The sequence below is a fragment of the Microcaecilia unicolor genome, chromosome 5 (assembly GCF_901765095.1).
Source record: "Microcaecilia unicolor chromosome 5, aMicUni1.1, whole genome shotgun sequence".
Taxonomy (NCBI): domain Eukaryota; kingdom Metazoa; phylum Chordata; class Amphibia; order Gymnophiona; family Siphonopidae; genus Microcaecilia; species Microcaecilia unicolor.
The window spans coordinates 183,726,181-184,014,538 of NC_044035.1; the positions used below are offsets into that span (position 1 = coordinate 183,726,181).

A 288,358-nucleotide genomic window follows, 5' to 3' on the forward strand; every position below is an offset into this window, starting at 1 on the left:
TATGTGGCTGCCAATAAGGCTAGAAAGAAAGGAGGAGTGGTAATTTTAGTGGCTAAGTGGGCAGGTTTTTGATGCAAGGAATTGGTGGTGGATAATGAAAAATGGTATGTGGTATTGAGGGGTAAGTTAAGGGGCTGCATGATCACCTGTGTCAATGTGTACGGCCCTAATCAGAAGAGAAAGATATTCTTCCAAAAGCTTTTTTGATGTGATTGTGTAGGAGGGGAGAGGGATTATGATTTAAATGGAAAAGGGAAGGAGGCTCAGCATATTAGGGAGAAGGGACTGGTAAACATGATGAAGCAGCAGAAGAAAGAAATGGGGTTGGTGGAGATGGTGGAATCCCCTTGAGCAAGACTATGCTTTCTATTCACCCCCTCTTTTTGAATAGATATATGGCAGATAGTAGTGGAGAATGTGTGGCGAGAAAGGGTGAAACAGTGGCTATTACACTTTCAGATCATGCCCCATTGTTTCTGGAGCTGAAATGGAGGGGAACCAGAGAAGTGGAGGTTCAGAGCATCTATTTCGAAAAAGTCTGTAAATCAATACAGAGGAGTGGAGTGGAGGAGTGGCCTAGTGGTTAGGGTGGTGGACTTTGGTCCTGGGGAACTGAGGAACTGAGTTCAATTCCCACTTCAGGCACAGGCAGCTCCTTGTGACTCTGGGCAAGTCACTTAACCCTACATTGCCCCATGTAAGCCGCATTGAGCCTGCCATGAGTGGGAAAGCGCGGGGTACAAATGTAACAAAAATAAAATAAATAAAATACAGCAGAAATGAGCAGAAAAGTTTGACATACCAGGGACAGATGTACAACTCTCTGGGATATTACACTTAAGAGGGCCTCTGACAGCACTGTGTGCCCAAAGGAAAAAAGAATGGGGGAGGAAGTGGGATCATAAGAAGGAGCAGAGAGAAGAGAACTAGTGGCAACAGTATATTTTGCGGAGTCAGTTTAATGGAGAAATTAGGTCTTGCCTGCTAACTTTTCTTTCTTTTAGTTCCACCAGACCAATCCAGGACTTATTGATTATGTCTGAATATCAGCAGGTGGAAACAGAGAATACAGAACTGTGTGCTCTGCCCTATGCAGCTCCAGCACTTCAGTATTTTGATAGCAAACTAGCAGAATACTTCCAAAGTGAACATTATTACTGAACCATTTTTCCTTTTTCATGCATCCAGTAAAGAAACATAGCAACTGTTTGAGAAACAAAGAAGAAGAAATGGAATTATGTGTACAGAAGACAATCAATATTGCTCAAAGACAATCAATATTACCCAATACAAAAACTGGATCAGGGTGGGTATCTGTACTGGTCTATTGGGACCATAGGAAAGAAAGGTTTAAGACAAGAACTAATTTCTCCTTCCTTAGTATCCTCACTAGACCAGTATGGGATTTTTAGGATTTAATCAAAGCAGTCCTCAGGAATCCCTGTTATGACAGAAGTTCCAAAAGAAGCTTCTGCTCTTAATGCAACATCTACAGTGCACTCCATTTAAGTGCACGTTGGATAACAGCATGCTCTGTTTACCTGCATGCCGTACTTCGGTCCCGTTTTTGGCACCATCAATTTCTATGGGGACAAACTTCAATTTAGCGCACCACTGATAAGTGCAAGATTCGCTTATATGCATGGTTCAAGACCGCTCCTCTGCAGGAAAGACTCTGCATAAGCACGTGCATGGAATATGGAAGTCGATTGGCGCTTGACAACCGAGATTTCAAATTTACCGCCTCTTTAACTGCCCCAGGCAGATTAGGGGAAAGAATGTTGTTGGAGCATGCACCGGGGTTGTTGTCATCGCAGCGGCAGAACTCTAAGACTTAACACTGCTGAACGAATAGAAGTTCTTAAAAAACTAGAAAACAAAGTCAAGCATCTAATGCTAAAGAATATGGTGTCAATCCCAGTCAAATTTCACGTGTCTTGAAGCAAAAAAAACCAGCTTCTGAAAGACTGGCAAACCAATACAAATCCACAATGGAAACGAAAACGGGCGGGAAAAGCTGAGGAGGTAGAAGATGCTCTTCTTCTGTGGTTTTCTCGAGTCAGGAACAGACAGTTTCCTGTCAGTGGTCCACTGCTTACGGAGAAAGCTAACCAGGTAGCAGAAAGTCTTGGACTGACTGAATTCAAAGCCACTGTTGGATGGTTGGAAAGATGGAAGGAAAGGAACAGCATAAAATTCAAGAAACAGCATGGTGAGAAACAAGACGCTGATGACTTTGGTGCTGAAAATTGGGTTGTTTCAGTTCTTTCTACCATCTTGAATGAGTTTGCACCTCGTGACATTTTCAATGCTGACGAAAATGGTCTCTACTGGCGAGCGATTCCTGATGGAACACTTGCATTCAAACATGCCGAAACTACTGGAGGTAAAACATCGAAGGACCGACTGACAATCCTCCTTTGCTGCAATATAGATGGGAGGGAGAAAGAACCCCTCGTCACTGGAAAGAGCAAACAGCCCCTTGCTTCAAGAAAGTTAAGCGACTTCCTGTGTCATACGAGGCTAATGCAAATTCATGGATGACTGGGGAAATTTGGAAGCAGTGGCTAAAGAAGTTAGACACTAGAATGCAGGCAAAAAAGCGTCAGACTTTGCTGCTTTGTGATAACTGTGCTGCACACAGGGATGATGTCAGACTGTCTAACAACAAGGTGGTCTTCCTACCACCAAACACTACCTCTCTGATCCAACCTCTGGATCAGGGCATAATAGCCAATTTCAAACAACATTATCGGGCTCTTGTGCTACATCGTCTGATGAGCGTTATGGATGACCAGACTAGCAAGGATAAACGTGCTGTTGAACTGGCTTGTAATCTATCACTGTTGGATTTCTTACATATGCAGAAAGAAGCCTGGAATCATGTTACACAGGCAACCATTGTGAACTGCTACAAGCGGGCAAGCTTTGTTAAGGATGTGGAGAGGGATGAAACAGGTGCAGCTGTTGCAAACGCGTCAGATGAAGAGGTTATTGACAACCCAGCCAGTTTTACTGAAGAGGAGTTCCATCGCTAGATAGCTGTTGATTATGATCTACAAACAGCTGAAGACAGCACTGATGTTGAGATATGCTCCTACACGCAGGCAACAACGGCTGACGATGGAACAGATGAAGAAATGAGCAGCAAGGCACATGCTGATGAAATTCAATAACCTCCTCCTGTCACTTTTGCAAGAGCGCTGGAGAGTCTCAACACCGTGCAGGCCTATCTGGAGGCCAATGGATGTCAGTGCTATGACTGTTTTTACCATCTGGCAGACGTAGTCTATGGAACTCAACAGACCCAAGAGTGTACAGAGGACTATAACTGATTACTTCAAGCCAGCCTAATGTCAGTTAACTGAGACTGTATACTGTACGTATAATAATAAACAGTACTGTACATATGTTTATCAGATGTCAAGCTTCTTTGGGTCACAATGGTTAAGTGCATGCTCTGGTTAACTGCATGTATTTCTTTGGTCCCAGAACCTTGCACTTAAGTGGATTGCACTGTACTTGGTAATGTTTCACAAAAGTGAAAAGTGAAGGCAAGTCACTGCTCTACAGATATCTGCACAGATGAATCCAGAGACTTGTGGGTTTTGACCATCTACCAGCAGGAGGAGATAGAGAGCACTTAACTGAACTATGCCTTATAGGACAGAATGCTCCTTGGCCAGCCAGTATATCTCGTAACAAAGCAGAAGGCAAATACACAGTGAAAAACACAGCCCCTTCCTCACAGAAATACACATTTTATCCAAAACATCCAATGACAAATTCCTAGAATACAACAACCAGAAGAACAAAACGAAGACAATGCAGCAAATACTTCCTCAAGATGAAGATATCCTGGCCACTAGGACTATAAAGAGCAGGGTGGGATTCTGGATTCATCTGCTGCCAAGTAAAAGAAAGAAAATTTTCAGGTAAGACAATTTTTTGCTCCTCAGAGTCAGCAGCAGATGAATCCAGAGACTTGTGGGATGCAGCAAAGCAATTCCTAAATAGAGTGGGAAGTCGAAATCCCCGCAGCAAGAACCAAAGCTCCAAAGACGACTCCTCTCAAGCTGGCCCCGGAAATCTCAACAGCCCGCGTAGCCGGTCCAGAGGTGAACACCCGGAAAGGATATATGCCGAAGATATAACGTCCTTAACCCATCATGCAATAGTAGCTTTAAAGGCCACCTTCCCTTTATGAGCCCCCCCCCCCCCCAAAAAAAAAGCACGAACAGATGATCCGACCAACGGAAATCATTGGTAGCAGCCAAATACTGCATATAAGCTCGCTTAAAATCAAGGAAGCACAAAAGCTGAAAATCCAATGGATATTGGTCCTTGCGAAAGCACAGCAGAAAATGACTGGTTAAGGTGAAAGTCCAAGACCACTTTTGGAAGAAACAACGGAACTGTATGAACATGATCCCCAATCTCTGAGAAATGGAGGAAAGGATCCCTGCAAGATAGGGCCTGCAGCTCGGAAACCCTCCGTGCCAACAAAACAGCAATAAGAAACACCAACTTGAGTATGAAATCCTTATGAGTGGCCTTACGCAGAGGTTCAAAAGGAGCTTTCTGCAGCAACTGGAGGACTAGATTAAGACTCCAATCCAGACACAGATGCACTACTGGTGATTTAATGCATGCCACAGCCTTGAGGAAATGAACCACATCCAGCTGCGATGCCAGAAAGGAGTGAAAGACTTGACCTCGATAACATGCAAGGGCCACGACCTGCCCCTAAAGATGCACCACGACCGCCAATCTTTCTGCAACTCATTCTGCAAAAAGGCCAAAATCTGCAGTAAAGAAGACTGAAATGGAGAAATAACCCTCTCGGAGCATCAGGACTCAAACACTCACGAAACTCGAGCATACGCTACTGAAGTTAAACACTTTTTGGCTTGAATAACCCTTTTTTCTCAACTTCAACCGCTCAAGAGCCAAGCTGTAAAACCAAAGGGGGAAGAATCCTCCATCTGAACAGGACCCTGGCAAAGAAGGTGGGGAGAAATTGGAAGCTGAAATGGCTTGTCCACGAGCAGACTGATCATGTCCGCTTTCCACAGCTGTCTGGGCCAATCCGGAGCAATTAGAATCAGCCAGTCCTGGTGAGACTGAACTCGATCTAGGACCCTGCCTAACATTTGCCATAGGGGAAAGACATTCAGCGGCACAGACTCCAACCACTGCTGAAGCAGAGCATCTAGGCCCTCGGAGCCATGCTCCCTTTTCCTGCTGAAGAATCTGGGAACTTTGGCATTGCATCGAATCGCCACAAGATCCAGCCCCGGAGTCCTCCACTGCCGGACAACTAGCTGAAACAAAGACGTCGAGAGTTCCCACTCCTCCAGATCCAAGATGTTCTGGCTTAGAAAGGTCACCTGAAGCTATGGAAATTTGAGGTAGTTGAGACTCCACCCACCGGTGAAGCAAGTCCACCTCCTTGGCCAAGGTAGGGATGCAGGTGCCTCCCTGCCCATTAGTGTGTGTAATCACCGTCATGTTGTCGGAAAGGGCATGCACCAGCTGCCTGCAGTGCTAAAATGGAAATCTTGAACAAAAGCTTCAGAGAGGACTCCAGCTTGTGGTCCTGCACATCTTTGAGGGCCTATACCCTTTCAACCAGCAAAGTAGTCTTTTTGGTCACCACTGCCACTAAAGCATCCACTTTAAGCAAATATAATTTGTCCATCTCCTCCTGCAAGACTGGATAGAGGCACAACACAGCTAGGCCTACATCAGAAGTAACCGACTGTGCTAAGTTCCTGCATTGCCTCATGAATCAGAAAGGCTTTGGGTACGTGTCAGGTTTCTTTAAGTTATCGCAGAGCATGAGAAAGGAATGCCTCTTATCTCACCCTCTTCTTTGCCAAAGTAATAGAAGGGTTGGAAGAACAGATAAGGCAAAAGAAAAGATAGGTGTGAAGAGCATAGGAAGGGAGGAGCATAAAAATCACCTTGTTATACTGATGATGCTTTGCTATATGTATATGTTAGAATTGGAAGGATCCATTCTTGCGTCCTTGGAGGTGCTGGAGGAGTATCCATGTCTGTCGAGTGGAGGAGTGGCCTAGTGGTTAGGGTGGTGGACTTTGGTCCTGGGGAACTGAGGAACTGAGTTTGATTCCCACTTCAGGCACAGGCAGCTCCTTGTGACTCTGGGTAAGTCACTTAACCCTCCATTGCCCCAGGTACAAATAAGTACCTGTATACAATATGTAAGCCGCATTGAGCCTGCCATGGATTGGGAAAGCGCGGGGTACAAATGTAACAAAAAAAATATCATTCCCACCTTAAGAATTTCCCTTATGCCATATTTGTCATGTTTGTCTGTCCTTAGATTATAAGCTTTGTTGAGCAGGGACTGTCTCTTCATGATCAAGTGTACAGCACTGCATACTTCTAGTTGCACTACAGAAATGATAAGTAGTAGTAGTAGAGTATGCATATTGTCTGGATACAAGGTGAATGTGTTTAAGTCAGACAGTATGCCATTTAGTGGATTTGACTTTGTTTAGGTGGATTAAATATTTGGGGGTTGAGGTTTCCCCATGATTAAATGAGTTCTTCCAGCTTAACTCTGTGCCCTTCTTAAGGGAGTTTAAGGAAGAAAAGAGAAATGGAATGGGACTGTATAGAGATGGACAGGGAGGGTGACTATGATTAAAAAGAATAGGCAGTGTTGTATAGTAACTAAGTAAAAGTAACTAGTTGCTATACTTATAAAAGTTTTGTAACTTTTACCTGTAAAGAAGTATAGGAAATATTTGTTATTTTTACTTAAATAATACATTTCACCAATTTCTGCTACTTTTACTTAGTTACATCTGATGCTTGCAATAAAAGAGAAAGCAACATATAAATGATGATTCCTTGGTAAACTAAATGAAGTGGCAAAAACTGGAACAGGATTCTGCTAATGCAAGCCTTGTCATGCATTAAACTGTGGATTATCTCATTAAATGTTGCTGTTCAAGCAATACAGCCTATGAGAACAGTGGAACTGCATGTGTTTGTTGAACTACTGGTCTTCACCCAAACAGAAAATGATGAGTTGGGTATTTTGGAGCAGAAATGAAGCTGAATCTGGTTTCAATTCTTGGTAAAAAGACATATGTTTCTACCATAGCAGACTGCTGGTCATACCATGAAAAAAAGTTTTACATTGGGATTACTGTCCACTAGATTGATGAAGTCTTTAGAGAGGAAGTCCTCCTTCCTGGCCTTATGATGATTGAAGGGTTTGCATACATTTGACGTTCTTGCATCAGTTATCAAAGATATTATACGGAGTTGCCATGTGATGAAAATGTTTTTGAACAATGATTCCAACTTTATGAAGCTTCTCTGTAACTGGACAGCATGATGATAATAATGAAGATGAAGACAAGATGCAGGCGATGAATTAGACAGCATTACTTCTAATGCAGATGATACCGACAATGATGATAAAATATTCTTTACTATAAGAAGGTATATAATTTCGGACTGAGACTCCCTTGATTAATACCTGCAGACCCATCAGAAGACATCAGTAATATTGCAGCCTAGCCTGATTTGAAGAACTTTTTATCAGAATGAACATGCCTCTTCTTGCCGGTACAGTTGTTGAACACCTTGTTAGCTTTGCTGGTTTAATATTGACTCACAAGTGCACCCACATGAGTGATAGCCAGTCTTTTTCAAAATTTAGCTTTCTATAAAGCAAAGTGGACTGAACTGTAGAGTAATAAAGTTGTTGGAATAAAAATGTTAAATAGTAGTTGCATTACTTTTATTCAAAAAGTATATCCTATATAATAAAACGCACCTCCAACATTCTGAAGCTGACTGCATGGCTGAGGCATTCCTGCTCTCTGTATCCATCTCCTGAATTGACATCACGTACTTCCGGTTCGTCACAAGCAGAAGTGATCAACCACATGAGGTTTCTCGGCTTCAGAATGTTGGAGGTGCATTCTATTAAATAGGATTGGTCAGTTCCTTGAAGCACAGCCAGAGCTCAGCGTCCTGTACAGTAATGCTCAGACACCAGAGAGAGAGGGGGGGGGGCTGACACCAGAGAGAGGGAGGGAGGGGGGGGCCTGACACCAGAGAGGGGGGGGGGAGATATCTCTGTCACACACACACTCTCTCTCACAGTCAATGTCTTTCTCTCTCACACATTTACTCTCTGTGTGTCACACAGTCACTCACACTCTCTCGGTCTCATACACTGTCTCACAGAGAGTCTGTCTCTCACACGCACTGTATCTGTGTGAAACACACTCTCTCTCACACACACTGTGTCTCACATACGCACTTGCACACACTCTCATTCTCACACACACACATTCGCACCCAGACTCACTGTCTCTCTCACACTTGCACATTCACTCTCTCTCTCTCTCACACACACTCTCACATACACTCTCTCAAACATACACACTCCGAGGAAAACCTTGTTAGCGCCCATTTCATTTGTGTCAAATATGGGCCTTTTTTACTAGTTAGGCAATAACTTTTTACTTTTACTTAAGTCCATTTTTTTGTGTTCTCCAAACTGTACTTTTACTTAAGTATGAAATATGCCTTTATTTATAATTTTATTTAAGTATACTTACCTAGTACTTTGAACAATGAATTGGCTTCAAAGTGCTTTATACTTGTTTACTACGGTGCCAGTCAGAATGGCTTCTACTTATTTTAAGGCATTGAATAAACTGATATCTGAGTTTATTTGGGCAGATCGGAGGCCCAGAATATATTTAAAGACCTTGTAAAGAGCTAAGGGGGATGAATCTTCCCAACTCCTATCATTACTACTTAGCAGCAAAATTCAGTCTCTTGAACCAACGAAATACAGAAACCATAACCTGCCTCAAAAGCCTGTCTTGTTGCACAGTAGAGAGCTGCATGGGAATGGGATCGCAGGATTTCTGCGGGACTGGAAGAATTTGTTGGGGATTCCCCCAGGGATGTAAGAAAATTGCTGCAGAATGAAGCTTGGAACACACAGAGGGGCAGCTGGGACACCAGACTGAGGCTTGCAACACTCATTGGTTGAACAGTGAATACCACCAAAAAACCATGGGAGGCTGTTGGAATTGGGAAGAAATGGAGAGCTGCGAAGGAGTGTCAACTCCTGTGGGTACAGGTGGGGATGGAGGAGATTAATTGCGGGGATGGGTGGGGACACAATGGATCTTAGCGGGTACGAGTGGGTATGAATTAGATGCCAGTGGAACAGTTGGGGACGGGTGATATTTCTGTTCCTGTGCAACTCTCTCTATGGCACAGCACTCAATAATGAGAATGAAACATACCTGATGTGAGCGATGTCGAAGTACCCTGCAGTATCACCTCTTGTTCATCTCTAGGCAATTTAATGCCACAATATGGACAAAATATAAACAAAGGCTCTGCTTTCTGACCACACTGGGGGCAAAAATGTACAATCATCCTAAATCTGTAAAAAAAAAAAAAAGTTACATCATAGATCATTATCCATGGTACAATGAAGATATCTGATCTGAAAAGCAAGGATGAACTGTAATTGAAACTGTTAAAGAGTTAATATGTTGCAGACTTCCTGTATCCATGTGATGTGTTAATATTTTCATGTTTAATAAGGCACCATTTTAGCACACACAGGCAGACAAATGTTCAAACAGTCCCTCCTGAAATCCACATAAGGTCATGAAGCCAGTGCTGATCCTAGGTGAGTAATGGGTCTAGGGGTCCAATCAGCATGCCTGTGGCCCCACCTCTACTCATGCCTTTTGTACCTCCACCCCTCAGATTCCCAGCAGGAGAACAGCACTTCTTACATATGCTTGCCTCCTTTATTGAAGTCTGAAAATGAGAGGTGGTTGGTGTTTGTGTTTATTCATCCAGACTCATAAGCTTTATAATAATTTACATGTTAATCAGAATGGAAAAATTATGAGTTACCTGATAACTTTCTTTCCTTTAATTGCAACAAACTGAGTCCAGAAAATTGTGAGTTATGACCATTTACCAGTACATGGAGATAAAGGGCAAGAAACTGAATCCTCTCATATAGGACAGAATTCTGGTCAGTCAGTATTTTTCATAAAGCAAAAAGGATATAGTAAGCAGAACAAACTTCTCATTCTTCATAGCAAACAGAAACCAAAAACCTATGAACACAAACTCAACATATCAAATTCAAACAGAGAAACTATCTTAGGGTCTGTTTCTGGACTCATCTGCTACGATTAAAGGAAAGAAAATTATCAGGTAAGACAATTTTTCCTTCCTTTTCATCAGCAACAGATGAGTCCAGAAAATTGTGAGATGTAGAACAGCAGTCCTCAAATAAGGTAAGATATAGAATCAGCTGCGGAGAGTACAACGCTCTGAAGGATGCTTCTGTCCAAGCCAAGACATCCAAGCGATGTTTGGAAAATGTGTGTAAAAAGGAGTACGTATCCGATCTGCAGATTTCCTCAAGGGAAAAAGCCCGAGACTCTGCCATGAGGTAGAGACGGCTCTGGTGGAATGAGCTCTCAAAAAACAGGAGGCTGCTTACCAGAAAGAATATACGCAGAACAAATGGACTTTTGATCCAGCGAGCAATTGCTACTTATAGGACAGATCATCTTTATTTAGACCCACAAACAGACAAATGATGTGATTTGTGAAATTCATTAGTGACTTGCAGGTACTGAAGGATAACCCGGACATCCAGAAAACTAGAGTCAAACTCTTTCCCATGTTCTTCTTTACAAAAGGATGGAAGAAATAATGGTTGATTTAAGTGAAAGGAAGAACACTTTAGGCAGGAAAGATGTAATGGTACAGATGGTGACTCAAGCCTCCGAGAAATGAAGAAATGGATCCCTGAAGGACAGAGCCTCCAAGTTCAGAGATCCTTCTGGCAAAGTGATTGCCACCAGAAAAAAAAATTGATTGCAGTATGAGATCTTTAAAAGTAGCTTTGAGGGGGATCAAAGGAGATTTCTTAGAAATCTGATAGCCAGAGTAAGATTCCACTCAGGACAAGGAAGGTGAAGGGAAGGCTTGAGATGATTAACTTCCCTTAACAAACAAACTACATCTGGATGTTCTGCAAGAGAAGAACTGGAAAGATATCCACGATAGCAAGTCAATGTGGCAATCTTAACTCGAAGAGAGCTATACGCTATGCCCTTTTTAAGGGCATCCTGTTAAAAAGTCAAAATTTGAGAAAGGAAGACATGAAAGAAGAGATAGCTCTCTCTGAGCACCAAACCTCAAAATTCCCCAAATTCAAGTGTACACTGAAAAAGTAGAACGTTTTCTAGCTTATAAGAAGGTTGTAATTACCTCTTCAGAATAACCTTCTTCTTTAATTTTGACTGCTCAAGAGCCAAGCTGTAACACTTAATAGTGGAGGGATCCTCCACCTGAATGGGCCCCTGAGAGAGTAACCCATGTACCAACAGGAAATTGGAATGGTCTGTCTCTAAGCAGATAAATCAGCTCTGCGTACCAAGGCCTTCTGAGCCAGTCCAGAGCTACTAGAATTACTTTCCCTGGATGAAGAAAGATTCTATGAAAAAACACTGCCTGTTACTGGCCAGGATGGAAAGACAAAGCAGTTCTGTTTATGCCACGGCTGAAGAAGTGCATCGAATCTTTCCGAAGCATACTCTTCTTCTGCCGGAGAACTGAAAGATCATTAAATCCAGCACTGAAGTGCTCCATTTCTTCACGGTAAGACAAAAAAAGACTTCTGTAGACAGTTCACATTCCCCTGGCTTCAACGGCTCCTGCTCAAATCTGCTTGAATATTCAGTGTCCCCACTATGTGAGCTACTGAGGGGGCTACATATCTCTCCACCCACTGAAACAATAGGCAAACCTCTAGAGCAAGTTGGGCATTCCGTATGCCCCCTTGCCTGTTTATTTAAGCCACCGTTACATTGTCTGACAGAATTCTCATCAGATTGCCTTTGAGAAAGGACTAAAAGGCTGTAAAAAGCCTTGAGAACTGCTTTGAGTTCCAGATGATTGATAGGCTGAGATTCTGTTTTCGTAAAAAAGACCCTGAGCATTGTGATAAAGATGGTGAGTTCCCCATCTGGTTAAACTAGCATCCATAGGCACATATGGATGCTAGTTCAACAACCTTATCAAGGGCTGCCAAGAAGTTCCCTTGATAAGGTTGTTGGACTGAAGCTATTAGGACATGCTGAAGTTTGATTACGAGGACCAGGAGAGATAAAGATCGTAATACTGAGACATGGTGACCAGTGAGTTAGGATCAACCTGCTAAAGAGGCTGCATATGAGCTCTGGCCAAAAGAAACACATCCAGGGTCGCTGCCATGGGGCAAAGCACTTGTACATAGTCCCATGTGCAGGGGTTCAGATTCTGCAGTAATAGAAGTCGTCTCTGAAACTTGTCTCTCCTGTGATCTGGAAGGAACACTTTCCCTTGCAATGTGTCAAAGCAAACTTCCAAGTACTCCAGATTCTGGGAAGGGTTCAAATGGCTTTTGGGAAGATTGAGTACACAGCCTAGGGACTGTAACAGAGCTTACCCAAGAGGTTACTTGAAGGCTTTCCTGAAAAGGAGTTCTGATCAACCAGTGGTCATAAGTACATAAGTACTGCCACGCTGGGAAAAGACCAAAGGTCCATCAAGCCCAGCACTCTGTCTCCGACAGCGGCCAATCCAGGCCCCATGAACCTAGCAAAACCCCAAAATTTAATAACGATCAATGGACTTTTCCTTCAGGAATCTGTCCAGACCCTCTTTAAACTCAGCAAGGCCAGATGCCGTCACTACCTTCTCCGGCAATGAGTTCCAGAGTCTAACCACGCACTGAGTAAAGAAAAACTTTCTCCAATTTGTTTTAAACCTACCGCATTCTAATTTCATCTTGTGTCCCCTGGTTCTATTATTGTTAGAAAGCGTAAACAAATGCTTCACATCTGTCCGCTCTACCCCACTCATTATTTTGTACACCTCTATCATATCACCCCTCAGCCGCCTTTTCTCCAGGCTAAAGAGTCCTAGCCTTCCAGGTAGGAATGAACCCTGATCCCTTTCTTTGTTAAAAACTCTGCTACAACTACCATGACCATGGATAAACCAAATGGCATTGCCTTGAACTAGAACTTACTTTCCCATTATCGTAAAACGCAAGTAGTATTGATTGGGAGGCCAAATTGGAATGCAGAAGTAAGCCTCAGATCTTAAAATGTGAGAAATTCTCCTGGGCAAACAGCTGCAATTACTGAGCGTAAGGTTTCTATTCAAAAATGTTTGACTTGCAAAGACCTGTTGATGTGCTTGAGGTCAAGAACTGGACAAAAAGGAGTCCTCTTTCTTTGGAACCACAAAATAGATGGAATAGCATCCTTGACCATGTTCAGGAAAAGGAACTAGCATGACTGCTCCTCGAAAAGTGGAGAGTACTGTTCTTTTCTTTTGTGGCAAGTTTTCACAGGGATTCCAAGAAAAAAATCTTGGTTTGAAGAGGAGAACTACCTTGTAAAATTCTCTGATAAGTTCTAGTACCCACTGGCCTGTTATCTTGGTCCACTCTTTGTAAATATTGGACAAATGCCCACCTATCTTTCCTGTAAAGAGTGGACCTGGACCCCATCATTGTGAGGTGTGAAAGGCAGGAGAGGGTCTCTGTTCCCTCGGACTGATAAGAATTTCATTTGTCAGAATGAAAGGATTGCATCTATTGATATCTGGTCTCTGACAGAAGGAGCTCAAGCAGGACAGTACCATTTTGCATCCCTAAAAGCGAGAACAAGACTAATTTGACCTAAAGGAGATCTCAGGCTTGTCCTCAGATAAGTGCTGAATCTTAGAGGACCTGAGATCCTTTCCCAGTTTTCCAAAATCTTCTCCAAAGGGGAAGAAATATAGTCAGGTGCTGTTTTGAAACAATATCAACTGCCTAATGATAGCTATAACAACTGCTTATCTAAGGCTATTTGTTTTGCAGAAGCTCTGATGAGATCATATAGAGAATCCACTGAATATGCCAAACCTGTTTCAATAGAAGGCAGTTCCAACAAAGCAGAATTGTTATAATCAGATAAGGAATCAGCTGCCTGTTGCATCCAAATAAGGCAAGCTCTGGCTGCATAAGAGCTACAAACTGCCACTTGACGATATAAGGCAGACACTTCTAAGGAAAGTTTCAAAGCAGATTCTAGCTTCCTGAACATCTTTGAGAGCTATACCTCCCTTCTACAGGAAGGGTATTCTTTTTAGTCACAGCAGCCATTAAGACATCTATCTTTAGAAGCTTTAATTTCTCCAATTCCTCAGGAGAAATAGGATGGAAACATGACATAGCTCTAGCCACTCTGAGGCTAGAATCCAGTGTTCCATTATGCAGTAATCAGCTCCTGCATAGCCTCATGTACAGGAAAGGACTTTGGAGGTTTCTTAGCACTTGACATCATAGGGTTAACAGAAGCAGCAGATTGTGAGACAGGATCAGAGATGTTATGGACCTCTAAAGGTAGGAAGTTCATCCTTATGAAACATCCTGACAACAGTAGAATCATCTGCCTCATCCTGAGGTTAACGCTCCTTTCTCTAAAACCTCTGGGAAAAACAGTGTGTAATGATGATACAAGTGCTCCCTCTGACAGGGGAGAGGATGGCAAAGAGGCAGGTTCTCCCTCACTGAAACTTTCTAATTGCCTCCTTTTCGCTGATGAAGCCACACCAGTGAAGTGTGAGAATCCTGCCTGGTGTAGTAAAAGAACAAATTCTGGAGAAAAAGGTATCAGAGACTCCAGTTAACAGCAGAGGTATTCTGAGAATCCAATGCAGACATTGAGAAATGAGCAGATGTCTACAGAGATGTGCTGGCAGCAGAAGAGAGACACCTGTGAGAAACAAACATAGCCACTGCTACAGCACAGTTTGTCTGAAAGAGCCGGCTGAGGAGATCACAAAAGTTCTCCCACCACAGAATCTGAGGCCCCCGCCATTAACTTGGCAAATCTGAGGTAGACAGAGCCAAAACAGTCGCATACTGCCCCAAAGCTGCCCTCTGTAGTGAAAGCATCCTCAGCTGCAATGAAACCAAAAGAAAAATAAAACTGTGACCAATTGACATCCGACGGTGCAGGTAAATTAAAGCTGTACTCACCTCAATGAAGAAATCTTACTGGGGACTGCAAAGCTAACAGTTTCTCTGACAATATGTTTTGCTTTAAAAGAACTTCACCCCCTCTGGACAGTCACAGTAAACACAGAGTCAGACTCACCGGTCTATAATTTCCCGGATCTCCTCTGAACCTTTTTAAAAATTGGCGTTACATTGGCCACACTTGATTTTTTTTTAATTTGCATGAAGTCTTTATTAAACAATTGAACAATACATTAATGTATCCGTTACAGAAAGAGTATAGCATTGGGTCTTAACGATACATTTACATTTGGTATCTCCCCCTCTCTCCATCCCTCCTCGTCAATAGTTTCTATTTTTGAAACCACGTGTAACTTCAAAATTTTTTTTGTTAACAATTTTATAGTGCAAAGAATCCCCCTCTCCTCCCACTACAACCTCAGATTGTCGTACCCTACAAACCTCTCCTAATCACTTTTCCTTATTACTTGCATAATACAGTTATGTGAAATTTTTCCATATTGAGTGCCATTTGCCCATTTGGTGCTTGCGTTCAGCCAGAAGTCTCTCCATCTAGCACACATAGCTCAGCTTATTGTGCCATTTAGCAATCGATGGAACCCCTACATTTTTCCACTGTGAGGCAATAACCACTCTTGCCACCCCCACAGCAAGCCGCACCAGGGCCTGCTGGCATTTCTTTAAACCAGGTGGTTTTGCTGAGAAGAGAAAATACTCAGGTGACCAAGGAATTGAACTTCCCGTCCATTTCTGTATTTTACATCTAACTGATTTCCAAAATGCTTGGGCCTTTACACAACACCACCAGATATGCCCCATGGTCCCTCTATTACCGCACCCCCTCCAACATAGCCCCGAGGAGTTAGGATATATTCGCTTAAGCGATCTGGTGTGAGGTACCATCTAAAAAGTACTTTCACAGCATTTCCTTAAGCGGTACATGTGTAGAAACACCCAGCACTGTCCGTTCTATTCTCTCCCAATCGGTCTCCCCCAGGGCCACTCTCAGCTCTCTTGACCACTTTCCCTGTGTAGGGTGTATTTGGAGATTGTGCTCGTAATTCACGGTATAAACGACTAATCAAGCCCCTTGAAGAGGCGTAGTTTTCACAAACCTCCTCCAGGCTTAATCTTTTCCGTTGCATTACTGCTTTTACATCTTCGGTTTTAAGAAAGTGGGCCAATTGATGATATGCTAATTCATCCTCCACCCCCACGTAACCCGTACTCTTCAAGACTCCGAAGGGAAGCAAAGATTCCCCCTCAAACAACTGACCCAGGTTCTCAAGCCTTTTTTATACCACCTGGTAATACCCCAGTGTCCCTTCCCGGGCAGGAACAGTGGGTTAAACGCTATTGGTGTCATGCGTGTACGTGTACACCTCCCCCCTGGAAACAAACTATCCCAATAGTGGAGAGCGACACCTATGGATGGACACATTCCCTCACCCAGGGCTCTAAATGATTTGGGAAGCCACATGACTGCCCCCAGCGGGGATGGCCCATGAGAGTGTTGTTCAATATGCACCCATTGTCTATCCGGATAGTCTTGGTACCACTCTACTGCCGCCTTCGCTTGCACGGCCCTATAATACCATATGAGGTTTGGAACACCCAAGCCGCCTTGTCTACCCTCCTGATAGAGGAGCTTACGCGCTAAGCGCGGTCTCTTTCCTGCCCAGACGAAACGCACTACAGAATCTTGAAGTGATGACAGGTGTCGCCTGGGCAGCAATACAGGCAGCGCTTGAAATAAGTATAGCAGTCGAGGTAGCACATTCATCTTGACAATTGCTACCCTTCCAAACCAGGAAACCTCTAGATTCCCCCCACCTCGCCAGGTCTTTCTTAATACCGCTACTTAATCCCTTGTAATTGGCCACATATAGATCAGATAGTTTTGGTGTTATGTTCACCCTTAGGTATTTAATTTGTTTTTTAGCCCATCTAAACGAAAAGGACGCCTCCAGGGATTCCACTGTATCCTCTGGGAGTGTTATATTCAGGGCCTCCGATTTTGTCATCTTGACTTTGAAACCAGATAGTATGGAATATTCATCAATAAGGCGTATAAGATTTGGGAAAGTAGATAAAGGCCGAGTAACATATAACAGGATATCATCTGCAAAGAGGGCCATTTATGTATTCTATCTGCCACTCGTGCCCTGAAATTTCTGGTTCTAAAACGGATTTTAGAGGCGAATGGTTCCATAACCATGGCAAATAATAATGGGGATAGAGGGCACCCCTGTCTAGTTTCCCCTGTGCAAGGTAAACAGCTCAGAGTTACTCCCATTCACTCTGACACATGCTTTGGGGGCTGCGTAGAATGCCTGGATCCATCTCCTAATTGCGCTCCGAATCCATAGCCTCTAGCACCTTGTACATAAATGGCCAGTGGACCCTATCAAAGGCCTTTTCTGCATCTAAACTCAGAAGACACAGAGGCCTCTGATGTCTCCCTGCCAGAAACACAAGATCTAAAGTGCGTCTAATGTTGTCCATTGCTTTTCGGTGAGGCACAAAACCTACTTGGTCTGGATGTATTAAAGTCTACTTGCCAACACCTTCGCTAATATTTTAACATCGGCATTCAGTACCGATATGGGCCTATACGAGCCACACTCTATCGGATCCCTATTTGGCTTAGGCAGCACTGCTATCCAGGCCTCCATCATGGTCAAGGGTAATGCCTCTCCTTCTCCCACCTTGTTAAACAAGTCAGCCAGGATGGGGGCTAACTCTGGTGCAAATTTCTTATAGAACTCATTTGGTAGTCCATCCAAGCCTGGCGACTTGCCGGAGGGCAAACTACGGATGGCCTCTTGGACCTCAATTGGAGTGACCGGTTGCTCTAATTTTTCCTGGTGGGGAGGGGCCAAAGTACTTAGCTCACTATTAGCCAAGTAAGTGTCGATTGAATCTATGGGATGGGGCAATCTCTTGAGCATACAAAATTGGTAATAGTCCCTAAAACGTTTACGTATCTGATCTGAAGTGTGCAGTATCGAACCTTTTCCATCTCAAATCTGTTTCACCATACGGTCCTACTTTTGTCGCCGAAGCTTAATTGCTAGAAGGTGACCTGCCTTGTTGGCAAACTCGTATGTTCCTGCCCTGATCTTTCCCGACCGAGACTTAAACTGTGTCCGAGTAAATAGAATCCAATATCAGCCTCGCTCCACACAGTTGGGCTCACACCTGAGGTGACCTAGTTACCTTATGTTGGCCCTCCAATACATTTATTCTTTCCAGAACACTTCGCTATTTGCATCTTACGTGCCCTGGATCGCTTACTAGCAAGCTGTAGAAAATAGTCTCTAGAGACAGCCTTCATGGCGTCCCACACTACTGCCATTGTGGGCCCTGAATTTTGATTGAACTCCAAATACTCTTTCACACATTTTCCTGTATTCCTCCGCCACCTCCTTCTCCTGTAAAAAAGCCTGTATTTAGTGTCCATCTCTTAGCGTTGTTTCTGTTCTAATATTTGGAAGGGTGACCCACACTGGGGCAGATCTGAGATTGTCCCATTACCTATTCCAGCTTGTGGTCCCCGTTCCACCAATGTGGCATCTATAAACAAATAATCAATGCGGGAATAGGAATTATGTACCCGAGAGTGGAATGTGTAGTCTTGATCCATCAAATGTGTCAATCTCCACAGGTCTAGAGTTCCCAGGGAACGGGCCAGTGACTCCAGCGCTACAGCTTCTCTTAGAGAGATCGTGGATGCTTTTCAAAGTGCTTTGCTCAGACAAATGGTGTCAGAACCCACGAGGGAGGGAGTGACGCTAGATCTGGTACTTACAATGGGATAATGTGTCAATGTCCGAGTGGGTGCCCACCTGGGCAGCAGTGACCATCAAACGGTTTGGTTTGATATGACGGCTGAAGAGGAGGGTGGCCACTCAAAACTCAAAGTCCTGGATTTCAAACATGCTGACTTTAGTAAAATGGGGGAATACCTGAGGAAGGAGCTGATGGGATGGGAGGAAATACAAGAAGTGGAAGGACAGTGGTCCAGACTGAAAGAAGCTATAAATAGGGCCACAAACCTTTATGTAAGGAAAGTAAATAAAAGCAAGAGAAAAAGGAAACCGATATGGTTCTCCAAGCAGGTGGCTGAGAAAATAAAGGCTAAAGAGTTGGCGTTCCAGAAATACAAAAAAAACTCATGAAAAGGGACACGAGGAGGAATACCGGATGAAACTGAAACAAGCCAAGAGCGACTGGCGAAAGCGCAAACGGAAGAACAAATGGCTAGAAATGTAAGGAGGGGTGGCAAAATTTTCTTCAGGTATATTAGTGAAAGGAAAATGACTAAAAAGGGAATTGTGAGACTAAAAGATACTGCGAACCGCTATGTGGATAATGATGAAGAAAAAGCAAATTTGCTAAATAGATACTTCTGTTCTGTTTTCACAGAAGAAAATCCTGGAGAAGGACCGCGATGGACTGCAAAAAGTACAAATGAGATTGAAGTGGATAGAGCACCGTTCACGGAAGAGTGTATGTATGAACAACTTGAAAAGCTAAAGGTGGACAAAGCCATGGGGCCGGATGGGATCCACCCTAGGATATTGAGGGAGCTCAGAGAGGTTCTGGCGGGTCCTCTTAAAGATTTGTTTAATAAATCCTTGGAGACGGGAGAGGTTCCGAGGGATTGGAGATCAGCGGATGTGGTCCCACTTCACAAAAGTGGTGATAGGGAAGAAGCTGGAAACTACAGGCCGGTAAGCCTCACTTCGGTTATTGGAAAAGTAATGGAAGCGATGCTGAAGGAAAGGATAGTGAATTTCCTGGAAGCCAATAAGTTGCAAGATCCCAGACAGCATGGATTTACCAAAGGGAAATCGTGCCAAACGAACCTCATTGAGTTCTTTGATTGGGTGACAGGAGAATTGAATCAGGGACGAGCTATGGACGTAATCTACTTAGATTTCAGCAAAGCTTTTGACACGGTTCCCCACAGGAGGCTCTTAATAAACTGGATGGCTGAAGATAGGACCCGAAGTGGTGAACTGGATTAGGAACTGGTTGACGGACAGACGCCAGAGGGTGGTGGTGAATGGAATTCGCTCGGAGGAGCGAAAGGTAAGTAGTGGAGTGCCTCAAGGATCGGTGCTGGGGCCGATTCTGTTCAATATATTTGTGAGTGACATTGCCGAAGGGTTAGAAGGTAAAGTTTGCCTATTTGCGGATGATACTAAGATCTGTAACAGAGTGGACACCCCGGAGGGAGTGGAAAACATGAAAAAGGTCATACGGAAGCTAGAAGAATGGTCTAAGGTTTGGCAATTAAAATTCAATGCGAAGAAATGCAAAGTGATGCACTTAGGAAGTAGAAATCCACGGGAGACGTATGTGTTAGGCGGGGAGAATCTGATAGGTACGGGCGGAGAGAGGGATCTTGGGGTGATAGTATCTGAGGATTTGAAGGCGACGAAACAGTGTGACAAGGCAGTGGCAGTAGCTAGAAGGTTGTTAGGCTGTATAAAGAGAGGTGTGACCAGCAGAAGAAAGGGGGTGTTGATTGCCCCCTGTATAAGTCGTTGGTGAGGCCCCACCTGGAGTATTGTGTTCAGTTTGGAGGCCGTATCTTGTTAAGGATGTAAAAAGAATTGAAGCGGTGCAAAGAAAAGCTACGAGAATGGTATGGGATTTGCGTTACAAGACGTATGAGGAGAGACTTGCTGAACTAAACATGTATACTCTGGAGGAAAGGAGAAACAGGGGTGATATGATACAGACGTTCAATATTTGAAAGGTATTAATCCCACAAACGATCTTTTCCAGAGATGGGAAGGTGGTAGAACGAGAGGACATGAAATGAGATTGAAGGGGGGCAGACTCAAGAAAAATGTCAGGAAGTATTTTTTCACGGAGAGAGTAGTGGATGCTTGGAATGCCCTCCCGCGGGAGGTGGTGGAAATGAAAACGGTAACGGAATTCAAACATGCGTGGGATAAGCATAAAGGAATCCTGTGCCGAAGGAATGGATCCTCAGGAGCTTAGACAAGATCGGGAGGCGGGGCTGGTGGTTGGGAGGTGGGGATAGGGCTGGCCAGACTTATACGGTCTGTGCCAGAGCCGGTGGTGGGAAGCGGGACTGGTGGTTGGGAGGCGGGGATAGTGCTGGACAGACTTGTACGGTCTGTGCCAGAGCCGGGGTTGGGAGGCAGGGCTGGGGAGGTGAGGATAGTGCTGGGCAGACTTATACGGTCTGTGCCTGTGCCAGAGCCGGTGGTTGGGAGGTGGGGCTGGTGGTTGGGAGGCGGGGATAGTGCGGGGCAGACTTATACGGTCTGTGCCCTGAAGAGCACAGGTACAAATCAAAGTAGGGTATACACAAAAAGCAGCAAATATGAGTTATCTTGCAGGGCAGACTGGATGGACCGTGCAGGTCTTTTTCTGCCGTCATCTACTATGTTACAGTGGCTCCTGTTCTGTCTATGCTCGGGTTCATGACTGCGTTAAAGTCACCCCCCCCCCCCCCCCCAATATTATAGATCCCTGTGCGAATGATGTTAAGGCCCCGCTATTTGGGGCATATACTGATGCAATCGTTAAATCAACCTGATCTATTTGGATATGAAAGAATATAAAACGCCCTCCTGGGTCCTTTTTAACCTGCAGTACCTTGGCCCCTACCTTGCTATGTATCAGCACTGCAACTCCACTCTTCTTAGATGCCTCAGATGAAGCACAGTACACCCCAGGATATCCCGAGCAGGAGAGAAATCGTTCAAACTTTCGGCGTAAGTGCGTCTCTTGTAAAAGAACAATATGTGGTTTCAACTGCTGTAGTTCCTTGTAGAGCTTCTGCCTCTTTTGGGGCATGTTATATGATAATATTTTTAATTCTGCACTCATTACTGGACTGATTTTAAGCACGCAATTGCATTTTGCAGGGGCAACTTTTCAACACATTGTATTAAACTTCCTAGTCTACCTACCCCATCAAAACCCCTGATCCTCCCTCCTCTGCCTCTTCCCTGTATCCCTTCCCTTGTCCACATCCCACCCTCCTCCCTCTTTTGTATCATACCATTGAATAAACTCCCCATTTCTCTTCCCCCCCTAACTTATCCCCCTCCCTACCACTTCACCAAACAGTGCTACTGGCACTGCTTGGGTTTGTCAGAGGAAGCAACCCACAACCGGAGAACACCACCCTTTCCCCATCCCATACACTTCACACATCCACATCTTTTCATATCTTGATCTCAATATAACACTCATTCACATTATATCACTCTGTCACAGCCCCTCAACTGCAGATAATATACATTACAGCAATGCATCTGTCCAACCGATAAGCATCAATACTCATCTTTGATCCTTTACCTCTCAAAGTCAAACCGAGTCAGTTATTGCTCTAACCAATTTTGGTCCCTGTTTTCTGGGTGCTCTGTCCAACTCGCTTCCACTTCTGAATTCTGGCTTTCGTCGCTGGCGCAATCCCTGCGGGTAGCACCGGTGTGGTAGTCAGACCTGCTTCATGAAGACTTTTCCAAGCTTCTGAAACCTTACGAAACCTGAGTTGTTTGCCATTTAATGCAAAACTTACAGCAAAAGGAAAGTTCCAGCGGTAGGTGATCTTTTCTTTGAGCAGAACCTCCAGTACCGGCTTCATGGCCCTTCTCTGCGCCAGCGTGTATGCAGATAAATCTTGAAAGACAGAGACTCGTGCATCGTTATATTCCAATGTGGGAAGTTGACGGGCCTTCTGCCATAACCATTCCTTGAGTGCGTATGATGTAAAGCGCACTACTATGTCTCTGGGTCGATTAGCCACTGTTTTACCCAGGGCTCGATGTGCACGATCTATCTCCAAAGCGTCTGAAGCAGTGCCTTCGACCAGGATCGTAGCACACAACGCTCGCACAATAGTATGGACATCCTCTCCTCCTCCGGATTCTGGTACACCCCGAATTCTCAAGTTATGCCTTCGACCTCTATTTTCGAGGTCATCCATTTTGTATTGTAAGTCCTCTGCTAGGTCAGACAGTTTAGATAGTTACGTTTCTATCGCGTCGTTAGTCTCTGCCTGTTCGTCGGCCTTCTCCTCCAGCGCCTCCACTCGGCCCCCCCAGCTCATGCAAATCAAGGCTGATGGCATCCACGTGTTCCAGGATCTCTACTCTGGAAGCTTTGATTTCCTCCCGGATCGCCTCCAAGCATTTTGCAAGGTCTTTAGGAGCATTTTTCTTTTTGGGGACCGAGGCGCGCTGATCCGCATGGAAGGATGCCGTGTCCGAGTCAGACGAACGTCTTTGCTCCGGAGACGAATGGCGCAACATGCCCTTCGCCATCTGCCTAGAGGAATGGCGCTCTCCCTCCCGATGTTGCGACCCTGTCGCTTTACTCATTTCGATCAGTAACGTGTACTGACTTTGCTTCTGCAAAAAAAATCTCCAATAGGGCTGCGGATGGCTTTAGATAGTGTCTTGCTAGTATATGGAAATGCAGGAGCTGAGTTCTTAGGCAGCCATCTCGTCTCGTGACGTCACTTCCTCCGGCACCACACTTGATTTTAAGGATAAATTGCATATCACTAACAGTAACTCCGCAAGCTCATTTTTCAGTTCTATCAGTACTCTAGGATGAATACCATCCAGTCCAGATTTGCTACTCTTCAGTTTGCTGAACTGCCCCATTACGTCCTCCAGGTTTACCATGAAGTCAGTAAGTTTCTCCGACTCGTCCGCTTGAAATACCATTTCCAACACCAGTACCCCACCCAAATCTTCCTCGGTGAAGACCGAAGCAAAGAATTAATTCAATCTCTCCGCTACGTCTTTGTCTTCCTTGATCGCCCCTTTTACCCCTTGGTCATCCAGCGGCCTTGTTCCATTTTATTTTTGTAGCATTTTGGCTATTAAAAAAATAAAGGATAAGAATAAAGGGTTTAATGCCTCAAGCTAAACTGAAAACATCCATTTATCCCTTTGTTATTAATTGCTAGGTTTGCAAAACTATTTGAGCCTGCCTTGCACAAGAAAGATTACAATGTACTTGAACGAAGTGGTTAGGCTTAGTTTCAGCCTCAAAAAATTATATGGGGCAGCATTTCCCAACCATTGTGCAGTGGCACACTGATGTGCCTTCAGACATGGTTGAGTAATGGGTATGGAAATAAAGTCATCACTGCTTGATCCTTAGGTCCACACCAGTACATGGGCTCTGCATTCAGCCCCAGCACCTCACAGAAACACACCAACAGTAGCTCTTAAACATGCAAGAGTTTTTCTTAGAGCATCTGTAGTATGGCATGCTGGATAACAATCCAAAGTTTTTACACTGGTTGAACTAGAAGGAGCTCCAAAGTACGTAGCAGAACTGTGAAAGAAAATGAGTCCACGGAAACAGTTGCAGTTCCTCGGAGTCCTGGACTGACAGAAGTAAGCTTATAGAGACAAGTCGGTGAGCCTAAGGGGAGACAATTACACACCTGCTATTAATTAGGCAGTCTGCTGATGAATGACACCAAGAGTCATTCAGAGGAAAGGCAAAGGGGGCTCAGACTGGGAAGATCAAGCTGCCATGCCAGGAGGATGGTTTTTAGGAGAAAACCCATATGTAGGATTTGTTTGAAGCTTAGTAGTCAGAACTTGTAACCAAGGTAGGAATTTAAATACTGTTCCTGGTTTATGTTTAAAGAATTAATGAACTGCCAGTGTTTGGGCAGAAACAGAACAAAAGGTGTATACTCTGTGAAGCGTTCTGACTAGAATCCAGAGAGCAGCATTTACCTTGTGCTGTAGCATACAAGACAGAATGGGATAGGGCATGGCCATGTCACAGGAAATTTATCCATATCTAAATTGTTGCCAGACAACTGTGAGGACGGCATTATATAACGGCATTATAACATCCTCACACCTGTTTTCCATACCTTTAAGAAAGGTATGGAAAACAGGTGTGAGGATGTTATAATGCCGTTATATCGCTCCATGGTGCGACCGCACCTTGAGTATTGTGTTCAATTCTGGTCCCCGCATCTCAAGAAAGATATAGTGGAACTCGAAACGGTGCAGCGAAGGCCGACTTCCCTATGAAGAAAGACTAAGGAGGCTAGGGCTTTTTAGCTTGGAGAAGAGACGGCTGAGGGGAGACACGATAGAGGTATATAAAATAATGAGTGGAGTGGAACAGGTGGATGTGAAGTGTCTGTTCACGCTTTCCAAAAATACTAGGACTAGGGGGCATGCGATGAAACTACAGTGTAGTAAATTTAAAACAAATCGGAGAAAATCTTTCTTCACCCAATGCGTAATTAAACTCTGGAATTCGTTGCCGGAGAACGTGGTGAAGGCGGTTAGCTTGGAAGATTTAAAAAGGGGTTAGACGGTTTCCTAAAGGACAAGGACATAAACCGCTACTAAATGGACTTGGGAAAAATCCACAATTCCAGGAACAACATGTATAGAATGTTTGTACGTTTGGGAAGCTTGCCAGGTGCCCTTGGCCTGGATTGGCCGCTGTCGTGGATAGGATGCTGGGCTCGATGGACCCTTGGTCTTTTCCCAGTGTAGCATTACTTATGTACTTATGTAGGACTGGTCTTTGCTGACCTTGGGGCCTAGCTGAGGCTCAGAGCTGTACAATGAAAAGGCATATAAACTAAAATGGGCAATACCATTTCCACTACAGCAGGAATTCTCAACCCAGTCCTTGGGATACACTATGCCAGTCTTGTTTTCAAGATACTCACAATGAATTTGAATGAGATAGATTTGCATACAATAGAGGTATCCTGAGAACTTGACTGGCTTGGTGTGTCCCAAGGACTGGGTTGAGAACCCCTACACTACAGCATTCTACCATTTAGCTTATCTTGAAAGAGTACTTAGGAAAAGTTATCTAAGAAATTAAATTGACATGAGCTGTTTAAAGACACAAGCTGAGGGCTTGCTGTAGAAAGCCTTAGCTGAGAAAAGGGAAGAATCCTATGTTAGATTTAGATTTATTATTTTTTCTAGTCCGCCCTTATCCAGAGCGGAGTACAATAAAAACATCCATAAAATAAATAATAAACAAAATACACAATGGAAAAAGTCAAACATATTACAGATACAATCAATCAATCAATCAGATCAATAAAAAACCTTAACCAAAAAAAGGTCTCTTGAGCTGTTTCCGAAATGCTGATCCACTGGTTTCACTCTTAAGTTGCAATGGTAGATTGTTCCATTCAATTGGTCCATGGATGAAAAAAAATCCCATCCTTGTGAACTCCAAACGTATGTGTTGTAAGGCAGGAACCACCAGCAACTGCTGATGTTCTGAACGCAATGATCGAGATGGCGTATACCACTGTAATGCAGTTTTCAAATAATGAGCTGAGTTATGACAAATAGCCTGATGAAACCATAAGCAACAAATTGTACAATATCCTCCATTGCATTAGCAACCATTTCAAACACTTCGAACAAGGAGAAATATGTTGTAGAAGTTATTGTTAACTGGAAAATGTATTTAGCATAGGTAACTGCAAACATTCCCTGAAAGTCTGTTTTTTTTTAATCCACAGGCTGCAGTTTGGAACACAGCAGGTCTAGTTATGTTATAGTTGGAGAAAAGTACTTTGGATTAAAGTTGTACAAGTGGCTATATGTTAAATAAAACATGTACATAGAAGACTAGAGTTATACTCCTTCGTGGTAAATGAGTTTTGTGCCAGGTCATGTCTCAAACAACTGACCCAAAAGGGAACATATAGTGTTAGGAGCAAGATTTTGAAACAGCTTCAGAATAGCTTTGAGCAACAAAAGAAGCAAGAAAAGTCCAAGGTGTCCTGGAAGCCAAAAGGGAAAGACAGCACAGACATAGTGAAGAAGAGATGGAGCTGAAACTTGACTGGATTGCCATGGGGCTGGAGGAGATCCACAGGAGCAGACCAGATGGATGGAAAAGCTGGAAAGATACAGGCACCTATTTTAAACCATGCTCTGGTAAGTGTACCTGGTTTTAGACACACTAGGTGAATAAGACAGGAAATCAGTGGTGTGCTGGAGCCGGCTTGCTCCGGCTCGCAAGATCCGGTTGTTAAATTTTGGCCGGACTTGCGAGCCGGTTGTTGGAAAGGGTGAGACGGCTCTCCCTCCCTCCGGATCCGGTCCCTCACAGATCCTACCTTGACTATCGAATTCTTCGGGGCAGGCAGTGTTGCCTGCCCGCTGCTATCGCTGACTTTCCTCCGCCGCCTGTTTGCGCTTTAAAAATGGCCGCCAAGACTTCCAGAGGCGGCCTTGCGAGACTTCTGTAAGTCTCGGCGGCCATTTTGAAGCGCGATCAGGCGGCGGAGGAAAGTCAGTGATGGCAGCGGGCAAGCAACACTGCCTGCCCCGAAGAATTTGATGGCCAAGGTAGGGTCGGTGAGGATCGGGAGGGAGGGAGGAAGCAGGAGAATTTGTGAAACAAGTTGGGAGGGGGTGGCAGGGGAGAGAAGGGAACTGCTGGGCATGGGTGGATGGAGGGCAGGGGAGAGGAGGGTCACTGCTGGGCATGTGTGGATGGAGGGCAGGGGAGAGGAGGGTCACTGCTGGACATGGTGGATGGAAGGCAGGGGAGAGAAGGGTCGCTGGGTATGGGTGCATGCTGGGCAGGGGAGAGAAGGGTCACTGCTGGCCATGGGTGAATGGAGGGCAGGGGGAGAGGAGGGGAGAGAGAATAAATGCTGGACATGGATGGAGGGAAGGGAAGAGTGAGGAAGGAGATAAGATAAGGGAAAAGGAAGAGAGGAGAAAAACTGCACATGGATGAAGAAAATAGGCAGAAGCTGAGGACCAGAAATGAAGAAGAAAGGAGGAAAGGAAGCCCTGGAAAAGGAGTTAAGAGGACAGATAGCAGCAGAATCAGAAAAACAGTCACCAGACAACAAAGGTAGAAAAAAATCATTTTATTTTCATTATAGTGTTTGGAATATGTTCCCTTTGAGAATCAGGTGCTCAACATTAAAAGTTTATATTTATTTACTTATTTATGGCATTTTATCCCACATTAAACATGAATTAGATTGGAACCTGGGATCATTTAATTTTTTTTTCCTGGAGAGAGTAATGCATTGCCCCCCCCCCCCCCCCCGGCTATAGCCAGCTCTGCAATTTTGGGGGGGGGGGGGGGGGGGCGCAGAGGTGGATATGGGGGGGGGGGGGGCGCCGAGGTGGACCGGGGAGAGAGCCTGTTAAAAATTTACCAGCACACCACTGCACGAAATGCTGTGACTTTGAAATGCATTTTATTTACTAGTAAAAGAGTCCCGTTTCCAACAGAAATGAAACGGGTGCTAGCAAGGTTCCAGGGCCCTCTCCCTACTTCTCTCTCTCCTCCGAGTTCCAGCCCCCCTCCCCTCCGAGTTCCATGACCCCAACCTGCCTCCCTCCCTGAGTTCCATGCCCCCCAACCTGCCTCCCTGAGTTCCAGGCACCCCAACCTGCCTCCCTCCCTGAGTTCCAGGCACCCCTCCCTGTCCTCCGAGTTCCAGGACCCTCCTCCCCTTCAAGTTCCAGGACCCTCCTCCCGTTCAAGTTCCAGGACCGCCCCTCCCCTTTGAGTTCCAGGCCCCTCCCCTTCGAGTTCCAGGACCAGCCCTCCCCGTCAAGTTCCAGGTCCCCCTCCCCCTCTCTCGTTCCCTGCCCTCCGAGTTCCATGCACCCACTGTCATCCGAGTTCCGCAACCCCGCGCCTCCCTCCCTCTCTGTGGCCTCCCAGTGGAAGCAGGACGTGTGCAGCTGCCCCTCCCATTCGTAAGTGCCGGCTGTTCTGTAAAAAACTTCTTACCTCGTGGTCCTCCGGCAACAGTGAAGTGGAGCAAGCATGGCACGGCGCTACAGACTGCTTTTGCCTTCTGTTTCAGCTCTGCCTCTGGTCCCACCCTCATTTCCTGTTTGCAGAAGGGTGGGACCAGAGGTACAGGTGAAACAGAAGCGAAAGCGAAGGCAGTCTGAAGCGCCGTGCCTGCTCCACTTCATTGCTGCCAGCGGACCAGGAGGTAAAATGTTTTACAGAACACCCGGCAGGCACAGCTGAAACAGAAGCGGAAAGCGAAGGAAGTCTGAAGCGCCGTGCCATGCCTGCTCCACTTCACTGTTGCCGGCGGACTAGGAGGTAAAAAGTTTTAAAGAACAGCCGGCATTTAGCACTTACGAAGGGGAGGGGCTGCCGCACACGTGCTGCTTGCACTTGGAGGCCACAGAGAGGGAGGGAGGCGCGGGGCGGTGGAACTCAGAGGAGAGGGGGGGGGCGTGGAACTCGGACAGCAGTTGAAGGAGGGAGGGAGGTAAGGGGGCATGGAAATCGGGGCGGTGGAACTTGCAGGAGAGGGGGGCCATGGAACTCGGACGGGAGTGGAAGGAGGGAGGGAGGGGGTCATGGAACTCGGGGGCCCGATTCTGTACTCACCTCCGGTGGCTGGTGCTGGCTTCCCTCCCCTCTCACTTCCATTGGTCCACCCTATGACATCATCCCCAGGGCGGACCAATGGGAACTGTGTTACGAACCAGGCATCCAGACAGAGGTGCAAATTATTACATAGGATGCGCAAAAGGTGGCTATCCTACAGGCTCTATGTAGGGGTAAAACACTGACCTACCAAAACAAGGAGCTCCTGTGTTTTCAGGATTACTCCGTGGAAATTGCTAAGAAGAACTTTGCTCCAATATGTTCCACCTTGCTTGTGCTCTCGGATTCGATTTGCCCTGCTTTATCCAGCACATCTGTGGGTCCATCTTCAGAATCAGGTTCACTTTTTTGACAAAGTGGATACTGTGCAGCAGGTTGCGGACACCTTGAACCCTACAACAAGATTGTTAGAGGCCTTGCTCTCCGGGAAATGAGGTGCTATGGAGCTGTTTGTTCTTTCTTGCTACGAAAGACCAGTGAGTCAGCTACCCCATGTGCAGTGGAATATTTTGCTGCAGTTCTTAAGCATTTCACAGTACAACATTTTCTAGACATTACCAATCTTTTAAAGGCAGCTGTACTTTTTTTTCATAGTTTGTTCAGCCAAATTGACCAGAGTTTGTAGATCTTTGCAGGTGGCCCAGATGATTGTTTTATTAAAGCCTAGGTGGGACCCTCCTCCTATTGTCCTATTTCTTTGATAAACTTTGAAGCCAACTGTTGGCAAACAAGTTAGCTAAAGTTCTGTTAGATTTGCTTGATTAATCTCACGCTGGCTTCGTTTAGAGCAGTACAGCATCCAGCAATATTAGAGCAATTATTGCTTCCTTGGAATATGTTCAGGCTCATAAACTGCCTTCTCTGCTCATTAGTTTTGATGCAGAGAAGGCGTTAAATAGGGTCTCCTGGAACTTTTTGTTTACAGTTTTGAATGCTTATGGCATATGTGGATTTTTGTTGATGCGGTGCACCTGATGTACTCCAATCCCATTTATTTTTGCTAATGGTGTCTGTTCTGATCACTTTCCTATACAGAGGGGTACTTGACAGGGATGTCCCTTATCCCCATTTTATTTCTTCTTACTTTGGATTCCCTCTTTAGAGATGTCAGAGCTCATCCTGAGGTGCACAAAGTACAGATTGGTGCTTCTCAATTTAAGATCTCAGCTTTTACCAACAATTTGTTGGTTCATATTGTTAACCCTTGGGTCTCCTCGCCAGCGCTGATGGAGACCTTTGTTGAATATGGACGTTATTCAGGTTTTAAACTGAATTTCACTAAATCTTTGGCTTTAGCCTCCCTCTAGTAAGTGCATGCTCAATGGGAGGGCACTTTCTCTCTTAAATGGGCAATGCACTCTTTCAGATATTTAGGCATCCAGTTGACCATGAGGCCTGATGGTGTCTCTAAAGATCATTTGTTACAAAATGCCACCCAGATGTTGAAAGGTTGGAAACCTCTTCCTCTTAATTTGCATGGCAAGATCTACCTGTTCCGGATGACGGTGTTTCCACACTGGCTATATACTATGTAAATGTTACCACTAAAGATTTTGCAAAAGGATATTCGGAGCTTGCATAAAATGATTTCTAAGTACTGCTTGGGAGGATCTAAGCACAAATTGCCCTTTAGAATGCTCCTTGGCTCTAGGACGGAAGGGATACTGGATTTGCCAGATATAAGAAAATACAATATGGCATGCTTACTCTGTCATTTTGGGGATTGGTTTATGGATCAGCAGGTCTATACACCTTTAACACTTCTGAGGCACTTTTTTTGGCCTTAGCACCTGTGCTTTTTGCTTCATGCACCCCTTAGTATACTCCCCCCCAGTGCTGAAACAGTGTTTTGCTCCACCCCTTATGAGCCATTTGGAGAGACATGATGGGTCATTAGCAAATTTCTGCTGAAGTTCCAGACAAGCTACCCCTTCAGGGAAATGCCTTGTTTCTTCCAGAGATAGACAATGAAACTTTTCATATATGGGGGTTGCAGTAGTATTACCTAATTATCCACAAGTATTAGAGCCTAATGGCACACTGAAACTCTTAGCCTCTCTAGGAGATGGCACTTTATCAGGCGTGCGAGATATTTTTGCATATCAACAACTATTGCATTATGTCTCTTCTTTAGATCTTACTGCACGTAAAGCTCAACACTGCCAAATTTCAGGCCTTTTTTAAGGGGGCTGGGGAAGATATGCTTTCTGTTTCACTTCTACATCAACAACTACTACGGCTCTATCCATGCCGGAATGCAGGATTTGACACACAGATGGTGAACAGATTTACACAGATCTCCTGACACACTGGATATTTTCTTGTTGCTTAAGCGAATTCCTACTTTGACCATAAACGCAGATCTCAGAGAATGCTAATTCTGTGTATTACATCAGGTATCTCACCTATGAACAATTGTTCAAGACTGGGAGGGTGGATTCCCCTTTGCCAGAAATGTCATGTGGCTGATGCTAGTTCATTTTGGTGCTGCCCTATAATTCAAAATTATTGGAGATCTGTAATTTGATACAGAGAGACTGCTCTGCATTCCCAGGTTCCATTCACACCAGTGGGCATACTCCTGGACAGGTATGAGGTTTCTGTGCTACAGAATGATGGAGGTCGACACTTTCTTAAGAAGGCAAGCCTTGTTGGCAAAAAGACAATATTGGGAGTCTGGACAGTTCTGGAGGCACCTTCTTTTTGGGCCTGGTGTAATAGAACTCTACTCCTTGATGTTAATGGAACAGAATATGGCCCAATCTTCAGTCAAACATAGAAAAAACCATATCTATCTAGGAATCTTATATTCAAAGTCTAACACCAAGAATCCTTTGAGGCCCTAGGACCATATAACATAGTAACATAGTAGATGATGGCAGAAAAAGACCAGCCCGGTCCATCCAGTCTGCCCAACAAGATAAACTCATATGTGCTACTTTTTGTGTATACCCTACCTTGATTTGTACCTGTCCTCTTGTAGATTAATATTCTTTTTTTTTTTCTTTATTCTCTCTCTTCTCCCTGCTTGTTCTTGTATATCGTTGCTTGGGTGGTCATAAGAACACAGGCCCTCTGGAGTTTTGAACATTGTTATATATCGGGCTGAAGTTTGTATTCTTTTGAAGGGAGAGTGGAGGGTGTTTTCTGTAAAATCTTGGAGGACTGTTGTGACAGGGCTGACATTCTGTATTCCTCAAAGAAGCAGCTGAGCCCTGAACTACGGGTCCAGAAGTCCTTGCAAGAGGAAGAGAGGAGAGGAGTCCAGAAAATAGGGAGTGGATCTCCCTTCCCAGCAGGGGGAGCCCGGGCTCGATAGGTACTCCTTTCCCCACTAGAGGGAGATGGAAGGATGAAGCTCAGTTTCCCTGGCTTCACCGTCAATATATAATTCTCCCCAGCTGTGAGAAAGGGGAGGCAGATTTCCTGGAGGCTTTGGGTCATCAGGAGAAAAAAGGAGACATATGAAGGGAGAGAGGCCATGGAGTATGTGGAGAAAGGCAGGAGTCCGGCCTCAGAGCAGCCTAAGGAGGAACAGCCAGCTTCCATGGAGTGGGAGACTGCAAAGGTTGCCCTACGCAGTCCCTAAAAGTACAGGAGAAGGCCCTGGGGAAGAGGCCCAGAGAGGTGGGGGAGAAACTGCCAGATCTACTCCTCCCAGATCAGATGAAAGGCAGGTGGCTGGCTATTGCTGACAAGGGCAGAAACTATTAATGACGAGGTACTGCCTTCTGAGCCATGGAGCGGTAAGGGAGACCGGCTGGACTGTGGGATGGTGAACTGCCCTTCTGAAAATGGAAAAGTTAAAACCCCATAAGGGGGCCTGGACTCTGGTGGAGCTGAATGTTTGCTGAGGGATTTGGGGCCTTGTTAATACTGAGTGTTTGGGGAAGACCGCATTCCAAGGACTGTTTTTCTTTCATGGGAGCTATATCCTGAAGATTGTTTTGTCCTATTTTTTTTTTTTTCTGAACAATGGGATAAGGCCTGGGGGCCTTATCCTGGTGGACACTATAACATGGTTTAGGGGTTTTTGAAATCCCCTGCTAATAAATCTTTCTTGATTCTGAGTTCCGGTGTCAGCAGTGTTTGTTCCACAAATCCAGGACCAGCGAGCCTGCAGGCTCCCTTCCCCCACGCAGTAGAAGTGTACCCCCCTTTACACTGTTGTATGTGGTTTTGACCCTTGATCTGTATTTGTTTTTTTTCAATCAATAAAAATGATCTCACTAGGGTTACGTAGCGCTGTACATTTTAACATAGAAGGACAGTCCCTGCTCAAAGAGCTTACAATCTAATGGACAAATGTACAGTCAGTCAAGTAGGGGCAGTCAATTGTTAATTTTATTTCCTTGAATATCTCCAAACCATTCCCAACTAGCAGGCATATGCCCTCCTACTGGTAGATGGGGAGACTGAGAAACAACTGAGTGACATCACCTAATAAGGTGGTGTGCGGCCCTGAGCCTGTCAGTATTTTATTGAGAAAGCTAGCAGTGGTAAGTAAGACTCCCCCAATAACAACCTAGAAGGGGAGTAAAACAATCATAACAATGACTGCAAAAAAAGGCGCAATGTTCACCGCATTATAACGGGTCCCATTCATTGCTCCTTAAAAAAAATAAAAAAATAAATTTAATATACACAAAGAGCACTCAGCAAGATTGCTGAAGCTCAATCAAGAGCCACTGCAATCAATCCTTTTGTACTCTTCACATCACCTGCTGAGAGGAATCACAGGAAAATAATTACAAAAATCTGTCTTCATAGGGCAGGTTCTGGAATGGTACAGAGATATTCAAGCAAAGAAAATCAGCAGGTAAAATTTAATTTCACCTTTGTTATCCATTCCCAATGAGCAGGAAGTACCAAAGCAGTACTTAACAAGGGCAGGAAGCAGACAATCCCCTAGACAAAAAACAGAAACCCTATAGGCTGCCTCCTGACGAGCATGAATATTGAGCCAGTAATACTTCACAAAGGAATGAAGGGACGACCAAGTCGTGACCTTGCATATGTCTAGTACTGGAATCAAAGAAAGTTTTGCCCAGGAGGTGGCTTGTACCCAGATAAAATGAGTCTTGAGTTCAGTAGACAACTGCTTGCTTACATGCAAGTAAGCTGAAGCAATGGCCTCCTTAATCCACCTAACTATAGTGGCTTTGGAAGCAGCCTCACCTTTCCTCGTGCCCCCAAAGACGACGAAAAGTCTTGCCATTCTACAAAAACTCCACAGTTCTCTTCAAAGAATGTCACGCTCTCTGAACATCCAAACGATACAAGGAATCTGGAACCTCCTGGCGAGAAAAGGCTGGAAGGGAAAAAGTCCAATTGAGTTGGAGCAGAGATACAACCTTCAGCAAAAAAAAAAAGGATGGGACCAGGTGAAGAACTACCTTGTCCTCAGAAAACAGGAGAAAAGGTTCTCAGGAAAAAAGCCTGATGCTCTGAAATATGAGCTGAAGTGATCGCTACCAAGAAGACCACCTTTAAAGAGAGATCTTTGAAGGACGCAGAATGCAGACTTGAAGGGCACCCTAGAAAGGGCTTCCAGCACCAGATTCAAATCCCACAGGAGAACAAGTCTTTTAAACAGTGGTTTCAAATGTTTCACCCCTTGGAAAAAACAGCTGGAAACATCCAAGAGAAGAGCCAAAGACCTGCCCTTCATCAGATCCTGGAAGGAAGAGACCACCAACTGAAGTCTCAAAGAGGAGGCAGCCAGACCTTTCTCCATTCCAGCCTGAAGAAATTCTAAGAACTCTGTTACTGAGGCTTTGAGGGGGAATGATGTCCCTGTTGCTATACCACTATTCAAAGATTTGCCAAACTTGGACATAAGCCATTGAGGTGGACCGCTTCCTGGAACAGAGCAAGGTGGAAATCACTACTGAAGAATAACCCATGCGCCTCAACTATGCCTGCTCAACAGTCAGGCCATAAGCGAGAACCGAGTCACATTTGGCATCTGAACAGGCCCCTGAAGAAGTAGGTCGTCCACAAGGAGTAGACGGAGTGGAGTAGACAGAGAGGAGTAACAATCTGCAAGCAAATCAGATCTCCACACCACTACAAGCACCACCTGCGTCAAGATGGCCGACGGACAGGAGCTCTAGTGAGGAGCTCCCAATTCAAGAGAGCGCCCGGGGTGAACCAGCCCTCTGGGCTCTCTGGATCGCGAACCGGAGAGGCTCCCGAGTGACCAACTAACGAGAGATAAAAGATGTGAGCCGCGCGGGGCTGAAGGCTGAGTTCGCCAACTCCGTGGGCCGCGTTGTGGGCGAGTCCGAGATCCGACTCCGTCGCTCCCAGAGCAGTGCGAGGGCCCAGGTAGCAAGACGGTCTCTCGCACTGTCAGCCGTCCAAGCGCCGAGCTTGCTAAATCTGAGAGCTCGCCCACAGCCATCGCGCTCCCCGGCAGGAACTGCCCGGGACCGAATCGGGTGAGAGCTCTGGGTGACCGATGTGGAGTAAGAGGGAGCTGACCCGCGGCCTGTGGCGCGAGCCCGACCTCGTGGCGCAAACCCTGACCGAGCGACGTGGAGTACAGGCGGTGGACAGCCTCACCTCTTGAATAGATTGTAAGCTCCTTGGAGCAGGGACTGTCCTTTTCTTAATCTGTACAGCGCTGCGTAACCCTTGTAGTGCTCTAGAAATGTTAAGTAGTAGTAGTAGTACCTGCCCCTGATGGCATTCTATCCTCTGAATTAGATCCCCCAACAAGGGCCACAGCGGGCATAAAGGGTGCCCTGAGACAGCCAACACTGTACTAGGGCATCCAGCCCCTTAGATAATGGTTCCCTTCTGTGATTGAAAAAGCACAGGACCTTTGTGTTTACAATGGTGGCCATGAGATCCATGATTGGGGCTCACCAATAGTAGACTATGGCCTGAAAGGTGGTCTGCCAGTGTCCACTCTCCTGGATCTACTCAATTTCTGCTCAGAAAAATCGGTCTCCACATTCACCACATCCGCCACATGAGACACAGAAAGAGACCGAGACTGGCTATTCTCCTGGGAGGAGCTCAACGGATGGCTCTTCATGCCTCCTTGCTGGTTGGCATAGGTCACTGCTTTCGCACTGTCTGAGAGAACTTGGACCAGCTTGTGGTGAAGAATCTGACTCAAGGCTTGAACAGCCAGCTATACAGCCCTGGTCGCCAAAAGACTGAAGGAAAATTTGCTTCCTCCAGAGTCCATAGGCCCTAACTAGCTGGCCTTGGCAATGGGCTCCCAACTGGAAACAACGAAATCTGTAGTCCATCCCACATTCCAAATGAGCTCTGTCCAACCACCATCCCAGATCCTGTCTGAATGAACACGGGAGAATCAAACAACAATGCAAGGACTGAGAATCAAACAACAATGCAAGGACTTAGGATTCCAAGATGCAAGAAGGGCAACCTTGAAGGGATCTCATGTACACTCTCGCCCAATGGGCCACCTCTATAGTTGCTGCCATCAAGCCAAGCACTTGAAGAATCTCCCAAGCCGATGGCCTGGGTTTCTAGGGGATAGTCTTAATCTGGTCCTGAAGCTTGCATATTCTGGCCCCAGGAAGGACTACCTTGGTTAGGTGAGTATCAAACCTGAGCACGGGAGAATCAGACAATGCAAGGCATCCGACTGAGGCTTCCAAGAGGCAAGAAGGGTACCTTGAAGGGATCTCATGTGCACTTGTGCCCAAGGGGCCATCTCTATAGCTGTTGCCATCAAGCTGAGCACTAGAAGAATCTCCCAAGCCGATGGCCAGGGTTTCTAGAGGATAGTCTTGATCTGGTCCCAAAGCTTGCATATTCTGGCCCCCGGGAGGAATACTTTGGTTAGGCAAGTATCGAACCAAACCCCAAGATATTCCAGGGACTGCGAAGGTAGAAAGGAGCTTTTGGAGAAATTCACCACCCAGCCGAAATGCTGAAGACAAGACACCACTTGGTTTGTGGCCCGCCTGCTCTCCTCATAAGACTTTGCCTAGATTAGCCAGTCATCCAGGTACAGATGGACTAAAACCTCTTCCTTGCGACCCCTAGCAGAGGTTCAAGATGAAAGGTTTGAGATGAAAGATGAAACTTATCCACCAGAAGGTGAGGCCTCTTGAACTCCCCAAGATCTTCACCAAACAGCTTCCCCTGAAAAGGAAGCTGAGTCACACTTCAGAAGCCACATCTGCAAACCAATTTCTAAGCCAAAAGGAAACATCTCTCCACCACCACTAGAGCTAATTTTTTTGGCTGAGGCACACACCAAGTCATAAAAGGCATCTGCAAAAAATTCTGTGTCCTTTTACAAGTTATTGACCATATCTGAACTCTCCCCAGGAGAGATCAGATAGTCTCTCTGCTCAGCGACAGCAGGCTCTGGCCATGTAACCTCCACAAATGGCCACTTGTAAGGCCAGGGAAGAGACCTCAAGGGAACACTTCAAAAATGCCTCCAAATGGTGATCCCAAGGATCCCTCAGAGCCATACCACCTTCCACAGGAATAGCACTCTTCTTAGTAACTGTTGTGACCCACGAGTCCACTTTAGTCAGGTAGAACCTTTCCAACTCCAGCAAAGAAAGCTGATAAAGACTCTCCATAGCCCACTCAATGTGGAACGCAGCATCAGGAGGAATGGCACTTCACCTCTACCATTTCCTTCAGGTCCTCATTAAAAGGAAGTCTTGGGGGGCTGCTGTATATCTTTCAAAAGGGAATCCCCTTTCCTAGGCACCTAAAGCTGATCATCTACTACACACAAGGTTTGCAGGACCTGAGAAATAAACAGGGCAACTCTGGCCACCTGAAAATGCATACTAAAAGATCAGCTCCGACTGGAAGGTCAGAACCATCCTCTAAGACAGTGTTTCCCAAGTCTGTCCTGGAGTACCCCTTTGCCAGTCAGGTTTTCAGGATATCCACAATGAATATGCATGCGATAGATCTGCATACAATGGAGATCACTTTCATGCATAATCATTGCGGACATCCTAAAAACCTGACTGGCAAGGGGGTACTGCAGGAGCAACTTGGTAAACACTGATGTAAGGGACCATCTAGGAATAAAGGGTTCTTGTCAGGGTCCTCATCCAAGGGAGGGAGGGAGTCCACGGGTTCTATGTCACCTGTCTTTCAAGACCCAGATAAATGCGATCCCTTCGACAGCGAGGGGCCAGCACTCTCCTGTGTCCCTAAATGAGCCAAGGAAGAAGGCACAGGCAGACCCTGCTTCAGGCAAAAAGCCCGATGAAGCAGGAGAACAAACTCCAATGTGAAGGGAACTGAGCCCCCCCCCACCCCCACCAACTAAACCATACTAGGTCTGCGAGGGAGGATCCAAAGATGCAGCAGGAACTGAGTCGACCTGTCCCAAACTGGCGGAGGCTCCCACCAGATTCCAATAGTGGGATCAGACTCTCCAGCATTGGACTGGACCTCAGCTATGTCGCTGCTCACACCCTGCACTGCTGACTCTGCCAGAGCCATCTGAATAGACACAGCAGAGGCCAAAAACTGTTGAAATATGGCAATGAGTCCATCAGGAGCTGCAAAGGCGCACCTTCTCTGCAGGAGCCACCATCACTGCGTGATAGACACCTGCAGAGCCTAGCAGGGCTGACTGTCATGGATCCACCTCAGAATTCGGAATCCCTCCTTCCAGAGATGTCAGAGGAATCCAATCCAGCTTCAGTTGAGCCTTGCCTTTTTTGGATTCTCTTTATTCATTTTGTTTTTTTACATCTCTGCAATACCCAGCTGTTTCCAGAACTCACACGATAAGCCTTAGGCCGAGGCACTGGCTACCGAGGAAGAGGGAAGAAGCATCCCCAACAGTGGCAAATGACCTCTCAAGGCCGACATGAGCAGGCCAGAAGTTAAACTATTTTTTTAAAGTCTGTTATAATAGGGAATCAAGTCTTCCGTAGCCTGTAGCCAATGCTGACTAAATAACAGGCCAAAGAAAATATCTCCAAAAGGAGCAGGGCCGTACTTACCTACCATCTCCTGATGAGGAGACAGAGAAATACAGCTGGGCTCAGGGCTGCACTCTACCTTATTAGGTGACATCACTCATCTGCTGGTAGGAGGCCATATAGCTGCTGGCTGGGAATTGTCTGGAGATAAGGAAATTATTATTTCTTTGAAACAAATGAGTCTGCTATAACTTTGTGTAAGGCTGCTAACTGGATCCAAATTTGCAGTCCTGGGTTTACTCCACTGCATACAGGGACTTGTAGTCTTTTTTAGGGAATGCAATGAGGAAATCAGAACAAGTCCCTGCATGCAACAGGGTAACCCCAGGACTGGATCAACCTTGTCCTGTGAATCTGGATCCAGTTGGCAGCCTTAATTTTGTGGCACATCTGCTGTCCTAACATTTATGAACCTTTATCATACCCCTCTCAGAAAGTTTCTAGAAGGTGAACTAACTTCTGAGAATAAAACTGGAGAACAAGTAAAACCTATGACGGTGGTCATATTAATTTTTAACCTGAGACAACTTTGGATTCTAATGAGCTGAAGGACAGCCGTCAAACATCTTCCCTTGTGGGGCCATGACACTGCTGACCAGTGTGTGTCAATGACATCCATTCCCACCAGCCCACCTTCAGACTTTATTGGGAGGTACATAAGTATTGCCACACTGGGACAGACCAAAGGTCCATGAAGCCTAGCGTCCTGTTTCCAACAAAGCTCAAAGCTGTGAGCATTTCCAAATGCATTCTCTTTTGTCTATTGAGAAATGCCTTGTCCTTCAAGCATGTGGATCTTCCCTCCCCCCCCCCCCCCCCCAAATCCACTTTTCCCTTTCTCTCCTGAGCCTGGGTAGAGAGCCAGTAGTGGAGAACCCCCCCCCCCCCCCCGAAAAACAATGGGGGCCTCCAGAGGTCTCTGAGGACCGACATTGGCCCCTGGGCCTTGCAGTGAAGAACACTAACCTATGGTATTGCAATAATTAGGGGAAAGGACAAGGTTACACAGGTTTGGCAGTCTTCATCTGCCATCCATTTCTATGTTTCTAGTGATGACTTTGTGATAATGGCTTGGCATTGCTTGCAAATGCTGAAAACAAAATTTACCTGTAAATACTGTGGATGCCACACTGTTCTAAGACTTTGGCTAGAGCTCTCTGCAACCTGTCCCACTGTGAACACAGCCTGTTCCACCTGAAAAGTAGAAAGTAAAGAATTTTGTAAATTTACCCTTAACCACCAATAGTACTCAAATTTTGAAAATCCTCTGGCAGAAGCAAATCTAACTTTCTTTGACACTTTCAGTTACTAATTTCTATACTTTATGAGACAGGTATTTTCACTCTGAGAAAAGTCATCAAATGTACAAATACAGCAAACAAATTCCAGGCTACAAGCCTCTACTAAACAACACATTAATGTTAATAAATGGTATCATCTGAAAGCCTATAAGCTTTACATTCTTGTCCATAGTCCAGATCATAAAATCTGGGTCACACCTGAAATGGTCCCAGCTACACATGCCACCTTTGCAATTGACAAAGAACTTCTTATAAACCAATTCCATGTGCTACGTGAATTTCTCAAATTAAGGAAAGTGCAAATATGGAATTTCCAATTTACTAATATCTTGCAATTTAATTTGCATATTAAACTTCAAAGTATGGCTGGTTCCACAGCTCATATTATAGATATATGTGCTGTAGCACAGAGGATACATTTGGCAGGAGCAACCCTCTAGGTCTTAGGTTGATAAGAGTTCCCCATAATAAATCATATAATTTTGTGGAGGTTGAAAGTGAGGTGAAATGTATAGATACCCTTAGGGCGCTGTTCCATTAAGGATCACAGAGACCTCTAATGGATCTACTAGAGTACTGGACTTTGATTTGTAAATACCCTACAGTTTCTAGAATAAAAAGGGGGCTTTCCTGACTAGTTGCTGACATGGGGAGACCCCTCTTGGAAGGAAGCTATGGCTGGCAAGAGAAACTATGGCTGGTATAGATAACCAGTCTAGTTTTGAATTTATTTGTCCTTAGCTTCTGCTTCTCTGGCCACTGTAACATACAATAAATGGAAGAGAGTTCCTGGCTAGGGAGAAAAGAAGGAGTGGAGAGCACTACCAGAACAGTCTCTGGTTCTCTTTAGCAGCATGAATGGTGGGCTGGTTCTTTCTTCCCAACTTATACAATAAAAAAAGAACCAGCCCACCACTCATCCTGCTAAACAGAACCAGAGACAAAGCCATAGGAGAACTTGAAAACAGTACAGAAGCTCCAACCATGAGATGCAGGAGGGAACAATATGTTCCTGGGATTTACTACGATATACAGACATGAACCCACCAGATAAGGATACTATAACTACAGATTTCCTTAAGAACCTCCAGAAAGCATAAAGCCCTAAAGCATACAAAAGAAGCATATAAAAAGACTAAGTGTAGGAACTGTTTTCTTCTTTGCCTCTACCTGTATTATATTTGCTGTTGCAAAGTTCTCCCTTTTTGCCTGAAGACTATCTTGAGTAAACCTTTGGCTAAGAACTCAAATTATGGCCTGGACTGACTTACTGTGAGATAGAAGAGTGTGGAATGAATCGATTAAAAGACCAGTCCAAGCCTGGGTATTCTTTACTTGCAACAGAAGCAGTCAGTGCTCAGACCACTATTAAAAAAAAAATCCTCACTTGAACCCTATGTCACCACACAATTTTCAATTTATTTCCAATCTTCCTTTTCTTTCAGGGCTATAGAAAAGGTTGTGGCTCAGCAGGTGATTACCTTCTGGAACATCGATGATATTTTCCCAATCAGGTTTTCACACTAGCCACAGCACTGCGGCTTTCTTAACGGTTCTGCTGAATGAACTTGTTTGTCATCTGGACACCCTGAGAGATATCCTTATAATTTAATTAGATTTCTGTGTGGTTTTTGATTTCATTGATTATTCATTTTTTTAGAATGCCTTCAGGAGATGGGTCTGAAGGGAACTATGCTAAACTGGTTTAGGTCCTACTTTTCTTTATGCATCTTTCCAATGTCGTTTCACGATTCTGTCTCCTCACCTTTTCCCCTGTTATGCAGGGTTCCTCAAGGGTCAGTTTTGGCACTATTTAATATTTCTGTGGCACTAATCTGTCTTCATCCTATTGCCTATAACTTACAATTGTTGTTGCATTGTGATTTCATATTTTTAAGCTGGTACTTTCTTAAAGTAAAATTGTATCTTACCTGATAATTTTCTTTCCTTTAACACAGCAGATGAATCCAGGAACTAGTGGGTTAAGTCCGCCTACCAGCAGGTGGAGATAGAGAAAAACAAACTAAAGGCAGTGATGCCAGACGGCTAGCTCCTTCCTCAATTAGTATGTCATTCATAAGAATTTGCCAAGGCCAAAAATATGAAACCAATAACAACCAGAAACCATTCTCACTATGAAAAACAGAGAACCAAATAAGAACTTCGAAATAACTGCAACTTGATCCAAAAATCGGAATCCTTTCTGTGTTCCCATATCTGTCTGAACTCTGCAAAAGAGAACCCGGAAGGAAAAAATAGCCACACTGCATGGAAAATGAAAAAACCATCGGCTGAACTAGGGAGGGATCCTGGATTCATCTGCTACGTTAAAGGAAAGAAAATTATCAGGTAAGACATAATTTTACCTTCCTTGTCACTTGCAGCAGATGAATCCAGGAACTAGTGGAATGTATCAAAGCATTCCTTAAATAGGGTGGGAAGCCGACGCTCCCCGCGCCAACACTCCCGCTCCAAAACTCGCATCCTCCCAAGCAGACACATCTAGCCTGTAATGCTTCACCAAAAGTATGACAGGACGCCCAAGTAGCCGCCCGACAAATCTCTTCCAGAGATAAGACCGACGCCTCCGCCCAAGAAGCCGCCTATGCCTGAGTAGAATGCGCCTTCATGGCCACTGGAGACGCCCGCCCTTGTAGCAGATACGCCGCTCCAATGGCTTCCCTAATCCAGCGAGCAATGGAAGCCTTAGAAGCCGCCTCACCTCTTTCAATCCCGACAAGAGCACAAAGAGATGATCCGAGCATCGAAACTCGTTAGAGATCTGCAAGTACCGAAACAAGGCTCTCCGCATGTCCAGGAAACGTAGCGAGGCAAACTCCCCCCGGATAATCCTCTCTTCAAAAAGATGGAAGATAAACCGCCTGATTGACATGGAACGCCGAAACCACTTTAGGTAGAAACTACGGCACCGTCCGGATCGACACCCCTGCTTCAGAAAACTGCAAAAAAAAAAAAAGGATCTCTGGAAGACAAAGCCTGAATTTCAGAAATCTTCCTAGCCGAAGCAATGGCCACTAAAAACACAGTCTTAAGTGTTAGATCCTTCTCAGAAACCTCATTCAACGGCTCAAACAGTGGGGTCTGGAGGGCTCGCAGTACCACATTCAAACGCTACGCTGGGCACGGCTGCTGCAGAGGAGGCCGAAGCCGAAGAGCCCCGTGTAGGAAACGGACTACATCAGAGTGAGATGCTAAAGAGGAACTGTCCAGTTTGCCCCTAAAACAAGCTAGGGCGGCCACCTGCACTCGAAGGGAATTATATGCCAATCCCTTTTGAAGACCATCCTGAAGGAACTCCAGAATAACCAGAATGTCCATCCGAAAAGGCGATTCAGCACACAAAGCACACCACGCCGAGAAAGCTTTCCACACTCGCGCGTACACTGCTGAAGTAGACTGCTTCCGTACCCCCAAAAGAGTGGCAGACTGGTCCTGAAAATCCCTTCTTCCTCAGCTGCCGCCTCTCAATAGCCATGCCGTAAGACCAAAACGGGAGGGATTTTCCATCTGAACTGGCCCTTGATGCAGCAGATCAGGAGTCACCGGAAGTCGCAATGGTGGCTCTGAGAGTGCTTGAACACATACCACGACCGTCGGGGCCAGTCTGTGGCCACTAGAACGACCGGTCCCTGATGCCGCCCTATGCAGCAAAGAACTCTCTCTATCAGAAGCCACAGAGGAAAAAGATACAGTAGCTGTTGCTCCTGCCATGGCTTGAGAAGAACGTCCAATCCTGTGGATCCTGGCTGCCGTTTGCGGCTGAAGAACTGGGGAACTTTGGCATTGCAAGCCATGGCCATGAGATCCATTACTGGTCCGCCCCAACGTTGACAGATCAGCTGAAAAGCCGAGTCTGACAGCGTCCATTCCGCTGCGTCCAAAAGAGTCCGGCTGAGAAAATCCGCTTGAACATTGTCTTGACACACAATATGTGCTGCCGACAGACTCTGAACATGCGCTTCCGCCCATACTAGAAGACGAGACACTTCCACTACAAGGGAAGACTGCGAGTGCCCCCCTGCCAACTAATGTAGGCCGCCATTGTGGTGTTGTCCGAGAATACACGAACCGCATGCCCCTGCAGAAGGTCCTGAAAATTCCGCAGCACACTCACGACTGCTCGCAACTCCAGACGATTTATCAGCCAAGTCACTTGAAGAGGGGTCCACGATCCCTGGGCTAGTCGATGAAGACAATGAGCTCCCCAGCCCGCAAGGCTGGCACCTGTCACCACTACCACCCAATTGGGAGACGCCAGAGAAACACTGCAAATTGGCTAACCGGAGCCACCACATGAGACTGTCCCTGGCCCGGCTCGACCAAGGAAGGCGTCGTTGATAATCCAGCGACGTTGGCGACCATCTGCTCAAAAGGAAATTCTGAAGAGGCCGCATGTGAGCCCTTGCCCATGGAATGACCTCCAAGGTCGCCGTCATGGAACCGAGGAACTGAACATAATCCCACCCTCGGGGAGCACGACGACTCAATAAGGTCCGTACCTGAGAAAGCAATTTGATCCTTTGCCCCACAAGGAGAAACACCTTCCCCTGCTTCGTATCAAATTGCACTCCAAGATACTCCAGACTGAGTAGGAACCAGATGACTCTTGTCCATATTGACCACCCAACCTAAGGATTGCAACACCGCAATCACTCGGTCGGTGACCACTCGACTCTCCTCTGCTGTCATCGCCTGGATCAGCCAGCCATCAAGATATGGATGCACTCGAATCCCCTCCTTCCGCAGGAACGCCGCCACCACCACCATGACCTTGGAAAAAGGAAGGGCCCAAAACTGGAAGTGCTGACCCAGCACTGCAAATCTGAGAAATCTCTGATGGGGCTGCCAAATGGGAATGGCCAGGTAAGCTTCCCTCAAATCGAGAGCCGTCAAAAACTCGCCTGGTTGAACAGCAGCAATAACTGCCCTTAATGTCTCCATGCGGAAGTGACAAACCCACAAAAACTGGTTTAATTTTCTGAGATCGAGAATAGGCTGAAAAGCCCCTCCCTTCTTTGGAACCACAAAGAAGATGGAGTACCAACCTGTGCGCCTTTCGAGAGGAGGAACAGGCACGATAGCCCCTATCCTTAGCAGGTCTCGCAAACACTGCAGAACCGCTGTCCTCTTGGCCCGCAATACACAGCGAGACTCCAGAAAAAAGTCTATGACGGGAGAGAAGAATTCTAGCTTGTAACCTTCTTGCACCACATTGAGGACCCACTGGTCCGAAGTAATTCTGGCCCACTCTGGAAGAAACAGAGAAAGCCGACCACCGATCTGCTCTCCTCCCGAGTGGACCTGCGCCCCATCATTGGGAGGTCCGAGAAGGAGCCCCCTGACGAGAGGGGGTTCAGTCGGACGCTTCTCGTTGCGAAAGGCAGAACGCTGCCCAAAACAAGGACGCTGAAAGGCTGCGTTGGACCGCCCCGCATCTCTCTGAAACGTGACCTCGAGGCTCTCTGCCTGGAAGTAGACTTTGGTCTATCCTCCGGAAGATGCTGAGATTTGGAAGCCCCCAAATCTTTAACAATCTTTTCTAGGTCTTCCCCAAAAAGCAATTTCCCTCGGAAAGGCAATTTAATGAGCCATTGCTTAGAGGCCATATCTGCGGCCCAATGATGGAGCCACAGAAGATGCCGAGAGGAAATGGTCAAGGCCATGAGTTTGGCCGAAGCACGGACCAAATCATACAAGGCATCCGCCAAATACGCGACATCTGAGGCGTTCCCGGCATATCAGACTCTGAAATCGAATCCATGACAGAATGTAGCTGAGACAAGTTCTAGCCGCATAAGAACTACAAACAGAAGCTTGAAGTGTCAAAGCGGCCACCTCAAAGGCACGTTTTAAAGAGGCCTCTAGCCATCTGTCTTGCAGATCCTTAAGTGCCACACCACCTTCCACTGGAAGAGTAGTCTTCTTAGTGACCGCCGTCACCAGGGCATCCACCCTAGGTAGAGCAAACTGCTCTAAACGTTCCGCTGAAACCGGATACAGCCTGGCCATAGCCCTGGCTACTTTCAGCCCCCCATCCGGATCCGCCCACTGGGCCGAAACCAACTCTTCAATAGCTTCATGTACCGGAAAGGCCTTAGAAGGTCGTCTGGTACTAGCCATCTTGGGGTTGACCGCCTGAGAAGCCGCAACCTCAGGGTCCTCTATATTCGGGGCTTCCAGCGCCTGAGAGATAAAGGAAGACAACTCCTCCTTATGGAAAATCCTCACGGCAGAAGAGTCCTCCTGTTGGTCAGTGAGGACACTGTCCTCCACGTCCTCTACCCGTCTGCTCCGAGAGAGCCACCACGGAGGAAGCTGCAGGCGACCGTATGCAGGACCCCTCCTCAGACCCCAAAGCAAGCCTAGGCTTTTTAAGGGAGGAGAAATCCTCTGGGGAAAAACCCAAAATCTCTTGGTTACCCCCAGACCCCCTGAGAGAATCAAAGGCCGAAGCTGTCGCAGTCGCGTGAGGGGGGGGGGGGGGCAAGGCCCTTTTCAACAAAAACGCCTGATGGAGTAGCAAAATAACTCTGGCAAAACCCCTCCCCCGCAACGGAGGTCGCAGCCATGGCACCTGCACCACTGCCCACAGTGCCCGATGGCCCCCCCCCCCCCGACTCCCCTACCAGCGGAGAAGCAGCTTTGCCCAAAACCACTGCCGGAGCCGGCTCCGCGACCGATCGCAAAATGGCACGAGAATCGCCAGGATCTGGGCGGGAAATCACAATCTCGGGGGGGGGGAACCGCTCTGTCGAGTACCACCAAATCAGCGCACCCCGCGCTACAAAGGCCCACCGCCGAATGCCGTTTTCCGCATTGGGAGCAACGTTTTACCACCTCCACTGCCATCACCCGTCCCCGAACAGGAACCAAGCAGGACTTACCCCAGACCGGGAAAGTACGGGAACTAACAGCTGAACCGAAGAAAAAAAAACTCCTCTCCGACTCCACTTCGAGGCAGGCTCAGACAAGCAAGCAACAGAAAACAGGACTCAGCCAGCAGTAACACAAACCTGCTCTCAGCAAAAACACACTTCCCTGTGCTTTTCTGTTTCTCTCTTTTTTTTTTTTTAATCATTTATAATTTTTCATTTTACAAGGGTCACTTGCAAACAGTAATACAGAGAAGACTATACAATAATACAATATTAGAAGAAAACAATCTCAACTAGATAAATGGATTATATACAATCTTTCTCTTTCTTAGATTGCAATATAAATAAGGAGAGTGAAACAAGACAAGGAGATCAATTAAACAACAGTAAACAAAGAAAACGTGGTATTAACCTGATTATCCCCAGTTATTATTTATCTAAATCATTATTCCACATTGATCATCTGGTTGGCTTCTTCAAACCCAAGACGGTGTATAGTCAATTTCTCTTTTAAATAAATTCTATGGTTCTCTTTTTGGTTTTTTTTTTAGTGAGGAGGCGTGATTCAATGATTCCCATGAATGGGATGTAACTATACCAGGCTATAATCTTTTTAGGAAGGATACAGAGGGCCAAAGGGGTGGAGTGGCACTGTATGTGAGAGATAATATCAGAGCAAATGAAATGTGGGGAACCTGGGGAAAAGAAGAAGCTTTATGGATCGACCTGGAAAGAGAAGATGGAACCTGTATTCACACAGGGGTTATCTACAGACCTCTGGCACAAATAGAGAAGCTAGACAAGGATCTGATAGAAGATATTCAAAAGATTGGTATGAAAGGGGAGGTGCTACTATTGGGAGATTTCAACTTGTCTGATGTGGATTGGAACGTCCCGCCTGCAGCACTGGAAAGAAGTAGGGAGACTGGATATCTGTCAAAAGTGCCTTGCTCACACAAATGGTGATGGAACCCACAAGGGATGGGTCGATGCAGGATCTAGTGCTCACGAATGGAGAAAGTGTTTCCAATATCCAGGTGGGTGCCCAACTATGTAATAGTGATCATCACATGATATGGTTTGATTTAAGGACAAAAGCAGAGTGTGGATGAACAAAACTCAATGTACTGGATTTGAGACGTACTGATTTTGATAAAATGGGGGAATACCTGAAGAAGGAGCTGTTAGAGTGGGAAAGCACAGGAGAAGTGGAAAACTAGTGGTCAAAGCTAAAGGCTGTTATAAATATGGCGACTGATCTTTACATGAGGAAAATAAACAAAAACAAGAGAAACAGGAATCCTATATGGTTCTCCAAACAAGTAGCTGAAAAAATAAGAGCAAAAGAGGCTTTGTTCAAGAAATACAAAAGAACGCAACAAGAGGATCATGGAAAAAACTATCGGATTAAGCTCAAAGCGAAGAGGGAAATATCGCTAGCAAAAGTGCGAGCGGAAGAAAAAATGGCAAAAGATGTAAAGAGAGGTGACAAGACCTTTTTCAGATATATTGGAGAAAGGAGAAAAGATAGGAATAGAATTGCGAGACTGAAATATAATGAGAATGGCTATGTGGAGAGAGAGGAGGATAAAGTGAAGATGCTAAACAATTACTTCTCTTCAGTGTTCACAGAGGAAAATCCTGGTGAAGGACCGTGCTTGGCTGCTGAGGGAATATCTGGGAATGGAGTGGATACTGTGCCATTTACGAAATCTCCAAGCAGTTGACCCTCCCACCTTATCCTCTAGTATCTCTGATCTCCTCCCTTCCATCTTGTCCTCTGAGTCTGTAGACAAGGCTGTCTCCACATACAATGCCACTCTCTCCTCTGCTCTGGATGCCCTTGCACCGTCCATCTCCCGTCCCACAAGGCGTACTAATCCCCAGCCCTGGCTGACCCCTTGCACCCGATAACTTCGCTCCTGCGCCCGATCAGCTGAACGCCTCTGGAGGAAATCTCGCACCCATACTGATTTTATTCATTTCAAATTCATGCTATCCTGCTTCCAGTCCTCCCTATTCCTCGCCAAACAGGACTATTACACCCAATTGATTAATTCCCTCAGCTCTAACCCTCGTCGTCTCTTCACCACCCTTAACTCCCTCCTCCAACTGCCCTCCGCTCCCACACCTCCCTCACTCTCTCCACAATCACTGGCCGACTACTTCCGCGACAAGGTGCAGAAGATCAACTTCGAATTCACCACCAAACCATCTCCTCCTCTTCACCCTATAACCCAATCCCTCAACCAACCAACTCAGGCCTCCTTCTCCTCTTTTCCTGATATCACCGAAGAGGAAACCACCCATCTTCTCTCCTCCTCGAAATGCACCACCTGTTCCTCAGACCCCATCCCCACCAACTTACTTAACACCATCACTCCAACAGTCACCCCCTCCATCTGTCATATCCTCAACCTCTCTCTCTCCACTGCAACTGTCCCTGACACTTTCAAACATGCTGTAGTCACACCACTCCTCAAAAAACCATCACTTGACCCTACTTGTCCCTCCAACTACCGCCCCATTTCCCTCCTACCCTTCCTCTCCAAGATACTTGAATGCGCCGTTCACAGCCGCTGCCTTGATTTTCTCTCCTCTCATGCCATCCTCGATCCGCTTCAATCCGGCTTTCGTCCCCTACACTCGACAGAAACGGCACTATCTAAAGTCTGCAATGACCTGTTCCTTGCCAAATCCAAAGGTCACTACTCCATCCTCATCCTCCTGGACCTATCCACCGCTTTTGACACTGTCAATCACAACCTACTTCTCGCCACACTGTCCTCATATGGGTTCCAGGCTCTATCCTCTCATCTCTCCCACCGTACCTTCAGAGTACATTCTCATGGTTCTTCCTCCACCCCCAGCCCGCTCTCTGTTGGAGTTCCCCAGGGATCTGTCCTTGGACTCCTTTTTTCAATCTACATCTCCTCCCTGGGCTCCCTAATCTCCTCTCATGGTTTCCAATATCATCTTTATGCCGATGACACCCAGCTTTTATCTCTCCACACCAGACATCACTGCAGAAACCCAGACCAAAGTATCGGCCTGCTTATCCGACATTGCTGCCTGGATGTCCAACCGCCACTTGAAACTGAACATGGCCAAGACCGAGCTTATTGTCTTCCCTCCCAAACCCACTTCTCCTCTCCCTCCACTCTCTATCTCAGTTGACAACACCCTTATCATTCCCGTCTCATCTGCCCGCAACCTCAGAGTCATCTTCGACTCCTCCCTCTCCTTCTCTGCGCATATCCAGCAGATTGCCAAGACCTGTCACTTCTTCCTCTATAATATTAGCAAAATTCGCCCTTTCCTCTCTGAGCACACCACCCGAACTCTCATCCACTCTCTCATTACCTCTCGCCTTGACTACTGCAACCTACTCCTCACTGGCCTTCCACTTTGCCATCTATCCCCCCCTTCAGTCCGTTCAGAACTCTGCTGCACATCTTATCTTCTGCCTGGACCGATATACTCATATCACCCCTCTCCTCAAGTCACTTCACTGGCTTCCGATCAGGTACTGCATACAGTTCAAGCTTCTCCTATTAACCTACAATGCACTTGATCTGCAGCCCCTCCTTACCTCTCTACCCTCATCTCCCCTTATGTTCCTACCCGCAACCTCCACTCTCAAGACAAATCCCTCCTTTCAGTACCCTTCTCCACCACCGCCAACTCCAGGCTCCGCCCTTTCTGCCTCGCCTCACCCCATGCCTGGAATAAACACCCTGAGCCCATATGCCAGGCCCCCTCCCTGCCCATCTTCAAAGCCTTGCTCAAAGCCCACCTCTTCAATGTCGCCATCGGCACATAACCACCATACCTCTATTCAGGAAATCTAGACTGCCCCCACTTGACACTTGACATTTCGCCTATTAGATTGTAAGCTCTTTTGAGCAGGGACTGTCCTTTTGTTAAACTGTACAGCGCTGCGTAACCCTAGTAGCGCTCTAGAAATGTTAAGTAGTAGTGTGTTTCCCCGAAAATAAGACACTGTCTTATATTAATTTTTGCCCCCAAAAATGTGCTAGGTCTTATTTTCAGGGGCTGTCTTATTTTTCGGGGAAACATCGGGTTGGCCCACCCGCCCTCCGTCGCTCCCGGAACTAACCTTAAATGCCTCCTTTCACCTTCGCAGCAAGCAGCAGCAGGGCAGGCCACTCCTTCCTTCCATGTCCTGCCCTCGCCTGACGTAACGTCCGCGAGGGCGGGGCACGGAAGGAAGGAGAGGTCTGCCCTGCTGCTGCTTGCTGCGAAGATGAAAGGAAGCATTTAAGGTAAGTTCCGGGAGCGACGGAGGGTGGGTGGAGGGGGGCCCGGCGACCTCGGGTGGGGGGGGGGGGGCGGCCCGGGGGCGGCCTTGTCCGGCTCTCGGCGGCCCTGCTTTCAAACAAAAATTTGCTAGGTCTTACTTTCGGGGGAGGCCTTATATCTACCAATTCAGGAAAACCTCTACTAGGTCTTATTTTCGGGGGATGTCTTACTTTCGGGGAAACAGGGTAGTAGTATAAACAGCTGGAGAATCTGAACATGGACAAAGTTATGGAGCCAGATGGGATACATCCCAAGATACAGAGGGAGCTCAGGGAGGTCCTTGCAGGACCTCTTAAAGATTTATTTAATAGATCTTTAGAGACAGGAGAGGTTCCTCGGGATTGGAGACGAGCAGATGTGGTCCCTCTTATTAGGATACATTTACGCAAAATTTGTTCTCTCTCTCAACATAAATGCAATTATAATCATATTACATGCCATTAGTCACATTATATATACAGTGCACTCCATTTAAGTGCACGTTGGATAACAGCATGCGCTGTTTACCTGCATGCCGTACTTCGGTCCCGTTTTTGGCACCATCAATTTCTATGGGGACAAACTTCAATAGCGCACCACTGATAAGTGCAAGATTCGCTTATATGCATGGTTCAAGACCGCTCCTCTGCAGGAAAGACTCTGCATAAGCACGCGCATGGAATATGGAAGCCAAATGGCGTGTGACAACCAACGAGATTTCAAATTTACTACCTCTTTAACTGCCACAGGCAGAATAAGTGAAAGAATGTTGTTAGGGCGTACACCGTCGTATTCGTCGCGGCGGAACTGTAAGACTTTAACACTGGCTGAACGAATAGAAGTTCTTAAAAAATTAGAAAACAAACAAAGTCAAGCATCTATTGCTAAAGAAAATGGTGTCAATCCCAGTCAAATTTCACGTGTCTTGAAGCAGAAAGACCAGCTTCTGAAAGACTGGCAAACCAATACAAATCCACAATGGAAACGAAAACGGGCGGGAAAAGCTGAGGAGGTAGAAGATACTCTTCTTCGGTGGTTTTCTCGAGTCAGGAACAGACAGTTTCCTGTCAGTGGTCCATTGCTTACGGAGAAAGCTAACTAGGTAGCAGAAAGTCTTGGACTGACTTAATTCAAAGCCACTGTTGGATGGTTGGAAAGATGGAAGGAAAGGAACAGCATAAAATTCAAGAAACAGCATGGAAGGGAAACAAGACGCTGATGACTTTGGTGCTGAAAATTGGGCTGTTTCAGTTCTTCCTACTATCTTGAACGAGTTTGCACCTCATGACATTTTCAATGCTGACGAAAATGGTCTCTACATTCAAACATGCCGAAACTACTGGAGGTAAAACATCGAAGGACCGATTGACAATCCTCCTTTGCTGCAATATGGATGGGAGTGAGAAGTTGGAACCCCTCGTCATTGGAAAGAGCAAACAGCCCCGTTGCTTCAAGGAAGTTAAACGACTTCCTGTGTCATACGAGGCTAACGCAAATTCATGGATGACTGGGGAAATTTGGAAGCAGTGGCTAAAGAAGTTAGACACTAGAATGCGGCCACAAAAACGTCAGATTTTGCTGCTTTGTGATAACTGTGCTGCACACAGGGATGATGTCCTGCCACCAAACACTACCTCTCTGATCCAACCTCTGGATCAGGGCATAATAGCCAATTTCAAACAACATTATCGGGCTCTTGTGCAACGTCATCTGATGAGCGTTATGGATGACCAGACTGGGAAAGATAAATGTGCTGTTGAACTGGTTCGTAATCTAGCACTGTTGGATTCCTTACATATGCAGAAAGAAGCCTGGAATCATGTTACACAGGCAACCATTGTGAACTGCTTCAAGCGGGCAAGATTTGTTAAGGATGTGGAGAGGGACAAAACAGGTGCAGTTGTTGCAAACGCGTCAGATGAAGAGGTTATTGACATCCCAGCTGGTGTTACTGAAGAGGAGTTCCATCGCTACATAGCTGTTGATTACGATCTACAAACAGCTGAAGACAGCACTGATGTTAAGATATGCTCCTACATCAGGCAACAACAGCTGATGATGGAACAGATGAAGAAATGAGCAGCGAGGCACATGCTGATGAAATTCAACAACCTCCTCCTGTCACTTTTGCAAGAGCGCTGGAGAGTCTCAACACCGTGTGGGCCTAGCTGGAGGCCACTGGATGTCAGTGCTATGACAGTTTTTACCGCCTGGCAGGCATAGTCTATGGAATTCACAGACCCAAGAGTGTACAGAGGACTATAACTGATTACGTCAAGCCAGCCTGTCAGTTAACTGAGACTGTATACTGTACATATAATAGTACTGTACATATGCACTTAAGCAAATTGCACTGTATACATATACATTCAGCACCCTCGTGACACTACCCAATTCCCTTAAGGAGTCACTCGCTCATTCACTCACTCCTATAAACCCCTCTTGGTCAAACGACCTTTCTACTGATGACTAATTAAACACTTCATAGTCTGCTGATGTGCTGTCCACGGAAAGCTAACAGAACATCACACTGGAATTATTGTAATGTCTCTTTAAGCAGTTCCCATAGGACTATGGATTTTATCCACCTCTGCTTATTGGAATCGACCTTCTCCAACTTATCATCTCATGGTCAAGCACCATCAGTCCGCTTGATAGATCGTATAATCAAGTGTTCCACTAATTGCAGATACAATACGGCCACTTGGACCCAGATCAGGTCAACTTGATGCCGTTAACAAATCTTCGCTTTTTCAGAAGGCACACATTTTCATATCCTATGAGTATACACAAATAATACCTCTTATCAAGCAATTCTTCATAATGCAATTATGCAACCTTTAACCTTAACCAAATCTCTGTCATCACTTACTTGAATTTTCAAGAGTTTCACGAGTCTACATGTCTCACGGCAACCATTTCCTGTGGACGGAAACCCAAATCATAGAGACCCCAGATCTCTCTATTACTGACTCTCTAGTTCATTTATATACCACAGAGGGCGGACGTACTTGCTACCTGTCCCACTCAATTTCCTTATTAAGTCCGTCCGGCTGAGTTGTGTTCCACCTGTAGATGAACCTTTGTTCTTTCCTAATTAACCACTCAGGGTTAATTGTTCCATTACTTCATTGTAATTGGAGCAACACCACGTAGCGTAAATCCGCTAGGCAGTGCTGTTGTGCCTGCCAATGAGCCGACAGGGGGGTTTCTTTTTTGTTAGTCCTAATATTGCTGACATGCACCCTCTCCAAAAGACATTATACATTGTGATACCCGCAAGCGAGCCTTCTCCGGAGTAGCCCCCACACTCTGGAATGCATTGCCTGAAAGACTCCGCTTAACACAAGACTACCTCTACTTCAGGAAGCAGGTGAAAGCTTGGCTCTTCAACCAAGCCTTTAACGGAAGAAGTAACTAACTTGTTAGTCTCACTCACACACACAAGGATTGACTCGGGCTGCACATACTGCAGCAGGACATGTTTATCCACTCCTACCCTAGCTGAGATAATATTTAACCATCTCTCTGACCTCACGTGCAACTTTCTTCAAATCAATCACCTTACTTTCTAATTCTTCCTACTTTCTTACTCATCTATATGTTACAACTTTGCCTTACCCTTCACTACCAATTTTAATGTTCTAGTACATAGAAGGGATGCCAGCGGCATAACATAACCAAAGACCGTGCTTATGGACATATCACATAAGCACCGCCACGCTGGGAAAAGACCAAAGGTCCATCAAGCCCAGCACTCTGTCTCCGACAGCAGCCAATCCAGGCCCCAAGAACCTGGCAAAAACCCAAAATTTAATAACAATCAATGGACTTTTCCTTCAGTAATCTATCCAGACTCAGCAAGGGCAGCTGCCGTCACTACCTTCTCCGGCAATGAATTCCAGAGTCTAACTACGCGCTGAGTAAAGAAAAACTCTCTCAGATTTGTTTTAAACCTACCACATTCTAATTTCATCTTGTGTCCCCTGGTTCTATTATTGTTAGAAAGTGTAAACAAACGCTTCACATCAGTCCGCTCTACCCCATTCATTATTTTGTACACCTCTATCATATCACCCCTCAGCCGCCTTTTCTCTAGGCTAAAGAGTCCTAGCCGTCTTAACCTCTCCTCATCGGGTAGTCGTCCCATCCCTTTTATCATTTTTGTCGCCCTTCTCTGCACCTTCTCCAATTCCTTTATATCTTTTTTGAGATGAGGCGACCAGAACTGAACACAATACTCCAGGTGCGGTCGCACCATGGAGTGATATAATGGCACTATAAACATCCTCATGTTTGTTTTCCATCCCTTTTCTAATAATTCTCAACATTATGTTCACCTTCTTAGCCGCCGCAGCACATTGAGCTGAAGATTTCAGCGTCCTATCCACGACTCCCAGATCCCTTTCTTGGTCCATAACTCCTAAAGCAGAACCTTGCATAACATAGCTATAATTCGGGTTCCTCCTTCCCACATGCATCACTTTGCACTTGTCAACGTTGAACTTCATCTGCCATTTGGACACCCAATCCCCCAGTCTCTTATCTTAATCCTTCCTCTCCCTCTCTAAGTTCCCCCCAATGGTCTTTACCATATATGTACCTCAATATCACCTTGTTCATACCGGAATCGGCTAACGCCGTTTACGGTACTATGTAAGCCACATTGAACCTGCAAAAAGGTGGGAAAATGTGGCATACAAATGTAACAAATAAATATTGTGTTGTCATTGCAAGTAGTATACAATGCCATACTTTGTATTGTTGTTCGAATATTTTTACTGCTCTAATTGCCTGCTGCTCATGTTTGATCTATTCTTACTGTACACCGCCTTGAGTGAATTCCTTCAAAAAGGCAGTAAATAAATCCTAATAAATAAATAATAAATGCTCACCAATGCACACCCTAATTTTCCTCAAAGTCTGCCCAATGTAATACAGCCCACAGGGACATATCACACAATAAATCACACCCTGGGAATTACAATCTGTTCTAACATTCAACTGCCAAGATCTGCAGAGTGATGCACTTGGGGTGCAGAAACCCAAAAGAGATACCGGATAGGAGGGGAGAGATTAGTAAGCTCAACTCAGGAGAGAGAACTTGGGGTGTTGGTGTCAGAGGATATGAAGGTGAAGAAACAATGTGACAAGGCGATGGCTGTGGCCAGAAGGATGCTAGGCTGCATAGAGAGGGGTATAACCAGCAGAATAAAGAAGGTGTTGATGCCCCTCTACAAGTCATTGGTGAGGACCCACTTGGAGTACTGTGTTCAGTTTTGGAGGCCGTATCTTGCTACAGATGTAAAGAGATTGGAAGTGGTGCAAAGAAAAGCTACAAAAATGGTATGGGATTTGCATTGCAAATTGTACGAGAGACTTGCCAACCTGACATGATACAGACGTTCAAATATTTAAAAGGTATTAATCCGCAAATGAACCTTTTCCGGAGATGGGAAGGCGGTAGAACTAGAGGACATGAATTGAGGTTGAAGAGAGGCAGACTCAGGAGTAATGTCAGGAAGTATTTTTTTTACAGAAAGGGATGGTAGATATGTGGAATGCCCTCCCGCGGGAGGTGATGGGGATGAAAACGGTAACGGAATTCAAACATGCATGGGAAAACACAAAGAAATCCTGTTTAGAAGGGATGGATCTACAGAATCTTAGCAGATACTGGATGGCAACGCTGGTAATTGGGAAGCAAAACCAGTGCTGGGCAGACTTCTACGGTCTACGCTGATCGTAACTGAATACACATGGATGGGCTGGAGTGTAAAATTTAAGGAGCTTCGATGTTAGCTTCAGAACTTTTAGTACAAGAACAGTGCTGGGCAGGCTTTTACAGTCTGTGCCCTGAGAAAGGCAAGGACAAATCAAACTTGGGTATACATTTAAAGTATTGCATACCATGTAAGGTAAAATTATGTATCATACCTGATAATTTTCTTTCCATTAATCATAGCTGATCAATCCATAGACTGGTGGGTTGTGTCCATCTACCAGCAGGTGGAGATAGAGAGCAATCCTTTTGCCTCCCTATATGTGGTCATGTGCTGCCGGAAACTCCTCAGTATGTCGATATCAAAGCTCCATCCGCAGGACTCAGCACTTAGAGAATTACACCCACAAAGGGACACTCTGCCCAGCTCACCACCGCAGAAACGGGGGAGGGGAATTAACCCAGCTCACCCCCCCACAAGTGGGGGAGGGGAATCCGTCCAGCTCATCCCCGCGGAGCGGGGGAGGGACACCACCCCGCCGATGCGGGGGGATCTGGCTTATCCTGCAACCGCAACCGCGGGAGGAGCTGACTGACCCTAACACCGCCGAAGCGGGAGGGGTACAAAGCTGCCCTACAGCCGCACAAAGCGGGAGGGAGCGCCGGCAGAATTTAGGTCTCAATCCGGCCCCGTAAAACGGAGGGGAGAGGAATGCAGCAGCTCACTAACACAAAATCGTCTCAACTCCTGAAGAATCCAATTGAAAAAACTTGAACACGAATTCCTCCTGAACAGGAACTGAAGACTAAACTTGAACCTGAAATGCAACCAGGATAAAAACAGTACAGATATCTGGGAGGGGCTATGGATTGATCAGCTATGATTAATGGAAAGAAAATTATCAGGTATGATACATAATTTTACCTTCCATATCATCATGCTGATCAATCCATAGACTGGTGGGATGTACCGAAGCAGTACTCACCCAGGGCGGGACATTGAAATCCCTGACCGCAACACTGAAGCTCCAAACCGGGCCTCCGCCCGACCAGCCACAGTCAAGCGGTAATGCCTGGAGAAGGTATGAGCCGATGCCCAAGTTGCCGCCTTGCAAATCTCTTCCAAGGAGACGGACCCGGCCTCTGCCATTGAGGCCGCCTGAGCTCTAGTGGAGTGAGCCTTCAGCTGGATAGGCGGCACATTCCCCGCGGCCACATAAGCCGCTGCAATGGCTTCCTTGACCCATCTTGCCACTGTAGGCTTAGCAGCCTGCAGACCCTTACGAGGACCTGCAAACAGGACAAACAGATGATCCGACTTCCGGAAATCATTGGTCACTTCCAAGTATCTGATGATGACTCGTCTCACATCCAGATATTTGAGAGCAGAGTATTCCTCTGGGTAGTCCTCCCTACGAAAGGAAGGGAGACAGAGCTGCTGATTCACATGGAAGCGAGAAACAACCTTGGGCAGGAAGGAAGGCACTGTGCGAATAGACACTCCTGCCTCAGTGAACTGCAGAAAGGGCTCTCGACATGAGAGTGCCTGGAGCTCTGAAACTCTTCTGGCTGAAGTGATAGCCACCAAAAAGACTGCTTTCAACGTCAGGTCTTTCAGAGATGCCCTTGACAAGGGTTCAAAAGGCGGCTTCTGCAAGGCTCTTAGCACCAGGTTGAGATTCCACGCAGGCACCACTGAGTGCAGAGGAGGGCGCAGGTGATTAACTCCCTTGAGAAAGCGCACCACGTCTGGCTGCGAAGCCAGGGAAGCGCCCTTCAGGCGGCCCCTGAAGCAAGCCAGAGCCGCTACCTGGACTTTAAGGGAACTGAGCGACAGGCCTTTCTCCAGACCTTCTTGCAGGAACGCCAACACTGAAGAAATTGGAGCAGTGAAGGGAGAAAGTGAGCCTGCTTCACACCATGCTGCAAAGGTACGCCAAACCCTGGCGTAAGCAGTAGAAATAGAGCGCTTCCTCGCTCTTAGCATAGTGGCGATGACCTTGTCTGAGAAGCCCTTCTTTCTCAGACGCTGCCGCTCAATAGCCAGGCCGTAAGACCAAAGGGGGAGGGATCCTCCATCACCACGGGACCCTGATGCAACAGGCCCTGCTCCACTGGCAGCCGCAGAGGATCGTCCACTGAGAGCCTGATCAAGTCCGCATACCAGGGACGTCTGGGCCAGTCCGGACCCACCAGGATTATCCGGCCCGGATGCTTTGCCACCCGGTCCAGCACCCTGCCCAACATGGGCCAGGGCGGGAACACATAGAGAAGCTCCTGTGTCGGCCACTGTTGGAGAAGAGCATCTACTCCCAGAGATCGAGGGTCCCATCCTCTGCTGAAAAAGCGCGGCACTTGGCAATTGGCCGATGACGCCATCAGATTTAGGCTCGGCTGGCCCCAGCGCTTCGTGATGTCCAAGAACGCCTGAGCCGATAACTGCCACTCTCCGGGATCCAAGGTATGGCGACTGAGAAAGTCCGCCTTGACATTCATGACTCCGGCAATGTGGGCCGCCGACAGCTGTTCCAGGTTCGCTTCTGCACACTGGCATAGATTCATGGCCTCCTTGGCTAGAGGGGCGCTCTTGGTACCTCCCTGGCGATTGACATAGGCCACAGCTTCAACGCCAGTACAGGGAGAAACTCCAAAAGCGCCAACCAAATGGCTCTGAGTTCCAGGAGGTTGATAGACCACTTTGCCTCTGCAGGAGACCAGAGCCCCTGCGCTGTCCTTCCCAAGCAGTGGGCTCCACAGCCCGTCAAAGAGGCGTCCATCGTGACGACAACCCACTCCGGGGTCAAAAGAGGCATCCCTGCGGACAACTTGTCTGTCCTCAGCCACCAGCTCAGCGCCTTGCGCACCGCTGGGTCCAAGGGAAGGCGCACAGCGTAATCCTCCGACACTGGAGTCCAGCGCTGCAGCAAAGAGTGTTGTAGTGGTCTCATATGAGCCCTGGCCCAGGGCACTACTTTCATCATGGCCGTCATAGAGCCCAACAGCTGCACATAGTCCCAAGCCCGAAGAGGAGAGGCTACTAGGAACTGGTCCACCTGAGCCTGAAGCTTGACAATCCGATTGTCTGGCAGGAACACTCTGCCCACTTGGGTGTCGAAACAAACTCCCAGATACCCAGGGACTGAGTCGGGCGCAGCTGGCTTTTCTCCCAGTTGATGATCCACCCCAGGGAGCTCTAAAGAGCAATCACCCGGTCTACAGCTTTGCCGCACTCTGCATAAGAGGGGGCTCGGATCAACCAGTCGTCCAGATAAGGATGGACTTGTACTCCTTCCTTTCTCAGGAAGGCCGCGATGACCACCATTACTTTGGAGAAGGTCCGCGGAGCAGTAGCCAACCCGAACGGGAGGGCTCTGAACTGGAAGTGTCGGCCCAGGACTGCAAAACGCAGAAAGCGTTGATGAGGAGGCCAGATGGGAATGTGCAAGTAAGCTTCCTTGATGTCCAAGGATGCCAGGAACTCCCCTGCCTTCACTGCCGCTATAACAGAGCGGAGAGTCTCCATTCGGAAGTGCCAAACTTTCAAGGCCCGATTGACCCCTTTGAGGTCGAGGATAGGCCGTACAGAACCTCCTTTCTTTGGTACCACAAAGTAAATGGAGTAACGTCCCTTGCCAAGCTGATTTTCTGGCACCGGAACGACCGCACCCAGGCGGATCAGATTCTCCAAAGCCTGCTGCACTGCCACAGCTGACCGGAGACTTGCAGGGAGAGAGCACAAACCCGTCTCTTAAGCGTCTGAAGTTACCCTGGTCCACTCGCCCAGAAACGAGGACAGGCGTCCTCCAATCTGCACTGGGCCATGGACCAGGGCCCCGTCATTGGGTACGAGACCCTGGGGGAGGACCGGAGGACGCACCTCCGGGACGGCGGTCTCTGCGAAAGGAATGCTGCTTGGGGGAGTTCCTCTTGAAGGAAGAGGGGGCAGAGGAGCCCGACTTGCCCGGGCGATACCGACGGGCTTCCTGAAACCGTCCTCTGGAGGAACCGGGGCGAGCACCACTGGCCCGAGCCCTGACCTCTGGTAACCTCTTGCCCTTAGATGTGCCGAGATCGGTCACAATTTTGTCCAGCTCGACCCCAAAGAGCAGCTTGCCTTTAAAAGGCAACTTAGCCAGGCGAGACTTAGAGGCGTCGTCAGCAGACCAATGCTTCAGCCAAAGCCAACGCCGTGCAGAGACTGTCTGAGCCATACCTTTAGAAGAGGCTCTCAAGACATCATACAGCAAGTCTGCCAAATAAGCCAAGCCCGATTCCAGAGCAGGCCAATCAGCCCTCAAGGAAGGATCCGAGGGGGAAGCCCGCTGTACAATCGTCAGGCACGCCCTGGCCACATAGGAACCGCAAACTGAAGCCTGCAAACTTAAAGCAGCCGCCTCGAAGGACGACCTTAAGGCCTCCTCCAATCTTCTATCTTGGGCGTCCTTTAGGGCCGTGCCACCTTGCACCGGCAACGCCGTTTTCTTAGTCACCGCAGTGATTAACGAATCCACGGTAGGCCAAAGAAAGGCCTCCCGTTCACTTTCAGGCAGAGGATAGAGGCGGGACATAGCCCTAGCCACTTTTGAGGCTCGCTTCCGGGACATCCCATTGAGCCGAAATCAAGGTGTGCATGGCATCATGCACGTGGAAGGTTCTAGGCGGGCGCTTCGTCCCCAGCATAATGGCAGAGCCAACAGAGGCTGAGGGAGAGACGTCCTCCGGGAAGGAAATCTTCAAAATGCTCATGGCCTGCACTAACAGGTTGGGCAAATCCTCTGAGCGTAAGATCCGCGCTGCAGAGGGGTCATCCGCTCCATCCGAGCGGGAATTCGTCTCCTCCAAGGAATCCCCAAAGGACCGTTGGGAGAACTCCGATACGCTCCCCTCATCTACATCAGAGGAAACAGAGTCCTCTAGGGCCTGGAAATCCACCCGAGGGCGTTTGCTTCCGGAGGCCTCAACCCCTTTATCAGACAGGGGGGCAGGGGCAGCGTTTTGCATAAGAAAAGCCTGATGCAGCAGCAAAATGAACTCAGGGGAGAAGCCCCCCAAACTGTGCACTTCTGCAGCTTGGGCCACGGCCCTAGACGCACCCTCAACCGGCGCTCGCAAGAGCAGAGGAGAAACGTGCTGCGCATCCAAAATGGTGTCCGGCGCAAAACTCTGAGAAGGAGCTGCGCGGGAAGAACGGTGCTTAACTTTGGCCGCTTTCTTACCGTCGCCTGAATCAAGGGCGACCATAGTATTAACGTCTCCCAGCTCGAGGGCGGCCCAAGAAGAAGCCGTCCGAGCAGAGTGGCCGGCCAATATGGAGTGGGCGAGCAGAGGGGGATGGGCGCTTATGGCGGGAAAAACCGCCGCACCGGAGGAAGAACCGGGACACTGACCGGACTCCAAACTGATGCTTAACAAAGGCAATTCAGGTTTTGAAATCCTCGCATCCCCGCTAGATGCACCCACGCGGTCCGGGGAGCGAATCCTCGTGCCCTCGCCCTACGATGCCATAAGCCACGTGGAGACCGAACGGGGAACCCCCTGCCTGCTATAAAAAGGTAAAATTACCTGCTTCTCGCTCCGAGCTGTAACGAACTGGTGTCCCAGTGAGCAGCTGCAATAAACGTTGAAATAAACGCCCTTAAGGACGTCCAAAATTTTTTTTTTTTTCAACAGAGCCAGCGGGAGGGGGGAGAAAAGGAGGGACCTGGCACCACCAGGTTTGCACTTGCTCAAGAAGAGCCCTCAACCCCAGGTACTCAACAAAACCTAAAAATTAGGCTTGGAGACCTAGCCAGAGCTGCTGCTGTGTGTGACCACCACCTGCTGAGATAGAGAACATACTGGGGAGTTTCCGGCAGCACATGACCACATATAGGGAGGCAAAAGGATTGCTCTCTATCTCCACCTGCTGGTAGATGGACACAACCCAACAGTCTATGGATTGATCAGCATGATGATATGGAAAATGAGTAGATCTTGATAAGATTAAAACTAAAAAGGTTTATTCTCATTCCATATAGCAGGTTAATGCAGCTACATCGCCGCACACTAACCAATTAGCACGTGCCCTTATCGCCTACAAATTAGATGGGGATAAAGGCTCATGTGATAATGGAGAAATTAGCACATAGCTATTAACAGGAAAACTGGAAAATGGGACCATTTTACCACCACACTAGAAGTAGCATCAGCATGTGAAAGACCCATGCTGGGAACAGCGCAGGGGTCCCTAAGTGAATAGAAGTTTACAACTTGGGGAATTTACCCAGCTATTAAGTTACCTGGGCAAATTCTTTTGAATACTGGTTTCACTTGACCTTTCAGAAGCACTGAAAGAACACTATTTTTTCTTTTGCTTCTTCCATTTATGCAGTTTTGTCACATGTTTAATATGTTGTACCTCAGATACATTGCCCATTGGGACAGTCTTTGGCATTTCTGGTTTGTACCAGAGGCAATAGAAAATAAAAAAAATCCTTGCTCAACCTCCCTGGTTCTTGGTCCACTGTTCCATTACTGCCAAGTTACCCAGCTTCTGGAGGAAGAATTGTTGGCCAATTCTGTTTCTCAGCTTACTATTGTGTTTTTTAAATCCCAGATTCTGCCCATTGAAATCAGCTGCCCTTTAATGTACTTTCATACGGTTCTTTCAAATCTATGACTGCCTACAATTTTCCTCCTGAACTGGGTAACTTGATAACTCTCATCATTAAGCCACTCCAGATGAAGCATGTGTGATTACCTAGTGTCAATTGCTCATTAACAAACATTACTGCAGCCACACCCGGAAGTACAGCATGCTCTGCACTTTTTTGTGCTACTTCTGGAGTGAAATACTTGGGGGGGGAGGGGAGTTCCACAAAAGTATGTTTATGTAGGGATCAATATAGTGTTAATCCAGCCCTGGCTATTGACTACGTTTCGAGAGATAACTAGCTTTGCCTTGCATTTTGATTTCTACAACAAAATGAAGTCTGGTGTCTATAACGAAAAAAAAATAGAACTGTTAAGGATATAAAACACCGTGCAGCCATAAATATCCGTTCAGGCTAGAGATTTTACAGCCTCCAAATCGTAGCAGCCTAACATGGAAGGCGGGGAAGGAACTGGAAGGGGGAGACTCAGACCTTAGCTCCCACAATCCACTCGCTCAGGCATTGTAAGCAAAACATGAACATGGAATACCACTGCCAAGACAGAGAAGGAGCAGACAGGTCAGTGACACTCTAAGGGTCCCACCGCCTTCTGTTCATCAGAACTCTTCCCTAAAAAAAAAACAACACAGCAACAGCACACTACAGCCGCTCACCTAGCTAAAAGAAACACCAGAGCTCCCTCCACCCGCAGGCGCCGCGTCACACAAGCTTCCACACCATTAGAGACTAGTAGTAGCTAGTGGAAAAAAAAATAACTCAGCCCTGCGTGTTTTGTGATTGGCGAACAAGGAACCTCCGCCCCTTCAACATCGCCCTCTCCGCTGAGAACACTCGGTCTTTCACAACAAGACTTAAGTTTCGTTCGTTCCCCAAAAAACTCCTAAGTTCCTTGACCTTCCCAGCGCGTGCCGTGATGTCGTCTTTCAAACTCCTCCTCCTCACCTTTGCGTCGCCACTTTCTGGCGCTCTGCGTCGTTGCCATCTTTTTCAGCGGGCATCGAGCACTCTTCTTTCCGCATGCGCCCTTTGGCTTCCACTGCACCCCTAATGACATTTCCTATTTCTATTGCTGTTCTTACCCTTTCCCCATCTTACCCCATCTTCCTTAAACAAACCCTCTCCCTTGTTCCACAGTAACAACCACTAGCCCTGCTCCATGCTTGTGATGCTCGGCTTACATCTTCACCTACTGTGACGCTTCTCTACTTTCATGCTCCCAGCGTGACCCAGCCCCCAGGGCCCCAACCTCAGGTGGTGCTGGTCTTCACCCTTTCATTAGGATGACTTCTGAAACCTCCCCAGCCATAATGTAGGCCAAGGCCTTGGTAAGAGCCTTAGTGGATGCCGCCAGTCTTACTCTGTCTGGCCTCGAGGAGGCCGAACCAGAGGGAGAGGAGGAGAAAGAGAATAACTTGAGGGTTAGAAGCAAGGAAGGGATGGAAAGAAATCCAAAGGCTGCTGTACGATAACAAAAATCATAGTGTGGGGGAAGAGTTGAAAAGGAACTGAAGGAGGTCAGGAAGAGGTGTTGATAGGTTGAAGGAGGATAGGATATAGAGAAGTGCCTGTGAAGAAAGTGAGCCAGTCTATAACTTGGGAGAAAGTAGCTGAAGAGAAACGTATTGGGGAATGGCAAAAGCTCTGGAAGCACATCCAGCAGGCCCTTCTGGGCCTCTAACATCCATGGTGGTCTGGGGGGGGGGGGGGGGGTTCCACAAAAGTATGTTTATGTAGGGATCAATATAGTGTTAATCCAGCCCTGGCTATTGACTACGTTTCGAGAACTCCTGATAATAGCTACTATTATGAGGCAGCCATGGGCATAATATATATAAGAAATCATATTAAGGGTTAATTTTGTTTAAAGGTGCTCAAAATACTATTTTAAATTCTCAGCCCTGCAAATGAAGGAATGCCAGATGGTTCATATTATTTTCAATGTCTGGCTTGGCTGAGCCAAAGGTTAGAAAGGTCAGAGACAGGAATTTCTTTCACCCTTGTGAATAATAAATGCTAGCTCAACATCTGTATACTGTTAGGCATACTGTAGTTTAAAGCTGAAATAATTTCAGAAGTTCTTGATATGTAGATTTTGTTATAAGGAGATAGCTTAGATATATAGACCATTATAAGTATGTAGAATATGTCTTATAAGGATGCTTATTTTAGAATATGCTGTATTCTGTGTAAATTAATAATTCTGTGTAGAATGTCTGTTAAATTCTGTATTACTCTTTGTCTGCTGTTTGAGAGGTCTAAGCAAGGACTGCAGTGAAGAGGCCAACATGTGTTTTAAGTTATTCTGCAGTTCTGGCTGGTTCAATGTATAAGCTGATAGGTGAAAGAGGTCAGGACTAGTCAGCCCTCTTCTCCTTGATTAATTATAGGTAAAATGTAGAAATGGTCTTGAAAGTAATAACCTGATATGTATGCTATTAAGTAAGATTGGCCCTTGACCCCTTTAATGAATACCAGAGTTTAGTTAGCAGTTAGTACTAGGAATATGAGAAATCAATCATAATAACATGTAAGAGACTGGAGCCCAAATGTCTGGTGTAAGGGGCCCCAGGTCACAGGTCAGTTTAGGATGTCTGGAACCTATGTAACTGATATTTGTATGGAGCTGATTGGTTGAGGCAAGGTAATCAATCTATTCCTTAACCAATTGGAGAGTAAGGGGGCTAGGCTAGGCTAGATAGAACTGTATTTAAGTGGGAGAAGAAGCAGTTTACGTCAGAAGGAGCTCAGAAGAGAGAGAAGGACAGAAGGAACAGACAGAAGAAGGAGAAGACAGCATAAGAAGAGAAGCAGCTGAGACAGAAGCCACAAAGACACAGAGAGCTGAGAGAGAGACACAGAGAGCTGAGAAAGAGAAGAAGAGACTTAATGCTGATGTTCTACTTTGTTTGCTGGCAAATAAAGAAGATTACTCTCTCATTCTGGTGTGTGCTGTCTGACTCCTGAAGTATCATAAATTCATGCATCAATTCCTGCAACAATTCCACACTTTTATAGTGTATACAAAAGTACTTTCCATATCATCATGCTGATCAATCCATAGACTGGTGGGTTGTGTCCATCTACCAGCAGGTGGAGATAGAGAGCAAAGCTTTTGCCTCCCTATATGTGGTCATGTGCTGCCGGAAACTCCTCAGTATGTTCTCTATCTCAGCAGGTGGTGGTCACACACAGCAGCAGCTCTGGCTAGGTCTCCAAGCCTAATTTTTAGGTTTTGTTGAGTACCTGGGGTTGAGGGCTCTTCTTGAGCAAGTGCAAACCTGGTGGTGCCAGGTCCCTCCTTTTCTCCCCCCTCCCGCTGGCTCTGTTGAAAAAAAAAAAAAATTTGGACGTCCTTAAGGGCGTTTATTTCAATGTTTATTTCAACGTTTATTGCAGCTACTCACTGGGACACCAGTTCGTTACAGCTCGGAGCGAGAAGCAGGTAATTTTTACCTTTTTGTAGCGGGCAGGGGGTTCACCGATCGGTCTCCACGTGGCCTATGGCGTCGGAGGGCGAGGGCACAAAGAATCGCTCCCTGGACCGCGTGTGCGCTTCTAGCGGGGATGCGGGGGTCTTAAAGTCTGATTCGCCCTTGTTGGGTGTCAGTTTGGAGGCCGGTCAGTGTCCCGGTTCTTCCTCCAGTGCGGCGGTTTTTCCCGCCATAAACGCCCATCCCCCGCTGCTCGCCTCCGCCATCTTGGCCGGCCACTCTGCTCGGACGGCTTCTTCTTGGGCCGCCCTTGAGGTGGGAGACGTTAATTCTATGGCCGCCCTTGATTTGGGCGACGGTAAAAAAGCGGCCAAAGTTAAGCGCCAGACGCCATTTTGGATGCGCAGCATGTTTCTCCCCCGCTCTTGCGAGCGCCGGTTGAGGGTGCGTCTAGGGCTGTGGCCCAGGCTGCTGAAGTGCACAGTCTGGGGGGTTTCTCCCCCGAGTTCATTTTGCTGCTGCATCAGGCCTTCCTTATGCAAAACGCTGCCCCGGCTCCCTTGTCTGATAAAGGGGTTGAGGCCCCCGGAAGTAAACGCCCTCGGGTGGATTCCCAGGCCTTAGAGGACGCTGTTTCCTCTGATGTAGATGAGGGCAGCGTATCTGAGTTCTCCCAACGGTCCTTTGGGGATTCCTTGGAGGAGACGGATTCCCGCTCGGTTGGAGCGGATGACCCCTCTGCAGCACGGATCTTTCGCTCAGAGGATTTGCCCAACCTGTTAATGCAGGCCATGAGCATTTTAAAGATTTCCTCTCTGGAGGACGTCTCTCCCTCAGCCCCTGTTGGCTCCGCCATTATGCTGGGGACGAAGCGCCCGCCTAGAACCTTCCACGTGCATGATGCCATGCACACCTTAATTTCGGCTCAATGGGATGTCCCGGAAGCGAGCCTCAAAGTGGCTAGGGCTATGTCCCGCCTCTATCCTTTGCCTGAAAGTGAACGTGAGGCCTTTGGCCTACTGTGGATTCTTTAATCACTGCGGTGACTAAGAAAACGGCGTTGCCGGTGCAAGGTGGCACAGCCCTAAAGGACGCCCAAGACAGAAGATTGGAGGCGGCCTTAAGGTTGTCCTTCGAGGCGGCTGCCTTAAGTTTGCAGGCCTCAGTTTGTGGCTCCTACGTGGCCAGGGCGTGCCTGACGATTGTGCAGCGGGCTTCCCCCTCGGATCCTTCCTTGAGGGCTGATTGGCCGGCCCTGGAATCGGGCTTGGCTTATTTGGCAGACTTGCTGTATGATGTCTTGAGAGCCTCGGCTAAAGGTGTGGCTCAGACAGTCTCTGCGCGGCGGTGGCTTTGGCTGAAACATTGGTCTGCGGACCACGCCTCTAAGTCCCGCCTGGCTAAGTTGCCTTTTAAAGGCAGGCTGCTCTTTGGGGTCGAGCTGGACAAAATTGTGACCGATCTCGGCATGTCTAAGGGCAAGAGGTTACCAGAGGTCAGGGCTCGGGCCAGTGCTCGCCCCAGTATCTCCAGAGGACGGTTTCAGGAAGCCTGTCGGTACCGCCCGAGCAAGTCGGGCTCCTCTGCCCCCTCTTCCTTCAAGAGGAACTTCTCCCTCAAGCAGCATTCCTTTCGCAGAGACCGCCGTCCCGGAGGTGCGCCCTCCGGTCCTCCCCCAGGGTCTCGTACCCAATGACGGGGTCCTGGTCCATGGCCCAGTGCAAATTGGAGGACGCCTGTCCTCGTTTCTGGGCGAGTGGACCAGGGTAACTTCAGACGCTTGGGTGCTGGAAGTCATCAGAGACGGCTACAAGCTAGAGTTCTGCCGACCCTTAAGAGACGGGTTTGTACTCTCTCCCTGCAAGTCTCCTGTCAAAGCTGTGGCAGTGCAGCAGACCTTGGACAATCTGATCCGCATGGGTGCGGTCGTTCCGGTGCCAGAAAATCAGCTTGGCAAGGGACGTTACTCCATTTACTTTGTGGTACCAAAGAAAGGAGGTTCTGTACGGCCTATCCTCGACCTCAAAGGGGTCAATCGGGCCTTGAAAGTTCGGCACTTTCGCATGGAGACCCTCCGCTCTGTTATAGCGGCAGTGAAGGCAGGGGAGTTCCTGGCATCCTTGGACCTCAAGGAAGCGTACTTGCATATTCCCATCTGGCCTCCTCATCAACGCTTTCTGCGTTTTGCAGTCCTGGGCCAACACTTCCAGTTCAGAGCCCTCCCGTTCGGGTTGGCTACTGCTCCGCGGACCTTCTCCAAAGTAATGGTGGTCATCGCGGCCTTCCTGAGAAAGGAAGGAGTACAAGTCCATCCTTATCTGGACGACTGGTTGATCCGAGCCCCCTCTTATGCAGAGTGCGGCAAAGCTGTGGACCGGGTGATTGCTCTTTTGAGCTCCCTGGGGTGGATCATCAACTGGGAGAAAAGCCAGCTGCGCCCGACTCAGTCCCTGGAGTATCTGGGAGTTCGATTCGACACCCAATTAGGCAGAGTGTTCCTGCCGGACAATCGGATTGTCAAACTTCAGGCTCAGGTGAACCAGTTCCTAGTAGCCTCTCCGCTCCGGGCTTGGGACTATGTGCAGCTGTTGGGCTCTATGACGGCCACGATGGAAGTAGTGCCCTGGGCCAGGGCTCATATGAGACCACTACAACGCTCTCTGCTGCAGCGCTGGACTCCGGTGTCGGAGGATTATGCTGTGCGCCTTCCCTTGGACCCAGCAGTGCGCAAGGCGCTGAGCTGGTGGCTGCAGACAGACAAGTTGTCTGCAGGGATGCCTCTTGTGACCCTGGAGTGGATTGTCGTCACGACGGACGCCTCTTTGACGGGCTGGGGAGCCCACTGCTTGGGAAGGACAGCGCAGGGGCTCTGGTCTCCTGCAGAGGCAAAGTGGTCTATCAACATCCTGGAACTCAGAGCCATTCGGTTGGCGCTTTTGGAGTTCCTCCCGGTACTGGCGTTGAAGCCAGCACGGGTCCTGTCGGACAATGCCACGGCTGTGGCCTATGTCAACCGCCAGGGAGGTACCAAGAGCGCCCCTCTAGCCAAGGAAGCCATGAATCTATGCCAGTGGGCGGAAGCGAACCTGGAACAGCTGTCAGCGGCCCACATTGCCGGAGTCATGAATGTCAAGGCGGACTTTCTCAGTCGCCATACCTTGGATCCCGGAGAGTGGCAGCTATCTGCTCAGGCGTTCTTGGACATCACGAAGCGCTGGGGCCAGCCGAGCCTAGATCTGATGGCGTCATCGGCCAATTGCCAAGTGCCGCGCTTTTTCAGCAGAGGACGGGACCCTCGATCCCTGGGAGTAGATGCTCTTCTCCAACAGTGGCCGACACAGGAGCTTCTCTATGTGTTCCCGCCCTGGCCCATGTTGGGCAGGGTGCTGGACCGGGTGGCAAAGCATCCGGGCCGGATAATCCTGGTGGGTCCGGACTGGCCCAGACGTCCCTGGTATGCGGACTTGATCAGGCTCTCAGTGGACAATCCTCTGCGGCTGCCAGTGGAGCAGGGCCTGTTGCATCAGGGTCCCGTGGTGATGGAGGATCCCTCCCCCTTTGGTCTTACGGCCTGGCTATTGAGCGGCAGCGTCTGAGAAAGAAGGGCTTCTCAGACAAGGTCATCGCCACTATGCTAAGAGCGAGGAAGCGCTCTACTTCTACTGCTTACGCCAGGGTTTGGCGTACCTTTGCAGCATGGTGTGAAGCAGGCTCACTTTCTCCCTTCACTGCTCCAATTTCTTCAGTGTTGGCGTTCCTGCAAGAAGGTCTGGAGAAAGGCCTGTCGCTCAGTTCCCTTAAAGTCCAGGTAGCGGCTCTGGCTTGCTTCAGGGGCCGCCTGAAGGGCGCTTCCCTGGCTTCGCAGCCAGATGTGGTGCGCTTTCTCAAGGGAGTTAATCACCTGCGCCCTCCTCTGCACTCAGTGGTGCCTGCGTGGAATCTCAACCTGGTGCTAAGAGCCTTGCAGAAGGGGCATCTCTGAAAGACCTGACGTTGAAAGCAGTCTTTTTGGTGGCTATCACTTCAGCCAGAAGAGTTTCAGAGCTCCAGGCACTCTCATGTCGAGAGCCCTTTCTGCAGTTCACTGAGGCAGGAGTGTCTATTCGCACAGTGCCTTCCTTCCTGCCCAAGGTTGTTTCTCGCTTCCATGTGAATCAGCAGCTCTGTCTCCCTTCCTTTCGTAGGGAGGACTACCCAGAGGAATACTCTGCTCTCAAATATCTGGATGTGAGACGAGTCATCATCAGATACTTGGAAGTGACCAATGATTTCCGGAAGTCGGATCATCTGTTTGTCCTGTTTGCAGGTCCTCATAAGGGTCTGCAGGCTGCTAAGCCTACAGTGGCAAGATGGGTCAAGGAAGCCATTGCAGCGGCTTATGTGGCCGCGGGGAATGTGCCACCTATCCAGCTGAAGGCTCACTCCACTAGAGCTCAGGCGGCCTCGATGGCAGAGGCCGGGTCCGTCTCCTTGGAGGAGATTTGCAAGGCGGCAACTTGGGCTTCGGCCCATACCTTCTCCAGGCATTACCGCTTGACTGTGGCTGGTCGGGCGGAGGCCCGGTTCGGAGCTTCAGTGTTGCGGTCAGGGATTTCTATGTCCCGCCCTGGGTGAGTACTGCTTCGGTACATCCCACCAGTCTATGGATTGATCAGCATGATGATATGGAAGGTAAAATTATGTATCATACCTGATAATTTTCTTTCCATTAATCATAGCTGATCAATCCATAGCCCCTCCCAGATATCTGTATTGTTTATATTCGGGTTGCATTTCAGGTTCAAGTTTAGTCTTCAGTTCCTGTTCAGGAGGACTTCGTGTTCAAGTTTTCAATAGATTCTTCAAGAGTTGAGACGAATTTGTGTTACAGTGAGCTGCTGCATTCCTCTCCCCTCCGTTTTACGGGGCTGGATTGAGACTTAAATTCTGCCGGCGCTCCCTCCCGCTTCGTGCGGCAGTAGGGCAGCTTTATACCCCTCCCGCTTCGGCGGTGTTAGGGTCAGTCAGCTCCTCCCGCGGTTGCAGGATAAGCCAGATCCCCCCGCATCGGCGGGGTGGTGTCCCTCCCCCGCTCCGCGGGATGAGCTGGACGGATTCCCCTCCCCCACTTGTGTAGGGATGAGCTGGGTTAATTCCCCTCCCCCGTTTCGGCGGTGGTGAGCTGGGCAGAGTGTCCCTTTGTGGGTGTAATTCTCTAAGTGCTGAGTCCTGCGGATGGAGCTTGGATATCGACATACTGAGGAGTTTCCGGCAGCACATGACCACATATAGGGAGGCAAAAGGATTGCTCTCTATCTCCACCTGCTGGTAGATGGACACAACCCACCAGTCTATGGATTGATCAGCTATGATTAATGGAAAGAAAATTATCAGGTATGATACATAATTTTACCTTCTCTCCCAATCTGAAACTGGGGAAAAAGCCAGTACATCCTGGCTGAATTTGAGCTCTGGGCCAATCAGAGCCAAAAACAGCAAATGTTAAAATAGCTGGCCACATCACTGCAGCAGTGGCATAGCTAGGTGGGGCGCAAGGGGAGCGACCGCTTCCCCAATGAGATTTAATGGGAAAACGGCGCCTATCTCTCTTGCTGCTGGGCCGCCACACAGCACCATGGATTTTATTTAAACTTGTCTTGGAGGCATAACTAACTCTTCTCTCTCCCCCCCCCCCCCCATACCAAAACCATCCATCCCCCACCCGAGTCTAGTAGACACCGCTTTCGCTCTCCCCCGCCCTCGGTCCCTCAAACCTGGTTTCTTTAGCGGCCCCTCCTTTCTGCCCTGTAGCTCTGACAGGGTTCCTGAGCCGTCGCTGAATGCTTCCTTCTGCTCCGCTCCTCTGACACAACAACTTCCTGTGTATGCAAGGGTGGGACGCGGCAGAGGAGGGAAGCATTCGGCACCGGCTCGGGCAGCCTGTTATCGCTGCAGGGGCTGCTAAAGAAAAGCAGATTTGAGGGATGGAAGGGGAGGAACAAGGAGATTAGACTGAAAACTGGAGTTGGTATCAGCCGAGGAAGTTGGATGAAGACAGGGTGAGTCCATTATACAAAATAAATTGAACATCACTACAACAGCTTTAAAAAAAGGTATAGCTGATAGAAACAGCAGTTAAAAACTTTGCATTTTGTGCTCATTTTTCTACACTGTTCTATACAATACAAAACAGATGAGGAGATTTCAGTGATGATATCCTGTTTCTTAATGGGTTCATCTTAACTGTTGTTGTAATCTGCCTTGGGAAGCCTGGTGTTATAAAGATGATCGAATATATTGAAACTAAATGGAAGTAAAATTAAACCATCCTTTTATTGGGGCTTATGGAATCACATCTTCACTTCATGTTTTGCAGATTTCTTTTAATATAACTAAATGAGCTATAAACCTCTAATTCAGCCCATTGGTTTTCTTTTATTTTGTTCTTGTGATGACTTATACTGTGCCAAAACTGAAAACTCTTTATCTCTTCTATCTGGTCGATAATAAAAGGAGCTCATTGTGAACACTATCCACCCTAAAAGGTTGTTTTGTGGCTGTACATGAGGAATTGTGATACTGAATAAATAAGTTTGTTTTTGTTCCTAGTCATGCATCCAAATGTTATATAATCCTTTCAAGAAAGCCAGTTAATCATTTGTTAGTGGAACATAACCTAGAGGCATGGTATGGTTGCATTTTCAGCATGCTTGAATCTAGCTAAGGGACAGGTTATTTTGAGTTGGTCTTCACTGGACCAAACTTGCTTTCTTTGTGCCATCACCATCCTGCTGGATAGGCAGTGTCTTAAAAGGTGGAGGATAAAGGATTATTATTATTTTTTTTTTTTTACATTTATATCTCACATTATCCCAAAAGAACTGAGGTTACCACCCGTAGGATTCACCTACAGCAAAGGTTCTTAATATGTAATACTTGAGTCGTCTTTCCACCAAAACCCACTTCTCCTCTTCCTCCACTTTCTATCTCAGTGGATAACACCCTCATCCTCCCTGTCTCATCTGCCCGCAACCTCGGAGTCATCTTCGACTCCTCCCTCTCCTTCTCAGCACACATCCAGCAGATAGCCAAGACCTGTCGCTTCTTCCTCTTCAACATCAGCAAAATTCGCCCTTTCCTCTCTGAACACACCACCCGAACTCTCGTCCACGCTCTCATTACCTCCCGACTTGACTATTTCAACTTACTCCTCATCGGACTCCCACTTAGCCATCTATCCCCCCTTCAATCTGTTCAGAACTCTGCTGCACGTCTTATATTCCGCCAGAACCGATATACTCATATCACCCCTCTTCTCAGGTCACTTCACTGGCTTCCAATCCGATACCGCATTCAGTTCAAGCTCCTCCTTCTTACCTACAAATGTACTCAATCTGCTGCCCCTCACTACCTCTCTACCCTCATCTCCCCTTATGTTCCCACCCGAAACCTCAGTTCACAGGACAAATCCCTCAGTACCCTTCTCCACCACTGCCAACTCCAGGCTCCACCCATTCTGCCTCGCCTCACCCTATGCCTGGAACAACCTTCCTGAGCCCCTACGTCAAGCCCCCTCCCAGCCCATCTTCAAGTCTCTGCTTAAAGCCCACCTCTTCAATGCTGCCTTCGGCACCTAACTCTTACCTTCAGGATATCCGGACTGAAGGTCCAAATTGACTGCCCCCATCGTATCGTCTACTCACTTGTCCTTTAGATTGTAAGCTCTTTGAGCAGGGCCTGTCTTTTTATGTTAAATTGTACAGCGCTGCGTAACCCTAGTAGCACTTTAGAAATGTTAAGTAGTAGTAGTAGTAGTCAAGAAACGGTGATGAAATATTCACATAGCAAGCAGCCTGAGCCAATAGAGTTATTTTCCACTGAACATAATTAACTTTGTGTTGTTAATATATGGCCTAGCTTTAAGGCTACCACTGGAATATTGCTGGCCAGAGCTATGCAGCCTAAAAACAACTGAAAAAGTACTGACCAGGCCAAACAACAAGTAAATGATGTAATATTTGAAGAATCTGCAAAAAGCAGGTCTGAACAATGAGTTCTGCCACAAATTGGTACAATTTTTAATTCAAATATAGCACCTGTAATGAAAGATCAGATGAATAAAATGGAGCTTATTAGTTTTGGTATACAATGATACAGAGGTAATACAGAGTTCATGAGAAAGGTATGAAAAGTATTGCAGCCGGAAGATGTGAAACTGTTATCTCAACGCTTCCCAAAACATGTTGATAATTAGCAGTAGCTGAGAACGGAAGGAGGTGGGCACATCAGATAGCAGATCACATGGGAAAGTATGATCTCAGGAAGTTGAGACATATTAGGAGCTAGGTATCTCACCATTCACTTCTATGGAGAAGATAGAGTATAAAAGAGGGGAGAGTTTGGCTCAGTTTGAGAGTCTCTTCTCCAAAGCTTCAGTCAGACGGCGAAGCCCTGTGCGGTTGAAACCAGAATCTGATGTCTGTATTTGTACCAATTTGAAGACTTGTCTTTGGGTAAGAAATAAAATGTATCTATTTATCTAAACCTATCTCTGTCTCTATTTTTATAGATTCTGTCTTCTCTTTACCTAACATTTAGCCTACAAGGTAGATCATATACAAGTGACACTCAGTCTTTGCAGAAACTTAGACAGATGTTTAATAAGATTTATGTGGGAACATAAATGGTCCAGAATATACCTAGATCTAGAAAAACAGAAAGCAGTAGTTATGGGAATTAGTTTTCAATTACGGCTCCTAATGCCACCCCAGAACAGACCCCCTTATGATTGGGTGACAATGGAGGTTAGAGAAACTATACAGAACCTGATATATGAAATAGGTACTATTAGTCCCCCGTGTGAAGGAGTCAGATAGAGGTCTAGCAGAGGGAAAATAAAAACAGTGTGAACTTGGAAGCTAATAGTGTGCTCAACTGGACAATGTTGGTACATTTAGACTGTGCTTTTGAGGAAAAAAAGATGTTAAATGCGCCCAGGTTTCAACCTAATTAATGTGTTTATATGTATAATTTTAAAAAATCAGGATTTCTGATTGTTAAGCACCTGATTCTTCTGTTTTGGTGGCCTTTTACTAGGTGAGAACATCTGTGCATGAATACAGGGAGTCCTTATAACCAGCCCCTCCAAATGACACAATGATTTACAATTTAGAACTAATTAATACTGTAACTGATGGAACCAGTACTTCCCCTGTGTACATCCATATGCTGCACAAGCCGGTGTGTTTGAAAATATAAGTGAGATCAAATAAAAATGCTACCAACAATAAAGAATGACAATGTGGAGGGGAAGTGACGTCACCGAGCCAAGATGGCTGCTTGAGCAAAGAGCTCTGGCTGTCCCACGAAGAAAAGTGGAAAATACAAGCAGTTAGCGTGAAGCTACAATAAAATCAGCGATCGCGGACAATAGCGGAACATCAGGTGATCGAAAAATGCATGGCAGCTCGAACAATAAAGCAGTCGCTGGCGGGTTTCGCGTACACGGGATCCAGCGCGTCGACACAGCAGGCCGCGGTACCAAAAAAGAAAAACAGCATGGCGGAAGGCCCAGCGGAGGAGCGGCCGGTTCAACAAGAGCAGATACCGCAGGAATCCCAGATCCTCTTTACACAAGAGGAATCGCTAACGGGCGAAAATGAACCAATCCTAGAGATTCGAGACTGGCTAAAAGAAATAACAGGAGAACTGAAAGCCCTACGCTCTGATTTAATCACGTTGGGTGCGGATCTCAGAGGTGATATTGCGGCATTAGGAACGCGAGTAGCAGAAACGGAAGAGCGCTTAGATGACCAAAGCGAACTGCTGCAATCTGTAACGGAGCAACAAGCGGAGGAAAGGAAAAACATCCAACAAATATGGGACAAAATGGAGGATATAGAAAACCGCAGTAGACGTCACAACATCAGAATCCGAGGTATTCCAGAGATTCCCCTATATGCGGATTGTGAATATACAGTGCAGCAAATAGCAAGCGCCATCCTAAAGGAAATACAAATAGATAAAGACCCCTCGGAGATACAAATCGAGAGGGCACACCAAGCGCTTGGAGCACCCAGAAATAATCAGCCGAAAGATATGATAGCCTGCTTTGTGGACTATAAGCTGAAAGAGAAAATAATGCAGGCAGCACAAGAAAAGCCGAATTTCAAATGGGATACACACCAGATTCAACTTTATCAAGATCTGGCGGCTTCTACGCTGTGACGACGGGCAGAACTACGCCCGATCACTCAATACTTACGCACGCAGAACATTCAGTATAGATGGAGTCACCCCTTCGCCCTGCGCTTCTATAAAGAAGGAAAATTACACCAAATCAGAGAGGTGGCAGAAGCGGAATTGATATTTCCAGACAAAGAGTTGCACTCCACGATGGCGCCAAGGCGGGAAATGGGGACAACGCGTAGAGAGAGACCCAGATGGCAGAGAGTGACACAAGGAAAAGGACGGCTACAGCGTCAGCAATCAGATACTACACTGAGAAGTGGAGATCGGGTGACTACTTGAACTTAAATCGATAACACAGAATCTAGCGACCAAGAGGCATTGCAATGGAAGATGCACGATGGCGCACACAGAATAGCTACTACTAAGGACTGAGAGGTAGTAAGTGAACTGAAATGCCACTGTTAAGTTAAAGCAGGAATATAAAGGTTAATGTGTTAATGTTGCATTAGAGAAGAGTTTAAAATGTTCAAATATGTTTAAACACATACTGGGCTAACAGTACACGAAATAGCTAACTGGTAAGCAGAGGGACACGGGACGGTCACATTTTACCCCAACACACCAGATCCAAATATGACAGGTGATAACGGTCATGGGAGTGGGATACATGGGGATAGAGGGGGGAAATATTCACTGATACTGCTGCACCAAGATAGATATGGTCTTTTGAGGCAGAGGGGTTGCGAGAGTAACAGGGAAGGAGAGGATATGGCAGAAACTAACAAAGAAGGACATGATGGGTACTATTGACTTACTCACTATCAATGTGAAGGGCTTAAACTCCCCGGCAAAACGCCAACTCCTTTTTAAGGAGGCAATGCGTCTCAGGGCAGATATAATTTTTGCGCAAGAAACGCATTTGCGACCAAAACATGAAAAGCTATGTAGACATGGGCGGTATAAGGATATATATTTTGCATCTAGTCACAAAGAGAACAAAAAAAAGGGGGTACTGATAGCACTGACACACAGATATATGTGGCAGGTGCGGAGAGTGGTGAGAGATAGAGATGGCCGATATATATTACTGATAATAAGCTTGGGGACAGAGGTCTTTACCTTGCTAAACATCTATGCCCCAAATGAACATCAGGGCTCCTTCTATGAGGAACTATCAGAACTTATAGCAAAATACATAGAGGGAGAATTATTGATTGGAGGGGATTTTAACCTAACGCCCCACCCATCAATGGATAATTCCACACAGGGGGTACGATATGCACGAACAGATCGAGCTAAACTACATACGTTTTTATCCAAATGGCAGATGATAGATATATGGAGGCATTATAACCCCACATCTCGTAGTTACACATATTACTCAGCAGTATATGCATCATACTCCAGAATAGATTTATGGCTAGGAGGGCGAGCTGTACTGCAACAGGTGCAAACAATTCAAATACAGAATAGAACGTGGTCGGATCACGCCCCGCTAACCTTACAACTAAAAAGTGCAACTAATAGACTGCCCCCCCCCCCCCCGACATGGCTCATGGATGATAGTATGCTAGCAGACCAAAATGTTATAAAACAATTAGAAGAAGATATAAAACACTACATTAGCGAAAATGATACGGGGGAAGTAGGAGATGAGATAGTATGGGAGGGCCTAAAAGCAGTGGTCAAATTATATCACTGCAGGCCCATAGGAATCGACAGAAGCAAGCAAAAACACAACAATTACATGTAGAACTAGAAACACTGCAAACAACAATGGCCAATGGAAATCCGTCCACTAACGCAGCGGAGAGATGCCACCAGGTACAACTGGAACTTAGGGAACTCCAGCTAGCAGAAGTGGCGGAAACCTTGCAAAAAACTCAACAAAGCCATTTTGAATTTGGTAATAAAGCGTCCCGATTATTAGCATATAAACTGAAGCAGCATAAAAGCAAAAATCATATCCATACAATAGAAGAAAGCACAGGGCAAAGATTAACCACAACTAAGGAAATTAGCCGGGCCTTTATGGATTTCTATAAACACTTGTATAGAGATGAGATTCACGTAGACCCTCAAACAACACAGACTTACCTGGAAAAGGTAGAGCTCCCCCAAATCACCCCAGACCAAAGCGCCATACTCTCGGCGCCGATAGAACTAAAAGAGATAGAGTGGGCCATCAGTAACCTACCAAACGGAAAAGCGCCAGGGCCAGACGGGTTTACGAATAAATTTTATAAGAGCTTTAGAAATCTAGTAGCCCCCTTACTGGCCCGAGTTTTAAATGGGATTGAGCATCAGGAAAAACTGCCCTACTCGTGGAGGCTGGCACATATAATTATACTGCTAAAGCCGGGGAAAGACCCGAAACACTGCGGTTCATACCGCCCAATATCGTTATTAAACACAGATTACAAAATCTTTACGAAGATTCTGGCTAAGCGCCTACAGATGTTTATGCAGCAACTAGTACGAGATGACCAAACGGGGTTTATAGAGGGTAGACAGACATTTGATAACATAAGAAGAGCCATACATCTTATACAGGAGATCAATAGCACGCAGCAACCAGCGGTACTTCTGTCACTTGACGCCGAAAAAGCGTTCGATAGAGTTCACTGGCCCTACATGTTTGAGGTACTAAAGAAAATGGGGATAGCAGGCAGCTTTATAGCATGGATAAGACAATTATATAAACAACCACTAGCGGCTCTGATTATTAATGGGGAATGCTCTGAAACCTTTACACTGGGGAGAGGGGCACAACAGGGATGCGCCCTGTCACCTCTGCTTTTTGCCCTAACATTGGAGTCCCTAGCCCAGGATATTCGATTACACCCCAAGATACAAGGCGTCCGCATCGGACAAAAGACACATAAAATCATGTTATTCGCAGATGATATCTTGCTTACTGTGACAAATCCCCAGGGTTCCATGGAGGGCATAACACAAACTCTGCAGCAATTTGGGAAAATAGCAGGGTTTAAAATAAATATGACTAAATCAGAATTAATGGGCCTGAACCTGTCCGGAGAAGCTACCAAGGCCATAAAACAGCAATACCCACTGCGATGGGCAACTCGCTCATTGCGATATCTGGGAGTCAATCTTACACCCAAATTATCGGATATATATGAAGCGAACTTTCCCCCTAAAATGCGGGAGCTATTCAAAGACCTAGATCGATGGGAGGGATTGGAGCTATCATGGATAGGCAGAATACAAGCGATAAAAATGATGATCTTACCCAAGATATTATATCTCTTCATAGCACTGCCACTACCGATCCCCAATAAATTTTTCCGACAACTAAAGCGTAAAACATTTGCATATATATGGAAGCATAAGCCGCCGCGAGTTCGAGCGGAAATGCTCAATCAAAAAAAAAGGGGGTATGGGAGTACCAGATTATTATCGATATTATCAAGCAGCACAGCTGAGGATACTGGTAACTTGGGTTAACGCTGAAACAAAACCATGGCTTCAGATAGAAAAACAGTGGGTGGGTATGCATCAACCAGCCATGCTGCTCTGGCAACCTAGAAAGTGCATTAGAGCAATGGCGGCACTTCTGCCAATAGCAATACAATCACCACTCCTGACCTGGAACACGATACGTCAGCAGTTTTGCCCAAATAGAACATATTTCCGAAAGATGCACATTAGGGGAGCACCAGGTTTTGCATGGGAAGAGGGAGATGCAGTGTATAAACAATGGGAACAGAGAGGGCTAAAACATCTAGGACAAATATGGGAAGAGGGGGTAGTACGTTCCTATGAGGAGCTGCAGGAGGAATATGATCTTCAACCACAACATTTAATTTACTACTCCAGAATTAGAAATTACATTCTTTGAAAAGCGAGGGCAGAGTTGCAGGGGGAGGAAACAGAGTTGGAACGGGCAATGGGTGGGAGTAGCACCAAGGGATGTATAACACGAATATATGCAGCACTATTAGCACATAGAACCCCCATATTGAAATACACACAGAGATGGGAACAAGACAAAGATACTAGACATGATATACACAGCTGGGAGAAGGCATGGGGCTTCTTATTAAGTAGCTCTGTGAGTAGTGCCATTATAGAGAATGGATATAAAATACTATATCGCTGGTACTACACCCCGGACAGACTAGCCAAAATGATACCAGAAGTGTCGAATCAATGCTGGAGGGGATGTACAATGAAGGGAGACATGCTACACATCTGGTGGACGTGCCCAAAAATACAAAGATACTGGAGAACTGTTGGACATGCTTAAACAAATACTGGGCAAAGAGTATCCACTGACAGTGGACCATTGCATACTACACTTTCGACCTACAGGACTTTCGAAACCTCTACATAGATTGGCCTCCATGTTTTTGGCAGCGAGCAAGATAGCGGTGGCATCCGCATGGAAGCAACAATCGACTCCCCCAGTAATGAAGGTGATATATAAAATGGACTACTTCTAAACAAATGTCTAAACTGACGGCGATAAAGAATGGACAAGTAGCCCAGTTCTTAAAAATCTGGGATAAGTACAAAGAGTGGAGGCATCGAGCCGGGATCGACCTTGATGCGCCCCAGCTGATGACACCGCGGCTCTGAACGCCACTAAAAGTGCAAGGACTGAAATACATCATAAACTTAACCACGGGTGCAGCAGTGTTGGGACTATTGCAGAATAAAAATAGAAGAGACATATGGGCAGGGAGTTGGGGAAGGGAGGGAGGAGGGAGGGGATATGGGAATGTTTAAATGTAAACAACAGCAATATACTTTGAAGTGTATGTTAAAATATATAAATAAACATTAAAAAAAAAAAAAAAGAATGACAATGTGGATAGAGCAGCTTGTAGGTTTGTTTGTTTTGTTTTGGGTGAGGAGGAGAAGGAAAGGGAGACTAACCCTATTTGGCTTCAGCTTTTTGATGTCAAGTCATCTCCTGTTCTCAATCTAACCTCCTTGGGGAGGAAGAAGTTGTTGGACTCGGGGGGGGGGGGGGGTCGAAGGAAGAGTTGCTGGACTCATTGGGGGGGGGGGGGGCTCAGGGCAGAAGGAGAGGTTCTGGACTCCAGGGGGATTTTGGGAAGAAGAGAGAAAGGTCCTGGACTCATTGAGGAGAAGGGGAATGTGCTGAACCCATGGGAGGGGGAAGAAAGAGGGAGGGAAGGGGACAGGTACTAGATCTGCAGGGGTAGGGGGATAGGAGAGATGCCAGACTATGAGGGACCAGGGAGAAAGGAAGAAGATGGAAGGCCATAGGGGGATGGAGAGGGTGAGTAAGAGAAGGGGAGAGATACTGGACTCACAGGAGATGCAAGTACACAACCCTTGATGCGGTGCTCCTTCCTGGGTTGCGTAGGGGCTAAACCATGCTTAGCAGGTTTTCATTTCTACTGTGCATTTTGCCGCTTACACAACCTGGAAAGGCACATGGCACTGGGATATGTGTAGCCACTTCTGGCACCATACTGGGTTTCCTGAGTAGACTCTCCTCTCTGAGCTGCTGCCCTGCTGAATCCTGAAGCTTCACTTTGAGGGGTGGGAAAGGGAGAGAGAGAGGGGGGGGGGGAGTCAGGGAGCTGCTGGACCATAAGGGGGAAAAAAGAGAGGACAAGGAGTTGCTGCAGCATAGGGGTGGAGGAAACAGAAGAGGGGACAGGGAATTCCTGGAACATAATGGGAAAGAGAGGAGAGAAATGAGAAGGGGAGTTGCTAGACCATAAAAGTGGATGGGGAGAGAGAGGACAGGATGTTGCTTGACCATAGGTATAGAGGGGACAGGGAAATGCTGGACCATAGTGGTGGAAGAGAGGGGAGGGACAGGGAGATGCTGGGCTACAAGGGTGTAAGAAAGGGAGGGGGGAGATAACTTGGCATGATGGAACCATGTGGGAGAGATCATGGGGGATCTCAAGGAGAAGAGGATAGTAAATACAGAGGGAAGAATTGTACTAAAGGGGAGTGGGTGAAAGAGAAGGGAATATGAAGCCAGGGATGGAGTGACTCAGGAGATGTAGGGGTGACAGGAGGAGATGAAAAGTTGATAGGTACTGGGAAGTGAAATATAAGTGGAGGACTGAAGAGTGAGAAGGTGAAACTTGTAGGGAGAGACAGAAAATAGAGAGAGAGAGAGGAAATATATCCGAGATATAATGAGGGAATAGGAAAAGATAAGAGTAACGAAGAGAATGGACAAATGGACTGCACTCTCTGGAAAGAGAGCAGAAGACAGACAGTAAAACAGAAAAGAAGAAACTGGAACCAATATGCTTAGAAAAAGAAAGTACCCAGGCAACAAAGGTAGAAAAAAAGTGTTTTATTTGAATTTAATTGGTGGAATAAGTTAGCTTTGGGAAATGTGCATCATGGATGTCTTTGTATTTTTTTTGTCTAGTACATACCTAGTTTGACTTCTTGGGTTTCCCAGTTCAGTTTTTGTCTTTATATTTATAATTTGTGATCCCTTGTTCTGTAACTCTACAGTAACTGTACAGTAAACTTGGTGGCCATTTGGCAGCTTACCAAAAATGTGATAGCCAAATCATCTTTTGGTTGCTAGTAACCACAGGATTTCTGTTACAGCAGGGGCGTAGCTATGGGTGGGCCTGGATGGGCCCAGGCCCAACCAGTCTCGGATCAGGCCCACCCAGTCTCTAACCCGCCAATCAGTGCCTGTCTTCTCAGGTGCTGGTTAGGCTGCACACAGTGCACAGCAGCATTTCAGCCATGTGCAAACCTGAGTAGAGCAGCAGCCGTCCTAACCTGCTTTATTGTTGCTGCACACACAGTGCTTGGAAACAAATCGAGTGTCGGGGCCAAGGGACCTGCTCCGGTAAGGCAGTATACAGTAGAGTGACTGTGTGTCTTTATCATCGCGGGTGTGGTTGCTGCATGCTGGTAACTCTAACCCTTCCCCTTCGCCAGCCTTTGAAAAACGGCAGTATTTAAACCCATTAGTCTTTCTACCAAATACAAAGTTATCTAAACGGCACTCAAAATTTCACTGTACTTTTTAAAGCTCATAAGAAAATGAGCTGTGGTACAGAAAGCTACGGATTCACCCAGTCACACGGTAGAAAACAAAGTGAGACCCTAGAGTTTAAAATAATCTGCCAAAAACCTTGATAAACAGAGTGAACGATCCATAGGAAAACCAATCTTTGTTATAACATCTGCTTTTATGATCTTCTAATCCTATTACTTGCAATGTGCTTAGCAAATTGGGATGGTTATCTATGTGTTATAGGAGCACATAGGTGACAGATCAGCCACCCCACATGGCAGGAAGTATAGCGTTAACATCCTACAAATGCTTGAGTAGTTCTGATTTCTTTTGTGTCCAAAATGCAGCCTCTGCACACTGGTCTGCTCAGGTCTCCCCCCCCCCCCCCCCCCCCCCCCCCCCCGCAGTGCATCAGACAGACACAGTGTGTGACTGTGCCCTGCCAGCACTGGAAGCATCTGGGACCCGGATTTCTTAAGCCTGTGGCAAAGTTGGGATCATGAGTGGAGGATCCAGAATAATTTTCCCAGCAGGGCCAGCACTGATCAACAGGCACTGCAAGCTTGGGCCTCCAGCAGCACAGTCTGCACAATGTGCACACAGACTGCACACCCATCAGGTGCTCAGGAGCAGTAGACCTTTACCTCAGTCTGTAGGAAGCTCAAGCCCAGGTTAAACAAAAGAGAGAGAGAGAAAAGAAAAAATGTTTAAATTTATGTGATGGGGGTGGGCTCTGCACTAGCCAGGCAATTGTAAGCTCTTTGAGCAGGGACTGTCCTTCTGTGTTGTACAATGCTGCGTAACCCTAGTAGCGCTTTAGAAATGTTAAATAGTAGTAGTAGTAGTAGTAAAATGCTGGTGGGTATTTCGGTGGGGATGCTTTTACAGTGCCAAGATAATAAAATGTTTTATGTTTAATGTTGGTGGGTTTCTGGGTGAGGGTGGGCTCTGCCCAGGTTGTAAAAAAGAAAAAAGTTTTATATTTAATGATGGTAAGCATTAGGGTGTGTGTGTGTGTGTGTGTGGTGGTGGGGAGATTGGGAAGGGCAAGAGAGATGCCAGACTATGGGGGACATGTAAAGGGTAAGGTAGGACTGATGCCAGGCTACATGTAGGGATGGGGGAGGGTAGGGAAGGTTATGGTTGATTCTGGGCTATAGAGATGGATTGGGGGGTAGGGCAGGGCAGGATAGGGCAGGGCTGATGCCGTGTACAGGACAATTTCAAATTTTTGGTCCTTTATTCTGTAATTGATAAGGGATGCATGCGACTGAGGTGAGAGATTCTGCTGGTATGGCATGTAGTTTGTATGGGGGATCTAGGAGTTTGACTTGTCTAGCTTTTCCAATGGGACACATATTGCTGTTGTGTATATTCACTGCTACCTTTTTAAAGGTACTGTTATTGGTATTCATGTTCAGAATTGGTGATAAGGTTTGTAATATAGGCTCTGAGAAGCTTCTTTGCAGGGTTTAGTGTTGCTTCACAAAGTATCTGACAGTGAAGGAATTTTGTGTTGCTATTACTGAAGTGCTCCCAGAATTTGAATACATTTTTTTAATGGAAAGCTGTAAGAGGAAACATTCTAGTTATATTCTGTATGCTACAGTAGGTGGAAAAAAATCTTAATGTTGACAATATGATTTTGCATATGTTTATCATTAAGAATTCTTGAACTTTCCTTCATGTGGTTTTTGATATGTTAACATTTGTGAAAAATTTGAATGTATTAATTTGTGTAAATGAATGATTATTGAATTGAGAGTTTTATATTTTCCTTGCAACCTTTTTTTTTTTTTAACTAAATAATATTTGGGCTGCAGTGTTCAGTGTGCCACCTAAATGAAAAGCTTTAGTAAGAAAGTTACTTTATTATACTTCTGCTACCCACATTTATGGAAGAGGTTTATGTTGATGCAGGACAGCTGTTTCCGTGGGCAATAGATTCAATTTGCGGCTACCACCACTTAGTAAAAGAGCCCCCAAGTGCACTTTAATTTATTCTACTCATACCTATATACATAGTGACCACCCATATTAGCTCTGGGCCCATCCAAAATGTCAAGTCTGGCTACGCCACTGGGTTACAGTGCTGCTGAACATCACTATTCACATAGCCAACAGGAAGATGCTGGACTGGAGAGCTAGGACTGACTATGAGCCAAGTGTTAAAAGTACCTGGATATATTTCCAGAATACTGCAAATACTATTGTGTTTAATAATTAGAATTATTGTGGTACAGTATATGGATATTTTCAGCACATAATTCCCTGGAGTGTATTCAGTGTATATATTACCATCAGTAATAGAGATACAAGGGGGAAATGACTGGTGGAGTTGCGCCACAGACACAATGAAGGGGTCCTTCACTGCTGTGTTCAACAGTACCTTCACTGTTCCTTTTCTGCTGACATAGGTGCTGCCCTCACCCTAAGGACTTTATCTAGCCCTACCCCAACCCCACTCTAGGCCCACCTCACCTTAGCCTTAGTCACTGATCACACATATGCCTATGAGGATTTTAACCCTTCCCTCTCTCCCGGCCCTTCAACCTCGCACTGGCGCCTATTTTACAAAAGTTCGCTCCCCCTGATGTCAAAACCTGGCTACACCTCTGCACTGCAGGTTAACTTCTCTGTGTTAAGCTAAAGAAGGAACAGTCATTTATCTAACAGCTTTAAACACCGCCTGCTGGCCAAACTAGAGAAATACACTTCTAGAAATAATACAGTTTACAGGCTTAAAACCCACTGTTTTGTCATAGTTACTATGTGACTTTGTAAGTCTAAGTGCTTTCAAAATATGCCTCTAAATAAACCTCACATAAATGGGATGAGAAAAATAATAAAATGAGAATTTTGATATTACCTCTTTGCTAGGAAAGTGACATAGAATCAGCTTTTCCTGTGACTTTGGTATTGATAGAAACTGGATGCTGCATTTATTATTTAAACACTGTAGGTGTTAATAGTCAAAAGGATTTAAATGGGCAGGAGGGGCTCCTACCAACATAAAGAGGTCACCTAGAGATGACTGCAACCAGAAGGAAAGACAAGTCCAGAGATTGCAATAATTGTCCTGGAGTAGTTCCATGAAGGGCTACCCCCACCTGTGAAGCACTGGGTAAGACAGCACCCTGTTGAACCCTGAGAATGCTTTAGAAGCAGCTGAAGCCTTCTACCAAGCACAACCGCAATCAGAACTCTAGAGAGAAGAAATGGGCTGAAGTCCTAGGAGGAAAAGGGAGAAAATTGGACCAGACAACCAGAAAGATAAGAAACCACCCTCCAGTACATCCCCATGAATATACCGCACACCTTTACCTCAGTCATGGGATCCCAGGTGTGGGGAAAGAGTTCACATAGCTAGAGACTGCCAGGATATGGCTGAAGATGCTATGAATATGGTAGCCACTCATGACTGCAATTTTGTGGAAGCTTCCCATCCAGGAAGTAGAAATGTGCTCCATAAGTGGAGCTGGAAGGACACCCAAAGCAAGCACTAGAGGACTCCTACAGTGTCCAAAGAGAGATAATCATCTGCAGTTGAACTGTGAAGAAGCTGTGACCCTGGCATGTGTACATGGTGACCAGAGACAATATCCAACAGCTGAAGTGTCCTTCAAAATTCTGGTAAAGCAAGCTCAGCCGGAAGTAGCAGTCTTGGCTGTCTTACCCAGCAATTTTGTTCAGGGATTTTCCCAATTTCAGCGCCATCAGGACCCAGCTGATCGGTGGCCCGAAGAAGGAGGTAAGAGTCTTTTCCTGAGTTCTTCCTGTTGGTGGACCTTGATTTATATACAGAAAATCCAAAATTGCTCAAACCCCACTGCCAGCGGCAGCTACAGAAGCTACTGTACTCTGAATTTAGGAGCAGCTGTAGATAGAGATTTGGAGCTGGGGAAGATGGTGGGCTAGACAACCCCGACTCGGGAGTGGAGCCTGGGACACAGCATCTTTCGATCTCATGGACAGGTGGAGTTGTCTGGTGCTGGATTGATGGCAGCTTCCTTCAATGTCCAGGTTCCCTGGTTCTTCAGTCAAAGAATGGATGGCAATGCAGAGGGCATAGATACCCTTACTCAGAAGTGGCCCTCATCAGGTCTGCTCTATGTGTTTCCTCCACGGCCTCTGGTAGGCAGGATCCTTCAGAGAATTGAGTATCACTGGGACTTGATGGTGTTGGTGGCTCCAGATTGGCCTTGGTGGCCCTGGTATGGTGACCTGGTGCATCTGGTGATAGACTGTCCCTTTTGGCTGCCAGTGGCAGCAGGGCTACTGGTTTATGGGCTGGTCTTGACGCCCAACCCATCTCCATTTTGTTTTATGGTTTGGCTTATGAAAGGGCACATCTAAGGAAACCAGGATATTTGAATAAGGTAATTGGCATGCTGCTTCACTCTAGGAAACATTCTGTCTCTCTGGTTTATGTTCGGGTCTGGCATATTTTTTGAAGATGGGTGTTTGAAATGTTTAATTAGTTCCCTTAAGTCATTGGTTCCATAAATTTTGGGGGTTTCTGTAGGATGGTTTGGACAAGGGGCTTGCTTTATCCTCTCTTAAGGTGCAGGTGGCAGCCTTAGTGTGCTTTCGAGGTTTGGTAAAGGGCTTATCTTTGGCTTCTCATCCTGATGTGGCCTTCTTTCTCAGGAGAGTGCATCTGCTTCAGCCTCCTGTCAGGCCCTTGGTTCCTTCTTGGAATCTTAATTTGGTTCTTGGGGCTCTAGTGTCTGCCCCCTTTGAGCCCTTCGTGGACAGCTCCCTGAAATACCTCACCTTGAAGATGGTGTTTTTAGTGGCTATTGCTTCTGTGCAGCAGATTTCAGAGTTGCAAGCCTTGTCTTGTAGAGTCATTCCTCTCTAAAGAGAAGGTTGTGTTGCGTGCAGTTCCTTCCTTTCTTCCCAAGATGGTGTCTGCTTTTCATGCTAATCGGCCAGTGGTCTTGCCTGTTTTGGGAGATGCCAAGGGCTCAGAGAACCAGCATCAGTTATACCACCTGGATGTCTGTTGGACATTACGTGTTTATATTCGTCGGACCAGGGTGAACTGAGAGTGGTCTGGGCCCCACGCCCGGCTGCAGCCCGATGCCCCCTACCACTGCAGCCGACGCCCTCACCATCCTGGTTCTTTCCTACCTGCTGCTATTCCCCCGCCCACAGATCCAAATTTCAAAAACTGACATTTCAATCACTATACTATAGGTTAACAAATACAAATAAAACAAAAAATGGAAAATATGATGACACCATTTTATTGAACTAAATACATTTTCCAATTAGCTTTCAGAGGCCAAAACCTCTTTCTTCAGGTCAGGACAGTATACTGCTGTTAAGGTATTCTGTTCTGACATTAGAATGGAGAGTTGGGTCTCCAAACATTAGTGAAAAATGTATTAAAATTAGTCCAATAAAGATATCACCTTATTTCCATTTTCTGTATTAACACAGCTACCACCCTAAACTAAAAATAAAATTCATTTTTTCCTACCTTTGTTGTCTGGCTGTTTGCTTGTTCTAATTGTGTTGGTCCCAGTCTCTTGTTTCTTCTTTCCTCGATCTCTTCTTAACTCTTGCCAGTGTCTACCCCTCTCCCCCCCTTTCCATCCAGCATCTGCTCCCTCTTTCTCTCTCTCCCACCCCCCCCACTTTCCATCCAGCATCTGCCCCCTCTCTCCATCCTTTCCATCCAGCGTCTGCCCCCCTCACCCCCTTTTCATCCAGTCCCTGCCCCTTCTCTCCCCCCTTTCCATCCAGCTTCTGCCCCCTCTCCCCCTTTTCATCCAGCATCTGACCCTTCTCTCCTCACCCATCCAGAGTCTCTCCTCTTTTTCTCCCTCCTCCATCCAGCATCTGGCCCCTTTCTCTCATTTCCATCCACTCAGGCCCCTCTCCCTAGTTCCATCCAACATCTGCATCCTCTCACCCCCTTCCATCCAGCTTCTATTCCCTCTCTCCCCTTCTTCGTCTGTCCCTCCTTTCCATCTGACATCTGTCCCTTCTCTCCATCTTATCCAGCATCTGTCCTCCCTCCCCCCTCCATCCAGCATCTTCCCCTTCTCCCTTCCATCTGGCATCTGTTCCCCCTCCCCACTCCATTCTCCATCCAGTGTTTGTTGTTCCCCCCTCCATCCAGCATCTGTCCCATCTCTTCTGCCTTCCATCTGGCATCTGTTCCCCCTCCCCACTCCATTCTCCATCCAGTGTTTGTTTTTCCCCCTCCATCCAGCATCTGTCCCATCTCTTCTCCCTTCCATCCAGCATCTGTCCCCCTCCCCTCTCTATCCACTGTTTCAGTCTTCTTTCAGCCCCCCAATACCTAAACCCTCTCCCCCCCCCCACCCACTGGACCCCCCACTACCACTGGCACACCAGGCTGTACCCATTCCCACCTAATATCCCTCTGCTGCAGGCACCACTGTTGCTGCCCTGCTGCTGTTTCAGCAGTGGTGGCAAAAATAGAAAAAAACGATCACGGGGCTGCACTGTTCCCACTTGCGGCTGATCGACTCTGCCCTCAAACAGGAAACCGTCAATGGGCCTGGCAGCTGCAAGCAAGAACAGTGCGGCCCTGTGATCTTTTTTTCTGTTTTTGCCGCCATTGCTGTAACAGCAGCAGCAGAAATGGTGGCCACAGCAGGAGGTATTGTGTGGGAGTGGGGAGAGTGGCGGGCATCCAGGCAGAGCCTCTCAGCCCCCGAGCACTACCCAGTTGCCTGAATGGTCAGTCTGTGCGTGCATCGGACTCAGGAGTTTGGTCAGTTGGACAGGTTCATCCTGGTGGGTGGTCATAGGAAAGGAGAGGCAGTGTCTAAGGCGACTCTTGCAAGATGGATTAAAGAGGCTATTTAGTCAACTTACATCTTGCAGGGATGGTAGGTGTCCGTACAGCTGAAGGCTCATTTCACTAGGGGCCAGTGGTATCATAGGTGGAATGCTTTCTAATGCCACTCCTTGACATTTGTAGGGCAGCAGTCTGGTCTTTGTTTGTTTTTTTTTATTGTTTTGCATGCCATTTTCAATTGGATGTGCACTCACATCAGGATGCAGCTCTTGGAGCGTGAGTGGTTGAAGCTGGTCTTAGGGAGGCCCACCCTTATTAGTCACTGCTTTGGAAATTCCAATCTGTGCCCATCTGGAGGGATGCTATGAAAGGAGAAATTATTTCCTACCTGTTAATTTGCTTTCCATTAGTTCCTCCAGACTGTCAGAGCACCCACCCAGGTCTGTTGTGGTTGCCATGGGTACCTTGGTGTTTGCTGTGTAGTGTTGCATCTATTGCATTTCAGATGAAGTGAGATTCCAATTGAACAAAGAAAAAACATATTGAAAAATGAGGCAGGCTCAGACTTTCTATGTGGGAGTGAAATTTGTACTTAGCCGCACTTCAATTGTTCTGCCCCCATTTGCAAGTAGGCAGGTTACCTATTTATATAGGTACTAGTAAAAAAGGCCCATTTCTGACACATATGAAACGGGCGCTAGCAAGGTTTTCCTCGGAGTGTGTATGTTTTGGAGAGTGTATGTGAGAGTGAGTGTGTGAGAGAGAGAGAGAGTGAAAGTGCGAGTGTGTGTGTGTGTGAGAGAGAGAGAGAGTCTGGGTGTGAGTGTGTCTGTGAGAGAGTGTATGTGTGAGAATGAGAGTGTGTGCAAGTGCGTATGTGAGACACAGTGTGATTGAGAGTGTGTTAGATTTGACATACACTACACGTTACTATGAGCCAGAGGTAAGAGGGGTAGGATTGGAAGAAATGACCTTTAAAGCCAAGTTGGTAAACCAAAGGGAGTACCATTAAGATAAAATTAGTTAAGTTACCCAGCAAAACAGTTGAGTAAAGTTGATCCCTTTGTTATGCTAGTGAGTGTTTTGTTTCAAGTGGACATATGAAAAGAAAGCAAGAAGCATTGACTATTTATGTACCTTGATGGATTTTGCTTGTGTGTATAGGGGCCAGTTTCCATTTTCTTCTATTTATGGCTGCATATCTTTTCTAGGAGTTTGTTGTGCGCCCCCCCCCCCCTCCCGCTGCCAGCCCACCCTACCGTCTCGTAGTTTTGCTGGCGGGGGACCCAAAATCCCACCAGCAAAAGTCCTCTGTTGTGTGCTGTGCTGACTCCGACATGATCTTCAGCATTGCTAGCCTGTGCAGGGCGGGGTTTTGTGCGTCTGACGTCCTGCACGTGCAGGACGTCAGACGCACAGAAGCCCTGCCTGCAGAGGCTAGCAATGCTGAAGATCACGCCGGAGTCAGAAGACAGGAAGGACTTGTCCTTGCGGGGTTTCAGGTTCCCCGGCGGCAAAGCTACGCGTCGGTGGGTGGGTAGGGGTGGGTGTTGCTTCATCTGCATTTTGTTGCGGGGCTTATTTTGTTTTCTAGATTTTCGTGGGTGGCTTGGTGGGGGGGGCAGCACGGGGGTGGGTGTTGCACCTCCAGCATTTGGAAGCGGGGCTTCTTTTTTTTTTTTTTTTTTTCATGGGTGGCTTTGGGGGGGGGGGGGCGGCGCGGGGGGGGGGTGTTGGACATCCAGGGGGAGGAGTACCTACTCCTCCCCCTGCTTGGTTTCGATTCGTTCGTTGACACCCTTAACGTTCTGTGGGCAAAGGTTCTGAACTCACAGCACAACGTTAAAGGGTTTGTTCGACGTCATGACGTTTGACGCGAGGGCGGGGCACAGAGTCATAGTGGGATGGCTTCACCACCATGAACTTACGAACCCTTTATCGTTGTGCTGTGAGTTCAGAACCTTTGTCCTCAGAACGTTGAGGGTGCATTTTATTATAGTATTTTTTTATTTATGTTAATTTATATACCGTGTCTTATTGCAGCTGCAAAACAGAACGGTTTACATATGTATAAAAACAATTAGTGTATACAAATAAACAAACATAGGAATTCCATTCATGACAGGAAAGCACAGCAACCAGAATAAACTACATAATAAAATCAGTACAAATTAAAAATCTAATATACAGTTAAGCTACCCCTTTTTTCTTTTCTTTTTGACCTTATCTCATTATGCTAAGTTCTGTTCTACGTAGCTTATAAAGAGAAAGGTTTTCGGTAATGGAGATAAGATTTCTCTAATCTGATCTCCTTTGGAAGGCTATTCCAAAGGGAGGGTGACAAATAGAAAAAAGCCGATCTCCGTAGTAGATATGTTGGACATTGTTTATCTCAGATTGCATTGCCTGTGACAGTTTACGGTGCTTGGGCCCTTAAGAAAGGCAGGAAGTGCCTTTGCACTACAAATCTTAGTCTCCCTGCAGTGCTCTGTGATAGGCTCTTTATGAGCACACGTCCCTGTTCCCTATGCCTTATGGGACTTTTTCTATTGGCTGGCCCTTGACCCTGTGTAAGTTGGGTTGTAGCTGGCACAATTCTCTCTCCAATGGGTGTGGAGGGAATCTGGATGCATGCTTTTCCTAAGAACTGTAAGCTGACTTGCTATACCTTGTTGTATTGCCCCCCTTCAAGCTACTGTAATTTCACCAAGTTTTTACCAGTTTAAAAGTATTTACAGCATCTAATCTCTCAGCTTGGTGCTGAGATCTCCCAGTTCTTCTTGTATAGAAAGGGCTGAGCATCAATTTCAATTGCAGTACAGGCCAGTGGTTTTCACAGAGCAGCAGTGCATTGTATTGCATGCTTGGCTCAGGAGTTGGCGATTCAACGCCTGAGAGGGAATCCTGGATTTAGGTCAGGGGTTAAGAGTTTCTTCTGCTTGGTTATTCGGTTACTGGCTCTCTCAGGGGCTGCTCAGCAGGTTTATAGCCAAACTCAGAAGTTAGTGGTTCTCAGTGTCCACCTGCTAGTTGGAGTGTATAACCATCTGTGCTGGAGAGACTAAAGGAAAACAAATTAGCAGGTTTTAGTATGAAAAAGAATTCATAAAATTACCTGCTAAAATTACAATTACTTATAGGTATGGAATCTGCAGGAATAATAGCAACAGCTAATTAGCTAGTACTGCTAAATTTCATCAGTATTTGTCAGAATAAACAAGACTTAGGAGCCTATTTACTAAGCTGCAAAATAGTTATTATTTATTACTATAGTGATAGCTTCTACTGTTGGCCAATAATGCAAGTTCTAGTTTACTAGCATTACTTAATCATACGCCCCTTCATCTGTGAACATCATACAGTTTTCTTATTGGTTGCTATGTGTATTGCCAAGTAACATCTGCTGCCATGGGCAAGGCCAGATTAAGCCATTGAGAAACTCTGCACATACTTTATGCCCTCATGTTAAGAGAGGCTTGGTGAGATATGCTCATGACTCAGGAGTTTAGAATTGCAAAGTGGCTTTTTCAGAAGTCTGCAGAATTTTACATGAATGTCCAGAAGGTGGGGTAATACATCTGTACTATGTATGGCGTAGCAGTGAGTGAATATAAAGTGATCATTTAGGCTATTTGTTTTGGTATTTATAATTCCAAGACGTATTGTGTCTGGCTTCTTCCCGTTGTAAGCTGCCTTGAACTGAATAGGTGGTGCAATATAAGACATGATGTAACATACCATGAGTTATTTAGCCCGCAAATGGCAGATGCTCAAAAGTTCGGAGCTGCTCTAAAGTGTGCCGGAAAAATACCTCCACAACAGCGCAGGGAAGGAACTCCCCAATGCTCAGCATTAATGACTTGCAAATGTAGGCATGTTGTTAGTGTTAGGGAGATCCACAGAACAGTGTCTGACACATTCGCTGAAGAGTTGTCACGGTCGTCGACGCCTGTGCCTTGCTCGTCAGTGCCCTGCTACTCCTTCTAAACCTTCTAAAATTACCTGCAGTTCCTGTCAGTGACCTGTGGGGTCACTGTAGAGTGATGGAGGCCAAGCTGCTGATGTCATCAGCAATGAGCACTTCTTAAGCTGGCTTCTGAGTGTTCTGGCAATTATTCTTGATGGGGCCTAGGCCTGCCAGGCCTCTGCTAGTTCCAACTACTGTTTCTTTGTGAGTCTGTGGCCTGAAGCTTTGTTACAGCTTTCTTCTTATGCTGTGTTCCAGTGGAAGTCTGCCTACAAGCCAGGTAGTCCTGAGAGGTAAAGCTTTGCTACAGCTTTCACCTAATGCTGTGTTCCTGTGAAGTCCGCTTTCAAGCTTGGTAGTCCTGAGGAGTAAAAGCTTTGCCTACAGCTTTCACTTTATGCTGTGTTCCTGTGAAGCCTTCTTCCAAGCCTGTGAGTCCAGAGCCTCCCGTGCCTCAGCTGAGATTCCAGTCGCCCACCGTGAGTAGGGTTACCATTTTTTGTCCTCATAAAAAGAGGACACTTGCCCCGCCCCTTCCACATCCCATGTCCCGCCCCTTCCACGCCCCTGCCCCGCCTCTTTCACGTCCAGAAATCCGGACAAACAGGCAGGCTGGCCAAATCCGTCCGGACACCCGGACATGTCCTCAAAAAGAGGACATGTCCGGGTAAATTTGGACGTATGGTAACCCTAACCATGAGTCCTTGGTTGCTGTATGCAATGAGTGGCTTTGTGTTGTGCTTGGAACTGTATAGGCTGGATGACGGGGAGTGGTGCAGTGACTGAGGCCACGACTGGATGAGGGAGTGGTGCTTGGAGTGCGGGGGCGTCCGTGTGGGCTGTTCCTGGCCCTTGGTTTCTGTGCTGGGCTGTTTAGTCTTCTGCCTTGGGAGCATCGGCTCAGGTTTGGCTCCTTCACCTTGCTTGACTTGGGAGCATCAGCTCTGGCTTTGTTGCTTTTACCTTGCTTGCCTTGGGAGCATCCAGCTCGGGTACCTCAGTGACTGCTTGTCTTAAGTAACATCCCTAGTCTTCTGTGAGTGGAGTGACCCGCTCTGGCCTCTACCTGCGGTGCAGGTCCTCAAGAGAGACTTTCTTTTCCTTTTGTTTTGCTTCTGCTCCACTCTGGTTTTGAGGGAGCTTGTCGCAGTTGTTCAGCGGCTCATCTGAGTGTACTGACAGAATGAGCCCTTTCCTTAACCACTAGCAGTGTTTACCTCTGTCAGCCAAGTATTGCCTGTTTTGTCTTTGACCCGCTCGGGCGGGCTCTTTACCTAGTGTATTGTGTTCTACTGTATGCCATATGTTTGCATTGCTCTGCTAGTACTGAGATATGCAGCTAGGCTGCTTGTGTTTGATTTTCCCATACAGCTAGGCTGTTCTACTTTACTTTTACTGTATACTTTATGCTTTGCGTTTTGTCCACTAGTATTGAGATGCGTAGCTAGGCTGCTTATGTTTGATTTTTCCCATACAGCTAGGCTGTTCTACTTTACCTTTACTGTATACCTTATGCTTTGCATTTTGTCCGCTAGTATTAAGATGCGCAGCTAGGCTGCTTATGTTTGATTTCCCTATATAGCTAGGCTGTTCTACTTTACCTTATTCTGTGCTTTACGTTTGCCTTGCTTCAGCTAGGTTAGACTGTATAGCTAGGCTGCCTGTTTTCCTTTCTCTGCTGTTTGGCTACCCTTTTAGCCTTGTGTTTTTTGCTGCTAATAAAGCTGTCTCAGTTCATCTCCACTTGTGGTCCAGACCAGTTCTTGGGAGTACTCGTAGCACTGAGGGGACTCGGTCTACCCAGAGGTGGTTGGGTGATTCTGATGCAGCCACCTCTGGGCCAAGGGCTCACAAACGTCACAAGAGTTGTGTGTTAAGCACAGCTCTTCAGTGCATGCCCAGAACACCAGAGGGGAGGAGGAAAAGCTGCTTGTAATTGCAGCTGAAGGGCTTCTCCATTGAGGTGGGGGAGGAAGGAATGATGACTTACTTCAAGGCCCAGTGCAAGAAGGTGGGAATCGGTACTAAGTGCAATTTGATAAAGCACACACACCCTTTATAGAATCGCACCTAGCACTGATGTTTTTGGACACTGATTTTTGAGCGCCATGTACTGAATCCAGTCCTAAGTGTGTTATATGTGTATGTATATAAAAGTCAGTAAATCATAATAGGTAGAGACCAAAGTGGCATATTTAGTCAGTCTAATTGAAATTTGGCCTCTTAGGATAGATGGCTTTAAACTGGACTATTAGACTACTTTAGTTTCATGGGATGAACACAGAGGGTCCTGAGACAATTATTTTATGGAACATATCAGCTAGGATTGTGTGGATGTTGACAATAAGAGACCATGTATCACCTTTGGTCTAAGGCCCCCCTCCATTGTCAATGGAACATCGTATCAAGTTCAAGTTGCTTGTGTCTGTGTTCAGGTTCCTGGATGAGATGAGGCCTGCTTATTTATGTAGTGAATTAGAGAATTATGTACCCATGTGCCAGCTGTCATAATCCCTGGGGAGAAGGGTGGTGAACTCAAAGAAGGATATTTAGTTACAGGTCCCATCTGGGGGAATCCTTGCCAAGCCTTTTGTAAAATGCTTGCTAGGTCTCTAGCAGGGGAGTAGCCTAATGGTTAGAGCAGCAACCTGAGAACCTAGTCCAAATTGCACTGTTGCTGCGTGTGATTGCAGGTAAGTCCCTGCCGATGGTGGGAGGCAGGGCTGGTGGTTGGGAGGTGGGGATAGTGCTGGGCAGACTTATACAGTCTGTGCCAGAGCCGGTGGTGGGAGGCGGGGATAGTGCTGGGCAGACTTATATGGTCTGTGCCCTGAAAAAGACAGGTACAAATCAAGGTAAGGTATACACAAAAAATGGAACATGTGAGTTTATCTTGTTGGGCAGACAGTGGCGTAGCAAAGGGGGGGGCGGGAGGGGCGGTCCGCCCCGGGTGTCAGCTCGGGGGGGTGCGCCCTGCCAGCTCCCCACCCCCGGTGCAGCACGATGACACACCCCCCCCCCCCCCGACCCAGTGCCTACCCTCCTCAGCTCCCTCCAACCAGCTGAGCACCCTACCTTTAAAGAAATTTTGGAAGCCGTGGAGAGGCGAGACGCAGCGCCTCGCGTCTGCAAGTAAAAGAAGCGAGGATCGTCATTGGGCCTTCCCTCACGCTGTCTGTCCCGCCCTCCGCTGATGCAACTTCCTATTTCCGCAAGGGCGGGACAGACAGCGTGAGGGAAGGCCCGATGACAATCCACACTTCTTTTACTTGCAGGCACGAGGCGCTGCGCCTCGCCTCTCCTCTCCACGGCTTCTGAAATTTCTTTAAAGGTAGGGTGCTCAGCTGGTTGGAGGGAGCTGAGGAGGGTAGGCACTGGGTCGGGGGAGGGGTGTTGATGCGCTGAGGGGGGTTGTCATCGTGCTGCCCCCGGGGGGGATGCAATGGTGAACCGCCCCGGGTGGCAGCCCTCCTTGCTACGCCACTGACCGTGCAGGTCTTTTTCTGCCGTCATCTACTATGTTACTATGTAATTCTTCCTTGTCTCAGGTACAAACTCGGATTGTGAGCCCTCCTGGAAAAAAAACATTCCAGCTGTTCCAATAGCATTTGGCCTTGCAGGTAGTATATAAGAAATTATTACATTAAAAAATACACAGATCTAACCATTTAGCCATTTGAATGTTAAATTATCCTCTGTAACTCAAATGTTATGAAGCAAAAGAAATACTCTGTGTATCATTGGGATAGCTAAAAGCAAGAAGGTCAGGATTATACAACATTTCTCCAAACCTGAATACTTAAGGTGCTGAGTATGAAGCTGGAAAATGACTGTGAATCTGTACAGGGTGCACTGGGCACTTGCTTGTCCTCTGTCTAATGGCAGAAGACCCAGACCAATGATAGCCCCAAATCCACCAATTGCAATACTAGATAAGACAAATTTTTTAAACATTGCATAAGAAGAAGTGAATTTTCAAGAAAATCACATCTACTTATTTCACAGTTTATGAAAAGTACATAAGTAATGCCACACTGGGAAAAGACCAAGGGTCCATCGAGCCAGCATCCTGTCCACGACAGCGGCCAATCCAGGCCAAGGGCACCTGGCGAGCTTCCCAAACGTACAAACATTCTATACATGTTATTCCTGGAATTGTGGATTTTTCCCAAGTCCATTTAGTAGTGGTTTATGGACTTGTTCTTTAGGAAACCTTCTAACCCCTTTTAAAACTCTGCTAAGCTAACTGCCCTCACCACGTTCTCCGGCAACAAATTCCAGAGTTTATAAGGAACTGTAACAGTGCAGTAACGAGAGACTTTAAGAGAGAAAGGAATAAGATACATACTCATACCTTATGAAACTCCTAATAACCAGGGGAAAAAAGCGTCGCTGTTTTTTAACGTGGAAAGATGCAGTAGATTTTGCCAAATCCTCACAAAGACTTTAGTGTATTGAGCCAAATAGCTGTGAGGGAACTGAAGAACCAGCACCGGAGCAATTGTGAGGATTGTGTAACACAGACTAGCTTTAACTTTTTACCACATCGAGTTTTAGTTTCGATTTACTTAAGGTCAGACAGAGACAACAAAGGAGTAGCTGAAAAATCAAGGAAGAAAAGTTAGCATTCATAAACTACAAGAGATTACAGAGAAAGGAAGACTGGTGACACTATCTGGAAAAGCTAACAGAGACTGGAAAAGTAGTAATATTACAGAAATTAAATGAAAGATCTTCTATCAATTTCTTAGATACATAAATTGTATTTATCTCACAAAAGTTGACTCTCCTGTGATTGTATTTTAAGGATATACATTTTAGTTCAGTTTACTTTAATTTCAATTTCATCTGCATTGAAATTTTAGCCTATGCAAGATATTATCATGTGTGCTATTTGATTTTAATGCACACTGAAATGTAACAATACACACATACATTTAAAAAAAAAACAGAAGGTCGACTCAGGCGCCTTCACTGATGATCTCTTTAACATAATGCACATACCTACACAAGTGCAGGCCATTTTTTGGCGTACCTTAGTAAAAAGGGCCCCTAACTGGGATCCCTCAGGGGTTGCCCTTATTCCTGATTTTGTTTAATTTATTGATGAGATCTTTATTTATACCAATAACATCACTGTTTTCTTACCGTCTTCCATCTTTGGATGAAAACAGTATCTTGTATACAGTTTGTGTATGTCTTCAATTGAATTCTGGATTTCAAAACATTTAAAAATTAAGACTTTGGATTGGCTCTGACCATGATAGAAGATTTACACCTTGTTTTGTGGTTTATGGACTTGTTCTTTAGGAAACCTTCTAACCCCTTTTAAAACTCTGCTAAGCTAACTGCCCTCACCACGTTCTCCGGCAACGAATTCCAGAGTTTATAAGGAACTGTAACAGTGCAGTAACGAGAGAATTTAAGAGAGAAAGGAATAAGATACATACTCATACCTTATGAAACTCCTAATAACCAGGGGAAAAAAGCGTCGCTGTTTTTTAACGTGGAAAGATGCAGTAGAATTTGCCAAATCCTCACAAAGACTTTAGTGTATTGAGCCAAATAGCTGCGAGGGAACTGAAGAACCAGCACCGGAGCAATTGTGAGGATTGTGTAACACAGACTAGCTTTAACTTTTTACCACATCGAGTTTTAGTTTCGATTTACTTAAGGTCAGACAGAGACAACAAAGGAGTAGCTGAAAAATCAAGGAAGAAAAGTTAGCATTCATAAACTACAAGAGATTACAGAGAAAGGAAGACTGGTGACACTATCTGGAAAAGCTAACAGAGACTGGAAAAGTAGTAATATTACAGAAATTAAATGAAAGATCTTCTATCAATTTCTTAGATACATAAATTGTATTTATCTCACAAAAGTTGACTCTCCTGTGATTGTATTTTAAGGATATACATTTTAGTTCAGTTTACTTTAATTTCAATTTCATCTGCATTGAAATTTTAGCCTATGCAAGATATTATCATGTGTGCTATTTGATTTTAATGCACACTGAAATGTAACAATACACACATACATTTAAAAAAAAACAGAAGGTCGACTCAGGCGCCTTCACTGACGATCTCTTTAACATAATGCACATACCTACACAAGTGCAGGCCATTTTTTGGCGCACCTTAGTAAAAAGGGCCCCTAACTGGGATCCCTCAGGGGTTGCCCTTATTCCTGATTTTGTTTAATTTATTGATGAGATCTTTATTTATACCAATAACATCACTGTTTTCTTACCGTCTTCCATCTTTGGATGAAAACAGTATCTTGTATACAGTTTGTGTATGTCTTTAATTGAATTCTGGATTTCAAAACATTTAAAAATTAAGACTTTGGATTGGCTCTGACCATGATAGAAGATTTACACCTTGTTTTGTAGTTGATAGAAATGAATTCACACTAGACCTTAAGTCAAAAATCATAGGGGTTGAACTAGATAATCTGCTGACAATCCAGATTGTTTCAATGATTTTGCAGAAAATCTACATTACTGTGAGGAAATTTAGAACCATGAAGACATATTTTTCCATTAAAACTTTTAGGAGATTTGTCCAGTCGCTTGTAGTGGCTAGATTCAATTATTGTAACTTAGCGCTAACAGGCTATTCAAAAGTCTTTTAGATTGACTGCAGATCAAGCAAAATATGATGGTCAGGTTAATCTATGGGCTGATATGCTATGACTCAGTGAGAGAATACTATCTGAAATTATATCGGTTGCCAATCAAAGAATGTATCCTATTTAAAAGGTGTGTAATGGTATTTAAGATTGTCAGGTGCCGCTCCTTTGTATATAGTAACATAGTAGATGACGACAGAGAAAGACCTGCACGGTCCATCCAGTCTGCCCAACAAGACAAATTCATATGTGCTACCTCTTGTGTATACCTGACCTTGATTAGTATCTGCCATCCTTGCGGCACAGACCGTAGAAGTCTGCCCTGCCCCCCACCACCGGCTCTGCCACCCAATCTCCGCTAAACATCTGAGGATACCTTCCTTCTGAACAGGATTCCTTTGTTTATCCCACACATTTTTGAATTCTGTTACTGTTTTCATCTCCACCACCTACCGCAGGAGGGCATTCCAAGCATCCACCACTCTCTCCTTGAAAAAGTACTTCCTGACATTTTTCTTGTCTGCCCCCTTCAATCTCATTTCATGTCCTCTAGTTCTACCGCCTTCCCATCTCCGGAAAAGGTTTGCGTAATAATACCTTTCAAATATTTGAACGTCTGTATCATATCACGCTTGTTTCTCCTTTCCTTCAGGGTATACATGTTCATGTCAGCCAGTCTCTGATACGTCTTGTAACGCAAATCCCATACCATTCTCGTAGCTTTTCTTTGCACCGCTTCAATTCTTTTTACATCCTTAGTATGATGGATCTTGTGATGAATGTTCCTCATATATCCCATACACAAAACCAATTTTTTTTTTGCAATTTCCTAGTGTTATTGCTTTCAAATTAGACATTTCTCTGCATCACTTTATTATCAGATGGCTTCATCGTGGAATTCATTTCCCATATTTTTGCAAAATTGCCAACATTATGCATTTTTATTTCAGTGAATTTGATTCTAGTGATGGTTTAGGAAGGAATATGTCTATCAAATGTTGTATTATGTTGTTGTAATTCACAGAAAGTTGTGAGAGACTTGCTGACCTGAACATGTATACCCTGGAGGAAAGGAGGAACAGGGGTGATATGATACAGAGGTTCAAATATTTGAAAGGTATTAATCCGCAAACAAATCTTTTCCGGAGATGGGAAGGCGGTAGAACGAGAGGACATGAAATGAGATTGAAGGGGGGCAGGAAAGATGTCAGGAAGTATTTTTTCACAGAGAGGGTGATGGATGCTTGGAATGCCCTCCCGCGGGAGGTGGTGGAGATGAAAACGGTAACGGAATTCAAACATGCGTGGGATATGCATAAAGGAATCCTGTGCAGAAGGACTGGATCCTCAGAAGCTTAGCCGAAATTGGGTGGCGGAGCAGGTGGGGGGAAGAGGGGTTGGTGGTTGGGAGGCGAGGATAGTGGAGGGCAGACTTATACGGTCTCTGCCAGAGCCGGTGATGGGAGGCGGGACTGGTGGTTGGGAGGCGGGAAATACTGCTGGGCAGACTTGTACGGTCTGTGCCCTGAATAAGGCAGGTACAAATCAAGGTAAGGTATACACATATGAGTTTGTCTTGTTGGGCAGACTGGATGGACCGTGCAGGTCTTTTTCTGCCGTCATCTACTATGTTTTTAGTTCCTGTAACCTGTCTTGAACTGATAAGGTATGTGGCAGGCTATAAGACACGTTATAACATAACATACTCTAACCACAGGGCCACTCTTCAACTCTATTTCAGTTTTGGCCAGACTTGTGGCCTCATTCTGACACAGAAAAGACAATGGATGTATAAATCAGCTCTTGAACTGTCGTTGCTTACAGTAACCAAATCAGCAAAGAGATATGGGAAATAAGCCTGCTCCAGGCTGCAGTTTTGGGCCCACAGATGGTTTGCTACTTCCCAGAGCTGTGTTTCATTTGTACTGGCTGATTCTGACTATGCAAATCAGTGCTGCAAATCCCATAATGCACCAGAACAGGGAGGTCAGACTGGTACTATGAACTACCTTTCCCACTATGGACTAGTGCTTCCTCTCCTCTCAGGCCTGGAGTTGTTTCCTTCCTGCACTTCCAGCATTCCTACAATGAATTGCCAGAGGACCTTCGCCATTACATGGCAGCTGCCTTCCCAGGAAGTCAGTACACTGCAATTATAACATTACCTGAAATTTTCCAAAAGAAATATTTTGTGAGTGTATAGGTGAGATGGTAGAGCTATTTATTGAGTCACTTGCTCATAGAGATCACATATATGTTTGTGGAATCGGGCCTCCCAGGTTTTTTCTTGCAGTCAATTCTACATGTTAGGCTCATCTTGAGGCCAAGCCCAAAACAATGCAGGTGCATCCTAGCTACAATATCTCAGTGATACATATGTGGTCTCCTCCTTTTTATTATTCAGCTACCTATCAAATTTCCTTCTTCTCTCACCCACTAGCACTCCCATTCCCCATCTCACTCCTTTCCTTTCATCTTTAATCTACTCCTCATTACCATGTTTCTACCTCCTGTAATCATTACCCTCTCATTCATTACCTTGCCACCCCCCTCCCCCTCCTGATCTCTCCCACATGGTTCCACAATTCCCAGCATCTTCATTCCTCCACCCTTCTAGCCCAACATCTGCTCTCTCTTTCTCCCCTCCCCACTCTTGTAGCCTGCCCTCTTCCCCATTGTCCATCATTTTTCTCTCTTTCTTCCCTCACTCCCATTGGCTGTCATTTCTCCATCACTCCCTTCTGCTCCTGGATCCAACATCTCCCTCTTGCTCCCCTCTCCCGTGTATCTCTCTCTACCTCTCATCCACCCCCATGTCCAACATCTCTCTCTCTCGCTCTCATATATCCACCAACATCTCTCTCTTCTTTCCACCCATGTAGCATCTCTCCCTTCCTCCCCTCTGCTATCATGTCCAACATTTCTTTTTTTCTCCCCCCTCTATCCCCATATACAAGATTTCTCCGTCTCCGCTCTTTTGCTGTTTTGATCCCGTTCTCCCTCTTTCACCCCTTGCAGCATCTCTCATTTCCTTTCCACTCCACCCACCGGGCCACAACTCTCTGTCTAGCTTCAATGGGTCCCCAGTAGCGGCAGCAATTCCCATACATTACCCCACCACCACCACCGTCACAACTTTCTGTTTGCCTGGGCAGGACATGGCAGAAGGAGGCTTCCTGGTTAGAGGCAGGCAACATGTGGGAATCGCTGCCGGCGACCCTTTGAAGTCACAGTGTGAAGGTAAAAAAAGGAGATACAAGACTGCGGGATCCCAGCTTGCTCCTCCCCATGCCAGCGCTGCCAAGGGTGCAGCACTGCTGGGTGGGCCTGAGCCCAGGCCCATCTGTAGGCTACGCCCCTGCATAGAACCTTATAGTTGATAACACAAAGCCCAAGACTGCTATATACACTTCACCCCTTTAACAATTTAGCATCTCAATTTAGACCTTTGATGACAGGGTTAAGTGAGAGTTCTTTTACCAGATCACTGAAATCCACAGTGGGAGTCAAACTCCAAACCCCAAATTCAGGGAGGCTAAACTTGGTGCCCTAAAAACTAGGCTGTTATGAAACCTGTATATTGTAGTTTCAGAGGCACATACACCATGCAGAAAGATACATTTCAATGCACAACATGTAGAACTTAACCAACACTGTCTAGGAAACTACATACAGCTGCTACAATGATGGCTATGCATTTGAAACTTTTCAGATGTCAGAATAGCTCTGTGGGCAAGGTGTGAGAAGTTGGATGTTGTTGCTGTAGGTTGAAGACATCTTTGACAACATCACATGGTGAATAGAATGATGAAATTACCCCCCCCCCCCCCCCACCTTTTTTTAAATGTACAGACCCAAATGTGTGCAAGGTCTTCCAAGTGATGGAATAACTGAAGCAGCTGCTGTCGTGGCTCCTACCAATTTCATGGCAATGTGCCTACATTCTAACAGATACAGAATGTCAGGCATGCAGTATGTAACACACAACATATTATCACAAACCAATATATCGTTTGTAGAGCTTGTCAACTGTGAAATGCTTGAATATTGAGTCATATAAGAGGTTCATCTGTTCAGGGCACACTGAAACAGCAACAGCAGTAGTAGTGTGAGAATATGTATGTACCAAGTTGTTGATTGCTTTTTTTTGCTCTGAGTTGAATGCTGTAGGCCATTTATTGATACACATCAGCAGTCACCCCCACCAGATAGATCAGGGCTGCCAAGAAACAGAGCTGGGCTGGGGGCAGGGCTGATGTAACCGCTGCCCCCCCCAACTCGGGACACAGCTGCTGCCGCCCCTTGCTCGCTCAGGCCACCACCACCCCACCACCCTACTTTCCTGCGTCAGTGCATCTCTTCCTCCCCAGTCTCCAAGGGGGGGGGGGGCCTAGTGCTGGGGTCTATCTCTCTCCTGCTCCTCTGTGCCGGGACTGGATTATTGCGTTAACGTAATCGGGCCCTAGCAGGAGGACAGACCCCAGTGCTGGGCTCCCTTTGGAGGCTGGGCCCTGGGATTTTTGCACCCCTGCCACCCTCTCGGCGGTCCCGAGATAGATAACAACATAGTAACATAGTAGATGACGGCAGAAAAAGACCTGCATGGTCCATCCAGTCTGCCCAACAAGATAAACTCATATGTGCCACTTTTTGTGTATACCTTACCTTGATTTGTACCTGTCTTTTTCAGGGCACAGACCATATAAGTCTGCCCAGCACTATCCCCAACCACCAGCCCCGCCTCCCACCACCGGCTCTGGCACAGACCGTATAAGTCTGCCCAGCACTATCCCCGCCTCCCACTACCGGCTCTGCCACCCAATCTTGGCTAAGCTAATGTACCATCATACATTCTGAAGAAAGTGGCAACATTCCCATCCATGCAGCTCTAAACTTTCTATCCTCCACCCCAAACGTGTGAGTATTTGCTGATGTACATCACAGCCCCCTAATGTGACTAAGATTACACGTGACCATCTGAGTTTGTGTTCACCTTCTATTCTCTGGCTGACCTGATCCCCACACCTCCCTATTAAACAGAGTATGTGATATGCTGCACAGTTGTACTTCTCATTTTCCCCTATCAGGATAAAATAGACACGTGCACATACAGTTATCCTGTCACAGTTAAGGTGTTATTTATGATATTTCCCTGCCTTACTATTGCTGAACTCCTGCTGTGCAATTTTTTCAACACTTTTGGTCTATCACCTAAGCTGCACTGATGACCCCCCCCCCCCCCATTTAGAAGAAGAATGTTGAACAAATCTCCATTTCATAGCAGTTGCCACACTGATATTCACCCTAGTCTATTCTTTCTTCCAAAGATAACTCCTACCTCTATAAACAGAAGCCACCTCAGCCCCACCACCCCAATGAAAACATAGGACAGTTATCAACTACCACAGGTATGATAACAAACAGATGGTGAGAAATATGCAGTCTATACCTTCTGTTGAGATATTTTATACATCACCTCTCTGTGGCATGTCCAAACAGTTTACAAACTACACACAAGTCATTTCTTTATCCCTAGCTGACTTACAGTCAGTGGGTATATAGGTCAAAGCAAAAATTTATGGTTATGGTAGGTCAACAGAAGCTGCAATGGAAATGAACCTGAGTCCCTAAGTGTGAAGGCCACTACACTAACCGTTACACCATTTAGGCACTGGAAAACATTTGGCCACATGTGACACTCTAGACCTTACATTGAGCCTGCAGGAAAAAATAGTCCTTTAAGACCCCAAGCAGTCTTCTGGTGTACATAACAGACTTGTATGCCTATGGATGGGGACCCTCCTACCAGGGCAACATCCAAAACCCAGAACACTTTCTCTCTGAAACCACACTTTCTTTGAACCACCAGCATCATTGAAACACCTCACACACTGCACTTCCAGACCTCCAGTGCTCCACCTCAGTGGCGTAGCCACAGGTGGGCCAGGGCCCACCCACTTTGGACTCAGGTCCACCCAAAACTGTGACACTCTTGCTATGGCTGGTGGGTATTCCTAAACATTTCCAGCTGAAGATTTTCTGTCCTTGGGCAGCCAGTGCTCTTCCAAATGTCAGCCAGCAGCACTTGCCTTGAACTGACGCTAAGACCGGCCCTTCTGCACATGCTCAGTTTTCACACATGCAAAAGCACTGAGCATGCATGGCCTGCTGGCAGCAGCATCAGTTTGAGGCAAGTGCTGCCGGCTGCCATTTGGAAGAGTGCTGGCTGCTCAAGTAGTAGGAGGAAATCTTCAGCTGGCAGAGTTTATGGACCCCACCAGCTCAGTATTTAATATTTGGGGTTTGTGGGCAGGGAGGGGTGGAGAGAAGAGCAAACTGGAGGGGCTGGGGGAGGGAATTCCATGCCCACCCACCTTGGGCTCAGGCCCAGGCCCACCCAAAATTGGCTATCAGGCTACACCCCTGCACCTCCTTAATAAGAATAGACAGATTTTGCGCATGAGAATATTACCACACCAGAATAGATGTGCTTAGCATGCATGCGGAATGACTGAAAAACTACTCAGCATGGTGCTAACTAGCACAGGCCTAAATGACATGCAGATTTTGCGATTAGCATGCTGATGTCAATGTACATGCGTGTGCCATTGCAGTAATATTTTTACTGCACTTTAGTAAAAGGGCCTCATAGTCTACATTATCAGAAATGTAGACTATGAGTGTGTACTCATAAACATAAACCTATAATGATAGAATTGTTATATCCTTTGTTTTTCCTATCTAATTACGTTGATTCCTTTAAACATCTACCTAAACACACCTGCCCTGCTGCAGACCTTCAAACTAATCAAAAAGAGAAAAAGGTATTATGTCAAAGACTCCATGTTAGAAATAAATTCTTCCAATTGAGAAGGCTCAAAGAATATATAAACACTTCCCAGCATAGGAGACTAAACATTGATAGCAACTGAGGTTTTAATTCCAGAAAGGCCTTCTGCTTCAGCTGAGTGAAACGAGACACATCTGGAAATAATTGGATTCTTTGGCCACAAAAGGGAGAATCTTTATGCTGAAAATATGCTTTCATAACTGATTTATCTAATTCATATACAAATGTTACCAAAAGTGTTTATTTGGAAAAGAATCCTGGGAAGCTTTCAAAAAGGCAGTGAGATTGAAGTTTTCAGGGCTGCTAAGTATATCAGCGCCCCTGTCAGCTTCAGCTGACTGAATCACATTAGTAGAAACATAAAATAATTTTGAGATGTAATATTTCTGGAGACAAAAGGGGAGTCATAGGAAAAGATTCAGAAACCTTACATTTTTTGATCAAGAAACATTTTCCAATGATTCTAGTTTTCTATGCAACACTAGACTGCCCTTAATAGATGACATCCCAGTGGCATTCAAAGTTTGTTTTTTTTATTTGAGTATCCAAATCAGCAAAGGATTTTTAAAGTTGTCTTGATTTCAAATCCACTTCCTCTATTAAAGGAAAATCCTGCCAAACGAATGATTGATTTCTTTGACTGGGTGACCAAAGAACTGGATAAAGGACATGCGCTAAATATAATCTATTTATTGATAAAAAGGAGGTGGAACTGAGGAAGTGACATCATCGGCAGAGATGGCTGCCTAAATTTTAAGCTCTGTCAGAGCAGTGGAGAAAACAGCGAATTCCCCCACGAATACCGCGATCGCAACCGCGAAATCGAGCGGCGGAGATCAGGCACCGATGGTGACCCGCAAATGCCTGGAAAAATTTAAATTTGTAGCGGATCAGCAGGACGGAGCGGCGACTTCGAGCCGCACACCGCACAAAACAAAAGACAAAATGGCGGATGTGGACTCGGGCTCCGAGACAGAGGGGCTGATGGAGCAGCAGGAAAGTGAATCCGAGCTATCCAAGCAGGAGGTAGCGCGATGGTTCAAAGCGCTTAAAGCAGAGATGGCGGCAGTGCGGAAAACGATTGAAGAAGCAGTGGCTGATATCCAAAAGGAGGTGAGAGATATCGGATTCAGGGTGGAGCAGGCAGAGGAGGTGCTGGAGCACGTGGAGGGGGACATAGTGGAACTACAATCTGAAATTAAAACACTGCGTGCAGAAAAAGAAAAAATGCAACTGGACCTTGAGGACTTGGAGAATAGGTCCAGGAGGGACAATTTAAGATTTAAGGGGGTCCCCGAAACGGATGAGAATATGGACTGTGCCAGAGTTGTTAAAGAAATCTGTGCAACTATTATGGCAGCGGCTGAGGGGGCATCAATACCCGGTGATGAAACCGTGATATTGCTGGACAGAGTGCACAGGAGTCTGGGACCCCGGAGAGATAAGCAGCCCAGAGATATAGTGGCATGCTTTAAGGACTATCAGATCAAAGACATTATTTGGCGCAAAGCACGCAAGCTGGGAGAGATCCCATGGGACAATCAAAAAGTACTAGTGTTCCAGGATCTGGCTCTGGGGACGCTGCAAAGAAGAAGGGAGTTTTGGGATCTGACAAAATATCTTCAACAGTCAAATTACAGATACCGCTGGGTGTTCCCTTTCGACCTCCAATTCACAGTGGAGGGCCAGACGAGGCGAGTGGTTACATTGAGGGAAGCGTGGAGATGCTTGAAAGAGCTGGGATGTACTGACAGGGAACCCAGGAACCGCAGCTAACGGACGGAGAGGAACTTCTTGGCAGAAGGCGGGACCCAGTAAAAAATCTGGTCCCCAGAGGCCTGAAAAGGACAGAGTGCCCTGAAGGGAAGTATGTGAGACTGCCGGTTCTAGTTTAATAAAGTTTCAAGCTGCATGGGGCCCAGAAAGGCCACAAGGCAAGCTGTTATTTGAAATACTCTGTTTTGAGTTGAAATGTTGGTTGTTCACCGCACTGCACTGTTTTGATATGTGAAAGAGTTCTGTTGTATGTTGGGGGTTGGGGAACGAAAAGTTTTAGGGGAGGGGGTGAGGAGAAACAGGGAGGTTTGTAGGCGACAGCTCTGGCGAGGGGTTATTTCCTCAGGTCTCTAAGCTGGCACATAGCAACACCGCTCAGCAACAAAGGGGGTGGGACAGGGACGGGGAGGGTTGAGGGTGGGGTCTTGGAACGTGAATGGGTTAAATTCACAAAGGAAAAGAAATTTGGTGTTTCGGGAACTACGGAGAAGTGGCTGGGATATAGCCCTGTTGCAGGAGACACATATTAGGCGCAGGGAAGCCCATCTTTTAAACCAGAGGGCATATAGTGAATGTATAATGCACTTTGATAAATGAGGGGGTAAAGTAGGTGGATTAGCCATCTTTATTCGACGAGGGGTTGCATTTGAAATTGAAGACATCTATAGAGATGATTTGGGACGATGCTTAGCAATTAGAGGGCAACTGCATGGAACAGCTGTGACCATAGCAAATATTTATGCACCCAATTCAGGACAGGGAGAGTTCTTTGCACATATTAAGGAAGAGCTCCTTCACTTTCAAAGGGGGGGAATGATTATGGGGGGAGATTTTAACATTTGGAATACTTCTAGTGATCATTCAAAGGGGTCCACCACTCCACATATGTCCCATGCTCGGAGAATGAAGTCGCTTACCTCGACACTGGATTTACTGGAGGTGTGGAGACTTTTGCATCCGACTCAGAAGGCTTATACATTCTTTTCGCATTCTCAATGCTCCTATACGAGGATTGATATGATCTGGTGTAGCCGTTCATTCTGGGAACATATTAAGGATGCAGATGTGGGATCTATTTCCATCTCAGATCATGCCCCAGTGGAAATAGACCTGAAAGGGTTGGGAGTAGAGGATAGGCAGCGATTTTGGCGACTCAACGAGGGGCTTTTAGGAGAGAAAAAGGTATGTGAGGACATCCGTAAGGTGATTAAAGATTACTGTAATACGAATGATGTAGGGATAGTTTCGGAGGGAACATTATGGGATGCTTTAAAGGCAGTAGTACAGGGGCACCTAATTAAATGGGGGGCTAGGAAAAAGTGAGAAAGGGAGGCTAAGGAACTGGAGGCCAGGGAGAGGTTAGCATATTGGGAACACCAACATCATGAGGGGGGTACGGAGGAGGAGCTGCGGGAGGTTCGCAAGTGGAGGGGGGTCCTGGATCAAATACAAGTAGAAAGGGTGGAGTTTATGCGAAAGCGCCTCCAGCAAAAGTTCTTTGAGTTTGGGAATAAATCGGGGAAGATGTTAGCTAATTGTTTGTGCCACAGACAGCGAGACTCTCTGATCACGAAAATTAAGGGAGAGGGTGATCAGCTGTTGTATAAAGACAAGGATATCAGGGATCAATTTCTGCAATTTTATCAAACATTGTATACTAGTGAATTAGGTGTTGAAAAAGACGAAATCAGAAGAGTACTGCGTCATCTTCATCTGCCTATTGGAGGTTGATTGCGCAAAATTAGAGGCTCCCTTCCATATAGAAGAAATTAAACAGGTCATCAAAGGGCTTAAAGGGGGGAAAGCCCCGGGGGTGGATGGGTATTCTGCCAAGTTTTATAAGATATTTGCTGGAGAGGTGGCCCCCCTATTAATGAGAGTGGGTAATGCATGCTTTCGAGGTTGCTCACTCCCAACCAGTATGCACAAAGCGGGTATATCATTAATCCTGAAGCCAGGCAAAGATCCATCAGTTTATGGGTCATATAGACCAATTTCATTAATCAATTTAGATGTTAAGATTTTATCCAAAGTCCTTGCAAACAGGGTGGGGGGGGGATACTACCAAGGTTGATACACCCAGATCAATCAGGGTTTGTGGAGGGGAGACAGGTGGCTGATAATATACGCCGAACACTACATCTTGTCTGGGAGGCCCAACAGCGAGGGAGGCCTTTGGTATTGTTAAGTACAGACGCTGAAAAGGCCTTCGACAGGGTGGAGTGGTCTTATCTTTGGGAGGTCATGAAACATCTGGGATTTGGGGAGGGCTTGATAGGATGGTTACAACGACTGTATGAGAGACCCATAGCGCGGATTAAGGTGAATGGGGGTTATTCGGAAGCTTTTCAAGTAAAGAGGGGGACAAGACAAGGCTGCCCGTTGTCTCCCTTGTTATTTGCGTTGGCGATTGAACCATTGGCACAAAAGATAAGGGAGATGAGAGATGTAAAAGGAATTACAGTAGCTGGCAGAGAACATAAGTTGGCTCTATTTGCTGATGACATCCTCTTTTTTGTTATGAATCAGTTCTCTGGGCCTCAATGGAGACGAGGCTATATGGAACGATGACAACGAACCCATTTGTCAAACACTTGTTGTCTCTATGGGCCTCCTTTAGAACATGGTTTTGGCAGAATAGACACACCTCCACATTAGCATTTATAGGGGGGGAACCAGCTTTCCCAGCAGGTAGGGGACATCGGGTTGCGGGCTGGTGGGCGGAGGAGGGGTTGTTATGCTTTAGGGATCTTCTAGATGCTGGGGAGTTAAGGCCGCTAGATGAGATCCAGGAACAATGTGGGGGTGGGGCGGGGGATAGTTTCTTCTATTTACAAGTCAAACATTACATGAGCCAACAAGGGTGGTTGAGGAGGGATCCGGAAGATTATGAAGAATTAGAAAATTTGTGGGGGTCCTTGGGGAAAATGGGCCGAGTTATCTCCCTGTTGTACAAATTTATTAGAGGTCGATCTTTTGAGAAATGTAATTACATGATACAATGGGAACATGACCTTCAGCAGGAATTTACGATAAATGAGTGGAAAGCTATAATAACGGAAGTTAAAAAAGCTTCAAACTGTGTATTGTTAAAGGAAAATGCTTTTAAGGTATTGACAAGGTGGTACTATACTCCACAGCGTTTGCATGCCATGTTTCCCCTGGTCTCCTCAGTTTGCTGGAGATGCGGTGACGAGGAGGGGACTTTTCTACATATATGGTGGTCTTGTCGACTTCTGAGACCATTTTGGACACTTGTTACGAAAAAAAACTCTGAAAACACGAATAAGCAGTTCAAGTGTACGCCGCAATGGTGTCTGCTAGGACTAGGTAACAGGAGAGGTAACAAATGGCAAAGGCGCCTTAAGAGGATGTGCTTAACAGCGGCTAAGAGCGTTATTGCTTTGCACTGGAAAAAGCAAAGGGCCCCATCACAACTGGACTGGATTTTGAAACTCTCCATAGTTGGAGAATTTGAGCAGCTTACGGACAAAAGAGTGGGCATGTACAACCCAGCTTCTGAACTGTGGTCTCGATTTTATCATTTAACCCAAGCAGGACAGTTGGAATAAGGGGGGGGGGGGGGGGTTGGATGGGGAGGGGGGGGTGGTGGGGAGGGAGGGAAGGGAGAAATGTATGGGATAGAACTGTTCATGTCTACAATGTTTGTATTGTGATGTTCCTAATAAAATATTTAAACAGTAAAAAAAAAAAAAAAAAAGGAGGTGGAACTGTTGAGAGGGAGCAGGTGGGCAGGCCAAGGGCAAGGAGGCTGGATTAGGGAGCAGAGTGACTGTTCTCTGCTCTGTTCCAGACTCACTCCCTCTCCTCCTCTTCCCTGCTGGCTGCAAAGCATCCCTACCCTACTGCTGGCTGCAAAGCATCCCTACCCTACTGCTCTGGAGTCTGAAATGAAGTGACAGAACTGCATTCCAGGCCATTCCCCCATAAATTAAGCCCTGAATCTACTTGGATTTTAGCAAAGCCTTTGATAACTGTTCCTCACAGAAGACTTCTGAATAAGCTGAGAGGGCTGAACTTAGAACCCAAAGTGGTGAACTGAATTGGAAACTGGCTGACCAACAGGTGACAGAGAGTGGTGGTAAATGGAATTCACTCAGAGGAAAGGAAGGTTAGTAATGGAGTACCTCAGAGGTCAGTACTGGGGCTATTCTGTTTAATACATTTGTGAGAGACATTGCTGAGGGGTTAGAAGGAAACGTTTGCCTTTTTGCTGATGACACGAAGATAGCCAATAGAATGGATACCCCGGAGGAAGCAGAAACCATGAAAAGAGATTTCCAAAAATTGGAAGAATGGTCAAAGGTCTGGCAGTTAAAATTTAGTGCGAAGAAGAGCAGAGTGATGCACTTAGGGTGCAGAAATTTAAATGGAGATATATGAGATAGGAGACGAGAGATTGATGAGTACAGCTCAGGAGAGGGACCTTGATATCTGATGAAACAGTGTGACAAGGTGGTGGCCATAGCCAGAAGGATGTTAGGTTGCATAGAGAGGGGTATAACCAGCAGAAGACAGGAGGCCCCATTTGGAAAACTGTGTTCAGTTTTGGAGGCTGTATCTTACATAAGTATTGCCATCAAGCCCAGCATCCTGTTTTTAACAGTGGTCAATCCAGTTCACAAGTACCTAGCAAGATCCCCAAAAAGTACATCTTGCTAAAGGACATAAAAAGATTTGAAGCAGTTCAGAAAAAAGTGATGAAAATGGTAGGGGGTTTGCACCACAAGATGTATGAGAAGAGACTTGACCGGAAGATGTATACCCTGGAGGAAAGGAGAGACGGGTGATATGATACAGATGTTCAAATATTTGAAAGGTATTAATATACAAACAAATCTTTTCTAGACAGGGAAGGCGGTAGAACCAGAGGACATGAATTTATGTTGCAGGGGAGGCCAACTCAGGAATAACATCAGGAAGTACTTTTCCATGGAGAGCGTGGTAAATACCTGGAATGCCCTCCTGTGGGAGGTGGTGGAGATGAAAAATGGTAACAGAATTTAAGAATGCATGGGATAAACAGAAAGGAATTATGTATGGAAAGAATGGGAGCAAACAAACTTAGCAGTGATTAGATGGCAACTCAAGCAATTTGGAAGCAAAGCCAGTGCTGGGCAGATTTGTACAGTCTGTGCCCTGATCATGCCTGGACAGATCTGGATGGCCTGGAGTGGTTCTTTGACAACATCTTCAGTAGTTGGAGAACAAGGACAGTCCCAGGCAGACTTCTTTGGTCTGTGCCCTGAAAATGGCAAGGAGAAATCAAGATAGAGTATGCATATGTAGTATCGTGTCATACCTTACGCTATGAGTTTTATCTTGTTGGGCAGACTGGATGGACTGTACAGGTGTTTATTTGCTGTCATCTACTATGTTACTATGTAATTTGTCCACAGCAACCTTGATGAATGAGCATTATTGGGACACAGTTCCTTTCAATAGGCTCTGTGATTGAGAAACCACAGTCCATATATCTTTAAAAGAGGTATCAGAATCAGAGCAGCAGGAATTGAACCAGCTATCTCTGGATGTCAAGACTAGTGCTCTAACCACCAGGCTACCCCTCCACTCTATTAATAAATGGTTTGTATAATATTGTATATCAAAAATATAAAAGTTTGCTAAATATAAGAGAAAAGGCAAAGGGATAATAGCACTCAATAAAATTTAAACAAAATGAAACCTCAAAGCTCTCAGCAACACCTGATCACCAATAAGTGCTTAACAGTGCTACTTCATTTGGAGGTCCCAGTATTATCATTAGTTTTTTATATTCAGACAGGAAGGGGAAAACACAGAACAGTGAAAAACTCCACCTAAGGAGAAAAGACTGTTCTCAAAAAACCTCCTCTCTCTACTAAGTGCAAGAAACTATCCCTGTAACTTCACTCTTTAATAATTTAACGAAAGTAGCATGCTATAATGTTCCTGACTTCATGTTCCAATATACAATTGTTGAACAGAAAAATGCAAAAGCATCTTAACTTGCCAGTTCTGTAGTCTATTAGTACTTCCATTCAAATGGAGACATGACAGTCCTTTAGCGACTCTTGCAAGGTCCTTTAGCTTTCTCCATGATCCACAACTTGAGAATTACAAAACTGAACTATATAAAAAGGTACAGTATTATTGTATAATATTGTACTGTTTATTGAATTCTGCTGCTTTATTACCTGTTTTTTCTTTGCTTGTACCTTAAAGATTGACCCAATAAGTCATATGAAACCTCAGTTATGTCAGACCACACCAAATGTGCTGACTCAAAGGACCTTACCTAGGTACTTGCTTGTACATGTGCCACAGGCATCAAGCATATCGTTTACCTACCAGGCTATCAATGAGCAGAATCCCGGCTCCAGAAATAGCAGGATCAATTGCTGAGAGGTGAAGCAGCAGTCCTGGGTGGAATGAGTAGATGAGAGGCAATGGCTTTGGTTGGAATGGGGCCAAGCAGCTGAGAGATAGAAGAGTGATGGCCCTAGACAGAGCCGGGTGTAGCACAGGAGTAGTACCCACTGCAGCAGTGGAGGAGCAGCTCCTGGAGAGGTGGACCTAGCAGCATAAACAGTTTTGGAACCTGGATGCAAAGCAGAGGAGACAAACCAGGCATGACATTTCAACATAGAGTAAGTACAGCCAGTTCTCAATGTTAGGAAAATGGAGTTCCAAAGTAATGGAGCTTGGTAAGCAGAGCTCTAAATGCACTCCAATGGGATGGGGAGAAATTATCAGTGTCGAGAGGAGATCCTGGAAAGAGCATTAAGAATAAAAATAGAGAAAAGCAGAGAAGAGACACGAGACTAAAACAGTGCTCAGATTTTAAAAAAATAGTGAAAAAAGTATTTTTATTTCTGAATTCTAATATATCAGCTTTGAGAAATGTGTATGTTTGATATCTTGCATTTCAGCTTCTATTTCTATTACTATGACAGATTTTCTATATAGGTCTGGAATGTGTGTTTTTTGTGGGGTTTGTTTACTCAAACTCTAAAGTGATTCTTCCTTTTCTACACCCCCCCCCCCCATCCCCATTACCCAGGGGGTCCATCTTAATTTTTCTACCCATAGCCCATTCAGTCCTAGTTATGCCACTGGACTCACAAGGTTAGGATTGCCAACGGTCTGGCTTTCAGGAATCAGAAGAACTTTACATTAATGTGTAGAAGGTAGTAATATGGCTGGACATTTTCTGAGTTTAAACCCTCTATCTGCAGTTTTCTAGTTGCCTTGTCCCCAGAAATGCTAAGTTACCCAGGCTGGAGATTTTGGGACTGTCCTTTACTTCTGTCCACCCCATCCTTGTGCATTATGGGACTTGCAGGACTGATTTCAATGGGTATGATTGGTACTACAAATCCCACACTACTTTGAGATGTAAGTTCAAAACCAGGACTGGCCAAAAAAACCCTCTTCCAACCTGGAACTGGGTAGGTAACTTTGCATCTTTGCCTTCCCCACTCCCACCCGAGTGAGCCTGCCCTGCCTTCTTCCATTGTAACTACAACAGAATCTAAAGTTAGGATTCAGCCAATGGAAAGGCAGTGGGGACGGAGCATTGGAAGGCAGCTCTAGTCACAGGAATGGAGGACATATTCAGGGTTGCCAGATGGGCGGTTTTCCCGCCCAACAACCCGCCGCGGGAAACTTTTGCCCGCGGCGGGTTGCGGTTTTTTGGGCTTGTTTTTTTTTTTCGCGCAGGTTTTGGCCGTTTTTTCGGCCGGCAGGGGGTGGGGCTAACGGCGACAGAGGCGGGGTTTGGTGATGTATTGGGCGGGGCGAGGTGAGGTATTGGGTGGGGCGATGACGGCGGGGGCGGGGTTGATGATGGAAGGGGTGGGGTGATGACATCAGGGGTGGGGTGTTGCGGTTTTTGGGCGGGTTTTGGGTGGGAATTTTTTTTTTTTATATGGCAACACTGGACATATTCTGAAGGAAGTTTCTGTATGTGATGGAGGGCAGAAGAGAAATGAACCAGCTACAAAAAAAGCCTCAGTGTATTTATATGGAAGAAACAGTACCGACAGCTGCAGTAAACATACACTGCAGTGGCGTAGCCATGGGTAGGATCAAGTGGGCAGGGGACCAATCACTTTGGGCTCAAGCCCACCCAGCAGCAGTGCACCCATACTGAGGCTGGCAGGGATCTCCAAGCCCCACCAGCTGAAGACCTCTTCCGCCAAAAGCCAGAACTTCTGCTAACCTTGACATTCAGTGGCAGTGTCCCTGGGCTGACCCTAACGCTTGCAAGCTGTGCATGCTCAGCTTTCAGATTAACAAAGAACCAAAAATGTTTCAGGACCACAAGGATTTTATTAACAAATGGAACTCAATTCTTACAAATGTCCCCTTGACTTAATGATCCTTCTCATTAAATAATAAAAAGAAAAGTACAGATTTAGTAAAATCTGAACTAAAAAATAAAAGATATGTAAAAGAGAAGAATGCTTGTTTTGATGTTTTATTGAAGATTTTAATCTTGACAAATTTGGAAAAGAAGTTAAAAAGATAAAAGTTGAGAAATTTAAAAGGGATGAGGCAGACTATCTAAAAGGTTCCATTTATTATTGAGCTAATAATAGTAGGAAAATAGTCAATACAAATAATCTTTGGTAAAATAAAGGGGAAAGCAAAGACAAAAGGGTTCCTTTTAATAGCAGTTACAAGAATTGGATGCTCACAAATATATGAGAGAAAGAAGGAGAAACTACTTAGATAGAGAAAGAAGTAGAAAAGGAATCAGAAGCAATTCAGGTGGTGTTCCTCCCACCTTGCCCTACTTTTTCTCTCTGTCACCTGATCAGGGTTTTTATCTGGTGTTTTTATTAAATTATTAAAATATGTATAACAGACTATTTTATTGGTGCTGTTCTTGATATCTATCTCTGTCTGATCTTCAAGACCCTTAAAGAAAATGGCATAGAGTACTTCAACAGAATGTCCCTTTACACACCTCTAAGGGGTATCCCTAACCACACCCTCTCGGAAAGACATTACATGATGTGATACTTGCAAGTGAGCCTTCTATGGAGTAGCCCCCAAACTCTGGAATGTACTTCCTGAAAGGCTCCGCTTAACACAAAACTATCTCTACTTCAGGAAGCATGTTAAAGTTTGGCTGTTCAACCAGGCCGTTAATGGAAGAAGTAACTAACTTGTTAGTCTCACACGTATACAAGGAGTGACACAGGCTGCACATACTGCAGTAGGACATGCTTATCCACTCCTACCCTAGCTGAGATAACATTTAATCATCTCGGACCTCATGTGCACCTTTCTTTAAATTAATCACCTTTCTTTTTTTTTAATTTTTAACAAGAATCTTTATTAAAGGAATCCATGTATTACAACTGAAGCTGTTCAAATAAAAAAAAACATACAGGTCCTTTGTCATTAAACATCTGGTATACATACATTTCTCTACTGAGAACCTTCACATCACAGCAATAATTTTTCTTGTAACATTTAATCTTTTCAAAGTTACCCCTTCCCTCCAAACCCCCCTTCCCATCCCCCTCTCCCCGCCCCTCACCCCTTCATGAAGAGGAATTCTATCCAACATTTTCACTTCAATGACTTTATCACAGGTGCCCACATCTGTTCCCATTTTGTTAGGGTTTTATGTTCCTTAGCCAGTAGCTTTTCCATGTCACTTATATACCTAACCAGATTATACCAACGGCGAATTGAAGGGCATTCATTCATTCTTCCACATCCGTGCAATCAACAATCGAGCTGCATTGAAGCATTGCTTGGCCAACAAGTTTCTGCCAGCACTAAGCCCGGCAATAGATCTATTAAATAAGAACACCGCCGGATCCCAAGGGATCTGTCCCTCCACCCACACCTGCACTCTTCCTTGCACCGACTTCCAAAATGCTTTTATTTTTCTACAGGTCCACCAAATATGCCCCATTGTGCCTTCCTGTCCACATCCCCTCCAGCATAATTTTGATGCCCCTGGGAACATATGGTGTAACCTCACCGGAGTGAGGTACCATCTGTTAAAAACCTTTGTACAGTTCTCTTGAATATTGACTGCCCTAGAGCTATGGACTGAGGCCCGCTCCATCTGCTGCCAAAGTTCAGGCGTATAAGTCACCTCCAGTTCCTTTTCCCATCTATCACGGTGCTTACTGCTAACCTCTAATGAATCCCTCATATGACCATATAATTTAGAGATCAATCCCTTAGTTTCTTCCGTCTCCACACACATTTTCTCTAACAAAGTAACCTCTCCCCTTAGTTTACTCTTTAGACCTGATGTCTGGAGAAAGTGAATAATCTGATTATACGCATACCTATCCTGTGGAGGTAAGTCATACTCAGCTGCTAGTTCTCCAAAAGTAATAAACTGTTCTTCTTTCATTAATTGTCCCCACCATATCAACCTATTCTTTCGCCACTTAATAAAAGGGGATGGGGAGCATCCAGGAGGGAATGTAGCATTATATGCTATAGGTGTCAAACGTGAGTCATGAAATCCTTTCACCTCGTTCTATTTTATCCCAACATGAAAAGTATATTGTATGATAGGGTTAAGAGACTGGGGAAGGTATCTGTTTTTAGGCGCCAACCAGAGTAATTGCCCTAACTTTAATGGGCTACGAATCATAAATTGTTCCATTTTGATCCATAGTTTATGATCTGATTCATGAAACCATTCAATAGCAGCTTTTGCCTGGGCTGCTCTGTGGTATAACCCCATATGTGGTACACCCAATCCACCCTTTCCTTTACGAGCTACATATAAAATAGATCTGGGAAGTCGAGGTTTACGACCCTGCCATATAAAGTGTTGAAGCTTGGTTTGTAGCGACCGAAGCATACGGTCATCAATTGGCAGAGGGATAGACTGAAAAAGATATAACAGTCATGGTAATATATTCATTTTAACTGTTGCTATTCGTCCAAACCATGACAAATATAGTGGATTCCATCTGTCCAGATCTTTGCCCAGTTCCTTTATTAGTGGTAAATAGTTGACTGCACTCATATCTTCCATCTTGCGTGTGAGTGTTACACCCAAATATCTTATTCCCCGGGTGACCCAAGTTAACGGGTAAAGCTGGCGACAGGTCTGATATTCTATCTCTTCCATCCCTACTGCCATCGCCTCAGTCTTTGTATAATTGATTTTGAAACCCGAGACTTGGCTATACAATTCAATTTCAGCAAACACTGCCGGTATTGATGTCAGGGGAGAGGTAAGTGTCAGCAAAACATCATCCGCAAAGAGGGCAATTTTTGATTCCCAGACACCCGCCTTCACCCCCTGGATTCCATGATTAGCTCTAATGTTATACGCTAAGGGTTCCATTACCAGGGCAAATAAAAGAGGGGAAAGAGGGCATCCCTGGCGTGTACCTCGATGTAGTTCAAAAAAGGGAGAGGTGCAGCCATTAATTCTGACACATGCCCTAGGAGCTGCATATAGTTCCTGAATCAAGCCTCTAAACATAGGTCCAAAGCCAAACCTCTGTAATACCATATGCAAAAAGGCCCAGTGCACTCTATCGAATGCTTTTTCAGCATCGATACTAAGTAAACAGCATGAGGATCGTGTTTGTTTCGCCAAGTATAGCACATCCAACGTCCTTCTAATATTGTCAGAGGCTTGTCTTCCCAAAAGAAAACCCACCTGATCTGAATGCACCAAGGTTGGTAGGACATTCACCAACCGAGTTGCCATTACTTTAGCCAGAATACGTACATCAACATTAAGTATGGAAATCGGGCGGTAAGAGGCGCACTCGGTCACCTCCTTGTTAGGCTTAGGGATAACTGCTATCCACGCATCCTTCATGGTAGGGGGTAAGTTTCCTCCCTCCCGTACATAATTTAGGACCTCAGTCAACACTGGTGCAAGATATGGGGCAAAAGCTTTATAGTATTCCCCCGTATATCCATCCATGCCCGGTGATTTACCTGTCTTTAGTGACTTAATAGCTGTGAGTATTTCCTTAACCTCAATCTTAGCTTCCAACATATCCCAATGATCCTGTTGTAGGGATGGGAGATTCAATTTCTCTAAGTATGCCTGAATAGCAGCATTTTGAATAGAGGGGTCATTAGTGTATAATTCAGCATAAAAAGCCTGAAATCGGTTTCTGATAGCTTGAGATGTGGAGAGAATCTTACCCTCCCTATCTTTGATCCTAAATATATTTCTATCCACCCTGAGCTTACGCAACCTAAGTGCCAATTGACGACTAATTTTATTTTTCTCTTTATAAGCATGTAAATGGAGTTTTTCATTAACAAAATCTAGTTCCTTAGCGAGCAGTGCATCTAACTGCAATCTCGCCTTCTGGAGTGATCTATAGATCATAGGGGAGCCTGTGCGTTTATGTTGAACTTCAAGATTTATAATCTGGTCCCTCCAATACCGCTTCAGGCATTCTTCTGCCGTTTGAGGCGTCCCGCCACTGTCATAAAATGTCCTCGTGAGACTGCTTTCAAAGCTTCCCATACTACAGCAATGGAGGGACCAGATCCCAGATTAAAGCTTAAATATTCTTTAAGTACTTTCACATAGTTCTTGCAAATCTGCTCATCTTTAAGCATAGTATTATTCAAGGCCCATTGCCTATGAGAGCCATCTTCACTAGGAACAGAAAGCAATACTGTACATAGGGCATGATCTGAAATAGTTATGTTTCCTATTTTTGCATCTCTCACATGTCCCCCCAGTAATTTATCTACAAATAGAAAATCAATGCGAGAGTATGAAGCATGCACTGAAGAATAAAAGGAATAGCCTCGATCAAGCGGATGTTCATCTCGCCAAACATCAAAAAGCCCCATCTCTTCTACACAGGAAGCCAGATGTTCAGCCAGTGTTCTATCCGCCCGAGAAACTGTCCCCGAACGGTCCATCTCAGGGTTCATGGTGGCATTAAAGTCGCCCCCAAAAATAAGATAGCCTCCCTGTACAGATCGCACACTTTTCTTCAATGTTTTAAAAAAGGAGGCCTGGCCCGTATTTGGCCCATAAATAGATCCCCAAGTGTATTCCCTAGATTCCAGCGTTCCCCGGACAAACAGGAAACGGCCAGCTGAGTCTCTTTTGACTTGCTGGATCTGTATAGGTATGCTATCATGAAAAAGTAAGGCCACTCCTCGTTTCTTACTATTTGCGATATCAGAGGCAAAAAAAAATTTTGAGTAATATGCTGGACGAAACAGATATTCATGTGCACGCTTCAAGTGTGTTTCTTGTAACATTACCACCTGCGGTCGCACTCTAGCTAGTTCTTGGTATATCAACTGTCTTTTTCTTGGAGCATTTAAACCCTTAACATTTAAAGTAAGTATCTTCAAGTCAGACATCTTCTTTTTTTCTCAAAAACAAAACAAATTATATGTATAATCATTAAATCTTGTTTGGTATAGAACTTCCCCCCATTTAGGCTCTGAAACAAACATATTCCCCCACCCCCCTCCCTTCCCCAACAATATTTTCTATGTGGCAGAGAGAGAAAAACCTTCTCCCCTCTACCACACTGAACTCCCAACAAGGCCAACAGCCTCATCCCCGGCCTTCCATCCCATCCCCCCCCCCCAACCCCCCACACCCTGAAACCTGTCTTCAAACCTGATATAGTTACAAAGAGAAATACAGTGTTCCTCTCATATTTCTGGTGGCTTTGTCAGCCCGAGAAGGAGAGATAAAGCACAACCCTGTGTCAATCACAGTTCAAGTTGCATGTCGTGCTGCCGCCAATCGTGGCTTCTTCGCTTTATTAAACACTTGCTGCCATTGACGGACTTTGTCCCGAGCCTTGTCTGCCACTGTAGTATCTTCAGCTTCCATTTCCATCAGACCTGCCTCTTGTAGCAACTGCTTCGCATCTGCAACAGTACGCATCCGGTGGGATTTGCCTGCTATGGCAAAACATAATGCAAATGGAAAGGACCATCGGTACTTAATGTTGTGTTTGTTCAGTGTTGTCAATACTGGTTTCATCTCTCTACGCCATTGCAACGTATGTGCTGACAAATCTTGATATACTGTAATCAAAGATTCATTATATCGCAGCTCTTTTTGCTGACGTGCCTGAGCAAGTATAATTTCTTTTTCAGCAAATTTCCAAAACCTGACAACTATGTCCCTCGGTTTATTATTCTGGGGAGCCCCCAAAGCTCTATGTGCCCGTTCAATTTCTGGCATAGGGGTGTCAGGCATTGCAGCTAATAATTGCCCACAAATCTCCTGTACAATTCTCAGGACTTCTTCCTGAGCCCCTGTTTCTGGCACTCCTCGAAATCGCAGATTCTTGCGTCTGCTGCGATTTTCAATGTCGTCAAGTTTATACTGTAGGTCAGTCAGCTGCGTTTCAACTCCCTCCTCTCGCTGCTTCATTTGCTGCACATATTCCACGTGCTCATCCATACGCAGTTCCAAGTCTTCAATACGCGCTTCCACTTCCTTAAGCTCACCCCGCAAGTTATCAATTCTTTCAACAATATCCGCCTTCATATGCGCTAGGTCTTTTCGAAGCTCAAGGAGCAATCGTGCGGATTGCGATTTTCTAACTGCACCTGTTTCTTCCTCTGATCTCCCAGATTCAAAATCTGAGGCCTCCTCAGGCTGCGGCGAAACATGGCGTGATGGAGTTTTGGACACGCGTTGACTGCTACGTCCCCCTCCTTTGGCCTCCGAACTTTTCAATTTTTGAGACATCGTACCGTCCCTTACTTCAGGTAGGTTTCAGTCCGCAAGAGAGGCAAAGATTTCGACGTTTGAAGCGCTAAAGTTTGCTATATTAGCTGGGTTGGGCGGGAGCAACGGGATCAAGCTTCCATCGAGGACAGTGACGTCACCGGAAGTCTTAATCACCTTTCTAACTCCTCTTACTTTCTTACCTATCTATATGTTCCATCTTTGCTTATAATCTACACACGGCGAGCCACCGCGTCTTAGGCTTGGAATGGAGGAGGGGCACCACAGGGGAAGGTGGGAAGGTGGTGGCATGGAGGGGGACGGGACACATCCTGCGCAAAGAAGGAGGAAGCTGCAGAGGAAGGTGACTAGTGGCAGAGGAAGCGGCTAATAGTTATTAAAAAATCGATTCAAATTGATTCACCAAAAACAAATCAATGAATCGATTTGAATCACGAATTGGATAGCACTACCCTACACTATTAAAATGTTCTATTACGTATTGTGTTGACATTGTAAGTAGTATACCATGTCATACTTTGTATTATTTGAATATTTTTACTGCTGTAATGGTCTTGCTTATGTTTGTTCTATTCTTACTGTACACTGCCTTGAGTGAATTCTTAAAAAAAAACGGTAAATAAATCCTAATACATAAAAATAAATACATCTCCTGTTTGGCACAGCATCTTGCCTCTGTTTTGTTGTTTGTACAGATAAGTGCTAAGACGTACAGAACTGTGCTAAAATTCTTCACATTAGCATGGTAGTTTTACTGTTCATTTTTCCACGGACCCGAGCTAAAAACATTTACTGCAGTGGGAGTAAGATTAGAGCAGGAAAATCAGGAGTAAGCGGTTGTGCTAAAGGATTGTGCAGCTCAATACATCTCTCTCTATGAGTCTGTGTGCAGGAACAGGAGAGGAGACACATATGATGAGAAAACAGAAGGTCTTGCTGGTGAGAGTGGAAAAAAGAGACCTATAAAGGTTATTAGAAAATACAGAGAACTAAGATGAAGCAAACTGTGATGTAAATGTGCTGACTTGGCAATTGTGAACTGTTAATTTAGGGGATTGTGAGACCCCTGAGCCCCTGTCAGATGACAAATGTCAACCGCAGTAAATCGTGAGGTGTGTTGTACATGCTGCTTTCGACCTGGAAGATGGACTGCATCTTTTGAATAGCGTTTGTGCTGTGTTTTGTTTTACAATGCTGCGGTTGACTTTCATAGTACTACTTATCATTTCTAAAGCGCTACTAGATGTACGCAGCGCTGTACACTTGAACATGAAGAGACAGTCCCTGCTCGACAGAGCTTACAATCTAATTAGGACAGACAAACAGGACAAATGAGATAAGGGAATATTAAAGTGAGGATGATAAAATAAGGGTTCTGAACAAGTGAATAAGGGTTAGGAGTTAAAAGCAGTATCAAAAAGGTGGGCTTTTAGCAGTGGTGTGCTGGAGTCAGCTCGCAAGAGCCGGTTGTTAAAGTTTTTACTGTCTTGCGAGCCGGTGGTTCAGGGCGAGCCGGCTCTCCTCCTCCTTCCCTTGAGCTACAGACTCCCTCCCTCAAGCTACAGGGTCCCTCCCATTGTATGGATTCTTCGGGGCAGGCAGGAAAGATCTCCAGTATTGCTTGCCCGCTGCTGGCGCTGACCCTCCCCCGCCGCCGGATCGCTCTTTAAAAATGGCTGACGAGACTTCCAATGGCAGCCTTGCGAGACTTCTGCTAAAATCTTGGAGGCCGCCTTTGTAAGTCTTGGCGGCCATTTTGAAGAGTGATGCAGTAGCGCCACGGGAGAGTCAGCGGCGGCAACGGGCAGGAAAGACTGGGGATCTTTCCTGCCTGCCCCAAAGAATCCACTCAACAACCGACAATTGCTGGGTATGGGTGGTTAGAGGGGGAGCAGGGGAGAGAGGACAATCGCTGGGTATGGGTTGCTGGAGGGGGGGGCAGGGAAGAGAAGTCAATCGCTGGGTATGGGTGGTTGGAGGGTGGGCAGGGGAGAGAGGACAATCACTGGGTATGGGTGGCTGGAGGGAGGGCAGGGAAGGGAAGACAATCGCTGGGTATGGGTGGTTGGAGGGGGGCAGGGGAGAGGACAATCGCTGGCAAGGGTGGCTGGAGGGGGGCGGGGAAAGATGGCAATTGCTGGGTATGGATGGCTGGAGGGGGCAGGGGAGAGGACAATCGTTGGGTATGGGTGGCTGGAGGGGGGCAGGGGAGAGAGGACAATTGATGGGTATGGGTGGCTGGAGGGGGCAGGGGAGAGAATATGGATGGCTGGAGGAGGGGCAGGGGTAGAGGAGGGTTGCTAGACATGGGTGGGTGGAGGAGAGGGAAGGGACAGAAGAAATGCTGGACATGGATGGAGGGGAAGGAAGAGTGAGGAAGGAGATGAGATGAGGGAAAAGGAAGAGGAGAAAAACTGCACAAGGATGAAGAAAATAAGCAGAAGCTGGATTCACTGGACAGTCAAGTCTGTGGAGGACCCAACTTTTACTTACGGATGTAGGGCAAGAAATGAAGAAGAAAGGCGGAAAGTAAAGAAATAAATGGAAAGGAAGCCCTGGAAACGGAGTTAAGAGGACAGATAGCAGCAGAATCAGATACTGGGCCAGCATGATCAGAAAAACAAAATCACCAGACAACAAGGGTAGAAAAAAATCATTTTATTTTCATTATAGTGTTTGGAATATGTCCACTTTGAGAATCAGGTGCTCAACATTAAAAGTTTATATTTACTTATTTATGGCATTTTATCCCACATTAAACATGAATTAGATTGGAACCTGGGATCATTTAATGTTTTTTTTCCTGGAGTAATGCATCCCCCCCAGGCTCTCTTCCCGGATATATAGCCAGCTCTGCAATTTGGGGGGGGGGGGGGGGGGCGCAGAGGTGGATGGGAGGGTGCAGAGGTGGACCAGGGAGAGAGCCTGTTGTTAAACATTTACTAGCACACCACTGGCTTTTAGCATACATATGAAGACAGCCAAAGATGGAGCTTGACGTACTGGCTCAGGAAGTCTATTCCAGGCATATGGTGCAGCAAGATAAAAGGAACGGAGTCTAGAATTAGCAGTGGAGGAGAAGGGAGCAGATAAGAGAGATTTACCCAGTGAACAGAGTTCCCAGGGAGGAATGTAGGGAGAGATGAGAGTGGAGAGGTACTGAGGAGCTGCAGAGTGAATGCACTTATTAGCCCATACACCACTTTGTATTTTTTGCCAGTCAAGTTCACAGTATATCCCTTGACGCAGCCCTTTTGGGCGAAACACGGCCAGTGTTGGGCGATATACTGAGTTTGCTATTCAGTGAATAAAAGTTTCTATGTATTTGTTATTGATCTGCTGTTGTTAGTTATTTCCATCTTGCAGTTTGCGGATCATCTGCCTTGTATAAAATGGTATCTACTACTACTACTACTACTTAGCATTTCTATAGCGCTGCCAGGGTTACGCAGCGCTGTACAAGTTTAAACACTGGGAGGGACAGTCCCTGCTCAAGAGAGCTTACAATCTAACGGTAACAGACTACGTAGTCAGTGTAGGTAACAGGAATGGGGAAGGTGGTTAGGCGCCAAAAGCAAGGGAGAAGAGATGGGCCTTGAGTAAGGACTTGAAGATGGGCAGGGAGGGCGCATGGCGTATGGGCTCAGGAAATCTGTTCCAGGCATAAGGTGCTGCGAGGCAGAAGGGGCGGAGTCTGGAGTTAGCGGTGGTGGAGAAGGGTACAGATAGGAGTGATTTGTCCTGAGAGCGGAGGTTACGGGTGGGAACATACGGGGAGAGGAGGGTAGAGAGGTAATGGGGGGCAGCAGATTGAGTGCACTTGAAGGTCAATAGGAGAAGCTTGAACTGTATACGGTAGTGGATTGGGAGCCAGTGAAGCAACTTGAGGAGAGGGGTGATATGAGAGTATCGGTTCATGCGGTAGATAAGACGTGCGGCGGAATTTTGGACAGATTGAAGGGGGTATAGGTGGCTAAGCGGGAGGCCAGTGAGGAGAAGGTTGCAATAGTCAAGACGAGAGGTAACGAGCGAGTGGACGAGGGTTCGGGTGGTCTGTTCAGAGAGGAATGGGCGAATTTTGCTAATATTATAGAGGAAGAAGCGACAGGTCTTAGCTGTCTGCTGGATATGGGCAGAGAAGGAGAGGGAGGAATCGAAGATGACTCCGAGATTGCGTGCTGAAGAGACGGGGAGGATGAGGGTGTTGTCAACAGAGACGGAAAGTGGGGGAAGAGGAGAAGAGGGTTTGGGTGGAAAGATAAGGAGCTCAGTCTTTGCCATGTTCAATTTCAGATGCCGGTTGGACATCCAGGCAGCGATGTCGGAAAGGCAGGCTGAAACTTTGGCCTGGGTTTCGACTGTGATGTCGGGAGTGGAGAGGTAAAGCTGGGTGTCATCGGCATAGAGATGGTACTGGAAACCATGTGATGAGATCAACGAGCCTAGGGAAGAGGTGTATATCGAGAAGAGAAGTGGTCCAAGGACAGATCCTTGAGGAACCCCAACAGAGAGCGGGACGGGGGTGGAAGAGGAGCCATTAGAATATACTCTGAAGGTGCGTTGGGAAAGATACAAGGAGAACCAGGAGAGGACGGAGCCCTGGAACCCAAATGAGGACAGTGTGTCAAGAAGTAAATTATGATTGACGGTATCAAAGGCGGCGGATAGGTCGAGGAGGATGAGGATGGAATAATGGCCTTTGGATTTGGCGAGGAACAGGTCATTGCAGACTTTAGAGAGTGCTGTTTCTGTTGATTGTAGTGGGCGAAAGCCAGATTGAAGCGGGTCGAGGACAGCCTGAGAGGAGAGGAAGTCAAGGCAACGGCTGTGGACAGCACGTTCAAGTAATTTGGAGAGGAAGGGCAGAAGAGAGATGGGGCGGTAGTTGGAGGGACAGGTGGGGTCAAGTGATGGTTTTTTGAGAAGTGGTGTGACTACTGCGTGCTTGAAGGTGTCAGGGACAGTAGCAGTGGAGAGAGAGAGAGAGGTTGAGGATGTGACAGATTGAGGGGTTAACTGTAGGAGAGATGTTGGTAAGCAGATTGGTGGGAATGGGATCCGAGGAACAGGTGGTGCACTTAGAGGAAGAAAGAAGGTGAGCAGTTTCCTCTTCAGTGATCTCAGGGAAGGAGGAAAAGGAGGCCGGGTTAGGTTGGTTGAGGGAGTGGGTTAAGAAGTCACAGGGAAGAGAAGGCTTGGAAGTGAATTCAAGGTTAATCTTCTGCACTTTATCGCGGAAGTGGTCAGCTAGTGTTTGAGGAGAGAGTGAGGGGGGGGTGGGAGCGGAGGGTACTTTAAGTAGGGAGTTGAGGGTGGCGAAGAGGCGACGAGGGTTGGAGCCAAGAGAATTGGTTAATTGAGAATAATATTCCTGTTTGGCAAGGAATAGGGAGGACTGGAAGGAGGATAGCATGAATTTGTAATGGGTGAAGTCTGATAGGGTGCGAGATTTCCTCCAGAGTCGTTCAGCAGATCGGGTGCAGGAGCGAAGGTAACGGATGCAAGGGGTTAACCAGGGCTGAGGATTAGTGCGCTTAGTGGGGCGAGAGACAGATGGTGCTAGGGTATCCAGAGCAGTGGAGAGAGTTTCATTGTAGGTAGAGACAGCCGTGTCGACAGATTCAGAAGACGAGATGGAAGGGAAGACATTGGAGATGTGAGAGGATAGGGTAGGGGGGTCGACAGCTTGGAGATTCCTGAAGGCCGTGGTTATAGTTGGGCGAGGTTGAGGGGGAGGGTGATGAAGTGTGAGGGTGATTAGGTGATGATCTGAGATAGGAAGGACTGAGGTGCAGAAATTGGAAGGTGAGCAATAAGAGAAGAGAACGAGGTCGAGACAATGGCCATCACAGTGAGTAGGGGTGGTAGAGCATAGTCGGAGGTTAAAGGAAGATATCAGAGTGAGGAATTTAGAAGCGTAGGAGTTGGATGGGTTGTCAACGTGAATGTTAAAATCACCAAGAATGAGGGATGGAGATGCGGGATCAAGAAAGACGGTGAGCCAAGCGTCGAAGTCAGTAAGGAATGAAGAGAGGGGCTTGTCAGGGGGGCGGTAGATGACTGCAACTCTGAGTGGTAATGGGTAGAATAGCCGGATGGAGTGAGCTTCGAAGTACGAGAAGCAGTGAGACTGCGGTAGGAGGAGGGGTTGGAAACTACAGGAGGGTGAGAGAAGTAGCCCGACGCCTCCACCGCGGCCATCTGGGCGGGGAGTGTGGGAGAAGAGATAGCCTCCATGACAGAGGGCCGCGACTGAGGCAGAGTCGTCAGGGGAGTGCCAGGTTTCAGTTAGGGCGAGCAGTTGGAGGGAACGAGAGATGAAGAGATCGTGGGTGAAGGGCAGTTTGTTGCAGATCAGTGGGCATTCCACAAGGCACATGAGAAGGGGAGGGAAGAGGGGGGGAGGAGGGGAATAGAGACGAGGTTGGAGACATCACGGTATAGTTGGTATGGAAAGGAGGAGGACAGGTGGGGGGGGGGGCTGGATTAGGATTAATGTCTCCCGCGGATAGTAGGAGGAGGAGCAAGAGAGTGCGGAGGAGGGTGGGGGAGGTCGGGCGACAAAGGCGACGAAGACGGGGTGCACTTAGGAGGAATGGTGAAGGGTTAATGGTAGGAAGGAGGTGTTGGAGATTAAGGGCTAGGAAGGAGGAGGGGGACAAGAGAGATGGTGAGGTGGTGAGGGATGAGGGTGAATAGGGTATTGCCGTAGCGGGCAGGACGGGAGGGAACACAGGTGCGCAATGGGTTCCAGCGGTAGACAGTGGTAAGGGGAGGGGAAAAAGATTAGGAAGGGACAGGGCAAGGAAGAGGATGTGGACAGGGGCCATAAGTAGTGATTGCAGTGTGACAAGTGTAAGTGTAGTGACAGAGCAAAGAGCCGGAGGCTTGGAATTTGAGGGATTGATGGACTGGAGAGTGGGTAAGTCAGTGGCTGGCAAGTTAGGAGGCAGGTAAGTGAGGTAGTGGCTTCAAGCTTGTAGGCGGGGTGTCACCCCAGAGAAGGCTGTAAGGATATGCAGATGAGCTGCAAGTCCTCCACAGCACCTGAAAGGCAGCCGGTGGTAGAGCTGGGCACCTCTCAGCTGAGGAAAGGCTTACCAGGGGTTAGGCTGAAGCCAGCATTCCTCCCCCTGAGGGTCGCCTGATCTAACAAGCGCTTATGTGCCTTTATAAAATAGGCTCTTACACTAATCCCCAAGGCTCACAAATGTCCTCTTCTTTGCAGCTCAGAAATCTATTTTGCAGTTCTTGAATGCTCCATCCCATCAGATAATAGCAGTGTAAGGTATCGATCTCAAAGGTTTGCAGCTGGGTGTGTGCTGTAATATTATGAAGGCAGGGGTGCATAGGAAAATTAGGTTTACATTTTTGAATAAGGGAGATGCTTTGTGACCCCTGTTTTAATAAGCGTGCTGAGACATGTAATCCTATATAATAATTCTCACCTCCAACAGGATGTGCTTGGGACCGTGCCTGCCGGAAGTGGTCTGCTAGGCAGGCAAGCACTGACCTCAGTGACAGACAATTTGGCAAAGCAAAATAATCTGAGTGCTGGCCATTAGGACACAGGGTTGATAGGAGAGTTTTAAAAGACTGAAGGAACCGAAAGTGTTAAATGGGGGGGAGGGGGGGAGTTCTGAAGGACTGAAAGACATGAACATTTGGGAAAGGAAAACAATCTGAATGCTGGCCATTAGGACACAGGGTAGATAGGAGAGTTTTAAAAGACTGAAGGAAACGAAAGTGTTAAACTGGAGAAGGGGGGGGGGGAGTTGTGAGTGACTGAAAGACATGCAAATTTGGGACAGGAAAACAATCTCAATGCTGGCCATTAGCACACAGGGTACATAGGACAGTTTTAAAAGACTGAAGGAACCAAAAGTGTTCAGGGGGGGGGGGGGGGGGGGGGGGGGGGGGGGGGGGGGGGCAAGTTCTGAATGAATGAAAGAAATGAAAATTTACGAGAGGAACACAATCTGAATGCCGGGCATTTGTACACAGGGTAGATAGGACACTTTTTTTAAAAAATGAAGGACGTGAAAGTATTGCATCTTGGGGGAGGGGTGAGGAGGAAAGCGGTGGGGTATCCAGATACTGGGCGTTAGGGCCACAGGGGTACATAGACTTTTGAAAGCCTTAAGGAACCCAAAGTGTGGGAAGGAGGAGGAAAAGGAGGGGAGGGAATGGGGTGAGGGGCATTAGGAACAGGGGAGGGGGCCCTGTCACACACTCTCATTCTCACACACACACTGTCACACAGACAGTCTCACTCTGTCACACACCCACACATTCACTCTGGCTCTCTCTCTCAAACATACACACTCCCAGGAAAACCTTGCTAGCGTCCGTTTCATTCGTTCCAGAAATGGGCCTTTTTTACTAGTGTTTAATAAAGTTAAGAATATTGTTTTGCTGCTTGTGGATAAATGGTAGTCTCTGCATTTGTCTTAGCAAATGGTGGCATAGGGATGTTGACTCAGAATTGAAGATGGCAAAGTTTGGGAAAGGGGCTCACAGCATGTTGATGTTACAACTCTGTTAATTTGGGCTTGAACTTTTACTAAATTCTGTATCAGAAATCTGAATACCAAAATGTAATTTAAAAAAATTGTGAAAGTTGCACACCAGGCACCCATATATCATCAAGACCACTGAGGGAGTAGATACCCTTTATCAATGGCTCATTAATCCTATATCATAACCCACAAATATCTGTCTATGCATCACACTCATTAAAGGAGTGTACTGCCCCACCCTTACAGTCACTGATGGGCTGGGAGAATCTCCTTGATCCTACCCCTCAAATTCCTGATTGGTGATATAGAACAGCAGATCCTCCTTATAGTCCTTGCAGTGTTACTCTTCTTGCTGCCTGCCTCTCTCTGCCAGAAGATGCTGAGGCTCTGGGAAGGTCAGCTGATGTTAAGACACTGATTCCTTGCTACTGAATAGCTAGCTCAGTAGTGGTAGTAGGGTATAGAAAGGGCTGCTGAGGAGAGTGAGCAGCTGAGGAGCCCAAGGCGTGCCTTCCAAGATATAGTTGAAGTGTTAAATCCCATTACTCGATGGGCATTTGATCTAGCAATATTAATATTTGTGCTTTTATGTAGTTTTTGGTGATGGAATTTTGTAAAGCTATTGGTGGGGAAGTTTGAATGGGCAAACTCATTCTTGTACTGTGATGTTGCAAGAGCCATAGTTTAATTTCAACAAACACAATCCAAATTGGGAATCTGGCCTTTTACGGTCAGCTTAAATAGTTATAATTGTCACTGTTATTTAGATTATTCATCAACAGTTGACTCTCAATAACAAGCAGAACAGATCTTTGAACTGGCACAAGACAAATCAAGAAGTAAAAAAAATGTTTTTTTTTTTTTTTGGGGGGGGGGGGGCAATTCAAAATATTTTCTTGTTAACTGTGGAACAATAGGGACAACAAACAAGTTGCAGGTAACACCATTTTTATTGAACTAAGTGTTTCTTTAACAAACTTTCAAGGTTATCCTCTCTTCATCATGTTAGTGAAGTCTAACAAAGAGAGGATGACTTTCATGTTGAACATACAATATGTTAGCCCAATAACAAAGGTATTACACCTACAACTACTTTGTTAAGATTACCATATGGCTCCAGAAAAAGGAGGACAGATTGAGCCAGGCTGGGTTTTACTTCCATTGCTTTCAATGGAATCAAAACCCGGACTGGATCAATGTGTTCTCCTTTTTCTGAAGCCATATGGTAACCCTATCTTTGTTGACTCTCATTTCTACATATCCAAGTGGAATAACACAGCAATCACAATTCTCTGCTTCTTAAAACTGCAAATATTTATTGTAAAAAAAAAAAAAAGGGGGGTGGTTCTAATCACAAAAGGGTGTTCTGATAGGATGATGTACTGATCTCTGTCTGCTGAGCCACTAACTACTTTGCAGGCAAAAAAAGAAATATTGATATCAACCAATCAGGTTTCACTCTGGTTCCTGGAAACCATTGGCTGCTGATTAGTTGAAACATTAGAAAGTTACTTCTACAGTTGTGTTTTATACTTCCAATTGGCAACTTACGCCATCCAACAAGACTACAAGAGTAATTAATGAGGAGGGTGGTTATCCAGCTCCAGATTTGCCAAAAACATAGTCGATCCAGACCTGGGTTTAACCATTGTATGCAGGGAGTTGTACTTCTAATTTCTCAACTTCATTCCCTACGAAAAGCAAAACTACAACTCCATGCATGCAATTAGGTGAAGTCTCAACTGGACCAATCTTATTGGGTGAATCTGGAGCCAGCTGGTAACACTGCTAAAGAGACACTAATTATGATTTTTAAACTTGTCATGCACTCTGTTTTAAACATAACCTTTGACTTCCTCCAACTATGTCTAAAGTTGAATCTATAAAACTGCAGAGCCATTGATTTACTGCACAGAAGCATGCTGCATAATCTATAAGCATAGCAAAAAACATGTTTTGGCTCCCAGTTGTCTTCTGTGGGTGATACTGGTGAGTTTCTGGCAAGCTGTGGTAAGAGCTTGGGATCATCTCCTGCAGTTAGCACTTTCCTCCTTTTCCACCCATCGCTGAAAAACACAAAACAGACAAGACACATATGTTTAGAATGAATTAATTGGCTCACCAGTATTTCTCTCATTATCTATCTGATTTGTTGGTAGATTTGAGGTGTAAGGATTTATTTTTTCACAGTGACACATAATTAGCTACAGATCCAGAGAATGTTCCACTGCTTCTCTCCTAGCAAATCCAGTGGGAGAAAAAGGGAGTTCTATAAACTTACAAAAGTTCCCAGAGGTAAGACATGAATACCTTTGAGGCTCAGATTTATTTGTTTGTTTAAATATTTATTTGGATTTGGCTGACACCATTTTTTCTGATGTAGTTCACAGCAAGTTATAATTTGTCCAAGGACAACCAGCAAAAATTTCAAAATCACAAAAAAAAGCAACAACCCATAGCACAATAAAATCACAGAATATGCAATACTCCTTGTTTCCATGGCAACTAACAGAATCTAAACTTTTCATGTAAACTGAGACTGTTGACTCTAAAACAGAAAGAACCTGCTGTTAGTTTTGTCTAGTGCATTTCAATTACTTACTACCATCACTTTTCAGTCACATAATCTAATTCTTCGGGATGGAAATGGTAAATAAATGTGTACTTTATATTTTAGCAAAAAGTGGTACTGTCCAAATTTCTAGAAATTTATTACATCCCAAATGGGTATAGGAATGCTTGTATGCCAACATTTATAATTAGAGAAACTATGGGCCTGATATTCAAAGGATTTGTGCTCCTAAATTCGCCTTTTGAATATTTGCTAGAGCTGAGTGTCTAAATTTATACTCAAAATTTCACTGAACTTCTACATTTAGAAGTAGAGAAAGGAGGTGGTGGCAGGGGAGGATTTAGGGTGGGGAACAAAAGTTCAGCGCTTAGTACTGATTTTCAGCACTAGGCTCATAAATTAGGTTCATAAATATAGGCAAATGAATGGTAGGCCTAAATTTATAGGCTTAACTTTTAAGCTCCTAAATTAAGATGAATTTTCAACTGAAAACTTATTTTACTATGGTGCGGTAAGCTCTAGCGTGTACTTACCGCATCTGAAAAAGGTTTACCATAGAACATGCTCAGTCATTCTGCAGTAAGTTCACAATTGGCGCACGCTACCAGTGTGCTATAAATATTTTTAATTTTTTGGCAGAGGGGATGTGTCTGGGGGTGGAGAATGAGCATTTCTGCGCTAATCTGCGCGCAGTAATTTGGATGCACTGATTAGTACAGGATTACCGTGGGAGCCCTTACTGCCTACAAAATAAGTGTCTGTAAGTTGCTACCATAGTGATCTTTTTTTTAATGGTCATGCACTAATGGTGGCTAGCCCATGGCCATTAAAGGAAAATCGTCCATTTTACTGGTGGTAAAAACTCTGCCTTAGCTTGTGGGGAAAACCCACGTATGGACGCACTAAGGGCACTTTTCTAAGCCACGGTTGGCCTAGCACATGCCTACCACTGTTAAAAAGCACTTCCATGGGAGGCACTGAGGCACCCCGCGGTAGTGTTCTGTTCAGCACACGTTAATGCCATGTTGAAAAATATTTTTTATTTTTCAGAGTGGGAGGTGTGCCGATGGGTGGAGAGTAGACATGGCCTGCGCTAATCAGGTAGTGCGGGCACATTGCTGTGCATTGTTCAATTAGTGTGGGAGTAGCGCGGGAGTCCTTACTGTCTTCTAAATAAGTGGCTGTAAGGGCTCTCGCAGTAATGGCCATGCACTAATTGGGAAATTAGCGCTTGGTCATATATGGAAAAGGTTGAAAAGCAGCCATTTTACCACCACACTATAAGTGGCCGCACTGTGCAGAAAACCCACATGCTAAAAGCAGTGCCGGCCACTTTTTAGCGCGGTGTAGTAAAAGGACTCCTAAGATCACTTTCTACCAACCTTTGAAAGCTAATCAAGAAATGTATTAAGTTATGTTCAATAAAAAAGGTATCATCATCATTTTCTTTTCCGTGTTTTATTTCTATTGATTACCTTTAAAAGTAGACTAACACGGCTACCACACCTCTCTACCACAGCTTAGTAAAAGGAGCTGTAAGGTTTCTAAGGGACCCTTTTACTAATATGTGTTAGGATTTGCTGCAGCATATGCTTGGAATAGACTTCCTGAGCTGGTACATCAAGCTCCATCTCTGGCCGTAAAGTCTAGGCTAAAAGCCTACCTTTTTGATGCTGCTTTTAACTCCTAACCCTTAGTTCAGTACCCATGTTTTATCATTCCCACCTTAGTAATTCCCTTATCCCTTGTTTGTCTGTCCTAATTAGATTGTAAGCTCTGTCGAATACTACTACTACTATTTAACATTTCTAGAGCGCTACAAAGTGTACGCAGCGCTGTACAAACACAGAAGAAAGACAGTCCCTGCTCAAAGAGCTTACAATCTAATAGACAAAAAGTAAAGCATTTAAATTTAAAATATTTAAGCAGTCAAGCACAAGAGAACAGTCACAGAAGGACAGAAGATGTTGAAGGGTGGTCAGTGTGATTAGGTGTAACTCTGGTTGGAGTAGTGGGAGAAGGTGATAGAAGAATAGAAATGGGTGAGGTAAAGTAATGAGTGGGTTGATAGGGAGGTTATATAAGACATGTCACTCTAGGGGTGGGTGGGTAGAGGGGTAGGGTGGGTAGGATTAAGTCTAAAGCAGGAGAAGGTATTCTCTGCAGCCTATCTGTGAGATGGAAAATGCTCTCTGAAGCTGCTGCTATAAGTTGTTAGTTTTCTCTCCCTGAAAGAGATCCAAGCCACACCCACGAAGTTCAAAGGGGAGGAAATGGCAGTGCTTGATGAAAAAGAGAGCTCAGTTTGATAGGAGATATACTATAGGATGTCATTCTGAGGCCAGGCTAAGTCTAAAGCAGGAGAAGGTATTCTCTGCAGCCTATCTGTGAGATGGAAAATGCTCTCTGAAGCTGCTGCTATAAGTTGTTAGTTTTCTCTCCCTGAAAGAGATCCAAGCCACACCCACGAAGTTCAAACTGTCAGTGGGGAGGGTGAGGGGAGGAAATGGCAGTGCTTGATGAAAAAGAGAGCTCAGTTTGATAGGAGATATACTATAGGATGTCATTCTGAGGCCAGGCTAAGTCTAAAGCAGGAGAAGGTATTCTCTGCAGCCTATCTGTGAGATGGAAAATGCTCTCTGAAGCTGCTGCTATAAGTTGTTAGTTTTCTCTCCCTGAAAGAGATCCAAGCCACACCCACGAAGTTCAAACTGTCAGTGGGGAGGGTGAGGGGAGGAAATGGCAGTGCTTGATGAAAAAGAGAGCTCAGTTTGATAGGAGATATACTATAGGATGTCATTCTGAGGCCAGGCTAAGTCTAAAGCAGGAGAAGGTATTCTCTGCAGCCTATCTGTGAGATGGAAAATGCTCTCTGAAGCTGCTGCTATAAGTTGTTAGTTTTCTCTCCCTGAAAGAGATCCAAGCCACACCCACGAAGTTCAAACTGTCAGTGGGGAGGGTGAGGGGAGGAAATGGCAGTGCTTGATGGAAAAGAGAGCTCAGTTTGATAGGAGATATACTATAGGATGTCATTCTGAGGCCAGGCTAAGTCTAAAGCAGGAGAAGGTATTCTCTGCAGCCTATCTGTGAGATGGAAAATGCTCTCTGAAGCTGCTGCTATAAGTTGTTAGTTTTCTCTCCCTGAAAGAGATCCAAGCCACACCCACGAAGTTCAAACTGTCAGTGGGGAGGGTAGGGACAGTAGGGACTGTCTCTTCATGTTGAAGTGTACAGCACTACATACGTCTAGTAGCACTGAGGCAGTGGACAAAGAAATTATATATATAAGAAGTGATATTAACTGTTAAAATCTGGGGTTTAAAAGTGGTGTTTGAATTCCTATTTCAAAATCAGCTTTTTACTTTGCAACTGAAGTGAAGGTATGCCAGATGTTTCATATTATTTCAATGTCTAGCTGCCGAGCTAAGGTTAGGAAAGGTCAGTGAGAAATGCAACTCTGTCCCTTGTGAATTGCCAATGCTAGCTGGCACAGCTGTAAACTATTATGACTGAACAAAGGAATGAGCTAGATATATTGTAGTTTACAAGATAGAAAATACTATTTAGAGAGAGGCAATAGATTAGTATTTAGAAGTTCTGTTTATATTTAGGATATGTCTTATAAGAATGCTTATTTTAGAATATGTTTTATTCTCTGTAATTTCTATGTAGGATGTTTGTTCAACTCTGTGTTACTTTTAAAATGATCCTTTGTCTGCTGTTTAAGGCTGCAGTGAGGAGATCAACATGTGTTTTGAGTTTTCTGTGGTCTTAGCTAGTTCTGTGTATGGAGCTGATAGGTGAAAAAGGTCAGGACTAGTCAGCTCTCTTCTCCTTGATTAATTATAGGTAAAATGCAGAAATGGTCTTGGAAGCAATAGCCTGATATGTATGCTATTAAGTAAGACTGACTTTTGACCTCTTTAATGAATGCCAGAGTTTAGTTAGCAGTTAGTATGAACCAGACTAGGGATATGAGAATAACCAATGTTAGATGGGGCCTCTTGGTCTCTAAGGGAATCCAGTCTAAGCTATAGATGAGACATCAATCATAATGAGGAATGTAAGAGACTGGAGACCAAATGTCTGGCTTGAGGGGCCCCAGGTCACAGGTCAGTTTAGGATGTCTGGAACCTATGTAACTGATATTTCAAAAGTAATGATTGGTTGAGGCAAGGTAGCCAATCAGTTTCTTAACCAATTGGGAGTAAAGGGGGCTAGGCTAGGAGGAGGGCTTAGGACCCTATTTAAGTGGGAGCAGAAGCAGTTTACGTCAGAAGGAGCTCAGAAGAAAGAGAAGGACAGAAGGAACAGACAGAAGAAGGAGAGAAAGACACAGAGAGCTGAGAGAAAGACATAAAGAGCTAAGAGAAGAGAAGAGAGCTAGAACTGATGTCCTGCTTTGTTTGCTGGCAAATAAAGAAGATTACTCTCTCATTCTGGTGTGTGCTGTCTGACTCCTGAAGCATCACAAATTCCTATCTCAATTCCTGCAACAATTCTTGGTGGCAGCGGTGGGATGAATCCTGCATTAATCCCAGCACCCAACTGACTGGAGAACATTCGCCGGGTATGTATTCTGTATTTTGTATTGTAATCCTAGCTAGGAAATTGTAAACCAGCCCCTCAAGAAAATTGAGGAAGGAGAATCTGATCAATTCTCAGCAAAGGCCCTAGTACCTTCTAGTCGCGGGGACTAGAAGCGAAAACGCTTGAGCTTATCTGTATTTGAGAAATCTGAAATTGTTGGGTGGGATTTTCTGTATGGAATGTGTGATGAGTGAATGATTAACTGAGTGCGGACTTCTTATAGCTGCATTTCCAATTAACGCGAGTTCAATTGGTCAGCAACGGAAGGAAGCGATTGTTGTCTGTCTACCTAGTGTCTCGAGAGTGCAGACCCCTTACTGCACTTTCAAAAACTCCCTCCCTTTTGTGTGTTGTAATTGTAAGCATTATGGGTGGGACATCATCTAGACAAATTGTTACCCCCCTAGATTGTATGCTTAGAAATTTCAAGAAAGGCTTTTTAATTAATGACTATGGACAGACTTTAAGCTCAGGTACTTTAAGAACCTTGTGTGAAGTTGAGTGGCCATCTATGGGAGTGGGGTGGCCCCCTAGTGGCAGCTTAGATATTGAAGTAATCCGGAAGGTCTACAGCATAGTTGTAGGAGAACCAGAATATTCTGAACAACTCCCTTATATAGATTCCTGGGACAGCCTTGTGACTGACCCTCCCTCCTGGTTGAAAACTTATATGGGATCCCCAGTAAAATTCATGTTAGGCCGTGTTCAAAGAAAGATTAGAAAATCTAAACTAGAAGAGGGAAAGAGCCCCAGGAAGCTTACCACCCAATCGGTGGCTTCCGCCCCTACCCTGTCTGAGAAACCCATACTCTCTGATGACCCCTCAGACCTTGAGCCACCACCTTATGGCCCATTGTTGGGGTTCCGTGCCACCCCCAGAGATCCACGCCGCCCAGCCCAAGCCTCTCCAGCACAGGCTTCTCCGGATAGTTCTTCCCCTCCTGTGCCAAACCTGCCACACCCTAGGTTGGACTTTTCACCTGGCCTCTACCCTTCTGTGCCACATCCTCCCCTGTTAACCTCTGTAGACCCACTTTGGGCTCCACTCCCTGACTCCTCAACTCCTGACAGCCCAGCCTCTCCCTCTAGTACCCCTACCCACTCATTAGGGGCCCGGCATCCCTTTCAATGGACTGAATCACCTGTGACCACCTCTCAGTCTATGAGTACCCCTCCCCATCCCTCAGGGGTTCAACACACCTCCACTGAATGGGTTAGACCCGCTGCAATCACTTTTGAGCATGATAGGAGGGTAGCTCCTAGCTCTACCTCAGATTCCATTCCCACCTCCTCGAGAGTTCTGCCACTTCGTCAGGTAACTACCACTCGACCGGATCCTAATAATCAGGGTCAGGTTATACAGGCACAGGCCTACCAGTATGTACCCTTCACAACCACCGATCTCCTGAATTGGAAGACGCATTACCCCTCTTATACTGAAAAGCCTCAGGCAGTGGTGGACCTAGTGACTAGCATTATGGCCACCCATAACCCAACCTGGACTGATTGTCAACAACTTCTCCTGACCCTCTTCACAACTGAGGAGAGGCGGAAGATTTTGCAAAATGCTGAGGCCATCACGCGAGAGCGTGTTCCCGACGGGACACAGGATCCAGAGGGATGGGTTAGAGCTCGGTTTCCTCGCGCAGCTCCAGCTTGGGATCCAAATGATGGGCAGCACTATGAACTGTTGTCTGGCTATTGCCGGGACTTACTGGAAGGTATGAGGAAAGGCATAAAGAGGCCCATTAATCTGGCAAAGGTCTCTGAAATTCTCCAAGGGGCAACTGAATCCCCTGGGGCCTTTCTAGAGCGACTAATTGAAGCCTACAGAACATACACCCCATTTGACCCTGAAGCCCAAGAAAACCAGAGAATGGTGAATAGCGCATTGGTGGCCCAGAGTATGCCAGATATCCGGAAGAAGTTGCAGCGTCAGGAGGGATTCGCAGGGATGAATACCACCCAGCTAATTGAGATCGCAACCAAGGTTTTCATTAATAGAGATCAGGAGGTGCGCCGAGAGGCTGACCGGAAGATGCAGAAGAAGGCCGACCTTTTAGCGGCAGCCATTACTAATTCCACCCTTAACCGAGGTCGACTTCTAGCTAATGGGAAGCCAAAGTGGGACCCCGGACCACCAGCCAGGGCCCGAGATTCCTTCAATCAATCCCGGCCAAGGGGGGAGAATCCCAGACCAAGATTGGAGAGGGATCAGTGTGCCTATTGTAAGGAAAGAGGGCACTGGAAAGATGAATGCCCCCAGAGGCGCCAGGGACTGAGAAGGGGACCAGGAGATCGAGGAAGCCGAGGCCGAGTTCGAGAGGGAAGATATGAGCCTCCTGAATCTGACATCATCGGGATAGCCGAGATGGCAGAATGGGACGAATAGGACAGACCGGGTTCCTATAAACTGGGCTCCCAGGAACCTATGGTCAAGTTAACTATAGGGAGCCGCTCAATTCCATTCATGATTGATACAGGAGCTGAACATTCTGTTGTGACGGAGCGATTAGCGCCTGTGTCTGGAAAAACTGTCCGAGTGGTGGGAGCCACGGGGGTGCAGAACCGGAGGCCCTTTCTGACAACCCGTAGATGCCAATTAGGCTCACACATAGTCACTCATGAATTCTTGTATATGCCAGACTGTCCAATCCCTTTGTTAGGTCGAGACCTGCTGTCCAAGCTTAGGGCCCAAATTTCCTTTGACTCTGATGGCCAGACTTCAGTCTCCTTTCGGCCCCCAACATCCAGCCCTAAGGGTATACTGAGTTTCTGCTGCCCTCTTGAAGAAGAATGGCGGCTGCATCAGTCGCATGGCCAAGTTGACCTACCCCTGGCAGACAGCTTTCAGGTCAGTGGGGTATGGGCAGAAGATAATCCCCCAGGGTTGGCCCGAAATATTCCTCCTGTACATGTAGATTTACTTCCAAGTGCCCGGCCAATCCATCTTCGCCAATACCCAATTCCCAGAAAGGCTCTGGAAGGGATTCAAGCACATTTGAATCGTCTGTTATCCCATGGAATTATTCGACCTTGCCAGTCTCCATGGAATACGCCACTATTGCCAGTTCAAAAGCCAGGGACTGAGGACTACCGGCCAGTCCAAGACTTACGAGTGGTCAACAAATCCACTATTTCATTACATCCTGTAGTGCCTAATCCATATGTCCTGCTAGGATTGATACCTTCTGGAGCTACCCATTTCACGACACTAGACCTAAAAGATGCCTTCTTTTGTATTCGGGTGGCCCCCGCCAGTCAATTGCTTTTTGCCTTTCAATGGGAAAACCCAGTAACAGGAAGGAAGCTTCAGTATACATGGACCCGCCTGCCACAGGGGTTCAAGAATTCCCCCACTATTTTTGGGACTGCCCTAGGACAAGACCTTAAGACTTTTAAATCTGAGCCTTCCAGGCGAGTTTTACTCCAGTATGTAGATGACCTCCTGATTGCAGCAGTGACTCAGGAAGAGTGTTTTGAGGCTACTAGAGAATTGCTGGAGCTACTCTTGGATGCAGGCTATAAGGTCTCACGCTCAAAGGCCCAACTCTGTCAGTCAGAAGTGAAGTATCTGGGTTTTTGCATTTCCCAGGGAAGTCGGAGACTGGATGCTAGTAGGAAGCAAGCGGTAGCTGCAATCCCCCAACCCAAGTCCAGAAGAGAAGTTAGGGAATTTCTGGGAGCAGCTGGATTCTGCAGAATTTGGATTCCAAATTTTGCATTGATGGCGAAACCCCTTTACCAAGCCACAAAGGGGGGTGAAAAGGAACCATTTGAATGGGGACCTACTGCTCAACAATCCTTCATTGCCATAAAGAAAGCCCTACTCCAAGCCCCTGCGTTAGGCCTTCCTGATGTGGAGAAACCTTTCTCATTGTATGTCCACGAGCGACAGGGGGTTGCTCTGGGTGTGCTGACCCAGATGATGGGATCCTGGCAGAGGCCTGTTGCATACCTGTCTAAACAGCTGGATGGAGTGGCTAAAGGATGGCCAGCCTGCATGAGGGCCATTGCAGCAACAGCCTTACTGGTCCAGGAAGCTGATAAGTTGACCTTGGGGCAAGAACTGGTTGTTAAAGTCCCCCACGCAGTTCTTACCCTCATGGAGTATAAGGGCAACCACTGGTTTACAAATAACCGCATGGTTAAGTACCAAGCTAGCTTGTGTGAGAATCCACGGATACACCTGGAAACAGTGGCTACATTCAATCCCGCCACTCTTTTGCCAGCATCTGAGGGACCACCGGATCATGACTGTATCCAAACTATGGATGAAGTGTACTCCAGTCGACCAGATCTTAAAGATGTTCCATGGAGGGACCCAGATGTAATTTATTTCACAGATGGAAGCAGTTATGTGGAGAACTCTAAGCGATTGGCAGGCTATGCTGTGGTGACAGAGGACAAGGTGATAGAAGCAAGAGCCCTGCCCCAAGGAACTTCAGCCCAGAAAGCAGAACTTGTGGCCCTCATACGAGCTCTGGAGCTAGCAGCAGGACTGGTGACCAACATTTATACTGATTCTAAGTATGCTTTCACAACCCTACATGCTCATGGAGCTTTGTATAAGGAAAAGGGACTCATAAATGCTGCAGGCCAACCTGTTAAGTATGGACCTGAAATACTTCAGCTGCTAGAGGCTGTGTGGGCCCCTAAGAAGGTAGCTGTCATTCATTGCAGGGGACACCAAAGAATAGATACTCCAGTGGCCCGAGGGAATCGCCATGCTGATCGGGTGGCCAAGGAAGCTGCTCGAGGACCCCCAGCAAGTATTGTGACCCCCCTGTTCCAAATTCGACTGCAAGAATGGACACCTATGTATACCCAAATGGAAGAGAAATGGGCTCAAGAAGAAGGTGCAGTAAGGAGACCTGATGGCTGGTTACATCTCCCTGATACCAGAGTTCTGGTGCCACGCCACCTAGCTTGGCCTGTAGTGTCTCAAGCTCATGACCTATCACACTTAGGGAAAACAGCACTAGCCCGTCTACTCAGTCGAGTAGTGGTGCTGGAAGGATTGGATAGTCTGGTTGCCACTGCCTCTGCCCGATGTACTCTCTGTGCCCAGAATAATGCTCGTCAGGGACCCTGTATTCCACCAGGAGTTCAGTCTAGAGGTCTAACACCCTTTGAGTCCCTAGTTATAGACTTCACAGAAATGCCCAAGAGCGGTAGGTTCCGATACCTCTTAGTCATGGTCTGTACCTTTTCTGGGTGGGTGGAAGCATATCCTACAGTCACTGAGAAAGCCACAGAAGTAGCTCGAGCTCTCCTTAGGGATGTCATCCCCAGGTATGGACTGCCCCTTGCCATAGGTTCAGATAATGGTCCCGCCTTTGTTGAAGCTACACTTCAGGCCCTGTCCCGCGCATTGCGCATTACCTGGAAATTGCATTGTGCCTATCGTCCCCAGAGTTCAGGGCAGGTTGAGCGAGCAAACAGAACCTTGAAAAATAGCCTAGCAAAGATTTGTCAGGAAACCCAACTGAAATGGCCACAGGCACTGCCACTAGCCCTCTTCCGCCTCCGATGCACCCCAACTAAAGGAACAGCCCTCTCTCCCTTTGAAATTGTGTATGGGAAGCCCCCAGCCATTTTACAGGGAATTAAGGGAGACATAGGGATTTTAGGGTCTGCCCAGGTGCAGGAGCAGGTAGCCCTCTTGGGGAAGATAATTTCTGAGCTTCAGTCTTATGTGAGAGAAATAAACCCTGTCCCCTTCCAGGCTCAGGTACATTCCTTCCTGCCAGGGGATAGAGTTTGGGTGAAAGACTGGAAGCTCCAGCCTTTGGGGCCCCGATGGAAAGGACCTTTTACTGTTTTGCTTTCTACCCCTGCAGCTGTGAAGGTCGCAGGGATAACTCCATGGGTCCATTGGTCTCGAATTAAGTCTGCTGACCAGACTGAGCCCAGCACGGATCAGACGGAGCCTAGACAGTGGAGAGCAGAAAGAGATCCAGCGGAGCCATTGAAGTTGCGCCTGACCCGAACCAAAGAATCTACTAGCTGAAAAGAAGGGTCAACTGCATACTGCAGGAGCGGCTGAACTTCGGCTTCACACTGAGACTCTTTCTTGCCTGATTCTGGCTTTTTTGGAATTTGAAAGCTTGATCCTTGTCAGTTGAGGGTCTATCCCAACTGGTATAAGAACTCAAAGACTGAGAACACTATATGAGAGTAATCTGTGATTAGCACAGACTGTTGAAATATTATTGCTTAATTAGTTTGCTGTATTTGTTTTAGATTAGGAAGAAAGAAAATGTTAGTAGTTTGGATGCTTTTGTTGTTTTCTACTCCTTGCCTCCTTGTTCCTAATACCCCAACTCGCTCCAACCTTTGGTTACACTCAGTCCAGGAACTAATTAGCCAGGCAAAGATTACTTCCCCTTGTATTGTGTGTTCCCGATTTTCTCCTTATACTACAGATGTCCCAGCTGTTCCTGTCCCTGTGCAACTCCCAGCTCTTATACCTCCCTACTTTTCGAGTTCAGGCCCTTGGAGCCAGGATTATACTTGGTGGTCCTTTTATAATGCTACTTCCCCCTCTGACTCTTCTCTAAGGCCAGTTTTTACGTCTCCCTATCCAGCTTCTGGAGTGTTTTGTTTAACAAGAAGCATCTCAACTGTTCTTCCCATTCCCTGTAACTATACTAATGTTCTCCTAGAGAAGGAGGAACCTGTGTGGGTAGTTTCTCCAGGTACTCCTATGTGCCCTACTACCATACCTGTAGATTATGACCAAGGTGATTATCTGGCTCCTAACTATACTACTGAGAAGACTATAGTGTCCCATCCTATTTTCTACTTTCATAAGTCCCCGGGGGATGAAGGGGTTGCATCATATGAGCGGTCTGTTACAATTGGGGATTGGCACCTATGGTGTGCAAAGTCTCCATTTCTTCTTCGTTCCCCCTGGGATAGGGGCTCGCATTATGGGCATCCTAATCTCCATCCTGTGCCTACATTTATTGGGAACTTTCGTCGCCCTCTCCTTGGTCATTACTGGCTCTGTGATAATGTCCTCCACATGATTCTTCCCTCCACATATGATTTTTGTGTATTGGTAACCTTGAATTATTTTCCTAAAGTTATTCCTCTTAAGCCACTATCCCCGCACCGCTCTAAGCGAGAGGCTTTGTCCTTACCCTCCTCCGTTGCCACAGAGGATGAGGCGATTGAATTAGCCCTCCAGTATATTAATTCTACTTATCCTCTGACTAAAAAGAGACTTGTAGCCCTTTCTGCCACGGCCTGGATTCCAATTGGAGGCCCGGTAGCGGGTATTACTGAACTAGGTATGGCTACCCGGAGACTTCAATCCCTACTCCATGTTTTAGTTCATGAGCTGAACGTGGTAGTCAATGCATTGCAGGATCAAATTAATGAATTAAGTATAGTTTCTAGATATAACCGTATGGGCCTTGACTATCTCTTTGCAGCTCAGGGTGGCCTCTGCACAGTGCTAAATTCTTCAGAGTGCTGTACTATTGTCATAAATAGGACGCATGTAGTTAGGCATGCCATGGATAAAGTCCTACAGTTGGCTAGCCTTAATGTGGAGGATTACCGAGGAGGATTAGATCTTACCTCCTGGTGGTGGTCATTGACCTCCTGGATACGTCCCTTGTTCATTTCCCTAATAGTCTTAGTTTTAGCAGGGTTTTTGTTTTGTTTCTTGGCCTCATGTGCTTCGGCAGTATGCCGTCGGACCTTAACAAGTAGGGTAATGGTAATTCACAAGTCTATTCCTAGTTAGGATCACTATAATCTCCAGAGTTTGAGATGTGAGACTTATCTCTGCATAAGCTGATTTTAGTCTCAAAGGGGGGAATGAGGCAGTGGACAAAGAAATTATATATATAAGAAGTGATATTAACTGTTAAAATCTGGGGTTTAAAAGTGGTGTTTGAATTCCTATTTCAAAATCAGCTTTTTACTTTGCAACTGAAGTGAAGGTATGCCAGATGTTTCATATTATTTCAATGTCTAGCTGCCGAGCTAAGGTTAGGAAAGGTCAGTGAGAAATGCAACTCTGTCCCTTGTGAATTGCCAATGCTAGCTGGCACAGCTGTAAACTATTATGACTGAACAAAGGAATGAGCTAGATATATTGTAGTTTACAAGATAGAAAATACTATTTAGAGAGAGGCAATAGATTAGTATTTAGAAGTTCTGTTTATATTTAGGATATGTCTTATAAGAATGCTTATTTTAGAATATGTTTTATTCTCTGTAATTTCTATGTAGGATGTTTGTTCAACTCTGTGTTACTTTTAAAATGATCCTTTGTCTGCTGTTTAAGGCTGCAGTGAGGAGATCAACATGTGTTTTGAGTTTTCTGTGGTCTTAGCTAGTTCTGTGTATGGAGCTGATAGGTGAAAAAGGTCAGGACTAGTCAGCTCTCTTCTCCTTGATTAATTATAGGTAAAATGCAGAAATGGTCTTGGAAGCAATAGCCTGATATGTATGCTATTAAGTAAGACTGACTTTTGACCTCTTTAATGAATGCCAGAGTTTAGTTAGCAGTTAGTATGAACCAGACTAGGGATATGAGAATAACCAATGTTAGATGGGGCCTCTTGGTCTCTAAGGGAATCCAGTCTAAGCTATAGATGAGACATCAATCATAATGAGGAATGTAAGAGACTGGAGACCAAATGTCTGGCTTGAGGGGCCCCAGGTCACAGGTCAGTTTAGGATGTCTGGAACCTATGTAACTGATATTTCAAAAGTAATGATTGGTTGAGGCAAGGTAGCCAATCAGTTTCTTAACCAATTGGGAGTAAAGGGGGCTAGGCTAGGAGGAGGGCTTAGGACCCTATTTAAGTGGGAGCAGAAGCAGTTTACGTCAGAAGGAGCTCAGAAGAAAGAGAAGGACAGAAGGAACAGACAGAAGAAGGAGAGAAAGACACAGAGAGCTGAGAGAAAGACATAAAGAGCTAAGAGAAGAGAAGAGAGCTAGAACTGATGTCCTGCTTTGTTTGCTGGCAAATAAAGAAGATTACTCTCTCATTCTGGTGTGTGCTGTCTGACTCCTGAAGCATCACAAATTCCTATCTCAATTCCTGCAACAGCACTACAGAAATGGTAAGTAGTAGTAATGCGACAACGCAGGATTTTACTACACGTTAGCTGCAAATCTAACATGGCAGTTAGTGAGGCATTTATAGCAGAGCTTCCCAAACTGTATGTCAGGAGTTGGACCCAAATGTAATCACAAAACCTGTCTTTTGGTAACAATCTAGGTGGGCTCTCCATAGGTGCACCGTTATTCTGCACCTCCAAGAGGTCAAACAATTTTATTTGGCTGCATTCATGGGGTCACACTCACAAAATGATTGGGAAGCACTAGTTTATCATATTGTTTTTATTCAGAACATGCATTAATGTTCCCATCAGTGTGTAGTACCTGCTTAGAGTTAATGCAGGAGCCATTTGGTGTAGATGATCAGAAGCCCTATGCTGTTCTAAAATTAGCACCAGAAAAGCGCGGGACATTAACGTCCCTATGATCAGAGCTAATAGCATGCAAATTTAGGCACGCTATTAGCTCTGGACATATGGGTACTTCTGCGGGAGGATTGTGCCTGGACATGCGCCCAAGGCACAATCCTCCTGCAGAAGTTGTTTGACAAGTCTGGGCTGTCAAAAAATAATCCCGGACCTGTCAAACAGCGGAAGAGGTTTGGCAGGTCTGGGATATTCTGAGGTCTGGAGGCCCCTCTCACCCACAAAACATAAAGATCTGGTGGTCTAGTGGGACCGCTAGCCCTCTGCACCTGCTCACCCCCCTGTGGTCTACCTCGAATTTGGAGGAGGGACGGACTAGCACTCGCTCCCTCTGCGGGCAGCTCCTCCAAATGGCAGTGCCCTGCCCGGTGCATCCTGGGATGGGATGTGGTGGTCGGAGCTTAACTTTCATATAAGAGTTAAATCCCACCCAGCACATCCCAGGATGCGCCGGGCAGGGCGTGCTAGTCCCTCCTTCAACTTCAAGGTAGGCCATGGGTGCGGAGGGCTAGCGGTCCCACTGGACCACCAGGTCTTGTTAATGTTGGGGGTGGGGGCTAGTGGTTCCACTGGACCACCAGGTCTTTTTGGTATTTGGGGGGGTGGGAGGGAGGTCCACTGGACCTCCAGGCCTTGTGTTTAAGGGAGTGGGTAAGTTTTGACAGGTCCAGGACCTCTTGGGCTCCCCCAATCCTCCAAACCCTAATGCCAGCTCTGTGCTGGCATAGGGTTTGCAGTGGGAGCAGCATCTTTGTTTGGCGCAGTGCCACTGATCATGAGGGAGGAACGCAGGGAACCCTCGTTTGCATGAATTGCATTAGCGGTCAGAGCCAGCGAACGTGTTGTTTCACACACCCGCTGGTTCTGATCCTGGGACGCAGACAAACGTGGGCGCTAGTCTAGCGCTAATGGCCACTACTGCCCACGTTTGCTTCTGATCATCTGGGCCTTAGCGCCTCTTATTTAGGTGGAGCAAGGTTTGGAGAATGTTAATTCACATATAGCTTTAGCTCAATCTACCACTGCCATGGCTGCAAAGGATCCTATAATATAATTCTCACCTCCAACGTTCTGTGCCTGGGACCGTGGATCGGTGGTCTCCGAGGCACCATCAGTGACGTCCCACCTCACGCCCCTCCCACACTCTGTGACGTTACCCCTCACGCCCCTCCGCGTAACCTAACCGCCCTCACGCCCCTCCCACCCAGTTTAACACTTGACTCCGCCCTCAAAAAAACGCTGCCGCCCTCCCTCCCAAAGATTCGGACTGTCGAAGAGGACCAAGAGGGAGGGCGGTGAGACGTCAACCGAATGGATGCGGAGACTGGCGAATCGGAATACAGGGGGGAGGGAAAGAGCAGTGGGTCCAACCGTCAGAGAGGAAGAGGGAGGGCGGCAAGACGGCGAGGTAAGCAAAGAAGCACATTGGTTGATCTCTGTTTCCACTCCCCTACGCAGCCGTCATTCCTATACACAAAAAACAACCAAAACTAGAAGCTGCTGCTTCACACTGTCGTTTTTACATTGAGGGAGGGAGGGGGGACGGATGGAGGGAGGGAGGGGGGGACCCTGCAACTGGGAAAAAGCGAGAAAGGGAGGGAGGGGAGGTAAGCAAGGAAGTACATTGGTTAATCTCTGTTTCCACTCCCCTGCGCAGCCGTCATTCGTATACACTAAAAGACAAGCAAAACTAGGGGCTGCTGTTTTACACTGTCGTTTTTAAATTGAGGGAGGGAGGGGAGGAGGGGGGACCCTGCGACTGGGAAAAAGGGGGGGGAGGGGGACCCTCCTGCAACTGGGACGGAGGGGGAGACCCTGCAACTGGGAGACAGACTGGGGGGGGGCGGCCACCCTAGAAGTGGGAGGGAGGGGGGGGCCCTGGCACATACTCTCATTCTCACACACACACTCGCACCCAGTCTCACTCTCTCTCTCTGTCACACACACACACTCACACATTCACTCTCTCACACAGTCACTCTCACACACACTCTCTGAAACATACACACTCCGAGGAAAACCTTGCTAGCGCCCGTTTCCTTTAAAACAGAAACGGGCCTTTTTTACTAGTAGTATAATGATACCTTGAATATCTGGAAAACTCCAATACATTATCTAATTTGTGTTTGCTTAATTTTCCTGCAATTCGCAATTTGTCCTCTATGGAGTTGTCTAAAATGTACGTTAAAGATAAAGCTGGTGATGTTAAAGCTGTGTATTATCTTCCTAGGAGAGTAAAGCAGACGAATCAGGAAGGAGAGTGTGATAATTTGAACTCTCCTGATAGATTGGATCTAACACCCCTGTTTACTAAGCCATGCTAGCGACTGCCGTGCGCTAATGCCGCTAGCATGGCTTAGTAAACGGGGGGGGGGGGGGGGGGGGGGGGTAAGTTTTTTCAGAATCATCACAGGATAACATCACCAAGAGATCTACTTTGTTGGTAATACTGTGCTTGGTGGAGAAAAAAATGGTGATTATGAAAACATATTTTCAGAACAAAAGTATTGCTTTCTGTAGGCAGACAGTTTTGATGTTACCCAATGTAGCCAGGGCGACTCAGTTACGTCAAAAGGTTTTCCTGCTGCTTAAACCTTGTGTTTTGGTGGTAGAAGGCACTTTTTTTCCTTAGTTTCTCTGTAAGTGCTCGTTACGTTTGAGAACCAGTCTTTAATTCTTTTGGATCCTGTGCATCTAAAAAATATTTTTTAGTGCATGGGTAGCTCACGCATATTTGAAACTTACTACAGGAAGCCTCAGCGCGCCCCTTGGAAAGCCCTTTTAAACGGCAGCACAGCTTAGTAAAAGGACCCCGTAGAGCTGCATTTTAGAATGGAATTCATATTGGAGTTTAGATGTCCCAAGTCGGGATGTCTGAGGTTCCATTAGAACAGGATTTGCTGACATAGAGCCTGTTCTAAAATACATGGTGAAATAGACATTCATGTGCTGGTAATATGCAGCATGAACATCCATGTTAGAAAAATAGATATCTAAAATATTGCGGGGCAACACAGGAATGTAAACACATCTGCAGCAGCATATGAACATCTATGACACTGCAACATAGATGTTTATGTGCTGGAACATAAGCAGTTATGTCACTCATTTTGGAAATATATAGCTATTTCTCCCACAGTTGTCACAGAGCTCAGTATCCTTTGCCACTTTCATGGTTTGGGGTAGAGACACCAACCACTAGAGAATGAAAGAGGTGACCTCCTGTAAACCCTCCAGTAAAGCACTGCTCAATAGTAGTACATTTTTGAAACCTGGATATCCCAGGTAGCAGGTCTAACTTCTGATGTCCATATTTTTAGACATAGACAGTCATTCTTCTTCTTAAATGAGGAATAAATATCTATTTTTTTTTTGGCCTGCCCTAGTCCTACTCAAAACACGCTAAGACTACACCTCCTTGCTCTTTGGCTGTTCTTCAGTTTCAGATGTTCATATCCCAGCTTTGTAAAATTGGAACTTCTATGCACAGGCATTTAAATGCCAACTTATGGTCATCTAAAATGTGTACAGCACTTCTAAAATTCCTTTTCCAAAACTGGTAACAAGGTGTAGATTGCAAGAGTGACCTGAAATTTGGCGAAGCGAGAGTTCAAATTCTGCTTCTCTCATTGATCCTCCTTGTTATCTTTGCAAAGTCACATCACCCTCTGTTGTCCCAGTTATAAAGTAGGGGCCCTTTTAGAAAGAAGCACCAAAATGTGGCCTGTGGTAGTGTAGGTGCATGTATTGGAGGTGTGCTGGACCATTTCTCCAGCGCATCTGAAAAAAAGGGGTTTTTGGGGGGGCTGAGAAATGGACGTGCAGCAAAATGAAAACCTTCGAGCGTCTATTTATGGCCTGAGCTCTTAATGCCACCCATTGACTTAGAAGTAAGCGCTCACACGTTACGTAGCTGTCCAGCGTGCGCCAACTGCCAATTACCACCAGGATGACCCCACGGTAGAAAATAGAAATTTGTTTTCTACCGCGTGTTTTCGGTGTGTGCCAAACTCAGAATTACCACCAGGTGCACGTGCTAGCTGGGCAGTAATGCCAATTTGACGCACGCGCATAGTCCCTTATGCACCTTTGTAAAAGGGCCCCTAAGGGTCTCTTATATCAAAGTACGGTAAAAGGCTACACTTACCATGTGTGTTAGTAGCATAGATTAATGTGCAACTTCTATGTTAACTGTTAGGGGCATGTGCAGCATCTTCCCATACAGTTTAAGACCAAGGCAATATACTTCCTATGCATTAACTGCATTGTAAATAATTCAGATGCACTTAATGTCACCTAGTGAAGCGGCATTACCTGTTTTGCATTATCTGTTGCATTAATAATTAACATGCAGTAAGTTACTATGAGGGGCATAATCAAATAGGGATGACCATCTCTAAGGGCGTTCTGGCGAAGGGGCGGGGAAACCCGTATTATCAAAACAAGATGGACGTCCATCTTTTGTTTCGATAATATGGTCGGGGACGCCCAAATCTCAACATTTAGGTCATCCTTAGAGATGGTCGTCCCCGGTTTTTGGCGATAATGGAAACAGAGGATGCCCATCTCAAAAACGACCAAATCCAAGTCCTTTGGTCGTGGGAGGAGCCAGCATTCGTAGTGCACTGGTCCTCCTCACATGCCAGGACACCAAACGGGCACCATAGGGGGCACTGCAGTGGACTTCACAAATTGCTCCCACCTGAGCCCCCCAACCCCCTCCCCCTAAAACCCACTCCCCACAACTGTACACCACTACCATAGCACTTAGGGATGAAGGGGGGCACCTACATGTGGGTTCAGTGGGTTTCGGGTGGGTTTTGGAGGGCTCATGTTTACCACCATAAGTGTAACAGGTGTGTGTGTGTGTGGGGGGGGGGGGGGGGCCTGGGTCCGCCTGCCTGAAGTGCACTGCACCTACTAAAAACTGCTCCAGGGACCTGCATACTGCTGTGATGGAGCTGGGTATGACATTTGAGGCTGGGAAAAAAATGTTTTTTAATTTTATTTTTAGGGTGGGAGGGGGTTGGTGACCACTGGGGGAGTACGGGAAGGTCATCCCCGATTCCTTCCGGTGGTCATCTGGTCAGTTTGGGCACCTTTTCGAGGCTTGGTTGTGAAAAAAAAGGGACTAAGTAAAATCAACCAAATGCTCGTGAGGGACGCCCTTCTTTTTTCTATTATTGGCTGAGGACGTCCATCTCTTAACCACGCCCCCATCCCACCTTTGGTACACTGCCGACACGCCCCCATGAACTTTGGTTGTCCCTGCGATGGACAGCAGTTGAGGATGCATAGTCGATCCAGACCTGGGCTTACTCAATGCCGAGATTCAACATCAATCCAAAGATATTGTTTGGATTGATGTCAAATCTCGGCATTGTAGTGTTTTTCCATTTTGAAGTATTTTTAGCAGCTTCACATTCTATCTCATATTTGTGAGTACAACAAATAGGCTTTTGAATCTTCAGGATTTGTATGATCAGACAGAAATTTATTAGCCCCTGATCCAGCCCAGTTGGGCGAAACACGGCCTGTGTCGGGCTTTCTAATTTTATTTCCACCTATTTTTAATAAATATTATTTTTTTCATCCATGTATCTGCTTTGGTTGTTTTCCAACTATGTGAATTTACACACATTACGTTACAGAATACGCTTACACAATTGTGTGCATAAATTCTAATTAATGCCAATTAATGTCAATTGGCTTGTTAACTAATTAAATTGTGTGCGCAACTTAAAGTCGCGCTATATAGAATCTGGGGGTAACTACATAGTGGAATAGAGCAGGAAATGGCATGAGCTGTACCTTGCAGTTAACACAAACTAGCTTATTTTCGAAAGGGAAGGACGCCCATCTTCTGACACAAATCGGGAGAGGGGTGTCCTTCTCCCGAGGTCGCCCAAATCGGCATAATTGAAAGCCAATTTTTTGCATCCTCAACTGCTGTCCATCGCGGGGACAACCAAAGTTCATGGGGGCGTGTCGGCAGTGTACCAAAGGTGGGATGGGGGCGTGGTTAAGAGATGGGCGTCCTCGGCCAATAATAGAAAAAAGAAGGGCGTCCCTCACGAGCATTTGGTTGATTTTACTTGGAGAAGCAGTTGCAGCAGCTACTTGAGGAGGGGGAAACAAAAATATGAGGGTAGACACAGGATGGGAGAAAGATAGAGTGGGGAGACACTGGATGGAAGGGTGGGGAAAGAAAGAGGGGGGACACTGGATGGAAGGGTGAGGAGAGAGGGAGGGGAGACACTGAATGGAAAAGCGGGGAGATAAAGAGGGGAAATGCTGGATAAAAGGGTGGGGAGAGAGGGAGGGGAGATGGATGAAAGGATGAGAAAAAGAGGAGAGATGCTAGATGGAAGTGGGGGAGAAGATAGAGTTAATGAAAGACTGTGGAAGAAGAGGAATGGGAATAGGAGAGCCAGGATTAGGGAAAGAGATGAAACGCTTTAGGTAGATGCAGTACAAAGAGGGAAATTGAAGACTAGATAGTAAGAATGAATTAAATCTGGGCAGAAAGGCAGAAAATAAATTGAAAAAAGCTGAAAAGAAAAGGAGGAGAGAGAAAAATGACAAGCGTTAAAAGATGAAGGAAACCAGAGCCCGGACCAACACAATTAGAAAAATAAAATGAACAGACAACAAATGTAGAAGTAATTTTATTTTCTATTTTGTGATTAGAATATGTCAGTTTTAGGAATGTCCATTTCAAAATCTCTGCTGATCAGATCTCAGGAGTACTCAGTTGAATTTGTTCGACTTAGGGTTCTTGGCTTGAAGAAGTTGAGAAATACTGATGTATCTGAACTTGAGCTCAGATTTACAGTACATAAGAATAGCTGTACTTGGTCAGACCAATGGTCCACCTTGCCCAGTATCCTGTTTTCAACAGTGGCCAGTTCTGGTCACAAGTACCTGACAGAATCCCAAATAGTAGCAAGATTCATGGTACTGATCCCAGGGACAAGCTGTGGCTTTTTCCATGTCTATGGACTTTTCCTCCAGGAACTTGTCCAAACCTGTGTGGAGGAGTAGCCTAGTGGTTAGTGCAGCAGACTTTGATCCTGGGGAGCTGGGTCCAATTCCCTTTGCAGCTCCTTGTGACTCTGGGCAAGTTACTTAACCCTCCATTGCCCCAGGTACAAAGTAGTGCTTGTATGTAATATACAAACTGCTTTGATTGTAACCACAGAAAGGTGATATATCAAGTCTCATCCCCTTTCCCTTTTTGAAATCCAGATACACTAACTGCTGATACTGCATCCTCTGGCAATGAATTCCAAACCTTAACTATTCATTGAGTGAAAAAATCTTTCCTCCTGTTCATTTTAAAAGTATTTCCATGTAACTTCCTTGAGTGTCCCTTAGTCTTTGTACTTCTTGAACGAGTAAAAAATCGATTTACATTTACCTGTTCTACACCACTCAGTATTCTGTAGAGCTCTATCATATCTCCCCTCAGCTGTCTCTTTTCCAAGCTGGCGTCCTAACCTCTTAAGCACCTTCCTCATATGACAGGAGTTCCATCCTCTTAATAATTTTGGTTGCCCTTCTTTGAACATTTTCTAATACTGCTATATCTTTTAAAAGGTACGGTGACCAGAATTGTACACAATACTCAAGGTGTGGTTGCACCATGGAGCAATACAGAGGCATTATAAAATTCTTTGTCTTATTTTCTATCCCTTTCCTAATAATTCCTAGAAAGACAAGTAATCAAAACCAATGCAAAGACAGTGGTAGGTTTGATAAAGAGGGAGATTTAAATGTTATACGAATGTTTTTTTAAAGTGGCATGAATATGTTCCTGCAAAAATGTTGGTCAAGCTGGAACTGCACTGGAAGCCAGTGCTTTATCATCATAGTGGAAAACAACAGTCTGATTATGTTTATTTAGATATCAGACCTGTTTAGTTTAGTTTGATATCCCAAATAAACAGCCTACTTCAAGGTTATGCATGAGTTACTTGTCATAATGGTGTTCCAAGCAAGATTGCTTTCGACACCTCTCTTCCCTCTCAGGTTCATATTTCACTGACTGATTCAAAAGGGTGATATTGCACACCTCCTGACTTTTTTTTTTATTTATAAGCATTTTTATTTTTATACAAGACATTGCATTACTTGTACAGAAAAGATTGGTTATCTTAGAAAATTAAGCTAAGGAAAAAAGAGAGAAAGAAAAGAATAAACTCTATTATCTCTAACCAATCTAAAGTCCACAATAAGAGTCCAAGATTCCTAAACAGTGGAGATTAGGAAATTTTTTAACACATTTGTAATCAGATGTGAACCAATTCCTTATTACATTAACTAGAGCTTTTTGATGTTATGAAAGCTATAAGCTGAGAGGGTTCGTAATAAACATATTTAAAAGATTGGTATTTAACCACACATTTGCAGGGGTATCTTAGGAAAAAAGTAGCTCCCATCTGAAGCACTTCAGTTTTCATCTGGAGGAATTGTTGTGACTTGTTCTGTATCTGAAGATTCTAGAAGTGCAGATACATCTTATGATTGATTGACTTGAGTTTGTTGGTTACTATCTTTTTTAACAGGAAGGTAATACACTTGTGTGAAGGGAGGAATACTCTCTTCCGGAACCTCCAGTATTTCTTTAATATAATTATTTAACATTTCACGAGGGGAAACAGCAAATTATTGAGGAAAATTCAAAAATCACAAGTTATTACTTCTTGAGTAATTTTCAAGAAATTCTGTTTTCCTCCTCAGATTAGTTAAATCTTTCAGCATATTACTTTGAAGCAATTGCGTATGCTGGAGGTTTTTCTCTTGTGATTGAACATTTAAGGTCAAAGATTTTAAACTTTCTTCTGTTTCTTTAGTTTTTACTTCCAAGACAGTCATATCTTGACTTATTTTCTGTACCTGAGGCAGGGGCGTATCTGCTTGGGGCCACGGGGGCCTGGGCCCCAGCAGATTTCGCCCTGGACCCCCCTACTGCTGTCACCTACCTTTGCTGGCAGGGGGCCCCAACCCCCGCCAGCCGAGGTCCGCTTCCTCCTGCCGCTGCCTTTAAAAATATTCCTTCGGCTGGGGGGGGGGCCAGCCGAGCCAAGGTCTTTTAAAGTTATTTTTCGTCCTCCGGAGTACATGCTGTTCAAAGCTGCTTCTTTCGAAGTCTGACATTGCTACACATAATGTTTTGCCCAGGTCAGCTATCAAGCACCATAAATTATCTAACGTGACTTCTGAGGGTTTAACAGAAGAAACTGAAAAATGGGTGTTCGTTACCTGCGAACGCTGTGTAGGAAATTCTTGCAGTTTCTATGTCCCCCAATGCTGTAATTGCTGTTTCAGATCTTATTTGAGGAGTTCAAAATCCTAAACTTCCCTCTGCTCCACGCAGATCACATTCTGCCTCTTGTCGCTCTAGCCCTGGTGTTCCTTCCATATGCCGGGCTAGAGACACTGCTGTCGGGGAGCTGCTTCCACTCAGCTGCGGGGGAGGAGCTCTAATGTCGGGGCTGAGGGTAACCTCTAGCCCAGAGTTCCGCCGGGGGCCTCCATCAACTCCTGGCTGAGCTAGCGTGCTGCTCACCGATGCCACTGGAATCGGGGCTCGCTGGATAAAAGATTCAATGGAGCCGGATTGAGCCACAGGGCCCCGCCACTGAGAGGACACGGCAGCGGGTCGGCCTCGTCTCTTAGGCATAATCAAGGTCAAAAATCACAGAAGCTCACACTCGCGTCTGATTCAATCAGCGGCCATCTTGAACTCACCTCCTGACTTTTTTGCTCAGGGCAGTTGCTCTTTTCTCCCATTCCTTACAATGGCCTTGTGTAAGGGCCTGTGGCTATGGTTATGCTAGAACCCACTGACTGGATGGATCGTTCAGGTCTTTATCTGCCATCATTTACTGTTACTGTGTTACTATTCACGGCTACTGTGGAAGCCCAAGGTATTGACTGTGCTAGATTCCACAGTGATGTCATCGTGAGAACCTTTACAGTGTCACAGGTAGAATAGGAAAAGTGTGCTGGGGCTTGGAGTATACATTTATTTATTTGTTGCATTTGTATCCCACATTTTCCCACCTGTTTGCAGACTCAATGTGGCTTACAATAATACATCCTGACAATCGCCAATCAAGAGTAGATAAAACAATGAGATATTCACAAAGAAGAGAAATAGATTTTCCAACTTACAGACAGACTGGATTGTAGGTACGGTGCTTCCTTTGGGGACCCCACCCCCATGAGATCGGGCTTGGTCTGACATCATGCTGGAAGCCTTGGACCCTCCAGCTATGCCAGAGCTGGTAAAACCAGAGGAGTGGGTAGAGCTTCTAGCACCTAAAATATATAAAATTAGCTATAATAAAGTATTATTTTAGTTACATTTGTACCCCGCGCTTTCCCACTCATGGCAGGCTCAATGCGGCAGGCAATGGAGGGTTAAGTGACTTGCCCAGAGTCACAAGGAGCTGCCTGTGCTGGGAATTGAACTCAGTTCCTCAGTTCTCCAGGACCAAAGTCCACCACCCTAACCACTAGGCCACTCCTCCAGAATATTCAACTAATTAGGTCACATGATTGTGTGATATGCCATTCTCTTTCATACAATCTTGGATCTGTTGTGGAGTGGTAATCAGAACATTACAGTTAATGGGCTCAGACTTTATACCTATTGAACAAGGCACAGAGCTGCTTTATAATGTTACTGGGTACTGTGGATAAACAAATATCAAACAAATATCAAACAAAAGCTCTTTGCTATACCTTTGTATTAATCTAAAACATAACTGGAACCTGGGCCTGGGGAAGGCAGAGGCTGTGTTCACATCAGGCTCCTACAATTCAGGTTACATAATACACTATTTGTTTATTTACTGCTCAGATTTTTACATACTTCTGCTCAGTCTGTATTGGGGGTACCAGTCCTGAGTTTTATTTTGAAATTTCTTTCCTTCACTTAGCTAATTTCATTGTTGTGTTTGGATAACGCAACTCTGCCTCCCTGCACTTTTCAAGCAAGCATGCAAGCAAGCACCCTTTCTCGTGTTTGTGATCTGAGCTGGATATATAACAAAAAAAAAAAAGCCTCCAGTGATCTGCATCAATTGGATCATCAAAGGACATCAGGATCAGAAATTGCAAAACGATCTGGGGCCTATCAGACCACAAGGTTTGACAGGTCAGGTTTGATAGGTCAGGGCTTTGTACCTGGGCATACGCTTAATATACATTTTTTTAATGTGTGCATTAGGAAACCCCACACTGAGCTTCAGTGCAGAGCCCTAATGCAATCTTTCTGCATCTTCTCTTAAACTGTTACATCATTGAGACACTATTCCCGGTGTGGCTTCTACTTCCAGCCTAACATTTTTTTAATAAGATAAACAGTTCTTAATAATAGTAGCGAGACTGGCAGTGTCACTTATAGCTATGTTGAAGGACTACAACTAAAAATTCCTACTCTTATAGGGACATAAACTACAGATGTATACAAAATAGTTGCCAGAAATAATGAGGAAGGAGATATGGGGTCAATATTCAGCTGGCGGTGCTTCAAGTTTGCTGACTACCACCGGAGCTATGCCCAGAAATTCAATGCTGGACCATGTCTGTGCTTGGGCATTGAATTTTCGGGTTTCCGGAGCCAGCCAATACATAGCTGGTTAGGTGCGATATTCAGCATTTAACCAGTTATGGGGCACAGCATAAAAATAGTACTGACCTTTATAGGATCCTATTTATGCAGTTACCTTGGCTGGTTAAGTGCAGAATATCAGAATAACTGACCAAGTGCTGACTGTGCCCCCCCCCCCCCCCCCGGAACACCCCCAAAACAGCCAGTTTTGAGTTTGGTGCTAAACGGTTATTTTCAGTGCTACTAACTGGTTAAGTGCACCTGAAAATGAATGGATAGCTCAGAACAAGCAATTTAATCGGCCAGGAGCCTTTGCTGTCCGGTAAAATCACTTTGAATATCTGACAGTTATCATTCCTTGCCACTATTTTCTGTACACTCACAGTTCATTCCCCTATAAAAGTAAGAATTTTGGTAGTGGTCTCTCAACTAGTAGTTTCATGCTTACCCATTTTCTGTAGGCTTGAAGTTGCTCCTCCAGAAGGCACGCCTCCTCCATGACCCTTGGCGTCATTGGCCATTATATTTGATGCCGTTGATCCCCTTGTGATGCCCAATGGGGTGAAACCTGCATTGTGCACATTCCTGTCTGACATCTCTCCTTTGGATGCTCAACAGACTTTGGGCTGATTATTTGGGATGGATAAACTCAGCAGCAGAATTTATACTGTTGGAAACCACCCCTCCCCTCCCCTCTCTCCTCCTCTCCTTATCAGCAAGAAAGAAAAGGAAACTGAAACCAGTGCTGGAGTTTCAATTTCCCAGTCAGTGTAAGTAAGTCTGCTGTTGAGAAAAATAGGTGCTTTTGTCTCAGAATCAAAAAGCTACATTTTGGGTGTTTTGTGTGTAGCAATCTCTCATCACTGGGACTGAGAGATACCCCAGAGGCTGGTGTGCAAACAATTTAGAGTTGGGTCTATGGCTAAAATACCTGAAATCTCCCCCCAAACCTTCCCTGCAGCTTAAATGTTAATAGTTAATATTAATAGGCACAGAAAATTCAAAGGCAAACTGTGACTGGGAAACTACTATTGATTACAATAAAATTCCTATTTATTGGGAATCAAGATCTCCAGTACTATGCAAATATATACAAAATAAAGAATAGAAAAGCAATGAGGCAAATAGCCCATAAGAAAAAAGTAAAATAGTTGCAAAAGTTTAATTCTTAGTCTTCTCTGAGCAGCACTCTCTACTTCAAGCTCACACATTTTTCATACCTCTTTGCGGGCTGAACAGCAGATGTGCCAATCACATGCATTTGGCGTGTGACACACTCATTTGGGCCCCTTCTCCAGCTCACATGCTTAAGGGTCCTGATCTTCATTCATTGGGCTTCCTGTGCCAACCGGCTGGTTTTTTGCCCCTCTAGTAGGTTCTTTTCCCCCACAGTCAGGCAACTCACCCTCCCTTCTCTTCTGTGGGTCAGGCAGCTCTTTTTCCTTCCCTCTCCTTCCCTCCAACTCCAGCCACATCTCCTCCTCCCTCTCCTCACACCAGTCCTTGAAAATGATGAGTTGGCGGCAGTGCTAAAGATGTGTTGCTACTTCTGGCTGCTCTGGAAATTCTCTCTACTTTGTCCTGCCTTGGAACTTCCTGTGCATGGGAACAAGCAGAGAGAAGGACCAGGGCAGCCAGAAATAGCAGCATGAATTTAGTGCTGCCTGCAACTTGTTGGTGTTCCAGGACCAGGGAAGAGGGAGAACTGCCAGACCCTCAGGATTTACTTTACTTTATTTCTTATGAATTGCAACACACTCAAAGCAGTTCAGGAGCAGATGATCAGAAGCCCCACGCTGTTCCAAACAGTGCTGTAAAATTAGCACCGGAACAGCGCGGGGTATTAACACCCTTAAGATTAGAGCTAATAGCATGCAAATTTAGGTGCGCTATTAGCTCTGATCATAGGGTACTTCTGTGGGAGGATTGTACCTGGGCATGTGCCAAAAGGCACAATCCTCCTGCAGAAGTTGTTTGACAGATCTGGACTGTAAAAAAAAAAAAAAATCCCAGGCCTGTCAAACAGCAGAAGAGGTTTGTCAGGTCTAGGATTTTTTCCCAGACCTGTCAAACCTAAGCCCACCTCCCCCCCCCCCCCCAAACAAGGCTTGGAGGTCTGGTGGATGCACCGGGCAGGGCAGGGCACCACCATTTTGAAGAGGTGCCTGCAGAGGAGGGAGGGAGTGCTAGTCCCTCCATCCTCCAACTTCAAGGTAGATCATAGGGGAGGGGGTGCCAGTGTGGAGGGCTAGTGGTCCCACTGGACCACAAGGGTCTTGTTAGTGTTGGGGTGAAGGCTAACAGTCCCACTGGACCACCAGGGCTTTTTAGTGTTTGGGGGGTGGGCTTAGGTTTGACAGGTCCTCTCCGCATCCTTCCATCCGTCTCCCCTCTTTATCTCCCTATCCTTCTATCCAGCATCTTCCCTCTTTCTTGCCCTATCCTTCCATCCAGCGTCTGTCTCTCCCCATCCTTCCATCCAACATCTTCCCTCTTTCTCTCCCTATCCTTCCACCCAACATCTACCCTGTCTCCCAATCCTTCCATCCAGTCTCTCTCTCTCCTGATCCTTCTATCCAGATGACTTTTTCTCTATCCCCTTCCTTCCATCCAGTCTCTCTACCCTTTTCCATTCATCATGTCCTCTCTTTCTCTCCCCATCCTTCCAGTGTCTCTCCTGTTTCTTTCCCTACCCTTCCTTTCAGCGTCTTCCCTCTTTCTGCTCTCATCCTTCCAGCATCTTCCCTCTTTCTCTCCCTCCTTTCATCCAGCATGTCCCCTCTTTCTCTCTCCATATGTCCAGCCAGGGTCCCCTCTTTCTCCCCATCCCTTTCCCCAGCAGCCTTTCTATCTCCAGCCCTTTTCCATGTTCCCTCTTTCTCTCCCTATCTTTCCACTCATCTCTCTCTCTGTACCCCTCTTCCATCCAGCATCTCCACTGTATCATTTCCTCCCCTCTGCTCTCTTCATTCAGCACCTCCTGCTCCCCCTTCCACCTGGTATCCATTTCCTAGCCACTGCTGCTTCTCCTGATAGGCAGCAGCGGCCACAGCAAAGAAAAACAAACAAGAAAAAGCAAGTGCGGGACCACAGCAGCTTTCAGGCATGTGCTGTCGGCTCTGCTGGTCCTCTGCCCCTGTGCTGATGTCAACTTCCCGTTCCGAGGGCAGAGAAAGGATTGGCAGAGCCAACAGGGCATGCCTGAGGCCCCAGTAACCTAGAAATCATTGGAGATAACTTGAGAGCAGGAGACTCGCCCAGAGGAGGGTGCAAGTGTAGAGCACAAGCGGCAGGTGCAGGCGGACCTGAGCTGTACTGGGGATAGGCCCTCTAAGTGGCTGCGGGGTATCCCCAAGTGGGTGGTTAGGTGTTTTATGACAAGGGGTTTCTGCAAGTCAAAGAAAACCCCAGGGTTTCTTCTACAGACTCAAGGAAGTCTGTAGATATGGCAAGAAGCATTCTCCTGGAACAATTAATCGAAGGGCTATCTTCAGCTATGAAACACTGGATGAGGTGACACCCTAAATTGACACTGGAGAGTGCTCTGGAAGCAGCAGAAGCTTTTTATCAAGGCCAATTAGAACTAGATCCTACAAGGAGGAGAAGCAAGCTAGAAATCCTGAGAAGAAACGAGAGAAAGTAGGATCTGAGAACCTGAAGGACATGAAACCGCCCTCTGGCCCAGCATCAGAATGATGGAGGCTCTCATCTCCACAGATGCCATGCTCTTTGCTGACCCATGGGAACTGCACTTCCTCACCTGCTTCAGATATGGGGAGAGAGGTCACATAGCCAGAGAGAGTTAGGTGAAGAGGCCATGAATGTGAATATGGTCACTTCACATGCTTGCAACTCTGTGGAGGACTCTCATCCTGAGAACAGGAATTGTGTGCTTCAAGTTAAAGTGAATGGGAAGCCCTATCAAATAATGGTAGACTCCGGAAGTGTGAAGACCCTCATGCAGAGGGGAGTGGTTACCAAACAGCAAATAAACTATGAATAAAATGTGACATTATCCTATGTACATGGAGATCATACCCCACAGCTGAACTCCATCTCCAAACATTGATTGGACCAGCCTAGCTAGAAGCAGTGATGGTGCCCAGCCTCTCTTACCCAGTTGTTTTGGGTCGAGACTTCCTAACTTTTGAAGTCATCTGGGCCCAGTGAAGAGATGGCCTGAGGAAGGAGCCAGATCAGCATGACCTAAACTCAAAGGAGCAATGTGCTTTGTGTCCAGAGGCAGCAGTAGACCAGACTCCAGTGGTCTGTCAGAACCCGGATGGGTTATCAGCAATGGTATATCATGCATGGGAGGAAAATGATCCTCTTCCAGGGCTACAAATAGGGTTCCAAATTGGCCTTCAACTTTGTACAGATCTTGGAGAAAGTCCATCGCTATATTGCTGAGTTGCAAGATGATACTGAGCAGGCAGCTAAGAATACCCGAAGGTTACAGGAGGATAAGGAGTCCCTCCAAACCCAACTGGCCAAAGCTCTGAAGGAAATTAGAAGACAAGCTGAGAAATTTGTGGAGGAACTCCAAGCTGTCCACATTGCTGTGGAAATGGAGAAAAGGGAGCTACACAAAACCATTGAGCAGCAAGAGAAGGAAATCAAGCAGTTGGGACTCAAAACCTGAAAGGAGAGTCCCGGGAGAACCATAGTGTAATGGGAAAAGGACATCCAGTCCTCGAAACAGGTTGACAAACTGCTTCGTGAATTGCAGGAAGCAAAGAAGATTGCCTGGCTGACTGAGGAACAACATGAGAAGCCCAAGGGTGAGGTCAAACAGCTGCAACAGGAGTTGGCAAGCACAGAATCTCTGTGGCAGTACTCTGAGCTGCAAGGGCAACTAAGAGGAACCTGGTAGAGCTATAATATGGTGCTAGAATGACTTCAAATGCTGGCTGGCATGAATACTGTACTGCCTCTTCAAGTTCAAGAACGCCAGGGGGAAGTAGCAGTCCTGGACCATTCCACCCAAGTTCTGCAAAACCAGCTGGAGAAGGTTCAGATTCAGCTGACCCAGGCAGCAGCGTCCCAGTAAGAGATGTACAAGGAGCTGGATGGTTTAGCTACCTGGCTCAGGGAGGCTTCCCAGAAGAGGGACATATTGGATGAGCGGAGCCACAGCAGAGAAATGGAACCCCCAGGAGGGTGAACTGAAAACACTCAAGGCCCACTGCTTGGGAGTGGAAACTTTGCCTATTGTTAACAGTTCATTCAATTCCAAGGGTCTGAGGAAACCTTCCTGACAACTTCCTTATGGGGAAGTACACCTAAGAAAGCGGCATGAAGAAGTAGACAACTTCAGGAACCCATTGACAGGTACAGCAGAGGCCAGTACTGCAGTGAAGTTACAATCACTGCCAGCAAGCCTAGCTGAACTATCAGTGGCCAGAGGTACCTACAACAGACCTGTTGAAACACTTAACCAACCAGTCTAGGGTTACCATATGGCTCCAGAAAAAGGAGGACGGATTGAGCCAGCCGGGTTTTACTTCCAGTGCTTTTCATTGAAAGCAATGGAAGTAAAACCCGGCTGGCTCAATTACTTCCATTGAAAGCAATGGAAGTAAAACCCGGCTGGCTCAATCCGTCCTCCTTTTTCTGGAGCCATATGGTAGTCGGTTGCTCACTTAGACTTGCAAGTGACTACGAGAGTCCCTCGCAGGTGTATGAGCCCAGGTAGAGGTACTGTGATTACCCCAAGAGGGTGGCTGCAGTTCAGGCCGCAGTCAGAACCTGTCTCCACTGGATTACAAGCCCAGGTTGACTTGTGGGGAGTTTCCTGGTGGTTCTCCGAGGACAAGCAGGCTGCTTGTTCTCACTGATGGGTGACGTCCACGGCAGCCCCTCCAATCGGAATCTTCACTAGCAAAGTCCTTTGCTAGCTCTCGCGCGCCCGCGCGCACCGCGCATGAGCGGCCGTCTTCCCGCCCGAAACCGGCTCGAGCCGGCCAGTCTTCTTTCGTCCGCACTCGGTACGGCTGTGTTTTGCCGTGTCGAGCCCCGGAGAGTCGACCTCGCGCGTCCGTTATCTTAATCGACGTGTTTTTCTTCGGAAAAGTTCTCTTTTCGTTCGGAAAGTGCTCCGAAAACCCCCTTGGGTTTCGTTTGCCCCTTCCCGTATTTCCAGTTTTTGCCCCGGTAAGTTTTCTTTCGTCGTCGGGGTAGGCCTCTTTTCGGCCTCGGTCGAGATTTTTCTCCCTTAAAGTTTTGGTGCTCAAATTCGTCATTTCGGATTTTGATTTCGCCGGCGTGATTTTTCCGCCCATGACATCGAAGCCTTCCAGCGGCTTCAAGAAGTGCACCCAGTGCGCCCGGGTAATCTCGCTCACTGATAGGCACTCTTCGTGTCTTCAGTGTCTGGGGGCCGAGCACCGTCCTCAGAACTGTAGTCTGTGTTCCCTGTTACAAAGGCGAACTCAGATAGCGAGATTGGCCCAGTGGAACGTTTTGTTCTCGGGTCTTTCGTCGGCATCGGCACCGGGGTCATCGAGTGCATCGACGTCATCAGCGTCCAGACCTTCATCCTCGGCCGCCAGTGCATCGAGTGCATCGAGGCATCGGCCCTCTGCATCGGCGCCGAGACATCGGATAGCTGCATTGACGTCGGTGGTACCGGGACCTCGTCTCCTGATGTCGTCGGACGGTGGTGCATCGTCAGGAGTGCAGGTGAGGGCTGTCCATTCCCCTGCTGGTGGCGGTGAGCCTTCGGGTGGGTCTCCCCCTACCCTGAGGGCTCCTGCGGTACAGCACCCCCGGGATCGACCTGCTTCGACCTCGGCCCCGAGGAAGCGACGGATGGATTCTACGTCCTCCTCATCGGTGCCGGGGAGCTCCGGTGACATGCTTCGGAAGAAATCGAAGAAGCATCGACACCGGTCTCCTCCCCGCGTCGGCACCGAGAGCTCTGGGTCGCCGAGGGAGTCGGCACCCAGCAGGCATCGGCACCGAGAAGACCGCTCACCCTCTGTTCAGGAGGTGTCGATGCGCTCCACTCTGGACAGCCCGGAACAGCCTCCACGCCCGGAACAGGTTCTGACGTCGACGCCTGCATCGGCCTCCATGCCTTTCTCTGCAGCCGCTCTGAACGAGAGCCTCCGGGCCGTTCTCCCAGAGATTCTGGGAGAGCTGTTGCGCCCTACCCCTCCGGTACCGGCGGTGCTTGCGCCTCCGGTACCGTCGAGCGTGGCGCCGGCCCATCGCCCTGGGTGAGGTCCCCGACGTCGGTACCGCGTGCGGTGCCGACTGCGGCCACCTCCCAGGAAGGCTCCCCGACTACGTCGGCGGAGGGAGCTTCGCCGATGCGGGCGAGGGAGTCTACCTCTCGACGCCCCCATTGTGGACGTGGCTCCACGGAGTCGAGCCGGGCGAGGTTGCAGACACAGGTCCGTGAACTTGTGTCTGACACCGAGGGTGAGGCCTCGTGGGAAGAGGAAGAAGACCCCAGATATTTCTCTGACGAGGAGTCTGAGGGTCTTCCTTCCGATCCCACTCCCTCTCCTGAGAGACAGCTTTCTTCTCCCGAGAGTCTGTCTTTTGCTTCCTTTGTCCGGGAGATGTCTACGGCCATCCCCTTCCCGGTGGTTGTGGAGGACGAGCCCAGGGCTGAAATGTTTGAGCTCCTGGACTATCCTTCTCCACCTAAGGAAGCGTCCACTGTTCCCTTGCACCATGTCCTGAAAAAGACATTGCTTGCGAACTGGACCAAGCCACTAAGTAATCCCCACATCCCCAAGAAGATCGAGTCCCAGTACCGGATCCATGGGGACCCAGAGCTGATGCGCACTCAGTTGCCTCACGACTCTGGAGTTGTGGATCTGGCCCTAAAGAAGGCTAAGAGTTCTAGGGAGCATGCTTCGGCACCCCCGGGCAAAGACTCTAGAACCTTAGACTCCTTTGGGAGGAAGGCCTACCATTCCTCTATGCTCGTGGCCAAAATCCAGTCTTACCAGCTCTACACGAGCATACACATGCGGAACAATGTGCGGCAGTTGGCGGGCTTGGTTGATGCTCTTCCCCCTGAGCAAGCCAAGCCTTTTCAGGAGGTGGTCAGGCAGCTGAAGGCGTGCAGAAAATTCCTGGCCAGAGGGGTGTATGACACCTTTGATGTTGCGTCCAGGGCCGCTGCTCAAGGTGTGGTGATGCGCAGGCTCTCATGTCTGCGTGCCTCCGACCTAGAGAATAGACTCCAGCAGCGGATTGCGGACTTGCCTTGCCGTGCGGACAATATTTTGGAGAGAAGGTCGAGCAGGTGGTAGAGCATCTCCACCAGCGGGATACCGCATTCGACAAGTTCTCCCGCCGGCAGCCTTCAGCATCTACCTCTACAGGTAGAAGATTTTTTGGGGGCAGGAGGACTGTTCCCTACTCTTCTGGCAAGCGTAGGTACAATCCCCCTTCTCGACAGCCTGCGGCCCAGGCTAAGCCCCAGCGCGCTCGCTCTCGTCAGCAGCGTGCGCCTCAGCAAGGCCCCGCGGCTCCCCAGCAAAAGCAAGGGGCGAGCTTTTGACTGGCTCCAGCAGAGCATAGCCGACATACAAGTGTCAGTGCCGGGCGACCTGCCGGTCGGGGGGAGGTTGAAAGCTTTTCACCAAAGGTGGCCTCTCATAACCTCCGATCAGTGGGTTCTCCAAATAGTCCGGCAAGGATACACCCTCAATTTGGCCTCAAAACCTCCAAATTGTCCACCGGGAGCTCAGTCTTACAGCTTCCAGCACAAGCAGGTACTTGCAGAGGAACTCTCCGCCCTTCTCAGCGCCAATGCGGTCGAGCCCGTGCCATCCGGGCAAGAAGGGCTGGGATTCTATTCCAGGTACTTCCTTGTGGAAAAGAAAACAGGGGGGATGCGTCCCATCCTAGACCTAAGGGCCCTGAACAAATATCTGGTCAAAGAAAAGTTCAGGATGCTTTCCCTGGGCACCCTACTTCCCATGATTCAGGAAAACGATTGGCTATGCTCTCTGGACTTGAAGGATGCCTACACACACATCCCGATACTGCCAGCTCACAGACAGTATCTGCGATTTCAGCTGGGCACACGTCACTTCCAGTACTGTGTGCTACCCTTTGGGCTCGCCTCTGCGCCCAGGGTGTTCACAAAGTGCTTGGCTGTAGTAGCAGCAGCACTTCGCAGGCTGGGGGTGCACGTGTTCCCATATCTCGACGATTGGCTGGTGAAGAACACGTCCAAGGCAGGAGCCCTGCAGTCCATGCAGATGACTATTCGCCTCCTGGAGCTGCTGGGGTTTGTGATAAATTACCCAAAGTCCCACCTTCTCCCGGCGCAGAGACTCGAATTCATAGGAGCTCTGCTGGATTCTCGGACGGCTCGCGCCTATCTCCCGGAGGCGAGAGCCAACAACTTGTTGTCCCTCGTCTCGCGGGTGCGAGCGTCTCAGCAGATCACAGCTCGGCAGATGTTGAGATTGCTGGGCCACATGGCCTCCACAGTTCATGTGACTCCCATGGCCCGCCTTCACATGAGATCTGCTCAATGGACCCTAGCTTCCCAGTGGTTTCAGGCTGCTGGGGGTCTAGAAGACGTGATCCACCTGTCCACGAGTTTTCTCGAATCCCTGTATTGGTGGACGATTTGGTCCAATTTGACTCTGGGACGTCCTTTCCAAATTCCTCAGCCACAAAACGTGCTGACCACGGATGCGTCTCTCCTGGGATGGGGAGCTCATGTCGATGGGCTTCACACCCAAGGAAGCTGGTCCCTCCAGGAACGCGATCTACAGATCAATCTTCTGGAGTTGCGAGCGATCTGGAACGCTCTGAAGGCTTTCAGAGATCGGCTATCCCACCAAATTATCCAAATTCAGACAGACAACCAGGTTGCCATGTACTATGTCAACAAGCAGGGGGGCACCGGATCTCGCCCCCTGTGTCAGGAAGCCATCAGCATGTGGCTCTGGGCTCGCCGTCAAGGCATGGTGCTCCAAGCCACATATCTGGCAGGCGTAAACAACAGTCTGGCCGACAGACTGAGCAGGATTATGCAACCTCACGAGTGGTCGCTCAACTCCCGAGTGGTGCGCCAGATCTTCCAAGCGTGGGGCACCCCCTTGGTGGATCTCTTCGCATCTCGAGCAAACCACAAAGTCCCTCAGTTCTGTTCCAGGCTTCAGGCCCCCGGCAGACTGGCATCGGATGCCTTCCTCCTGGATTGGGGGGAGGGCCTGCTGTATGCTTATCCTCCCATTCCTCTGGTGGGGAAGACTTTGTTGAAACTCAAGGAAGACCGAGGCACCATGATTCTGATTGCTCCTTTTTGGCCGCGTCAGATCTGGTTCCCTCTTCTTCTGGAGTTATCCTCCGAAGAACCGTGGAGATTGGAGTGTTTTCCGACCCTCATCACGCAGGACGAAGGGGCTCTTCTGCATCCCAGCCTCCGGTCCCTGGCTCTCACGGCCTGGATGTTGAGAGCGTAGACTTTGCCTCTTTGGGTCTGTCAGAGGGTGTCTCCTGCATCTTGCTTGCTTCCAGGAAAGATTCCACTAAGAGGAGTTACTTCTTTCTATGGAGGAGGTTTGCCGTATGGTGTGACAGCAAGGCCCTAGATCCTCGCTTTTGTCCGACACAGACCCTGCTTGAATACCTTCTGCACTTGTCTGAGTCTGGTCTCAAGACCAACTCTGTAAGGGTTCACCTTAGTGCGATTAATGCATACCATTACCGTGTGGAAGGTAAGCCGATCTCAGGACAGCCTTTAGTTGTTCGCTTCATGAGAGGTTTGCTTTTGTCAAAGCCCCCTGTCAAGCCTCCGACAGTGTCATGGGATCTCAATGTTCGTCTCACCCAGCTGATGAAACCTCCTTTTGAGCCACTGAATTCCTGCCATCTGAAGTACTTGACCTGGAAGGTCATTTTCTTGGTGGCAGTTACTTCAGCTCGTAGAGTCAGTGAGCTTCAGGCCCTGGTAGCCCAGGCCCCCTACACCAAATTTCATCATAACAGAGTAGTCCTCCGCACTCACCCTAAGTTCTTGCCAAAGGTCGTGTCGGAGTTCCATCTGAACCAGTCAATTGTCTTGCCAACATTCTTTCCCCGTCCTCATTCCTGCCCTGCTGAACGTCAGCTGCACACATTGGACTGCAAGAGAGCATTGGCCTTCTACCTGGAGCGGACACAGCCCAACAGACAGTCCGCCCAATTGTTTGTTTCTTTTGATCCCAATAGGAGGGGAGTGGCTGTGGGGAAACGCACCATATCCAATTGGCTAGCAGATTGCATTTCCTTCACTTACGCCCAGGCGGGGCTGGCTCTTGAGGGTCATGTCACGGCTCATAATGTTAGAGCCATGGCTGCGTCGGTAGCCCACTTGAAGTCAGCCTCCATTGAAGAAATTTGCAAAGCTGCGACGTGGTCATCTGTCCACACATTCACATCTCATTACTGCCTGCAGCAGGATACCCGACGCGACAGTCGGTTCAGGCAGTCAGTTCTTCAGAACCTGTTTGGGCTTTAAGATCCAACTCCACCCCCCGAGGGCCCTGTTTGTTCTGTTCCAGGCTGCACTCTCAGTTAGTTGGTAAATTTTTTAGGTCAATCTCAGTTATGTCCTCGCCGTTGCGAGGCCCAATTGACCATGGTTGTTGTTTTGAGTGAGCCTGGGGGCTAGGGATACCCCATCAGTGAGAACAAGCAGCCTGCTTGTCCTCGGAGAAAGCGAATGCTACATACCTGTAGAAGGTATTCTCCGAGGACAGCAGGCTGATTGTTCTCACAAACCCGCCCGCCTCCCCTTTGGAGTTGAGTCTTCCCTTGTATCTCTTTTGCTACATACGAGACTGGCCGGCTCGAGCCGGTTTCGGGCGGGAAGACGGCCGCGCATGCGCGGTGCGCGCGGGCGTGCGAGAGCTAGCAAAGGACTTTGCTAGTGAAGATTCCGATTGGAGAGGCTGCCGTGGACGTCACCCATCAGTGAGAACAATCAGCCTGCTGTCCTCGGAGAATACCTTCTACAGGTATGTAGCATTCGCTTTACAGAGGAATGAGCCATCTGTGGACCCTAATGCCTCACAGGTGATATAGCAAGTCCCTGGAGCTAAGTTTCCAATACCCATAGACCTTCAAATCGTTATATAATTTATATAGAATAGAGCCATCCCAGTTTTTGGATTTAGTTTTGCCTAAACTGAAGGAGGATCCTCATAATTATGAGTTCAGAGTATGGGATAGTGTTGTCACGTCCGTGGCCGTGACAACCCTCAGACTTACCCTGTTTCTGGGAGTCAGTGTCTGTGCTGGCTTCTGCTTGTCTCTGTGTCTGTCTTAGGTTCTCTCTGGCTCTGTGTGCTGATTGCCCTACTGAACCTCACCTGTGTGGGCTATGCCTCTTCCAAGATGGCTGCCGCCTCCTCCTCTTTGCCAGTATCCAAGATGGCCCCCGCTGTTCCTTCCTATGGGCTGACTGCTCTGTGTGTCAAGCCTCTGTTTGGTTGCAAGGTGATTGCTGCAGCTGTGGCTCTGGAGTTGATGGGCTTTATTAGTCACTTGGAGACTACAGTCCTGGCCTTTGCATCTCATCTAAAGGTCCTGGTGTATAGAGTGCTCTGTACACAGTTTCAGTGTTTGCTCTGTGTGAGTTTCTACGTTTGTTTAGACTAGCTAGCTTATGCACCGTCTGGCTTGTAGCCTGTGTATAGCTTTGCTAGTGCTCTGTGTTTGTGTAGACTAGCTAGCTTAGGCACCGTCTGGCTTGTAGCCTGTGTATAGCTTTGCTAGTGCTCTGTGTTTGTTTAGACTAGTTAGCTTAGGCACCGTCTGGCTTGTAGCCTGTGCATAGCTCTGCTAGTTCTCTGTGTTTGTTTCCAGTGCATGACTAGTTAGCTTAGGTACTGTCTGGCTTGTAGCCTGTGCATAGCTCTGCTAGTTCTCTGTGTTTGTTTCCAGTGCATGACTAGTTAGCTTAGGCACCGTCTGGCTTGTAGCCTGTGCATAGCTTTGCTAGTGCTCTGTGTTTGTTCCTAGTGTAGACTAGCCAGCTTAGGCACCGTCTGGCTTGTAGCCTGTGCATAGCTCTGCTAGTTCTCTGTGTTTGTTTCCAGTGCTGACTAGTTAGCTTAGGCACCGTCTGGCTTGTAGCCTGTGCATAGCTCTACTAGTTCTCTGTGCTTGTTCCTAGTATTAGACTAGCCGCCCTTGCTAGCCACTATCCTGAGACTGTGTTTGTTCCTAGTGTTAGACTAGCCGCCCTTGCTAGCCACTTTCACGAGACTGTGTTTGGTCCTAGTGTTAGACTGGCCGCCCTTGCTAGTCACTATCCCGAGACTGTGATTGTTCCTAGTGTAGACTAGCCAGCTTAGGCACCGTCTGGCTTGTAGCCTGTGCATAGCTCTGCTAGTTCTCTGTGTTTGTTCCTAGTGATAGACTAGCCAGCTTAGGCACCGTGTGGCTTGTTAGCCTGTGTATAGCTTTGCTAGTTCCCTGGGTTTGTTCCTAATACTTGACTAGCCAGCTTAGGCACCGTGTGGCTTGTAGCCTGTGTAAAGCTTTGCTAGTGTTCTGTGTTGTTTCCAGTGCATGATTTGTTAGCTTGGGCACAGCTTAGTTGTTAGCTGGTGTATAGCCTTCCAAGTCTCCTGAGTTTGCTCTGTGTATGTTCCTGTGTATGACTGGTTTGCCTGGGTATAGCGTTCCTATTAGCCTGGGTACAGTTTACTAGTCATTGTGTTGAATCCTGCCGACTGCCAGAACCCGGACAGTCCCTGCTTGTCTGCCTTGCCTTCGCCTAGGTGCCAGGGGGCACTCCTGGATCTTCATTCCTGCTGTTCCTGTAAGTCCTACCGGCTGCCAGAACCTGAGGGCTCAACCCTCGGGGAAAGGCAGTCAAGTGTAGGTGAAGCCTAGGTCCAGGGTGTTCCAGTTCCGCGGGTTCCGCTCCAGTGTGTTCCAGTCCAGCGGGTTTCACTCCTGTATGTTCCAGTCCAGTGGGGCCACTCCAGTGTGTCCAGTCCAGCGGGCCCCACTCCAGTGTGCACCTGTCCGGTGCGTTCCAGTTCCGAGTGTTCCGGTGTAGAACTCCAGTCCGGGGTTCCGGTCCAGTCTTGTTTCATCTCTACCTGGAAGGTGATCTTGCCTGCCACTGCCGCTCCACGGTAGTGGCCTATGGACTCACAAACCCCGTGCTCTCGGGGAAGAAGCCTGAAAGTATGCCAAGGTCCTCGAGAGCGCGGCAAGCGCGAGAGACGCGACAAGTGTTGTGAATGATGTCCTTACAGTTCAGGCCCCTTTTAAAGTAAAAAAAGACCAGGAAGGTGAATAATCCTTGGTTTTGTGAATCCTTTGCAATTATAAAAAGATGTTGTAGGAGGTTGGAGCATCTATGGAGGAAATCCAAGGGTAGTTCAGCATATGTTAATTAGAGGAGAAAGATAACAGTTTATAAGTTTCAAGTTGCTTTAGCAAAAAAGCTTTTTTAGAGGAGAAATTACCAACTCAGAAAATTCTTCAAAAGCTCTTTTTAAAGTATTCGAAAATTTGATGAATACTGATACTGTGTTAATGGTTTCCAAAGCTATTCAACCTAAGGCAGAAGAATTAGCACAATTTTTCTAGGACAAAATCAACAAAATCAGGTAGTCTTTTATATTGTGCAACTTGGATGCCTTAGAAGTTTTGCCTTGTAATGTACAAGTGGATATCCCTGCAGACAGATTGGGGCTAACTTGAGTGTTTTTTTTCTGATATAGTTAAGAAATTTTTGTCTAGACTCTCTAATAAATCATGTTGTTTGTCCATCATTTTTGCGAAATGAATTGTTATTATATGTGCTAAACTGGTTGACTGAATTTGTTAATACTAATCTTTGACTAGGAAATTATCCTGAATCTCTAACTGGAATTGTGCTCACTCCTTTACCAAAATTGATGGGTGCAGATTTTTCAAAAGTAAAAAATTATCACACTGTTGCCAGCATACCTTGGATGACAAAATTGTTGGAGTTCTCAGTTAACGAACAACTGCAGAATTTTCTAGAAACATTTGGTATTTTGCATAAGTCACAGTATGGGTTCAGATCGCGACATATCACAGAGACACTGCTTCTTGTTCTTACAACAAAAATAAGACACTTTTTGAGTCATATGCAACAGGCAATGTTATTACAGTTTGATATATCAGCTGCCTTTGATGCTATTAATCATTCTATACTTCTGCTTAAATTATCTGAATTAGGTGTGTCAGGCAAAGTGTTAGTTTGTTTTGAAAAGTTTTTGAAGAATAGATTTTATAGTGTTAAAGGATATAATGGGAGATCATCCAGTTGGAATCTGGTTGTGGTATGTCTCAGGGCTCCCTGCTTTCCCCATCTTTGTTTAATGTTTACTTGACTTCTCTTGGGAATTTATTTTCTGAGGCAGGTATTACAGTTTTATGATATGCAGATGATACCTTTCTTCTTTGTGCTGTGCTAGAGACATTAGATAACACTCTGGATTCTATAAAACATTATGGAATCTGTATACTAAACCATGCTAGCGGCTTTCGTGCAGCATTGCCGACACAGCCCAGTCAAGGTGAATGAGCTGTGTCGGCACTAGCGCACAATCAGCTGCGTTAGCAGCTTAGTAAACCCCAGCGTATATTTGCTTCATAGACAATTGAGCAACTGGACATTTTCTTAGACTAAACAAACAAAAACCTAAGATACTATGGTTTGGCGATTTTGAAAAGGTTCCAGCTAGCTCCGTTACCTTGCTCTTGGGTGAAACATTGAAAATTGAGGACTTTTCTAGAGTTCTAGGAGTCATTTTAGATTCAAAACTCTCCTTTGAAAGACAGATTGGAGCTTTAAGTAAAAACTTTTTTCTAAAGCTTAGAGAATTGCATGTAATATGATCATCTCTGTGGAAAGAGGACTGTAGGGTCTTAGCTCAGGCAGTTCTTCTTCCTCAGTTGGATTATTGCAATTTGCTGTATTCTCAGATTACCTGCAAAGTGAAAAATCGATTGCCGCTTCTGCAGAATATAGCTGCTAGATTAATATTTGGTGCTGGTAGGTTTGACAATGTGACAACTATTCTTAAAGAATCACATTGGCTACCATACAATTGGCTAAAATACAAATTAACACATTCATCCAGCTTTTCCTAGGTACGCAGCTATGGAATGCATTACCACTTGACGTGAAAAAACAAAGCGACCTAACCAACTTTCGGGAATTACTGAAAACCTGCCTCTTTAACAAGGCATACCGCAATGATCCTTCATATGAACTTTAACGCATTACCTCTTTACCTATTATCCTGAATGTGTTCTCTCTATACCTGTTTGCTCAATTTTATGTCATTCATGTTCTCTATGTAATACCACTTGTATCTCTCATTCTGGAATGGCGATTGCCATGATGGAACAATGTAAGCCACATTGAGCCTGCAAATAGGTGGAAAAATGTGGGATACAAATGCAACAAAGAAATCTAATATAATAATTTGCACTCCCAACGTTCCAATGTCTCTGGCTGCGTTCGTAACATTGGAAAGTTGGAGGAGCAGTTTCAGCCCTTCGCCACCCCCCCCTGAGGTCGCCGCCCCCCCCAGTATGAATTGCCTTGGAAAGGGTAGAATGCCAGAAATCAATTTGCTCGTTTAGTGATTTTGATGAAAAATCTACTGGTACTGAAAAAGAGATGGAGACAGGGTTGCATTGTCAACACTTGAAAGGTTTCTAACCCAGTAGCCCTGAGATAGGGATGAGGGAAGAGGTTTGGCAGCTATTGTTATGAAAAAAGTAATCAGGACATGATTGGACCACGAGAAAGGGGACGAGGTGAAAGATGATGGGAAAATGGATAAACTGGTTTGGGTAAGTATGAGGTCTAAGGTGTGGCCAGATTGGTGAGTGGGGAAGGAGATCTATTGTTGAAAACTAAGATCAGACAAAAAGTCTTGGAAGAGCCTAGCACAAGAGTTTCTGGGGTCATCACTCAAAATATTCATTCAGTCGCCGGTAGAGTGTACCCCCCCACCCCCGTTATCTCCCCCCATATGGGAGCATGAAACAATCAAGTAATTTCTTTAATGTCTGAATGCTTATGAGAAGCAAAAAGGCTCCTATCCATGAGAATATAATCAATCTTTGAATACCTGTGATGCACTGAGGAATAAAAAGTATAGCTCTGCGTCATGGGATTAGTTTCTCTCCAACTATCCACAATATTGAGATCCTTAAGAAATCTGTGGAAGGCCTTCCTATTCGTTTTCCTGTAAGTCCTAGTCTCCCCAGTGTTTTCCAATTTAGGTGCTAAGGTCAGATTAAAGTCCTCCTCCCCCCAATTAAATTCCCATCTTGAGCATGTAGGATGTCCTGCACACAATGATCTAAAAAGCTAATCTGACCAGTATTAGGGGGCATATATTTTAATCAACTCATCCCTCTTAACCTGTTGAATCTCAACCCACAAACCCCTAGCAAAGAAAATCCCCATACCTCCTTTCTTAGACTCCTTTCTATTAGAAGCCCAGACTGTGGTTGGAAAACTCCAATGTTGTACCAGCTTCTTGCCTACCCACAGTAGATGAGTTTCTTGCACCATACAAACATCACCCCTCAACCGCCTGAGCGCTTTAAAAATCATGTTTTGCTTGAAGGGCGAGTTAATCCGTTTAACATTATGAGAGACAAAGCGTAAAAGCAAATCCCCTATTAAGATGTCTCATAAAATCCCAAATCCACTCCAAATGCCCCATACCTCCTACCCACACATCCCCAGCCCCCTGCAGCTGTGAGAATCTCCTCTACTCCCACTCTACCATACCAGGAAGTGATATCCCCCAGAGATCCTCCCAACCACATACACAGACACACATAAAACACCCTCACCTCCTTTCACCAAGCAATCATCCCTCCCCCCCAAACATACTCCATCCCAACAAACACTGGAGCCCCATGTTTCACTCACTTACTTCTCCCTCACTCTCAAAGAAAAATAGCTCAAGCCCACACAGTGTCCTCAATTCTAGTCCTCACTGCGGCTGCTTCACACCGGGCCCAGACGCAGTCTCCCACTGGGACCCTCCACTGCTTGCCATTTAATCCAGCCAGTCTCCTCTGAATTTCCTCCTGACGACTGGGAGATGTTGGCCTATGTATTTCCCAGCTTCTGCAAAGCCTCCCACGCCTCTGAGACAAGAGTGAATTCTGTGGGGACCCCATTTAGTGATACCAGAAGCCCAAATGGAAAAGTCCATTTGTACCTCATCTGTGCCTTAGTCAAAGTCTGGGTGACCTCTCGGAAAGCTCTGTGCTTTACAAGTACGAGAGCTGTTCTGATATAATTCGAAGTTACAGCCCTACCATTCCAGCACTCTGCACTCTTTCACCTTCTGAAGCATCCACTCCTTTTTTGTAAAACAGAGGAAACAAACCACCACATCTCGAGGGCAGTCATTGATCCGTGGGGCCAAAGCACGATGCACTCTTTCCAACAGTGGGGGTTCCACTCGCTTCTCCTGAGCATCCCCCAGCAACCAGCAATATAACCAGGGCCAGTGTTGGACATGCTGGGGCTTAGGGCAAAAATTAAAGAGAGGACCCCAATCCTTTCTTCTCCCTGCCCCTCCCTCAGTTTCTCCACCCATCATTACTACCACACATAAAACAACTTTAAATGACTTCTTCAAACACAAAACACAGACAGACCTTCACCAAATACAGAACAAGGGATCACAGGTTAGAAATATGAACACCAAAATGGAACTAAAACCCCAAGAAGTTAAATTCGGCAAGTACTGCAACCCTGGAGAAACAAAAGTAGAAATGCACTTCTTTTTGTACTGAACACAATCAGTGGCATAACCATGAAGGGGGGAGAGAGGACTTAGACCTCCCAAAATTAATATCTCCCTTGCTGTGTGTCACGTTCTCAAAGTTGGAAACTAGGTTGTGAGCCCTTGGGCCACTGCCGAGGGGCGGCAGGCAAAACCACCCCACCCCAGAGGCAAGGCAGAAGTCTGATAAAGAGCTAGGCTTCACCTGCACATGGCCACCTTTCACCAGGAGCTGAGCCCCTGGCTGCTGGCGGCCGGCAGGACTTATAGGACAGGGCAGGACTGGATAACAGCTAGGCAGCACAGGGACCGAGGGTCAGAGGGAAAAGGAATAAACATGGGCAGCAAGGCAGGAAACTGGGCTAGGACTCCATCGCCAGCCAGCACCACTCATCCAGGTCCAGACGGCGGGCTAGCATGGTGGAACGGATCTCCTTTGACTGCCAAGACTAAGGTGATTCAGGTTTTCTGCCACAGATCATTCCAATCCGTCTTTTTCCTGCGTGTTCTGGTCCTGCTGCTCAGCCCTCCTCTGTTCCAGCCCACCTGATCCAGCTTGTTCCGGAGTGTTTCGGCCCTGCTGCCTAGCTGATCCAGCTTGTTCCTGAGTGTTTCGTCCCTGCTGCTGCCCAGCTCTCCTCTGCCCCATCTTGTTCCAGTCCACCTGATCCAGCCAGCTCGCTCCAGTCCTGCTTGTTCCAGAGTGTTTCAGCCCTGCTGCCCAGCTTTCCTCTGCCCCATCTTGTTCCAGTCCACCTGATCCAGCCAGCTCCAGCTCGCTCCAGTCCTGCCGCCCAGCCGCAGTCCGTCGGATCCAACTTTTCTCTGTTTGTTCCTGCTATCGGCTCCTGCCTCTCCCTGCTTGTTCCAGCTACCTGCTCCAGCTTGCCGCAGTCCGTCGTACCCAGCTTCTCCCTGCTCACTCCAGCCGCAGCTTATACCAGCCATCTACTCCAGCTTGCTCGAACCCGCCTACTACCTGCTCCAGCTTACTGCAGTCTGTCGATTCCAGCTTCTCCCTGCTTGTTCCAGCCGTAGTCCATCGGTTCCAGCTTCTCCCAGCTTCTCCATGTTTGTTCCAGCCATCTGCTCCAGCTTGTTCCAGCCCGCCTGACCCAGCTCACCCAGCTCGTCCCAGTCCATCTGCACCAGCCTGTTCCAGTCCGCCTGATCCAGCTCCTCCCTGTTGTGCCAGACATCTGCTCCAGCTTCCTCCAGCCCGCCTGATCCAGCTTATTCCAACCCGCCTGCTCAGCTTCCCCCTGTTGCTCCAGTCCTTCTGTTTCAGCAGTACCAGCCCGCCTGATCCAGCTTGTTCCTGTCCACCTACTCCAGCCTCTCCCTGCACGTTCCAGCTTGTTCCAGCTCCCTGCTCCGGCTTGTTCCAGCTCCCTGCTCCGGCTTGTCCCAGTCCGTCGGATCCAGCTTATTCCAGCTACCTGCTCTAGCTTGTCCCAGCCCGTTGGATCCAGCTTATTCCTGCCTGTCCCAGTCATCTGTTTCATTGTCTCAAGTCGCTACCTAAAATCCTACTGCCCTGTATCTTGTTGAAATTCTACTACCTAATTGCTATTTAAATTCTGCAATATTGTAGACTTTGAGGCTTAACTGCACCTCACTGCAAATCCTTGTTTTATCTGCCTTATTAATTGCCGCTTTACAATCTGCTATATTGCTAGCATTTAGGTTTAGCTGCATCTCACTGTTATCTACTTTAATTGTTAATTGAACTGCATTTAACATTTAGGCTTAGCTGCATCTCATTGTTTCTACTTTAACTATTGATTGAACTGCTTTATGCTAATGTTTAAATCCTCAAGTTGTTACCTCGACATACCTCTGATGCATATTAATTATTGATTTAACTGCTTTAATGCTAATGTTTAAATCCTCAAGTTGCTACCTTAAGTTGTACATATAGGACTGCTGTCCCAGTCCTAGCCTTCCTGCCTTCCTCCTCTACTCCTATCACCTCACCCACTTCACATCTATCCACATCCACCTTAGCCCTATATATGGCCCCTATACACATTCTCTTCATCGCCCTGTCCCTTCCTAACATCTTCCCCCCTCCCCTTCCACTGTCTGCCTCAGGAACTCATTGCCCACCCTGGTCCCCTCCCGTACTGCTCATTACTCCCCTACCCTACCTCCCCCCACCTCCCACCACCTCCCCAGCTCTCCTGCCCCCCTCATCATTCCTAGCTCTCAACCTTCTACACTTCCTCCCCACCATTAACCCATCCCCATTCCTCCTCAGCACATCCCGTCTTCGTCATCTTTGTCGACCCTCCTCCCCCACCCTCCTCCGCACTCTCCTACTCCTTCTCCTACTTTCCGCAGGTGACATCAATCCCAATCCAGGTTCCTCTCACCTCTCCTCTCCATCTCCACGTAACCAATCCCAGAATGCCTCCAATCTCATCTCTATTCCCCTTCTCCCCCCCCCCGCTTCCCTCCCCTTCTCGTGTGCCCTATGGAATGCCCACTCAGTATGCAACAAAATCTCCTTCACCCACGATTTATTCATCTCCCGTTCCCATCAACTGCTCGCTTTAACTGAAACTTGGATAACCCCTAACGACACTGCCTCAATCGCAGCCCTATGCCATGGAGGATACCTTTTCTCCCACACTTCCCGCCCAGATGCACGCGGTGGAGGCGTTGGATTTCTTCTCTCACCCTCCTGTAGTTTCCAACCCCTCCTCCTGCCACAGTCTCACTGCTTCTCATCCTTTGAAACTCATGCCATCCGTCTATTCTACCCGACACCACTCAGAGTTGCAGTCATCTACCGCCCCCCTGAGAAGCCCCTCTCTTCATTCCTTACTGACTTCGACGCCTGGCTCACCGTCTTTCTTGATCCCTCCTCTCCATCCCTCATTCTTGGTGATTTTAATATTCACGTTGACAACCCATCCAACTCCTATGCTTCTAAATTCCTCACTTTGACATCCTCCTTTAACCTCCAACTCTGCGCTACCACCCCTACTCACCATAATGGCCATTGTCTCGACCTCGTTCTCTTCTCTTCCTGCTCACCTTCCAACTTCTGCACCTCAGTCCTTCCAATCTCAGATCATCACCTAATCACCCTCTCACTTCATCACCCCCCCTCAACCTCGCCCAACTACAACCACTGCTTTCAGGAATCTCCAAGCCGTCGACCCCCCTACCCTATCTTCTCACATCTCCAATCGCTTCCCTTCCATCTTGTCTTCTGAATCCGTCGACAAGGCTGTTTCTACCTACAATGAAATTCTCTCCACTGCTCTGGATACCCTAGCACCATCTGTCTCTCGCCCCACTAAGCGCATCAATCCTCAGCCCTGGTTAACCCCTTGCATCCATTACCTTCGCTCCTGCACCTGTTCTGCTGAACGACTCTGGAGGAAATCTCGCACCCTGTCAGAGTCAGACTTCACCCATTACAAATTCATGCTGTCCTCCTTCCAGTCCTCCCTATTCCTTGCCAAACAGGAATATTATTCTCAATTAACCAATTCTCTTGGCTCCAACCCTCGTCGCTTCTTCGCCACCCTCAACTCCCTACTTAAAGTACCCTCCGCTCCCACCCCCCCCCTCACTCTCTCCTCAAACACTAGCTGACTACTTCCGCGATAAAGTGCAGAAGATAAACCTTGAACTCGCTTCCAAGCCTTCTCCTCCCTGTGACTTCTTAACCCACTCCCTCAACCAACCTAACCTGTCCTCCTTCCCTGAAATCACCGAAGAGGACACTGCTCGCCTTCTTTCTTCCTCTAAGTGCACCACCTGTTCCTCTGATCCCATTCCCACCTATCTGCTTAACAACATCTCTCCTACAGTTATCCCCTCAATCTGTCACATCCTCAACCTCTCTCTCTCCACTGCTACTGTCCCTGACACCTTCAAGCACGCAGTGCTTCTCAAAAAACCTTCACTTGACCCCACCTGTCCCTCCAACTACCGCCCTATCTCTCTTCTACCCTTCCTCTCCAAATTACTTGAACGCGCTGTCCACAGCCGCTGCCTTGATTTCCTCTCCTCTCAGGCTGTCCTGGATCCGCTTCAATCCGGCTTTCGCCCACTACACTCGACAGAAACAGCACTCTCTAAAGTCTGCAATGACCTGTTCCTTGCCAAATCCAAGGGACACTATTCCATCCTCATCCTCCTCGACCTATCTGCCGCCTTTGACACCGTCATTCATAATTTACTTCTTGACACACTGTCCTCATTCGGGTTCCAGGGCTCCGTCCTCTCCTGGTTCTCTTCTTATCTTTCCCAACGCACCTTCCGAGTATTTTCTAATGGCTCTTCTTCCACCCCCATCCCGCTCTCTGTTGGGGTTCCCCAAGGATCTGTCCTTGGACCGCTTCTTTTCTCGATCTACACCTCTTCCCTGGGCTCGCTGATCTCATCACATGGTTTCCAGTACCGTCTCTATGCTGATGACACCCAGCTTTATCTCTCCACTCCCGACATCACAGTCGAAACCCAGGCCAGAGTTTCGGCCTGCCTCTCAGACATCGCTGCCTGGATGTCCAACCGGCATCTGAAACTGAACATGGCAAAGACTGAGCTCCTTGTCTTTCCACCCAAACCCTCTTCTCCTCTTCCCCCACTTGCCGTCTCTGTTGACAACGCCCTCATCCTCCCCGTCTCTTCAGCCCGCAATCTTGGAGTCATCTTCGACTCCTCCCTCTCCTTCTCTGCCCATATCCAGCAGACTGCTGTCGCTTCTTCCTCTATAATATTAGCAAAATTCGCCCATTCCTCTCTGAACAGACCACCCGAACCCTCGTCCACTCGCTCGTTACCTCTTGTCTTGACTATTGCAACCTTCTTCTCGCTGGCCTTCTGCTTAGCCATCTATCCCCCCTTCAAGCTGTCCAAAATTCCGCCGCACGTCTTATCTACTGCGTGAACCGATACTCTCATATCACCCCTCTCCTCAAGTCACTTCACTGGCTACTTATGTACTTATAGCAGAGTTTAAAAAGGGGTTGGACGGTTTCCTAAAGGACAAGTCCATAAACCGCTACTAAACGGACTTGGAAAACTCCACAATTCCAGGAATAACATGTATAGAATGTTTGTACATTTGGGAAGCTTGCCAGGTGCCCTTGGCCTGGATTGGCCGCTGTCGTGGACAGGATGCTGGGCTCGATGGACCCTTGGTCTTTTCCCAGTATGGCATTACTTATGTACTTATGTACCTATCCGCTACCGTATTCAGTTCAAGCTTCTCCTATTGACCTTCAAATGCACTCAATCTGCAGCCCCCCATTACCTCTCTACCCTCCTCTCCCCGTATGTTCCCGCCCGTAACCTCCGCTCTCAGGACAAATCACTCCTATCTGTACCCTTCTCCAACACCGCTAACTCCAGACTCCGCCCCTTCTGCCTCGCATCACCTTATGCCTGGAACAGACTTCCTGAGCCCATACGCCAAGTCCTGCCCATCTTCAAGTCCTTACTTAAGGCCCATCTCTTCTCCCTTGCTTTTGGCGCCTAACCACCTTCCCCATTCATGCTACCTACACTGACTACATAGTTTGTAACCTTTAGATTGGAAGCTCTCTTGAGCAGGGACTGTCCTTCCCCATGTTAAACTTGTACAGCGCTGCGTAACCCTGGCAGCGCTATAGAAATGTTAAGTAGTAGTAGTAGTAGAATAGACAACACAACACAAGGCAGGGAATGGACAAGCTAGGGGACAGAAACTGGAAACTACAAGCAGCCACAAAAGCAGGAAACAAACACTGACAAACAAGGGAAAGAACTAAAAGCTGCAAGCAGCCACTGAAGACAGACAACACAGAAACCTGAGCACTACACAAAGAACTCCAAACAAGGAGCAAGACTAAGAAACAAGCAAACCCTAAACTAAACATAGACTAACTAGAAACAGGCAAGAACTTCAGGCAAGAAACTAGAACCAGGAAACAAACTCAGGCTGAAGTGCAACAAGCACCAACATACCAGGGCCTTAGATGATGCAAAGGCAGAGAGTCGCCAAATGGCTAATAAGCCCAGCAGCAACTGAGGCTCAGCTCAGCAATCACCAGGCCACTACGGGAGCTGTGCAGGGTCAAACAAGACAGACAAATCCGGCAGCCTGGAAGATTCGGACCGGACTGGGCCAAAGTCTGGAACGGGTGACAGTCCACAGCAGCCACCGGCTCTGGCCACCAGAGGGCGAGGTGAGCACAGACGTAACACGGTGGCTGGTGGGTCTTCCCAAGCCTCACTAGCTGATAACCATCTCCTTCCCCTCCTCAGGTCCAGTGACCAGAACTCTCCAAGCTCTGTGGCTAGCAGCAGTATTTGAGAGCTGCTGCTGTCCCCCTCCCACCTGTTCATTTTTCACACATTCATGAAATCTGAACATGTATGATAGTAGGGAGGCAGTGGCAATTTGGGGATGCTGCCACCAGTTGCAGAGCTTGGAGATTTCCTGGCTGCCAGACTGGAGGAGGAAGTCTTCAGTTGACGGGACTTTGGGGATTCCCGCCAGCTCAAGCAGTTATATATTGCATTTGGGTGGGGGAAAAGTTTGGTACCCACCCATTTTAGGGTCAAGCCCTCACCCTCCCCCAAATCAGCCACCTGGGTTATGCCACAGAATACAATACAAAAAACATCTATGATGCACGTATCCCAAAGCTAACATATTCCAGTTAATAAATTCAAAATAAAACACTTTTTTCTAACCTTGTTGTCTAGACAATTTGTTTTTTTCCATCTTCTTGGTTCCAGTTTCTCTTTTCCTGCTTTCTTGTCTGTCTTCTGCTAATTCTCTTTCCAGTGTCTGCCGTCCATTTTTATTTTTTCCTGTCTTCTCTCTTGTTCCATTCCCTCTCTACACCTGTGATTCTCCCCTTCCAACTATTTCCTCCCTTTTTGTCCTTTTCTGCCTCTGTCCACTGAAAGTTCACTTTCTCTCTCTCATCCTTCTTTTTAATTTTCAGCTATCAATTTTCCATCTCCTCTCAGTCCCTAGCTCTCCCATTTCCCATCTCACTCCTTTCCTAGCCTTCTATTTCCTTCCATCTACTCCTCATTACCAAACTACGCCCATGGTGCTGGCATTGGCACTGGTACTGGCAGCAGCACCAGTGCTGAAAACAGGCTGCCTGTGGGCAGTCCGCATGGCCTTACCTCTAGCAATCTTGCCCCTCTGGAAACAGGAAGTGGAATCAGAGGTCACAGGTCCGACAGAGAGAAGGCCTCATGGAATGCCTGTTTTTTTTTTCAGCGATGCGGCTACTGCTTCTGCCAGTGCTAGCAAGGATCCAGGATCCAGGGCAAGTTTAAAGGACCCTTGGTGAGGGAAGGGGGGAGGCGAGGGAATGAGTGAGAGATGCCGAAGTGGGAAGGAAGAAAGCAGGAGTTGCTGAACTGGTGGGGCATTTTTTATATGGTGTCTAAGTCCAACTTTGGATGTTTTGCTAAAAATGTCCAAAATTCAAGTGGGGAATATAGCCATTTTCAAAACAGAAAAACGTCTATTTTTTTTAATGGCTATTTGCTAGATGTTTTTATGCTCTGTATGGTTTTTTTTGGTCCATTTTCGAAAAAAAAAAAGTCCAAGTGAAAAACGCACAAAATCAAGCCATTGGGATATAGGAGGAGCCAACATTCTTAGTAGACTGGTCACACAGACATCCTAGGAAAGCAATGGGGCACCCTAAGGGGCACTGCAGTGGACTTCAAATAAATGCTCCCAGGTGCATATCTCACCGTTGCTCCCTTGTCTGCTGAGCCCCCCCCCCCCCCGAAAAAAACACTACTCCTAACTGTATACCACTACAATAGCCCTTATGGGTGAATTGAACACCTTTATGTGGGTACAGTGGGTTTCTGGTGAGTTTTTTTGGGCTCTCAGCTTCCACCACAAGTGTTACAGGTAGGAGGAGGTATGGGCCTGGGTGCCTTGCACCCACCATTAGACTACTCCAGAGATCTGCATGCTGCTCTAATGGACCTGATTACAACATCTGAGGCTGGCATAGAGGCTGGTAAGTAATGTTTTTAATCACATTTTTTGGGTGTGGGAGGGGGTTAATGACCACTGAGGGAGTAAGGGGAGGTCATCCCTGATTCCCTCCAGTGGTCATTTGGGGCACTTTTTTGTGGTTTACTTTTTAATAAAACAGGTCTAGACCAAAACGTCCAACTTATAGCCCTGGATGTTTCTGTTTTGTTCCATTATGGCAGAAAAACGTCCAAGTGTTAGAAACGCCCAGATCCTGGCTTTAACACACCCCGGACACACACCCTTGTGATTCAAACGCACTTCTGATTGACTTAATATTAAAACATCTAAAACTTGGTTTCAAAAATACCAATTTGGATGTTTTTGTGAGGAAAAATATCCAAATGCAGATTTATGCCACTTTTTGGACATTTTTCTCTTTTGAAAATGAGTCCTCTAAAAGTAAAAACTTCAGTTCTATTGGGCTGCTATCCTTGAATAGACCACACTCTAGTCAGATTAGAATTGGCATCTTTCTGGAGTAGAGGCCCAGAATGTTCTTCTTGCAGTTGTATAGGAAGGAACATTTTGGCAGCCTGCTATGTGCGTGTGAATGCATGTCTAGGTGTGCAGGTGTATTTTAGTTCCTAGTTAGTAGTTTAAGCACTTTTCTAGATGACTATTCAAGAAACAATGATTTAAAGCCTTAGTACAGTATTCTTGCCAGAGCTCCCTGATCAGGATGGACAGTTGTGCACATTTATCATTCCCTATCACATCATTCACAAAATTCCCATCCTTTTTCCCCAACTACTGTACTAAGCAGGTATGTTTACTTTGGGTGGGGATTCTTCACAAAATAGGTGCTTGGGCTGATTTGGTTTAGTCTGGCCAGTGACTTATTTTGATAAATGATGTTTAATATCACATATATGTAAATATTTTAGCTTATGCAAATTGTATATATTAATTCAGCACAAAGTTTTGTCTTCCTTTATTGTTTATTCGCAGACTTGATATACCACATTTCAAAGAATATGTCAATGAGGTACTCTGAGTTGAATACCCTATTACTGCTCCTACATGAAAGATGGCAGCAGGTTCAGCCACCATTGTGTTTATAACTGATGCAATATGCAACTGCCAGTTACCAGTCTTAAGTAACAACAAACCATCTCAACAAGTCAATTCCCTTTTTGCTCATTAGCATCAACTTTCATAACTGGCGACAACAATTCAAAGCACAAACTGGCTCCTCAGTAACCTGCACTTGCTTAATTTTGGGCCTTGCAAGCATGATAAAAATGGTTAGCATAGTGACAGGTCACAGGAGTCACTGCAAACAAGGAGAAAAATTCCCCTGTGAGATTAGTTTCTAATGTGCAAAAACCCTTGTGAAATTCAGTGAGACACTTTATAAATATTACATTTAAACTAGTGGTTGTCAATCTTTCTGTGGCCGTGACCCCAATTTGAATGACTGCAGGAAGCACACAACCACCAGACAACATAGGACTATGATGTCCTATGGTGTATCTACCTAGTTCATGACCCCAAATTCGAGTCTCTTGGTGTCAAGACCCACAGTTTGGGAAGCTCTGATTTAAACAGAATTGACTAGTTCCTTTTAGCAAAGTCCAACTAGTGACAGGATTTATTTATGTTGAGGCTCTACAGAAGAAGACAATCTGTCTGGCCCCACCAGTCAACATCTAATTTTTCACACATGGCCCTGCTTTTTAGCCCCTACTGATCTATGTAAATGAGATTCTGCAATGAGTGAGTCTGCATATGGTCCTGTTTCTCTCATAGGTTACTCATATGCTGAAGTACTTGCTTTTGCAAAATTTACTCTGAGGATCTGTGACCCCTATAGAGGGAGAGTTCTCCTCCAAGGGACAGTATCTGTAAGCTCATTGTCTGTATTAGAAATTGTGAGTACGGAATTCATCTAACCTGGGGGTGTTTAGGGAAATGATTTATACGAAAGGTGGGAGGAGAGTACTGCAGAATCAAAACTGAGGCAGAGCTGGAGTGATCAAGAAATTGTGTGTCTACAGACAGCAGCACAGAGAGAATAATGGCAGAACCAATGCCTCGTACAATCTTAATAACAGGTTGCAATCGTGGCATTGGCCTGGAACTGGTAAAACAGTTTCTTGTGAAGCCCACTCCCCCAGAACAGATTTTTGCTACCTGCCGCAATCCAGATGCTCCCCAGAGTCAGGTAAGAAAAGAGCTTGTTTAATTTTTCTTCAACCTTTTCTTTTGCTATGTTATCTCACAGAAATTAGGACCTGTCCAAAGCCATTCCTTCCCCCTTTAGGTGTACCATTAGTAAAGATTGTTCTCTCTGGCTGTTCTATGACTTCCATTATGTCTCCTGTAATTGATATTATTTAGTACACATAGAGGGGCATTTTCGAAAGAAACGTCTAAATCAGAATTTGGACGTTTTACAAAGATGTCCAAATTCTGAACAGGAAAGAAGGTCATTTTTGAAAAATTTGGATGACTATCTTTTGTGTTCGAAAATGCTATGGACGTCTTATGAATTGGACATTTTGTGATTTAGATGTCCTTTTATTTGGTCCATTTTCGAAAAAAAGACGTCCAAATGCAAGATGTCCAAAACAGAGGAGGAGTGGCTTAATGGTTAGTACTGTGGGCTTTGATCCTGGCAGCATGGGTTCAATTCCTGCTGCTGCTCCTTGTGACTTTGGGCAAGTCAAATGCACAAGGGGCATTTTTGGATATGACATCTAAGTCTGAATTTGGACATTTTTTGTAAAACGTCCAAAATCAGAACAGGAAAGGTCATTTTCTACAAAAAAAAGTCTGTCTTTGCCTTTTGAAAATGCTGTTTGGAAAATATTTTGTGATTTGGAGGAATAAGGGAAGGTGATCCCCAAGTCCCTCCAGTGGTCATCTGAACATTTGGGGGCCCCTCTTGTATGGAGCAGAGGAGTAGCCTAGTGGCCAGTGCAGCAGACCTTGATCCTGGGGAAGTGGGCTCAATTCCCACTGCAACCATTTGTTATAAAAACAGGTCTAGCTCAAAACATCTAAGTTTTAGCCTTGGACGTTTGTGTTTTGTTCCATTATGGCTGAAAGTCGTCCAAGTCTTAGGAACACCCAAGTCCCGCCTTGAACATACATCTAGCACGCCCCCTTGAGATTTGGATGTCCTTCTGAGAAAGATGTCCAAAAAGAGGTTTTGATAATACTGATTTGGACGTTTCTGTGAGATAAACGTCCAAATGCTGACTTATGTCACTTTTTGGACGTCTATCTCTTTTGAAAATGAGCCTGATATACATTTTGTCATTCATTCAATTGCCCATTCACTAATCCATTTAACATAATTCCTCTGTGACCATTCACCTTTTTATTCACTTCTTAATCTCTTTTTTTAAAAGCACCCATTTTCCACCTGGTTGATAAGGATTTTTCTGGACTATCAGTCCTTAAGTTATGCAAATGCAAATATAGATTCATCACACTGGCATCCTTCCAGTAAAACTGATAAATACACAGGCTCGATAACATTTTTCACATAAACATTTATCATATAACAAGATATATGTACAGTATGTCAGTTTATACAATTTACTTAAAGGTTTTGTATTATGATTTTGTTTTCATATTGTGATTAATATAAAATAATTACAATATAAGAATATACAGATTTTATGTTTGATGTTTTATTTCTTAATTTATTTATATTCCATGTTTAACAGACCCCTGAGGCAGGCACTTCGTGCCAAAACACAGTGCCATGTCGGGTATTTCATGTCATTGCGAGTATTGAAATAAAGTGATTTTTATTATTCACGATCAACCTGTGTATCTGGTTCTTCTCAAGCCATCTCTACCTTCCCACTGTCATTTGTTTTGCAACATTCTACGTGGGGTTCTTCTCAGTTCTTTTCTTTTTTTCATTTCAGCTCTGCACAGAGTGCACATATCATTTGACAATTATCTTCTCATTGTCCAAGTCATTTTGGTAGATAACACAGGAGTCAATGCACTATCCTTTAATGTGCTGGCTAATGCCAGAATTTCCCAAGCTAATCTTACTTCTAATATAGTAAGAGCTTTTTAGGACAGAGAAATTAGCAGTAAAACCATCATGCTAGAGGGTAGTGCGTAGTGTGAGGTGGGCATGCAAAACACAAGCAAAAAGGACAAATCAGAAATTGCTTGCAATGCAAAATAAAATGCACTAAATTTTGGAATGGTTTTTCAATTTATTTATGCAATTTAATGTGCCTCTCAAAGGCCATATGGACATCTAGGCCGTGAGCAATGCAAGGAGTTAATAGAAAAGTAAAAAACAAAACAAAAACAAATAAAAAGTAGCACATATGAATTTATCTTGTTGGGCAGACTGGATGGACCGTGCATTCTGCCGTCTTCTAGGATCAAAGTAACAATTTGTAGAAAGAGCACAGAGCATATTGAAAACACTAGAAGGGGAGATAAAGTAGTCTATCCAGTAACCAAGTCAGTGTCCTAACTGGTAAGCCTTAGTAAAGAGCCTCATTTTAAGTCCCTCTTTAAACTTTGACAGGGAGGACTCATTCCTAATCCAATGTGACATGCCAAGCGCAACATAGGCAAAAGATGACCATCTAGTCCCTTGGTATTCACTCCCAGTCCTCAAGGGCTGCCAATGGGTAGCAAATGATGGCATGGTATTATGACAGTCTGTTTTTTTTTCTTCTATCCATGATTCTTTTTTAAAACTTATCTTTATTGACCAAACCAGACCAAAGGCAGATCATAGAAAACTTCAACATGACATATAAGTCAATAAGTAACAAGTAACAGATATTTCCAATTAATCAAATAGTTTGAGGGTTTTTTGACCAACTTTATTGAGATTTTCACACATATATGTACGAAATAGAACATAATAACAGAAACATGGTAAAAAAGGTTCCAGTGGAAATTATAGACCGGTGCCGGGGAAAATGGTAGAGGCTATTATTAAAAACAAAATTACAGAGCACATCCAAGGACATGGATTACTGAGACCAAGTCAACGTGGCTTTTGTGTAGGGAAATCTTGCCTGACCAATTTACTTCAATTCTTTGAAGGAGTAAACAAACATGTGGACAAAGGGGAGCCGGTTGATATTGTGTATCTGGATTTTCAAAAGCAGTTTGACAAGGTACCTCATGAAAGGCTACAGAGGAAATTGGAGGGTCATGGGATAGGAGGAAATGTCCTATTGTGGATTAAAAACTGGTTGAAGGATAGGAAACAGAAAGTGGGGTTAAATGGGCAGTATTCACAATGGAGAAGGGTAGTTAGTGGGGTTCCTCAGGGGTCAGTGCTAGGACTGCTGCTTTTTAATATATTTATAAATGATTTAGAGATGGGAGTAACTAGCGAGGTAATTAAATTTGCTGATGACACAAAGTTATTCAAAGTTGTTAACTCGCGAGAGGATTGTGAAAAATTACAGAAGGACCTTACTAGACTGGGAGACTGGGCAGCTAAATGGCAGATGATGTTTAATGTGAGCAAGTGCAAGGTGATGCATGTGGGAAAAAAGAACCCGAATTATAGCTATGTCATGCAAGGTTCCATGTTAGGAGTTACGGACCAAGAAAGGGATCTGGGTGTCGTCGTCAATAATACACTGAAACCTTCTGCTCAGTGTGCGGCTGCTGCGGCGGCTAGGAAAGCGAATAGAATGTTGGGTATTATTAGGAAAGGTATGGGAAACAGGTGTGAGGATGTTATAATGCCGTTGTATCGCTCCATGGTGCGACCGCACCTTGAGTATTGTGTTCAATTCTGGTCGCCGCTCTCTAGAAAGATATAGTAGAATTGGAAAAGGTGCAGCAAAGGGCGACTAAAATGATAGTGGGGATGGGATGACTTCCTTATGAAGAAAGACTAAGGAGGCTAGGGCTTTTCAGCTTGGAGAAGAGACGGCTGAGGGGAGACATGATAGAGGTATATAAAATAATGAGTGGAGTGGAACAGGTGGATGTGAAGCGTCTGTTCACGCTTTCCAAAAATACTAGGACTAGGGGGCATGCGATGAAACTACAGTGTAGTAAATTTAAAACAAATCGGAGAAAATATTTCTTCACCCAATGCATAATTAAACTCTGGAATTTGTTGCCGGAGAACGTGGTGAAGGTGGTTAGCTTGGCAGAGTTTAAATAGGGGTTAGACGGTTTCCTAAAGGACAAGTCCATAAAACAATACTAAATGGACTTGGGAAAAATCCACAATTCCAGGAATAACATGTATAGAATGTTTGTACGTTTGGGAAGCTTGCCAGGTGCCCTTGGCCTGGATTGGCCGCTGTCGTGGACAGGATGCTGGGCTCAATGGACCCTTGGTCTTTTCCCAGTTTGGCATTACTTATGGTGCTTCCAATTAGTAAACAACAAAGAGAGCGGAAGAGAACCAAAATAGACCAGACAACAACCACAAAGGGTAAGAGCACCAAAAAAGTTTTATTAGGACCCAACACGGTCCATGTTTCGGTCAAACGGCCTTCTTCAGGGGTCTTCAGACTTATAAGGTCTGTGCCGGGGCTGGTGGTTGGGAGGTGGGGATAGTGCTGGGCAGACTTATACGGTCTTTGCCAGAGCCGGTGGTGGGAGGCGGGGTAGGTGGTTGGGGGGCGGGGATAGTGCTGGGCAGACTTATACGGTCTGTGCCCTGAAAAAGACAAGTACAAATCAAGGTAAGGTATACACAAAAATGGCACATGTGAGTTTATCTTGTTGGGCAGACTGGATGGACCATGCAGGTCTTTTTCTGCCATCTACTATGTTACTATGTTACTATATGTATACGGATGTTCCTCCAGAATATGCATGGAGAAAAAGCATAAACGCTGGTGCTGTCCGAAATCGAGCAATTTGAAGACCTCTGAAGAAGGCCGTTTGGCTGAAACATGGACCGTGTTGGGTCCTAATAAAACCTTTTTGGTGCTCTTACCCTTTGTGGTTGTTTGGTCTATTTTGGTTCTCTTCCGCTCTCTTTGTTGTTTTGTGTTTTTTGCGGGAGATTTGGACTCTCTTTTTGTTGGTTTGACGCTTCCAATTATTACAAAGGATACTGCTGTCAATATATATGAAAATAGCCTCTAAAAGTTGTTATTAAGATAAAGTTAGAAGGCTACATCTGTACAAAAGAGTCAAGTGGTATCTGTGTTTTAGGGGCATATTATTCTTAGAAATTGGTTCTAGATAACCTGAGAACCTATACAAAGAAAGAACATTCACAAACAAATTGGTGGTCCTTATTAGGAAGGGCCTGCAGTATTAGCACACACACACACACTCACACAAGTATAGTCACACCATTGATTCCCAAAGATTTCCTTTCTAAAGGGGACATAAGCTATGTATTTCACTTTTGCTATTTTGTGAAAAAGCTATATATATATATACTGTATATACTAGAGAAAAAGGCCTGTTTCTGTTAGAAATGAAAAGGGCGCTAGCAAGGTAATCTCATTTTGCCATGAATGTTTTTAAGGTTTTTTTTAAATAGATATTTGCTGTGATGCTAATGAATAATTTCCAAGAGTGTTTTATGACTAACTAGTAAAAAAGGCCCGTTTCTGAGACCAATGAAACGGGCGCTAGCAAGGTTTTCATCATAGTGTGTATGTTTGAGCGAGTGTGTGTGCGAGTGACTGTGTGAGAGAGAGAGACAGAGTGAATGTGTGTGTGTGTGTGTGTGTGTGTGACAGAGTGAGGCTGTCGGTGTGAGAGTGTGTGTGTGAGAATGAGAGTGTGTGTGAGAGAAAGAATGAGAGTGTGCGACAGGAGCGCCCCCTCCGTCTCCCGCCCTCCTTCCCCCTTTCCTTCCCATCCCCCTCCCCTTTTTCATCCCCTTACCCTCCCAGCTTCAGGGTCGTGGCCCCCCTCCTTCCGCCTTTCAGGGTCATGGCCCCCCTCCCATTGCCATGTTCCAGCTGGCTCCCTGGCTCCCTCCCTCCCACATTCAGGCTGGCTGGCTGGCTGGCTCCCTCCTTCCAACATTCAGGCTGCCTGCCTGCCTCCCTCCCTCCCCCGTTCAGGCTTGCTCGCTCCGTTCCTCCCCCTTTCAGGCTGCTTTCCTCCTTTCCACCGAACAGCTGACTCCCTCTTCCCCGACGGCCCTGCAGCCCTCTTCTCCAAACCACCTCCCCAACGCGGCTGCTGAAATCGCCGCTCTGGTCTTGCTGGGCCCCGCAACAGCGTCGCCAAACCCCCTTCTCGCCGAACAGCTGACTCCCTGTTCGCCAACGGCCCTGCAGCCCTCCAGTGTCTGTCTCTCCTCCCCTCTCCCACTCGCACTGCAACTCCTCACATGGCTGCCAGCGATGTGATTCGTTGATTGTCAGCGCTCCGCCCTCGACATCATCACGTTGGATGCGAGGGTGGGGCGAACACTCATGGGCAAAATTTGATCTACATCACCACGGATTTAGAATGTTGGGACTTGTGGAGGCTTCATTAGAACGTTGGAGGTGCGTTTTATATAGAGAGATGTGATGCATGAGAATGATATGTGTTTTGTGTTATGTATTTCTGTTGTTTACTTTCCTTGTGTTTGTCAGTGAGTTGTATGTATAGTTTTTTGTAATAGGGAAACAGTATGCAGATTTTATTAAATTTTTTGAGAGACAGTGTGTGACAGTGAAAGAGAGAGAGTGTGTTTGTGACAGAGATACCTCCCGCCCCTCCCTCTCTGGTCTCAGGACCCCCACCCCATCCCCTCCCCCTTCTCCCCCTCCTCTCCCTCCTCCCCTCTGCCCCCCTCTCAGGTCTCAGGACCCCCTCCTGGAGCTTGGCAGCCTAGTCTGGCCCGGACAACCAATCAGAAAGCTGAAGGGCAAAAGGATGCAGTGATTGCTTTTCGCAAACTAACTAATCAGTGCTCGGTGCAGGTGTCGATGAAGGGGAGGGCCACTCCGTGCACTTGTGAATTAAAGCTCTATGGGGAGGGGGTGGCTTACTACCAGTGAGTGGCGGTACGTTGAACCAATGGATGCTGTCAGCCATGACAGCCATCTCGAACCAGCCCGGTGGTTGGTAGGCTATGAAGGCGGGTTTCCCGTGACGTCAGGAGCCGTTGGTGCTGGGCGCTGAGAGAGTTGGAGTTTTGTGTCTGTGCCAGTGTAGTCGGCAGAGAGCTGCACACGGTAAGGATCAGCATTGCTGGGGGGGGGGGGGGTGTCAGTGATTGAGTGTGTGATACAGAGAGAGAGAGAGTGAGTGTGCATGTATCCATGTCTTGCATCAGTGTGTGTGTGTGAGATTGACGGGGGGGGGGGGGGGGATTGGGATCCCACATCAGTGTTAGTATGTGACACAGAGAGTGTGACAGGGTGTGAGTGTGTCTGTGAGAGAGAGAGTGTGTGTGTGTGAGAATGAGAGTGTGTGCGAGTGCGTATGTGAGACAGTGAGTGTGAGAGAGAGTGTGTTTCACACAGATACAGTGTGTGTGAGAGAGAGAGTGTGTGTGAGACAGAGAGAGTGTGAGAGAGTATGTGTGCGATAGGCTGTATGTTAGTATGCTATTGAGGTGGGTTTCCCGTGACGTCGGGAGCTGCTGGTGCCAGGCGCTGAGAGAGTTGGAGTTGTGTGTCTGTGTCAGTGTAGTCGGCAGAGAGCTGCACACGGTAAGGATGTGTGTGTGAGTGTGTCCCAGCCGGTGGGCGCATGCTCTCTCTCACCAGCCGTCTCTGTAAGCGAGAAATGTCCAGATGGAGGGGCTGGAATGAGGTGAATTTCCCTTCCTCGCAGCGTGCCTCAGCTGTTGCAGCTTTTCTGTTTGAGTCCGTTGGTGCCAGGTGCTTGAGACACGTCGCGGTTTCCCAGGCAACACGGTGACGTCACCGGAAGGCTTCAGTCGGGTCGCGGTTTCCCTGGCAACACGGTGATGTCACTGGAAGGCTTCAGACATTACGAACCGAGAGCTTCAGAACGTTGGAGGTGCAAATTATTATAGTAGATATATATATATATATATATATATATATATATATATATATATATATATATTTCTCACGTTATGGAGTTCAAAGGCTAAGGGCCCGGTTTACTAAGGTGTGCTATCATTTTTAGCGTGTGCTAAAACTTTGCACACACTAATGCTAGTGCGCCTACAGAGCAGCTTAGTAAACAAGGCCCTCAGGCTGCTTCATATTTCCTTATAACACAAAGATAACTCCACCATTCTGAAACATTTATTTATTTACTAGTAAAAAAGGCCCGTTTCCAAAACAAATGAAACGGGGGCTAGCATGTGTTTTTTTTTGTTTTTTTTTTCTTTTCTGTTTGATATTAAGGGATATATTTTTTTTTAAAAAGGAAAAGAGTTTTTTTTTTTAAGTTGTAAAGTCTGTATGAGTGTTTGTGGTTTTGAGGGGGGGTTGTGGGGGTCTATGGGTGTATGCTATTTTTTGGGGGGGGGAGGGGTGTTTGTGGGGTAGGGTAGCGTTGTTCTGTATGAGTGTTTGTGGTTTTGAGGGGGGTTGTGGGTGTCTGTGGGTGTGTGTGCCATTTTGTGGGGGGGTGTTTGTAGGGGGGTGTTTGTGGGGTAGGGTTGTTCTGTATGAGTGTTTGTGTTTTTGGGGGGGATTATGGGAGTCTGTGGGTGTTTGTAAGTGAGAGATATAGGTTTTTACTGTTTCAGTTTTTGTATTAAGGAGTTTGGGGGAGGGAGTGTGTGTGTATGAGTGTGAAAGCAAGATGTTGTCTGTCCATGGCAGTGTGTGGCATTTTGGGTGGTGGGCAGTTTGGTTGTATGTATGTGTGTTAGTGAGTGATGCTGATTGTCCATATTAGATGTGGGTTTTTTTTTGTGGCTGGTAGGGGGTGATTCTCTGCGTGTGAGTGTGAAACAGTAATCTTAATTCAGCAGGGCACTCTGATGTGGTATTTGTAGGCACTTGTATTTTTGTTGAAACCAGAGGGATCCGTTGCAGGCAGGCAGTAGGAGTAGATATGGGTTTTTTTCGAGTGTGGAATGTGGGTGGTGTTCTGTAGGGGGGGAAGGGGCTGAGGGCACATGTGTCTGGAGGTCTCCTTGTAGGCACTGATTTCAGCTGGGCACTCAGGTGGGCTGTGATCCGTTTTTTTTAGGGGGGGGTTGGGCGCCGGAGGTTTCCGTTTGGGTGTTTTTTTTTTGGGGGGGGGGGGTTGGTTTGGTTTTAGTGTGGAATGTGGGTGGCGTTCTGTAGGGGGGGCGGGGCTGAGGGCGCATGTGTTTGGAAGTATCTGTTGTAGGCACTGAACGCCGGCTTGGAGACTCACCGCATGAACAGCTTGCAGAGTAAGGTCCGCGATGTAGTGGTTGTTTAGTGGCGTTCTTCGTCCGCGCTTTCCTCGCGGTTGGTCCCCGTGCTGGTAGCTACCCCCTCCTCAGGAAGGGGCGAGACTCGTGTGTGTTTGTTTTTTTTTTCCTGAATGCCGCTGCATTTTCTTCGCTGTCCCACTCCTGCTCCTCTGCAGCACCGGTCCCATTCAAAGGCTTGGTGGTTTCTAAGTCCATGTGAGTGTTTGGGAGGTGGAACCGTACTTTGTGTGCATCACCTGAGGCACAGCCAATCAGCAGCGCGTGGGCGGGGCAAACACTGATGTTCAAAAAGTGGTCTCTGCCGCCTCACTTTAGAACGTTGGGAAAGTGAGGCTTCATTAGAATGTTGGAGGTGCGTTTTATATAGAGAGATTAGGATTTATTTACCAACTTTTTGAAGGAATTCACTCAAGGCAGTTTACAGCATGAATAGGGAATAGACAATTACAGCAGTAAAAATATTCAAACAACAATACAAAGTATGGCATAGTATGCTACATTACAATGTCCACAAAATACGCAATAAAATATGTTAACAGACAGTTTTGGGCCTCTTTTACCAAACCGCACTAGCAATTCCCATGTGACAATGCTGACAAAGCCCATTCAAAGCGAATAGGCTTTGTCAGCATTCCCATGCCAGGAATCATTAGCATGGTTTAGTAAAAGGGGCAGTTAGTTTGGAATTGTTTTTCTAGTTACAAATAATGAGATGAATAGCCAAACAGTTTGACTTTAATACAACAATATGGGACTTTTTCTGGTTTAGAAATATCTTTTGGTAAAATGGAGGCAACCAAGAGGTATGTATCACAGAGGTTAGTGAACTTCTCATTAACATGGGCACAGGGAGGATAAAGTGTCTAGGAATATTATCTAAGCTCCAATGGGAAACAGTCGAGGACATGAAGGAGGGCATTCTATAAATGATGATGAGATTTTGGTGCTGGAAACAATCGGTGCAGAGCACTATTCTATAAAGGTGTTCCAGGTTGAGCATTGTTTATAGAATAGCGCTTAAAGCCCATTTCCACGCCAAAAGTTAGGCACTGATATTTATGCCAGCTGAAACCTGATGTAAATGCTGGGGCTCAACTACAGGCATTTTGGAATGGAAATAGGTCTATCCCATAACCCAATGCACAACTTTTAGGAATGTACCTGCCAATCCCCTGGCCATGCTCCTTTTGAGTTGCACACTAGGGGATTTGGGTGCGTGGAGTTATAGAATAGGTCGCAGGGAGATGTGCACACAATTTTTAATTATTGCCAATCAACTGCAATAATTGATAACATCAATTAATTGCAATTTATGGCTTGTAAGCTAATTCATTTGCATGCGGATCTTTGATCCATGCACAAATTTAAGCGCCACATATAGAATCCAGGGGAAATGTTTTATATCAAAAATTGAAAAACTTCCTATTAGCAGTGCTTCAGAAGTTGCTTTGCCTGTTGTAAATGGTACCATTATGGGTACAGAATAAGGAAGAGAAAATATATAAGGGAAATATCAGTTCCTTTATATGGAGAGCTAAGATGGTTAGGATAGGATATTGCAAGTTAACACTTGGTAAGGAGTGGGTTTGCTGTATAATACTGTGCATTTGTGAAGGATCAATGAATTGCAAACAAGCAGGGGCATTACTTTCTGAGTCTGGCAAGGTCATTAGAAATTGGACCTATTCCTTCAGTTTCTTCAACTTGCTCCAGCCAACAAAAAGGCTACCAGGAATCCTTAGCCATCATAAGGCTTCTTCCCTTTAGGAAAGCATAGGAATGGTGGAGGTCGAGGCTGGGGGGTGCATAAGAATCTTTCCTTTGTGAAGCTTGAGGGGAATCCAGTATTTCTAGCAGGAATAAGGACTAAACATTTTCAAGAACGGGAGAGGAAGGGAAGCAGATACCTAGGACAGTAAATATTTGCTTTGAGACAATAAAGGAGAAATGGGATCAACTAACTCACAAATGTTATTGTACCTGCAAGTGAGACATTATTTCCAAGAAAGGATATGGGGCAAAGAAAATAGTATTTTCTGTGATAGAATGTTTTTGCTGCTTCCCCACAAATTGAATAGAGTATGGATATGGCACAGGATGGGAAGAGAGGAGAGAGGGGCCGCATACTTGGGACCCATCAATGTACATTTTTTAATGCCATAGTAATTTGCAGAACAGCAGTTAGGCACTCATGTAACTTTAAATAGAGAAGGGAGCTTTCAATCAATCCTTCTCCATATGCTCAAATTCTTAAATAACTTAACCTTTATATTACCCAGGTCCAGGTGATCAGAAAGTCATAATAGGATCTGTCAGATCAATGCGTCCATCTCCTAATTGGCTAAAATATTTCTTCATGAGCCAAGCATACTTATAGAGGTGGTACAGTCATCCTCATCAATCCCATCAGTGTTTTGAACTTGCATTTTGTTGATAATTTCTATATTTTTTAAATTATGGAGCATTTGTAAATTTGTGATGGATTTTTAAGCAAATATAATTTATTATACAGTACTTATAAAGTAACTTGTCCAGCTCTGAATACCGCTTAGTTGCCTGTATAGGCTTAATTTATGGTATATATATATATATATATATATATATATATATATATATATATATATATATATATATATCTCAAGTGTTTGGAAATAAATAAATAAATAAATAACTCTTTAAAATCTTTCCATTTTCAGGAGCTGAGAAAATTAGCTACAAAACATCCTAACCTTGTGCTGATCAAATTAGGTATGTCATATTCCTGCCTCTTTCATTTTCCCCTCATCTCCTTAGACTTTAAATTCCTTTTCGGTTTGCTTCCTTGACTCATACTGTTTTTCCTTTACCTCAGGATGGATCTAAATTCTGGGTATCCTTGGGCAATTGTGAGAAGGTCCCTTAGAAATCATGGGAGGAGGGGATTCCACCCAACTGTCTATGCCCAGACCCTCCCATCTCCTGGGTGTCCTCCCTCACCTTTCCTGTATAGAGGCCCAGCCCAGATCATCATCAGCAATTCAAAATAGTAAAATTCAGCACTGTACCTGTGACCCTCACTAGTCTTATGGTGCCCTGCCTCTCCTTTTACTTGGCTTCCTCTCACCATATTAAATCATAGATGGGGCTCGGGGTGGTACATATGAAGACTCAGTGAGCTATAGTATTCGAAATAGGAACATATCTGTTTCTTGCCTGTTACAACCTTGTTTGTTCTCACTTAAGGATCTTGTAATTTCATACATTATGTAAGTAAAATAAAAAAATCTGCAACTTTTGAGTACACTATTCCTCTGCTATTTTAGAAAAAGTATTATTCTCTGATTGCACTCTTTAGTTGTTCATGCTACATCTTGGCTACACACACAATAGTGTGAACTTTGCATTGTGTTTGGTTAATGATCAGCATATCTGAGTTCTAATCAAAAGGATGATTTACAAAGTCATTTACAGGGGTAAAGTGCTTTCTAAAAATTGTCCTCACTCAGGGGCTGATGTATTAAGCTGTGCTAACATTTAGCGCAGTGGTTTACTCTGAATTTTCCCACACTAATATTATTACCCTATGTAGTAAGGGAAGTGGGAAAAATCCACAGTAAAACCACCATGAATGGTCATATACAAAACACATATAAACTAGTAGAATCAGTAATTGTTTCCAATGTAAAAATCAACGCTAAAATTTGATGTTTTTTTTTTTACTTTAGCGCTGAACTTTGCTTCAGCTCTGAGCTTTAGTGAACATTCTAGCAGATTTGAAGGGTCATCTCAGGTCTAGTGCATCAGGTCAGAAAAAGTACCTGCTATCCAAGTAGGCCCCAAATCCTTTCCTCCCCAACAAACAGTGATCCTGAATCCCATCTCCCCCTCCCCCCAAAATCCAAGTGATCTTCCAACCCCCTCCTTCCCACCCATAATCAATATTTTAGGTAAGGAGACAGGACAAGTGACCACTGACTCCTGCCTCTGACACTGCCATCTTGAAAAACGGCAGCACCTGACTCCTAGCAGTATGCTTTGATGTACTCCTAGCAGTACACTCCAGTTCACCACCATGGTCAGGCATTGATTTTGTTCAAGGTGGTCACTTTCATGGAATCAGATAAGTATTAATGGTGCATGGGAGTACCAAAGTGTTGGGGACTATCTGGTTGAGCACCACCCTCTATTCATTACATGAACTCCATATACTGAATATATAACTAAATCAGAAGGATTTGTGGTGTGATGAGACTGAAGTCTCTAATTAGACTTTCTGGTCTTGTTACTAAGTGATATGTAGCATAAAACAAACCCAGCACATCACCCTGCTAACACCATTTGTACTACAAAGGTATAGTGGTGGTGTTATATTGTGAGGATGCCTTGCAGTTTTGGGAAGAGGAAGGCTAATGAAGATCAAGGGAATGATGATAGGAAGATTCTGGAGGAAAACCCGCTCCAGTCAGCCATAGATCTGGGATTGGAGAGAAGATTCCCATTTCAACTGTACAATGATCCTAAGCACAATGCAAAAATTACAATAGTGTGACTCACCAAGAAAAAAGTGAATGTTTTTGAGTCACAGCCCAGTTCTGAATCCAAGAGCACATCTGTGGCAAAACTTAGACTGAAGTCCACAGATGGTCTCCGAGGCAGCTTAAAAGAACTTAAGCCATTTTGCCAAGAATAATGAGTTGAAACTCCACCATCACAGTGGGATGATCCTGCTATGTAAAAGTTGGCAGACATTTACCTTAAATGATGCATGGTTGTTATTGCTGCAGAAGTGTTGAATCAAGGGGTGTGAAGACTTATGCAATCAAGACTTCTTGGTTTCTTATTCTTAAATGCTTTTTGAATATCTACATAATCGTTTTTTCACATTAAAAGTGTAGAATATGTCATGTATGAGCCTGCAAATAGGTGGGAAAATGTGGGATACAAATGCAACAAATAAATAAATACAAATGTATCTTAGTGCAACAAACTCTGACTTAGTGCATTTTGAATTGTATATTTTAGACAGCAGAATGTATCTAAATTAATCACAGATTAGTGATTCCTGTGGTAATCTAAGCTGTGTTCCAACTTTTACTACATTTTAGTAATCTTCTCCCCTCCCAACTCCCTAAATCAGAATGGGCAGAGAAGAGTTAGTCTAATAACCGCCCCTTCTTTCTCCCTAGAAGTGACAGATCCCACAAGCATCTGGAAAGCAGCAAAAGAGGTTGAGAAACAACTAAAAGGATGTGGGCTGAATCTGCTGATAAATAATGCAGGGATAATGACAGAGAGTACACTGGAATCAGTGGATGAAAAAGATCTTCTGCATGTCTACACAACTAATGTAGTTGGGCCAATGTTAGTGACCAAGGTATGACGGTATTGCACTTCTATGATTGTTTCTCATGAGAGCAAAATGGTCAATTTCAGTAAGCCACAGCAAATTTAATAAACATATATTTAATTTCTACAGTGCAATGACTAATTTTGGGCAATATTTGCTAAATATTTTCTTACTAACAAATAGTCCCTAGTGGTCTGGCATGCCTCACAGGCTAGGGTTTCCTGAGAGGGAAGACTGGGGTGGGGGAATAAATTCTTCAGGAAGGCAATATTATGCTTTGAGTGCATCTCTCTGGGATTCTGGGTTCTAGGTTGGGAACAGCATAACTGGGAGGAGGCTGGTTCCTTGAATCACTCACTCCTACACTTCCACAAACTTATATCCAAGCCAGGATTAGTTCTGAACCAAGAAAAATGTACTGAAGTCTTTAGATGGTCAAATATATCATTAACAGACAGAAGGAGAGTATAGAGGGAGTGAAATATAGTTCACCATTTCCTCTACTCTGGGGTAATAATTCTATTTTTCTCTTAACCTGGCAGTAGTATCCTCCTACACTGAGGACTGCATATTCCTTTTTCTTTCTCCCTTTTATCTCTTCTTCTTTAACGTTTTGTTCCCAGGCACAAGTTGAGGGTGCTTGAGGCCAAGCCCAGCTCCTTATATCTTCCTGGTTACTGGATGCAGAGGAGATGCAGACTATCATTCCTGTAGACCCTAGGAACTCTTTGTCCCCCAAGATTTAAAAGTTAACCACTGACTCCTTTTCTTCTTATCTAGGATCAGTGGTAACCCTTCCTTCTCCTTTCAGAGGTCTCCTTCTGCCCCTGACTTTTTATATGAATTTGTCAGTGATGTCCTCACCAGGTTGATAAGAGCTCCAAACAAAGACATGAGATGGTATAATGGCTTGGCCAGCCAAAGATAATAAAGCTGCTTGTGGGCAGGGTCTTTATACTATTACAATTTCCCTCCATGTGAAGTCTTCTCCCACTTTTCCATCACTAGGGATCTGAGCCCTCTCGTGTTCTGGAAACTATGGATTGCATTGAACTATCATAGAGACACTAAAGGTCTCCACTCAAAAGAGGAGAAAACCTTTAGTAAATAGGGTCCACTGATTTCCTTCTTCTCATATATAAAATGCAATTGCAGTAACATAACACTGTGTTAACAGTGTAACCAAAGGAATGTGCACTGCAGTGATGGTAACACTAGAAAAACATTGATTGAGATAGTTAAATCTAAGCAAGCTGAAGGATATTTTGAGATATTCTCTGTGTTCCCATTCTGCCTTCTGCATGCCACAGATCTGATGCTTTAGAGCCATGGAGATTGTTTTGCACCACGTAACATAAGAATATAAGAATAGCCATACTGGTTCAGACCAACGGTCCTTCTAGTCCAGTATCCTGCTTTCAACAGTGGCCCATCCACATCACAAGTACCTGGCAGAAACCCAATTAGTAGCAGTATTCCATGCTTCCAATCCTGGCAAAAGCAGTGGCTTCCTCCATGTCCATCTCGATAACAGATTATGGACGTTTCCTCCAGGAACTTGTCCAAACCTTTTTTAAACCCAGGTATGCTAACCGCAGTTAACACATCCTTCAGTAACAAGTTCCAGAGCTTAACTATTCGTTGAGTAAAAAAATATTCATCCTATTTATTTTTAAAGTATTTCCATGTCATTTCATTGAGTGTCTCCTGGTCTTTGTACTTTTTGAAAGAGTAAAAAACCGATTCACTTTTACCTGTTCTACTCCACTCAGAATTTTGTAGACCTCAATTATATCCCCACACTCAGGATTCTGTAGACCTCAATTATATCCCCCCCCCTCAGCCATCTCTTTTTCAAGCTGAAGAGGTCTAACCTCTTTAGCCCTTCCTCATATGGGTGATTTATAAACAAGAGATTTGTCACACCTCTCTTGCACAAGCTATTCTACACACACATGCATATAAGAAATCTCTGCCATTTTCTCTCATTGATTTTCCTTGATATTTAACTTCTGATGGCTATAAGGAAGCATGGATCCAAGTGGGAAGACTCTTACATGGAGTACTGTGAACAACCATGAGAGAAAGTAATATATTTTTTTTATAATAACAGTTCCTCATTAACTGTATATGGTACTAATTTTGATACATGGAGGGGCATTTTTGAAAGGACGTCCAAATCAGAATGAGTCATCCTGCTCATAATGTCCAACCCCCCCCCCCTAAAAAAATTTACCTTTTTACAGTAATTTTTAAACAGGAACTACATTGGAATTTCTTGTTTGAAAATACGTTAAGAACACTGAAAACAAACAGCCATTTTACAAACTGAAATGTCCAAATTATGAACACCAAAAATCCAGGGACTAGGATGTCTGGCAGCATTTTACAGAAATGGCCACCCAGATGCCCTTGCAAAGCAGAGGGGCAGCCTACTGGTCAGTACAGTGGACTGTAAACCAGAGAACCCGGGTTTATATCCCCTTTCAACTTGCATTTTAAATACCAATCCCTACAATAACAGGGAAATTCCTGCTGTACCTGAGTATTCACCACCTCAATAGTCTTCAGGCTTGCAGGTGTCATAAATATTTAGGTACAGTAAGTACATGTCTGTTTTTGGAGGGTTCACCATTTAAAGGGTAAAAAAAAGAGAGCTAAAGTCAGGGCCGTGCCAAGGGTCTGTGCCGCCCCCCTGCAGATGATCAGTTGGCGCTCCCCCCCCGCAGAAGAACAGTTGCACGCCCCCCATCCCCCCCGTGAAGGTGATTGCTGCCCTCCCGCTCCCTGGGCCATGTCCCAACTGCCCGCCCTCTTCTCCCCCCCCCCAAGATCCCTTTTAAATTTACCTCCGGCAGCGAATGAAGGCGCAGCATCAGTGAAGGAGGCGGCGCTCCTGACGTCTCTAGTCTTCTTTTCGCTCAATGTCCCGTCTTCTTCTGACGTCATTTCCAGCGAAGGGAAGACTAGTAGAGACGTCGGGAGCGCCGCCTCCTTCACTGACGCTGCGCCTTCGTTCGCTGCTGGAGGTAAATTTAAAAGGGATCTTGTTGGGGGGGAGAGAAGAGGGCGGGCAGTTGGGACATGGGAGAGGGCGAGGTAAGCATGGTGCGGCGGGGTGCCCCCCAGAAGACGCCGCCCTCCTGCTGTGCTTACCTCGCTTACCGTGTTGGCATGGCCCTGGCTAAAGTGGGAATTGAACCTTGGTCCCCTGGTTTAGTCCACTGAACTGTTCATTAGGCTGCTCCTCAGACCTGCTTTCTGCTTTGTTCAGAATGCTCATAATACCAGATGCTGTCTTAGAGCCTGGTATTCCTTTTCGGTTTCACTTTCATGGGAGAGGGAAGGGGACAGCAACCACTGGGGGATTAATGAGGGGTCATGCCTTAATCCCTGCAGAGCACTTTTTTGTACCCTGGATGTGATTGAAGCAGGTCTAAATAAAAATGTCCTTCTTTTTAGACTTGGATGTTTCTTCCCATTTGATTATTGCTGTTGGACATTTTAATTTTGGACCCCCTCTAGTCTTGCCCACAACACGCCCCCCTTAATATTTGGATGAACTGCAGTGCCAAAATCGCAATTTGGATGTTTTGGGGAGATGGACTTTTTTTTTGTCATTTTGAGATATCCATGTGCTTTGAAAATGAGACCCATAGAGGGGCATAATCGAACGGAAACGCCTATCTCCATGGGCGTTTATCTCCAAGAACGGGTCCGTGAAGGGGCGGGCCGAACCGTATTTTTGAAAAATGGACGTTTTTGAGCTGGGCGTTTGTTTTTTTTAGTGATAATGGAAACTAAAAGCGCCCAGCTCAAAAACGTCCTAATCCGAGCCATTTGGTCATGGGAGGGGCCACGATTCGTAGTACACTCGCTCCCCTGATATGCCAGGACACAAACTGGGCACCCTAGGTCAGTGCGGTGGACTTCAGAAAAAGCTCCCACATGCATAGCTCCCTTACCACGGGTGCTGAGCTCCCAACCCCCCTCCCCCAAAACCCACTACCCAGTGGCGTACCAAGGGGGGGGGGGCGGTGGGGGCGGTCCGCCCCGGGTGCACGCCGCTGGGGGGTGCTGCGGTGCGCGCCTGCTGCGAGAGTTCGCTAACTTCTCTCGTTCGTTGCAGCTCCCTCTGCCCCGGAACAGGTTACTTACTGTTCCGGGGCAGAGGGAGCTGCAGTGAACGAACAAAGTTAGTAAACTCGCAGCAGGCGTGCGCTGCGGCACCCCCCCCCCCAGCGGCATGCACTTGGGGGGCTCTTTCGCCGGGGGGGGTCCGCGCTGCATCGGGGGAGGGGGATGCTGCACCCGGGGGGCGGGGCGCTGCCCCGGGTGTCCGCTCCCCTAGGAACGCCACTGCCACTACCCAAAAATGTACAACACTACCATAGCTCTTAGAGGTGAAGGGGGCACCTACATGTGGGTACAGTGGGTTTTGGAGGCCTCCCATTTACCAGCACAAGTGTTACAGGTGAGAGGGGGATGTGCCTGGGTCTGCCTGCCTGAAGTGCACTGCGGTACCCACTAAAAGTGCTCCAGGGACCTGCATACACGCATGCCTCTAGGACTTGTTACTGCTGTATAACATTGGCACACCAGTTTACACCTGAAGACTAATCTCTCCGAAAACGTCCTTTATTGGAATAAACACGCTTACTCACAGTTAACTGCAGATCAGAGGTTCTGCCCCACCACTGGCAACGAGCCTCCCTGGTAGTGAGATTAGCAGGTCAGAGCTGGCAGAATGGAGTACAATGCCCTCTTTCAGCCACATTCAAGGTAAGAACTAAGTTCTCTAACGTGGCTAACACATGGAAGGGATCTAAAACTGGCTTACAAAAATGGCCACTACCTCATGGACTACCGTAAACACAACAGGGCACACTCTGACCCAGTAGGCAGGGGGAAAAGCAACATGGGAGAAGAGCCTACCAACTACCAACATTGTGAGACTGTAACATAAGCTAATGAAATCACGGAGCCCAATACCCTACACCCACCACAATGCAATGCTGATGTGACCCTGTAGTGCACCCGAGAGCCACATCTGACCCAGGGAAAGGCTGTGAGAGGCTCAAACATATTCTGCTGTCATGGAGGTGGGTACGGCATTTGAAGCTGGCATAGAGGCTAGAAAAAAAGTTTTTAAAGTGGGCTTTTTTTGGTAGGAGGGGGTTAGTGACCACTGGGGGAGTCTGGGGAGGTCATCCTCAATTCCCTTCAGTGGTCATCTGGTCAGTTGGGGCACTTTTTTAGGACTTGTTCGTGAAAAAAAGGGTCCAAAAAAAGTGACCCAAAATCACGGTAAAAACGCCTTTTTTTTCGATTATCAGCTAAGGACGCCCATCTCTCCTCGGCTGCTAACCACGCCCCAGTCCCGCCTCCGACACACCCCTGTCAACTTTATTCGTTTCCGTGACGGAGTGCAGTTGGAAACGCCCAAAATTGGCTTTCGATTATACCGATTTGGGCGCCTTTGCCAGAAAAACGCCCATCTCCCGATTTGGGTTGTAATATAGACGTTTTTCTCTTTCGATTATAAGCTGGATAGTCTCCAACCTGTGGCATTGAAGTGGTTTACAATTCAAATAAAACATGCAAAATACATTAGAATCATCACAAATACATTTTAAAACTATAAGAAATCCCCAACCCTCCCAACAACCACGTTTTCTTTCTATTTGTCAATTCCAAAGAAAAAATAAAAGTAACATTTGCAAATAAAAATATGCACTGTGTCTCATCTACAAGCTTCAGGAATGTGATTACATGTTCTTTCTTCTATAGCTTCCTGGTTCACAGTCTCAATTGGTTGACTTTAGGCCACTTTGTCTCTTTCTCTACAGGCGTTCCTATCTCTCCTGAAGAAGGCTGCTCAGGCAGTGCCCCAGGCAGAGATGAGCTGGCACAAGGCTGCTTTGATAAACATTTCAAGTATAACATCATCCATTGACAAAGCCATTGAAACATTCTCTTTGTTCCCTGTACTTTCTTATCGTTGCAGCAAGGTAAAAATAATGTCACTCTGACCCTAAAGAGATGGATCTGATTGACCTACAATAGCATGGGATAGAAATGCAATGTTCTCCATTTTTGGTGGCTGTGGTTGTACTGGTCTACAGTATTTTGTATTCTGCACACTACTATAATGAAAAAAAATTGTTTCTATATTATATCCCACTTATTATGAATATTTCACAGACATGTTTCACATATTTTTGTGTGCCTCAGGTAGTGTTACGTCTCTCAATTGGGCAAACCAAATGGAGTAGGTCCTACCCCTGCTAGCACCAGAGTGGCTGATATCAAGGTGACACTCTGTAAGTAAGGGTGATCCAGGCTTGGGAGCTGCACAGATTAAAGTGCAGAAGCTGAGCATGTAGAAACATAGGCACCTTGCAAGTTGGAGAGCAGTAGCGGCATAGATTATATGTACAGTAATTTAGCAGATGATGGCAGATAGCATGGTGAATGCCTTGAATGCCTTTCCAGAGCAAGTGATGGAGAAAAAATGCTGATAGAATTCAAAAGGCATAGGATAAATACAGAAGATCCCTTCCTAACCCTAACTCTATCAAGGTATGCAATAATCTGAACAGCTATCCTGTCAATTATTGTCCTAGAGTTTTGCTGGATAGTACCAGTTACCCTGTGGTTTCTGCTGTTATTAGGTCCTGTTTCCTCTGCCTACACCTTGTTTTTTTTCTTTGTCACCTTTTTCCTTGTCTCTACTGTTGAGGGACTGAAGGATGCACGTTTACAGTACTGATACTTTCCATCTTTTCAAAGCATGTCTGTATTCTGTTATGGTACTGAAGAAGTGGGCAGTCTAATGCCTATGGGCCCTATCTGGCCTGTTGGAAGTTGTCCTCTGGCCTACAGTGGTGAAAGCAGAAGGGATGTTATTGGGCTGGAAGAGAAATTGCTGTTGGGTGGTTACACCTCTCTAGGGTGTGATTGGAAGTTATTTAGACCTTCATTATGGACCTTTCCTCTCCATTTCTCAGACTGACCCTTAATAGGCTCCTCCACCCTGAGTGAACTCCATGTAGATTATTTCAAGCATCTGCCACCCTTTCAAGAAAGTATTTTTTTCATGTTTCCTCTGAACCATCCTTCCTCCAACTCTTCTGGGACTACCGCAGGGCTAACACAGCCGCCGGCGGTAGTCCCACCCCAAGCACATGCTATTTCCACGGGAAAAAGAAAACTCCCAGAAATGGCTTGCATGGCGCTAACCCAGCGGTAATTAGGCATTGCCACATGCTGCCTGGTTACCACCTGGTTAGCAAGGAAGCCCTTATCGCCACCTCAATGGATGGTGGTAAGGGCTCCCCACCATATGGCTATGTGGTAAGAGTGGCCATTTTTTTTGGGTGGGGGGCTTTTACTGGCTACGGAAATAATGGCCCTGGCGCATGGGAAAAATTGCCCCTGCCACTAGCACAGGGCCCTTTTTCCCACAGCTTGGTAGAAGAGCCTCTCAAAGAATGTACTTCTATGACATATAGGGCCCGATATTCAGTTGGTGACGATCAGTGTTTTGCTGGCGATAAACCAAGAAATTGAATGGTGGGCCATGTCCGGACACTGGCATTGATGTCTGGAGTTTCCATAGCTGGCTAATACATGGCCAGTTATGTGGGATATTCAGCACTTAACTGGCTATGGCTTACGGCATGTTTTATGTTTGTTCAATTAATTTACTAATAAAAAGGCTCGTTTCTGTATGAAATGAAATGGGCGCTAGCAAGGTTATCCCCCCCCTCCTTCGTTGTCTTCCGCTGTCCCCTCCGAGTCCAACGCCACCCTCTCTCCCCTCTGAGTTCCATGCCCTCCTTTCCTGTCTTCCGATTCACAGTCCGTCCTCCCTCCCCTCTCCCACTCCCCTGCAACTCACCAGTTTGTACATAAGTTTCCAGGTGTTCTCCACAGCTGTCATCAGTTTTTTTGTTGTTGTTGTTTTTGTTTGTGCTAGAGAGTGTGTGTGTGTTAATGTCTGAGGGTGGGGCAGGGCGGATAGCGAATGGTGAGGGAGTGGCGGGGGGCTTGGAAGGGAGGGTCTGCATTCCATTGGGTGGATGTTGTGAAAGTCAGGGATCCTTCATGCCGTGTTTGTGCACTTCAGGCAGGCGGACCCAGGCCCATCCCTCCCCTACCTGTTACACTTGTGGTGGTAAATGTTGAGCCATCCAACCCCCCCCCCCAAACCCACTGTACCCACATGTAGGTGACCCCGTTCACCCCTTAGAGCTATGGTAGTGGTGTACAGTTGTGGGGGGTGGGGGGCTCAGCACCCAAGGTAAGGGAGCAATTTCTGAAGTGCACTGCAGTGCCCCCTAGGGTGCCCGGTTGGTGTCCTGGCATGTGAGGGGGACCAGTGCACTACAAATGCTGGCTCCTCCCACGACCAAAAGGCTTGGATTTGGCCGGGTTTGAGATGGCCACCAATAGTTTCCATTATTGGCGAAAACCAATGGCGGCCATCTCTATCGCCAGCGATCTCTAAGGGCGGCCCAAATGTTGAGATTTGGCCGGCCCTGACCGTATTATCGAAATGAAAGATGGCCGGCCATCTTGTTTCGATAATACAGTCAGGTACGCCGCTTTACGGGGTCGTCATTATACATGGCCACCCTTATAGATGGCCGGCCCCATTTGATTATGCCCCTCGCATGTTACTATGTTACAATTGGACAACATACGTTTGGAGACTGGATGTGGAGTAGATGGACTCTATATAGACAAATAGTTGAGAAGGTCTATTCTCCATTGAATTTCTCGTGAGATATTCAGTTAGAGCCCTTTTACAATCCAGTTTATGCAGAGTCTTTTCTTAAGAATTCTAATGTGATGGTGGGTAGTATACACGCAATACTACTGTCTGGTTAATATAGAAATCTGATATCACTTTTGGAAGGAACTTTCGATGCATGCAAAGCAACACTTTATCATGTAATATTTGCATATAGGGTTGATAGTAGACTAAGATCTGAAGTTCACTGATGTGTCTTGCTAATGTGGTTGCAACTAAGATCAAAGTCTTCCAGGGTAAGTACTTTAATAAATCAGCAGAGTGTAATAGTTCAAAAGGAGATGAAAGTAGTTGCCATAAAACTCCATAAAACTAAATTTAGGACCCTTGCAATAGCAGGTTGCCTGACTGGGGGTCATAAGTGATAAAGGCCTCTTAAGAATCGTTTTACAATGGAATGAACTAAGATAGAAGAGTTGTCAGTGTAGTCATGGAAAACTGACTTAACTGCTAAATGTATTTTTTATAGAAGATGGTGATAAACCTGAATTGGAGAGGTACAATAGGTACTTCAATACCTTTGTTGAAGGGCACTAGAAAGGATCCATGTGTTTCACGTCACACCATTGTGCAAATCTATTCCATTTAGCAGCATAAGATTTCTTTGTAGACTCCTTATGAGAGGCCATAAGTACTTTGAGAACTCTGTGTGAAAAACCTGGATTGTCTAAATGGTTGGCTGAAGAAACCAAGCTATGAGAGTCAATGATTTTAGGGTTGGATGAAAGAGAGTTCCTTTCTGTTGAGTAATAAGATCTGATTCCAGCGGTTACGTGATTGGTTCCTGGTGTGTTATTGAGAAATGGAAAACATGGCTGATGAGGCCAACATGGAGTGATTAATATGAGGTGAGCTGAGTCTATTCTGGCCTTCTGTATTGTTCTCAAAATCAGAGGAATTGAAGGAAATGTATACAGTACACCCTGTGTCCGAGGTATCGGAAAAGCATCCTCTGCTACTTTCTGTGGAGTTGGAATTTTTGAACAAAAATGTGGACATTTCACATTTACTAGTGATACAAAAAGGTCTATAATTGGTGTTCCCCATTTTTGAAACAGATAACGTGTAATAGTGGTCTTCAAGGACAGTTCATGAGGGGTTAATATCTAACTGAGAGTGTCCATAAGGACATTCTGTTTGCCTGGAATATGAGATGCTATGATGTGAGATCCTAGTTTTATTACTAGGTCCAAAATTTGTACAGTCTCCTGACACAAGATCCTGGAACCTACTCCACCCTGCTTGTTGATATAGTACATGGCTACCTGATTGTCTGGATGTGAATGACCTGTTTTCAGATGTGCTTGGAAAGCTCCAGGGCTAAACGTATTGTTCCAAGAGATTGATGCTGTGCTTTTTTTCATCTGTCGACCAGTGACCCTGAGTCATGAGTTGTTTGAGATGTGCTCCCCAACTGACTTTGCATGCATCTGTAGTGAGTTGAATTGTGGGTGCTGGAAGTTGGAAAAACCATCCTCTCATAATATTCTGAGGAAGTGTCCAACAGATGAGTGTGGTTTTCAGTTGTTGAGACAGGAAGATTTTGTTTGAAAGAGGTTGAGCATATTGACACCATTTGTCCCTGAGGTACCACATGAACTGCTGTCACCATATGGCCTAATAGAACCAATAACTGGCGAGCTGTTGTTATGGACTTTGATAAAAGATGGTGAATTAGTGTCTTTATACTGTCTGCTCTGGATTGAGAAATCTTTGCCATTGAGGATTGTGTCATCATGGTTACTCATGAATTCTATGGTCTATGTAGGAATGAGACAGGACTTGTCGTAGTTGATTACGAAGCCTAGTCTGTTGAGTAGACGTATCATAAGATCCAAAATCACTAATGTCTCTTCTGGCGTTGCAGCCATGATCAAACAATCATCTAGATAAGGAAATACACAAACTTCTTGTTTGTGCAAATGTACAATTGCCGCGACGACACATTTTGTGAACACTCAGGGAGCAGAGGAAAGGCCAAAGGGAAGGACCTTGTGTTGATAAACTTTTCCTTTTTAAGATGAATCACAAAAATTTTCTTTGATAAAAAGTATGACTTTCTGCTGAATGTTCTGTTCTGCTCAATGTTAACATCCTCCAGGGTGTAAAGGCCATTGCAGTAATCCTTAATGGTGTCTATTATCTCTTTAACCTTTTCACCAAAAAGATTCCATTACAAGGGGCATCTGAGTAGAGGAGCGGCGTAATGGTTAGCACAGCAGGTTGCAAACCTGGGGAATGAGGTTCAGTTCCTGCTGCTGCCTGACACTTAGCAGTGGGTTGAGATCCTGGGGAACTAGGTTCAATTCTCCCTGCAGCCCCAGGCAAGTCATTCCATTGTCCCAGGTACAATATATAACTTAGATTGTGAGCCTGTTAGGGACAGTGAAAAATACCTGTAATAGAAATTGTAAACCATATAGTCCCCTCAGGGATCACTTGTATATCAAGTGCAGAAAAAACCCCCATAGTGCAGATGATTTAAGCCATGCTAACCTTCTGGATATCACAGTCATACAAATCATATGATGCCCTAATCATGTTTTTTGAAGAATTTTCCATCTCTGACAGTAGAGGAATGAGGGAACTCTTTTCTGTTGAAGGGAGAGATGCTTCAACTGTATGCATCCTCTCTAAAACATACACATATTGACTGTAATGACATTGATAGAGTGCTATTCTAGAAGCCAGCATTGTGTTCTGATAAACCTTCTTTCCCATAAGATCCAGTAGCTTATACTCTTTGCTGGGTGGAAAATTAGAGTAATCTTTACAGCTCTTTGATTTCCTCATTGTTGATTTGACTACCATGGACTGATAAGGAAGCTATGGTTTTTGATGGGTAAACAGTTCTTGGTCCTTGTATTTTGTTTCAAGGCTCTTTTTGGTTGGACACCAAGTGTAAGGTGTAGTCCATATTACTTTATGATTCTCTAACAGTACTTAATGGATTGAGAGTGCAATGATTAACCCTTGGAGCATCTAAATAACGTAGTGCCCCTAGACATTTTCCTCGTGTCATGTTTTGAAGTAGATGGAATATTGAGGATCTTAGCTATGTGTGTTAAAAACTTTGGATAATTTGTGTCTTCTGAGTGTGCTGTTCCTCTGCTTGATCATGAAGATGAGCATAAGGATTGACTGTACAAACGTACACTGTGAGCTTCAGAGGAATCACTCCAGTCTAAATGTATCTGTCTCCACTGAAAAAGAAGTGGAGATAGCAAAAGATTATGGTCTATGCTTAGGGGCTGATCTGGGTTAACATTGTTCCAAGGGTGTCAGATATTTCCTCAGTGTTGGAGATGAGGAAGTATGTAGCTGTTGCTCTAAAAACTTTACTAGGGAGTTGTGGTGATGAACTGTGATGACTCGGTGAATAATGTTGCGAATAGTGTGATGATGCAGATGATTTTGAACATGATACTGACCCGCTTATATGCCTCGAGTGACAGATATGTTCAAAGATCTGTATCGGTGCTTTTCTTTCTGCGCTGAGCTGAAAGGAGAAGGCATTTGATAATAAGATCCACTCTGAGATGGAAGCTCCCATGCAAAATCTCCAGCCTGGAACTGGGTAACTTGGAGGGGCATAATCAAACGGCACCGGTGAAATCGATGGCCTGCCATCTTCAGGGCCAGCTCCACGAGGGGGCGGAGCCAAGCGTATTTCCAAAATATGCTTGGCGCCGGTCAAATCGCTCGCCGGGTTTAGATGAGATGGCTGGCTCCGTTTTCCAGCCATAATGGAAACCAGACCCGGCCATCTCAAACCCGGCAAAACGCAAAGTATTTGGGTGTAGGAGGAGCCAGCATTTGTAGTGCACTGGCCCTCCTCACATGCCAGGACACCAACCGGGCATCCTAGGGGGCACTTCTAAAAAATTTTTAAAATTACACAATTAGCTTCCAGGTGCATAGCACCCTTCCCTTGGGTGCTGAGCCCCCCAAATCCACCCCAAAACCCACTGGCCACAACTCTACAGCATTACCAAAGCCCTAAGGGGTGAAGGGGGGCACCTACATGTGGGTACAGTGGGTTTTGGAGGGCTCCCATTTACCACCACAAGTGTAACATGTAGGGGGGGGGATGGGCCTGGGTCCACCTGCCTGAAGTGCACTGCACCCACTACAAACTGTTCCAGGGACCTGCATACTGCTGTCAGGGAGCTGGGTACGACATTTGACGCTGGTATACAAGCTGGCAAAAAATGTTTTAATTTTTTTTGTGTGTGTGTAGGAGGGGGTTGGTGACCACTGGGAGAGTAAGGGGAGATGATCCCCGCTTCCCTCCGGTGGTCATCTGGTTAGTTGGGGCACTTTTTTGGGACTTGGGTCCTAAAAATAAATGGACCAAGACCGGCTGGCGAAATACTCGTTCGAGCCAGCCTTTTTTTCCATTATAAGGGGAAGCCGGCCATCTCGTAACCACGCCCCCTTGAAGGTTGGCCGGCGCCGCAACGAAAAAGCAATTGGGGCCGGCCAAAATCGGCTTTCGATAATACCGATTTGGCCGGGATCAAGAGATCGACGGCGATCTCCCGATTTGTGTCAGAAGATCGCCGGCAATCCCTTTCGAAAATAAGCCTGTTGGCGTCCCTAAAAACAGGTGCAACACATGCATCTCTGTGCTTTTCTTGTTTAGGCACCTTTTAATGAAAATATCGTCCATATGTCCCAACCACTGCAGCAATAGTCCTTAGTAGGGCGGTCAGTGATTATGGCTCTGGTTGGAACCTGCTATACATGTTCCTTTTAAATCTTGCCTGTACATGTCACGTCACTGAGGAGTTTTGCTGTGTCATGCTTTGTCCCTGTACTGCTAGCTCCTCAAGCTGACCTTTACCCCTTTCCTTCTGCTTGAGGAGCCTTATTATTAATTAGCTTACCTGGACTGCCAATTTCTACCTTCCACTGTTTATCAGGGACCTAACCTGAGCTGTTCCTGGGAATTGTAGTGTTTCCCAGCAAACAAGTTAACCTTTCTCTTTTCCTGAAGTTTTCTTGTGAGGAGAGGAGTCTCGCCTGGATTTCAAGGAAATCCTGACTCTGATGGCGAGTCAACACCTCTCTGATCACCACACATACACTTGTGTAAATGCTCCTGGGGGTTGTGAATACCAGAGATGCCAAGTTACCCAGTTCCAGGCTGGAGATTTTGGCTAGTCCTGGTTTTGAATTTACATCCCGAAGCAGTGCAGGATTTTTAATGCCTGATCCTGCCCATTTAAATCAATGCTGCAAGTCCCATAATGCACTAGGATGGGTGGATCCAGGACTGCCCCGAAAGCTCCAGCCTAGAACTGGGTAGCTTGGCATCTCTGGAATACTATGTGTTCGATTTCCCAGCCCATGCTGGCTTGATGAATAGAGTTCAGGCCTTGGAATCAGACCCAGGACTCCTGAAGAGTGCATTGACCCCTCCCTCAAGAGACCCACATGTTTTATTAGTTTGCAGCTTTTTTATCGATTTAGTGTTAAGAAATGACACTGAAAATGGAACTCCCCACTTATCTGCAGAACTGATTATAGCATAGGCAGCACAATGTTTGCATAATATTACAACACTTTGTGAAAAATGTTTTTGCATAGGCTGCTCTGAACATGCTAACAAGATGTCAGTCTGTGGTGTACAAAGAAGATGGGATTCTCTGCACTGCCATCCATCCTGGCTGGGTGAAAACTGATCTTGGAGGACCCCAGGTAACTAGAAGTGTTAACATTTGAAAACTGATTCAGTTCTTTCTAACAGCAGTTGAATCCAGAGTCATTTTAAGGGCAGTTCTGTAACAGGGCATGTGACAGGTTTAACCGGTTAAGTTGCCACGGTTGACAATGAAACTGGATATCTAATGCTGGTCACCAGAAACGGCCCAGCATTGAATATCTGGGTTTAACGTTGGCAGCAGACAGCAAAAGCGCTGCCCACCACCAACTGAATATTGGGGGGGGGGGGGGGGGGGGGGGGGGGGTACGTGAATTTATAAAGTACTCTAGAAATAAGTACCTTCTTTCCCTCTCAACCTAGGTGACCCCTCAGGTCTCACCCAGTTGGGTTTTCAGGATTTCCCCAATGAATATGCATGAGGTCTATTTGCATAGAATGAAGACAGTGCATTCACATAGATCACATATATATTCATTGGGGAAATCCTGAAAACTTAATTGGGTTACGGCCCTCAAGGACCAAGGTTGGACCCCCCCCCCCCCCCGGTCCTAGGGGATAATTTTCATTGTCTGCATTGGCTACATTACAGGTGTTGTGCAAGTAGTTTTCCATGGAAAATTATGCACATAGGGGTTGACCCCTTTTACTAAGCTGTGCTAAGCAAGTAATGCAAGGTTTCCCGTGCAGTACACAGTAGCGCAGGCCCATTAACACAGTGCACTGTCACTGAAGGTGAGGTGGCAAGCTTCCCAATCTGCCTCTAACAGTTCTGATCCATTGGTACAGGTCCCCCATCCCAATCCTCTCCTTGATGCTCTGATCTCCCTGGGTGACAGCTCTGATTCCCCAATACAGCCACCCCTTCCTCCTCTGATTTTCCCCTTGATGCGCTGATCCCTTGTCCTGGGCAAAACCCCATGCACTTCTAGAACCCCCCCCCCCCAACAGCACATCCTGCCCCCACTGAGTCTTACCTTCCCCCATACCCTAAGCCTCTCCTAGGACTTACCTGAGGCATTCTTCTATATGGTCCCATTTTGGAGTCAGGTGCTGACCTGGGTAGTAGTGGAGGGGACCGATAGCACCTGGGACCACTGCCCCACCAATGCTGAGCCCCAGGTAAGTCATGGGTGTTGAAGAAAAGGGAGAGGAGAGGGCTTGGGGGAGAGGGTGTGCTGTTTCTGGAAGAGGGTGAACATTTTGCATTACATGCCCGGGCCGATAGCATGGAGGGCCCATGCTATCAACTCAGACATGTAATGTGTTGCTGGTGCACTGTGTGCCCTATGCGGTAAATGCAGGACTTACCCCCTGCATTTACCACATAGGCTTTGCACCTACTGTACATTAATATTTGCTGTTACTGAGCAGTAAGTTCAAAATTACCACAGTTTAGTAAAAGAGCCTCATTCTGTTGACAACTTATCTACAATCCCTATTTACAAAACTGCAGTTAACAAAATGTAACTTGTGGTAGTTACAAAGGATCTGTGATAATTGTGAGGGTGTTCCTAGTACTTGTAGCAAAGCAGCCATACCAAGAATGCAGGGCAGTGGTCAACACTGAGCATTAATGGCATGACTGCTGACATTAGAATACAATTAGCTGTATTTCTAGAAGTGTAGTTAATTGTTCCATGTTATCTGCAATGTTAGCCATTAATGCACAAAAACACCAATGTTAATTCTCCACTTCATGTAGCAGTTAACATGCAGGCTCATTTTCAAAGCACTTAGCCTCCAAAAGTTCCATAGAAACCTATGGAACTTAGCCTCCCAAAGTGCTTTGAAAATATGCCTGATGGTGTCTTAACTGTTTTTTGAGTTCATGGTTAAATGTGTAATGCAGTTTAGTAAATAGGGGTGTATATGTATTACTTTTCTTCCCCAACCCTAACACATGGGAAAATTAGGTTGTTACCTTGGTAATTTTCTTTCCTTTAGTCATAGCAGATGAATCCATTACGAATGGGTTGTGTCCACCAACCAGCAGGGGGAGATAGAGAGCACTGAAAAATCATAGTGCCTCATGGCCAGCTAGCTCCATCTGCCTCTTCAGTATTTGAAGCTTCCAAAGCAGTGTTACACCGCAAAGTAGCATAACATGAACTTTCCTCACAGCGGATGAACGCCCCAGAACAGGAGCAATAACACAAAGGAGGGATGAACTCAACCTCCTGTAACAGAACAGAAATCCTGAAGACTGTTTTCCAACTTCTCCCAATGAGGGAACATATGTACAGGAAGAACTGAACATAAAACAACATCAATCACACAATGAATTACTGAGGGAGGGCTCATGGATTCATCTGCTATGACTAAAGGAAAGAAAATTACCAAGGTAAGAACCTAATTTTCCCTTTCTTGTCATCAAGCAGATGAATCCATTACAAATGGGATGTATCAAAGCAATCCCTAGATAGGGTGGGAACAAGCCACACCACGCGCCAGCACTTGTGCTCCAAAATGTGCGTCTCTTCTGGCAGCCATATCCAGCCTGTAATGTCGGGCAAAAGAGAGCTTAGAAGCCCATGTTGCTGCACTGCATATCTCTTGCAGAGAGAGTGCTCCAGTTTCAGCCCAAGAAGAGGAAATCGCTCTTGTAGAATGTGCCTTGAAGGCTTCAGGCGGAGGTCAGCCAGACAGCAGATAGGCAGAAAAAATAGCTTCCTTGAGGCAACGGGCTATAGTGGCTTTAGACGCTGGAGACCCTCTGCGCGGACCTGATAACAGGACAAAAAGATGATCAGAGGTCCTAAAAGCATTTGACATGCGCAGATACTGCAACAGAGCCCTTCACACATCTAGAAGGCGCAATTGCTCAAAGGCTTCCGGAAACTCCTCTCTGGAAAAGGAAGGCAGGAAAATAGGCTGGTTTAGGTGAAACGCTGAAACCACCTTAGGCAGGAAGGAAGGCACCGTATGTACCATAACTCCGGACTCAGAGTTGCAGAAAAGGGTCTCGACAGGACAGCACCTGGAGCTCAGACACCCGTCTCGCCGAAGTAATGGCCACCAAAAAGATCGTCTTTAGGGTCACATCCTTCTCTGAAGCTCGCCTTAGCGGTTCGAAGGGCGAACACTGAAGGGACTTTAAAACTAACCCCAAGTTCCAGGCTGGACACGGAGCCCGCACGGGAGGACGGAGCCAGAGCACCCCTCTAAGAAACCGTGCCACATCCGGATAAGCAGCCAGGGAGAGGCCAGCGACCTTCCCTCGGAAACATGCTAAGGCTGCCACTTGAGCACGCAGGGTATTATAGGCAAGGCCTTTTTGTAAACCATCCTGCAAAAAGTCAAGTATTGGCAAGACAGAAGCCCGCATAGGTGTAATCGCTTTAGCAGCACACCAAGCCTCAAATTGGCGCCAAATCCTGGCATAAACCACGGAAATGGAATGCTTGCGGGCCTGTAGGAGAGTGGAAATGACTTTACTGGAATAACCCTTGTCTCTCAATTGCGCCCTCTCAATAGCCATGCCGTAAGACCAAAGCAGCAGGCGTCCTCCATGGTCACCGGTCCCTGTGACAACAGATTCGGTACCAGAGGCAAAGGAAGGGGAGCCTCTACCAGCATCCGCCGGAGGTCCGCATACCACAGCCTCCTGGGCCAATCCGGGGCAATGAGAACCACCTCTCCTTGATGTAGCCGAATCCGCAGGAGTACTTGCCCTATAAAGGGCCACGGAAGGAACACATACAGGAGGCCCTGAGGCCAGAGTTGAGCCAAGGCATCCAACCCCGCCGAGCGAGGATCTCTCCGTCTGCTATAAAAGCACGGGACTTTGGCATTTGCGCCTGAGGCCATAAGATCCGCTACAGGTGTCCCCCACTTGGCACAGATCTGAAGAAACACTTCGTCTGCCAGTTCCCACTCCACTGGGTCGATTTGATGCCTGCTTAGATAATCGGCTTGCACGTTGCTCTGACCTGCAATGTGAGCTGCTGACAGAAACTGCAGATGTAGCTCGGCCCAGTGGCAAATCTGCATGGCCAGTGCTCTGCACTGAGTGCCGCCTTGTTGATTTATGTAGGCCACTACTGTCGTGTTGTCTGACAGAACTCTGACAGCCAATCCTTCCAGGGTCGAGTGAAAGGCCAGAAGAGCCTGGAAAATCGCTTTCTACTCCAAGCGATTGATGGACCACTCCGACTCCTCGGGTGTCCAGAGACCCTGGGCATGCCTTCCCCGGCAATGTGCACCCCAGCCCTTCAGGCTGGCATCTGTTACCACCAGGCACCAATCGGGGAGCGCTAGCGGCATTCCTCGCCGCAGCATGCTGTCTGAGAGCCAGCACTCCATACTGAGCCGGGCCACAGGGAGCCACGTGTCTGCACTGATAATCCTGAGAAATTGGAGACCATCGTTGAAGCAGGGAGCACTGCAGAGGTCTCAGGTGCGCTCTCGCCCAGAGCACCACTTCCAAGGTGGCCGTCATCGACCCTAACAGCTGGACAATGTCCCAAGCGTGGGGGTGAAGCATCCTCAGGAGCAGACGGACCTGGTTCTGAAGTTTGCACCGCTTTTGCTCGGGGAGAAAAACAAACCCCGAAGCTGTGTCGAACTGGACCCCCAAATATTCTAGAGATTGAGAGGGGGGGCAGGTGACTTTTGGCCATATTGACGACACAGCCCAGAGATTGAAGTACTGAGACCACTCTGGCTGTTACTTGATGACTCTCCTCTGTCGAGTCCGCTCTTGAGCCAGTTGTCTAGGTATGGGTGAACCCGAATACCCTCTCGCCTGAGAAAAGCAGCTACTACCACCATTACCTTGGAAAAGGTTCGGGGAGCTGTGGCGAGGCCAAAAGGCAAGGCCCGAAACTGGAAATGTTTTCCCATCACCGCAAATCGAAGAAACCTTTGGTGCGGGGGCCAAATAGGAATGTGCAAGTAAGCTTCTTTCAGATCCAGAGACGTGAGAAACTCTCCTGGCTGTACCGCTGCAATGACGGAGCGCAGGGTTTCCATGTGAAAATGCCGCACTCTTAGAAACTTGTTGACTTCTTTTAAGTCGAGGATAGGCCAAAAAGACCCACCTTTTCGCGGCACCACAAAGTAAATGGAGTAACAGCTGGAGCCATGTTCGGCAGGAGGCACCGGGGATACCGCCCCTAGGAGAATCAAGCCTTGCAAGGACTCCTCTACCGCCGCCCATTTGATGGCAGAACTGCAACGAGACTCCACAAACACGTCTGTCACCGGGGCATTGAATTCTATTCTGTACCCATCTCTGATCAGGTCCAAAACCCACTGATCTGAGGAAATCTTGTCCCACTCCTTGAGAAAGAGGGAAAGCCATCCTCCTATTGCAGGAATTGAGGAGAGGGCCGGCGCACCATCATTGAGAGGGTCGCCCTTGATCTCCAGGCCTTGAGTCGGTTGCTGCAGAACATTTGTCCGAATGAAAGGAGTTCCTCTGCTGAAAGCGGGCATGAGAAGTGAACCCAGCAGAACGCCCCGGGCGGTACCTTCTAGCTTCACGGAAGCGAGGTCTGTAAGAGGAGGGAACAACTTGACCCTTGGAGGGAGGCCTCGGCCTATCCTCGGGTAAGCGCTGGGGTTTAGCATCCCCCAGGCCTTTAACAATTTTCTCCAACTCCTCACCAAATAGGAGAAGGCCTTGGAAGGGCAACTTCACCAACATTTGCTTAGAGGCCATGTCAGCCGCCCAAAGCCGTAGCCATAGAAGGCGGCGAGCTGCCACCGCCACAGCCATCTGTTTAGCCGAAGCTCTGACCAGATCATAAAGGGCGTCAGCCAAGAAAGACAAGGCCGACTCAGTAAGGGGCTCCGCTCCATCCCTGGGCTGTTCCACTGCCTGTTGCAACCAAGTGAGGTAGGCTCGGGCAGCATAGCAGCTGCATGCAGACGCTCGTAAGGATAGGCCTGAAATTTCAAAGGACTGTTTCAGAGCTGATTCCAGGCGTCAGTCCTGCATGTCCTTCAGGGCGACTCCTCCTTCAACTGGGAGGGTAGTCCTCTTTGTCACAGCCGTGACTAGGGCATCCACTTTAGGCACTGCTAGGCGTGCCAAATGCTCCTCACTTAGAGGGTACATAAGTACATAAGTACATAAGTAGTGCCATACTGGGAAAGACCAAAGGTCCATCTAGCCCAGCATCCTGTCACCGACAGTGGCCAATCCAGGTCAAGGGCACCTGGCACGCTCCCCAAACGTAAAAACATTCCAGACAAGTTATACCTAAAAATGCGGAATTTTTCCAAGTCCATTTAATAGCGGTCTATGGACTTGTCCTTTAGGAATCTATCTAACCCCTTTTTAAACTCCGTCAAGCTAACCGCCCGTACCACGTTCTCCGGCAACGAATTCCAGAGTCTAATTACACGTTGGGTGAAGAAAAATTTTCTCCGATTCGTTTTAAATTTACCACACTGTAGCTTCAACTCATGCCCTCTAGTCCTAGTATTTTTGGATAGCGTGAACAGTCGCTTCACATCCACCCGATCCATTCCACTCATTATTTTATACACTTCTATCATATCTCCCCTCAGCCGTCTCTTCTCCAAGCTGAAAAGCCCTAGCCTTCTCAGCCTCTCTTCATAGGAAAGTCGTCCCATCCCCACTATCATTTTCGTCGCCCTTCGCTGTACCTTTTCCAATTCTACTATATCTTTTTTGAGATACGGAGACCAGTACTGAACACAATACTCCAGGTGCGGTCGCACCATGGAGCGATACAACGGCATTATAACATCCGCACACCTGGACTCCATACCCTTCCTAATAACACCCAACATTCTATTCGCTTTCCTAGCCGCAGCAGCACACTGAGCAGAAGGTTTCAGCGTATCATCGACGACGACACCCAGATCCCTTTCTTGATCCGTAACTCCTAACGCGGAACCTTGCAAGACGTAGCTATAATTCGGGTTCCTCTTACCCACATGCATCACTTTGCACTTGTCAACATTGAACTTCATCTGCCACTTGCACGCCCATTCTCCCAGTCTCGCAAGGTCCTCCTGTAATCGTTCACATTCCTCCTGCGACTTGACGACCCTGAATAATTTTGTGTCATCGGCGAATTTAATTACCTCACTAGTTATTCCCATCTCTAGGTCATTTATAAATACATTAAAAGGCAACGGACCCAGCACAGACCCCTGCGGGACCCCACTAACTACCCTCCTCCACTGAGAATACTGGCCACGCAATCCTACTCTCTGCTTCCTATCTTTCAACCAGTTCTTAATCCATAATAATACCCTACCTCCGATTCCATGACTCTGCAATTTCTTCAGGAGTCTTTCGTGCGGCACTTTGTCAAACGCCTTCTGAAAATCCAGATATACAATATCAACCGGCTCCCCATTGTCCACATGTATAATTGCCCCATTGCCCTGGCGACTTTCAGAGGCCCCTCGGAGTCAGCCCATTGAGCCGAAATAAGCTCTTGGATGGAGTCATGCAAAGGAAAGGCTTGAGGAGGCTTCTTAGTACTTGCCATCCTCGGATTACCAGAGGAGGCTTCGTCACTCCCAGGATCTTCAATAGAGAGGACCTGCAAGGCATCAGAAATAAGCGCTGGCAGCTCATCGCAGTGGAAAATCCTCACCGCGGAAAGATCATCTGGATCTGGTGGCAATCCTGCACCTTCCTCTGGCTCTTCAGACCACGAGGGCCTGCCAGACCCCTCAGAATCCTCACATCCCGACCACGGGGGGCAGAAGGGGGGTGCACCACTCTCTGAAGGGGAATTAACCCTTCTGCACTTGTCTTGTGGCCAGCTGTCAGGGGAAAACGCCGGGCTCCACTGGAGGGGGAACAGTTAGCAAGGCAGAATGAGACCCCTGCGGGAGAGCTCTTTTTAACATGAATGCTTTATGCAGCAGCAACACAAACTCAGGGGAGAAGGGCTCACCCTGGCCTCCCGGTTCCAGTCCGGGGATAGAAGCTCCCTTGTTAGCCTCCACACAAGGCTCCCCTCCAGTTTCAAACCCCTCCGCTTCTGTGGGGGTCGCACCATGCGGCGCGTCCAAAATGGCGCCCGCTGCCAGCTCCACTGAGCGGGAAGAAACATCGCTCGCCATGCTTGTGCCAGCTCTGACGTCTGAAGACTACTACTACTACTACTTAGCATTTCTATAGCGCTACCAGGGTTACGCAGCGCTGTACAAGTTTAACATGGGGAAGGACAGTCCCTGCTCAAGAGAGCTTACAATCTAAAGGTTACAAACTATGTAGTCAGTGTAGGTAACATGAATGGGGAGGGTGATTAGGCGCCAAAAGCAAGGGAGAAGAGATGGGCTTTGAGTAAGGACTTGAAAATGGGGAGGGAGGGTGCATGGCGTATGGGCTCTGGAAGTCTGTTCCAGGCATAAGGTGATGCGAGGCAGAAGGGGTGGAGTCTGGAGTTAGCGGTGGTAGAGAAGGGTATGGATAGGAGTGATTAGTCCTGAGAGCGGAGGTTACGGGTGGGAACATACGGGGAGAGGAGGGTAGAGAGGTAATGGGGGGCTGCAGATTGAGTGCACTTGAAGGTCAATAGGAGAAGCTTGAACTATATACGGTAGCAGATCGGGAGCCAGTGAAGCGACTTGAGGAGAGGGGTGATATGAGCATGATTTACAGAGCCCTGCTGCGGATCTGCCCTTGCCACAATGGGAAGAGCACTTAACAACCTCCGCAGCCATCGCCGAAAATGGTGGAAAATTGAAAATGGCAGATTCACGCCAAAAACGTCCCGCTCGCAGGCCCTCCCGAGAGGAGCTACAAAACGCTCTTACCTCACTAGACCGAGTCCCAGAGCTCCGGTCACGCTGCACAATCAGAAGAAAACCTCTTTTCTGGAATCGCAGCGCCAAAGCGTGACGCAACTTTTTTTTTTTTAACGCTGTGAGGAAAGTTAGAGGCAACAGCAATAGAGGCAAATTTCCAACTCCGGAGAATCAGTAGAGTGGGAAAGGCAGGGAAAGGACAAACCAATGTGCCTGCATCCACAAAGGAGAGTGTGGGAAAAGACAGGGACAGGGCAAACCTATGTGTCTACATCCACATCGGGGGCCGGGTAAGGCAGGGAAAGGGCGAACCTATGTGCCTTTAAAGTGGAGCTGCAATAGCCCCCAACACCCCTACTACCACTGGCCAAAGCACAGGAGCCACCCCAGGCAGAATTTTGTGAAGGAGCTGAATAAGCTGCGACCACCTGCTGGGGAGATAGAGAATACTGAAGACTAAGAGGCAGATGGAGCTAGCTGGCCATGAGGCACTATGGTTTTTCAGTGCTCTCTATCTCCCCCTGCTGGTTGATGGACACAATCCATTCGTAATGGATTCATCTGCTTGATGACAAGGAAGTGAGCAATTTATATAAGTAAATTACTCTCTGCCCCCATAAATGTCCTTGAAAATGGTCCAGTAATTTTGTACCAGTCTCCCTAACTTGTTCACTGTAGTTGACATATATAAGTGGACCGTGCCCATTTGTATACAAACACATTTGTTTGACTACTGTAATTAGAAACATTTATAAATAATAAAAAATAGTATCCAACAGCAAATACCTGCACATTTGCTATTTAGCATGCTCAAAATGTTGTCAAATGTATGTATATGCATTTGAACAGCTAAAAGTATGTGTGTCAGTTTATCTCCAAGAGATTTTGCACCAGTGGAAGCACATGTGAGAAAAAAGCACCTGCAGAAATCTGCCTCTGCTTTTTCAATGAAAATTTAAAGAAAAATGAGCACTTTTGAAAATGCAAACTATCTATGCATTAGTGGTGTACCAAGGCAGCAAATTTTGGGTGTGCCAACAGGTAGAAAGGGTGGGCACGATGTATTTCCTCCCCGCCCCTCTCCCCCACTCAACTTACAAATTAAATACCCTAGCTGGCAGGGATTCCCAAGTCCTGCCTGCTAAGACATCTGCCGCCCACCATAACTCTCCTCAGACAGCTGAAATGGTCAGCAGCAGGGCTCCTAGCCACCAATGATGGCACCTTGCGCATGAACTGAGCATGCATACTGGTTGTAGTGGCTCAGGAGCACTGCTGTTGATTGCTGGGGAAAGAATGGGCTTACGGCGGGCTGTGGATTTTTTTTCAGCTGGTGGGGCTTGTGGATCTCTGCCAGTTATACCAAAGATGCACCACTGCTGAGTGTCCCTGAGCTGAAAGTGAACAGGTCCAGGGTCTCCCAGGCCACCCATGGCTCTGCCCCTGCTATGCCTGTTGTCTGCCTGCCTTAGGAACATTTAAAAGAAAATGCAGGTAAAAAGTATTCATGCTGTGGAAGAACATACTTACTTTCCCCCTCATACATGATGGGCTGTTTTCAAATAACGCTTTCACCTGTGTAAGTACTAAGTATCCATGTAAGTATACTCACATGATCTCTTTTTTTATATCGGGCTAGACTAAGTCTATGAAAGGTAGCACATAAACACAACACAACAGTTTGTCTTGACTAGTTTGTAAGTTTTACTGAGAAGAGCCTGTCTGTCTTAGTAATGTAATGCTACAAAAATGGTAAGTAGTCAGAGGAGTAAATGGCTTCTGAAAATTGTGTGTCTCTCTTGGGTATTTCACACATTTAAAACAGCCTCTCTCTACAGATCAGCCAGTGCAGTGATAGCCCTTTGGCCATGAGCCACCAATCACTGTTTCTTTAGCAAACTAGGACATGTGAAGTGAACCCTAAGCATGGTCATTGGATGGTGGTGCTTTGCAATGATTTGGACATTCTCCTACCTCTATAGTACACTGAGTCCTAGTTGACCTGAAAAGCCAAGGAACTAGGGCTGGCAATTGAACTAAAATCTCCTGCAATTGAACTAAAGTCTCCTACATATCAATAGCCCATTGAGCTGACCCCAAGTAGTGGTTTAAAAATTTGGTCTCAGAGATCCAAATGGGTTTGAATTTCAGGGTAACTAAAATATGTGACATTTTAAAAATTGCTTTTATACTATCTCCAGCCATTGAAGCAGTGTGCAAGTATTTTTCTGTCCTTGGAGGTCTCACAATCTAAGGAGCACGTTTACTAAACAGCATTAAGCCCGTGACATGCGCTAACAAGGGTACCACATGATGGCCACATTGAACTGAAACTTGTTTTTGGATAATTGTGGGATACAAGTATGAATAAATAAATAAATAATGGCACTAAGGCATACTCCTGTACTATACCTGTTAGCATGCGGGTTAAGGAATTTTTCTGGGAGGTGTGGCATGGGCATGGAAAATTTATCCTGCTTTAAAGTATCTAAGACCTTTATTATATTCACAGATTCAACCCATCTAGGACCCAATATGGCCGTGTTTTGGCATATGAGCCTGCCTGAGGGGTCAGCAAACCTGTAAACATATGTCGGTAGAAATGCTGGTAGCAAATGTTGATAGAATGTAGTCCTTTGTTAAATCGACTGCAGTGCCCATATTAGAACAAGGCTCTAATGCTCTGCTAAGCAAAAGGGAAAAAATCCTTATATGGTGCTTAGCCCCTCCCAGTGCATCCCAGGATGCACCATGAGGAGCAATCTGCTTGCACTATGCTTATTGCAATGCATTTGCATAGAATAGTTGATAGCTGCTACGGAGATAAAAGGGAAGCAGAAACCCATTGTGTATTACATGCTAAATAAAGTTTGCTTTAGACAGGCTACAACTGGTCTAAAGCAAATGCTCCAAGCACAACAAGCTTTATGCATTGGGTCCCTAGTTCCTAGACAGACTATTTAACCTTCCTTGGCCCAGTTTTTAAAGGGGACAGCTAGCTTTTGAAGTGCTGGTGCTTAATTTTGTTAATACCTACAATAAAAGGCAAAAAGATTCTGCAGCACAAAACAGCAGTGGCTGTGCCTTGAAAAGGAGAAGTTAAAAAAAAAAGTTTCTTTAGGCCTTATTTGTATAATTTTTTTTTTTTTTTTTGGGGGGGGGGGGGGGGGGGGGGGGAATACATGTATTGGATAATTGCAGTTTTTAGTGACTAGATGACTAGCAGTTTTGTATGACATCTATCGAAATGAGTCCTTCCATATCATCATGCTGATCAATCCATAGACTGGTGTGTTGTGTCCATCTACCAGCAGGTGGAGATAGAGAGCAATCCTTTTGCCTCCCTATATGTGGTCATGTGCTGCCGGAAACTCCTCAGTATGTTCTCTATCTCAGCAGGTAGTGGTCACACACAGCAGCAGCTCTGGCTAGGCCTCCAAGCCTAATTTTTAGGTTTTGTTGAGTGCCTGGCAGTGTTGCCAGATGGGCGGTTTTACCGCCCAATTGGACGGTTTTCCGCGACCCGCCGCGGGAAAGTTTTGCCCGCGGCGGGTTGCGGTTTTTTGGGCTGTTTTTTGGGCTTCAGGGCGGTTTTTTGTGCGGCTTTTTTGGCCGCGGGGGGCGGGGTTAGTGATGTTTTTGGGCGGGGTTAGTGACGTAGGAGGCGGGGCCGATGACGTGGGAGGCGGGGCCGATGACGGGGAAGGCGGGGCCGGTGATGGGGGAGGCGGGGCCGGTGACGGCGGGGGCGGGGTTGATGACGGCGGGGGCGGGGGTGATGACGCGGGGGTGGGGTGGTCAGGGGCGGGGTTTGAGTTTGGGCGGGTTTTGGGCGGTTTTTGTGCTGGATTGGGTGGGAAAAAAATTTTCCACCTGGCAACACTGGTGCCTGGGGTTGAGGGCTCTTTTTGAGCAAGTGCAAACCTGGTGGTGCCAGGTCCCTCCTTTTCTCCCCCCTCCCGCTGGCTCCGTTAAAAAATGATGATGTTAGTACAAAGAGACATACTGGATAGTGGTCTGGATAGAAAAATATTTAAAGGTTAAAATACAAAGCAGAATAAAGTCCTTTTAGCATTTGGGCTGCTGTTTCACACTGCTTTTGTTTGGGGCTTAATGTTAGTCGTACATTCAGTGGTGCTATCCATTTAACTAACACCATTGGGTTGGCACATATAAGTTTAAACTTAGACCTGCTATTTAGCATCTCTAACTTTAAGTATGTAACTTGTCCAATGAATGGTAGAATACTACCACTGAGGCCCCGATGCTCAAAACTCTGGTGCTATTCTGAATAGCGCTGTAAAAATACCGCCAGTACAGCACAGAACAACAACACCCTAATGGTAAATGCTAATGAGATGCAAATATAGCCACGCTCGTAGCATTGAGCATCAGGAAGTTCAGCGGGAGGACTGTGCTTTGGTGCAGGAGGATTGTGCTTGGTGCATGCGCAGATAAGTTCCACTGTTCCTGTGCGCATGTACCTGGTAAAACCCAAACGTGAAGCACACATTGGCATCTGTTTTCTACAGCCTAAATATATGTGTTTAAAATTTTGTTTTTTGGCTTGGTTGCTTATATTTAGACGCAGGAAACAGGTGCCAATGTGTGCTTTCACTGGGCATTTAAAAACTTTTTTTTGCCTGGATGTTTTAAATTTAGACACAGGAAACAGACGCCAAAATGTGCTTTTGCATGGGGCTGCTGCCTGTCATGGCCAGCACTTAAGGGCGTCCTTCTGCTTCCAAAAGCAATCAAAACTGGCAGATTTTGCGGAAAGAATCATGAGAGAAGCATGAGAATCATGGAAAATCCTCTCTTCCAACACCCTAATGCCTGCTTGGACCTGGCATTATTTTTTGCAGCAGTAAGGTAGTTTTGTTTCGGGTGCTCTTTTCTGAGCATTGGGGAGGAATATAAAGTTACCTCATTAACATGAGCTTGACTATATTTGCATGCTATCTGTGAAAGTGCCTGATGCACTCATTTCCCGTGGTAGACCACTCTGAACATTCTGAGCAGTTAAATCCAGGTGCTAGTACGACACTAATGACCTCTGGTGCCAGCGTTTAGTTTTGAGCATCGGGGCCTAAATGTATAAGTCACAACCATCACCATGAGTCAATGCTAGCCCTTTATGATATGGACAAAATTGGGGCATCTAGCAATAACCCCCCCCCCCCCCCCCCCCCCCCCCCCCCCAGTTTTATCTGTATAAGCACCAAAAATCAAGGGAGAAGCAAGCTATTCACCTGCTGGTGACCACGTAACTCACTTTGAATATCAACCTCCCTATGAATAATCTGCCCCCATTGCTTTCATTGAATATTGGTACATCTGTGGTAAAATGTATGTTTTCCCTCTTAATTCATACCATTTTCTGTTGTAAAGGCACAGCTGACTGTAGATGAGAGTGTGCATGGGGTCCTGAAAGTTCTTTGTGCCCTCTCTAAGAAACACAATGGAATCCTGGTGGACTGGGAAGGCAATACCATTCCCTGGTGAAAGGAGGGCCTGTTAAAAATAGAAGCAGCTGATGGGATTACCACAATCACTGCTAAATAGCTTTGCCTTTTGAAGAGGAACTTCATCTACCATGTACTATACAAGATTTGACATATGTATGTTATGGCAAACAATAAAATTCTGTCCTCACCAGTTATTTTTTATTTTATTTTAACTTTTACATTTTTGTTTTTCCAAATATTTTAAATAATTATCCTGTAAATCAAAATAAATAAATAAATTCCTCCCAAATATCTTGGGACAGTCATGGTTAAAATTAGGCATGCACAATATTCAGGTTAGTCCATCCATTGGTTTATGTAGTTCATGATATCATGGGTGAAAAATCATGATCAACACACTGTATACCATTTGGGTCTAGAATATCTGTGATTATATTTATAAATAACCTTCCAGTCATGGCTATTTGTATGAGAATACATTCAAGTAAAACACCTCCTTAGTGTGTATATTATATTCTAGGTTAAAAGGGACTCAAGACTAACTAGAAACATAGAATAATAACTACCCTAACTCCCACACGACCCTGCAAATAGCCCTACCCTCCCAAAATGCTCCCTGCAACTGCCCCACCACCATTTAAACTGTCCTATCCCTGCAACTGCTCCACCACCATTCTAATTAACCTATCCCCAAACAGTACCCCCTGCAAACTGCCCCACACCAAATTATTCCCCCTGCACACTACCCCATCCCAAAAAACTACCCCACAACTGTCCCCATCCTGCCAACTGACACACCCCAAAAGTACACTCTGCAACTCCCCCACCACACCCAAGAAAGCTCTCCCCTAAAAACCTTTATGCCCCACCAGCCACAATCTGCCCCAGCACAAAAACATATCCTCCTACAACTACCCCACCCTCAAAAACTAACCCCAACAATTGCACTATCTACCCAAAAACTGCTCCACCACTATACATACCCACACCTAAAACCTAACTGGCTCCACACCCAAAATGTGACCTCCCACAACTGCTCCACCACTATGCAAACTGCCCCACCCCCACAAAATATACTATGCTACTGTCTCATCACTCTGCAAAATGACCTCAAACACCCAAAAATAGTCCAATGCAACTGACTCATTGCCACGCAAGCTACCACAATCCCCTAAAAAATAAGCCTACTACTGCCCTGCCACACAGAAAACTGCCCTCACACCTGAAACCTAACTGTATCTCCTTAAACACCTACTGTTCCCTGCAACTGATCATATTCCACAAACCCCCCACAAAATGCACTACTACCCTGCATACTTATACTCTCAAAAGCGGTACAAAATGACAGATGGACATTTTTCATGCAAGAATATCTAAGTCATAATTTTCCAAACTCAGGATTGGGACATTTTGCTCCGCAGTTCATCTAAATCACAAGGGGGCATGTTGGGGGTTTGTTTTGGGTGGGCTTAAAATCTGGAAATTTTTCAGCAATAATGGAACAGAAAAAAAGGCCCAGAACAAAAAAGAAGTAGTTGGCTGATATTCGGCTGGCGGCGGTCAGGGTTTTTTTAAATGATTACTGTCACCAGCTGAATTAGCTACCAATATTATACAGTTATACAGGCCCTGGTTGAATATCGGGCTGCTACCTGCATAACGTTTTAAAACAAATTTGAGCCCCCTCGAGCCTCCTTCCCTTCCCTTTCCCAGCCTGCTGCCAGAGGGCAGGCCCTGCCCCAACCCCCCCAGCCATCCAATTAATGGGCAGGGACACTGAATAACATAAATAACACTGTTTGAACCACAATTAGTGTTATCTCTTTATGTAATCACCTGCGAGTGTCTGATGGTCTCTAGGAGAAACCCGTCATTGCAGAGACACACCACTGACATGCCCCACAAACAACGTGGCCTTGAAGAAAATCAAATTGTAAAGGATAATCTATCTGCTTATATGACAAAATTTCAGCAATCGTGCGTCCATGCTGGTAAGCAATTAATCGGACCTCCTGGAAACATTAATGAGTCTTAAGTATAAGAATGACGCTGGGATTACAGGTGCCATTTTGGAAATCATTTACTTAGTGGCACTGAAGTGATGTGGTATGCCAGTACGGGCATGTGGCAAGTTAGTTTTTTAGGTATATTGAATGTTTTATGGTTTTAAAATTTGCTGATTTTTGGTATTTGTGCTTGTAGGACCTTAACCTGACATAGCTGTCTGAAACATGATTCATTTTGGGGGGTCCTGTTTACCTAATGTTCCTGTTTAAGAGATAAGTGTTGTTTTATGAATTTTGTATTAAAGGTATTTAGTGGAAGTATGATTTGAAATAATTGGTATGGTTTGGCACTTGGACATGTATAGAAGCCGATGATGATTTAAGCGAGGCACTAGGCTGTATTCCTAGTGTGAAAAAAGTTGCTTCCGAGGCTTCTGTCCTTGCGATTCTACCACATATCCGATTATATATATATTAAGAATAAGTAATTGAAGATTAGTGTTAGGTTGGTTGTGTTTATTGTTTTATACCCCTGTTATTTAAAACTTTGGGGACTATTGAAATTTTGATTCAACACATTATACCACATGCAGAAAACTCACTTTTATTGCATTGTTTACTTCACCCTCTAGACCCCCTTCCTTCCTGTGGCTACATCAGAATTCCAGATGGCCCAACTGCATGGATTCTATTCACTGTCTCTGGCTATAGGAAATCAATACTAATTAAAAAAAATAAAACTTTCAGATCACTTCATTCTTCTGATTCCACTAACTTTACACATTTTAATTATTGATTGCTTCAAAATACTATTCTGAAACTGTTTGCACTTACAATAATAACATGTTATGATCTTCTATTGTTCTTTTGCTATTATTTTTATTATTATTAATAACCATTAAAGTGGACTAGCATTGCGACTGCACAACTTTAACCAATGGGAAAAGAGTGTGGGCAGACCATTCTTATGATGATTTTCTCTTTTCTCTGTAGCAACTGCATGTTTTGAATATAAACAGTGTTTCACTTCTAGCCAATCACTGTTATGCAAGGGGCTTCCTGACTGCCTAACAGGGGCTACTAACAGTTAAAGAATGCTGTTTTAATGATATGTGACATTGAGGGGCAATTTCAAAAGGGATGTCCAAGTTGCGATTTGGACATCCTTGCAAAATGGCGAAATCCAGGGGCAGGGAAACCCATATTTTCGAAACAAGATGGTCATCCATCTTTCATTTTGAAAATACCGTCAGAGATGTCCAAATCCTTAAATTTGGACGTCCCTAGATTTGGTCGTCCCTAGACATGGATGTTTCTGACTTTTGGCGATTTTTGAAACCAAAGACGTCCATGTCAAAAACGGCCAAATGCAAGCCATTTGGTCGTGAGAGGAGCCAGCATTTGTAATGCACTGGTCCCCCTGATATGCCAGGACAGCAACCGTCTGTGTGGGCAGCGCACGCCGGAGTCAGAAGACAGCACTTCTGCTGGCGGGGGTTTGGGTGGAAGGGGCCCGGCCCGGTGGCGGAGGCGGGTGGGACTGTGGCGCCGGGTCCCCCTCAGGGGGGGTGACGACAACCTGGGGGGGTGGCAGAGGGGGCGGGGCCGGGGGGGCCTGGGAGCTGCCTTGTCCCGGACCCGGCCCAGTCTCTCGGCGGCCCTGACTTTCATTGCCTCTGGTTTTTCCACAGTACTTCTTTTTTCACCACTGTAATGATGCAAAGCTGCAAAAGAATTTGACAGGGGCAAGGCTTGGGAGGGAGAGTGTTTCTGTGTCACAGATCTTAGTCAACCAGAGCCTACTGTGACCCATCTATTCCTCTGACGTTTCATTCTCTGAGGTGGTGGTAAATTCGCTGGGAAATGAATAATCCTGGATGCTTCTTTAATTGTAGCTAATTACTTCTTGAGTTTGTTGATCTCTTCTTTCAAGGCTGACACCTTGGAGACAGGTAGGAGGACAAGCTCTAAGGTTCCAGATAGTTTGCCTTAGGATTAAAGCAGAACATGTATTGCATTGAATGAAGGTCATAATGATGTGATTCACAAATGAGAAAAGGTTAAGTATGACAGGGAGTAACAAGAATTAGGATTGACCAACTAAGTGTAATGGAGATACTTGTCCCTTGATTGCTCTGTATAAAGGGAGTTTACCTAGGGGTGGGTGGGACTAGGACACAGGTAACCTCAGTTACCAATCAAAGCAAGTCTGAAAATGCCCAGTGTAGCTCACAGGGTAAACTTAAGTTCTGTTTTTTTTCTTTTACCAAAACAGATCTATACAAACTGACCCTCCTCCAGAGCTATGAGTCAGATGAAATTTAATGTGTATAAATGCAAAGTGATGCACATTGGGAAGAATAACCCAAATCATAAGTATCTGATGCTAGGGTCCACCTTGTGGGTCAGAACTCATGAAAAAGATCAAGATGCCATTGTAGACAATACGCTGAAATCTTCTACCCAGTGTGCAGCAGCGGCCAAAAAATATTGGCTCAATGACAAAATTCTCATTACTCGAGTAATGAGAATTTTGTTTTTGAGTCTGAGACAGCCATTGGCCTTTATTGGACTTCCCCTGAAGAAGCCGAAGTGAAATGAGTTCCCTGTTGGGTCAGCCCAGACATAAGCTAAGTTTTTCCTCAGTCTCTTTAAAGCTCGCTTTATGCTATTTTGAGTATTGCGATTCAAATAATGGATAAACAATAGTGAACATTGTTATGATTGACTGATGATATTCAGGTGGATAAGAAAACAATTTGATAAAGCAATAAGTTTCAAATTAAAAGAAAAATTAAAAAAAGTTAAAAAGAACAATTTTGTTCATTTCAATAAATCCAAAGGTGGAGGTTTTTTTGAGCCAACGATAGAATCCAGCTGATTGAAGGAATTTTTCAAGATTATTATCCTGATCTTGGCACCAACTGAGGCTCTTGTGCCTCCTTTCTAGTAGAGAGGTGTGGTAGCCATGTTAGTCCACTTTTAAAGGTAATCAATAGAAATAAAACAAAATAAAACATGGAAAATAAAATAAAATGATATCTTTTTTATTGGACATAACTCCTTTCTAGGATGTGGTTGTTTATCTTCTGAGTACGCTAGCTGGTATTTTGATCCCTATTTTTTGTTTTGAATGGGAATTAATCGTAAGTGATCTTTTTCTTCGTCAACTATTGTTTGATATTGAAAAACCTAAAGCAAATACCAGGAAAAGAAAAACTCCCTACACCAGCAACAGGACTTACAAAAGTAATCAGTGAAGACTTGGTAAAAATTTGTAAAAGTCAATTTTGATGTGAGATGACGGGAACACTAGAATAGTGTCATCATTAGGCTCAGCGGAAGAATGACATCTGGCAGCATCCCCTAAGGCAGCAGCATGTGGGAAGGTGAACGTGGGCTCTGTTGGATGATGTCACCCACATGTGAGAGTATGCTATCCTTCTGATTCTCAGATAAATAATTAGAATAGCGCCAATTATGCATATTCTTGCCACCTAGAACAAGGCAGCTCCTTATAGAATTACCTCCCATTGGAGTAATACTATAAAGTGGGCATTATGCCCCAATTATAGGCATAAATGATTAGAATAATGACATATATGTGCATAAATGCCATAATTCCATCTAAGTGCTATTCAGTACATATGATCCCAAACAATTAACTCTATGAAGAAATACAAAATGTCAAAAAATAAATATGGCTCTTCACCTCAATGTTTGATAACTACAAAGGCAGTCAATATAGTGAAAATTGTCACACATAAAAAGGTCCATTCTTCAGCTGCCCTATTGATTGTCCCCCCCACTGTTGGATTGATCAAGATAAGTCTATTTTGGGCTCTTATTTGAATTATTGATTCGTTATTCTGGACATTTAATGTTAGCCTTTTTTGGGGGCACATTTAAGCACATTATTTGTGGGTTTGTTACACTACGGTGTGCAGTCTTTTTTAATAATCGTGGAACCCGAGGATGTAAGTTCCATTTGACGGTTTATGTACTGCAGCGGGTTAGACCTTCTTTGGGTCCTACAATCGCTGTTATGCAGTTTCCAGCACTGGTTTTTGCATTACCGTCTTAGTTATACCGAGGGTCCACTTATTTTACAAAAATATTGTTTATGTGTGAAAATTTCCACTATAGACTGCCTCTATTGTTGTTATCAAACATTGGGGTGAGGAGCCATATTTATTTGTTGACATTTTGTATCTCTTCATAGAGTTAATTATTGTTTGGGATCATATGCTTTCTGCATCGGCCCCTCTGTAACAAAGCAACTGTATAGCCGTGCACCCTTATGCTGGCATGTGTACTATGTATGTCCCTTTTCCCTCAATAAAGATATATATAAAAAAAAAAAAAGCAACTGTATGGCTGAAGTTGGTTCACCAGGCAGGAAGCTCCAGGACTCATGTTAATATTTATACACAGCTGCCAAGACTTGGGGGGGGGGGGGGGGGGGGGGGGGGGGGTGCAACAGGAGCCTACTGTGTGTCTGTAAGCAAAGCAAAGTTATGCAACTGCCAGGCTAGCTGAACATTAACAATTTCCTCATGTGCTCTTATTCTGTTCTTGCAAGCGCAGGCCCAGAATGTGGAAAATTTGTTCAACCATGCTTGACAGTAGTTGGGAAAAACAAACAAATCTGCACTGATCTCTGCTGTTGTTACTGGGGGAGTTACCTAATCAATCATCCAGTCCTGGGGATTGACTTTCATATGATTTCAGTAGGCTAAACTATAAGCAAGTGTTGCCAGATGGCAAAAAAATTTCCCGCCCAATTTGTGGCCAAAATTAGCCCAAAGTTAATATTCATGAGGAATCGTGAATATTCATGAAAAATTATGAATATTAATGAGGAAATTATGAATATTAATTAGGAACTCGAGAATATATATATATATATATATATATATATATATATATATATATATATATATATATTTCAAATTACATTTCTATTTGAGTAGATTTTAAAATTAAGCAAGCACTTAGCTTAAGTATCAAGATCCTGACAGGAAATGCTGAGGCAACAGGAACAGGATGCCGACTGAGGGAGGAACAGAGCACCTGAAAAAAAACAGAAGTAGAGCACCTGCCCTTCTATACATGTGCATTTCCCCCTCTCGGTCTCCCCCTGCCCAATATCATGTATCATGCACCTCTGCTCTCCCTCTTTGCTCCTGATGCAGGTTGAAATACTATCACCCTAATCATAAACTGAAGCAGCAGCATCATAATTAGCATCAAACAACATATATATCCAGCAGCATTACCACCACAATATGAATATAATCAACATCAGCATCATAATCAAACCAGCAGCATTAGTGTCACTTTTACTAGGAGAAAACAAGAAAATTCACATGCTAGGCTAGGGTGTCCCCCATATAACCAGCCAAATCATCACAGACATACCTAAATCTGCACTACCCAAGTTGCAAAGGCCTCAAATACAAAACAACCTACGCATCCAGTTTTTCCTACATGGGCACACAACTGTTGAACGCATTACCAAAAGCCTTGAAAAGTATGAATGACCACCTAAACTTCCGGAAAACACTGAAAACCAACCTGTTAAAAAAGGCATACCCATGATACCCGGCCGATCCAACATAAATACCCAAACTATGCAACACAAGAAACTAAGTACACTGTATGGACATAACATAACTCTCCCGTGACTTGATCCCTTAATGTGGCTGTACCCACATGAACTTTACCCTACCACAACATCACTCTGTATTTGTTTACACCAGCCTGCAAACGCTACCCCGGAAGGAACTATGTAAGCCACATTGAGCTTACAAATAGGTGGGTAAATGTGGGATACAAATGTAACAAAATAATTAAGTCAAAATAAATATAAATATTTTGTTTCATGCTAATAAGTAAAGGTGCGAGGAGGACTACCTAATGGTTAGAATAATAGACTGAGGACCAGAAAACATGCTGTTTCAGGCTCTACAGGGCAGAGACTCATGGTACCTATAAGTAGTTGCACAGTGCCATAGGAATGCTTAAATAAACAGAACCATAACCCATGTGAAAGAAAGAAAGAAAAAAAAAAACATTCAGCACAAATAAACCACTTAAGAGACGCACTTCAATGCACATAAACAATGCTTTTTAAAGAAAAGCTCTGATGGTACAATGAAACTACTGCACAACAGGAGAAATGTTTTGGACAATGGTCACATGTAATACATATGTTAAACAGCGTGACATAGAATCAGAAAAGGAGTTCTTTCCAGCTCACAACTTGCGGAAGAATCCTGTGAGCCTGGTGTTCAGTCAGGAGATTATGAAAAACAAAATCAAATTACTTCTCTCCCCTCCCTCTAAAAAATGAGGCTCATGCTTTTGTGTTCCTAATTTAAAACTATCAACCCAGGCTATCTCAGTAGCTTCATACAATTAAAGCAATTTCCTGTTATTCAATGAGAACCAGATCATATCAAATCTTGTTTGGCATCCCAACCCACGTTCTTTATATGGTTTACAAAAAGAATAAAACAGCTAACTTTCAAAAAGCAAGGTTAAGCAAATTTGTTATTGTAAATAAACCGTTCCAAAACTTTTAAAGCTTCACACTGTTTACTACTACTACTACTACTTAACATTTCTAAAGCGCTACTAGGGTTACGCAGCGCTGTGCAATTTAACATAGAGGGACGGTCCCTGCTCAAGGAGCTTACAATCTAAGAGACAAGTGAACGGACAGTCCGATAGGGGCAGTCAAATTGTGGCAGTCTGGATTTAGTGAATGGTAAGAGTTAGGTGCCGAATGCAGCATTGAAGAGGTGGGTTTTAAGCAAAGACTTGAAGATGGGCAGGGAGGGAGCTTGGCGTAAGGGCTCAGGACGGTTGTTCCAAGTATAGGGTGAGGCGAGGCAGAATGAGCGGAGCCTGGAGTTGGCGGTGTTGGAGAAGGGTACAGAGAGGAGGGATTTGTCCTGTGAACGGAGGTTACGGGCGGGAACATAGGGGGAGATGAGGGAGGAGAGGTAGTGAGGGGCAGCAGACTGAATGCATTTGTAGGTAGGAAGGAGAAGCTTGAATTGAATGCGGTATCTGATAGGAAGCCAGTGAAGTGACCTGAGGAGAGGGGTGATATGAGTAAATCGGTTTTGGCGGAATATGAGACGTGCCGCAGAGTTCTGAACAGATTGAAGGGGGGGATAGATGGCTAAGTGGGAGGCCAGTGAGGAGTAAGTTGCAGTAGTCAAGACGAGAGGTAATGAGAGCATGGACGAGAGTTCGGGTGGTGTGTTCAGAGAGGAAAAGGCGAATTTTGCTGATGTTAAAGAGGAAGAAGCGGCAAGTCTTGGCAGTCTGCTGGATATGCGCAGAGAAGGAGAGGGAGGAGTCAAAGATGACTCTGAGGTTGCGGGCAGATGAGACGGGGAGGATGAGGGTGTTATCAACTGAGATAAAAAGTGGAGGAAGAGGAGACGTGGGTTTTGGTGGAAAGACGATGAGCTCGGTCTTGGACATGTTCAGTTTCAGGTGGCGGCTAGACATCCAGGCAGCAATGTCGGATAGGCAGGCTGATACCGTTGCCTGGGTCTCAGCGGTGATGTCTGGTGTGGACAGATATAGCTGGGTATCATCAGCATAGAGATGATACTGAAAACTATGAGATGAGATCAGGGCGCCCAGGTGTAGATTGAGAACAGAAGGGGTCCAAGGACCGATCCCTGGGGAACACCAACAGATAGGGGGATAGGGGTGGAGGAAGATCCATGAGAGTGAACTCTGAAGGTGCGGTGGGAGAGATAGGAGGAGAACCAGGAGAGGACAGAGCCCTGGAACCCAAATGAGGACAGTGTGGCAAGAAGTAAGTCATGATTCACAGTGTCAAAAGCGGCGGATAGATCAAGGAGGATGAGGATGGAGTAATGGCCTCTGGATTTGGCAAGGAACAGGTCATTACAGACTTTAGAGAGTACTGTTTCTGTCGAGTTAAGAGGGCGGAAACCGGATTGAAGTGGATCGAGGATGGTATGAGAGGAGAGAAAATCAAGGCAGCGACTGTGAACGGCACGCTCAAGTATTTTGGAGAGGAAGGGTAGGAGGGAGATGGGGCGGTAATTGGAGGGACAGGTAGGGTCAAGTGATGGTTTTTTGAGGAGAGGTGTGACTACGGCGTGCTTGAAGGTGTCAGGGACAGTTGCAGTGGAGAGAGAGAGGTTATGACAGATGGAGGGGGTGACAGTATGAGAGATGATGTTAAGTAAGTTGGTAGGGATGGGATCAGAAGAGCAGGTGGTGGATTTCGATGAGGAAAGAAGGCGAGCGGTTTCCTCCTCGGTGATGACAGGAAAGAAGGAGAAGGAGGCCTGGGTTGGTTGGGTGAGGGAGAGGGTTGCAGGGTGAAGAAGAGATGGCTTGGTTGTGAACTCAAGGTTGATCTTTTGCACCTTGTCGCGGAAGTAATCAGCCAGTGATTGAGGAGAGAGCGAGGGTGGGGTGGGAGCGGAGGGCACTTTGAGGAGGGAGTTAAGGATGGAGAAGAGACGACGGGGGTTGGAGCTGAGAGAATTGGTCAATTGGGTGTAGTAGTCCTGTTTGGCAAGGAAAAGGGAGGAGTGGAAGGAGGATAACATGAATTTGTAGTGAAGGAAATCTGAATGGGTGCGGGATTTCCTCCAGAGGCGCTCCGCAGATCAGGTGCAGGAGTGAAGGTGACGGATGCAAGGGGTCAGCCAGGGCTGGGGATTAGTACGCTTTGTGGGACGGGAGGTGGAAGGTGCGAGGGTGTCCAGAGCAGAGGAGAGAGTGGCAGTGTAAGCGGAAACAGCCATGTCGACAGATTCGGAGGACATGATGGAGGGGAGGAGATTAGAAATATTAGAGGATAGGGTGGGAGGGTCGATAGCCTGGAGATTCCTGGAGGTAGTGGTTAGAGTTGGACGGGGCTGAGGTGGGGGGTGAAGAAGTGTGAAGGTGATCAGGTGATGATCCGAGATAGGAAGAGCTGAAGTGTGGAAATTGGAGGGGGAGCCGGAGGAGGAGAGGACGAGGTCAAGACAATGGCCGTCTCGGTGAGTCGAGGCGGTGAAGCATAGCTGGAGGTTGAAGGAGGAAGTTAGAGTGAGGAACTGAGAAGTGTGAGGGTCAGACTGGTCATCAACGTGTATGTTAAAATCTCCGAGAATAAGGGACGGAGATGAGGGTTCAAGAAAGACGGAAAGCCAGGCATCGAAGTCGGTGAGGAAGGAAGAGAGGGGTTTATTAGGGGGGTGGTAAATGACAGCCACTCTGAGTGGTAATGGGTAGAATAGCCGGATGGAGTGAGCTTCAAAGGATGAGAAGCAGTGAGACTGCGGTAGGAGGAGGGGTTGGAAACTACAGGAGGGCGAGAGAAGTAGCCTGACGCCTCCACCGTGGCCAGCTGGGCGGGGAGTGTGGGAGAAGACATAACCTCCATGACAAAGGGCCGCGACTGAGGCAGAGTCATTAGGGGAGAGCCATGTTTCAGTTAGGGCGAGCAGTCTGAAGTCGTATTCCTCACCTAGGCTCTTACTGCATGTTTATGAATATCACTGCAAGGGAGATTTATTTTAATAAGGGTAAAAGTGTTTGTGAGAAACAGACCGTCTCCTTGAGAGCTTGGGCCTAAGGAAAAAAATCAGTAGGGATCTAAGGATTTTCTAGGACAGGGGTGAACCTTTTTTGGTTCCCACACCTGCTTCCTAAACCACATGTCCACTAGTGGCTACATGTGTCACTATTAGCTGCTAAGTGCTAAAATGTCACTAAAATTGCATCCACTATTACACTAAATGGAGGAGGATCCAGTTTATGGTAGATTCGATATCCTTTGCTGAAAGCCATATTACCTTGATGAAGAGTTAAACCTAAAACAAGAACAAAGCAGTTACGGCGCCATCCAAGAAACAGCAAGTCACACGCATTCGACTTCCCTCAAGAGTACTCCTCTTCATACGGGACCGGAGACCCCTCCTCTCCTGCAGTCCACCACCTCTCCTTTGTCCCGTACATCTCCTTCTCTCCTCCCCGTGCGCTGTCAGGCACCTGTCCTCCATTCTCAACCTCTCTGATCCCATGTCCTATCTTCCAATTCATGTTTAAGCCGTCAATGACCTGCCCCCCCCCCCCCAGTTTTCCTGCTCCGACGTTGGCTGTGTGGCTGCCTGCTGCTCATCGTCTTCTCTCTCCAGCGGGGATGGGGGTGGGACGCGGCCGCTGCAGGCATTTAAGAGAAGCCTGCAGCCCGCCTCCGCAGGGCTTCTATTGGAGTCAGACTCGGAGATGTCTGTCGGACCAATAAACCCCGTGCTGGCGGTGCCGCGGGAAAACCGCCCAAACCCGCAGCTTGGCCGCCAAAATACCGCCCAATTTCCCACAGCCCACGAAAATTTCCCGCAGCCAGTCACAGAAAACCGCCCAATTGGGTGGGGAAACCGCCCATCTGGCGGAGCAAACAAAGTAGCCCAACTGGGCGTGAAATAGCCCAGTTCTGCTTTCAGGAATATTAATTTCCCTTCCTTGGCAATGTGTATTATGTAATGATTGGGACTTACTTAAATATGTTACTTGCCTGTGAAAATAGTTATGTAGGTGCTTCTCTAAATAAATGACAAAGTCCCACTTACTGGTCTTGAAAGACAAGTTAATGATCTTGTGAAGGGAGTGCATAAACATGAAAATTATTTACTTTAATGCTGCATGAAATGGTGTTGATCTGTTTATTTTCCTTTTCCATTAAAAAAAAAACAACTAACTATAAATGTAGAAGCAGAATTTTTTTTTTTTTTTTGGCACGGTTCAGGGAAAGAGTTTACATGGAGAGTGGGAGGAGGCAAACTAAAAGCCTTAAAACTGCCAAGCAGCAGAGGAAGCTACAATTCTTCCTACAGAGAGCAGAGGGACAAGAAAGAGCGTGAGACAGAAAAAGTGAGGTAGACTGTGATATTAGCAGCAGAGTGAGAATGGCAGGGTCAGTGCCTCACACATTCTTAATAACTGGTTGCAATCGTGGCATTGGACTGGAACTGGTCAAACAGCTTCTCACAAAGCCCAATCCGCCAGAACGGATTTTTGCTACTTGTCGGAGTCCGGACACACTTCAGAGTCAGGTAAGAAACTAATTTTATCAGTCATGTGCACACAAGGAACCTAATGATTAGTGCAGCAAGCTGAGAACCAGAGAAGCCCAGTTCAAACCCCACTCATGCCACCTTGTAAGAAGGAAAATACCTACTGTACCTGAATGTAAGTTGCCTTGAGTTATTACTGATAAAAGTTCTGTGCAAAATCCAAAGTTCTTTCCCTCCCCCATTTGCTCTAGCTCTCATCCTGTAACTTACCTTCTCTTCAAAGTCACAACAGACATCACTAGCCATGTAACTGTAGCTTTAAATACATGTATATAACAGGGAATTAGGAAAATATTTTCACAAATAGGGCTGGCTCTAGGCTAACTGGCCTTTTCGGCAGTATTAGTTGTGGCACAGTTCAGTAGCAGTCCCTTTTCTCTTTTTCCCCCACCCTCTGCCTAGCACCATCATTACCTCTGCTCCCTCTCTTCTTCCCCTTCTTGCATAATGTGGAAGGGTACAAAGAGGAGAGGGAATGCCAGTGCAGGTCATACATACCAAAAGCTGGCTCAGATTACTGGGCAGAATGCCCAGAACATCACAGTATTGTTTCATACTGCATGATATAGAATCTGCACTAACATTTTTACAGACAGAAGTTTCATATAATATGAAAATGTGCAAAACACAAAAAAATATCACAAGTTGATTTAATTCAGCCCTTGTGGGGAGGGGGGGGTGTCTGTATGGGGTATGTGTGCCAGTAGAAAGGGGGGGGGGGCTGGAGAAAGTTGGATGAAATGTGTGCCGTGGGTGTTGGTGGACAGAAAGATACGGTGTGGGTTTGTGCCAAGAGAGACCTTGGGAATGAACAGAACTAAGATCTTGTTGGGAGTTAGAGAGAGAAAGAACTGTGGAAGGCAGAGAGGTACTAGAGAGTAGAATATTTCAAATAAAGTGTGGAGAATTTTCAAATATTTTTTGCAGGTTCCTCCTGCCCTTGCTGCTTATGCTGTTTGCCCTATCAAAGAGCCCATAGGGCATTTGTCTGAAGCTACTGCATTTCAATTTAGGATATAACCAACTTGAGTGTTACATTCAGAAATTTTGTCCTGGGAGAATTGAAAGCCAGAGGGGCAAAGTACATATGTACATTTCCTTGAAAGCTTTGTGCCTGCTAAATAGCAGGTAGACCATTATATTTCCATGAAAATAAGCTATAAGAAATTGGATATACTTTGTGGGATCTTCCAGGTCCTTGTCACCTGAACTGTTGGGAGTCAGGATGCTGGGTTCTGGAGACCATCTGATTCAGCAGGGCATTTATGTTCTTATATTCGGGTATAAAAGCATTCTATCTTCAGTGGGATAATATTTACAGCAGAATATGCATATATGATAGGGAAAATATTCAGGGGTATAAGCAGGCAGGAGAGGCTCCTGGCAGCTTAAACCACAATCAGTGGGCAGGGAGGGAATATTCAGCAGCACTTAACCACACAGTGCTGCTGAATATCCCCCCTGACTGCAGCAGCAGCAGCAGCACTGTCTGTTTGGTGCTAGGGTGGTCTGGGAGTGGAGTTGGGGAGAAGCTACTAGTTATGCAGGCACCAGCCATGTTTAGTGCTGGTGCTGGTGCCCACTTAACTAAGTGGACCCTATCTTTGCCTGCTTAGCTATCTATAAATCTAGGTTCATTGCTAACCCAGATATTCATTGCTAGTACCTGGACATGGCCTGGCATTGAATATCCAAGTGTAATTCACTGACTGCCATTGACTGAATTTTGGGAGGAGGGGTTCTTTTTTCAATGTCACTGAAGCCCACAAAGGAGACCCATGCATGCATCTGTTTTACTCAAGCACGGAGTCATAACATTATCCCCAGTATGTGTGTAAGGGAATATAGTAACTAAGATAACAATGTCTATAATTTTTAGAACTCCACCCATATCTTTCTTTAACATTTTTATATTTTAGGAACTGACAAATTTGTCTGCGAAATATTCCAACCTTTCAGTCATCCAACTAGGTATGTGCCACCTCATTCTCCTTCTTTAATTTCTTTTTAACTTCTCTCTCTCTCTTTCTGTCTCCCTCCCTTCTATCATCCCCCCTATCATCCATCCTTCTCCTGCTCCCACCCATCTCTCTTTCTTCGCTTCTTGGATTTCTTTCTCGAGTATTAAATATAATCACAGAAAAAGCAGAGAAACAATAACTTTGCAATAGTATTCAGAGATAGTATTAAACCTTGCACCAATTACTACTACTACTACTATTTCGCATTTTTATAGCGCTACAAGGCATACGCAGCACTGCACAAACATAGAAGAAAGACAGTCCCTGCTCAAAGAGCTTATAATCTAATAGACAAAAATAAAGTAAGCAAATCAAATCAATTAATGTGTACAGGAAGGAGGAGAGGAGGGTAGGTGGAGGCGAGTGGTTACGAGTCAAAAGCAATGTTAAAGAGGTGGGCTTTCAGTCTAGATTTAAAGGTGGCCAAGGATGGGGCAAGACGTAGGGGCTCAGGAAGTTTATTCCAGGCGTAGGGTGCAGCGAGACAGAAGGCGCGAAGTCTGGAGTTGGCAGTAGTGGAGAAGGGAACAGATAAGAAGGATTTATCCATGGAGCGGAGTGCACGGGAAGGGGTGTAGGAAAAGACGAGTGTGGAGAGATACTGGGGAGCAGCAGAGTGAGTTTATTTATAGGTTAGTAGAAGAAGTTTGAACAGGATGCGAAAATGGATAGGGAGCCAGTGAAGCGACTTGAGGAGAGGGGTAGTATGAGTAAAGCGACCCTGGCGGAAGACAAGATGGGCAGCAGAGTTTTGAACCGATTGGAGAGGGGAGAGGTGACTAAGTGGGAGGCCAGCAAGAAGCAGATTGCAGTAGTCTAAACGAGAGGTGACAAGGGTGTGGATGAGGGTTTTGGTAGAGTGCTCGGAAAGAAAGGAGCGGATTTTCCGGATGTTGTAAAGAAAGAAACAACAGGTCTTGGCGATCTGCTGGATATGAGCAGAGAAGGAGAGAGAAGAGTCAAAGATGACCCCAAGGTTTCAAGCTGAGGAGACAGGGAGAATGAGAGAGCCATCAACAGAAATAGAAAACGGGGGGAGTGGGGAGGTGGGTTTGGGGGGAAAAATGAGAAGCTCAGTTTTGGCCATGTTTAATTTCAGGTGGCATTGAGACATCCAGACAGCAATGTCAGACAAGCAGGCTGAAACTTTGGTTTGGATGCAAGGTGAGATATCAGGGGTAGAAAGGTAGATTTGGGAGTCATCAGCATAGAGATGGTAGGAAAAGCCATGGGATGAGATTAATAAACCAAGGGAAGAAGTGTAGATAGAAAAGAGGAGGGGACAAAGAACAGAACCCTGAGGTACGCCGACAGGCAGAGGGATAGAAGTAGAAGAGGATCCACCAGAGTGAACACTGAAGGTGCGGAGGGAGAGGTAGGAAGAGAACCAGGAAAGGACAGAGCCCTGGAATCCAAGTGAGGACAGGATATTGCAAAGTGCTGTTCTGAAAAATAAGGCTGTACTGTTCTCAGTTGTTATATTCTGAAGAAAACCTTTGGGGTAAGATGACGCATCTGGTCCTCCATGGCAGGGGCGTAGCTATGGGTGGGCCTGGGTGGGCCCAGGCACACCCAATCTCGGCTCAGGCCCACCCAGTCTTTTGCGACCTTCTCCTCGACGATGACAGTCTTCTTGCAGCGGCGAGCGGGCGGGCATAAAACCAGCAAGCAGCCAGGCTCGACTCTGTCCTTTGCTTCCTGCCCTCTCTCAGTGTCCTGCCCGCCCGAAAGGAAATGACATCAGAGGAAGGCGGGGCACAGAGAGAGGGCAGGAAGCGAAGGGCGGAGTGGAGCCTGGCTGCTTGCTGCTTTTACGGGCGCCCGCCGCTGCGACTTCGATGTACTGGGATCCCATATTCCACTCCCTGGCACTTCAAGCAGGTGGCTGGGGGACCTGGCCTTTTTCCAGCCTCGATGTTTTCTTCAGCTTTATCTGCATTCATTGACTAGTGTTCTTTCGAGAGCTCACTGGATTTTAGCTGGTAGGTGAGTTAAGCATGATGTATTTATACTGTTTAAAAAAGTGCAAGGGTATTTGCCCCCGCTCAACTACTTAACAGGGGTCTTTAGCTTGCAGACTTTCTGCTTTCTAATTTTCAAATGGATAACTGTTCCTTTGAAAATTTGCTAAAATCCGTGTATTAAAGAGCCCGAAACTATGGGGATGACTGAAAATATTTCCAAAATGGGAAAAATCTTTTAGCGCCTCTGGACCTGGTTTATTTTTTTTTCTGTAATGCACATAATGGTCACAAATATTCTGTCCCTTTACATTTCAGATATATTGGTTGATTTTCTATATTTGATATTTTAACCTAGGTAAATGTAGCATATTTTTTTTTATATTTCAATTTGTTTATTAATTTTCATTTTTAACAAGAATACACTTGTTTTGAAATACAGCAATAATTGGTTAATCAAAGTGTAGTAACTCTTCATATAAACAATAAAGCAAGAGAAAGTATTAACATACTTTTCAAAATCTTATCAAACAGAATATTCATGCTTCCTTAGACCTCATTTAAATCATGAGGCAATCAGAGTTAGGGAAGAATTTTTCATTTCTATATACAAAAGAAACTTGGTGGCATAATACTCCCATTTACTTAAACTGTTTACAATTGCTTAGAATCTAGAAATGATTTAAGACTTTCTGGTGAATAAAAGGTATATTTAACCTGACCCAGCCTAACTAAACATTTACACGGATAAGCAAGAAAGAACAACCCTCCTATCTCCAAAGTTCTTACTTTCAAAGCTAAAAAGGCTTTCCTTCTTTGCTGGGTCGATTTTGTAACATCAGGGAAGATTTGTACTTTTACCCCACCAAAAGAAGTTTGTAAATTTTTAAAATAGAGTCTCATAATATTATTCAAGTCCTGTTCAAAAATGAAAGAAACTATCAAAGTTGACCGCTCTGCTTTTTCATCCACTGTAGATTCTAGTATTGCTGAAATATTTTCAAGGTCTAAATTAGCTTGTAATTCGTCTTGTTTTTTCCCTTTCTCTCCTCTGGGATTAGGAATATAGTAAATCTTATTTACAGGCGGCATCGCTTCCAGGGGCATTTTTAAGACTTCATTTAAGTATCTTTTAAACAAGTCATAAGGATTAATCCCCGGGAGTTTGGGAAAATACAACAGACGCAAGTTTAATCTTCTGTTAAAGTTCTCAATTTGTTCCAACTTTCTTCTAATATCTGCATTGTCTTTAACCAGACCAAATTTAAATTCTTGGAAAGAATCTGCTTTATTCTGAAGATCAGTTACTTTTTCAGCAAAATCTGTTTTTAACTGGTCAACTTTAAAATTCAATTCTTGGAATTTTTTTTCAAAAGCACTCACTTCTCCTTATGTTCGTTGTAGTGTCGCATCCATTTTATTCAGCATTGTCCATATCATTGCCAGATTTACCTCCTTCGATGTTCCTATTGATCTTTCTTCTGCTTTCGGCGACTTCCCCGAAGTTTCCCGCCCCTCACAAACAGTTTCGCCCGCAACACTTCCGGTAGGGCGTCTCTGCTCGTCGGGCTCCGTCGCTGACGCCGGGCATGGAGGTTTCTCAATTGCAGGTGGAGAGAGAGATATTTCTTCGCCTTGCAGGGCCTCCGCTTCCCCAGAGAACCCTGCTAAAGGCTCCGTATCTCCTGTTGTGTGGGAGACTGGCACAAAAAAACGCCCGATTCCCGACTGAGGCACCGTAGGAGTCGAGGTAGGTGGGGGAGCTACCCGCGTTACCCCTTTTCGTTTTGTATGTGGCATTCTGCCTAGAAGTATTTTTTCTGCCAAATCGGGCTCAGAGCTGCTTTCCGTGTGACTTACTATGCCGCCATCTTGGATCGCCTCTGATGTAGCATATTTTAACGTCTACCGCATTGATTCCCAAACCTGTCCTGGAGACTCCCAGGCCAGTCAGGTTTTCGGGATGTCCACGGTGAATATTCCTGAGAGAGATTTACATTCACTGCCTCCACAGCATGCGGGTTTCTCATGGATGTTCATTGTGTTGTGTCATGTGTTTTTCATGTGTGATCAAGGTGCAGTATTCTGCTAGCGTGTAGTATTTGCAGCCCATTTTGTTTTGCTTTTTTTTTTAAGAGGTAGTGTATTGGTGTTTTAGAGCCTAGTGTAATTACAGTTCTGCCTTTTCAAGCATAAGGTTGTAGCTCATCCTGTCCTTGGAATTAATGCTGTTATGGTTTAGTAAGGATATGCGTGTGTTTTTGCACAAGTTTGTGTATAGCATTTTGCAGTGGAGAGATTGTGGGATAATGTAATTATATTTAAAAATATCAATTTTTCTATTAAGTATGTATGTGGTTATACTGATGCAGGGCAGCTGTTGTGCAGACTACTTAGAAATCCATCATCAAGTGAATTCTAAGGCATTATTTTGTAGGATCCCAAAAGACACTACTCATACTTATATAGACAGTGCGTGCCCACCCATATTAGCTCTGGGCCCACCCAAAATCTCAGGTCTGGCTACGCCACTGCTCCATGGAGAGGTCAGAATCCAAAATTACTTTCAACACTTTAGTTGCATGTTCAATAGGTAAAAAGGTCTTTGGAATTTAATGACAGTATCTGACAATAAGTCTTGATGTTTGAATAACCAAAATATTTTGGTTTTGTTGGTATTTAATTGTAGTAATTTCTGATCATATCAATAAATTTAAGGGTCCTTTTACTATGGTGCACCAAAAAATGGCCTGTGCTGGTGTAGACAAGTGTATTGGACACGTGCAGTTCCATTTTTCAGCGCACCTGCAAAAAAGGCCTTTTTTTGGCCGAAAAAGGACGTGCGGCAAAATAAAAATTGGCGTGCATCCATTTTGGTCTTAGACCTTACCGCCACCCATTGACCTAACGGTAAAGTCTCACGTATTAACCGGATGGTAATGGTCTATGCGCGTACAATGCTGATTACAGCCCGGTTAGTGCCACGCGCTGGAAACTTTCCGATGCACTTAATGGATGCACATAAAAAATGGAATTACCAGCCGAGTTACGCAGTAGCTGGACGGTAGTTCAAAATTGACATGCATAGGACACGCGTACATGGCTTAGTAAAAGGGCCCCTTAGTTATTGTCAAAAAAGATTGATTCATACTGTCAGTGAGAGGAATTAAAACAAACATATCATCCACATAAAAAAGAAGGAATTGGTCTTTCTCTATAGAGATTGAGCCTAAGGAACTCATAAATATATTGGACAAAATAGGTAATAAAGGGGAGCCCTGAGGCACCCCACAATGAGGCTGCCATGATGAAGGAAGAACACCCTTCATTTTAACCATTTCTTTCCTGTTAAACAAAAATTTCTGAAACCAGAAATACCCAATTGGCTCAATGATCAATTGTATTGAATGCAGCCAAGATGTCAAATTAGAGCAATGCTGCCAATGCTAAGGATTTTTTTTTTTTTGCTTGGGTAACTAAAATTAGGAGTAAGTTTGATGCTGTGTAACTTCTGAATCCAAACTAGGATGAATGCAAGATATCAAACTTATCCAAATATCTAGATAATTGCTGACTTACTATCAACTCAGTTAATATAGTGAAGAACAGTATACTAGGAATAGGATGATAGTTGCTATCTATCGTCAAATCTAAATCTATAGATTTTGGGATTGGTGTAGAAACACTCAACCCATTTCTGGTTGAAAATAGCCTGTTGACAAAATGCTATTTATCAAAGATACAATCCAAGGTGTATTATTTCCAAAGGTGGAGTACTGAATAAATAATCTGGACAGCAGACTAATAAGCAGGATAACTTGGACAATTTAAGTAACAGAGACTTAATTTCTATTTGAGAATTGGGTCAAAGGTAGTCCAGTATTTATGAACTGTAATTTCATTATAGTTGAAAGTAGCATTTGGTAATGACTCAATAGCCAATAAAGATTGTTGAGTTAAGGACTGCCTTATCAAAGTGATATTTGCTGAAAAATATGATGCTAGTTCATTTACTTGGATTTGCTCACACCTTTCTTAGTAGTAGCTCGAGGTGAGTTACATTCAGGTAGGGTACATATGGAACTAACAAAGCAGAAAGATAAGATGGCCTGCCTGAAAGCAGTACCCAATGAGTCAACAATAAGATCTTATATTTAATATGAGCTATGATCAGCAACCAAAGCTATCCCCTTAACAATGGCATTACATGATCTCTTACAGAAGCATTAAACAATAACCTTATAGCTCCACCTGCTGCAAATGATTCAACTGCACTTGGGGACACCCTCTCCAACAAAAAATTACAATAATCTACCCATGTTATAACCAGCGCATGCAAAAGAATATTAATTGCCCTCCTGTCCAGAGAACACCTCAAGGATCTAATCATCCTAAAAAAAAAAAAGAAGTCCTAACTACCTTTGAAATGTAAGGCACAAAAGAAAACTGAGAGTCCCAAATCTGACAGATATTGGTAGACTCTGAATCTGAGGCACAAATGCCAAAGCCTGGATTTAGAAAAAACTTCTGGCCAGAAAGTTTACAATTCAAACAGGCCTGAAATTGAGATCAGACATCACTAACAATCACTTACTGAATATCATCCGCATAAAAATGAGTGCTAAGGTCCACATTTAACATCAACAAAGCCAGCAGGGACAAAAATTTGCAGAGAAAGAAACATTATGGCAGAGGTGGGAGAGCTGATAGGTGAATGAAGGTTGTTCATAAATGGGATGCTGATTTGTGCAATATCTTGTGAGAAAGAATGAACAAGGTAAAAAACGAGTTATCATCAGGGGAGCAAGAACATGTGCATCCAAACAAGATGAAGAATGTCTGGGCTCATGGGTCAGAGAGGTCCAGAAGAGCACCCACATGCCCAGGGGAGAGAGATAGAAGAACCAATAGGGACAGAACTTGAGACTAGGTAGCAGAGGTGGTCCTAGAGGGCAGTCCTCAATTGAAGAGAAAGGTCATACCTTAGCTGACTCATCAGGACAGATATAGTAGGAATAATCAGGAAATGATAGTAGGTAGACAAAGGAGCCAAGCTTGGCTGAGAAAGGGAGGAGGTCTTTGTAGGAGAATAGATCACTAGTAACAAGCTTTATAGAAACAAGCAGGAGTGACTGCAGTACATGTGAGACTACATTACCCACAATGCATTGCGCATATATCTTTGCAGGGAGTGACTGCAGCAGTGAAAGTCCTTAGAAGTGAGAATAACATTAAGGCTGCCAGGGGGCAGAACAGATGCAATATGATCTATCTTGTTCATTTGATCAGGTGGATCATATGGTACTGTTGTCTATTTTGGAATTTTATGGGGTGGGAGGTATGGTTCTTCAGTAAAGGCTTTTTAACTAACAGAAGTTGTAAAGTAAGGATGAATGGATCTTACTCCTCTGAATGGATTCCGAACTATGGAGTACCTCAGGGTTCTCCTTTATCCCCCATTCTTTTTAATCATGACACCCTTGAATAAAAAGCTAGCTGGTTGGGATTTAGAATTTTTTTTTAATTTTTATTTATTACATTTTACTTCAAGTACAATTCTTGAAACAGAAAAGATGACTATTTGTCATAATAAATTCTAACAAAAATAGTTATTTCAACCTTACTTTCAAAGACTTGATCAATTAGGAGGCAGTAAACAATACTAAGGAAACAGAAAATAATATCTTCACTAAAGAAAATAGGCGACTGAGAAGAGAGCCCAGTGATACTAATACTTATTACGGAGTAGAAGTTGTTACATTCCTTGGTTGTGACATAGGTGATTTAGCTAATCTAGTTTCCAAAAAAGAGTTTAACTGTTTTGAGTCAAAAAATACATATTTGATAGAGTTTAACTTTAAGACACATTTGCAGGGAAAATTTAACCAAAATAAAGCGCCCAAGTAAAATAGGGGCCAAAACAGATCTCTGTAGAGCCCCAAAGGCAAATAAATAAAGCTTGGATGACTGGTCCTCTATCACAACCCGAAAGAATCGATTTGAAAAATAAGACTGAAACCAATTCAAAACTACCCCCAAGAGCCCCCTCTCCTCCAATCTGTTCAGAAGTAACAAATGATCTATCACATCAAGTGCTGCTGTCAAATCTAACTGTAACCAGCCTCCGTTACAGTTCTCAGAACTATGAAGGCTTTTGCCTTGGGGCATTAACTTCTGAAAACCTAGCAACTGTAAGTAAATTAGCAATATTTATTCAATAAAAGTAAATTTCAGAAAAAGATAGGAAACTTCTGGTGTTTGCTGTCATGCTGAGGTTATACTGTCTGGTTATATTTAGTGCACATCTGCTTTAAGAGACCAGAAACAGCATCAAACGAATCTTCTTACCCATACTAACTTCTTGCTTAAGCTCAGATGACGGTGTAGCCAACATGTTTTCTGTGCTAAAACATCTCCTGAACCCCCACTGCGATTCATGTAAAATATCATAACATGATAAGTAGCTTGCAATTGCTGTGCTACAAGTCCCTCCATTACCTTAACTAAAAGTGGTATGGAAGCCACTGGTCTGTAGTTTGAAACTATACTAGATAGCACCGATGGATTTTTAGAGATAGGGATAAGGATAATTAAACCTCTCTCCTTTGGAAATTGACCATCATCCAACATTTCCAATAAACCTTGATACAAGAACCACATGAATTGAGGAGGTGCTTTAGACATCAAATTTGCTGGACAAACATCAGATAAACAATGAGATTCTGAGTATCTATGCAAGCATTGTTGAACTAAAGGAACAGCAGGAATGGAAAAATTATTCCAAACTCTCTCATCATGAATAATGTTGTTAATTAAATCTCGATTCTGAATGAAATCCAGTGGGGTAATTAACTGTGGAGAAATCTCCTTTCTGGCTTTTTCAATTTTAGTTCCAAAAAATACCACAAACTCATCAGCTGATGGCACCTTCTTATTAACGTTTAATACATCATCAGTACTCATTATAGTATTTACCAGAGAATAAGGTCTCTTGGTGTCAAGATGTTCTTCCCCAACATAATTGGAGAAATAATCTAATTTAGCTTGTCCTATGGCAGCTTTATATATACCAACAGCCTCACGCCATTCCTACGTTTGGGTATTCAAATGCCCCTTGTGCCACAGTCTCTCAAACCTCCTATATGTTCTTTTCAATTCCAACAATTTCTCATTATACCATATATATTTTTTCTTTCCTAAACCTCTTTTCATCTGAACCTGCGCTATATCATCCAGAACTTCACCGCAAACTTTATCCCACTGATTCATAAAATTTATATCTATCATACCCTGTGATGCCAGTTTATCTAAGATTATATTCCAAAATAATTTTCCTTCAATCTTACCCCTTGAAAGATAATTCCTACTAATATCTGACTTAAAAGTACAGAAACGCTGGGTAGAGCTGGTAGTGCTTTAAGATAACATAAGCACATAAGAGTTGCCATATTGGGATAGAATAAGGTCCATCAAGCCCAGCATCCTGTTCCCAACAGTGGACAATCCAGGTTACAAGTACTGGCAAAATCCCAAAACAATATAATACCTTTTATGCTGCTTATCCTAGAAATAAGCAGTGGATTTTTCACAAGTCCACGTTAATAATGGCTTATGGCCATGGTATGACTTCACCTTGAGTACTGCATTCAATTCTGGTTGCCGTATCTCAAAAAAGATATAGCAGAATTAGCAAAGGTTCAAAGAAGAGCGACCAAAATGATAAAGGGGATAGAATGCCCATATGAGGAAAGGCTAAAAAGGTTAGGACTCTTCAGCTTGGAAAAGAGGCGGTTGAGGGGGGATATGATTGAAGTCTATAAAATCTAGAGTGCTGTAGAATTACCAAGCAGTGATGTAAAAGCTATCCATCTTCTAGTTATATCAAGTAACGGGATTTTCCATCTTCGCCTTTCGCCATTCCGCCCACCCTCCCTCGTCTTCCCCACCCCCCAGACCTCCTCTATGTCCCAACACCTCTCCCCCCACCCATTTCCCTTACCCCGTAACATAATATCCGTGCCAATATATGGACGGATCCAAAGGAGAGGAATGTGAGCCTACAGCCTCTATTCATAACAAGTCTTTTTCACAGCAAAATCTTTAACTTTAACTCCTCTTTATAACTTGGTCTTAACATACAAGACCCAACTTAACTGTTCAAACAAGAGCAGCAACCGTGTAATCCTCTGAGGTCTTGCATCAGTTTTCGTGAGCCTCTGAAACTGGGCCCTTGCAATGTCACCCTCCAGAAGGTCAGGCAATCAAAATCTGCTTACTGACGAATGATGTCATCAAGTGAGACGACCCGCTGACTTCTGTCGCTGCAGACGCTTGTGTCCCACTCGCTGCCACTTCGGGTACGTTTGCAAGGCTTGGCTTGACTTCGAAGTGTCAGGCGTGGATGGCGGGTCTGACCTGTGGTCGTCTCGGAGGATCTCCTGAGCCTCCGCTATCGATTTAACTTGGTGTAGCTTACCATCTTTGTAAAATGCCAGTGCGAATGGGTATTTCCAGCGGTAGCGGATCCCTAAATCTCTCAGTTTATTTGTAAGTGGTTTGAGGTCAGCTCTTCATTTGAGGGTGATCACTGCCAGGTCCTGGTAGACCTCAATAGAGTAGGAGTCCCATATAAAATCAGTTGCTCACCTCGCAGTTGTCAGCACTCGCTCCTTCATTTTAGTCTCTGAAACAGGCAATGATATCTTTAGGGATATTCCGTCTAGTCGCGCCCAGGGCACGATGCGCCCGCTCTAAGACTATTTTTTCCGGCGGCACTGGGTCTTCCGAGTCTGCCAAGAGAGAGCTGACTATTTTCTGCACCACCTCTTCACAGTTTTGGTACGTTGGGGTCTCAGGTAGACCGCGAAAGCGGAGATTGTTGCGTCTGCTCCTGTTCTCCAGGTCTTCCAATTTCTCATTAATAATTTGCTGTCCCAGCCTCTCATCCGCTATCTGTCTCTCTAAGGAACCCAGTGCCTCTGCGTGCTCGTCCATCGTGGTCTCCACTTCTTCCACTCTGTGCCCCAGTTCGGCTATCTCACCTCGTAAATCGGTACCCAGCTTTGCCAGTTCGGACCTCATGGCTTTTAAGTCGGAGCGTATCTCGCGAATCCATGCACAAAGTTCCGGGAGGCCAGCAGACTCTGAGCTGCCTTGACCCTGCGAGAGGAAAAGATCTCCCGATGCCTGTAGCTCTTCAGCCGCTGGGCCCGCCAACTCCTCTGATGTCCGGTCCGCCATGTTGGTTCGCCTGGGCGCGTCTGGAGTGTATGCGAATTGAGAGAGATCCACTTGGTTGGAGCGCTTTTGCATACCCCTCGCGGCTTCGCGCCTAGTTAAAATTTCAGCAGCCAACTGCTGCCCGCTATCTCCACCGCCACAGCACTTAAATTCGCCAATTGTAGCTATGGGCTGTTTGGAGCATGGCGTTTAAGCAGCCATATTCCTCGGTGACGTCACTTCCTCCCCAGTATTCTTTCTAAGCAAGAACGCCTTTAAATGTTTAAACGTCACATAAATAGGAAGGAAAAAGCCCCAGAAATTGCAGGTGCCTATTTTGTCAGGTCCTGTTGCATCAGTCATAGACTCAAAAAACATTCCTTTTTTATTACAAAACTTCAGAAAAAAATTTCTCACTTTTTAAATATTTTAAACTTTCACATTAAATAATATCCAGCTACTTAGCTTAAACCTGTCAGCTATAACAGTCTCCCTGACGTTGGCTACCGTTTCACGATGCCAAATCGCTGCTTCGGGGGGCAAAGAACGACTTTAAAATGCTGCAAAAAAACCCTGGATGTTACCAATATATTAATTAAAAACATCTCTCACTTTAAAGCAAAATATACTTACTGCTGTCTTGCTCATTTCACTTTTACCGAACACTTTCAAAATGGCGGCTTGGCATTTTCTAGGTTTTACTTAAACCCAGATTCATCTAATGAAATGACCTTCAGAATTTCTAATTTCTTTATTTTTTAATATTTTTAATTTTTTTTAAATATTTTAATTTATCACGTGCAGGCAGTTAAAAAAAGTGATTCCACTCAATGTCCAGATTCAACTCTTTAGGTTGTATACAATCTAATTAAAAACCCACCATTGCTCTTTCTTCAATAACTGCAGCCAACGGTTGCCACCTCTAGTGTACACAGACAGCTGATCAATCACGAAACATCGCAGGTCATCAAAATTATGTTTCTGAGCAATGCAATGGTGCACAAGAGGTGCTTCTCTAATACTTCTACAGTGTTTTATAATTCTAGTTTGAATGCTTTCATTGAATTGTCACCACGTAACACTACTAAATCATCCAGGCAGGGAATATCTCATCTTATGTTCCCTAACTGCAAGAACATAACCTATAAAATAATTCATACTAACTTCTCATATCAAGGCACCAAAACTTGGTGCTCCTCAGAAAAGATAGGCATAAAGACACCACAGGCTCCTAGTCTGAGGGAGACCCCTACTCTGGATCCTGTAAAACCCATGCAAATGGGTCGTACCACACTCTTGGTGCAAGTGAACGCTATGCATGCAAGTGCCCAAATAAATCTGGACCCTTGAACTAAGCTGTGACTGTAGGCACTGCACTGGGCTTATCCTCGGGTCCTCTTTGTACTCAATTCCTAATTCCAGCAGTGCTCAATTTAGATCAAGGAAAGGAGCATACTGAGGTTTTCCTGTATTGCGGGGCTGGTGGAAACTTTATAGATGAAGCCCTGGTCCATCAGCTTAACAAGAGTTGCCCAAGACAATTTGGTCTCTTCAGTCTGTGGTCACATTCAAGGACACCTAAGCACCTGAACCGTCCCAGTGCACCTGTGTATTGGTGACCATAAGAAGACATCACTCTATATATCCTCCAGACAGTTGTGCAGCCCATTGTCTTGGGTCTACCCTGGCTACAGAGACACAATCTGACCTTAGAATGGGGAAGAGGTGCGGTCACAGCTTGGAGCGATTCTTGCAGAAAACATTGCCTGGCCTCTGACGCTTGGAGTGATCTCAGCAAACAACAGTCTCTAGACTCTAACTCTCCTGCTGTCATCCTAGCCATCGCTTGTGGAACCGGTGTTCCACTCCAGACCAGTGAGTTCCTGGCCAAAACCTGTACCACATCCAAGATTCAGAGTCTCTCCAGTGGTTGTTCTAAGAAGACTGCTCAAGACCCGATGTTGTATACCATGCCCAAAGAACTGGACCCTAGATATAGGGTTCAGTTCAGGACATCCCTGTTACCAGGGGGGCTTATAATCTCGAGGACAGATCCAGCTCTATGGACAACATCCAGTCCAGTCTACAAACTGCAGAATTGCTTTCAACTTCCAGTCCTGTAGTCCATGTTCATGCTCCTAAACTCATCAGCAGGTTCCACTGAAGATAACCCTGGAAACCCAGACCTCCTGTGGGGATCACGTGAACCTTGAGGGGGAGGTACTGTCATAGTTGTGGCCGTGCTCCCGTGTCTAGATTCACCTCTCCTCCCGGTGACCAGGCTCTGCAGCTGCTGTGGACTGCTTTTTCCCTGTTTCTCAAATCGTGTTCCAGAGATTATTCCAGTCCTACTCTGATGTTCCAGTATTCAGTCCTCATTCCTGAGTCATTCTGGTGCTTCAATGTGTCATGACATCATAAGGAACGTGAGGACATTCAAATTTTGCCTTTGCAACAGAGGTCTTCAGATGAGTTCTTCTGTTCTTGTCTATGTGCTATTGCACTTCTAACCTGTTCTTGTCTGTGTGTGATTGTTGCACTTCCAGCCTGTTCCTAATTTGTCCCTGCTTTACTGCGTTCCTTTGTATCTTGTCTAGCTTTGTCTCCGGTCTGTATCTTGCTCTTGCCTGCCCTACTTGTCATAAGTATTGCCACGCTGGGACAGACCAAAGATCCATCAAGCCCAGAATCCTGTTTCCAACAGTGGCCAATCTAGGTCACAAATAACTGGCAAGATCCCGAAAAAGTTCAATTCATTTTATGCTGCTCATCCCAGAAATAAGCAGTGGATTTTCCTCAAGTCAGTTTAATAACGGTCTATGAACTTTTCCTTTAGGAAGCCATCCAGACCTTTTTAAAACCCCGCTAAGCTAACCACCTTTACCACATTCTCTGACAATGAATTCCAGTCTTTAGCTCTAGTTCCAGTCCTACCTGTTACAGCCCTGCTTGTCTTCAGCTCCAGTTCCAGTCCTGTCTGTTCAAGCCCTGCTTGTTTTCAGCTTCAGTTCCTGCCCTGCTTGTCTTCAGCTCCAGTTACAGTCTAGCCTGTTACAGCCCTGCTTGTCTTCAGCTTCAGTCCTGCTTGTTCCAGTCAGGGGCATATCTGGAATCCGGCGGTAGGGGGGGCCAGAGCCAGAGAGGGGGGGCACATTTTTGCCTCCCTCCTCCCCCCCCCGCCGCCGCCTCTCTCTCCACCCCCTCTCTCCACCCCCTCCCCGCCGTCAACCCTCCCCCGTTGCTTACTTTTGCTGGCGGGGGGCCCCAACCCCCGCCAGCCAAGGTCCGACCCGCAATCTCCATATTTCGTCTTCCTCCGTGGCCATGTGCTATTGTGCTTCAAGGAAGTAACGCTGCAGTGCTGATTCGTTGAATCCAGTTCGGCGTCTGACGTTGCTGCGACGTCAGACGCCGAACTGGATTCAACGAATCAGCACTGCAGCGTTACTTCCTTGAAGCACATGGCCACGGAGGAAGACGAAATATGGAGATTGCGGGTCGGACCTCGGCTGGCGGGGGTTGGGGCCCCCCGCCAGCAAAAGTAAGCAGCGGGGGAGGGTTGACGGCGGGGAGGGGGGCCAGGGCGAAATCTGCGGGGGCCCAGGCCCCTGTGGCCCCACGCAGATACGCCCCTGGTTCCAGTCCTGCCTGTCTTCTGCTTCAGTCTCCTTGTACCAGTCCTGCCTGTTTCCAATTCCAATCTTTGTTTGAGTGGTTTGCCTGCTGCTGCTGTTCGCCGACAGTGGTCCAAGGGCTCACTTTTCCCTGGGTTTGTAACAGTATGTATTACAATTTATTGGTAATATAAAAATATAGGTGTATTGGTTTGGAAAAGTGATTGGCAAAACTTAGCACAGTAATAAGGTAGCAAAGCAGTACAAATAATAATAGTACCCTATGGAACCACATGCCAAAGGTCCTGAATTACACTTGGAATTTAGCTAAGCTTTGTATCTAACCCTGGACTTTAGGAAGGAAACATTTTTATCACCTGAGTTTTGGGATGCACATGGAAGAGTCCTTAGCTCCCTTGGTGTGGCAGGTCTCACCTCTCCCTCCTCCACTCTGCTCTGATATTTCACAGCTGGCTTCTGGATCAGCTGGGGCTGACTTCCCAAAGTCATGTAGATAGGATGCTCTGCTCTGTGGTGTCTCGGTCTGTGTTCTTGGTGGAAGGCTGGCCCAGCAATGATACTGTTAATCTGGAAGCACGTAATTCTCAGTAAGTTAGTGTAACTGGGATGTTACACAGTACTGGTTGTAATTCAGTACAGCATAAGCTTGTAGTTGAGATACCTTAATGAGCACTGAAAGCTCAGGCACCCAGAGTTGCTAATGAACTACATTTTGGATGGCAGAGTAGCACTCATCAGAGAAAAGTATCTAAGAATCCAAATGCTGTCAGCTAAAGAGTCTCTGGCTCCTCTGAGGATTTCTCAGGCACAATTGGGTGACGTGAGCTATAGTCAGCAGCTGTTAGGGAGGAGTACCAAGTAGCGCAGTAGGCCGAGAACTTGGGGAACTGGTTTCAGCTGCTCTGTCCTGTATCTAGGGGAATGGGAGCTGGAGCCACAGGCCTTTCAGCTCATTCTGGACCAGTGAGGCCCCCCCCCCCCCCCCAGTGTTTGATCTGATGGCTTCCAGAGGCAATGCGAAAACAGACCATTTCTTCAATTGCCAAACGAGTCGGCCTTTCAAGGGATAGCTGCTCTGGTTCAGCCCTGGCCACAGGAGGAACCTCTGTATTTCTTCCCGCCGTGGCTTCTGATAGGCCGACTGTTGTTTAGGATTGCACATCATCCTCATCTGGCCTTGCTGGTGGCTCCAGATTGGCCCCGGTGGCCATGGCATGCAGAACTCATGTGCCTATTGGTAGGCAAGCCTCTTCCATTGCCTAGTGGAGAAGGCCTTCTCTGGCAGGTCCCAGTGGAAAAGGAAGACATGGATCCCTTCTGGCTTACGATCTGGCCCTTGAGAGGAGATGCTTAGAGAGGCATGACTTTTCTATTGCAGTGGTTTCTAAGCTGTCCCACTCTCATAAATCTTCATCCTCCCTGGCTTAGGTCAGGGTTTGAAGGATCTTCAAGACCTGGTGTGCAGGACAGTTGCCTTCCCCTTGAAAGGCTGAGATCCCCAATATTCTGAGGTTTTTGCAGCAGGGCCTGAATTGGGCTCTTTGAAGGTCTAGGTGGCTGCCCTCTCTAGTTTTTGTGGCAAAGTAAAGGGCATCTCCCTGGCTTTGCACAGGGAGGTGGCCCATTTCTAAAAGGGGTGGTGTATTTGCGCCCTCCATTGAGTCCTTCTTTTCCTTCATGGGACCTGAATTTGGTTCTCAGAGTGCTCACCAAGGCTCCATTTGAGCCTCTGAAGTCTGCTTCTATTAAGTATCTCACACTCAAGGCAGTTTTTCTGGTGGTGATTACCTAGGCCCAGACAGTCTCCCAGCTGCAGGCTTTGTCTTACCAGGGTCCGTATATCTCTCCTTTGTGGAGGACTTAGTCTTCCTTCTCATGGTTCTTTCCTTTCTTCCTTCCTAAGATGGTGTCTCCTTTCTATGTGAATCAGGAGATCTGTTTGCCTTCCTTTGTGTGGATCAGAGGTTACACAAGCTTGATGTCTGATGGGTGTTGTTGTGGTTCCTGAAAGAGAAGAATGATTTTTGTCTTTCCAATCACCCCTTTGTTCTTTTTGTAACCTGTGGGTTAAATTAATTTTTTACCTGGGGTCTGGGGTTTTTGAGGGGGATCTGGGTTTCAAGAAGGCATTGGTGGCCAGTGCTGATTTCCGTTTGGGCTCTGGAGGAAGCTTCAGGTCTTCTGGAGAGGAGTCACGTCAGCTGTGACCTTTCCCGATGCTGCCTGGCTGCGGAGTGAGCTTTTCAAGCCAGGCATAAGTAAGAGACTGGCTGCTTTTGGCCTGTGAAGGGGAGCTCCAAGCATGCACAATTTTTCACGCATGCGTGGCAGCTCTCCCGAGCTGACACTAGGCCCAGAATGAAACGGGGGCCTGGAGTTGAGAGGCGCTCTGACAAGGCACCGCAGTAAATCATGGTGTTTTCCAGCTACACAAACAAAAGGAAGGTCCAAATCTCCCGTAAAGTAAGACACAAACCACAAAAAAGGCGGAAGATGAACCAAAACAGACCAGAAAAAACATAGGGAGTAAGAGCACCAGAAAAGTTTAATAGGACCCTACACGGTCCGTGTTTCGGCCAACAGGCCTTCCTCAGGGGTCATCTGAGCCACTGGTCCAGACCCTATGGAGTGGTTGTGGTTATTGGAAGTCAAGCAATATACCATTCAGGTCCAGCCTTGCCACTAGGCCAACTAGGCATCCACTTAGGGAGGCAGAATTTGGGGTCAGGGGAAGCAGCACAACTCCAACACACAAGAAAGCATTACCCCTGCTGGGCCTGCACCCACCTCATACCTCCTCCTTGGCCAGCCAGAAGCTTACACAAAACTGAGCACTGTGCACAGGCCTACACTCAAGCACTGATGTGCTCTACCTCCTTCTTGGGCAGACTCTCCCCTGCTCAACAGGAAGCAGGGGTAATGCTTTCTTGTGTGTTGGAGTTGTGCTGCTTCCTCCGCCCCCAAATTCTGCCTCCCTAGGTGGATGCCTAGTTGGCCTAGTGGCAAGGCTGGACCTGAATGGTATATTGCTTGACTTCCAATAACCACAACCACTCCATAGGGTCTGGACCAGTGGCTCAGATGACCCCTGAGGAAGGCCTGGTGGCCGAAACACGGACTGTGTAGGGTCCTATTAAACTTTTCTGGTGCTCTTACTCCCTATGGTTTTTCTGGTCTGTTTTGGTTCATCTTCCGCCTTTTTTGTGGTTTGTGTTTTCCAGCTACCACAGAGGAAACCTCCAGGACCCGAATTGGAAGTGGACATCATGTCCTGACTCTGTGTGGGACCAGATAAGGGGTCTAGTGGCCCAAGAAACTGTTTAGTTTATTTTTTAAATGTGTTGTTTGGTCCCGTTGAGCCAGGGTTTAAGGGATTTAGGTTCCACCAAAAACTGGGAGTTATAGGTTCCTGAGAACCTCTTTAGGTGGGCTAGTGCTTTGAAAATTTTTGCAAAAATCATTTCTGTGGTCAAATGTGAAGGTTTTAGTTTGGGCCAGTTCTGAGCAGATTTATTGGGCCCTTTGCCATACACTCCAGGGTCGGAGCTGTCACGTATTAATTGTGAATACCTCTGAACCTCAGGATACATAACACCTTCTACATATCTCTTCTGAAACCTTTTTTATCTTCAGGGTAGCACCTTGAACACAAACAATCCATCATTCCTGTAACCTGTCCGGACCCGGAATATGAAGTGGCCAAAATTCTGGATTCCAAGTGACGTGCGGGGAAGCTTGATTATTTGCTTGAGTGGAAACACTAGGGCCCCGAAGATAACTCTTGGGAACCAGCAACCAATATTCATGCTCCTGACTTGATCTGAGATTTCTACTCCTGGTACCCATCCAAACCAGGCCCGAGTCGGAGGGGGGCCTGTCACAAACCCGGAATCTGATGCATGGAGTTGGACGCACACTTCCACGGCGTTCCTGAGTTAGACATCGAGCTTGATGCATCATTTTGGCGCACCCTCCGACTGCCTGCATCATTCCCACGCACCCTCAGGCTGCCCACGTCATTCCTACATGCCTTCCACTATGGCGCGTACCTGTGTGTGAGTCCGACCTTGACGTCAGATACCTTCAGCTCTTAAGCAGGATTCTACCACTGTTTCTCTGCCTCAGCTTTGACTCTGTTGGTTAGTACTGGTGCGTTCTTTCCTTCTGATTGCCACCTGCCTAGACCTCTGCTTGAACCTGTCCTTGCCTTCTGTTAGCCGCTTGCCGGGACCTCTGCTTGAACTTGACCTTGCCTTCAGATTGCCTCATGCCTGAACCTGACTCTACCTATGGCTGGAATGGGCCTCCTTTCCCTGCCCCGCTGCTAGCACCTCTGCTGATCGGACTGGCACTTTCCTAGTGGTCTTTGCCCAGATTTCCAAAAAGTCCTGCTAGCTGCTTGAACCCAACTGCTCTACCTCTGGGGAACGGCGGTCATCATAGATGAAGCACTGGGCTTTCTGACTGCCCGTCCTAGAACTGGTCCCTCATCTCTGGGACTGGTACCTCTACTCTAGGATCCACACAGGGTCTCACCACCCAAGGCTGCTCTCAGGACACCACTGTTAGATCGGGGCAGACCGTAACAACACGGATGACCATTCAGAGCAGAGGGACAGCCTAATGGTTAGTCCAGTGGACTGTAAACTAGGGCACCCAGGTTCATATCCCCCTACAACTCTTTATTTTAAATGCTGAGCCCTTTAGGAACAGGGAAATACCTACTGTACCTAACTGTACACAAACTTCAGTTTTGCCTGTATCATAAATAATTAAGTACAGTAGATATATGTTTTTTTGGAGGGTTCACAATTTAAAGGAAGAAAAAAAAAAAAAAAAGAAAGAACGCTGAAGTGGGAATTGAACTTGGGTCTCCTGCTTTACAGTCCACTGCACTTGCCATTAGGCTACTGCTCAGACCTACTTTCTGCTTGTTCAGAATGGCTATAATACCTGATGTTGTTGTAGAGCCTGATATTCCTTTCTAGTGTCACTTTCAGGGGTGAGGGAGGGGGACAGCAACAACTGGGAGATTCGTGAGGGGTCATGCCTTAATCCCTCCAGTGGTTAGCTGCTCATTTAGACCACCTTTCTGTATCCTGGATGTGCCTGAAACAGGTCTAAATAAAAATGTCCTTCTATTTAGACTTGGATATTTAATTATCACTGTTGGACTTCCTAATTTTGGGCCCTCCCTTGCTCTGCCCAAAACACGCCTACAACATGCCCCCTTGCTATTTGGACAAACTACAAACGTCCAAATTCTGCCGTTCCAAAATTGTAATTTGGGTGTTTTGGGCAGATGGATGGGGGTTTTTTTGGCCATTTTGAGACATCCATGTGCTTTGCAAATGAGCCTCATATTCTCACATACCCACCCACCTCCCTAGGAGCTATTTTATTAGACTGCCTTGACCCTGCATGATGATGGTGGGCAGAAAAGCATGCATGTGCAGTGGACACTGCCAAAAGCTTCTAGAATAAAATACTTCTGGGGAGCATCTCTGTACTGGGGCTCCATCAGATAATATCACCCATATGTGAGGCTATCCAGCTTATTTTCGAAAGAGACGGCCGGCCATCATCCGACACACATCGGGAGATGGCCGGCCATCTCTCAAGTCCGGCGAAATTGGCATAATCGAAAGCCGATTTTGGCCGGCCTCAACTGCAGTCCGTCGTGGAGCCGGCCAAACTTCAAGGGGGCGTGTCAGCAGGGTACAGAAGGCGAGACAGGGACGTGCTTAAGAGATGGCCAGCTTCGCCTGATAATGGAAAAAAGAAAGCCGGCCCTGACGAGCATTTGGCCAACTTTACTTGGTCCCTTTTTTTTCACAACCAAGCCTAGAAAAGGTGCCCCAATTGACCAGATGACCACCGGAGGGAATGGGGGATGACCTCCTCTTACTCCCCCAGTGGCCACCAACCCCCTCCCACCCAAAAAATAAAAATAAAAAACATTTTTTTGCCAGCCTCAAATGTCATACCCAGCTCCATGACAGCGGTATGCAGGTCCCTGGAGCAGTTTTAGTGGGTGCAGTGCACTTCAGCCAGGCGGACCCAGGTCCATCCCCCCCCTACCCGTTACACTTGTGGTGGTAAGTGTTGAGCCCTCCAAACCTCCTGAAAACCCACTGTACCCACATGTAGGTGCCCCCCCTTCACCCCTAAGGGCTATGGTTGTGGTGTACGGTTGTGGGTAGTGGGTTTTGGGGGGGTCTCAGCACCCAAGGTAAGGGAGGTATACACCTGGGAGCTATTTTTGAAGCCCACTGCAGTGCCCCCTAGGGTGCCCGGTTGGTGTCCTGGCATGTGAGAGGGACCACTGCACTGCAAATGCTGGCCCCTCCCACGACCAAATGCCTTGGATTTGGCCGGGTTTGAGATGGGTGTCCTCGTTTTCCATTATCGGCGAAAACCGATGCCGACCATCTCAAACCCGGCCATTTCTGACATTTGGCCAGCCCCAACCGTATTATTGAAACGAAAGATGGCTGACCATCTTTTTCAATAATATGGTTCGGGACCGCCTTTTGCGGTGCCGGCCATATAGATGGCCGCCCATATAGATGGCTGGTGCCGTTCGATTATGCCCCTCCATGGGGCTCATGTTTGAAAGATAAACATCCATAAAGTGCCATAAAGCACCAGTTGGATGGATTTTTTCTCAAAACATCCAAATCGGTATTTTCGAAACCTGTTTTGCAGACATCTATCTATGCATTTTGTCTGCAGAGCAGCTAAATCACAAGGAGGGACATAATCGAAAGGGACGCCCAAGTTTTGTTGAGGACGTCCTCACAAAATGTCCTGATGGAGGGGCAGGGAAACCTGTATTATTGAAACAAGATGGACGTCCATTTTTCATTTCGATAATACAGTTGGGGACGCCAAATCTTGAAATTTTGGTCGTCCTTAGAGATGGTTGTCCTTAGACTTGGTTGTTTCTGATTTTCGGCGATAATGGAAACCAAGGACGCCCATCTCAGAAACGACCAAATGCAAGCCCTTTGGTCATGGGAGGAGCCAGCATTTGTAGTGCACTGGTCCCCCTGACACGCCAGGACACCAACCGGGCACCCTAGGGGACACTGCAGTGGACTTTATAAAATGCTCCCAGGAACATAACTCCCTTACCTTGTGTGCTGAGCCCCCCAAAACCCTCCTCAAACCCACTACCCCCAACTGTACACCACTACTAAAGCCCTTATGGGTGAAGGGGGGCACCTAGATGTGGGTACAGTGGGTTTCTGGTGGGTTTTGGAGGGCTCGCTGTTTCCTCCACAAACGTAACAGGTAGGGAGGGGGATGGGCCTGGGTCCGCCTGCCTGAAGTGCTCTGCACCCACTAAAACTGCTCCAGGTACCTGCATACTGCTGTGATGGACCTGAGTATGACATCGGAGGCTGGCATAGAGGCTGGCACAAAATATTTTTAAAGATATTTTTTGAGGGTGGGAGGGGGTTAGTGACCACTGGGGGAGTAAGGGGAGGTCATCCCCAATTCTCTCCTGTGGTCATCTGGTCATTTTGGGCACCTTTTTGTGCCTTGCTCATAAGAAAAACATGATCAGGTAAAGTCGTCCAAGTGCTCTTTTTTTTTCCATTATGGGTCAAGGACGTCTATGTGTTAGGCATGCCCAAGTTCCGCCTTTGCTACGCCTCCGATACGCCTCCTTGAACTTTGGCCGTCCCTGCGATGGAAAGCAGTTGGGGATGTCCAAGATCGGCTTTCGATTATACCAATTTGGACGACCCTGGGAGAAGGACGCACATCTTCCGATTTGTGTCGAAAGATGGGCGTCCTTCTCTTTCAAAAATGAGCCTGAAGGAGACGTGTTAGGGGCGTTTTGAAGGCGAGCTTAAGACGTGCCTAATACTTGGACATTTTGCAGCTATAATGGAACAAAACCAAAACGTCTAGGGTGAAAACTTCAACATTTTGGTCTACACCTATTTTTCTAACTAATAAGACAAAAAATGTGCCCTAACTGACCAGATGACCACTGGAGGGATTTAGGGTGACCCCCAGTAGTCAAAGACCACCTCCTACCCCCCATAAAATCTGCATAAAAATAGTACTCACCTTATATGTTATAGCCAGGTCCATTAGAGCAGCATAAAGGTCCCCAGAGCAGTGTAGTGGTGGGTGCAGTGCACTGTAGGCAAGTGGATGCAGGCCTACCTGTTACACTTGTGGTGGAAACTGTGAGTCCTTCAAATCTCATCAAAACCCCACTGTACCTACATATAAGTGGTCTTTTCACCCATAAGGGCTATTGTAGTGGTGTACAGTTGGGGGTAGTGGGTTTTGGATGGGTATAGGAGGGCTTGGCAGACAAGATAGGGGAGCAGCAGTAAGACGTGTACCTGGGAGCACTTATATGAAGTCCACAGCAGTGGCCCCTAGGGTGCCCCATTGCTTTCCTGGGATGTCTGGGGGACCAGTCTGCAAAGAGGTGGGAAAATGTGGGATACAAGTGCAATAAATAAATAAATAAAATAAAAATGCTGGCCCCTCTGGCTTGATTTTGTGAGTTTTTAACCTGTGTGGGTTTTTTTTTTGTTGAAAATGGCCTAAAAAGATAAATGCACAAAGTGCAAAACTTTGTTCGAAGCATTATTTTTGAAAAGTAGATGTTTTTCTTTTTTCAAAAATGGGTATATTTTCTATTCGGATTTGGTACATTTAGCACAAAATGTCCAAAGTCCGACTTAGATGCACCATCAAAAATGCTCCGCCACGTGTTCTGTTCTCAAAGAACACCTGCTACAGGCGAGTGGTTAGGTTTACCAGATCTTCACAGAATCAAAATCTCAAACCAGCAAGTAAGTTTCCATGTGGATGGAAGCATGTTCCTTCAGAAACATTTCTAAGTATACAGGAGCAAGTTTAAGCTTGAGAGATAAAAGGCTTGCCTAACACTTTCCTGCTCTTTCAGGAAAAACTCACCTTTCCTGGCAAATAGAAAGTTGCATAGAATGGTGCAGTTAGAAGCTATATGAAAACTCTTTCAATTCAGACTTGTAAGTTACTAATCAGTACAAACATATGAAGCTTGGGATATTTCCTTTTCTGATAGCCAGCTTTAGTAGCTATCCTATTACCTGGTTCTTGATTTTAGATTTATCACATATCTATTTCAAATCCAAGCTAAGGCAAGTTACATTCAAGTACATCAACTCTGGAAAGAACACATCCCAAACGTCAGATTCCATTCATGTTCTACAGTAATAGACGATTATGCCCCTCTATGTATGAAAAGTATTTTGAATAAGTATACATCACAGGAGTCCACAGTGACATTTTATCACTAGAAAATGATTTTAAAAGTGAGGTCAGAGAGGTGAAAAATTATATTTTCTTATAACATTTCTCCCCAAATTCTTTGCAAAGCAAAACAGTTTGGGAAATGACATTCATGAATCCCTCTATTTTCTTTTTAGAAGCAACAGATCCTGTAAGTGTGACAGCAGCCATGAAGGAGGTTGAGAAACAGCTAAAGGGTCGTGGGCTGAATGTGCTGATAAATAATGCAGGGATAATGACGGAAACTACACTGGAATCGGTGGATGACAAAGACTTACTGAACGTCTTTACAACTAATGTGGTTGGGCCAATGTTGGTGACCAAGGTAGAATGCTCTTTCTTGTAATGTGTCCTTTACCATGTCACAGGAGACACTATAATTTGAGACACAAAACTGTGTCAGGTTGCAGCACAGGCAACAGCAGAGCAAACTTCTCTTACAAACTACCTCACCACAGAAGAGGTAGCAGCAGTACAAACTCCCCTCTGTTCTCCAACACAGTACTCTACCATAGAACAACAGAACAGGTAGGGTCAGTAAAAGCTTCCTCTCCACCCCCCCACCACTCCCAGTAGACACTCATGCGTGCACACACACAAACTTCAACCATAGTACAGGTAGCTGCAGCAATGCGAACTTAAGTTTCCCTCTATTATATGACTCTTCATCACATATCAGACAGTAATAATGCAAACAACCCACACACAAGCTTTACTATAGACAGGACTAGATTTAAGATTATGGCACCCATAGGCAGGAGGGAGTCAGTTCCTTTGGAGTCTAGAGAGCGCAGGGTGTCGTTCTCTTTCTAAGACTGCAAAGTGTAATGAAGTGGGATTTTGTAGTTTCTGAGCATCTTCAAAATTTGACACCCTAGGCAAATGCACATATTGCCTGTGCCTAAATCTGTCCCTGGTCACAGTAATATTACTGAGAGTATAAGTGGGGAAAGGATGCAGAGTATGGCTCATGGAATTCTACTAACAATATAAGCTTACCCAGTGCTTTTTTTGTAGAAAAAAAGGTGCCGGTACTCATTATGGGCGGGGTAACCACCTATGGCTCCACCCCATGATAGCCACACCCACATTAGCCACACCCCTTACACCAGCCATGGTGCTTATAAACAGACATAATTGAAAATATTATACTAGTATAGGAGAAACAAATAACGTGATTTTTTCATTATAAATAATTTCTGTAAGCTGTTACATCTCCAGTATATCCAGTGCAAAATAAGACAGTAGATGTAAATTCTCAAATTGGACATATTCCAAACACTAAAATGAAAATAAAATGATTTTTTTCTACCTTTGTTGTCTGGTGACTTTGTTTTTCTATATATATTGGTCCCAGTCTCTGATTCTGCTGCTCTCTATCTGTTCTCTTAACTCTGTTTCCAGGGCTTCCTTTCCATTTTTTTCTTTACTTTCCTCCTTTCTTCTTCATTTCTTGCCTTACATCCATAAGAAAAAGCTGGGTCCTCCTCCGTGGAATTGACTGGAGGAGGTATAACACGGATCCAGCTTTTGCCCCTATTTTCTCCATCCATGTGCAGTTTTTCTGCGAAGAAATGCAAAGTGATGCACTTAGGGAGTAGAAATCCACGGGACGTATGTGTTAGGCGGTGAGAGTCTGGTAGGTACGGACGGGGAGAGGGATCTTGGGGTGATAGTATCTGAGGATCTGAAGGCGATGAAACAGTGTGACAAGGCGGTGGCCATAACTAGAAGGTTGCTAGGCTGTATAGAGAGAGGTGTGACCAGCAGAAGAAAAGAGGTTTTAATGCCCCTGTATAAGTCGTTGGTGAGGCCCCACCTGGAGTATTGTGTTCAGTTTTGGAGGCCGTATCTTGCTAAGGATGTAAAAAGAATTGAAGCGGTGCAAAGAAAAGCTACAAGAATGGTATGGGATTTGCGTTACAAGACGTATGAGGAGAGACTTGCTGACTTGAACATGTATACCCTGGAGGAAAGGAGAAGCAGGGGTGATATGATACAGACGTTCAAATATTTGAAAGGTATTAATCTGCAAATGAACCTTTTCCAGAGATGGGAAGGCGGTAGAACTAGAGGACATGAAATGAGATTGAAGGGGGGCAGACTCAAGAAAAATGTCAGGAAGTATTTTTTCACGGAGAGAGTGGTGGATGCTTGGAATGCCCTCCCGCGGGAGGTGGTGGAGATGAAAACGGTAACGGAATTCAAACATGCGTGGGATAAACATAAAGGAATCCTGTTCGGAAGGAAGGGATCCTCAGGAGCTTAGCGGAGATTGGATGGCAGAGGCGGGGCTGGTGGTTGGGAGGCGGGGTTAGTGCCCTGAAAATGACAGATACAAATCAAGGGGCTGGTGGTTGGGAGGCGGGGCTAGTGCTGGGCAGACTTATACGGTCTATGCCCTGAAAAAGACAGATACAAATCAAGGTAAGGTATACACAAAAAGTAGCACATACGAGTTATCTTGTTGGGCAGACTGGATGGACCGTGCAGGTCTTTTTCTGCCGTCATCTACTATGTTACTATGTTCCCTTTTCCCTCATCTCCATCCATGTGCATCTTCTTCTTTCTTTCCTTCCCTCCATCCATGTCCAGCACTTCTCCTCTGTCCTACCCTCCATCCATGTCCAGCATTTCTCCTCTCTTCCCTCCCCTGTATCCATATAAAGCAATAATTCTCTCTCCCCGCTCCTCCATCCAAGTCCAGCATTTTTCCTCTCTCCCCATCAACCCCATCCATCTATATCCAGCAATTCTCCTCTATCTCCTGCTCTCCTCTCCATCCATTTCCAGCATTTCTCCTCTTTTCCCTGCCCTCCCATCTATGTTCATCTCCTTCCTCTCTTCCCTCCCCTCCATCCATGTCCAGCATGTCTTCTCTCTCCCCTGCCCTCCCCTCCCATGTCCAGTGATTCTCCTCTGTCCCGTCCTCCCCTGCCATCCATTTCCAGTGATTCTCCTCTCTCCCCTTCCATCCATGTCCAGTGAATCTCTCTTCCCTGACCTCCCCTCCCATCCATGTCCAATATGTCTCCTCCTTCCCCTGCCCTCCCCTCCCATCCATGTCCAGTGATTCTTCTTTGCCCCCTGTCCTCACCTGCCATCCATGTCCAGCAATTCTTCTCTGCCCCCTGTCCTACCCTGCCATCCATGTCCAGCGATTCTCCTCTCTCCCCTGCCCTCCCCTCCCATCCGTCCAGCAATTCTCTCTTCCCTGCCCTCCCCTCCCATCCATGTCCAACGATTCTCCTCTCTCTCCTGCCCTTCCCTCCCATCCATGTCCAGCAATTCTCTCTTCCCTGCCCTCGCCTCCCATCGATGTCCAACAATTCTCTCTTCCCTGCCCTCTCCTCCCATCCATGTCCAGCAATTCTCTCTTCCCTGCCCTCCCCTCCCATCCATGTCAAGCGATTCTCCTCTCTCCCCTCCATGTCCAGCAATTCTCTCATCCCTCCCTCTCCTTCCGTCGATGTCCAGCAATTCTCTTTTCCCTGCCCTCCCCTCCCATCCCATCGATGTCCATCAATTCTCCTCTCTCCCCGCCCTCCCCTCCCATCGATGTCCAGCGATTCTCCTCTCTCCCCTGCCCTCCCCTCTCTCATGTCTAGCGATTTTGCTTCCCCCAGCCCATCCTCCTCCCAGCCCGTCCTCCTCCTCCACTGCCTGCCAGCGAAGCGATAGAAAGGCTGCCAGCGTCGGACTCAGCAGTGCGAACAGTGCAGCAATTGGAGGCTGGCAGCATTGGAGCTCCCCTCTGTGAGCCCTGCCTATGCGGAAACCGGAAGTTGAAACAACGTAGGCGGGACTCATAGAAGGAAGCTCTGACGCTGCCAGCCTCTCTCAATCGCTGCACCGTTCGCGCTGCTGAGTCCGATGTAGTAGTAAGTAGGGGAGTGACAGGAAGAGTGCAGGACTCGCCGGGGGAAAAAAGGTGCCGGTACGCTGCACCGGTGTGTACCAGAACAAAAAAAGCACTGAGCTTACCCCCAACATGGTGCTCTAGCACAGAGGTTCAGCAAAAAGCACACTCTTTTAGAGGCAGACCTGACATCTTTAACCTTGCACTAAAAGAACAGTGGGGTCCTTTTACAAAGGCGCACTGAAAAATGGCCTGCGGTAGTATAGACGCGTGTTTTGGGCCATTCCTGGGTACCAGTATGGAATATCTGGGTTTATGTGGCTGGCTGTCCCTTATCCAGTTAAGTACAATATTCAGCATGTAACTGCCTAAGTGAAACCAGACAAAGGTAGGTCTGTGTTTTATATTGTCCTATTTCTCCAGTTAACATAGGTGGTTAAGTGCTGAACATTGGCACTTAACTGATAAGTGCTGTCTCCGCCCACAAAATTGCTGGCTATGGCTTTAGCGGTTAGTGCTGATATTCAGCAATACTAACCAGTTAGGTGCCGCTAAATATCAGCTGATAACCTCAAAAAAGCCATTTAACTGGGCAGGAGCCTCACCAGCCTGGTTAAATTGCTCTGAATTTTGACCTCAAAGTGAATTACAGTAATCAAGCTTCATTTTTCAGTTCTGTCAGTACTCTGGGATGTATATCATCCGGTCCAGGTGATTCAATTTGTCAAATTTTACATCTTCCTGGTTTACAGAGATTTGGCTCTGTTTCTCTGGCTCATCAGCATTGAATACCATTTCTGGTACTGACGTCTCTCCCACATCTTCTTCGATGAATACTGAAGTAAAAAATTAATTCAGTCTCTCCACTATGGCCTTGTCTTCCCTGATTGCCCCTTTTACCTCTCGGTCATCTAGTAGTCCAACTGATTCTTTTACCTGCTTCTAATATACCTAAAAAAGTATTTACTGTGTGTTTTTGCCTCCAATGCAATCTTTTTTCAAAGTCCCTCTTTGCCTTCCTTATCAGCATTTTGCATTTGACTTGCCATTCCTTATGCTGTTTCCTATTATTTTCAGTTGGATCCTTCTTCCATTTTCTGAAGGATTTTATTTTAGCTCTAATAGCTTCCTTTACCTCAGTTTGGCCTTCATTCCTCATTTTGTAATACATTAAATATATCTGGTCTGGGCTTCCAGGATGGTATATTTGAATATTTTTTTTATTATTTGCAAATCTTTCTATACAGCTCTAGCTGACAGGCAGAGCAGAACGGTGTACAGGCTAACATAGAAAACAGGAAAGGAACTCCATCAATGTAAAGGTAGTTAATTAACTTTAAAGACAGGTAAAGCTAAAAGAAAGCAAACACACACACACAAGCAGAGTTAAGGGGTAATATTGATAGTTTCAATCAGATTGTTTCTCCTCATCCAAATGGAATAGCATCCATGCCTGATGTTGTACATTTTTGACCTTTACAGCTGCTCCTCTAATTTTTTTTTACCATTCCTCCTAATTTTATCATAGGCTCCTTTATGAAAGTTATATGCTAACATATTGGATTTCCTGTGTGTACTTACTCCAGAGATTATATCAAATCTGATCACGTTATGATCACTGTTATCAAGTGGCCCCCGGCACCATTACCTCCTGCACCAGATCATGCGTTCCACTAAGGACTAGTTCTAGAATTGTTTCCTCATTTGTTGGTTCCTGAACCAGCTGCTCCATAAAGCAGTCCTTGATATCATCAAGGAATTTTACCTCCTTAGCATGTCTTGATGTTACATATTTACCCAGTCAATATCAGGATAATTGAAATCACCTATTATTTTGTTCTCCAGTTTATCCTCCCTAATTTCTGATAACATTTCTGCATCTATCTGTTCATCCTGGCCAGGTGAATGGTAGTACACTCCTATCAGTATCTTTTTCCCCTTTGCACATGGAATTTCTATCCATAGGGTTTCCAAGATGTGTTTTGTGTCCTGCAAAACTTTTAGTCTATTCGATTCAAGGCCCTCCTTAACCTATAATGCTACCCCTCCACCAATTTAATAAATCCTACCACTCCACAGTGGCATACCAAGGGTGGGGCAGTGGGTGTGGTCCACCCCGGGTGCAGCCACTAAGGGGATGCATTGAGCAGTCATGGAGCTGCATCTACAGGCACCCAGCTGTCAGTTCTGCCAGTCCCCTGCCCCTTCTGATATCAACTTCCTGTTCCAGGGCAGGAGACCAGTAGAACCAACAGTTGCACACCTATAGACACAACTCCATGACTGCTCAATGCACCCACTTACTGCTTGGAGGAGGGTGGAGGGAGGGCGAGGGTGGGGACATAGAGTGACGCACCTAGAGGAGGAAGTGCTCTGCCCCTGGTAGAAACCAAGATATGTATGCCACTGTCACTGCAATATAATTTGTACCCTGGTATGACAGTGTCTCATTGGTTATCTTCTGTCCACCAGGTCTCAGAGATGCCTATTAGATCTATCTTTTCACTTAGTGCAATATATTCTAACTCTCCCATCTTGTTTCTTAGGCTTCTGGCATTTGCATACAGATATTTCAAGCAATGTTTGTTGTTCCTATTGAATGTGGCAGAGATTATAAGCTCTAGCAGTGAGTTGCTGCTTGCTTTGGTTTATATGCTGTAAACATGACATGTAGAGACCCTAGGGTCCATCTGTAAGGGTGCTCGCGTTGACACCTAGTGGCTCTACTAAAGCAACATGCATTTACTTTACTTTTACCTCATTGGTTGTAGAAAGAAGGAGGATCTCCTTTGACCAGTATTACAATCAGAGGAGGAGACTAGTTTTGGAGGGAACTTGGCTCTTGCTATTTGAATAGCAGCTGAATATCACTTCTACCTGAATAATGCCAGGTGTTCACCATAGTATCTGGATATTTATGGTCAGCCACTATTTGGTTATTGCTTCTGAACATCCAGATTTTTTTTTTTTTTGCCTGTGGCAACTGATGTTTAAAAAATGTAGGAGGGAAACTTTTATTGAGGGCATCTTTTGTGCTACAAACTTCTGCCATCATGACTGAAAGTGAAAGACCAATCACTGAACCATCCAGAGTCCAAGATTTCAACTAAGATATATTACTTTGTCTTATTTGTATGCTTTCCTCCTGCCATGTCTTTCCATTTGGATTTTCATTGTGAACACATGTAGTTGCTTGTCTTTAAAATGGCAGTTTTGAAATCTCTTTACAAAGGTAAGTAAGTTGTCAAATAATTACACTCATTTTAGTGCTGGAGTTAACTGTTCCAGGATCTGAGGGCATCACTGCAGGAAATGCAACAGACCAATGCCAGAAGCACCCTAAAAATACAGCTCCTAGGGCAATGCTCCAGTCACCCTGACCTAATCCCAACCTGCCTTACTGATTTGACTAAATAGCTTTGAAGAGAATCCTTTCTGGCATCATGTTTTCAATGGGATTAGAAAAATGCACCTACTGTAAATTGTATTTCAAATCCACATGTATTATTTTACAGATAAATTCTAAGCAAGTGCAATAGTTCATGGGTATATTGCACCCTTGCCAATTACATAAAGGCTCTTGAAACTTACCCCTTACCGTTTGTGTCTTATTGCAGGCATTCTTGCCCTTACTGATGAAGGCAGCTGAGGAGAATTCCCAGGCACATATGAACTGGACCAGAGCTGCTATGATAAATATGTCAACTATTCTGGGATCTATAAAACTCAATGCAGAAAGTTTTCTGATGAAGCCTGTACTCTCCTACCGTTGCAGTAAGGTATGTAATCCTAAATTCCAACCAAAGACAAGCTAGTAACATTCTGTTTTGTTCTATTCTACCTCCTTTCCTTCTATATACTATGGCAGTGCTTCACAATCTTTTTGTGACTGTGACCCCATGATTGTGGCCAAAGTACTGGCCTGCTTATCCAACATTGCTGCCTGGATGTCCAACCGTCACCTGAAACTAAACATGGCCAAGACGGAACTTATTGTGTTCCCACCCAAACCCACTTCTCCTCTCCCTTCACTCTCTATCTCAATTGATAACACCCTCATCGTCCCCGTCTCATCTGCCCGCAACCTTGGTGTCATCTTCGACTCCTCCCTCTCCTTCTCTGCGCATATCCAGCAGGTAGCCAAGACCTGTCGTTTCTTCCTCTATAACATTAGCAAAATTCGCCCCCTCCTCTCCAAGCACACCACTCAAACTCTCATCCACTCTCTCATTACTTCTCGCCTTGACTACTGCAACCTACTCCTCACCGGCCTCCCACTTAGCCATCTATCCCCCCTTCAGTCCATCCAGAACTCGGCCGCACGTCTTATCTTCCGCCTCAACCGATATACTCATATCACCCCTCTCCTCAAGTCACTTCACTGGCTTCCGATCAGATACCGCATACAGTTCAAGCTTCTCCTACTCACCTACAAATGCACTCGATCTGCAGCCCCTCCTTACCTCTCTACTCTCATCTCCCCTTATGTCCCCACCCGTAACCTCCGCTCTCTAGACAAATCCCTCCTTTCAGTACCCTTCTCCACCACCGCCAACTCTAGGCTTCGCCCTTTCTGCCTCGCTTCACCCCATGCTTGGAACAAACTCCCTGAGCCCATACGCCGGGCCCCCTCCCTACCCATCTTCAAATCATTGCTCAAAGCCCACCTCTTCAATGTCGCCTTCGGCACCTAATCACTACACCTCTTCTCAGGAAATCTTAACTACCCCAACTTGACATTTTGTCCTTTAGATTGTAAGCTCTTCTGAGCAGGGACTGCCCTTATTTGTCAATTTGTACAGCGCTGCGTAACCCTAGTAGCGCTCTAGAAATGTTAAGTAGTAGTAGTAGTAGTAGTAATTGTGGCCAAATAAAATTGTGTGACCCGCTGAAGGTGTAGAATAATGATGCATCTATGGAGATCCCAACTAGGTCATGACCCCAAAGATAGATTTTGTGACCACATTTGGGGTCCCAAACCACAGTTTGGGAAGCTCTGTACTTTGAGGTAATTCTATAAAGTATTTTCCACATGTATAGCATGCTTTACATTTGGAAAATAGCTATTAAAATTGCATGGGGGTTTACTTTCATATGAGTAAACATGCTGATAAGAGCATGCATACTTTTATCAGTCTGCATGTAAGCATTCCTGGAAACATTTGTGCAGAACTAGGGTGAGTTGCAACATATGTACTGTGAAAGGAAGAGCTACCAAGGATTCTCTCTGTCAGGATAGCTCTCCCAAGAAACAGACTCAGAGACCAGTTTCTTCTAAACCAGTTCCAGGATGGTCTTGCCTGCCGCTGCCGCTCCTCGGCAGTGGCCTAAGGGCTCACGAATTTCGGTTCTGCCTCGAGGACCCAACGCCTATCTACGCATATGAGGGATTTACTCTGGGCTGGGTCCTGGACCTTTAAGGACATCCTCCGCCCTGTGCCCCGCCCCCTCTTGGGGTCGTCGCCGCCATTCCCCTCCTCCATCGGGCCCCCCTCCTTCTTACCGGGCCCGTGCAGCGCCTCTCTCCTCTGTCCGAAGGCGCTGCACGGGCAAGAAGAAAGCTGATGCCTGCCTTCGCCCAGCTTCGGTCGCGCGTCTCTCTCCTCCTGGGCCCGCCCCTGTCTGACGTCGGTAGCTCTTCCTTTCACAGTACATATGTTGCAACTCACCCTAGTTCTGCACAAATGTTTCCAGGAATGCTTACATGCAGACTGATAAAAGTATGCATGCTCTTATCAGCATGTTTACGTAGGTTACCAACGTCAGACAGGGGCGGGCCCAGGAGGAGAGAGACGCGCGACCGAAGCTGTGCGAAGACAGGCATCAGCTTTTCTTCTTGCCTGTGCAGCGCCTTCGGACAGAGGAGAGAGGTGCTGCACGGGCCCGGTAACAGGGAGGGGGGCCCGGTGGAGGGGGGGAATGGCGGCGACGACCCCAAGAGGGGGCGGGGCACAGGGCGGAGGATGTCGGGAGGTGGAGCTGAGGGGAGACAGAGTAGTGAGGAAGGGAAGGGGGCCGGGGCTGTGCGAAAACAGGGTTGAAAGATCTTGCAAAGAGTGGCATGAAGTTCTGGGGACCATTTCTTCCTCCTGCTCCTGGATTTATTGCCATGAAAATAAAACCTGAAAATCAATTTTTTTCAGGGAGAGCTGAATTCTTCAATAATGTCTTGGCATTCAACTCGTGCCCCAGCCCACCTTCTAAGTTTATGTTCTCTGTTGCTGATCGAGAGACAGATGATGAAGCCTTTATTTTTTTCTCCTTCTAAGCAACATGTGTTTTGTTTGCAGTCTGAGGACGGGGATGCATGCCTAGAAAAAAAATATTTTTGAACTCCTTGGGGCTTGTAGAGGCTTCTGTTTATGGATTGTGCCTTTCAGTTTCCTTTTGACCAATCACAGCGCTATTAGCTCTGCTAATGCGCTGGGATTGGCTCACAGTTTGTTTGTTTTTTCACTTTACAATTTTTCCTGGCACAGAGCTGTCCTAACGAGAGGTCCAGACCTCTCGTTAGATTTCATGCCTTTTTCCTGCGTAAAGGCAATCGGAAAAGGTTAGTGCATCTCGTTTCAATGGGGTTTTCACACTAATTGCTCATCTCCATTCCGTTTTCGTTAGCTGCTGGCTTCCTCGGTAAAAGCCCTTTGATGCATGCAACGGATCAAATTTTCCTCGTTGGAGGGTCATTAAAGGCTCATTAAGCTTTAGTGCATCTGCCTCTGGGTGACTAAAGGGGTAGTCAGGATTGGGCAGCTCCACCATAAAGGAGAAATCAAGGCATTTTACATTCTAAAAGAGATTTATGGCTTGGAACAAAAAAAAAAAAAATTTAGGTACTTGCAATTGAAGCACTACCTTCAGAAGCAGAAGTGGCGACTAGCCCTGCAGGAACGGAAAACAAATTTCAAGGCATTATGCTCAGGCCTACTAGGGAAGAATGGTATCTTTACATTACATTACATTATATTAAAAAGATCTTATAACCCACAGTTACTATTCAGGTTCAAAGTGGCTAACAATAAGAGCAACTAGTCAGAAACTAGGAATTACATTAAAACAAAAATTATAAAAATCAGCACAACAACAATTAAACAATGCTGACTAAAACAATATCAGATACCCTATGGTCATTACAGGCCTAATACATATTTTCTAAAAAAAAATGTTTTCAATAGTTTTCTAAAGCAAAGATAATCTATAGTTCCCCTAATAGATAGAGGTAGAGCGTTCCAGATTAGTACTACCTGGAGATTTAATAGATTTCAGCAATGGAAATCCCAAAAGTAGTTTTTCTCTCATATTCCTTAAGGGTAAACCTGACAACAGTTGGAAATGATCTGCCATATTTGTAGGTAATTCTCCATATAAAACTTATAAACAAAAACACAAACTTTAAAATGTAACCTAGCTTCAATGTTATTTTATCAGTAGGGGAGTTATTGAATCATATTTAGTTGCAGAGCAAATCAATCTAGCTGCTGGATTTTAAACCAACTGAAGTCGAGATTTCTGAGACTTAGTGTAACCTAAGGGACCCTTTTACAAAGGTGCGTAAGGGCGTACGCATGTGCAGAGTACATCAAATTGGCATTACTGCCCAGCTAGCAGTGCGTCTGGCGGTAATTCCGAGTTTGGCGCATGCCGAAAACACGTGGTAGAAAATAATTTGTCAGTTGGCGCACGCTGGATGGTTACTACGCGAGCCCTTACCGCTAAGTCAATGGAAGGTGTTAAGGGTTCAGGCCATAAATAGATGTGCGCTGGTTTTCATCTTGCTGCACATCCATTTCCCGGCTCAAAATACCCCCACTTTTTTCCAGATGCGCTGGAGAAATGGTCCAGCGCGCATCCAATAAATGCGCCCACACTACCACAGGCCACGTTTTGGTGCACCTTTGTAAAAGGTCCCCTAAGACAGTAACATTACAATGGTCCAACTGTGAAAGGACTAAGGATTGAACAGTAAGTCTGAATACTTGTAGTTCAAAAAACTTTCTAACTGCTCTCAATTTTTTCATGAGTATAAATTAGTTCCTAATAATCGTATCTACTTGATTTCTCAATGTGAGAAGACTGTCCACTTCTACTCCAAAGATTCAGGAAGAACTTTCCAATTTATAATTCAAATCTGATAGCCATAAAGTCGGGTACCTATCCTGCAAATCTGGTTTCCCGATCCAAAAAAATTTTGTCTTAGTTGTATTCAATTTCAATTTATGAGAAATAACCCAATTCTCTATTAATTCCAGACAATGTAATAATTTCAATTGAGTATAATTTTCAGACTTAGAGAATGGAAAGAAAACGGTAATGTCATCAGCATAAACATACAATTGAATATTGTTCTTCTCTAGAACTGCCCTTTATGACTGCATCAAAATGTTGAATAGGGTGGGAGAGAGAGGTGAGCCTTGAGGGACACCACAATGAGCCCCTTCTCCTGGGCTTAGATAATTCTCTCACTTTAACTATATAAGATCTTGTCTCTAAAAAAAAAAACCCTGAAACCAACTGAGAACTTGTCTTGAATTCCAAATTCATGGAGGATATTTAGCAATAATTGGTGGTCGGCCAAGTCAAAGGTGCTAACTAGTAAGATCAACTTGTATTATTAAAGATCAACAGCCCTGACTCAACATCCAACTGCCAAGAGCAATCAGTGAGCTCACCACTATTTCTGTACTGAACCCTTTTTGGACCAAGACTGGGTGATATGAAGTAGCTGAAACTTATCTAAGTAAGAGTCCATTTGACTGGTAACCCATCCTTCCATAGTTTTTATCAGCAGAGGAAACGAGGCAACTGGACAATAATTGGTAAGATAGAAACATCATCCTTTTTATTCTTCAGTATAGGTCTCAAAACAATTTTGCCTCCGGTGGGGGGAAAAAATGTCAGCTGCCAGATGACTAGTTATCCAATCTGAGATAATAAAAAGAAATGATGGAGAAGTAAATTTCATCAGATAAACTGGACAAGGGTCTAAAACACACTTAGATTTGGCATATCTGAATAGTAGTCCCTTCCTTCTTCCCTCCTCCCTACCTGATCACTACACATTACTAATTGTATCTGATATCTTGTTATGATAATGTCAACAAATCTATGTAAGCCATATTGAGCCTGCAAATAGGTGGGGGAATGTGGGATACAAATGCAATAAATAAATAAATAAATAAATAAATAAATAAATAAATAAATAGTCGTATAATATCATTAGGTGATGGCAAATCAAACTGACACCAAAGTGATCAACAGGACAAGCTGAAGGATTTGAATCTCCCAATGTAGGATACAGTTATATATGATTGGGGGAAGGGGAGGAGAATTGAGGGGGTCCTTCAGAAGAGAAACATTGGGGATAAATATATAACAAAATCAGTAAGATTTCTATAGCAGCAAATTAAGTTGAAATTGGTTATAAATTACTGTACAGATGACATTTAATGCCTCTTAACCTGCATAAAATGTATGGAGGACGTGCTCCTCACAATGCTGAAGAAAATGTGGGGAGAGGGGAACTACGTATGTAGGAATGCAGAAACATATTTGAGACCATTAGATTTTTTTAAACATTCTGGATTGGTTGAGTTTAACATTTTCTTCTTTGGGGAAATCACATGACAAAGGGCATCCACTGGATTTTTATTACTTTACCTTAATTCTCTAGATTGTAATTTTTCTGTTACATACTGTAAGGTTATTATTGGTCAGATCATTATTTGGTAGAATTTATAATCAGATGGAAAGAGATTGGGAAAAGGAGAGCAAATGATTAAAATATGCAGTGGAAAATAACTAGGGGTAAGATTAATCAAATTAAATTTTGGAACAAAATGGATGAACTGAATTTTGAAGGAAGATCACTTTTTTTCTGATTGGAATGTGAATAGTGAGTTAGTGTTGAATGATATTGCCCATTGATAACTAGGAGGGTTATGAGGAGAGAATCAGATAAGTGGTTTGATGAGGAGTTGAAGTTATTGAAACGGCATGTAGAAAAATAGAAAAGGAGCTAGAGGAAAAACCGTAACAGGAGCTAAATTATTATCTCAGCAAGGGCTTCTTTCCAGAAACAGGTGGTAGTATAGTTCTAACACCCATCCCTAAAAACTCTAAGGAAGATTTACAGGATGCTGTGAACTATGGACCAGTGGCATCGATTCTGTTGTTGATAAAGATCATGGAAGGTTGGGTAGCAATTCAGTTAGAAGATTATTTTTCTAAATTTGACCTGTTGTATTATTCACAATCAGGGTTCTGAAAAGGACATAGTACAGAGAGCATTGTAGTATCAATTAACACCCCTCTTGCCTCTAAAGGGAAGCTAACCAAAATAGAAGACTGAAAGAAAGCCCTTCTGGCAAAGGAAACACTCTTGAGATTAGTTTTTCTCTTTTATAATAATGCTAACATTTATTAGAGTAAATAAATGGTTACAATAAAAATTCTTTTATCCCAGTGTTACAGAAAATTGAATTCTTATTTATATCAGTCCAAATTTCAGTATAAGGAAACGAAAACCTCTCTCTCTCTCTCTCTCTCTCTCAGTGTTTCCTTTGGAAGCTTAACAAAACCTGACTACCACAAGTTGTGCTTGTCAGATTACTGAAGCCTAATTT

General features: G+C 45.8%; 4 protein-coding genes across 6 annotated transcripts in view; 2 read left to right on the plus strand and 2 right to left on the minus strand.

Moving 5' to 3' along the window:
• VRK3 (VRK serine/threonine kinase 3) overlaps positions 1-65,257 on the minus strand; it is a 321,038-nt gene extending 255,781 nt beyond the window's left edge. Inside the window, 3 exon segments of the mRNA XM_030203653.1 lie at positions 9,315-9,457; positions 40,600-40,686; positions 65,020-65,257. Of these exon segments, the coding sequence (XP_030059513.1) occupies positions 9,315-9,450 (136 nt within the window). The 5' untranslated portion in view covers positions 9,451-9,457; positions 40,600-40,686; positions 65,020-65,257.
• Positions 65,258-84,720: 19,463 nt separating this feature from the next.
• On the plus strand, positions 84,721-234,782 carry LOC115470456 (C-factor-like). 3 transcript variants are annotated; one of them, XM_030203651.1, is made up of 6 exons: positions 84,721-84,799; positions 203,272-203,323; positions 205,741-205,928; positions 211,751-211,912; positions 220,312-220,422; positions 234,521-234,782. In XM_030203651.1, the coding sequence occupies exons 3-6, from the start codon at positions 205,839-205,841 to the stop codon at positions 234,632-234,634; spliced, it is 477 nt and encodes a 158-aa protein (XP_030059511.1). In that variant the 5' UTR covers positions 84,721-84,799; positions 203,272-203,323; positions 205,741-205,838; the 3' UTR covers positions 234,635-234,782. The 3 variants fall into 3 exon arrangements, with proteins under 3 accessions (XP_030059511.1, XP_030059509.1, XP_030059508.1); XM_030203649.1 differs by lacking the exon at positions 84,721-84,799 and adding an exon at positions 136,401-136,495; XM_030203648.1 differs by lacking the exon at positions 84,721-84,799 and adding an exon at positions 191,327-191,473.
• LOC115470457 (interferon alpha-inducible protein 27-like protein 2A) lies at positions 135,377-163,156 on the minus strand. The gene is made up of 3 exons (XM_030203652.1): positions 162,947-163,156; positions 161,055-161,201; positions 135,377-136,266 (listed from the first exon to the last, which is right to left on the minus strand). Exons 1-3 carry the CDS (start codon positions 163,092-163,094, stop codon positions 136,238-136,240), a joined length of 324 nt encoding a protein of 107 aa, XP_030059512.1. The 5' UTR covers positions 163,095-163,156; the 3' UTR covers positions 135,377-136,237.
• Positions 234,783-247,425: 12,643 nt separating the features above from the next.
• Positions 247,426-288,358, plus strand: part of LOC115470454 (C-factor-like) — a 69,635-nt gene continuing 28,702 nt past the window's right edge. Inside the window, exons 1-4 of the mRNA XM_030203646.1 lie at positions 247,426-247,711; positions 249,652-249,703; positions 274,015-274,202; positions 281,354-281,515. Coding sequence (XP_030059506.1) covers positions 247,565-247,711; positions 249,652-249,703; positions 274,015-274,202; positions 281,354-281,515 — 549 coding nt within the window. The 5' untranslated portion in view covers positions 247,426-247,564. The remainder of the gene's footprint in view (positions 247,712-249,651; positions 249,704-274,014; positions 274,203-281,353; positions 281,516-288,358) is intronic.

Coding starts and splice junctions, on each gene's coding strand:
- LOC115470456 (XM_030203648.1), top strand. CDS start 191,327: ATGGCAGAACCAATGCCTCGTACAATCTTAATAACAGGTTGCAATCGT. Junction 191,474..203,271: donor CAGATGCTCCCCAGAGTCAG/GTAAGAAAAGAG, acceptor TTCCATTTTCAG/GAGCTGAGAAAATTAGCTAC. Junction 220,423..234,520: donor CTGATCTTGGAGGACCCCAG/GTAACTAGAAGT, acceptor TCTGTTGTAAAG/GCACAGCTGACTGTAGATGA.
- LOC115470457 (XM_030203652.1), bottom strand. CDS start 163,094: ATGTCAGACAGGAATGTGCACAATGCAGGTTTCACCCCATTGGGCATC. Junction 161,202..162,946: donor TTCAAGCCTACAGAAAATGG/GTAAGCATGAAA, acceptor TATATATTTTAG/GTGCTAGAAGCTCTACCCAC. Junction 136,267..161,054: donor ACCTACAATCCAGTCTGTCT/GTAAGTTGGAAA, acceptor TGTGTTTTTCAG/CGATGGGTGGAAAAGGAGGA.